General features: G+C 49.0%; 2 protein-coding genes across 7 annotated transcripts in view; one reads left to right on the forward strand and one right to left on the reverse strand.

Annotated features, from left to right (window-relative positions):
- The first annotated feature begins 26,742 nt into the window (after positions 1-26,742).
- LOC137327804 (SITS-binding protein-like) lies at positions 26,743-226,414 on the forward strand. 5 transcript variants are annotated; one of them, XM_067993617.1, is made up of 10 exons: positions 26,743-27,399; positions 82,936-83,107; positions 117,537-117,744; positions 122,869-123,019; positions 128,811-129,002; positions 134,293-134,561; positions 182,449-182,585; positions 205,658-205,779; positions 213,391-213,570; positions 225,569-226,414. In XM_067993617.1, exons 1-10 carry the CDS (start codon positions 26,935-26,937, stop codon positions 225,605-225,607), a joined length of 1,935 nt encoding a protein of 644 aa, XP_067849718.1. In that variant the 5' UTR covers positions 26,743-26,934; the 3' UTR covers positions 225,608-226,414. The 5 variants fall into 5 exon arrangements, with proteins under 5 accessions (XP_067849718.1, XP_067849719.1, XP_067849716.1 ...); XM_067993618.1 differs by having other exon boundaries at positions 182,449-182,556; XM_067993615.1 differs by lacking the exon at positions 225,569-226,414 and adding an exon at positions 219,833-220,503.
- A 50,901-nt stretch (positions 226,415-277,315) lies between these two features.
- Positions 277,316-288,358, reverse strand: part of LOC137327806 (carnitine O-palmitoyltransferase 1, liver isoform-like) — a 273,112-nt gene continuing 262,069 nt past the window's right edge. For both annotated transcript variants that reach the window (XM_067993625.1, XM_067993626.1), the window contains 3 exons: positions 287,278-287,391; positions 281,911-282,003; positions 277,316-277,559 (listed from right to left, as the gene is read on the reverse strand). In XM_067993625.1, coding sequence (XP_067849726.1) covers positions 277,473-277,559; positions 281,911-282,003; positions 287,278-287,391 — 294 coding nt within the window. In that variant the 3' untranslated portion in view covers positions 277,316-277,472. The remainder of the gene's footprint in view (positions 277,560-281,910; positions 282,004-287,277; positions 287,392-288,358) is intronic.

A 288,358-nucleotide genomic window follows, 5' to 3' on the forward strand; every position in this document is an offset into this window, starting at 1 on the left:
ATTACTAATTAACCCTGTGTCATTACATAATACAAGATCTAAAATAGCCTGATCCATGATTGGTTCCATGGTGTATTGCTCTAGGAAACTATCTCGAATACATTCCATGAACTCATCTTCCAGACTACCTTTGCCAATTTGATTTGCCATTCTATATGCAGATTAAAGTCCCCCACGATTACTGCATTACCTTTGTTAAAAGCTCCTATTATTTCAGGATTAATACTCTGTCCAACAGTATTGCTACTATTAGGGGCCCACCAGTATTTTCTGCCCCTTGTTATTTCTTATTTCCACCCATACTGACTACTTCCTGATCTTCCGAGCGAAGATCCTTTGTCACCACTGTCCTTATGTCATCCTTTATTATTAGGGCTACACCCCCTCCTTTTCCATTCTGCCTGTCTTTTCCAAATGTCATGTACCCTGGAATATTTAGTAGCCAACCTTGGTCATTTTGCAACTAGAGCCCCGATATTAGCGGGGAGGCGGGATGGTAGCGGGGAGGCGATTGGATGCGTGGATAACCCACCCAATAAAATCTGTCCGTTCCCCAAGCAATTGGAACCACTTAACGTGGCTTCTGGGTTTGTCGCCCGAAAGCTGTGCAGCGGGCGGACTGCGCACCCGCATCACAGGCTATCAGCTGGAGGAGCTCTGTTTAAAGGGGCAGTCCTCCAATCGCTTTTCCTGGAACAAGCACCCAAATAGCACAATGGAGCAGCCGAGGGGAAAGGCTGCTCCAAGATTTAGCAATGCCTCACTCCAGGTGCTACTGGATGGGATGAGGAGGAGGAGGGATGTGTTTTACCCGGCAGATGGGAGGAAGTGGCCTGCCTCTGACACCAAGAAGGCCTGGCTCGAACTGGCAGAGGAGGTCACCAGCAGCAGTAACATCTCCCATACCTGGATCCAGTGCAGGAAGCGTTTCAATGACCTAACTAGGTCAGTCAAAGTGAATACACTTACTGATTCTCCTACATTCCGTCTTCCACATCACCGCCCCCACCCCACAACTCATTCTGCACTGCTAACACTACTCTATCACATCACTCCTCACACCCACTTAAGGCTCATCCTCAACTTACTTGCACTTCCTCAGCATTTCCTCACCACTACCACTCAACCCAATCCTCATACAATGTCATGGCTCTGTCTCATACCCTCTGATGCATTTTTTTCACGGTCAGCCGAACCCAAACTAATGCATTCATCGGTTGGCCACGTCACCATCACTCACTCACATGTATGTTCTTTCTCCCCTTTATAGGAGAAGAGAGCCCAGAATGCACGGGAGAGGGCAAGGACCGGAGGGGGGCCGCATCAAATCGTCGTCCTCACAGACGTGGAGCAGGAGGTGCTGGAGCTCAGCCAAACCCTCGAGTGCCTGTCCGTCGGGGGCGCCGAGACTGGCACCCGACAAACGTCTGGTGACAGAACTTTAACATTCAGCACACACAGTATGAATTGATGTTAACATACCTCACCATCTTCAGCACCTCAGTATGCTCATCGCAACATGACACATCTGTGATCATGCTTAATATTGCCTTCTGTTCTCTTACAGGGCCTTCAGCGATCGCTGTGAAGGCGAAGGGCGATTCCTCAGAGGACCTACTGACCTCTGAGGGCACACCGTCACATCTGAGCGAGCCATCCACCAACACAGATTCTCACACCTCGGTGGATCCTAGTCCTCAGTTAGTTGGGTTGGCATCTGATAAGTCACCACACACATGTGAGCACAAGCAGACACTGGTGGCAGGGGCAGCTGTGGAGAGTCCGCGTCAGTGGGAGCACTCCTCTCCAGGCTCTGCTCAGCTGGACGCAGATGCTGAACCCTGGGGTCCATCCTTTAAAAGGAGAATGATCGAGGGACAGCAGCACATTTGTGAGGTGCTGGAACAGGTGCCGCACGCACTCTCCACAATCGCGCAGAGGATGGAGGAGTCCAACTCCTGCAGGAGTGGAATGGTGGCACAGGTACGGGAGGGAATCTCTGAGATAGTGTCACAGGGTCGTGAGGGAATCTCTGAGATACTGTTGCGGGTAAGTGCGGGAATGTCTGCGATGGAGGGAAGGCTAGTCTCCATTGAGCTTCAAGCATGGCTCACAAATAAGTTCATTCAGGCCCTGACAACGGCCGTTCGGACTCACAGTGAACAACATTCTGCCGCCTTAAACGGGCAGGCAGATATACTAGCACTGGTCTTACAAGTCTTTACACGTGACCTCCAAACTGTTGTCCAGCAGAGTGGTGGAGTGATGTGGGCCTGGCCCAGGGGCGGAATGATTGCGAAAGGGGACATGGAAGTGGGGATGCCACTCAAAGCACTCCCACGTCTCATCCGTTGCCCCCCTCTCAACCAGTACCTGCAATGCTGCCTCCTCTCCAGGTGGCTGAGTCTGCCCCTGCACAGGTGCAGGTGGAGCAGCCTCTGGAGGGACCCTCACGGGCACCAAAACCCAGAGGGCGTAGGCCCAAAGCATCTAATCAGTCAGAGCATGAACAAGAGCAACCTGCCACTACCTCTGCTGCAGCCACAGGGGATGCACCACGTAGGAGTAGTTGGAGGAGAAAGGTGAAGGTTTTGTAAGCACGAAGGGGATGGACAAGGGTGTTTTATGGTTGGTCATGTTTTTTATTTATATTTTGTTTTTGTTAAAGTGACATTAAATGTTATGATTGTCAGCATTACTGCCACGTCTTGCCTATTCTTTACTTGCTTTTGTGATAGGGCCCTTTCATGAGGTTCACTATGAACGGCGACACTTGATGCCACTCATTGGGTCACTTTACAGTGGGTGTATGTGTAGTTGTAGGACTGTTTTGTGCAGGGAGGGGGCGTGCTGGTGTGGGCGCTGCTCTATCCAGGTGGTGAGAGGACTGGACACTTCACACTGATTGATGTTAGGAGAACTGTTCACATATCATTGACTCCCTGGTCTCACGAGCAGCCAGGTGAGCCGCTGTTCTACCCATGGGTTGCTCTTCCTCCTCCTCCTCCTCCTCCATGTGAGTGGCAGATGTGGATGGGGCCTCCTCAAGTGGTGCCCCTCTCTGTTGTTGCCCTCTGTGCTCTTGTACAGGTGCCTGTGGCGCAGCACTGTGTTGTAGAGCTCCACGTGGCGGAGGTGGACGCCGTGCCTGGCGAGGTTGGTGATGTTGCTCGTCCTCGGATGTAGTGGTGAATGCAGCCATGGCGCCCCCCGCCACCCCCCCAACCTGACGGTGTGAGTTTCAGAAGTAGTTAAATATGTGTGATCAGAAGAATTTTGAGTGGAAAGTAAGAATTTTCAGTGAAAATACAAAGATCTTGCAGTCAAAGCTTTGTCTGAAATAACAGAGTGCCCTGCTGCAATAAGTGACCTTTTCTCCCCATCTGTCAAATAAGCATTTGAATCTCCCACTGACTGCTGGCTGAAACACGTCTGTTGCAACAGGGAGTGTTTCCCACAGCACGGGAAACACGCTGAGGATCCTTCACAATCGCACCCCTGCCTCAATGTGGAGAAAATCAAGTACTTTAACTACTTAAACTATCTAAACAACTGTGTCAAGTATCATCCCGCCGGCTTTAATTACCGGTGGGACTTCTGCATTCGGGAGGCGTGTGCACACCCAGATGCGTCAGTGGGGAACCTGGAAGTCTGCGGGTTGGAACTGGGTTCCGAACCCGAACGGGATTTCCCCGATTTTCAGAGCCCCCCGCTCCCAACGCATCCGCAATTTCCCGGGAAAATTGAGCCCCATGTCTCTGTAATGGCTATTAGGTCACACCCATTTATCTCTATTTGTGCAATTAATTCATCTATCTTGTTACAAATGCTCCGTGCATTCAGATAAAGAGCCTATAATTTTGACTTTTTACCATTTTTTCCTGCTTTGACCTTACTTGTTGTACTATTATTGGTAAACTCTCTGTCCCTTCCTGCCACACTCTGCTTATCTTTACCCATGATGTGGAGATGCCGGTGATGGACTGGGGTTGACAATTGTAAACAATTTTACAACACCAAGTTATAGTCCAGCAATTTTATTTTAAATTCACAAGCTTTCGGAGGCTACCTCCTTCGTCACATCGTTCACCTGACGAAGGAGGTAGCCTCCGAAAGCTTGTGAATTTAAAATAAAATTGCTGGACTATATCTTTACCCAAGTCACTACACTGTTCTATTGTCTTAACTTTTCTCATTAGATTTCCAAATTTCCCTTCACTTGACCCCTCCCCTCCCTCTTTTAGTTTAAAGCCCTATCTATAGCCCTAGTTTTCGATTCGCCAGGATGCTTTTGAGGGTTGTGTCTCCCCATTTTTAAGGGCCGTGTCCTGCCATTTTGGGGGCTATGTCCCCCACTTTTGGCGGCTGTGCCTCTTTCTTTTGGGGGCTGTGTTTCCCTCTTTTGAAAGTTGTGTCTCTCACTCTTTTGTGGGCTGTGTCACTCTCTTTAAGGGCCTGTGTCCTCTCTTTTGGGTGCTGTGTGTTCTCTTTTGGGAGCTGTGTCTCCCTCTTTTTGGAGCTATGTCTCCCTTTCTTTTGAGGACTGTCTCTCCCTCTTTTTTGGGGGCTGTGTGTCCCTCTTTTGGGAATTGCGTCTCCTTCTTTTGGGACTTATGTTCCCCTCTTTTGGGAGCTGCGTCCCCCTCTTTTGTGAGCTGTTTTCCCCTTTAATTGGGGGCTGTGTCCCCCACTCTTTTAGGAGCCGTATTGCCCTCTTTTGTTCCTGTGTCCCTCCCTCTTTTGGGAGCTGTGTCCCTCCCTCTTTTGGGGGCTGTGTCCCCCTGTCTTTTGGGAGCTGTGTCTTCTCCTCTTTTGGGTCTTGTGAGAGCTGTTTTCCCCTCTAATTGGGAGCTATGTTCCCCCCTCCCTCTTTTGGGAGGCTATGCTACCGTCTTTTTCGAGCTGTGTCACCTTCTTTTGGGGGCAGTGCCCAAACTCTTTTGGGGGCTGTGTCCCCTTTCTTTTGGGAACTGTGTCTCCCTCTCTTTTGGGATCTGTGTCCCCCTCTTTAGGGAATTATGTCTCCCTTTTTGAGGGCTGTGTCTCCCCCTCTTTTGGGGGCAGTGCCTCCTTTTGGGAGCTGTGTCCCCCTCTTTTGGGAGCTGTGTCCCCCTTTTTTGGGAGCTTGACCCTCTCTTTTGGGATTTGTGTCCCCCTCTTTTGTGGGCTATGATCCATCTCCTTTTCAGAGCTTTATTTCCTCCACTTTTGGGTGCTGTATGTCCCCTCTTTTTTGAGGGATGTCACCCCCTCTTTTGGGAGCGGTATTGCCCTATTTTGGGACCTGTGTTCCCTCCTATTGTAGGGGCTGTGTCTCCCGTTTTTTAGGAGTTGTTTCCCCCGTCTTTTCGGAGCTGTGTCATCCCTTCATTTGGGAGCTGTGTTCCCCCTCCTTTAAGAGCCGTGCCTTCCATCTTTTCAGAGCTGCGATGCCCCCACTTTTGGGAGCTGTGCCTCACCTTTAATGGAACTTGTCTCCCCTCTCTAGGGAGCTGTCTCCCCCTCTTTTAGGAGCTGCATCTTCCTTTTTTAGGAGCTATCTCCCACACATTTGGGAGCTGTGTTCCTCATCTTTTCGGAGTTTTGTCTCTCCTTTTTTAGGAGTTGTCCCCCACTCTTTTGGGAGCTTTGTTGCCCTCGCTTTTGGAAGCTGTGTTACCCCCACTTTTGGGAGCTGCTCCCCCCCCCCCTTTGGGAGCTGTATCCCAATCTTTTGGGAGCTGTATTTCCCTCGCTTTTGTGTGTTGTGTTCCCCATCTTTTTGGGGACTTGGTTGCTGTGTTCCCCCTCTTTTGAAAGCTGCATCCCCCTCTTTTGGGGCCCTCCCCTTTTGGGAGCTGTGTGCCCCCCTTTTGGGAGTGTTGGTTCCTTTTTCTTAGGAGTTATCTCCCCCACATTTGGGAGCTGTGTCCCCCATCTTTTGGGAGTTGTGTGTCCCACTCTTCTTTGGGAGTTGACTCCCCCTCTTTTGGGAGCTGTGGCCTCCTCTTTTGGGAACTGTATGTGCCGCTCTTTTTTGAAGGGTGTCACCCCTCTTTTGGGAGTTGTCCCCCCGTCATTTACGAGCTGTGTTCCCCTCATTTGGGGGTTGTGTCTTCCCCTCTTTTGGGAGCTCTATCCTCATCTCTTTTGGGAGCTGTGCCTCCCTCTTTCAGGAGCTGTGTGCCCCCCCTCTTTTGGGAGCTGTTCCCCCTCTAGAGAAAAGATGACAGGACCACTCCAGGCCCTATCCATTGGGCGATAGGGAACGGTTTCAGGTTGGTGAGGTCACATTGATGGGAGCACGAGACTCAGCAGGGATAGGATAGGGGAGTAATTGGGCCCAGTGATCACCCCAGGGGTGGGGGTGAAGGAAATTGATGCAGTGGAGGTAGAAAAAGGCAGGTTGCTTGGATCTGGAATTCGAAGCCCAGCTCAGGGTCAAACAGGACTCTGAGGTTGCACACTATCAGACTCAGTGTGAGTGAGCTACCAGGAAGAACGATGGGAGTTGAGAGTTGAGGTGTGGAGTTTTTGGTGAGAACGGAATAGGATAAAACAACAAACTTTGAATTCACTTGTACTAAACGTGGTCACATCTGCCTCTCAAGCATCATTCCAGTGAGCCACACCAGAGCTCATGAGAAGAAACACAAGCATGTTATTGGTTACTTTAATTGTGTCATGGTGCATAACTAGTGCTGTGGGGGAGGGTTTAAACTAATTTGGCAGGGGGAGGGGCACCAGGATGAAGCATTAGAGAGGAGACATGGGACTGGGAGAGACAAACAGCATTAGAATAAAGAATAGTTCAGAAATAGGAGGGATCAGACAGGGGGGAAATGTGAGGCAAACTGAGATGGGTTTAGAATACGTATATGTAAATACATGGAACGTGGTAAATAAGGTCGGTGAGCTGCAGGCTCAAGTAGCCACATGGGATTATGATATAGTGGCAATAACGGAGACCTGGCTCAAACAAGGGGAGAAATGGGCACTTAATATTCCTGGCTACAATGTATTCAGGAAAGATAGGGAAGGAAAAAAAGGGTGGGGGTGACAGTATTGATCAAAAATACCATTGCAGTACTAGAAAGGAATGTACTTGAGGGGTCAAAGATAGAAACTATTTGGTTAGAATTGAGGAACAATAGAGGAACTATTACACTACTGGGTAAATACTATAGGCCACCAAATAGTGGGAAGGAGAAAGAGGAGCAAATTTGCAGGCAAATTACAGAAAGGTGCAAGAACTTTAGAGTAGTGATAATGAGGGACTTCAATTATCCCATTATAGACTTGGATAATAACAGTACAAAGGGCAAAGAGGGGGAGGAATTCCTGAAATGTGGACAAGAGAACTTTGTAGAACAGTGTGTTTCCAGCCCAATGAGGAAGGAAGCAATGCTGGATCTAGTTCTGGGGAATGAAGTGGGGCAAGTGGAGCATGTTTCAGTGGGGGAGTATTTGGGAAACATTGATCGTAATATCATTAGGTTTAGAGTAGTTATAGAAAAGGACAAGGAAAAATCAAATGTGAAAATACTGGAGGAGGACTAAATTTCAGTGAGTTGAACAGGGATCTTGCCCAGGTGGATTGGAATCAAAGATTGGCAAGTAAAACAGTAATTGAACAATGGGAGACCTTCAAGGAGGAGATGGTTTGGGTACAGAATAGACACATTCTCATGAGGGGGAAAGGAAGGGCATCCAAAGCTAAAGCTCCCTGGATGACTAAAGATATAGAGATTAAAATTAAACAGTAAAAGGAGGCTGATGATAAATGTCGGGTTCATAATTCAGCAGAGAACCAAACTGAATGCAGAAAGTCCAGGGGAGATCTAAAAAAGGGAATAAGAGGGGCGAAGAGAGTATATGAGAATAGATTATTGGGTAACATAAATGGGAACCCAAAAGTCTTTTATAAACATATAAATAGTAAAAGGGTAGTCAAAGGAAGCGTGGGACCGATTAGGGACCAAAAAGGAGATCTTCTTGTGGAGGCAGAGGGTATGGCTGAGGTACTAAATGAATACTTTGCATCGGTCTTCACTAGAGAAGAGGATGCTGCCAATGTAGCAGTAAAGGAAGAGGTAATAGCGATATTGGATAGGATAAAAATAAAGAGGAGGTACTTAAAAGGTTGGCAGTACTCAAAGTAGAAAAGTCACCCGGTCTAGATGGGATGCATCCTAGGTTACTGAGGGAAGCAAGGGTGGAAATTATGGAGGCTCTGGCCACAATCTTCCAATCCTCCTTAGATATGGGGACGGTGCCAGAGGACTGGAGGATTACAAATGTTACACCTCTGTTCAAAAAAGGGGAAAGGAATAAACCCAGCAATTACAGGTCAGTCAGCCTAAGGTCGGTGGTGGGAAAAAATTTAGAGACATTAATCTGGGACAAAATTAATTAGCACTTGGAAAAATATGGCTGATAAATGAAAGCCAGCACGGATTTGTTAAAGGAAAATCATGTTTGACTAACTTGATTGAGTTCTTTGATGAAGTAACGGAGAGGGTTGATGAGGGTAGTGAGGTTGAAGTTGTGTAAATGGACTTTCAAAAGGCATTTGATAAAGAACCAAATAATAGACTTGTTAGCAAAATTAAAGCCCATGGGATTAAAGGGAATGGCAGTGTGAATACAAAATTGGTGAAGGGACAAAAAGCAGAGAGTCATGGTAAACGGTTGTTTTTCAGACTGGAGGGAAGTATTCAGTGGTGTTCCCCAGGGTTCAGTATTAGGACCACTGCTCTTGTTGATATATATATTAATGACCTATATACAGGGCATAATTTCAAAGTTTGCAGATGACAAGAAACTCAGAAATGTAGTAAACAATGTGGAGGATAGTAATAGACTTCAGGAGGACATAGACAGACTGGTGAAATGGGCAGACACATGGCAGATGAAATTTAATGCAGAGAAGTGCGATGCGATTCATTTTTGTGGGAAGAATGAGGAGGGGAAATATAAACTAAATTGTATAATTTTAAATGGGGCGCAGGAGCAGAGAGACCTGGGGGTGCATACACACAAGTCTTTGAAGGTGGCAGGACAAGTTGAGAAGGCTGTGGGATCCTGGGCTTTATAAATCGAGGCATAGAGTTCAAAGCAAGGAAGTTATGCTAAACCTGTATAAAACACTGGTTAGGCCTCAGCTGGAGTGTTGTGTTCAATTCTGGGCACCACACTTTAGGAAGGATGTGAAGGTGCAAAAGAGATTTACTAGAATAATACCAGGGATGAGGGAATTCAGTTATGTGGATAGACTGGAGAAGCTGGGGTTGTTTTCCTTAGAGCAGAGAAGGTTAAGGGGGGATTTGATAGAGGTGTTCAAAATCATGAACTGTTTTGATAGAGTAAATAAGGAGAAACTGTTTCCAGTGGCAGAAGGGTCGGTAACCAGAGGACACCGATTTAAGGTGATCGGCAAAAGAGCCAGAGACGACATAAGAATTTTTTTTTATGCAGTGAGTTATTATGATCTGGAATGAACTGCCTGAAAGGTTGGTAGAAGCAGATTCAATAGGAACTTTCAAAATGGAATTGGATAAATACTTGAAGGGAAAAAATTTACAGGGCTGTGGGGAAAGAGCAGAGGAATGGGACTAATTGGATAGTCCTTTCAAAGAGCAGGCACAGTCAAATGGCCTCCTTCTGTGCTATACCATTCTATGATTCTATGATAACAGTTTCACTCACTGAAAACGTATCCCAGCTTAACTCGATACAGTTATTACAGATTTTGGTCATGGTCTGTGCCTGGTGACTGATGAAGGGGCTGAGATATTCAATTCAGATATAAACATTCTGTGGCATTTGTTAAAATATGCGTTTGGCAGCTTTTAAAAAAACTTAACACAGTTATTTAAATCTTTTCTTTTCATTCATTCTCGGGATGTGGGCGTTGCTGGTAAGGCCGGGATTTATTGCCGATCCCTACTTGCCCCTTGAGAAGATGGTGGTGAGCTGCCTTCTTGTTGAACTGCTGCAGTTCATGTAGTGAAGGTTCTCCCAAATTGCTGTCAGGTAGGGAGTTCCAGAATTTTGACCCAGTGACGATGAAGGAACGGCGATATATGATACTTGGCCCCAGTCACTTTTTTAGAAGATGTTTATCAACCAGTCTTGTTCAAATTAGACATTTTGTCTGAAGCCTTCAACTAGAGTGTTAGAAATTTGGGATCTGCCTTAGAAATTCTCTCGGTACAGCCAGCGTTTGGTCATTCCCATCTGCATGTTACATTCAGACCTGTGTCCGTATTGCCCAATATTTAATTCGGCAATAGCATAACCCGGGGGGGAGGGGGTGGAGGGAGGGGTTAACCATACCTTGTGATCTCAACTGGGTGTTCACTTCACCAATCTTTTAATTGGCAGATTCAAATCACTTTAGTAAGACGAGGCCAGATGTGAATCATTCAGCTGCTTTACTTTACAGAGAGAAAGTGAACATAGAGTAACAGATATAAACAAACTTCACTTTCTTTACTCCCCCCTCATACCCTCTCTGAGCTCCATCTTGTCCATGAGACCCATCTCCTGCTCTCCGGACCCCATTCCCACTAAGCTGCTGACCACCCAACTTCCCTTCCTGGCCCCCACGCTAGCTGTCATTGTAAATGATTCCCTCTCCTCATCCGATCCCTCCCCTATCCCCTGCCTTTCAAAACCACCATCTACATCCCCTCCTCAAAAAACCTACCATTGATCCCTCTGTCCTTGTAAACTACCACCCCGTCTCCAACCTCCCTTTCCTCTCCAACGTCCTTGAACATGTTGTCGCCTCCCAAATCCGTGCCCATCTTTCCAGCAACTCCATGTTTGAATCCCTCCAATCAAGTTTCCACCCTTGCTGCAGTACTGAAACGGCTCTTATCAAAATCACAAATGACATCCCATGTGACTGTGACCGTGGTAAACTTTCCCTCCTCATCCTTCTCCACCTGTCTGCAGCCTTTGACACGGTTGACCACACCATCCTCCTCCAATGCCTCTCCGCCGTCGTCCAGCTGGGTGGGACTCGCCTGGTTCCAATCTTATCTATCCAGTCATAGCTAGAGAATCACCTGCAATGGCTTCTCTTCCCACTCCCACACCGTTACCTCTGGAGTCCCCTGACGATCTATCCTTGGCCCTCTCCTATTTTTCTTCTACATGCTGCCCCTCGGCGACATCATCCGAAAACACGTCAGGTTCCAAATATATGCTGATGACCTCATCATCACCTCCCTAAGGTAGCCAAACTTAGTGGGAGGATAGAAGATTGGGAATTCTTCAAAAGACAGCAAAAAGTAACTAAAGGATTGATTAAGAAAGGGAAGTTAGATTATGAAAAGAAATTAGCAAAAAATATAAAAACAGATAGCAAGAGTTTCTATAGTTATATAAAAAGAAAAAGGGTGGCTAAGGCAAACGTAGGTCCCTTAGAGGATGAGACCGGGAAATTAATGGTGGGAAACATGGAGATGGCAAAAATGCTGAACAAATATTTTGTTTCAATCTTTACAGTAGAGGACACTAAGAATATCCCAACACTGGACAAACAGGGGACTCTCGGGGGGGAGGAGCTAAATACGATTAAAATCACTCAGGAGATGGTACTCAGTAAAATAATGGGACTCAAGGCGGATAAATCCCCTGGACCTGATGGCTTCCATCCTAGGGTCTTGAGGGAAGTGGCAGTAGGGATTGTGGATGCTTTGGTGATAGTTTTCCAAAATTCCCTGGACTCAGGAGAGGTCCCGGCAGATTGGAAAACTGCTAATGTAACACCGTTAATTAAAAAGGGTAGTAGGCAGAAGGCTGGAAATTATAGGCCAGTTAGCTTAACATCTGTGGTGGGTAAAATTTTGGAGTCTATTATTAAGGAGACAGTAACGGAACATTTAGATAAGCATAATTTAATAGGACAAAGTCAGCATGGCTTTATGAAGGGGAAGTCATGTCTGACAAATTTGCTTGAGTTCTTCGAGGATATAACATATAGGGTGGATAAAGGGGAACCAGTGGACATAGTGTATTTAGACTTCCAGAAGGCATTCGACAAGGTGCCACATAAAAGATTATTACTTAAGATAAAAAATCACGGGATTGGGGGTAATATTCTGGCATGGGTGGAGGATTGGTTATCGAACAGGAAGCAGAGAGTTGGGATAAATGGTTCATTTTCGGACTGGCAACCAGTAACCAGTGGTGTTCCACAGGGGTCGGTGCTGGGTCCCCAACTCTTTACAATCTATATTAACGATTTGGAGGAGGGGACCGAGTGCAACATATCAAAATTTGCAGATGATACAAAGATGGGAGGGAAAGTAGAGAGTGAGGAGGACATAAAAAACCTGCAAGGGGATATAGACAGGCTGGGTGAGTGGGCGGAGATTTGGCAGATGCAATATAATATTGGAAACTGTGAGATTATGCACTTTGGCAGGAAAAATCAGAGAGCAAGTTATTTTCTTAATGGCGAGAGACTGGAAAGTACTGCAGTACAAAGGGATCTGGGGGTCCTAGTGCAAGAAAATCAAAAAGTTGGTATGCAGGTGCAGCAGGTGATCAAGAAAGCCAACGGAATGTTGGCTTTTATTGCTAGGGGGATAGAATATAAAAACAAGGAGGTATTGCTGCAGTTATATAAGGTATTGGTGAGACCGCACCTGGAATACTGCATACAGTTTTGGTCTCCATACTTAAGAAAAGACATACTTGCTCTCGAGGCAGTACAAAGAAGGTTCACTCGGTTAATCCCGGGGATGAGGGGGCGGACATATGAGGAGAGGTTGAGTAGATTGGGACTCTACTCATTGGAGTTCAGAAGAATGAGAGGCGATCTTATTGAAACATATAAGATTGTGAAGGGTCTTGATCGGGTGGATGCAGTAAGGATGTTCCCAAAGATGGGTGAAACTAGAACTAGGGGGCATAATCTTAGAATAAGGGGCTGCTCTTTCAAAACTGAGATGAGGAGAAACTTCTTCACTCAGAGGGTGGTAGGTCTGTGGAATTTGCTGCCCCAGGAAGCTGTGGAAGCTACATCATTAGATAAATTTAAAACAGAAATAGACAGTTTCCTAGAAGTAAAGGGAATTAGGGGTTATGGGGAGCGGGCAGGAAATTGGACATGAAGCTGAGTTCGGATCGGTCAATGCCCTGTGGGTGGCGGAGAGGGCCCAGGGGCTGTGTGGCCGGGTCCTGCTCCTACTTCTTGTGTTCTTTAGATTTGTGGTTGGGATCAGATCAGCCATGATCTTATTGAATGGCGGAGCAGGCTCGAGGGGCCGATTGGCCTACTCCTGCTCCAATTTCTTATGTTCTTATGTTCTTATGTTCCCTCGACCCCTCCACTATATCTGATTTGTCACGTTGCTTGTCTGACATCCAGTAGTGGATGAGCCCCAATTTCCATCAGTTAAATATTGGGTAGACCGAAGGCATCATTTTTGGCCCCTGTCACAAATTCCGTTCCCTCACCACTGATTCCATCCCCTTCCCTGACCACTGTCTGAGGCTGAACCAGACTGTTTGCAACCTCAAGCTCCTACAGCCCTAAAACCCACCCAGAACTCTGCATTCCTCCAAGTCATGCCTCTTGTGCATCCCCCACTCCCTTTTCCCCACCATTGGCGGCTGTGTCTTGAGTTATCTAGCCCCTAAGCTCCGGAATTCCCTTCCTAAACCCCTCCATTTGTTCATCGCTGTCTTCCTTTAAAACCCACCTCTTTGATCAAGCTTTTTGTCACCCCCTCCTAATATCTCCTTAGCTTTGGCATTTATTTTTACCTAATTACACTTCTGTGAAGCGCCTTGGGATGTTTTTCAATGCTAAGGGAGGCTGTATAAATACAAGTTGTTGTTGAGTTAAGAAATTGGTTAATGTCCACGGTTGTCATGGACCCCCCATCAATACCGGCCTCAAACCCCTCTCTGTCTCAGTGCTTGTAGTCTGTGGCTTTTTAAACCTGTACAAATTCACTTTCTTTCAAAACAACACTTAAATGTAACTCACTCCCAAATCTTTTCTGTAAAAATAAAAGAGCAAAAAGTCCCTAAACCTGAGAGTTGTGTTAGTGCTCTTGTTTAATAAATTTGTTCAGTTCAAGCCCGTGAAAGCCCAGGGCAGTGTTACTCTGCCCCCTACTGGGGATAAGGAGGATCAGTGAAGGCACAGAATAAAACCAGGAAGAAGAAATTCACTGAAGAGGGTTCTCTGTTCATTTCCTGAGCACGCTAGGAATTTACCCTAGGTATCTGGACAAGTGAAAACATTGATTAGGACATAGGCGGCTAGGGTCCACCTATGAGAGTCGTCCGAGAGAACCCACGGTAAACTCAAATAAACGTAACACTGAGCTCTTGAGAAGAAACCCACCTGTGGGCTCCAACCGATCCTAATATCATCCTTGTTCTGATGTTCATGGAGCTCCCCCACTCCACCATCTGTTAGTTGTCTGGTTGCCCACCATCGTTCTCGACTGGAGGTGGCAGGGCTACAGATCTTAGCTCTGTCTATAGCTGCTGCCTTTGGTGGTTAGCAAGCAGGCAGCCCTGTCCAGTCTCTTCAGTAGCTTCACACCTCATTCAAAGGAATAACTGGTGCTGATCCTGGCACCTCCTTCGACACTCCTCATTGAACCAGGATTGGTCTCCTCACTTGATGGTGATGGAGGAAAAGAAAGAAAAGAAGGAAAAAAGAAAGAAAGAAGAACAACAACAACAACTCCCATTTATATAGCGTCTTTAAAGTAGTAAAACATCCCACGGCGTTTCATAGGAGCGTTGTCAAACCACATTTGACATCAACCACATAAGGAGATATTAGGATGGGTGACCAAAAGCTTGATCAAAGAGGTAGGTTTTAAGGAACGTCTTAAAGGAGGAGAGAGAGGTAGAGAGGTTTAGGGAGGGAATTCCAGAGCTTAGGGCCTAGGCAGCTGAAGGCACGGCCGCCAATGGTGGAGCGATTAAAATTGGGAATGGGCAAGAGGCAAGAATTGGAGGAGTGCAGAGATCTCGGAAGGTTGTAGTGGTGGAGGAGGTTACAGAGAAAGGGAGGGGGCGAGGCCATGGAGGGATTTGAAAACAGGATGAGATTTTTAAAATCGAGGTGTTGCCGGACTGGGAACCAATGTAGGTCAGTGAGCACAGGATTGAACAGGACATGATGCGAGTTAGGATACGGGCAGCAGAGTTTTGGATGAGCTGGACCTTATGGAGGGTGGAAGATGGGAGGCCGGATAGGAGAGCATTGAAAAGTCCAGTCTGGAGGTAACAAAGGCATGGATGAGGGTTTCAGCAGCAGATGAATTGAAATAGGGGCGGAGACGGGTGATGTTACGGAGATGGAAGTAGGCGGTCTTGGTCATGGAGCGGATATGGGGTCGGAAGCTCATCTCAGGGTCAAAAAAGACGCCAAGATTGTGAACGGTCTGGTTCAGCCAGAAAGAAAGGAAGGAATGAAGGAAGAAAGGAAAGAAGGACTTGCATTTATATGGCACCTTTCACAACGTCCCAAAGCGCTTCACAGCCAGTGAAGTACTTTTCGAAGTATAGTCACCGTTGTAATGTAGGAAATGCGGCATTGAATTTCCATACAGTAAGATCCCACAAACAGCAATGAGATAATGACCAGATAATTTATTTTTGGTGATGTTGGTTGGGGGATAAATATTGGCCAGGACACCAGGAAGAACTCCCCTGCTCTTCTTCGAATAGTGCCGCGGGATCTTTTACGTCCACCAGAGGGGGCAGATGGGGCCTCAGTTTAACGTCTCATCCAAAAGACGGCACCTCCAACAGTGTAGCACTCCCTCAGTATTGCACTGAGTGTGTCATCCTGGATCATGTACTCAAGTCTCCGGAGTGAACCCACAACCTTCTGACTCAGAGGCGAGATTGGTTTGGATTGTTTATAGCAAACAGCCGGCACAGACTCAACAAGCCTAGCAGCCTCCTTCCGTGGTTGTAGATTTATGGTTCTATAGCTGCGATACCCCCATTGAACAGCCACTTGTTGTCATTGTCTAGGCTCAGAGGTGAAAAAGGGCCTCTTGGGCGAGGCATCGGAGGGCAGGCCTGTACCTGATGCAAAGCTACGCCTGCAGGAGAGATGGGGAGCAAACCTTGGGAGGGGAGGGGCAATCCCAGGAGTCTCTCCTCCTTTATCACTCCAGCTCCTAATCACAGGCACTGGGAAGATTCCAGGATCTAACATTAGTTCCTTGCCCTGCGGTGGACCAGCCAGACCAGCTCGGGTTACACTGGGAAACACATCAGCCAGCGTGAGAGGTTGTGCACTAATTATGAGTCCCACATTCACTATCGGGCTTTGATCAGGATCTGCGACCCTGACAAGTTAAGACGGTTTTCGTATTTGCCTGGATTACGTACTAAAAATACCGCAGGTGCTGGACGTCTGAAATAAAGACAGAAAGTGCTGGAAACACTCAGCAGGACAGGCCACATCTGTGGAGAGAGGAAAAAAGGTTATGTCAAAGTTTCAGAACATTAAACATTAACGTGAAACGTTAATGGAATTCCGGGTCTTGTCAGTTAGTTGATTCTCTGGACTGGTCAGTTAGTGGATTCCCTGAGCTGGTCAGTTAGAGGATTCCTGAGCTGGTCTGTTTGTGGATTCCCTGAGCCGGTCAGTTAGAGGATTCCCATAGCTGGTCAGTTAGTGGATCGCCTGGTCTGGTCAGCGGATTCCCTGAGCTGCTCAGATAGTGGATACCAGGGGCTCGTCTGTTAGTGGCTTCCCTGGATTGGTCAGTTACTGAGTTCCCTGGGCTGGTCAGTTAGTGGATTCCCTGGATTGGTCAGTTAGTGGGTTCCCTGGGCTTATCAGTGTGTGGATACCCTGGGTTGGTCAGTTGGTGGATTCCCTGAGCCAGTCAGTTAGTGAATTCCAGGGTCTGGTCAGTTAGTGGATTCATTAGGCTGGTCACTTAGTGGATTCCCTGGGCTTATCAGTTGGTGGATTCCTTGAGTCGGTCAGTTGTGGGTTCCCTGGGCAGGTCAGTGAGTGGATTGCTAGCACCAGGCAGCCATTGGATTCCCTGGGCTGCTCTTTCGATGGATTCTCTGGGAAGGTCAGTTAGTGGATTCCATAAGCCAGTCAGTTAGTGAGTTCCCTGGGACAGTTAGATAATGGATTCACTAGGATGGTCAATTAGTTGATTCCCTGAGCTGGTCTGTCGGTGGAATCCCTGGGCTGGTCAATCACTGAATTCCCTGAGCCGGTCAGTTAGAGGATTCCCATAGCTGATCAGTTAGTGGATCGCCTGGTCTGGTCAGTTAGCGGATTCCCCGAGCTGCTCAGATAGTGGATTCCAGGGGTTTGTCCGTTAGTGGCGTCCCCGGATTGGTCAGTTACTGAGTTCCCTGGGCTGGTCAGTTAGTGGATTCCCTGGGCCGGTCAGTTAGTAGATTCCCTGGGCTGGTCAATTATTGGATTCTCTGGACTGGTCAGTTAGTGGATTCCCTGAGCTGGTCTGTTTGTGGATTCCCTGAGCTGGTCAGTTAGAGGATTCCCATAGCTGGTCAGTTAGTGGATCGCCTGGTCTGGTCAGCGGATTCCCTGAGCTGCTCAGATAGTGGATACCAGGGGCTTGTCTGTTAGTGGCTTCCCTGGATTGGTCAGTTACTGAGTTCCCTGGGCTGGTCAGTTAGTGGATTCCCTGGATTGGTCAGTTAATGGGTTCCCTGGGCTTATCAGTGTGTGGATACCCTGGGTTGGTCAGTTGGTGGATTCCCTTAGCCGGTCAGTTAGTGAATTCCAGGGTCTGGTCAGTTAGTGGATTCATTAGGCTGGTCACTTAGTGGATTCCCTGGGCTTATCAGTTAGTGGTTTCCTTGAGTCGGTCAGTTGTGGGTTCCCTGGGCAGGTCAGTGAGTGGATTGCCAGGACCAGGCAGCCATTGGATTCCCTGGGCTGCTCTTTTGATGGATTCTCTGGGAAGGTCAGTTAGTGGATTCCATAAGCCAGTCAGTTAGTGGGTTCCGTGGGACAGTTAGATAATGGATTCACTAGGATGGTCAATTAGTTGATTCCCTGAGCTGGTCTGTTGGTGGAATCCCTGGGCTGGTCAATCACTGAATTCCCTGAGCCGGTCAGTTAGAGGATTCCCATAGCTGATCAGTTAGTGGATCGCCTGGTCTGGTCAGTTAGCGGATTCCCCGAGCTGCTCAGATAGTGGATTCCAGGGGTTTGTCCGTTAGTGGCGTCCCCGGATTGGTCAGTTACTGAGTTCCCTGGGCTGGTCAGTTAGTGGATTCCCTGGGCCGGTCAGTTAGTAGATTCCCTGGGCTGGTCAATTATTGGATTCCCTGGTATGGTCAGTTAGTGGATTCCCTGAGCCAGTCAGTTAGAGGATTCCCTGAGCTGATCAGTTAGTGGATTCCCTGAGCCGGTCAGTTAGCGAATTCCCTGAGCTGCTCAGATAGTGGATTCCAGGGGCTCGTCCATTAGTGGCTTCCCCGGATTGGTCAGTTACTGAGTTCCCTGGGCTGGTCAGTTAGTGGATTCCCTGGATTGGTCAGTTAGTAGGTTCACTGGGCTTATCAGTGTGTGGATACCCTGGGTTGGTCAGTTAGTGAATTCCAGGGTCTGGTCAGTTAGTGGATTTCCTGGGCTTATCAGTTAGTGGATTACTTTGGCTGGTCACTTAGTGGATTCCCTGGGCTAGTCAGTTTGTGGATTCCTTGAGTCAGTCAGTTGTGGGTTCCCTGGGCAGGTCAGTGAGTGGATTGCCAGGACCAGGCAGCCATTGGATTCCCTGGGCTGCTCTTTTGATGGATTCTCTGGGAAGGTCAGTTAGTGGATTCCATAAGCCAGTCAGTTAGTGGGTTCCGTGGGACAGTTAGATAATGGATTCACTAGGATGGTCAATTAGTTGATTCCCTGAGCTGGTCTGTTGGTGGAATCCCTGGGCTGGTCAGCCACTGAATTCCAGGAGCTGGTTACTTAGTGGATTCCCTGGGCTGGTCAGTTAGTGGGTTCACTGGGCTGGTCACTTAGAGGATTCTCTGGACTGTTCAATTAGTTGATTTGCTGGGCTGGTCATTTAGTGGAAATTACAGGGGCTGATCAATTAGTGGATTCCCTGGACTGGTCAGTTAGTGGATTCCCTGGGCTGTTCAGTTAGTGGGTTCACTGGGCTGGTCACTTAGAAGATTTCCTGGATTGGTCAATTAGTTAATTTGCTGGGATGGTCAGTTAGTGGATTCTGTGAGCCGGTCAGTTCGTGGATTCTGGGGTTTAGTCAGTTAGCAGATTCCCTGAGCTGGTCAGTTAGTGGATTCCAGGGGCTGGTCAATTAGTTGATTCCCTGGGCTGGTCAATTAGTTACTTCCCTGAACCGGTCACTTAGTGGATTCCTTGGGCTGGTCAGTTCGTGGATTCCCCGGGCCAGTCAGTGAGCGGATTCCCTGAGCCGGTCAATTAGTGGATTTCCTTTGTTGGTCAGTTAGTGGATTCCCTGGGCCAGGCAGTTAGTCGATTGCTGGGCTTGTCAGTCAGTGGGATCCCTGCGTTATCAGTTTGTGAATTCCCTGGGCCGGTCAGTTGGTGGATTTGCTGAGCTGGTCAGTTAGTGTATTCCCAGGACCAGTCAGTTAGTGGATTGCCTGGGCCGGTCAGTTAATTGTTTCGCTGGATTGGTCAGTTAGTTGAATCCCTGGGCTGGTCAGTTAGTGGATTCCCCAGGCTGATCAGTTAGTGGAATCCAGGGACTGGTCAATCAGTTGATTCCCTGGGCCAGTCACAGTGGATTCCTTGGGTTGGTCAATTAGTTGATTTCTGGGCTGGTCGGTCAGTGGGATCCCTGGTCTTGAGTTTGTGGATTCCCTGGGCTGGCCAGTTAGTGGATTCACTGAGCTGGTCAGTTAGTAGATTCCCAGGACCAGTCAGTTAGTGGATTGACTGGGCTAGTCAGTTAGTAGATTCCTTGGGCAGACCAGTCAGTGGATTCACAGGGCTGGATAATTAGTTGATTCCCTGATCCGTTCAGTTAGTGGGTTCCCTGGGACTGTTAGTTACTGGATTTGCTGGGATGGTCAGTTAGTTGATTCCCTGGGCCAGTCAGTTAGTGGATTCCGTGAGCCGGTCAGTTAGTGGATTCTGGGGTTTAGTCAGTTAGTGGATTCCCTGAACTGGTCAGTTAGTGGATTCCAGGGGCTGGTCAATTAGTTGATTGCCTGGGTTGGTCAATTAGTTATTCCCCTGGACTGGTCACTTAGTGGATTCCTTGGGCTGGTCAGTTATTGGACTGCCTGGGTCAGTCAGTGAGCAGATTCCCTGAGCCAGTCAATTAGTGGATTCCAGGGTCTGGTCAGTTAGTGGATTCCCTGAGCTGGTCAGTTAGTGGATTCTAGGAGCTGGTCGATTAGTTATTTCCCTGGGCCAGTCACTTAGTTGATTCCTTGGGCCGGTCAGTTAGTGGATTCCCTGGGCCAGTCAATGAGCGGATTCCCTGAGCTGGTCAATTAGTGGATTCCAGGGTCGGGTCAGTTAATAGATTCCTTGAGTCAGTCACTGAGTGGATTTCCTTCACTGGTCAGTTAGTGGATTCCCTGGGCCAGACAGTTAGTCGATTGCTGGGCTGGTCAGTCAGTGGATCCCTGCGATATGGGTTTGTGGATTCCCTGGGCCGGTCAGTTAGTGGATTTGCTGAGCTGGTCAGTTAGTGGATTCCCAAGACCAGTCAGTTAGTGGATTGCCTGGATTGGTCAGTTAGTTGAATCCCTGGGCTGGTCAGTTAGTGGATTCCCCAGGCTGGTCAGTTAGTGGATTCTAGGGACTGGTCAATTAGTTGATTCCCTGGGATGGTCAATTAGTTATTTCCCTGGGCTAGTTACAGTGGATTCCTTGGGCTGGTCAATTAGTTGATTCTTGAGCTGGTCAGTCAGTGGGATCCCTGGTCTTGTGAGTTTGTGGATTCCCTGGGCTGGCCAGTTAGTGGATTCACTGAGCTGGTCAGTTAGTAGATTCCCAGGATCAGTCAGTTAGTGGATTGACTGGGCCGGTCAGTTAGTGGATTCCTTGGGCAGACCAGTCAGTGGATTCACAGGGCCAATCAGTTAATGGATTGCCTCAGCCAGTCAGTTAGTTGAATCCAAGGGCTTGTCAGTTAGTGGATTCCCTGGGCTGGTCAGTTAGTGGATTCCATGGGCTGGTCAATTAGTGGATTCCCTGGGCTGGTCAGTTAGTGGATTCCATGGGCTGGTCAATTAGTGAATTCCCAGGGCTGGTCAGTTAGGGAGTTCCCTGGGCTGGACAGTTAGTGGGTTCCCTGGGCTGGTCAGTAGGTGGATTCACTGGTTGGTCACTTAGAGGATTCCCTGGGCCAATTAGTTAGTTGATTCCCTGGGCTAGTCAGTTTGTGGATTCCCTGAGCCAGTCAGTTTGTGGATTCCCTGGGCTGGTCACTTAGTGGATTCCCTGGGCTGATCAGTTGGTGGATTCCCTTGGCTAGTCACTTAGTGGATTCCCTCGGCTGGTCACTTAGTGGATTCCCTGGGCCAATCAATCAATGGATTCCCTGGGCCGATCAGTTAGTGGAGTCCTTGGGCAGATCAGTCAGATGATTTGCTGGGCTGGATAATTAGTTGATTCCCTGAGCCAGTTACTTAGTGCGTTCCCTGGACTTGTCAGTTAGCCAATTCCCTGGACTCTTCAATTAGTGGATTGCTCAGACCGGTCACTTAGTGGATTCCTTGGGCCAGTCAGTTAGTGGATTTCCTGGGCTGGTCAGGTAGTGGATTCCTGGGCCAGTCAGTTATTGGATTCCTTTGGCCAGTTAGTGGATTCCCTGGGCCAGTCAGTTATTGGATTCCCTTGGCCTGTCAATTAGTTTATTCATTGGGCTGATCAATTAGTGGATTGCTCAGGCCGGTCACTTAGTGGATTCCTTGGGCCAGCCAGTTAGTAGATTTCCTGGGCTGGTCAGATGGTGGATTCCTGGGCCAGTTAGTTAGTGGATTCTAAGGGCCGGTCAGTTATTGGATTCCCTTGGCCTGTCAGTTAGTTGATTCCCTGGGCCAGTCATTTAGTGGGTTCCCTGGGACTGTTAGCAAGTAGATTCACTGGAATGGTCAGTTAGTTGATTCCCTGGGCCAGTCAGTTAGTGGATTCCCTGAACTGGTCAGTTAGTGGATTCCAGGGGCTGGTCAATTAGTTGATTCCCTGGGCTGGTCAATTAGTTATTTCCCTGGACCGGTCACTTAGTGGATTAATTGGACTGATCAGTTAGTGGATTCCCTGAGTTGGTCAGTTAGTGGACTGCCTGGGCCAGCCAGTTAGTGGATTCCCTGGGCCAGTCAGTGAGTGGATTCCCTGAGCCAGTCAATTAGTGGATTCCAGGGTCCGGTCAGTTGGTGGATTCCCTGAGCTGGTCAGTTAGTGGATTCCAGGGGCGAGTCAATTAGTTATTTCCCTGGGCCAGTCACTTAGTCGATTATTTGGGCTGGTCAGTTAGTGAATTCCCCAGGCCAGTCAGTGAGCGGATTCCCTGAGCCAGTCAGTTAGTGGATTCCCTGGGCCAGACAGTTAGTCGATTGCTCGGCTGGTCAGTCAGTGGGATCCCTGCGTTGTGAGTTTGAGGATTCCCTGGGCCGGTCAGTTAGTGGATTCCAGGGACTGGTCAATTAGTTGATTCCCTGGGCTGGTCAATTAGTTATTTCCCTGGGCCAGTCAGTCAGTGGGATCCCTGGTCTTGTGAGTTTGTGGATTCCCTGGGCTGGCCAGTTAGTGGACTCACTGAGCTGGTCAGTTAGTAGATTCCCAGGACCAGTCAGTTAGTGGATTGACTGGGCCAGTCGGTTAGTAGACTCTTTGGGCAGACCAGTCAGTGGATTCACAGGGCTGGATAATTAGTTGATTCCCTGAGCCGGTCAGTTAGTGGGTTCCAGGGGCTGACCAGTCAGTGGATTCTCTGGGCCAGTCAGTTAATGGATTGCCATAGCCGGTCAGTTAGTTGAATCCCCGAGCTCGTCAGTTAGTGGATTCCCTGGGCTGGTCACTTAGTGGATTCCCTGGGCTGATCAGTTAGTGGATTCCCTCAGCTTGTCACTTAGTGGATTCACTCGACTGGTCACTTAGTGGATACCCTGGGCCGATCAGTCAATGGGATCCTTGGGCCGGTCAGTTAGTGGAGTTGTTGAGCAGATCAGTCAGATGATTTGCTGGGCTGGGTAATTAGTTGATTCTCTGAGCCAGTCAGTTAGTGGATTCTCTGGTCCGGTCAGTTTGTGGATTCTCTGGGTCGGTCAGTTAGTGGATTCCCCTGGTTCTTCAATTAGTTTATTTATTGGGCTGATCAATTAGTGGATTGCTCAGGCCGGTCACTTAGTGGATTCCCTGGGCCACTCAGTTATTGGATTCCTTTGGCCAGTTAGTTAGTGGATTCCCTGGGCCGGTCAGTTATTGGATTCCCTTGGCTGATCAGTCAGTGGAATCCCTGGGCTGGTCATCTAATGGATTCCCTTGGCCTGTCAGTTAGTTGATTCCCTGGGCCCGTCAATTAGAGGGTTCCCTGGGCTAGTCAGGTAGTGGATTCCCTTAGCCTGTCAGTTAGTTGATTCGCTGGGCCAGTCAGTTAGAGGGTTCCCTGAGGCCAGTCAATTAGTTGATTCCCTGGGCTGGTTAGTGGGTGCCCTGGGATGGTCACTAAGAGGATTCCCTGGGCTGGTCAATTAGTTGATTCCCTGGGCAGGTCAGTTAGTGGATTCCCTGGGCCGGTCACTTAGAAGATTCTCTGGGCCAGTCAGAGTGGGTTTTCTGGGCCGCTCAATTAGTGGATTCACTGGGCTGTTCAATTAGTTGATTCCATGGGCCAGTCAGTTAGTGGATTCCAAGCTCTGGTCAGTTAGTGGATTCCTTTGGCCAATCAGTCAGTGGATTCCTTGGACCAGTCAGTTAATGGGTTCCCTGTGCTGGTCACTTAGTGAGTTATCTGGACTTGTCATTTAGTTGATTCCATGGGCCGATTAATTAATGGAGTCCCTGGGCTGGTCACTTAGTGGATTCCCTGGTCCAGTCAGTTAGTGGATTTCCTGGGCTGGTCAGGTGATGGATTCATAAGCTAGTCAGTTCATGGATTCACTGGACTGGTCAGTTAATTGATTCCCTGGGATGATCAGTTAGTTGATTCCCTGGGATGGTCAGTTAGTTGATTCCCTTGACCAGTCAGTAAGTCGAATCCCTAGGCTGGTCAATTAGTTGATTTCAGGGTCAGGTCAGTTAGTGGATTCCCTGAGCTGGTCAGCTAGTGGATTCCCTGGGCGGGTCAGTTAGTGGATTCCCTGGGATGGTCAGTAAGTGGATTCCCTGTGCCTGATAGTTAGTGGATTCCCTGTGCCATTCAGTAAGTGGATTCCCTGTGCCTGACAGTAAGCGGACTCCCTGTGTCTGACAGTTAGTTGATTCCCTGTGCCATTCAATTAGTGGTTACCCTAGGCTGGTCAGTAAGTGGATTCGCTGGGGAGGTCATTTCATGGGTGTCCTGAGCCAGTCAGTTAGTAGATTCCCTTTGCTGGTCAGTTAGTGAATTCCCTGGGCCAGTCAGTTAGTGGATTCCCTGGGCAGATCAGTCAGTGGATGCATTGGGCTGATTAATTAGTTAATTCACTGAGCTGGTCAGTTAGTGGATTCTGAGGGCCAGTCAATTAGTGGAATCCATGGGCTGGTCAGTAAGTGGATCCCCTGGGCCAGTCTTTTAGTGGATTCCCTGGCCTGAGCAGTTATTGGATTCCCTGGGCTAGTCTTTTAATGGATTTCCTGGGCTAGTCAGTTAGTGGAATCCCTGGGATGGTCAGTAAGTGGAATCCCGGGGATGGTCAGTAAGTGGATTCCCTGTGCCATTCAGTTAGTGGATTCCCTGTGCCATTCAGTCAGTGGATTCCCTGTGCCATTCAGTTAGTGGATTCCCTATGCCATTCAGTTAGTGGATTCTATCTGCCATTCAGTTAGTGGATTCCCTGTGCCATTCAGTTAGTGGATTCCCTGTGCTATTTGGTAAGTGGATTCCCTGTGCCTGACAGTAAGTGGACTCCCTGTGCCATAGAGTTAGTTGATTCCTTGTGCCATTCAGTATGTAGATTCCCTGTGCCATTCAGTAAGTAGATTCCCTGTGTCATTCAGTAAGTGGATTCCCTGTGCCATCCAGTTAGTGGATTCCCTGGGCTGGTGACTTCATGGGTGCCCTGAGCCAGTCAGTTAGTTGGTACCCTGGGCTGTTCAGTTAGTGGATTTCAGGGCTGATCAATTAGTAGATTCCCTGGACTGGTCAGTTAGTGGCTCCCCTGTGTTGGTCAGTTGGTGGATTCCAAGGTCTGGTCAGTTGGTGGATTCCAAGGTCTGGTCAGTTAGTGGATTCCCTGGGCTGGTCAGTTAGTGGGTTCCCTTGGCCGGTCAGTTAGTGGGTTCCCTGGGCCGGTCAGTTAGTGGGTTCCCTGGGCCGGTCAGTTAGTGGGTTCCCTGGGCTGGTCAGTTAGTGGAATCCCTGGGCTGGCCAGTTTGTGGGTTCCCTGGGTTGGTCAGAAAGTGGATTCCCTGGGCTGGGCAGCTAAAGGATTCCCTAGACTGCTCTTTTAATGATTCCCTGGGCCAGTCAGTTAGTGGACTCCCTGGGTTGGTCAGTTAGTGGAATCCCTGGGCTGGTCAGTTGGTTGATTACCTGTTCCAGTCAGTTAGTGGATTCGCTGGGCTGGTCAATTAGTTGATTCCCTCGATCGGTGAATTAATTGAATCCCAGGGCTAGTCAGTTAGTGGATTCCCAGGGCTGGGTTGTTAATGGTTCCCTGGACCAGTTGTAGTGGATTTGCTGGGCTGGTCAATTAGTTGATTCAATGGGCTGGTCAATTGGTTGATTAGATGGGCTGATCACTTAATGGGCTGGTCAGTTAGTGGGTTCCCTGGGCTGGTCGGTAAGTGGATTCCCTGGGCTGGGCAGCTAATGGATTCATTGAGTTGCTCTTTTAATGATTCCCTGAGCTGGTCAGTTAGTGGGTTCCCTGGCACTGTTAGTGGATTCCTTGGGACAGTTAATTAGTGGATTCCCTGAGCCGGTCAGTTAGTTGATTCCCTGGCACTGTCAGTTAGTGGATTCCCTGAGCTGGTCAGTTAGTGGATTCCCTGGCACTGTCAGTTAGTGGATTCCCTGGGCCAGTCAGTTAGTGGATTCCCTGACACTGTCAGTTAGTGGATTCCCTGAGCCGGTCAGTTAGTGGATTCCCTGAGCCGGTCAGTTAGTGGATTCTCTGGCACTGTCAGTTAGTGGATTCCCTGAGCCGGTCAGTTAGTTGATTCCTTGGCACTGTCAGTTAGTGGATTCCCTGAGCCGGTCAGTTAGTTGATTCCCTGGCACTGTCAGTTAGTGGATTCCCTGAGCCGGTCAGTTAGTTGATTCCCTGGCACTGTCAGTTAGTGGATTCCCTGAGCTGGTCAGTTAGTGGATTCGCTGGCACTGTCAGTTAGTGGGTTCCCTGGGCTGGTCAGTTAATGGATTCGCTGGCTTGGTCAGAGTTGATTCCTTGTGCTGGTCGGTTAGTGGATTCCTTTGAATGATCAATTAGTGGATTTCCTGGGCTGATCCCGGTGTGAATTCCGTGTCCTTGGTTGGTTTACAGCCTGGGGCTGCTCCATGTGCCGATCCCCTGGGCTGATCCTTGCGCTTGGTTCGGTTCCAGCCCGGGGTCATATGCGGGTGAATAGTGCCGGAGCAGCAGTTTAGCGGCTGTTTGGCAGCGACCACACTGACCGAGTGCAACAGGCGGAGCCGTGGGTGTAAAGTGAGAGTTCGGGGGTGGGTGGGTGGGGGGGCTCCGGAGCGGCCCCGGTACCGGGACAGTGCAACCTCCCGCATCGCCCACCGCCACCCCCCCTCCCAAGAAGTCCCGGCGATTAACGGGGAGAGAGGGACAAGCGGGGAAAGCGAGCGGGGCGGCGAAGTGGAGATGGTGAGACGGGCCAGGGAGATGCCCAGCCCCGTGGGCGATGCCAGCCTGGAGCCCGGCATCAAGGAGATGAACGAGACGTGGAAGGGGGCGGTCGCCTGCCTGGGGGTGGCCCTGCTCTTCCTCATGACCATCGGCGTCCTTTACTGGCAGGTGGTGGACAAGCCGGACACCAACTGGATCCTGAAGGGGCAGATCAGCGGGCTGGTGTGGGACAGGAGGAGCCTGTCCCTCTCACTGAGGACCCTGAGCCAGGACAAGACCCTCGCCCAGATCGACTCGGGCCACTTGCCTGACACGGGACTGGCCCTGCTCAGGAACCTCTGCTGGCTCAACCGAACCCAGTTCTGCCACACATGGGACGGCGTGGCTGAGCTCAGGGTGTCCGTGGGACCGGCAAACCAGAGTGTTGCAGAGTGTTACCAGGTGGAGTGGACACCCAGGGACTGCCAAGTGGCTCTCAAGGTAACTGCTCACAGGCAAATGGGAGTTTGTTAATTTTAAACAACTTGTCACGGTGTCAGCGTAATAATATGCCGTGTGTTACTGGGACTGGGGTATAATACATAGAAATTAAGGCACAGAATCAGGCCATTCGGCCCAACACGTCCAAGCAGGTGGGTTCACTCCACACGAGCCTCCTCTCACTCCTCTTTATCTAACCCTATCAGCATATCTTTCTTTTTTTTATTCCTTCATGTGATGTGGGCGTCGCTGGCGAGCCCAGCATTTATTGCCCATCCCTAATTGCCCTTGAGAAGGTGGTGGTGAGCCGCCTTCTTGAACCGCTGCAGTCCGTGTGGTGAAGGTTCTCCCACAGTGCTGTTAGGAAGGGAGTTCCAGGATTTTGACCCAGCGACAATGAAGGAACGGAGATATATTAGGGTATCAGCAGTGGCTCAGTAATATCTCTCTCCCCTGAGTCAGGAGTTTGTGGGTTCAAGCTCCACTTCAGTGATACACGGTGTGTTATTATATAATATATACTGGAGTGTTATATCCAGTGATACACGGTGTGTTATATAATATATACTGCAGTGTTATATCCAATGATACACCGTGTGTTATTATATAATATATACTGGAGTGTTATATCCAGTGATACACGGTGTGTTATATAATATATACTGCAGTGTTATATCCAGTGATACATGGTGTGTTATTATATAATATATACTGGAGTGTTATATCCAGTGATACATGGTGTGTTATTATATAATATATACTGCAGTGTTATATCCAGTGATACACGGTGTGTTATTATATAATATATACTGGAGTGTTATATCCAGTGATACATGGTGTGTTATTATATAATATATACTGCAGTGTTATATCCAGTGATACACGGTGTGTTATTATATAATATATACTGGAGTGTTATATCCTGTGATACATGGTGTGTTATTATATAATATATACTGGAGTGTTATATCCAGTGATACTCGATGTGTTATTATATAATATATACTGGAGTGTTATATCCAGTGATACACGATGTGTTATTATATAATATATACTGGAGTGTTATATCCAGTGATACACGATGTGTTATTATATAATATATACTGGAGTGTTATATCCAGTGATACACGATGTGTTATTATATAATATATACTGGAGTGTTATATCCTGTGATACACGGTGTCACTGGATATAACACTGCAGTATATATAATAGCACATCATGTATCACAGGATATAACACAGCTGTAATTGCACCCTCCCACGAGTGGAGACACTCTCACATCTTTATATGTCTTTAGATAGACAGGGTAAATCCTTTGTATTCCTTTGTCTTGGTGTCAGGGGATTGACCAATGCATGAAACTGCCCCATATTTTCAACCAGAGTTAGTGAGCCTTCTTTGTTGGTGTCACTGCTTATGCTCAAAAACTAATAAAGCCAAAGGTTACTTAGTGACTGGGCAGCCTCTGAATTGTTACTGTATGTCAGTGTATACTTGGGGAAACACCATTTCATTATCTCTGAAGGCTGACCCATCAGAGATATACCTGAGAGGAAAAGTATAAATGTTTCAGTGTTAACACATGTGACATGAAAGGCATTATTGCACAGACAACACTGTCTAATCTACTCAGCTTGTGAAGGTGAACTGTGTGAGATCAATGTAGGAATTGCATTTCTCACATTTGAAATCCCATCGTGGGGGTAGAGTTTCTGCTGGATTGCACTGGTTTTATCAGCGCAATCTGCCTGAACCAGCACAAAAGGTTGCGGATAATCGAGTTTGCATGATCTTTAAAACTTAACACACTTAAATACATCAAGGAATACATTTTAATGGAAAGAGGAGAAATAAAGAATTACGTTCTATTACACTGCCCAATTGCGCTGATTATGGAAATGCATTTCAGCGGAAACTTAACTGTAACCGAACCAGTGCAATTTCATCGCAATTTGTGCCCAATTTGCGGATTGTCCCCAAAGCAGAAACTCTACCCCCCGTACCCCCCGCCCCCGCCCGGGTCTACAAAAAACTGCTCCATCCAAAAATCTTGGTGATTATCAGATTACGGAAGAAATGTGTTCCAACCCACGATGGACTGAATTTATCTTTATGATTTTAAGTATTGAACTATTCATTTCTTGCTGTGTCTTAATTGCTTTTATTTCAAGTAAATCTATTAGTTTTAGTGCCTTTACTGCCTTTCAAAGATAAGATACGATAACATTCTGAGCATGCCTCTTACATCTATTATACCATACTTCAGGTATCATTTATTAGTCCCGTATCTCACTCACTACGTATACAGACAACGGTGAAGCTTATTCTCGGTGGGACTTCAGACTTCAGACTTAGAGCAGTGAGATGCTGCTATTTCCCTCTGATTAATAATTGTGTGAATTTGAGTTTGACATGTGGGAGATCAGGTTAACACTGTCCACATTTTGAAGTTAGACACGAATGAAGGCAGTGCAGGAACCCTCGTGGTGTGTACCAATGTGGATCCACAATGTAGCCAGTGACAGCACATTGGCACTAAGTGCCAGACAGTTGAATCTGTGGAGCAAAGGAGCTCTGTGTTCGAGCAGCAAATGACAAAACTCTGCAGCATCACAGAGGAAGAGGGGTGTTGGGATTATAATCAACAGAACATGGTCAACCAAGAAGTAGAAGTGGACATTACAGGACACATGGATAGAGTAGAAAGAGAGTTAGTTTATGAGAGGGATGGGATTCAATGGGAGAATTAATGTACCAGAAGGATGGGCTTCAATGGAAGAGTTAATGTACCAGAGGGATGGGTTTTAATGGAAGAGATAATGAACCAGAGTGATGGGATTCAGTGGGAGAGTTAATGTACCAAATGAATGGGCTTCAATGGGAGAGTTAGTGTACCAAAGGAATGGGTTTTAATGGGAGAGTTAATGTACCAGAGAGATGGGTTTTAATGGGAGAGATAATGTACCAGAGTGATGGGATTCAGTGGGAGAGTTGATGTTCTCAAGGGATGGGATTCAATGGGAGAGTTAATGTACCAGAGGGATGGGCTTCAATGGGAGAGTTGATGTTCTCGAGGGATGGGATTCAATGGGTGAGATAATGTACTGGAGGGATGGGGTTCACTGGGAGAGTTAATGTACCAGAGGGATGGCGTTCAATGGAAGAGTTCATGTTTCAGAGGGATGGGATTCAATGGGAGAGTTAATTTACCGGAGGAATGGGACTCAATGGGTGAGTTAATTTACCGGAGGGATGGGATTCAATGGGAGAGTTAATTTATTGGAGGGATGGGCTTCAATGTCTGAGGTAATGTTCCAAAGGGAGGGGATTCTTTGGGAGAGTTAATGTACGAAAGGGATGGGATTCAATGGGAGGTGAATGTACCAGAGGGATGGGATTCAGTGGGAGTGCTAATGTACCAGAGGGATGGGATTCAATGGGAGAGTTAATGTACGAGAGGGATGGGATTCATTGGAAAAGTTAATGTACCAGACGGATGGGATTCAATGGGAGGGTGAATGTACCAGAGGGGTGGGAGTTAATGGGAGAGTTAATGTACCAGAGGGATGGGATTCAATGGGAGGGTGAATGTACCAGAGGGGTGGGAGTTAATGGGAGAGATAATGTGCCAGAGGGATGGGATTCACTGGGAGAGTTCATGTACCAGATGGATGGGATTCAGTGGGAGAGTTAATGTACCAGACGGATGGGATTCAATGGGAGAGTTAATGTACCAGATGGATGGGATTCAATGGGAGGGTGAATGTACCAGGGGGATGGAATTCAATGTGAGAGTTAATGTACCAGAGTGATGGGTTTCAATCGGAAAGTTAAAGTACCAGAGAGATGTGATTCATCGGGAGAGATAATGTACCAGAGGGATGGGCTTCAATGGGAGAGTTAATGTACCAGAGGGATGTGATTCATTGGGAGAGATAATATACCAGAGTGATGTAATTCATTGGGAGAGATAATGTACCAGAGGGATGGGATTCAATGGGAGAGTTAATGTACCAGAGGGATGGGTTTCAATGGGAGAGTTAATGTAGCATAGGGTTGGGATTCATTGGGAGAGTTAATGTAGCATAGGAATGGGCTTCAATGGGAGAGTTAATGTACCAGAGTGATGGGGTTCAATGGGAGAGTTAATGTACCAGAGGCATTGGTTTTAATGGGAGAATTAATGTACCAGACGGATGGGATTGAATGGGACAGTTAATGTGCCAGAGGGGTGGGAGTCAATGCGAGAGTTAATGTACCAGAGGGATGGGCTTCAATGGGAGAGTTAATCTACCAAAGGAATGGGATTCATTCGGAGAGTTAATGTACCAGAGGGATGAGATTCAATGGGAGGGTGAATGTACCAGGGGGTGGGAGTCAATGGGAGAGTTAATGTACCAGAGGGATGGGATTCAATGGGAGAGTTAACGTACTAGAGGGGTGGAGTCAACGCGAGAGTTAATGTACCAGAGGGATGGGCTTCAATGGGAGAGTTAATGTACCAGAGGGATGGGCTTCAATGGGAGAGTTAATGTACCAGAGGGATGGGCTTCAATGGGAGAGTTAATGTACCAAAGGAATGGGATTCAATGGGAGAATTAATGTACGAGGTGGATGGGATTCAATGGGACAGTTAATGTACCAGAGGGATGGGATTGAATGGGAGTGTTAATCTACCAAAGGAATGGGATTCATTGGGAGAGTTAATGTACCAGAGGGATGGGATTCAATGGGAGGGTGAATGTACCAGAAGGGTGGGCTTCAATGGGAGAGTTAATGTACCAAAGGAATGGGATTCAATGGGAGCATTAATGTACGAGGTGGATGGGATTCAATGGGACAGTTAATGTACCAGACGTGTCGGATTCAATGGGAGAGTTAATGTACCAGGGAGATGGGATTCAATGGGAGAGTTAATGTACCAGATGGATGGGATTCAATAAGAGAGTTAAGGACCAGATGGATGGGATTCAATGGGAGAGTTAATGTACCAGACGGATGGGTTTCAGTGGGAGGGTGAATGTACCAGAGGGATGGGATTCGATAGGAGTGTTAATGTACGACAGTGATTGGTTTCAATGGGAGAGTAAATGTTCCAGATTGATGGGGTTCAATGGGACTGTTAATGTACCAGAATGATGGGTTCAATAGGAGAGTTGATGTACCAGAGTAATGGGATTCAATGGCAGAGTTAATGTACCAGAGGGTTGGGTTTTAATGGGAGAGTTAATGCACCAGAGTGATGGGCTTCAATAGAAGAGTGAATGCACCAGAAGGATGAGATTCAATGCGAGAGTTAATGTACCAGAGGGATGGAATTTAATGGGAGAGTTAATGTACCAGAGGGATTGGGCTTCAATGGGAGAGTTAATGTACCAGAGGGATGGGTTTTAATGGGAGAGTTAATGCACCGGAGGGATGGGATTCAATGGGGGAGTTAATGTACCAAAGGGTTGAGATTCAATGGGAGAGTTAATGTTTCGGATGGATGGGATTCAATGGGAGAGTTAATGTTTCGGATGGATGGGATTCAATGGGAGAGTTATTGTATCGGATGGATTTGGTTCAATGGGAGAGTTAATGTACCGGAGAGATGGGATTCAATGGAGAGTTAATTTACCGGAGGGATGGGATTCAGTGGGAGAGTTAATTTACCAGAGAGACGGGATTCAATGGGAGAGTTAATTTATCGGCGGGACAGGCTTTATTGGCTGAGGTAATGTTCCAAAGGGATGGGATTCAATGGGAGAGTTAATTTACCAGAGGGATGGGCTTGAATGGGTGGGTGAATGTACCAGAGGGATGGGTTTCAATGGGAGACTTGATGGACCAGACGGATGGGATTGAATGGGAGTGTTAATGTGCCAGAGGGGTGGGAGTCAATTCGAGAGTTAATGTACCCGAGGGATGGGCTTCAATGGGAGAGTTAATCTACCAAAGGAATGGGATTCATTGGGAGAGTTAATGTACCAGAGGGGTGGGAGTCAATGGGAGAGTTAATGTACCAGGGAGATAGGATTCAATGGGATGGTGAATGTGCCAGATGGGTGGAAGTCAATGGGAGAGATAATGTACCAGAGGGATGGGATTCAATGAGAGAGTTAATGTACCAGAGGATGGGATTCAATGGGAGAGTTAATTTACCGGAGGGACGGGATTCAATGGGAGAGTTAATTTACCGGAGGGACGGGATTCAATGGGAGAGTTAATTTACCGGAGGGACGGGATTCAATGGGAGAGTTCATTTACCGGAGGGACGGGATTCAATGGGAGAGTTCATTTACCGGAGGGATGGGATTCAATGGGAGAGTTAATTTACCGGAGGGATGGGATTCAATGGGAGGGTTAATTTACCGGAGGGACGGGATTCAATGGGAGAGTTAATTTATCGGCGGGACGGGCTTCATTGGCTGAGGTAATGTTCCAAAGGGATAGGATTCAATGGGAGAGTTAATTTACCAGAGGGATGGGCTTGAATGGGTGGGTGAATGTACCAGAGGGATGGGTTTCAATGGGAGAGTTAATGTACCAGACGGATGGGATTGAATGGGAGTGTTAATGTGCCAGAGGGGTGGGAGTCAATGGGAGAGATAATGTACCAGAGGGATGGGATTCAATGGGAGAGTTAATGTACCAGACGGATGGGATTCAATGGGAGGGTGAATGCATCAGAGGGGTGGGAGTTAATGGGAGAGATAATGTACCAGAGTAATGGGGTTCAATTTAAGAGTTAATGTACCGGAGGGATTGGGCTTCAATGGGGGAGTTAATGTACCAGAGGGATGGGTTTTAATGGGTGAGTTAATGTACCAGAGGGATGGGATTCAATGGGAGAGTAAATGTACCAGACGGATGGGATTCAATGGGAGAGTAAATGCACCAGAAGGATGGGCTTAAATAGGAGAGTTAATGTACCAAAGTGATGGGCTTCAATGGGAGAGTTAATTTACCGGAGGGGTGGGAGTTAATGGGAGAGTTAATGTACCAGAGTAATGGGGTTCAATTTAAGAGTTAATGTACCAGAGGGATTGGGCTTCAATGGGAGAGTTAATGTACCAGAGGATGGGATTCAATGGGAGAGTTAATTTACCGGAGGGATGGGATTCAGTGGGAGATTTAATTTACCGGAGGGACGGGATTCAATGGGAGAGTTAATTCACCGGAGGGACGGGATTCAATGGGAGAGTTAATTTACCGGAGGGATGGGATTCAATGGGAGAGTTAATTTACCGGAGGGACGGGATTCAATGGGAGAGTTAATTTATCGGCGGGACGGGATTCAGTGGGAGAGTTAATTTATCGGCGGGACGGGCTTCATTGGCTGAGGTAATGTTCCAAAGGGATGGGATTCAATGGGAGAGTTAATTTACCAGAGGGATGGGCTTGAATGGGTGGGTGAATGTACCAGAGGGATGGGTTTCAATGGGAGAGTTAATGCACCAGACGGATGGGATTGAATGGGAGTGTTAATGTGCCAGAGGGGTGGGAGTCAATGCGAGAGTTAATCCACCAGAGGGATGGGCTTCAATGGGAGATTTAATCTGCCAAAGGAATGGGATTCATTGGGAGAGTTAATGTACCAGAGGGATGGGATTCAATGGGAGGGTGAATGTACCAGAGGGGTGGAGTTAACGGGAGAGTTAATGTACCAGAGGGATGGGCTTCAATGGGAGAGTTAATGTACCAAAGGAATGGGATTCAATGGGAGAATTAATGTACCAGAGGGATGGGCTACAATGGGAGGGTGAATGTACCAGAGGGGTGGAGTTAACGGGAGAGTTAATGTACCAGAGGGATGGGCTTCAATGGGAGAGTTAATGTACCAAAGGAATGGGATTCAATGGGAGAATTAATGTACGAGGCGGATGGGATTCAATGGGAGAGTTAATGCACCAGATGGGTGGAAGTCAATGGGAGAGATAATGTACCAGGGAGTTGGGATTCAATGGGAGGGTGAATGTACCAGAGGGATGGGAATTAATTGGAGAGATAATGTACCAGAGTAATGGGGTTCAATTTAAGAATGAATGTACCGGAGGGATTGGGCTTCAATGGGGGAGTTAATGTACCAAAGGGTTGAGATTCAATGGGAGAGTTAATGTAGCAGAGGGATGTGATTCAATGGGAGAGTTAATGTACCAGAGGGATGGAATTTAATGGGAAATTTAATGTACCAGAGGGGTGGGATTGAATGGGAGAGTGAATGTACCAGCGGGATGGGATTCAACAGGAGAGTTAATGTACGAGAGGGATGGGATTCAATGGGAGAGTTAATGTACCAGAGGGATGGGATTCAACAGGAGAGTTAATGTACAAGAGGCATTGGATTGAATGGGAGGGTGAATGTACCAGAGGGATGGGGTATAATGGGGGAGTTTTTGTTCCAGAGGGATGGGGAACAATGGGGTAGTTAATGTACCAGAGAGTTGGGTTTCCATGGGGTATTAATGTACCAGAGAGATGGGATTCAATGGGTGAATTAATGGACCAGAGAGTTGGGATTCAATGTGAGAGCTAATGTACCAGAGTGATAGGCTTCATTGTGAGAGTTATTGTACCAGAGGGATGGGATTCAATGGGAGGGTTAATGTACCTGAAGGTTGGGATTCAATGGGATCGTTAATGTACCAGAGTGATGGGCTTCAATGGGAGAGTTAATCTACCAGAGTGATGGGCTTCATTGGGAGAGTTAATTTCACAGAATGATGGGCTTCAATGGGAGAGTTAATGTACCAGAGGGATGGGATTTAATGGGAGAGTTAATGTACCAGAGGGATGGGATTTAATGGGAGAGTTAATGTACCAGAGGGATTGGATTCAATGGGAGGGTGAATGTACCGGAGGGATGGGACTCAATGGGAGAGTTAATGTACCAGAAGGATGGGCTTAAATAGGAGAGTTAATGTCCCAGAGTAATGGGATTCAATGGAAGAGTTAATGTACCAGAGGTTTGGGTTTTAATGGGACAGTTAATGTACCAGAGTGATGGGATTCAATGGGAGGGTGAATGTACCAGAGGGGTGGGATTCAATGGGAGGGTGAATGTACCAGAGGGGTGGGAGTCAATTGGAGACTTAATGTCCCAGAGGGATGGGCTACAATGGGAGAGTTAATGTACCAGAGGGGTGGAGTCAACGGGAGAGTTAATGTACAAGAGGGATGGGCTTCAATGGGAAAATTAATGTACGAGGTGGATGGGATTCAATGGGACAGTTAATGTACCAGACGTGTCGGATTCAATAGGAGAGTTAATGTACCAGGGAGATGGGATTCATTGGGATGGTGAATGTGCCAGATGGGTGGAAGTCAATGGGAGAGATAATGTACCAGAGCGATGGGATTCAATGGGAGGGTGAATGTACCAGAGGGGTGGGAATTAATGGGAGAGATAATGTACCAGAGTAATGGGGTTCAATTTAAGAGTTAATGTACCAGAGGGATTGGGCTTCAATGGAAGAGTTAATATACCAGAGGGATGGTTTTTAATGGGAGAGATAATGTACAGAGGGATGGGTTTTAATGGAAGAGTTAATGTACCAAAGGGTTGAGATTCAATGGAAGAGTTAATGTAGCAGAGGGATGTGATTCAATGGGAGAGTTAATGTATCGGATGGATTGGGTTCAATGGGAGAGTTAATGTACCGGAGGGGTGGGATTCAATGGGAGAGTTAATGTATCGGATGGATTGGGTTCAATGGGAGAGTTAATGTAGCAGAGGGATGGAATTTAATGGGAGAGTTAATGTACCAGAGGAATGGGATTCAACGGGAGAGTTAATGTACGAGAGGGATGGGATTCAATGGGAGAGTGAATGTACAAGAGGGATGGAATTTAATGGGAGAGTTAATGTACGAGAGGGATGGGATTCACTGGGAGAGTTACTGTACCAGAGTGATACGCTTCACTCGGGGAGTTAATGTACCAGAGGAATGGGCTTCAATGGGAGACTTAATGTACCAGAGGGATGGGGTTCAATTTAAGAGTTAATGTACCAGAGGGATAGGCTTCAATGGGAGAGTTAATGTATCGGATGGACTGGGTTCAATGGGAGAGTTAATGTACCAGAGGGATGGAATTTAATGGGAGAGTTAATGTACCAGAGGGATGGAATTTAATGGGAGAGTTAATGTACCAGAGGGATGGGATTCAATGGGAGAGTTAATGTATCGGATCTATTGGGTTCAGTGGGAGAGTTCATGTATCGGATGGATTGGGTTCAATGGGAGAGTTAATGTACCGGAGGAATGGGACTCAATGGGAGAGTTATTGTACGAGAGGGATTGGATTCAATGGGAGGGCGAATGTACCAGAGGGATGGGGTACAATGGGGGAGTTTTTGTTCCAGAGGGATGGGGTACAATGGGGTAGTTAATGTACCAGAGAGTTGGGATTCGATGGGGGAATTAATGTACCAGAGAGATGAGATTCAATGGGTGAATTAATGGACCAGAGAGTTGGGATTGAATGCGAGAGTTAATGTACCAGAGTTATGGGCTTCAATGTGAGAGTTAATCTACCAGAGTGATGGGCTTCAATGGGAGAGTTAATTTCACAGAATGATGGGCTTCAATGGGAGAGTTAATGTACCAGAGGCATGGGATTTAATGGGAGAGTTTATGTACCAGAGGCATGGGATTTAATGGGAGAGTTTATGTACCAGAGGGATGGGCTTCAATCGGGGAGTTAATGTACCAGCGAAATGGGGTTCAATGGATGAGATAATGTACCAGAGGGATGGGTTTTAATGGGAGAGTTAATTTGCGAGAGGAATGGGCTACAATGGGTGAGTTAATGTACCAGAGTAATGGGGTTCAATGGAAGAGTTAATGTACCAGAGGGATGGGCTTCAATGGGAGAGTTAATCTACCAGAGGGATTGTTTTAATGGGAGAGTTAATATACCAGAGGGATGGGCTTCAATGGGAGAGTTAATGCCCCAGAGGAATGGGATTCAATGGGTGAGTTAATGTACCGGAGGGAAGGGGTTCCATGGGAGAGTTAACGTACCAGAGAGATGGGATTGAATGGGAGAGTTAATTTATCGGAGTGATGGGATTCAATGAGAGAGTTAATGTACCAGAGGGATGGGATTCATTGGGAGAGTTAATGTACCAGAGGGTTGGGGTTCAGTGAGAAAGTTAATGTACCAGAGGGATAGGATTCATTGGGGGAGTTAGTGTATCGAATGGATTGGGTTCAATGGGAGAGTTAATGTACCAGAGGAATTGCATACAATGGTAGATTTAATGTACCAATGGGGTGGGATTCAAAGGGAGAGTTAATGTATTGGATGGATTGGGTTCAATGGGAGAGTTATTGTATCGGATGGATTGGGTTCAATGGGAGAGTTATTGTATCGGATGGATTTGGTTCACTGGGAGAGTTAATGTACCAGAGGAATGGGATTCAAAGGGAGAGTTAATGTATCGGATGGATTGGGTTCAATGGGAGAGTTAATGTACCAGAGGGATGGGATTCAATGGGGAGATAATGTACCAGAGGGACGGGATTCACTGGGGAGTGTTAATGTAGCTAAGGGATGGGCTTCACTCGGGGAGTTAATGTACCAGAGTAATGGGGTTCAATTTAAGAGTTAATGTACCAGAGGAATGGGTTTTAATGGGAGAGATAATGTAGCAGATGGATGGGATTCAATGGGAGGGTGAATGTACCAGAGGGATGAGGTTAAATGGGAGAGTTAATTTATCAGAGGGATGGGCTTCAATGTGAGAGTTAATGGACCAGAGGGGTGGGAGTCAATGCGAGAGTTAATGTACCAGAGGGATGGGCTTCAATGGGAGAGTTAATCTACCAAAGGAATGGGATTCATTCGGAGAGTTAATGTACCAGAGGGATGAGATTCAATGGGAGGGTGAATGTACCAGGGGGTGGGAGTCAATGGGAGAGTTAATGTACCAGAGAGATGAGATTCAATGGGTGAATTAATGGACCAGAGAGTTGGGATTGATTGCGAGAGTTAATGTACCAGAGTTATGGGCTTCAATGTGAGAGTTAATCTACCAGAGTGATGGGCTTCAATGGGAGAGTTAATTTCACAGAATGATGGGCTTCAATGGGAGAGTTAATGTACCAGAGGGATGGGATTTAATGGGAGAGTTAATGTACCAGAGGCATGGGATTTAATGGGAGAGTTTATGTACCAGAGGCATGGGATTTAATGGGAGAGTTTATGTACCAGAGGGATGGGCTTCAATCGGGGAGTTAATGTACCAGCGAAATGGGGTTCAATGGATGAGATAATGTACCAGAGGGATGGGTTTTAATGGGAGAGTTAATTTGCGAGAGGAATGGGCTACAATGGGTGAGTTAATCTACCAGAGGGATTGTTTTAATGGGAGAGTTAATATACCAGAGGGATGGGCTTCAATGGGAGAGTTAATGCCCCAGAGGAATGGGATTCAATGGGTGAGTTAATGTACCGGAGGGAAGGGGTTCCATGGGAGAGTTAACGTACCAGAGAGATGGGATTGAATGGGAGAGTTAATTTATCGGAGTGATGGGATTCAATGAGAGAGTTAATGTACCAGAGGGATGGGATTCATTGGGAGAGTTAATGTACCAGAGGGTTGGGGTTCAGTGAGAAAGTTAATGTACCAGAGGGATAGGATTCATTGGGGGAGTTAGTGTATCGAATGGATTGGGTTCAATGGGAGAGTTAATGTACCAGAGGAATTGCATACAATGGTAGATTTAATGTACCAATGGGGTGGGATTCAAAGGGAGAGTTAATGTATTGGATGGATTGGGTTCAATGGGAGAGTTATTGTATCGGATGGATTGGGTTCAATGGGAGAGTTATTGTATCGGATGGATTTGGTTCACTGGGAGAGTTAATGTACCAGAGGAATGGGATTCAAAGGGAGAGTTAATGTATCGGATGGATTGGGTTCAAAGAACATTTTGGAGGGGGAGGGCGAACAGCCAGCTGTCGTGGTGCACATAGGCACCAACGATATAGGTAAAAAAGGGGATGAGGTCCTAAAAGCAGAATATAGGGAGTTAGGAGGTAAATTAAAAAATAGGACCTCAAAGGTAGTAATCTCAGGATTGCTGCCAGTGCCACGTGCTAGTCAGAGTAGAAATAGGAGGATATTTCAAATGAATACGTGGCTAGAGGAATGGTGCAAGGGGGAGGGATTCAAATTCCTGGGACACTGGAAACGGTTCTGGGGGAGGTGGGACCAGTACAAACCGGACGGTCTGCACCTGGGCAGGGCCGGGACCGCTGTCCTAGGAGGAGTGTTTGCTAGTGCTGTTGGGGAGGGTTTAAACTAAAGTGGCAGGGGGTTGGGAACCTGAGCAGGGAGAGAGAGGAAAGCGTAACAGGAAGGGACAGAAGGTATGGAGTAATAGGTAAAGTGTTAAAAAAGGAAAAAGCAGGAACTAAGCGTCACAAAACAGATTTGAAAGTTCTTTATCTGAATGCACGTAGCATTCGTAATAAAATGGACGAGTTAACGGCACAAATAACTACGTATGGGTATGATCTTGTGGCCATTACAGAAACATGGCTGCAGGGTGACAACGACTGGGAATTAAATATGCCAGGGTATTTAACAATCAGGAAGGACAGGCAGGAAGGAAGGGGAGGTGGGGTGGCTATGTTAATAAAGGAAGGAATCACTGTAATACAGAGAAATGATATTGGGACAAAGCATCAAGATAATGAAACAGTTTGGGTGGAGATAAGGAATAATAAGGGAAAAAAAACATTAGTGGGCGTAGTATATAGGCCTCCTAATAGTTGCAACTCTGCTGGAAGAAGTATTAATCAGGAGATAGTCGGGGCATGTAATAAGGGAACAGCCATAATTATGGGGGATTTTAATTATCATATTAACTGGACAAATCAAATTGGGCAGAGCAGCCTTGAGGACGAGTTCATTGAGTGCATCAGGGATGGATTTCTTGAGCAGTATGTAACTGATCCTACAAGGGGGCAGGCAACCTTGGACCTGGTCCTGTGTAATGAGTCAGGATTAATTAATAATGTCCTAGTTAAGGATCCCCTTGGAACGAGCGACCACAACATGGTTGAATTCCATATCCAATTAGAGGGTGAGAAGGTTGATTCTCAAACAAGCGTACTGAGCTTGAATAAAGGAGACTATGATGGTATGAGAGCGGAATTGATTAAAGTGGACTGGGAAAATAGATTAAAGGGTAAGACGGTACATGAGCAGTGGTGTTCATTTAGGGAGTTATTTTACAACTTTCAAAATAAATATATTCCACTGAGGAAAAAAGGGTGTAAAAGAAATGACAGCCACCCGTGGCTAAGTAAAGAAATCAAGGATAGTATCCGACTAAAAACAAGGACATATAAGGTAGCCAAACTTAGTGGGAGGATAGAAGATTGGGAATTCTTCAAAAGACAGCAAAAAGTAACTAAAGGATTGATTAAGAAAGGGAAGTTAGATTATGAAAAGAAATTAGCAAAAAATATAAAAACAGATAGCAAGAGTTTCTATAGTTATATAAAAAGAAAAAGGGTGGCTAAGGCAAACATAGGTCCCTTAGAGGATGAGACCGGGAAATTAATGGTGGGAAACATGGAGATGGCAAAAATGCTGAACAAATATTTTGTTTCAGTCTTTACAGTAGAGGACACTAAGAATATCCCAACACTGGACAAACAGGGGACTCTCGGGGGGGAGGAGCTAAATACGATTAAAATCACTCAGGAGATGGTACTCAGTAAAATAATGGGACTCAAGGCGGATAAATCCCCTGGACCTGATGGCTTCCATCCTAGGGTCTTGAGGGAAGTGGCAGTAGGGATTGTGGATGCTTTGGTGATAGTTTTCCAAAATTCCCTGGACTCAGGAGAGGTCCCGGCAGATTGGAAAACTGCTAATGTAACACCGTTATTTAAAAAGGGTAGTAGGCAGAAGGCTGGAAATTATAGGCCAGTTAGCTTAACATCTGTGGTGGGTAAAATTTTGGAGTCTATTATTAAGGAGACAGTAACGGAACATTTAGATAAGCATAATTTAATAGGACAAAGTCAGCATGGCTTCATGAAGGGGAAGTCATGTCTGACAAATTTGCTTGAGTTCTTCGAGGATATAACGTATAGGGTGGATAAAGGGGAACCAGTGGACGTAGTGTATTTAGACTTCCAGAAGGCATTCGACAAGGTGCCACATGAAAGATTATTACTTAAGATAAAAAATCACGGGATTGGGGGTAATATTCTGGCATGGGTGGAGGATTGGTTATCAAACAGGAAGCAGAGAGTTGGGATAAATGGTTCATTTTCGGACTGGCAACCAGTAACCAGTGGTGTTCCACAGGGGTCGGTGCTGGGTCCCCAACTCTTTACAATCTATATTAACGATTTGGAGGAGGGGACCGAGTGCAACATATCAAAATTTGCAGATGATACAAAGATGGGAGGGAAAGTAGAGAGTGAGGAGGACATAAAAAACCTGCAAGGGGATATAGACAGGCTGGGTGAGTGGGCGGAGATTTGGCAGATGCAATATAATATTGGAAAATGTGAGGTTATGCACTTTGGCAGGAAAAATCAGAGAGCAAGTTATTTTCTTAATGGCGAGAGACTGGAAAGTACTGCAGTACAAAGGGATCTGGGGGTCCTAGTGCAAGAAAATCAAAAAGTTGGTATGCAGGTGCAGCAGGTGATCAAGAAAGCCAACGGAATGTTGGCTTTTATTGCTAGGGGGATAGAATATAAAAACAGGGAGGTATTGCTGCAGTTATATAAGGTATTGGTGAGACCGCACCTGGAATACTGCATACAGTTTTGGTCTCCATACTTAAGAAAAGACATACTTGCTCTCGAGGCAGTACAAAGAAGGTTCACTCGGTTAATCCCGGGGATGAGGGGGCGCACATATGAGGAGAGGTTGAGTAGATTGGGACTCTACTCATTGGAGTTCAGAAGAATGAGAGGCGATCTTATTGAAACATATAAGATTGTGAGGGGTCTTGATCGGGTGGATGCAGTAAGGATGTTCCCAAAGATGGGTGAAACTAGAACTAGGGGGCATAATCTTAGAATAAGGGGCTGCTCTTTCAAAACTGAGATGAGGAGAAACTTCTTCACTCAGAGGGTGGTAGGTCTGTGGAATATGCTGCCCCAGGAAGCTGTGGAAGCTACATCATTAGATAAATTTAAAACAGAAATAGACAGTTTCCTCGAAGTAAAGGGAATTAGGGGTTATGGGGAGCGGGCAGGAAATTGGACATGAAGCTGAGTTCGGATCGGTCAATGCCCTGTGGGTGGCGGAGAGGGCCCAGGGGCTATGTGGCCGGGTCCTGCTCCGACTTCTTGTGTTCTTTAGATTTGTGGTTGGGATCAGATCAGCCATGATCTTATTAAATGGCGGAGCAGGCTCGAGGGGCCGATTGGCCTACTCCTGCTCCAATTTCTTATGTTCTTATGTTCTAATGGGAGAGTTAATGTACCAGAGGGATGGGATTCAATGGGGAGATAATGTACCAGAGGGACGGGATTCACTGGGGAGTGTTAATGTAGCTAAGGGATGGGCTTCACTCGGGGAGTTAATGTACCAGAGTAATGGGGTTCAATTTAAGAGTTAATGTACCAGAGGAATGGGTTTTAATGGGAGAGATAATGTAGCAGATGGATGGGATTCAATGGGAGGGTGAATGTACCAGAGGGATGAGGTTAAATGGGAGAGTTAATTTATCAGAGGGATGGGCTTCAATGTGAGAGTTAATGGACCAGAGAGTTGGGATTCAATGGGAGAGTTAATGTACCAGAGGGATGGGATTCATTGGGAGAGTTAATGTACCAGAGGGATGGGATTCAATGGGGGGTGTTGATGTAGCAAAGCGATTGGCTTCAATTGGGGAGTTAATGTACCAGAGTAATGGGGTTCAATGGGAGAGTTAATGTATCAGAGGGATGGCCTTCAATGGGAGAGTTAATGTACTGGATTGATGGGATTCACTGGAAGAGTTAATGTACCAAAGGAATGGGCTTTAATGGGAGAGTAAATGTACCAGAGGGATGGGGTCTAATGGGAAAGTTAATGTACCAGGGGGATGGGGCCTAATGGGAGAGTAAATGTACCGGAGGGCTGGTATTCAATGGGAGAGTAAATGTACCAGAGGGATGAGGTTGAATGGGAGAGTTAATGCACCAAAGGAATGGGATTCAATGGGGGAGTTAATGTACCAAAGGGATGAGGTTAAATGGGAGAGTTAATGTACAAGAGGGATGGGTTTTAATGGGAGAGTTAATGTACCAGAGCGCTGGGATTCAATGGGAGAGTTAGTGTACCAAAGGAATGGGGTTCAATGGGAGAGTTAATGTACCAGAGGGATGAGGTTGAATGGGAGAGTTCATGTCCCAGAGAGATGAGGTTCAATGGGGAATTTAATGTACCAAAGGAATGGGATTCATTGGGAGAGTTAATGTACCAGAGGGATGGGATTCAATTTTATATACACCAACTGTGTTATATACACTGAGTATTTTACATACACTCACTGTACAATGGTTGTATGATATACACTGGCTATGTTATATATACTGACTGTGTTATTTACACTGGCTGTGTTTGGTACACTGTGTTTTATACCAACTGTGTTATGTACATCAAGTATTTTATATATACTGACTGTGTTACATACACTGGCTGTGTTAGCTACACTGTCTGTGTTATATACAATAACTGTGTAATATACACTGACTGCATTATATATACTGACTGTGTTAGATACACTGGTATATTGTATATACTGACTGTGCTATAGACACTGATTGTGTTATGTACACCGACTGTTGTTTGCACTGACTGCTATATAAACCGACTGTGTTATATACACCGACTGTTATATATTGTGATTGTGTTACATGCACTGATTGTGTTATATACACTGAATGTGTTATATACACTGACAGTGTTATACGTACTATGTTATATACACTTATTGTTTTATATACACTGTTATATACACTGACTGATTTATATACACCAACTGTGTGATATATGCAGCTTGTGTTAAATGCATTGACTGTTATATACAGTGATTGTGTTTATATACACTGTCTATACAATACTTGTGTTATAAACACTGACTGTGTTACATACACTGACTGTGTTGTAGACAATAATTGTGTTCTATAAACGGATAGTATTGTATATACCGACTGTGTTATATAGATCGATTGTGTTAAATACACAAACTGTGTTATCAACACTGACTGTGTTGTATACACCGATTGTGTTATTTACACCGACTGTGTTGCATACGCTGATTTTTTAATATATACCATCTGTGTCACATACATCGACTGTCTCTACACCTAGTATTTTATATACACTGCCTGTGTTATATACACTGGTTGTATGATAGACACTCGTGTTATGTATACTGACTGTGTTATATACACTGACTGTGCTATATACACTGACTGTGTCATATACACTGACTGTGCTATATACACTGACTGTGTCATATACACTGACTGTGCTATATATACTGACTGTGCTATATACACCGACTGTGCTATATATACTGACTGTTATATACATTGATTATGTTACATACAGTGTGTGTGTTATATACATTGCTTATATTACATACACTGATTGTATTATTTACACTGACTGTTATATATACTGACTGATTTATACACACCAACTGTGTTTTATGCACAGCTTGCATCATATACATTGACTATTATAAACACTGACTGTGTGACATACACTGACTGTGTTATATACAACAATTGAGTTATATACACCAACTGTGTTATATACACCAACTGTGTTATTCACACTGACTCTGTTATTCACACTGACTGTTATATACAGCTACTGTGATATTTACACAGCTTGTATTATATATACTGACTGTGTTATACACACTGACTGTGTTACTTACACCGACTGTGTTATATACACCAACCGTGTTATATACACCGAGTATTTTATATACACTGACTATGTTATACACACTGACTGTGTTACATACATCGACTGTGTTATATACACCAATCGTGTTATATACGCCGAGTATTTTATATGCACTGACTGTTATATATACTGGTTGTACGATATACACTGGCTGTGTTATATATAAACTGACTGTGATATATAATCTGGCTGTTTTATATACACTGATTGTGTTATATACACTGACTGTTATATACATTCGGACCATTGAGCCCATGCCTGCTCTTTGTAAGTGCAATCCAGTTAGTCCCGTTCCCTTGCTTTTTCCCCATATCCATGCAAATTTTGACCCTTCAATTATTTTTTGAATCTGCCTCCACCACCCTTTCAGGCAGCACATTCCACATAACCACTCGCTGTGTAAGAAAGTTTTTCCTCATGTTGCTTTTGGTTCTTTTGCCAATCACCCTAAATCTGTGTCCTCTGGTTCTCAACTCTTCCACCAATGAGAACAGTTTCTCATTATTTACTTTATCTAAACCCGTCATAATTTTGAACACTTCTATCAAATCTCCTCTTAACATTCTCTGCTCTAAGGAGAGCAACCTCAGTTTCTCCAGTCTATCCATGTAACTGAAGTCCCTCATCCCTGGAATCATTCTAGTAAATCTTTTCTGTATCCTCTGTAAGGCCTTGACATCCTTCCTAAAGAGTGGTGCCCAGAATTGGACACAATAATCCAATTGTGATCGAGCCAGTGTTTTATAAAGGTTCATCATGACTTCCTTGCTTTTGTACTCTATTTATAAAGCCCAGGATCCCGTATGCATTTTTTAACTGCTTTCTCAACCTGCCCTGCCACCTTCAAGGATTTGTGCATATATACCCCCAGTTCCCTCTGTTCCTCCACCCCTTTTAGAGTTGTGCTGTCTAATTTATATTGCCTCTCCTCATTCTTCCTGCCAAAATGTATCACTTCGCATTTTCCTGCCTTAAATTTCATCAGCCATGCGTCCGCCCATTCCACCAGCCTGTCTATATCCTCTTGAAGTCTATCACTATCCTCCTCACTGTTTACTACATTTCCAAATTTGTGTTATCTGCAAATTTTGAAACTGTGCCCTGTATACCTAAGTCCAGGTCATTAATATATATCAAGAAAAGCAGTGGTCCCAGCACTGACCCTGGGGAAAACCACTGTACACCTCCCTCCAGTCCAAAAAACAACCGTTCACCACTACTCTCTGTTTCCTGTCACTTAGCCGATTTCATATCATGTTACCGCTGCCCCTTTTATTCCATGGGCTTCAATTTTGCTGACAAGCCTATTATGTGGCACTTTATCAAACGCCTTTTGAAAGTCCATATACACCACATCAACCGCATTGCCCTCATCAACCCTCTCTGTTACCTCATCAAAATACTCAATCAGGTTAGTTAAACACGATTTGCCTTAACAAATCTGTGCTGTCTTTCCCTAATAAATCCACACTTGTCCAAGTGACTGTTAATTTTATCCCGGATTATCGTTTCTAAAAGCTTCCCCACCACTGAGGTTAAACTGGCTAGCCTGTCGTTGCTGGGTTTATCCTTGCACCCTTTCTTTGAACGAGGGTGTAACATTTGCAATTCTCCAGTCCTCTGGCACCATATCTAAGGATGTTTGGAAGATTATGGCCAGCACCTCTGCCATTTCACCCTTACTTCTCTCAGCAACCTAGGATGCATCCCATCCGGACCGGGTGACTTATCTACTTTAAGTACAGCCAGCCTTTCTAGTACCTCCTGTTCATCAATTTTTAGCTCATCCAGTATCTTAAGTACCTCTGTCTCCATGCGTGCCAAATTTTTGGTGCCAAATGGGCCCCACCCCTTCTCACTACCTGTTTACTATTTATATGCCTGTAGTAGACTTTTGGATTCCTTTTGATCTTGGCTGCCAGTCTGTTCTCATATTCTCTCTTTGCTCCTCTTATTTCCTTTTTCACTTCTCTTAACTTTCTATGCTCAGCCCAGTTCTCACTTGTATTATCAATCTGACATCTGTCATACGCCCCCTTTTTCTGCTTCATCTTACTCTCTAACTCTTTCATCATCCAGGGAGCTTTGGCTTTGGTTGCCCCACTTTTCCCCCTCGTGGGAATATACCTAGACTGAACCCGACCCATCTCCTCCACAGAGGCCGCCCATTGTTCGGTTACAGTTTTGCCTGCCAATCTTTGATTCCAATTTACCCGGGCCAGATCCATTCTCAACCCATTGAATTTGACCCTCCTCCAATTAAGTATTTTTACTCTAGAATGCACCTTGTCCTTCTCCATAACTAATCTAAACCTTATGATACTATGATCACTGTTCCCTAAATGTTCCCCCACTGACTCTCGCTCCACTTGACCCACCTCATTCCCCAGAACTAGATCCAGCAATGCCTCCTTCCTCATTGGGCCAGAAACATACTGATCAAGAAAGTTCTCCTGAATACACTTCAGAAATTCCTCCCCCTCTCTGCCCTTTACACTATTACTATCCCAGTCTATATTAGGATAATTGAAGTCCCCCATTATCGCTACTCTATGGCTCTTGCACCTCTCTGTAATTTCCCTGAAAATTTGCTCCTTTATCTCCTTCCCACTAGTTGGTGGCCTATAGAATACACCCAGTAGTGTAATGGCACCTCTGTTGTTTCTTAACTTTAAGCAAATAGATTCTGTCCTTGACCCCTCCAGGACATCCTCTCTCTCCAGCACTGCAATATTCTCCTTAATCAATACTGCCACCCCCCTCCTTTCTTTCCTTCCCTATCTTTCCTGAACACCTTGTATCTAGGAATATTTAGTACGCAATCCTGCCCTTTTTTGAGCCTGGTCTCCGTTATCGCCACAACATCTCGTGGCTATTTGCACCTGCAGCTCACCAACCTTATTTTCACACTTCGTGCATTTACATATATGCACTGTAAAGCTATCTTAGACCTTCTTGTATTCTCTCTTAGTCTAACCCTACCTAATACTGTACTATTTCTTGCTCTAGTGCTATCTGTCTCTCCCAATCCTTTGTGCAGCCTGTTTCTCCTTTCCAGTGCTACATCCTGGTGCCCATCCCCCTGCCAAATTAGTTTAAACCCTCCCCCCACGGCACTAGTCAGCCTCCCCGCGAGGACATTGGTCCCTGCTCTGTCTGGCCTGTGTAGGTCCCTCCTGCCCCAGAACAGGTCCCAATGCCCCAGGAATCTGGAGCCCTCCCTCTTGCACCGTGTCTCTAGGCTCGCATTAACCTGCCTTATCTTCTTATTTCTGTACTTACTAGCGCATGACACTGGGAGTAATCCAGAGAGCATGACCTTTGAGACCCTGCTTTTTAACTTCCTCCCTAGCCCCTGAAACTCTGACCGCGGGACCTCATCCTTTTTCTTTCCTATGTGGTTGCTTTCCACATGGACCGTGACTTCTGGCTGTTCCCCTTCCCCCTGCAGAATGTTCTGCACCCTCTCCATGATGTCCTTTACCCTGGCACCAGGGAGGCAACACATCATGTGGGACTCACGTCGATGGTCACAGAAACGCCTGTCTGTCCCCCTGACTATCGAATCCCCTATGGTTACTGCATTTCTACACTTCACTGTGCCCCCCCTGTGCAGTCCTTTGCCCCACGGTGCCATGCTCAGGACTGCACTCCTTCGAGGTGTCGTCACCCTCACTGATATTCAGTGCTGAATACCGGTTTGAGAGCGGCACACACCCAGAAGATTCCTGCACTGCCTGCCTCTTCCTACCCTTTCGGATGGCCACCCACTTGCTATCCTGAGCTCTCTGTGGCTGTGGGGTGACGACCTCCTGGAATGTTCGATCCAGGAAACCTTCAGCCTCTCTTATGCCCTGCAGTGACTCCAGCCGCCCCTCAAGCTCAGAAACCCTCAGCTTGAGCTCGAGCAACTGGAGGCATTTCCTGCACATGTGGCCCTCCAGGATACAAGAAGTGTCCTGAAGTTCTCACATGGTGCAGGAATTGCAGGCAATGGGTCTCAGCTGTCCGTCCATTATATTTAGAAACTTTTTTTTTCCAAACTCCCTTTAAATACTCGATTATTATTAATTATTATTATTATTAACTTACCTTTTTATTCTCGGTCTTTCACAGCTCCTCCTCTCTGTTCACTGTGACGTCCCGGTGATGTCACTCCCTCTGTTCTCAGTGAATGGGGAATGGGCTCCTCCCCCGCTGCTCAGCACCCCTCCCCTCCACTCCCCTCCCCTCCCCTCCACTCCCCTCCCCTCCCCTCCACTCCCGACCACTCCCCTCCCCTCCACTCCAATACCCCCCCCTCCGCTCCACTCCCCTTCACTCCAATCCTCTCCCCTCCCCTCACCTCCACTCCCCTCCACTCCACTCCCCTCCACTCCACTCTCTCCCCTCCATTCCCCTCCCCTCCACTCCCCTTCACTCCCCTCCACTCCCACTCCTGTACTGATACCTGGGGCTCCACCCCCGGTGCTCAGCACCCCTCCCCTCCACTCCCTTCCACTCCCCTCCCCTCCCCTCCACTCCAATACCCCCCCTCCGCTCCACTCCCCTTCACTCCAATCCCCTCCCCTCCCCTCACCTCCACTCCCCTCCCCTCCCCTCCACTCCACTCCCCTCCACTCCACTCCCTCCCCTCCACTCCCCTCCCCTCCACTCCCCTTCACTCCCCTCCACTCCCACTCCTGTACTGATACCTGAGGCTCCTCCCCCGGTGCTCAGCACCCCTCCCCTCCACTCCAATACCCCCCCTCCGCTCCACTCCCCTTCACTCCAATCCCCTCCCCTCCCCTCACCTCCACTCCCCTCCCCTCCCCTCCACTCCACTCCCTCCCCTCCACTCCCCTTCACTCCCCTCCACTCCCCTTCACTCCCCTCCACTCCCCTTCACTCCCCTCCACTCCCACTCCTGTACTGATACCTGAGGCTCCTCCCCCGGTGCTCAGCACCCCTCCCCTCCACTCCCCTCCCCTCCCCTCCCCTCCACTCCACTCCCCTCCCCTCCACTCCCCTCCCCTTCACTTCACTCCACTTCCCTCCACTCCCACTCCTGTACTGATATCTGGGGCTCCTCCCCCGGTGCTCAGCACCCCTCCCCTCCACTCCCCTCCCCTCCCTTCCACTCCACTTCACTCCCCTCCCCTCCACTTCTTTCCACTCCCCTCCCCTCCACTTCCCTCCCCTCCACTCCCCTTCCCTCCACTCCCCTCCAATCCCACTCCTGTACTGATACCTGGGGCTCCTCCCCCGTTGCTCAGCACCCCTCCCCTCCCTTCCACTCCACTTCACTCCCCTCCCCTCCACTTCTTTCCACTCCCCTCCCCTCCACTTCCCTCCCCTCCACTCCCCTTCCCTCCACTCCCCTCCACTCCCACTCCTGTACTGATACCTGGGGCTCCTCCCCTGGTGCTCAGCACCCCTCCTCTCCCCTCCCCTCCCCTCTCCTCCCCTTCACTTCACTCCACTTCCCTCCACTCCCACTCCTGTACTGATACCTGGGGCTCCTCCCCCGGTGCTCAGCACCTCTCCCCTCCACTCCCCTCCCCTCCCTTCCACTCCACTTCACTCCCCTCCCCTCCACTTCTTTCCACTCCCCTCCCCTCCACTTCCCTCCCCTCCACTCCCCTTCCCTCCACTCCCCTCCACTCCCACTTCTGTGCTGATACCTGGGGCTCCTCCCCTGGTGCTCAGCACCCCTCCTCTCCCCTCCCCTCTCCACCCCTCCACTTCCCTCCCCTCTGCTCCACTCCACTCCACTTCCCTCCACTCCCCTTCACTCCCCTCCACTCCCCTTCACTCCCCTCCACTCCCCTTCACTCCCCTCCACTCCCACTCCTGTACTGATACCTGAGGCTCCTCCCCCGGTGCTCAGCACCCCTCCCCTCCACTCCCCTCCCCTCCCCTCCCCTCCACTCCACTCCCCTCCCCTCCACTCCCCTCCCCTTCACTTCACTCCACTTCCCTCCACTCCCACTCCTGTACTGATACCTGAGGCTCCTCCCCCGGTGCTCAGCACCCCTCCCCTCCACTCCCCTCCCCTCCCCTCCCCTCCACTCCACTCCCCTCCCCTCCACTCCCCTCCCCTTCACTTCACTCCACTTCCCTCCACTCCCACTCCTGTACTGATATCTGGGGCTCCTCCCCCGGTGCTCAGCACCCCTCCCCTCCACTCCCCTCCCCTCCCTTCCACTCCACTTCACTCCCCTCCCCTCCACTTCTTTCCACTCCCCTCCCCTCCACTTCCCTCCCCTCCACTCCCCTTCCCTCCACTCCCCTCCAATCCCACTCCTGTACTGATACCTGGGGCTCCTCCCCCGTTGCTCAGCACCCCTCCCCTCCCTTCCACTCCACTTCACTCCCCTCCCCTCCACTTCTTTCCACTCCCCTCCCCTCCACTTCCCTCCCCTCCACTCCCCTTCCCTCCACTCCCCTCCACTCCCACTCCTGTACTGATACCTGGGGCTCCTCCCCTGGTGCTCAGCACCCCTCCTCTCCCCTCCCCTCCCCTCTCCTCCCCTTCACTTCACTCCACTTCCCTCCACTCCCACTCCTGTACTGATACCTGGGGCTCCTCCCCCGGTGCTCAGCACCTCTCCCCTCCACTCCCCTCCCCTCCCTTCCACTCCACTTCACTCCCCTCCCCTCCACTTCTTTCCACTCCCCTCCCCTCCACTTCCCTCCCCTCCACTCCCCTTCCCTCCACTCCCCTCCACTCCCACTTCTGTACTGATACCTGGGGCTCCTCCCCTGGTGCTCAGCACCCCTCCTCTCCCCTCCCCTCTCCACCCCTCCACTTCCCTCCCCTCTGCTCCACTCCACTCCACTTCCCTCCACTCCCCTTCACTCCCCTCCACTCCCCTTCACTCCCCTCCACTCCCCTTCACTCCCCTCCACTCCCACTCCTGTACTGATACCTGAGGCTCCTCCCCCGGTGCTCAGCACCCCTCCCCTCCACTCCCCTCCCCTCCCCTCCCCTCCACTCCACTCCCCTCCCCTCCACTCCCCTCCCCTTCACTTCACTCCACTTCCCTCCACTCCCACTCCTGTACTGATATCTGGGGCTCCTCCCCCGGTGCTCAGCACCCCTCCCCTCCACTCCCCTCCCCTCCCCTCCCCTCCACTCCACTCCCCTCCCCTCCACTCCCCTCCCCTTCACTTCACTCCACTTCCCTCCACTCCCACTCCTGTACTGATACCTGGGGCTCCTCCCCCGGTGCTCAGCACCTCTCCCCTCCACTCCCCTCCCCTCCCTTCCACTCCACTTCACTCCCCTCCCCTCCACTTCTTTCCACTCCCCTCCCCTCCACTTCCCTCCCCTCCACTCCCCTTCCCTCCACTCCCCTCCAATCCCACTCCTGTACTGATACCTGGGGCTCCTCCCCCGTTGCTCAGCACCCCTCCCCTCCCTTCCACTCCACTTCACTCCACTCCCCTCCACTTCTTTCCACTCCCCTCCCCTCCACTTCCCTCCCCTCCACTCCCCTTCCCTCCACTCCCCTCCAATCCCACTCCTGTACTGATACCTGGGGCTCCTCCCCCGTTGCTCAGCACCCCTCCCCTCCCTTCCACTCCACTTCACTCCACTCCCCTCCACTTCTTTCCATTCCCCTCCCCTCCACTCCCCTTCACTCCACTTCCCTCCACTCCCACTCCTGTACTGATACCTGGGGCTCCTCCCCCGGTGCTCAGCACCCCTCCCCTCCACTCCCCTCCCCTCCCTTCCACTCCACTTCACTCCCCTCCCCTCCACTTCTTTCCACTCCCCTCCCCTCCACTTCCCTCCCCTCCACTCCCCTTCCCTCCACTCCCCTCCACTCCCACTCCTGTACTGATATCTGGGGCTCCTCCCCCGGTGCTCAGCACCTCTCCCCTCCACTCCCCTCCCCTCCCTTCCACTCCACTTCACTCCCCTCCCCTCCACTTCTTTCCACTCCCCTCCCCTCCACTTCCCTCCCCTCCACTCCCCTTCCCTCCACTCCCCTCCACTCCCACTTCTGTACTGATACCTGGGGCTCCTCCCCTGGTGCTCAGCACCCCTCCTCTCCCCTCCCCTCTCCACCCCTCCACTTCCCTCCCCTCTGCTCCACTCCACTCCACTTCCCTCCACTCCCACTCCTGTACTGATACCTGGGGCTCCTCCCCCGTTGCTCAGCAACCCTCCCCTCCCTTCCACTTCACTTCACTCCACTCCCCTCCACTTCTTTCCACTCCCCTCCCCTCCACTTCCCTCCCCTCTGCTCCACTCCCCTCCACTTCTTTCCACTCCCCTCCCCTCCCCTCCCCTCCACACCATTCCCCTCCCCTCCACTCCCCTTCCCTCCACTCCCCTCCACTCCCACTCCTGTACTGATACCTGGGGCTCCTCCCCTGGCGCTCAGCACCCCTCCTCTCCTCTCCCCTCCCCTCCCCTCTCCTCCCCTTCCCTTCCACTCCACTCCACTCCACTCCCCTCCACTTCTCTCCACTCCCCTCCCCTGCCCTCCCCTCCACTCCACTCCATTCCCCTCCCCTCCACTCCCCTCCCCTCCCCTTCCCTCCACTCCCCTCCACTCCCACTCCTGTACTGATAGCTGGGGCTCCTCCCACGGTGCTCAGCACTCCTCCTCTCCACTCCCCTCTCCTCCCCTTCCCTCCACTTCCCTCCCCTCCGCTCCACTCCCCTCCACTCCTGTACTGATACCTGGGGCTCCTCCCCCCGGTGCTCAGTGCCCCTTCCCTCCACTCCACTCCCGCTCCTGTACTGATACCTGGGGCTCCTCCCCCGGTGCTCAGCACCCTCTCCCTCCACTCCACTCCCCTTCCCTCCACTCCACTCCACTCCCCTCCACTCCACTCCTGTACTGATACCTGGGTCCCGTCCCCCTGGTGCTCAGCGCCCCTTCCCTCCACTTCCCTCCCCTCCCCTCCCCTCCACTCCACTCCACTCCACTCCACTCCCCTCCACTCCACTCCCGTTCCTGTACTGATACCTGGGGCTCCTCCCCCGGTGCTCAGCACCCCCTCCCTCCACTCCACTCCTGTACTGATACCTGGGTCTCTTCCCTCTATGCTCAGTGCCCCTTCCCTCCCCTCCATTCCCCTCCCGCTGTACGTTGACTGATTTATATGCACCAACTGTGTTATATACACAGCTTGTGTAAAATAAACATTGACTGTGTAATATGCACTGACTGTTACATGCACCTATTGCGTTATATACAATGACCATATTATATACACTGACTGCGTATTATATACATTGACTGTTATACACACGGACTGTGTTATATGTGTCGACAGTGTTACATGTACAGCTTGTGTTATATACACTGATTGTATTATATACACTGACTGTGTTATATACACCATCTGTGTTATATACACAGATTGTGTTATATAAACTTTACTGTGTTTTATACACTGACTATGTTATGTACATGCAGTGTTATATGAACTGACTGTGTTATATCTACTGAGTGTGTTACATACAATGATTGTGTTCAATACATTGACTGTGTTACACATGCCAACTGTTTTATATATGCAGGTTGTGTTATATACACTGACTGTGTTACATACACTGATTGTGGTATATACACTGATTGTGGTATATACACTGACTCAGTTATATATTCTGGCTGTGTTATTTATACTGACTGTGTTGTATACACTGACTGCGTCATATACACTGAGTGTGTTATATACAATGATTGTGTTCAATACATTGTGTTATATGCACTAACATGGGTTATATACACCAACTGTGTTACATACACCGAGTGTGTTATATACACCGATTGCGTTATATACACCGATTGTGTTATATACACAGACTATGTTATATACACCAACTGTGCTTATACGCTGACTGTGTTATATACATTGATTATGTTATGTACTCCATCTGTATTATCTATACCGGTTTTGTTATCTACACCCACTGCATTATATGCACTGACCGTGTTATATAGACTGACTCTAATATATACATCGACTGAGTTATTTACACCGGCTGTGTTACATACACTGATTGGGTTATATGCACTGACTGTGTTGTATATACCAATTGCACTGACTGTGTGATATATATTCACATCATTATATACACTGACTGTGTTGTATACACTGTGTTATATACACTGGTTGTGTTGTATGCACTGGCTGTTATATACACCGACTGTGTTATATATACCGACTGTGTTATGTACACCGACTGTGTTCTATACACCGATTGCGTTATATAAACTGACTGTGTTATATAAACTGACTGTGTTATATAGACCGACTGTGTTACACACGCCAACTGTTTTATATACACAGCTTGTGTTATCTACATTGACTGTGTTATATGCACTGACTGTGTTATATACACGGATTGTATATACAGCGACAGTGTTATAGACACCCTCTGTGTTATATGCACCGACTGTGTTATATACACTGATTGTGTTATACACACTGACCATGTTATATAAACTGACTGATATATACACCATCTATGTTATATACACAGATTGTGTTATATACACCACCATGTTATTTGCACTGACTGTTTTTTCTACACCGACTGTTTTGTAAACTGATTGTGTTACATGCACTAACTGTGTCCTATACACTGAATGTGTTATGTACACTGTTTGGGTTATATACGCTGACGGTGTTATATAGATCCGACAGTGTTGTATAAACTGATTGCTTTAAATACACTGACTGTGTGATATACACTCACATCATTATATACACTGACTGTTGTATACACTGACTGTGTTATATACACTGGTTGTGTTGTATGCACTGACTGTTATGTACACTGAGTGCATTATATACACTGACTGTGTTATCTACACTAACTGTGTTATCTACACTGACTATGTTATTTACACTCTCTGTGTTATATACATCAATTGTGTTATAAACATCGAGTGTGTTATTTACACTGTTATATTCACCAACTATTATATACACTGATTGTGTTATATACACCAACTGTGCTATATACACCGACTGTGTTATTAACACTGACTATGTTATACACACTGATTTTGTTACATACAGCAACTGTGTTGTATACACCAACTTTGCTTTGTCTGTGTTATATACACCGTCTGTGTTATATACACTGACTGTTTTATATACACCGACTATGTTATACACACTGTTTGTGTTATGGACACCAACTATGTTAAATATACCGACTGTGTTCTATACTCCGATTGCGTTATATACACTGACTGTCTTATATATACCGACTGTGTTATATAGACCGACTGTGTTATATAAACCGACTGTGTTATATACGCCTGTTTTATTTACACTGACTGCATTATATACTCTGGGGCTGTGTTATTTACACTGACAATGTTGCATAAGCTGATTTTTGTTATATACACTTACTGTGTTTTATACACTGGCTATGTTATGTACCATGCCTGTGTTATATGAACTGACTGTTGTATCTATTGAGTGTGTTATATACAATGACTGTGTCACACACGCTGACTGTTTTATATACACAGCTTGTGTTATCTACATTGACTGTGTTATATGCACTGACTGTGTTATATGCACTGACTGTGTTACATACACGGATTGTGTTATATACACTGACAATCTTATATATACCCTCTGTGTTATGTACACTGACTGTGTTATGTACACTGACTGTGTTATATTCACTGACTGTGTTATATAAACTGACTGATATATACAGTGTCTATGTTATATACGCCGTCTATGTTATATATACCAATTGTATTTTATACATTGACTGTGTTTTCTACACCGGCTGTTATGTACACTTATTGTGTCCTATACACTGATTGTGTTATATACATTGACTATTTCATATACACTGATTCTGTTATATACACCGAATGTGTTATATACACCAACTGTGCTTGTACACTGACTGTGTTATGGACACTGATTATGTTACATACACTGACTGCATTATCTACACCGACAGTGTTATTTTCACTGACTGTGTTATATACGCTGACTGTTATATACACCCAGTGCGTTATATACACTGACTGTGTGATATACACTGACAGCATTACAAACACTGACTGTGTTATATATACTGACTATGTTATATTAACTGGCTGTGCCATATGTACTGACTATGTTTTATGCACTGAGTGAGTTATATACAATCACTGTGTTCTATACATTGACTGTGTTATATGCACTGATTTTTATATTCATTGACTGTGTTATTTACAAGGACTGTGTTATATAAACCGATTGTGTTATATACATGGACTATTATATACACGGACTGTGTTATATACACTGACTGTGTTATATGCACTGACTGTTATATATGTTGATTGATTTATATACATGGACTGTGTTATATACACTGACTGTTATGTATACTTGCTGTGTTGTATACATTGTCTTATGTAAATTTGCTGTGTTATATATATGCCGACATATGTATACTTGCTGTGTTGTATACACTGACCGTTACGTATATTTGACATGCTATTCATACTGACTGTTGTGTATAGTTGCATTTTTGTATGCACTGACTGTTATGTATACTTGCAGTGTTATATACACTGATGTATGTATATTTGCTGTCTTATATACACTGACTTATGTATACTTACTGTGTTGTATACACTGACTTATGTAAAATTGAGGCATTGTATACACTGACTGTTATGTATATTTGATATGTTGTATACACTGACTGTTACATATACTTGCTGTGTTATATACACTGACTTATGTATACTTGATGTGTTATGTACATTGACATATGTATAATTGATGCATTGTGTACACTGACTGTTATGTCTATTTTATGAGTTGTATAGATTGACTGTCACGTATACTTGCTGTGTTATATACAGTAACTTATGTATATTTGCTGTGTGATATACACTGACTGTTATGCATATTTGGTGTATTATATACACTGATGTATGTCTATTTGATGTGCTGTATATGCTGACTGTTATATATACTTGCTGTGTTATATACACTGACTGTTACATATACTTGCTGTGTTATATACACTGACTTATGTATACTTGCTGTGTTATGTACATTGACATATGTATAATTGATGTGTTCTATTCACTGACTGTTATGTATACTTGCTGTGTTATATACAGTAACTTATGTATATTTGCTGTGTGATATACACTGACTGTTGTGCATATTTGGTGTGTTATATGCACTGACTTATGTATATTTGATGTGCTGTATATGCTGATTGTTAGGTATATTTGCTGTTATATATACACTGACTTATGTATACTTGCTATGTTATATACACTGATATTGCTTTGTTGGTTACATTGACTGTTATGTATACTTGATATGTTATATACATTGACTTATGTATAATAGCAGTGTTATATACACTGATGTATGTATATTTGCTGTCATATATATACTGATTTATGTATGATTGCTGTGTTGTATAAGTTGACTAATGTGTGTACTTGCTGTGTTGTGTACACTGACTGATGTATACTTGCCGTGTGATATACACTGATTTATATATGTTTGCTGAGTTATATACACTGACTTATGTATATTTACTGTGTTATATATACTGACTTTTGTGGATTTGCTCTGTTATAAACACCAACTTAGGTATATTTGCTGTGTTGTATACACTGACTGTTACGTATACTTGCTGTGTTATATACACTGACTGTTATGTATAACTTGCTGCATTGTATACACTGACTTGTGTATATTTGCTATGTTATATAGACTGCCTTATGTATTTTTAGTGTGTTTTACACACTAACACTAACACACACATATAGAGTTATATACACAGGCTTATGTATACCTGCTGTGTTTCATACACTGATTTATGTATACTTGATGTGTTCTATGCACTAACTGTAAATTTGCTGTGTTGTATACACTGACTGTTATGTATACTTGCTGTGGTATATACAGTGACTGCTATGTATACTTGCTGTGTTATTTATGGCTGTAATGTATATTTGCTGTGTTATGTACACTGACTGTTATGTATACTTGCTGCATTGTATGCATTGACGCATGTATATTTGCTGCACTATATACACTGACTTATGTATATTTGCTGTATTGTACATACTGCCTCATGTATTTTTGCTGTGTTATATACACTGACATGTATATTTGCTGTGTTATATATGTGGCTTATATATAGTTGATGTTGTATACACTGACTGTTATCTATACTTGTTGTGTTATGTACACTGACTTCTGTATACTTGCTGAATGATATATACTGACTGTTATGTATATTTGTTGTGTTGTGCACACTGACTTATGTATATTTACTGTGTTACAAACACTGACGTATGTATAGTTTCTGTGTTATAATCACGGAGTTATGCGTATTTTCTGTGTTCTATGCACTGACTTATGTATACTTGATGTGTTGTATACACAGACTGTTATGTATACTTGCAGTGTTGTATGCACTGAGTTATGTATACTGGCTGTGTTGTATACGCTGACTGTTATGTATATTTGCTGTGTTGTAGACACTAACTTATGTAAATTTGCTGCTTGATATACACTGACTTATGAATACTTGCTGTGTTATATATACACTTGCTGTTATGGAAACTCCCTATGTTATATACACTGACTTATGTATAACTGTTGTGTTACATGTACTAACTTATTTATAGTTGATATGTTGTATACACTGGCTGCTATGTATACTTGCAGTGTTATATACACTGACTTATGTATATTTGATGTGTTATATGCACTGACTTATGTATACTTGATGTGTTGTATAAACTGACGTATGTATAATTGCAGTGTTATATACACTGACTTATGTATATTTGCTATTTAATATGCACAGACGTATGTATACTTGATGTGTTTGCATACACTGACTGTTATATGTACTTGATGTGTTGTATAAACTGACTTATGTATACTTGCTGTGTGATATACACTGACTTACATATATTTGCTGTGTTATATACGCTGACTTATGTATGCTTGCTGTGTTTTATACACTGACATGTATATTTACTGTGTTATATACACTTATGCATATTTGCTGTGTTATATATACTAACTGTTATGTTTTCTTGCTGTGTTGGATATGCTGACTTATGTATATTTGCTGTGTTATGTATACTGACTGATGTATACCTGCTGTGTGGTATATACTGACTGATATGTATACTTGCTGTGTTTAGTTATTGTGTTATATACCTGACGTATGCATATTTGCTGTGTTATATATACTGACTTCTGTATATTTGCTGTGTTATAAACACTGACTTATGTATATTTGCAGTGTTATTTACACTGATGTGTATATTTGCTGTGTTATATACACTGATGTGTTGTATATTTGCTGTGTTATATACACTGTTATGTATATTTGCTGTGTTGTATACACTGACTTATGTATATTTACTATGTTGTATAAACTGCTGTATGTATACTTGATGTGTTGTATAAACTGACTTTTGTATACTTGATGTGTTGTATACACTGACTTATGTACTTGCTGTGTGATATACACTGACTGTTACGTATGTTTGCTGTGTTATATGCACTGACTTATGTATATGTGCCACTTTATATACACTGACTTATGTATATTTGCTGTGTGGTATACACTGACTTATGTTACTTGCTGTGTTGTATACACTGACTTAAGTATATTTGCTGTGTTATTTGCACTGATTTATGTATATTTGCTATGTTATATACACTGACATGTATATTTGCTGTGTTATATACACTAACTTATGTATATTTGCTGTGTTGTATATACTGTTACGTGTACTAGCTCTGTTACATATATGCGGACTGTATTAAATGCACTGACTGAACTACATGTGTCGACTGTTATAAGTACGGTTTCTGGGTTCAGATGGATGTGAGGGTTCAGTTGCAATCATTGGAGTGGGGGAGAATTTTTGCTCTCCCTGCTCACTTTCAAGTTCTGGAATTGTCCCTGGTATCTCCTAACTGATGATTCTTGGTTACAGATTCTGTAGTTAGGATTTTGTGGCAGGGTCTTGGTGAGAATGAATCAATTCCAGGATGATGCCGAGTCACTTCTACAACATTCCTCCCTCAACCAACAGCATCACTTGCTGATTTATCTCATTGCTGTTTGTGGGATCTTGCTCTGTGCAAATCGGCGGCCTTGTTGCCTACATAACAACAGTGACTGCACTTCAAAGTAGTTCATTGTATGTGATATGCTTTGGGCTGTTTCTGATGGACGTGATAAGGTGCTATATAAGTACAGGTTTTATTATTGTATATTGTTCTCTCCTTTGGATATTTTAGTCACATTTTTCAGCATCGGGTAAGTATCCTGTAAATTCTGAGATCCCCTGTCTATACCTACGTAATTGTTCATACATCAGAGTCAGCATTTAGTGTGAGTGGACCACAATCAGAAGTGGATTAGCGAGCCATTGAAAGGTCAGGATTTAATCCGTATGAGAGTTTAACAGATTGTAACTGGCTTCAACACTTCCAGCAAACAGAGAGAACATTGAATGATGGGTTCAGATAGAGGATCAGAGCTCAGTGACTGAGTTTCACACCGCACACAATTCATCAGCTTCCATTCTCACTGTGACTACAGAAGCAGTGCCATCGTTGCAAGTTATGGGGTGCTGGAAATGTCTTGTTACTGTCGCCCACTCCGAGCCCTGAGAGTCTGGAGCAAGGGTCATCTCCCTGGTGATTAATACCTTTGAGTTTGTGTAACAAGTGAAGCAGAAAAGCCCAAAATGACTTAGCAGTGAGTCACATTCTTCGGTACTCAGACTCCCTTTACAAATGTACTGTGATCCTGCGAGGCATTGTTATTGTAGGGAGGTCAGGGAAGCTGAGCAAGAGGATGTCACGCAGAATTACTTTTGATCTGGCTAATCCACAGGCCAGGAACACGGTAAACTGAGGCAGTAACGAGGCAAGGAATCTTGCAGGGTTGTTGGGCACCCAATGAACGACTGCATTAGAGGCTGCCCGCATCACAGCCAGATGCTGCGATGACAGAGCCCACCTCTCTGTCCGTGTGACTGTGGGCTGCACCCAGGTGCCCACTCTGTCCTCAGACAGCGGAGATTTACAGGGAGTGGTGGGAAGTGGCTCTGTGCCCACGATCTTCAGCACCGCTGAGTGCCCTATCTCAGGTGCAGCACGACAGGGGAAATATTGAGCAGAAAGCAGCTCTTCCTCCCTGTCCCCTGCCCCTCTCCTCCAAACCACACTGATGGAAGGAAAGGCAGAAGGAGCTTGATCACTGGTATGGGACAGGATGCCCTCCGTACCTCCTTAGAGCTGGCTCCAAGCTGTGGAATGATGTGCAATGTGGAGGGTTAAAAATGCACACCCCAAACATCAAGGAGATAAAAGGAAGAAAGAATGAATTTTTAAAATTTGTTCTCAGGATATGGCTGTTGCCGGCAAGGCCAGCATTTATTGCCCATCCATGGTTGCCCTTGGAAGGTGGTGTTGGCCTTCTTCGTTGGCTTCCAATCCGCTTCAGAGGGCAGTTAAGGGTCAGCTGCATTGGTGTGGGACTGGAGTTACACATAGACCAGACCGGGTAAGGACGGCAGGTTTCCTTCACTAAAGGACATCACTGAACCAGTTGGGTTTTTAACGACAATCCGACAGCTTCATGGTCACTTTTAGTGATCCCAGCTTTTAATTTCCAGATTTTTTTATTTAACTGAATTCAAATTCTCCAACTACCATGATGGGATTGTGAACTCATGTTCTGCTGGATTATTACTACAGGCCTCTGGATTACCAGACCAGTGACATAACCATGACACTACCGTACCCGTGTTGCTGACAGATCATACGTGTTCAGCTTGTAACCCATTGAAGTAACCTATGGCTGACTTAACTGACCGTGAGTGGTGAGGTGGACCACAGAACGATTACACGATGTGACACCTCCTTCCCCTCCTCTCCACTCTGCCACTTTTCACTCCACAGTTTATACTGAGGTTGAGGAGTTCACAAGGAACAATGGGAAGGGACAATGGGTTAGAGGCAGGAAGGATGAAACCTCCAAACAATCGCGCCAAGGACCACAGAACAAAGGCTTGGTCAGCACACACATTGTGCCAGCAAATCTGAACGGTACAGAGCATCTCAGACAAGGTTACAGAGCAGACATCAATCCAGCTCTCTGTTTTCAAACCATTACTTTTCGGTTTGGGCAATTTCACACATAAAAACCAGGAGTGGAGTCTCCCCATCCAAGAACCTCACATGGTCATTTTACAAATTGTGCGGCCTACCGTAGAGTCCTGCAGCTCTCCTGATAGTTCAGTGATGTGAAGTTGAGACACACACCAAAGGAATGTCCTAAGTTCAGCCATTGGACCACACAAAGTTATCTGATCCCCGGTGATCTAAATTATCTGATCCCGGGTGATGTAAATTATCTGATCCCGGGTGATGTAAATTATCCGATCCCGGGTGATGTAAATTATCCGATCCCCGGTGATGTAAATTATCTGATCCCAGGGTGATGTAAATTATCTGATCCCGGGTGATGTAAATTATCTGATCCCAGGGTGATGTAAATTATCCGATCCCCGGTGATGTAAATTATCTGATCCCGGGTGATGTAAATTATCTGATCCCCGGTGATGTAAATTATCTGATCCCCGGTGATGTAAATTATCTGATCCACGGTGATGTAAATTATCTGATCCCGGGTGATGTAAATTATCTGATCCCCGGTGATGTAAATTATCTGATCCCGGGTGATGTAAATTATCTGATCCCGGGTGATGTAAATTATCTGATCCCCGGTGATGTAAATTATCTGATCCACGGTGATGTAAATTATCTGATCCCCGGTGATGTAAATTATCTGATCCCAGGGTGATGTAAATTATCCGATCCCGGGTGATGTAAATTATCTGATCCCGGGTGATGTAAATTATCTGATCCCGGGTGATGTAAATTATCTGATCCCCAGTGATGTAAATTATCTGATCCCCGGTGATGTAAATTATCTGATCCCCGGTGATGTAAATTATCTGATCCCGGGTGATGTAAATTATCTGATCCCCGGTGATGTAAATTATCTGATCCCCGGTGATGTAAATTATCTGATCCCCGGTGATGTAAATTATCTGATCCCGGGTGATGTAAATTATCTGATCCCCGGTGATGTAAATTATCTGATCCCCGGTGATGTAAATTATCTGATCCCGGGTGATGTAAATTATCCGATCCCCGGTGATGTAAATTATCCGATCCGGGTGATGTAAATTATCTGATCCCGGGTGATGTAAATTATCCGATCCCCGGTGATGTAAATTATCCGATCCGGGTGATGTAAATTATCCGATCCCCGGTGATGTAAATTATCTGATCCCCGGTGATGTAAATTATCCGATCCCCAGTGATGTAAATTATCCGATCCCCAGTGATGTAAATTATCTGATCCCGGGTGATGTAAATTATCTGATCCCGGGTGATGTAAATTATCTGATCCCCGGTGATGTAAATTATCTGATCCCGGGTGATGTAAATTATCTGATCCCGGGTGATGTAAATTATCTGATCCCGGGTGATGTAAATTATCTGATCCCCGGGTGATGTAAATTATCCGATCCCCGGTGATGTAAATTATCTGATCCCGGGTGATGTAAATTATCTGATCCCGGGTGATGTAAATTATCTGATCCCCGGGTGATGTAAATTATCCGATCCCCGGTGATGTAAATTATCTGATCCCGGGTGATGTAAATTATCTGATCCCGGGTGATGTAAATTATCTGATCCCGGGTGATGTAAATTATCTGATCCCCGGTGATGTAAATTATCTGATCCACGGTGATGTAAATTATCTGATCCCGGGTGATGTAAATTATCCGATCCCGGGTGATGTAAATTATCTGATCCCCGGTGATGTAAATTATCCGATCCCCGGTGATGTAAATTATCTGATCCACGGTGATGTAAATTATCTGATCCCGGGTGATGTAAATTATCCGATCCCGGGTGATGTAAATTATCCGATCCCGGGTGATGTAAATTATCCGATCCACGGTGATGTAAATTATCCGATCCTGGGTGATGTAAATTATCTGATCCCCGGTGATGTAAATTATCCGATCCCCGGTGATGTAAATTATCCGATCCCCAGTGATGTAAATTATCTGATCCCGGGTGATGTAAATTATCCGATCCCCGGTGATGTAAATTATCCGATCCCCGGTGATGTAAATTATCTGATCCCGGGTGATGTAAATTATCCGATCCCCGGTGATGTAAATTATCTGATCCCGGGTGATGTAAATTATCTGATCCCGGGTGATGTAAATTATCCGATCCCCGGTGATGTAAATTATCTGATCCCGGGTGATGTAAATTATCCGATCCCCGGTGATGTAAATTATCTGATCCCCGGTGATGTAAATTATCTGATCCCGGGTGATGTAAATTATCCGATCCACGGTGATGTAAATTATCTGATCCCCGGTGATGTAAATTATCTGATCCCCGGTGATGTAAATTATCTGATCCCGGGTGATGTAAATTATCTGATCCCGGGTGATGTAAATTATCCGATCCCCGGTGATGTAAATTATCCGATCCCGGGTGATGTAAATTATCCGATCCCCGGTGATGTAAATTATCCGATCCCGGGTGATGTAAATTATCTGATCCCGGGTGATGTAAATTATCCGATCCCCGGTGATGTAAATTATCCGATCCCGGGTGATGTAAATTATCCGATCCCCGGTGATGTAAATTATCCGATCCCCGGGTGATGTAAATTATCCGATCCCCGGTGATGTAAATTATCTGATCCCCGGTGATGTAAATTATCCGATCCCGGGTGATGTAAATTATCCGATCCCCGATGATGTAAATTATCTGATCCCCGGTGATGTAAATTATCTGATCCCCGGTGATGTAAATTATCTGATCCCCGGTGATGTAAATTATCTGATCCCCGGTGATGTAAATTATCCGATCCCGGGTGATGTAAATTATCTGATCCCCGGTGATGTAAATTATCTGATCCCCGGTGATGTAAATTATCCGATCCCGGGTGATGTAAATTATCTGATCCCGGGTGATGTAAATTATCTGATCCCGGGTGATGTAAATTATCTGATCCCCGGTGATGTAAATTATCCAATCCCGGGTGATGTAAATTATCTGATCCCCGGTGATGTAAATTATCCAATCCCGGGTGATGTAAATTATCTGATCCCCGGTGATGTAAATTATCCGATTCCCGGTGATGTAAATTATCCGATCCCCGGTGATGTAAATTATCCGATCCCGGGTGATGTAAATTATCCGATCCCCGGTGATGTAAATTATCTGATCCCCGGTGATGTAAATTATCCGATCCCCGGTGATGTAAATTATCTGATCCCGGGTGATGTAAATTATCCGATCCCCGGTGATGTAAATTATCCGATCCCGGGTGATGTAAATTATCCGATCCCCGGTGATGTAAATTATCCGATCCCAGGTGATGTAAATTATCTGATCCCGGGTGATGTAAATTATCCGATCCCCGGTGATGTAAATTATCCGATCCCGGGTGATGTAAATTATCCGATCCCCGGTGATGTAAATTATCTGATCCCCGGTGATGTAAATTATCCGATCCCGGGTGATGTAAATTATCTGATCCCCGGTGATGTTAATTATCTGATCCCGGTGATGTAAATTATCCGATCCCCGGTGATGTAATTTATCTGATCCCGGGTGATGTAAATTATCTGATCCCCAGTGATGTAAATTATCTGATCCCGGGTGATGTAAATTATCCGATCCCGGGTGATGTAAATTATCCGATCCCGGGTGATGTAAATTATCCGATCCCGGGTGATGTAAATTATCCGATCCCCGGCGATGTAAATTATCTGATCCCGGTGATGTGAATTATCCGATCCCGGGTGATGTAAATTATCCGATCCCGGGTGATGTAAATTATCCGATCCCGGGTGATGTAAATTATCTGATCCCCGGTGATGTAAATTATCCGATCCCGGGTGATGTAAATTATCCGATCCCGGGTGATGTAAATTATCCGATCCCGGGTGATGTAAATTATCCGATCCCGGGTGATGTAAATTATCTGATCCCCGCTGATGTAAATTATCTGATCCCGGGTGATAAGAACATAAGAACATAAGAAATTGGAGCAGGAGTAGGCCAATCGGCCCCTCGAGCCTGCTCCGCCATTCAATAAGATCATGGCTGATCTGATCCCAACCACAAAGCTAAAGAACACAAGAAGTAGGAGCAGGACCCGGCCACACAGCCCCTGGGCCCTCTGCGCCACCCACAGGGCATTGACCGATCCGAACTCAGCTTCATGTCCAATTTCCTGCCCGCTCCCCATAACCCCTAATTCCCTTTACTTCTAGAAAACTGTCTATTTCTGTTTTAAATTTATCTAATGATGTAGCTTCCACAGCTTCCTGGGGCAGCAAATTCCACAGACCTACCACCCTCTGAGTGAAGAAGTTTCTCCTCATCTCAGTTTTGAAAGAGCAGCCCCTTATTCTAAGATTATGCCCCCTAGTTCTAGTTTCACCCATCTTTGGGAACATCCTTACTGCATCCACCCGATCAAGCCCCTTCACAATCTTAAATGTTTCAATAAGATCGCCTCTCATTCTTCTGAACTCCAATGAGTAGAGTCCCAATCTACTCAACCTCTCCTCATATGTCCGCCCCCTCATCCCCGGGATTAACCGAGTGAACCTTCTTTGTACTGCCTCGAGAGCAAGTATGTCTTTTCTTAAGTATGGAGACCAAAACTGTATGCAGTATTCCAGGTGCGGTCTCACCAATACCTTATATAACTGCAGCAATACCTCCCTGTTTTTATATTCTATCCCCCTAGCAAAAAAAGACAACATTCCGTTGGCTTTCTTGATCACCTGCTGCACCTGATGTAAATTATCTGATCCCGGGTGATGTAAATTATCTGATCCCCGATGATGTAAATTATCTGATCCACGGTGATGTAAATTATCTGATCCCCGGTGATGTAAATTATCTGATCCCCGGTGATGTAAATTATCTGATCCACGGTGATGTAAATTATCTGATCCCCGGTGATGTAAATTATCTGATCCCGGGTGATGTAAATTATCTGATCCCCGGTGATGTAAATTATCTGATCCCCGGTGATGTAAATTATCTGATCCCCGGTGATGTAAATTATCTGATCCCCGATGATGTAAATTATCTGATCCCCGGTGATGTAAATTATCCGATCCCGGGTGATGTAAATTATCTGATCCCCGGTGATGTAAATTATCTGATCCCGGGTGATGTAAATTATCCGATCCCCGGTGATGTAAATTGTCTGATCCCGGGTGATGTAAATTATCTGATCCCCGGTGATGTAAATTATCTGATCCCGGGTGATGTAAATTATCCGATCCACGGTGATGTAAATTATCTGATCCCGGGTGATGTAAATTATCTGATCCCGGGTGATGTAAATTATCCGATCCACGGTGATGTAAATTATCTGATCCCGGGTGATGTAAATTATCTGATCCACGGTGATGTAAATTATCTGATCCCCGGTGATGTAAATTATCTGATCCCCGGTGATGTAAATTATCTGATCCCGGGTGATGTAAATTATCTGATCCCGGGTGATGTAAATTATCTGATCCCCGATGATGTAAATTATCTGATCCCGGGTGATGTAAATTATCCGATCCACGGTGATGTAAATTATCTGATCCCGGGTGATGTAAATTATCTGATCCCGGATGATGTAAATTATCTGATCCCGGGTGATGTAAATTATCTGATCCACGGTGATGTAAATTATCTGATCCCCGGTGATGTAAATTATCTGATCCCCGGTGATGTAAATTATCTGATCCCCGATGATGTAAATTATCTGATCCCCGGTGATGTAAATTATCTGATCCCCGATGATGTAAATTATCTGATCCCCGGTGATGTAAATTATCTGATCCCCGGTGATGTAAATTATCTGATCCCCGATGATGTAAATTATCTGATCCCCGGTGATGTAAATTATCTGATCCCCGGTGATGTAAATTATCTGATCCCCGGTGATGTAAATTATCTGATCCCCGATGATGTAAATTATCTGATCCCCGGTGATGTAAATTATCCGATCCCGGGTGATGTAAATTATCTGATCCCGGGTGATGTAAATTATCCGATCCCCGGTGATGTAAATTATCTGATCCCGGGTGATGTAAATTATCCGATCCCCGGTGATGTAAATTATCTGATCCCCAGTGATGTAAATTATCTGATCCCGGGTGATGTAAATTATCCGATCCCCGGTGATGTAAATTATCTGATCCCGGGTGATGTAAATTATCTGATCCCCGGTGATGTAAATTATCTGATCCCCAGTGATGTAAATTATCTGATCCCCGGTGATGTAAATTATCCGATCCCCGGTGATGTAAATTATCTGATCCCCGGTGATGTAAATTATCTGATCCCGGGTGATGTAAATTATCTGATCCCGGGTGATGTAAATTATCTGATCCACGGTGATGTAAATTATCTGATCCCCGGTGATGTAAATTATCTGATCCCCGGTGATGTAAATTATCTGATCCCCGGTGATGTAAATTATCTGATCCCCGGTGATGTAAATTATCTGATCACCGATGATGTAAATTATCCGATCCCCGGTGATGTAAATTATCTGATCCCGGGTGATGTAAATTATCTGATCCACGGTGATGTAAATTATCTGATCCCCGGTGATGTAAATTATCTGATCCCCGGTGATGTAAATTATCTGATCCCCGGTGATGTAAATTATCTGATCCCCGGTGATGTAAATTATCTGATCCCCGGTGATGTAAATTATCTGATCCCCGGTGATGTAAATTATCTGATCCCCGGTGATGTAAATTATCTGATCCCCAGTGATGTAAATTATCTGATCCCCGATGATGTAAATTATCCGATCCCGGGTGATGTAAATTATCTGATCCCGGGTGATGTAAATTATCCGATCCCGGGTGATGTAAATTATCTGATCCCGGGTGATGTAAATTATCTGATCCCGGGTGATGTAAATTATCTGATCCCGGGTGATGTAAATTATCTGATCCCGGGTGATGTAAATTATCTGATCCCCGGTGATGTAAATTATCCGATCCCCGGTGATGTAAATTATCCGATCCCCGGTGATGTAAATTATCTGATCCCGGGTGATGTAAATTATCTGATCCCGGGTGATGTAAATTATCTGATCCCGGGTGATGTAAATTATCTGATCCCGGGTGATGTAAATTATCTGATCCCGGGTGATGTAAATTATCCGATCCCGGGTGATGTAAATTATCTGATCCCGGGTGATGTAAATTATCTGATCCCCGGTGATGTAAATTATCCGATCCCGGGTGATGTAAATTATCTGATCCCGGGTGATGTAAATTATCTGATCCCCGGTGATGTAAATTATCTGATCCACGGTGATGTAAATTATCTGATCCCCGGTGATGTAAATTATCTGATCCACGGTGATGTAAATTATCTGATCCCCGGTGATGTAAATTATCTGATCCCCGGTGATGTAAATTATCTGATCCCCGGTGATGTAAATTATCTGATCCCGGGTGATGTAAATTATCCGATCCCGGGTGATGTAAATTATCCGATCCCCGGTGATGTAAATTATCTGATCCGGGTGATGTAAATTATCTGATCCCGGGTGATGTAAATTATCTGATCCCCGGTGATGTAAATTATCCGATCCGGGTGATGTAAATTATCTGATCCCCGGTGATGTAAATTATCCGATCCCGGGTGATGTAAATTATCTGATCCCGGGTGATGTAAATTATCCGATCCCCGGTGATGTAAATTATCTGATCCCCGGTGATGTAAATTATCCGATCCCCGGTGATGTAAATTATCTGATCCCGGGTGATGTAAATTATCCGATCCCCGGTGATGTAAATTATCCGATCCCCGGTGATGTAAATTATCTGATCCCGGGTGATGTAAATTATCTGATCCCGGGTGATGTAAATGATCTGATCCCCGGTGATGTAAATTATCTGATCCCAGGTGATGTAAATTATCTGATCCCCGGTGATGTAAATTATCTGATCCCGGGTGATGTAAATTATCTGATCCCGGGTGATGTAAATTATCTGATCCCCGGTGATGTAAATTATCCGATCCCCGGTGATGTAAATTATCTGATCCCAGGTGATGTAAATTATCTGATCCCCGGTGATGTAAATGATCTGATCCCCGATGATGTAAATTATCTGATCCCCGGGTGATGTAAATTATCTGATCCCGGGTGATGTAAATTATCCGATCCCGGGTGATGTAAATTATCTGATCCCGGCTGATGTAAATTATCTGATCCCGGGTGATGTAAATTATCTGATCCCGGGTGATGTAAATTATCTGATCCCGGTGATGTAAATTATCTGATCCCCGGTGATGTAAATTATCCGATCCCCGGTGATGTAAATTATCCGATCCCCGGTGATGTAAATTATCTGATCCCCGGTGATGTAAATTATCCGATCCCCGGTGATGTAAATTATCTGATCCGGGTGATGTAAATTATCTGATCCCGGGTGATGTAAATTATCCGATCCCCGGTGATGTAAATTATCTGATCCCGGGTGATGTAAATTATCTGATCCCGGTGATGTAAATTATCTGATCCCTGGTGATGTAAATTATCTGATCCCGGTGATGTAAATTATCTGATCCCGGGTGATGTAAATTATCCGATCCACGGTGATGTAAATTATCTGATCCCCGGTGATGTAAATTATCTGATCCCGGTGATGTAAATTATCTGATCCCTGGTGATGTAAATTATCTGATCCCGGTGATGTAAATTATCTGATCCCGGGTGATGTAAATTATCTGATCCCCGGTGATGTAAATTATCTGATCCCGGTGATGTAAATTATCCGATCCCCGGTGATGTAAATTATCTGATCCCGGTGATGTAAATTATCTGATCCCGGGTGATGTAAATTATCTGATCCCGGGTGATGTAAATTATCCGATCCCCGGTGATGTAAATTATCCGATCCCGGGTGATGTAAATTATCTGATCCCGGGTGATGTAAATTATCCGATCCCGGGTGATGTAAATTATCTGATCCCCGGTGATGTAAATTATCTGATCCCGGGTGATGTAAATTATCTGATCCCGGGTGATGTAAATTATCTGATCCCGGGTGATGTAAATTATCTGATCCCCGGGTGATGTAAATTATCTGATCCCCGGTGATGTAAATTATCTGATCCCCGGTGATGTAAATTATCTGATCCCAGGTGATGTAAATTATCTGATCCCGGGTGATGTAAATTATCTGATCCCGGGTGATGTAAATTATCTGATCCCGGGTGATGTAAATTATCTGATCCCGGGTGATGTAAATTATCTGATCCCGGGTGATGTAAATTATCTGATCCCGGGTGATGTAAATTATCTGATCCCCGGTGATGTAAATTATCCGATCCCCGGTGATGTAAATTATCTGATCCCAGGTGATGTAAATTATCTGATCCCCGGTGATGTAAATGATCTGATCCCCGATGATGTAAATTATCTGATCCCCGGGTGATGTAAATTATCTGATCCCGGGTGATGTAAATTATCCGATCCCGGGTGATGTAAATTATCTGATCCCGGCTGATGTAAATTATCTGATCCCGGGTGATGTAAATTATCTGATCCCCGGTGATGTAAATTATCCGATCCCCGGTGATGTAAATTATCCGATCCCCGGTGATGTAAATTATCTGATCCCCGGTGATGTAAATTATCCGATCCCCGGTGATGTAAATTATCTGATCCGGGTGATGTAAATTATCTGATCCCGGGTGATGTAAATTATCCGATCCCTGGTGATGTAAATTATCCGATCCCGGGTGATGTAAATTATCTGATCCCGGGTGATGTAAATTATCTGATCCCGGGTGATGTAAATTATCTGATCCCGGGTGATGTAAATTATCTGATCCCGGTGATGTAAATTATCCGATCCCCGGTGATGTAAATTATCTGATCCCGGTGATGTAAATTATCTGATCCCGGGTGATGTAAATTATCTGATCCCGGGTGATGTAAATTATCCGATCCCCGGTGATGTAAATTATCTGATCCCGGGTGATGTAAATTATCTGATCCCGGGTGATGTAAATTATCCGATCCCCGGTGATGTAAATTATCCGATCCCGGGTGATGTAAATTATCTGATCCCGGGTGATGTAAATTATCCGATCCCCGGTGATGTAAATTATCTGATCCCCGGTGATGTAAATTATCCGATCCCCGGTGATGTAAATTATCTGATCCCGGGTGATGTAAATTATCTGATCCCCGGGTGATGTAAATTATCCGATCCCGGGTGATGTAAATTATCTGATCCCCGGGTGATGTAAATTATCTGATCCCCGGTGATGTAAATTATCCGATCCCCGGTGATGTAAATTATCTGATCCCGGGTGATGTAAATTATCCGATCCCCGGTGATGTAAATTATCTGATCCCCGGTGATGTAAATTATCTGATCCCGGGTGATGTAAATTATCTGATCCCGGTGATGTAAATTATCTGATCCCGGTGATGTAAATTATCTGATCCCCGGGTGATGTAAATTATCCGATCCCCGGTGATGTAAATTATCTGATCCCCGGTGATGTAAATTATCCGATCCCCGGTGATGTAAATTATCTGATCCCTGGTGATGTAAATTATCTGATCCCGGGTGATGTAAATTATCTGATCCCCGGTGATGTAAATTATCCGATCCCCGGTGATGTAAATTATCTGATCCCTGGTGATGTAAATTATCTGATCCCCGGGTGATGTAAATTATCCGATCCCCGGTGATGTAAATTATCCGATCCCCGGTGATGTAAATTATCTGATCCCTGGTGATGTAAATTATCTGATCCCGGGTGATGTAAATTATCTGATCCCGGTGATGTAAATTATCTGATCCCCGGGTGATGTAAATTATCCGATCCCCGGTGATGTAAATTATCTGATCCCTGGTGATGTAAATTATCTGATCCCGGTGATGTAAATTATCTGATCCCCGGGTGATGTAAATTATCCGATCCCGGGTGATGTAAATTATCTGATCCCCGGTGATGTAAATTATCTGATCCCGGGTGATGTAAATTATCTGATCCCGGGTGATGTAAATTATCTGATCCCGGGTGATGTAAATTATCCGATCCCCGGTGATGTAAATTATCCGATCCCCGGTGATGTAAATTATCTGATCCCGGGTGATGTAAATTATCTGATCCCCGGTGATGTAAATTATCTGATCCCGGGTGATGTAAATTATCTGATCCCGGTGATGTAAATTATCTGATCCCGGGTGATGTAAATTATCTGATCCCCGGTGATGTAAATTATCTGATCCCCGGTGATGTAAATTATCTGATCCCGGGTGATGTAAATTATCTGATCCCGGGTGATGTAAATTATCTGATCCCGGGTGATGTAAATTATCTGATCCCCGGTGATGTAAATTATCTGATCCCGGGTGATGTAAATTATCTGATCCCGGGTGATGTAAATTATCTGATCCCGGGTGATGTAAATTATCCGATCCCGGGTGATGTAAATTATCTGATCCCCGGTGATGTAAATGATCTGATCCCGGGTGATGTAAATTATCTGATCCCCGGGTGATGTAAATTATCTGATCCCGGGTGATGTAAATTATCCGATCCCGGGTGATGTAAATTATCTGATCCCGGGTGATGTAAATTATCCGATCCCCGGTGATGTAAATTATCCGATCCCCGGTGATGTAAATTATCTGATCCCCGGTGATGTAAATTATCTGATCCCGGGTGATGTAAATGATCTGATCCCCGGTGATGTAAATGATCTGATCCCCGATGATGTAAATTATCTGATCCCGGGTGATGTAAATTATCTGATCCCGGGTGATGTAAATTATCTGATCCCCGGTGATGTAAATTATCTGATCCCGGGTGATGTAAATTATCTGATCCCGGGTGATGTAAATTATCTGATCCCGGGTGATGTAAATTATCCGATCCCCGGTGATGTAAATTATCCGATCCCCGGTGATGTAAATTATCTGATCCCGGGTGATGTAAATTATCTGATCCCCGGTGATGTAAATTATCTGATCCCGGGTGATGTAAATTATCTGATCCCCGGTGATGTAAATTATCTGATCCCGGGTGATGTAAATTATCTGATCCCCGGGTGATGTAAATTATCTGATCCCGGGTGATGTAAATTATCCGATCCCGGGTGATGTAAATTATCCGATCCCGGGTGATGTAAATTATCTGATCCCGGGTGATGTAAATGATCTGATCCCCGGTGATGTAAATGATCTGATCCCCGATGATGTAAATTATCTGATCCCGGGTGATGTAAATTATCTGATCCCGGGTGATGTAAATTATCTGATCCCCGGTGATGTAAATTATCCGATCCCCGGTGATGTAAATTATCTGATCCCGGTGATGTAAATTATCTGATCCCGGGTGATGTAAATTATCTGATCCCGGGTGATGTAAATTATCTGATCCCCGGTGATGTAAATTATCTGATCCCGGGTGATGTAAATTATCTGATCCCCGGTGATGTAAATTATCCGATCCCCGGTGATGTAAATTATCTGATCCCGGGTGATGTAAATTATCTGATCCCCGGGTGATGTAAATTATCTGATCCCGGGTGATGTAAATTATCCGATCCCCGGTGATGTAAATTATCTGATCCCGGGTGATGTAAATTATCTGATCCCCGGTGATGTAAGTTATCTGATCCCCGGTGATGTAAATTATCTGATCCCTGGTGATGTAAATTATCTGATCCCGGGTGATGTAAATTATCTGATCCCCGGTGATGTAAGTTATCTGATCCCCGGTGATGTAAATTATCTGATCCCTGGTGATGTAAATTATCTGATCCCGGGTGATGTAAATTATCCGATCCCGGCTGATGTAAATTATCCGATCCCGGGTGATGTAAATTATCCGATCCTCGGTGATGTAAATTATCCGATCCCGGCTGATGTAAATTATCTGATCCTCGGTGATGTAAATTATCCGATCCCGGCTGATGTAAATTATCTGATCCCGGGTGATGTAAATTATCCGATCCTCGGTGATGTAAATTATCCGATCCCGGCTGATGTAAATTATCCGATCCCCGGTGATGTAAATTATCCGATCCCCTGTGATGTAAATTATCCGATCCCGGGTGATGTAAATTATCCGATCCCGGGTGATGTAAATTATCTGATCCCGGGTGATGTAAATTATCCGATCCCCGGTGATGTAAATTATCCGATCCCCGGTGATGTAAATTATCTGATCCCGGGTGATGTAAATTATCTGATCCCGGGTGATGTAAATTATCCGATCCCCGGTGATGTAAATTATCCGATCCCCGGTGATGTAAATTATCTGATCCCGGGTGATGTAAATTATCTGATCCCCGGTGATGTAAATTATCTGATCCCGGGTGATGTAAATTATCTGATCCCGGGTGATGTAAATTATCTGATCCCCGATGATGTAAATTATCTGATCCCCGGTGATGTAAATTATCCGATCCCGGGTGATGTAAATTATCTGATCCTTGGTGATGTAAATTATCTGATCCCGGTGATGTAAATTATCTGATCCCGGTGATGTAAATTATCCGATCCCCGGTGATGTAAATTATCCGATCCCCGGTGATGTAAATTATCTGATCCCCGGTGATGTAAATTATCTGATCCCCGGTGATGTAAATTATCTGATCCCGGGTGATGTAAATTATCTGATCCCCGGTGATGTAAATTATCTGATCCCCGGATGATGTAAATTATCTGATCCCGGGTGATGTAAATTATCTGATCCCGGGTGATGTAAATTATCCGATCCCCGGTGATGTAAATTATCTGATCCCCGGATGATGTAAATTATCTGATCCCGGGTGATGTAAATTATCTGATCCCCGGGTGATGTAAATTATCTGATCCCCGGTGATGTAAATTATCTGATCCCGGGTGATGTAAATTATCTGATCCCCGATGATGTAAATTATCTGATCCCCGGTGATGTAAATTATCTGATCCCGGGTGATGTAAATTATCTGATCCCGGTGATGTAAATTATCTGATCCCGGTGATGTAAATTATCTGATCCCCGATGATGTAAATTATCTGATCCCCGGTGATGTAAATTATCTGATCCCGGGTGATGTAAATTATCTGATCCCGGTGATGTAAATTATCTGATCCCGGTGATGTAAATTATCTGATCCCGGGTGATGTAAATTATCCGATCCCCGGTGATGTAAATTATCCGATCCCCGGTGATGTAAATTATCCGATCCCCGGTGATGTAAATTATCTGATCCCGGTGATGTAAATTATCTGATCCCGGGTGATGTAAATTATCTGATCCCCAGTGATGTAAATTATCCGATCCCGGTGATGTAAATTATCTGATCCCGGGTGATGTAAATTATCTGATCCCGGGTGATGTAAATTATCTGATCCCCGGTGATGTAAATTATCTGATCCCGGGTGATGTAAATTATCTGATCCCCGGTGATGTAAATTATCTGATCCCGGGTGATGTAAATTATCTGATCCCGGTGATGTAAATTATCTGATCCCGGTGATGTAAATTATCCGATCCCCGGTGATGTAAATTATCTGATCCCGGGTGATGTAAATTATCTGATCCCCGGTGATGTAAATTATCTGATCCGGGTGATGTAAATTATCTGATCCCCGGTGATGTAAATTATCTGATCCCGGGTGATGTAAATTATCTGATCCCCGGGTGATGTAAATTATCTGATCCCCGGTGATGTAAATTATCTGATCCCGGGTGATGTAAATTATCTGATCCCCGGTGATGTAAATTATCTGATCCGGGTGATGTAAATTATCTGATCCCCGGTGATGTAAATTATCTGATCCCGGGTGATGTAAATTATCTGATCCCCGGGTGATGTAAATTATCTGATCCCCGGTGATGTAAATTATCTGATCCCGGGTGATGTAAATTATCTGATCCCCGGTGATGTAAATTATCTGATCCCGGGTGATGTAAATTATCTGATCCCGGGTGATGTAAATTATCTGATCCCCGATGATGTAAATTATCTGATCCCCAGTGATGTAAATTATCTGATCCCGGGTGATGTAAATGATCTGATCCACGGTGATGTAAATTATCTGATCCCCGGTGATGTAAATTATCCGATCCCCGGGTGATGTAAATTATCCGATCCCCGGTGATGTAAATTATCTGATCCCGGGTGATGTAAATTATCTGATCCCGGTGATGTAAATTATCTGATCCCGGTGATGTAAATTATCCGATCCCCGGTGATGTAAATTATCTGATCCACGGTGATGTAAATTATCTGATCCCGGGTGATGTAAATTATCTGATCCCCGGTGATGTAAATTATCTGATCCCGGTGATGTAAATTATCTGATCCCGGGTGATGTAAATTATCTGATCCCGGGTGATGTAAATTATCTGATCCCCGGTGATGTAAATTATCTGATCCCGGGTGATGTAAATTATCTGATCCCCGGTGATGTAAATTATCTGATCCCGGGTGATGTAAATTATCTGATCCCGGTGATGTAAATTATCTGATCCCGGTGATGTAAATTATCCGATCCCCGGTGATGTAAATTATCTGATCCCGGGTGATGTAAATTATCTGATCCCCGGTGATGTAAATTATCTGATCCGGGTGATGTAAATTATCTGATCCCGGGTGATGTAAATTATCTGATCCCGGGTGATGTAAATTATCCGATCCACGGTGATGTAAATTATCCGATCCCGGGTGATGTAAATTATCTGATCCCGGTGATGTAAATTATCTGATCCCGGGTGATGTAAATTATCCGATCCCCGGTGATGTAAATTATCCGATCCCCGGTGATGTAAATTATCTGATCCCGGTGATGTAAATTATCTGATCCCGGGTGATGTAAATTATCTGATCCCGGGTGATGTAAATTATCTGATCCACGGTGATGTAAATTATCCGATCCCCGATGATGTAAATTATCTGATCCCCGATGATGTAAATTATCTGATCCCCGATGATGTAAATTATCTGATCCCGGGTGATGTAAATTATCCGATCCCGGGTGATGTAAATTATCTGATCCCCGATGATGTAAATTATCTGATCCCGGGTGATGTAAATTATCTGATCCCGGGTGATGTAAATTATCTGATCCCGGGTGATGTAAATTATCTGATCCCGGGTGATGTAAATTATCTGATCCCGGGTGATGTAAATTATCTGATCCCCGGGTGATGTAAATTATCTGATCCCGGGTGATGTAAATTATCTGATCCCGGGTGATGTAAATTATCCGATCCCCGGTGATGTAAATTATCTGATCCCGGGTGATGTAAATTATCTGATCCCCAGTGATGTAAATTATCTGATCCCGGGTGATGTAAATTATCCGATCCCCGGTGATGTAAATTATCTGATCCCCGGTGATGTAAATTATCTGATCCCGGGTGATGTAAATTATCCGATCCACGGTGATGTAAATTATCTGATCCCGGGTGATGTAAATTATCTGATCCACGGTGATGTAAATTATCTGATCCCCGGTGATGTAAATTATCCGATCCCCGGTGATGTAAATTATCTGATCCCCGATGATGTAAATTATCTGATCCCGGGTGATGTAAATTATCCGATTCCCGGTGATGTAAATTATCCGATCCCGGGTGATGTAAATTATCTGATCCCCGGTGATGTAAATTATCTGATCCCGGGTGATGTAAATTATCTGATCCCCGATGATGTAAATTATCTGATCCCGGGTGATGTAAATTATCCGATCCCGGGTGATGTAAATTATCTGATCCCCGGTGATGTAAATTATCTGATCCCCGGTGATGTAAATTATCTGATCCCGGGTGATGTAAATTATCTGATCCCGGGTGATGTAAATTATCCGATCCCGGGTGATGTAAATTATCCGATCCCGGGTGATGTAAATTATCTGATCCCGGGTGATGTAAATTATCCGATCCCCGGTGATGTAAATTATCTGATCCCCGGTGATGTAAATTATCTGATCCCCGGTGATGTAAATTATCTGATCCCGGGTGATGTAAATTATCTGATCCCGGGTGATGTAAATTATCCGATCCCGGGTGATGTAAATTATCCGATCCCGGGTGATGTAAATTATCCGATCCCGGGTGATGTAAATTATCCGATCCCCGGTGATGTAAATTATCTGATCCCCGGTGATGTAAATTATCTGATCCCCAGTGATGTAAATTATCTGATCCCCGGTGATGTAAATTATCTGATCCCCGGTGATGTAAATTATCTGATCCCCAGTGATGTAAATTATCTGATCCCCGGTGATGTAAATTATCTGATCCCGGGTGATGTAAATTATCTGATCCCGGGTGATGTAAATTATCCGATCCCCGGTGATGTAAATTATCCGATCCCCGGTGATGTAAATTATCTGATCCCCGGTGATGTAAATTATCCGATCCCGGGTGATGTGAATGATCTGATCCCGGAGGAGTTTTATTATATGATCCCAGGTAGGATAGTGACAAAAGCACTTAAGTTGGCCTCATTTTTCCTGGGGTTGGGAGGAAAATCAGCCTGGGTTCATGCTCCTCATGACGGTGCAGCGGCTCCTGCTGCGAATCCATGTGTGGATGTGAACTACAACTCGGGGCCACAGTTTTAAAATAAGGGGTCTCCCATTTAAGACGGAGGTGAGGAGGAATTATTTCTCTCAGAGGGACGTGAGTCTGTGGAACTCCCTTCCCCCGAGCGCGGTGGAGACAGGGTCATTGTATATTTTTAAGGCTGAGTTGGATAGTTTCCTGATTAACAAGGGAGTCAAAGGTTATAGTAGGTTGACGGGAAAGTAGGGTTGAGGTCATGATCTTGTCAAATGGCAGAGCAGGCTCCAGGGGCCGAATGGCCTACTCCTGCTCTTAATTCGTATGTGAGGGCTGGGTCAAGCTGTGATTCCCTCTACAGTCAAGTAGCCTGCTGACATGAGATTAAATGGGTGGGTCGAGTCCATGGTAAGGTCGAGTGTACGTGGGCTGTGGAAGGAGATTAAATGGGTAGGTCGAGTCCATGATAGGGGAGAGTGTACACGGGCTGTGGAAGGAGATTAAATGGGTGGGTCGAGTCCATGATAGGGGAGAGTGTACACAGGCTGTGGAAGGAGATTAAATGGGTGGGTCGAGTCCATGGTAGGGTAGGGTGTACACGGGCTGTGGAAGGAGATTAAATGGGTGGGTAGAGTCCATGGTAGGGTAGGGTGTACGTGGGCTGTGGAAGGAGATTAAATGGGTGGGTAGAGTCTATGATAGGGGAGAGTGTACACAGGCTGTGGAAGGAGATTAAATGGGTGGGTAGAGTCCATGATAGGGGAGAGTGTACGTGGGCTGTGGAAGGAGATTAAAACACCAAATGATCTTTTCTCAATGTGTTTTTTCTTCTATTCTTATGACCATCCAGTAGATTTTGGAAAAACTGAGCTGAGTGGAGAAAGTTGTGTGCATGCCAGTGGTGCTCTTTAATTGGATGCTTTGTGACTTCTTTACAGGATTGCTTCTCCATGGTGAATGTTTCCTGGTATGGTGGAGCAAGCATGCGCTCACAGTACTGGCCCATAAACAGTGCCGACATTGACTCGCAGCCGTTCATTATCAGTGACCTGCAGGATACACCCACTGGATACGGATCTGTGTTAGAGAGATACTTCCTCGGATCAACAGGTGAGTGTGTTGACGGTCGCTGTACACTGTTACTTTACACAAATCAAACTCTTCGACACATTTGAGCTTGAGTCTCAATCTTAGGTCTGAACGCTGGCCTGTTGATACAGTGGGTCGCTGTGACTGTCCACAGCCACACACTATGTCAGAATGGGCATTGGTTACCTTTGTGCGCCCATATGCAACATTCTGAACGACAGCTGAGCCTGTCGGGGGATGGCGTAGATAAGGCATTGAGAAAGAGTCTTTTATGCAGCATTTGCGCTCGCTGTAATTCAGTTACTCAGGAGAGCCCGCCACCTAATTGAGAATCAGACTGAATCACATCTTTTAACATCTGCCAAGTCTCTATTTGTAGAGTACACCCTCTACCCACCCTTTTAATCTCCTTCCACAGCCCATGTGCACTTTACTCGATCATGGACTCTACCCAACCATTTAATCTCCTTCCCAGCCCAGGTAGATTATTCTGGGACAGGAACAGTGTAAAGAGGGGGAGGAATTCTTGAAATGTGTACAAGGGAACTTTCTTGAGCAGTGTGTTTCCAGCCTTATGAGGAAGCAGTGCTGGATCTAGTTCTGGGGAATGACGTGGGGCAAATGGAGCATGTTTCAGTAGGGGAGCATTTGGTTGAACAGTGATCATAATATCATCAGGTTTAGAATAGTTATGGAAAAGGACAAGGAACAATCAATAAAGTATTTTCAAAGACAAGTTCATGGAATGTATTTGAGATGGTTTCCTAGAGCAATACATCATGGAACCAACCAGGGAACAGGTTATTTTAGATCTTGTATTGTGTCGTGAGACAGGGTTAATTAATAATCTCACAGTAAAAGAACCTCTGGGTTCACATTGAGTTTGAAAGTAACGTATTTAAGTCAGAAACTAGAGTCTTAAACTTAAATAAAGCCAATTACATAGGTACGAGGGGCGAGTTGTCAAAGGTAGATTTGGGAAATTAAATTAAAGGGTTTGACAGTTGAAAAGCAATGGCAAACATTTAAAGAAATAGTTCAATATTCTCAACAAATATACATTCCATTCAGAAATAAAAACTCCACGGGAAAAGTGATCTACCCGTGACTAACTAAAGAAGTTAAGGATAGTATTAGATGGAAAGAAGAGGCCTATAATGTTGTCAAGGAGAGTAGTAAGCCTGGGGATTGGGAGAGTTTTAGAAAGCAACAAAGGACGGCCAAAAAATTGATTAAGAAGGGAGAAAATAGAATATGATAATAAACTAGCAAAAAATATAAAAACGGATTGTTAGAGTTTCGACAAGTATGAAAAAAGGAAGAAAGTAGCAAAAGTAAACATTGGTCCCTTAGAGGCTGAGACAGGTGAAATTATAATGGGGAATCAGGAAATGGCAGATGAGTTAAATGAATATTTTGTATCTGTCTTCACAGTAGAAGACACAAAAAGCATACCAAAAATAGTGGGGAACCAAGGGGTAAATGGGAGTGAGGAACTTAAAACAATTAATATCACTAGAGAAAAAGTACTGGACAAACTAATGGGACTAAAAGCCGACAAATCCCCTGGACCTGATGGCCGACACCCGAGGGTTCTAAAGGAGGTGGCTGCAGAGATATTGGATGTATCGGTTATGATTTTCCAAAATTCTCTAGATTCTGGAACGGTCCCAGTGGACTGGAAGATAGCAAATGTGACCCCGCTATTTAAGAAGGGAGGGAGCAAGAAAACAGGGAACTACAGGTCAGTTAGCCTGATATCGGTCGTCGGGAAAATGCTGGAATCCATTATTAAGGAAGTGGTAACAGGGCACTTAGAAAATCATAATATGATTAGACAAAGTCAACATGGTTTTAGAAAAGGGAAATTGTTTTTGACAAATTTATTAGAGTTTTTTGAGGATGTAACCAGCAGAGTAGATAAAGGGCAACCAGGGGATTTAGTATATTTGGATTTTGAAAAGGCATTCGTTAAGGTGCCACATAAAAGGTTGTTACGCAAGGTTAGGGCTCATGAGGTTGGGGGTAATATATTAGCATGGATAGAGGATTGGTTAAAGGACAGTAAACAGAGAGTTGGGATAAACGGGTCATTTTCAGGTTGGCAGGCTGTAACTAGTGGGGTATCACAAGGATCAGTGCTTGGGCCTCAGCTATTTACAATCTATATTAATGACTTAGTGAAGGGATCGAGTGTAATGTATCCAAATTTGCTGACGATACAAAGCTAGGTGGGAAAGTAAGCTGTGAGGAGGACACAAAGAGTCTGCAAAGGGATATAGACAGATCAAGTGAGTGGGCAAGAAGGTGGCAGATGGAGTATAATGTGGGGAAATGTGAGGTTATTCACTTTGGTAGGAAGAATAGAAAAACAGAATATTTTTTAAATGGTGAGAAACTATTAAATGTTGGTGTTCAGAGAGACTTGGGTGTCCTCGCACAAGAAACACAAAATGTTAACATGCAGGTACAGCAGGCAATTAGGAAGGCAAATGGTATGTTGGCCTTTATTGCAAGGGGGTTGGAGTACAAGAGTAAGGAAGTCTTACTACAGTTGTACAGGGCTTTGATGAGACCTCATCTGGTGTACCGAGTAGTTTTAGTCTCCTTATCTAAGGAAGGATATATTTGCCTCAGAGGGGGTGCAACGAAGGTTCACTAGATTGATTCCTGGGATGAGAGGGTTGTCCTGTGAGGAGAGATTGAGTAGAATGGGCCTATACTCTCTGGAGTTTAGAAAAATGAGAGGTGATATCATTGAAACATATAAGATTATGAAGGGGCTTGACAGGGTAGATGCTGAGAGATTGGGGGTGATTTTAGGGGGCAATTGCGGGTGCGTTGGGGGCGGCGGTGGGGGGGGGGGCTCCGAAAATCGCGGAAATCCCGTTCAGGTTTGGAAGCCGGCTCCAACACACCGACTTCCGAGTTTCCCAGGGACCCACCTGGGTGCGCGCGGTCGACCCAAAAATGGAAGTCCCGCCGGCAATTAAAGCTGGCGGGATGACAGTTAAAGAGCCAAATGTACCTCATTGAGGAACTTAAGGCATTTTACCTGTCACAGATGAAGGGATTAGAAAGATTTTTAACTTACCTGGGCGGCTTGCCCACCAGGCATGAAACCAGACGTGAAGGGCCGGATCAGGCAAAAAGAAACTAAATTAATTAAATAAAAACCATGGAAGGAAGTGAATACACGAAAGGAACCTACCTTTGAAAACTGCTCCGATATCCGATGTCTCCTGCTCCGATGTCCCCCTCTTCACCCCCCTGATGTCCCCCTGTTCACCCCCCGATGTCCTCGCGATCTTCCCCTCTCCACCCCCAATCTTCCCCTCTCCCCCCCGATCTTCCTCTCTCCCCCCCGATCTTCCTCTCTCCTCCCCGATCTTCCCCTCTCCACCCCCAATCTTCCCCCCGATCTTCCCCTCTCCACTCCCAATCTTCCCCTCTCCCCCCGATCTTCCCCTCTCCACCCCCAATCTTCCCTTCTCCACCCCCGATCTTCCCCCTCCCCCCGATCTTCCCCTCTCCCCCCTGATCTTCTCCTCTCCACCCCCAATCTTCCCCTCTCCCCCCCGATCGTCCCCTCTCACCCCCAATCTTCCCCTCTCCCCCCTGATCTTCCCCCCTCCCCCCGATCTTCCCCTCTCCCCCCTGATCTTCTCCTCTCCACCCCAAATCTTCCCCTCTCCCCCCGATCTTCCCCCCTCCCCCCGATCTTCCCCTCTCCCCCCTGATCTTCCCCTCTCCACCCCCAATCTTCCCCTCTCCACCCCCGATCTTCCCTTCTCCACCCCCAATCCTCCCCCCTCCCCCGATCTTCCCCTCTCCCCCGATCTTCCCTTCTCCACCCCCAATCTTCCCCTCTCCCCCCGATCTTCCCCTCTCCACCCCCAATCTTCCCTTCTCCACCCCCAATCTTCCCCCCTCCCCCCGATCTTCCCCTCTCCCCCCTGATCTTCCTCTCTCCCCCCCAATCTTCCCCTCTCCCCCCTGATCTTCCCCTCTCCACCCTGATCTTCCCCTCTCCACCCCCGATCTTCCCCGCTTCCCCCGATCTTCCCCTCTCCCCCCTGATCTTCCCCTCTCCACCCCCAATCTTCCCCCCTCCCCCCGATCTTCCCCTCTCCACCCCCAATCTTCCCCTCTCCCCCCTGATCTTCCCCTCTCCACCCCCAATCTTCCCCCCTCCCCCCGATCTTCCCTTCTCCACCCCTGATCTTCCCCTCTCCCCCCCGATCTTCCCTTCTCCACCCCCGATCTTCCCCTCTCCACCCCCAATCTTCCCCCCTCTCCCCGATCTTCCCCTCTCCACCCCCAATCTTCCCCTCTCCCCCCCGATCTTCCCTTCTCCACCCCTGATCTTCCCCTCTCCCCCCCGATCTTCCCCTCTCCCCCCTGATCTTCCCCTCTCCCCCCCGATCTTCCCTTCTCCACCCCTGATCTTCCCTTCTCCACCCCCGATCTTCCCTTCTCCACCTGCGATCTTCCCCCCTCCCCCCGATCTTCCCCCCCTCCCCCCTGATCTTCCCCTCTCCACCCCCGATCTTCCCCTCTCCACCCCCGATCTTCCCCTCTCCCCCCTGATCTTCCCCTCTCCCCCCCGATCTTCCCTTCTCCACCCCTGATCTTCCCTTCTCCACCCCCAATCTTCCCCTCTCCCCCCCGATCTTCCCTTCTCCACCCCTGATCTTCCCTTCTCCACCCCCAATCTTCCCCTCTCCCCCCCGATCTTCCCTTCTCCCCCCTGATCTTCCCCCCTCCCCCCGATCTTCCCCCCCTCCCCCCTGATCTTCCCCTCTCCACCCCCGATCTTCCCCTCTCCACCCCCGATCTTCCCCCCTCCCCCCGATCTTCCCCCCTCCCCCTGATCTTCCCCTCTCCACCCCCGATCTTCCCCTCTCCACCCCCGATCTTCCCCTCTCCCCCCCGATCTTCCGTTCCAGTGCCGGATGACGTCTCGCTCTCTCTTTCTCGCCCCTCCCTGCTCACATTGCAGCTCCTGATGGCAGACAGCCTGTCAATCAGGCTGGCTGCCGGGCGCGAAACCTGGAGAGGACGTTAATCACCATCAATCACCATGTGATTGCATCGGAAACGGTAAGTTTTGTTCATGCAGGTTTGCCATGTGCACCTTCACCGCGCACCCCCCCGCCCCCCCAACCCGCTGACAACCAAGGGATTTGTGGATCGGGCGGGAAAGTGGAGTTGAGGTTGAAGATCAGCCATGATCTTGTTGAATGGCAGGGCAGGCTCGAGGGGCCGTATGGCCCACTCCTGCTCCTACTCCATGTTCTTATACGAAAATATTTAACTGGAGGAGAGCTAATTTCAATGAGTTAAAAAGGGATCTTGCCCAGTTAGATTCATAGTGTCTATGGCAGCTCCATCACAGAAGGAGGCCATGCAGCCCATGGTGCCTGTGCCTGCTCTTGAAAGAGCTATCCAATTAATTCCACTCCCCTGCTCTTTCCCCGTAGCCCTGTAAATTTTTCCCTTCAAGTATTTATCCAATTCTCTTTTGAAAATTACCATCCTTTCAGGCAGTGCATTCCAGATCATAACAACTCTGCGTAAAAAAATGTTTCCTCATGTTGCCTCTGGCTCTTTTGCCGATCACCTTAAATCTGTGTCCACTGGTTACTGACCCTTCTGCCACTGGAAACAGTTTCTCCTTATTTACTCTATCAAAACCGTTCATGATTTTGAACACCTCTATCAAATCTCCCCTTAACCTTCTCTGTTCTAATGAGAACAACCCCAGCTTTTACAGTCTATCAACGTAACTGAAGTCCCTCATCCCTGGAACCATTCTGGTAAATCTCTTCTGCACCCTCTCTAAGGTCTTCACATCCTTCCTAAAGTGTGGTGCCCAGAATTGAACACAACACTCCAGCTGAGGCCTAACCAATGTTTTATAAAGGTTTAGTATAACTTCCTTGTTTTTGTACTCTGTGCCTCTATTAATAAAGCCCAGGATCCCATATGCTTTTTTAACAGTCTTCTCAACTTGTCCTGCCACCTTCAAAGATTTGTGTACATAAACCCCCAGGCCTCTCTGTCCCTGCGCCCCCTTTAAAATTGTACCATTTAGTTTATATTGCCTCTCCTCATTCTTCCTACCAAAATGTATCACTTCACACTTCTCTGCGTTAAATTTCATCTGCCATGTGTCTGCTCATTTCACCAGTCTGTCTTTGTCCTCCTGAAGTCTGTTACTATCCTCCACATTGTTTACTACATTTCCGAGTTTCATGTCATCTGCAGACTTTGAAATTATGCTCTGTGTACTCAAGTTCAGGTCATTAATATATATCAAAAAGAGCAGTGGTCCTAATACTGACCCCTGGGGAACACCACTGAATACTTCCCTCCAGCCTGAAAAACAACTGTTCACCACGACTCTCTGTTTTCTGTCCCCTAGCTAATTTTGCATCCACACTGCCACTTTCCCTTTAATCCCATTGGCTTTAATTTTGCTAACAAGTCTATTATGTGGCACTTTAGCAAATGCCTTTTGAAAGTCCACACACACAACATCAACCGCACTATCCTCATCAACCCCCTCCGTTATTTCATCAAAGAACTCAATCAAATTAATCAAACACGATTTACCTTTAACAAATCCATGCTGACTTTTATTTATTAACCCATCTTTTACAAGTTCCAATTAATTTTGTCCTGGATTATTGTGTCTAAAAGTTTCCCACCACTGACGTTAGGCTGACTGGCCTGTAATTGCTGAGGAGGATTGGAAGATTGTGACCAGAGCAGTCACAATTTCCACCCTTACTTCCCTCAGTAACTGAGGTTGCCTCCCATCCAGACCGGGTGACTTTTCTACTTTGAGTACTGCCAATCTTTTTAGTACTACCTCTTTATCTATTTTTATCCTATCCAATATCACTACTACCTCCTCCTTTACTCCTATACATTGACAGCATCCTCTTCACTAGTGAAGACTGATGCAAAGTGTTCATTTATTACCTCAGCCATTTCCTCTGCCTCCACAAGAAGTTTGCCTTTTGGTCTCTAATTAGTCCCATGCTTCTTTTGACTACCCTTTTACCATGTTTATGAAAGACTTTTGGGTTTCCTTTTATGTTAGCCTCTAATCTATTCTCATACACTCTCTTTGTCCCTCTTATTCCCTTTTTTAGATCTCCTCTTACTTTCTGTATTCAGTCCGATTCTCTACTGTATTATGAGCATTACATTTGTCATAAGCCTCCTTTTTCTGTCTCACTTTAATCTCTATATCTTTAGTCATCCAGGGAGCTCTAGCTTTGGATTCCCTTCCTTTCCCCCTCATGGGAATGTGTCTATTCTCTACCTGAACAACCTCCTCCTTGAAGGCCTCCCATTGTTCAATTACTGTTTTGTCTAACAATTTTTGATTCCAATCCAAGGAGCAAGATCCTTTAATAACTCACTGAAATTTTCCCTCCTCCAGTTTAGTATTTTCACATTTGATTGTTCCTTGTCCTTTTCAATAACTATTCTAAACCTAACGATATTATGATCACTGTTCCCCAAATGCTCCTCACTGAAACATGCTCCACCTGCCCCACTTCATTCCCCTGAACTAAATCCAGCACTGCTTCCTTCCTCGTTGGACTGGAAACACACTGTTCAAACCCCCCCTTTGCCCTTTACACTGTTACTATCCCAGTCTATATTGGGATAATTGAAGTCCCCCATTATTACTACTCTAACGTTCTTGCATCTTTCTGTAATTTGCCTGCAAATTTGCTCCTCTATCTCCTTCCCACTATTTGGTGGCCTATAGTATTTACCCAGTAGTGTAATAGCTCCTCTATTGTTCCTCAATTCTAACCAAATAGTTTCTGTCCTTGACCCCCTCAACTACATCATCCCTTTCTAGTGCCATAATAGTTTCTTTGATCAAAGCTGTCACCCCCCCACCCCCATCCTTTCTTTCCTGCCCTATCTTTCCTGAATACCTTGTAGCCAGGAATATTAAGTTCCCAATCCTCTCCTTTGAGCCAGGTCCCTGTTATTGCCACTATACCATAGTCCCATGATGCGATTTGTCTCTGCAGCTCACCAACCTTATTTACCATGCTACGTGCATTTACACACATGCACTCCAATCTTATCTTAGACTGCCTCCCATTCGCCCCCCTGTCGAATAAAAATTGTTAGGCAAAACAGTAATTGAACAATGGGAGGCCCTCAAGGAGGAGGTTGTTCAGGTACAGAGTAGAAACGTTCCCCTGTGGGAGAAAGGAAGGGTCTTCCAAAGCTAGACCTCCCTGGATGACTAAAGATAAAGAGATTAGAATGAAACAGAAAAAGGCTTCTGACAAATGTAAGGTTCATAATAAAGTAGAGAACCGGACTGAATACAGAAAGTACAGAGGAGATCTAAAAAAGGGAATAAGAGGGACAAAGAGAGAGTGTGAGAATAGATTAGTGGGTAACATAAAAGGGAACCCAAAAGTCTTTTAGAAACATATAAATAGTAAAAGGGGAGTCATAGGAGAGGGTGGGGCCGATTAGGGACAAAAAGGAGGTCTTCTTGTGGAGGTAGGGGGAATGGCTGAGGTAATAAATGAATAATTCACATCGGTCTTCAATGGAGGAGAGGATTCTGCCAATGTCACAGTAAAGGAGGAGGTAGTAGTGATATTGGATAGGATAAAAATAGATAGAGGAGGGACATAAAAGATTGGCAGTTCTCAAAGTAGAAAAGTCACCCGGTCCGGATGGGATGCATCCTCGGTTACTGAGGGAAGTAAGGGTGGGAATTGCAGAGGCTCTGGCCACAATCTTCAACCCTCCTTAGATATGGGGACGGTGCCAGATGACTGGAGGATTGCAAACGTTACACCCCTGTTCAAAAAATGGGAGAGGGATAAACCTGGCAATTACAGGCCAGTCAGTCTAATGTCGGTGATGGGGAAACTTTTAGAGACAATAATCCGGGACAAAATTGATCGGCACTTGGAAAAGTGTGGGCTAATAAATAAAAGCCAGCACGGATTTGTTAAAGGAAAATCGTGTTTGACTAACTTGATTGAGTTCTTTGATGAAGTAACGGAGAGGGTTGGTGAGTGTAATGATGTCAAGGCCATAGAGAGGGTGCTTAAAAGGTTTACTAGAATGGCACCAGGGATGAGGAACTTCAGTTACGTGGATAGACTGGAGAAGCTGGGATTGTTCTCCTTAGAACAGAGGAGGTTAAGAGGAGATTTGATAGAGGTGTTCAAAATCATGAACGGTTTTGATAGGGGAAATAAGGAGAAACTGATTCCAGAGGACACAGATTAGTGATCGGCAAAAGAGCCAGAAGCGACATAAGGAGGCATTGTAATGATCTGGAATGCACTGCCTGAAAGGGTGCTGGAAGCAGATTCAATAGTAACTTTCAAAAGGGATAAATACTTGAAGGGAAACAATTTACAGGGCTATGGAGAAAGAGCAGGAGAATGGAACTAATTGGATAGCTCTTTCAAAGAGCTGGCACAGGCATGATGGGCTGAATGGCCTCTTCCTGTGCTGTAACTATTATAACACTATGTACACTCCACCATATCATGGACTCTACCCACACATTTAATCTCCCCCCACAGCAACCAGCAAAATGCAATAATATAGCTGTTGAAATGAACAGAGAGTGTACACTTAGCTTGACCGTCTGTGGGGGTGGGAGAGATCTTTTGCAGAATTTTCCCTGAGATTAAATAGTTGGTGTAGAGTCTATTATATGGTAGAGTGCATAAGGGTGGGGTAAACAATGGCCATACCCCATTGTCAATAATGACCCATCAATGGACTCCCACTTACCCCAGTGGAAATAATGCCCCATCAATGAACTCCCCCTTAACCCAGTGTAAATGATGTCCCATCAATGGACTCCCCCTTACCCCAGTGTAATTAATGACCCATCAATGGACTCCCCCGTACCCCAGTGTAATTAATGACCCATCAATGGACTCCCCCTTACCCCAGTGGAAATAAAGCCCCATCAACGGACTCCCCCTCACCCCAGTGTAAATAATATCGCATCAATGGACTCCCCCTTACCCCAGAGTAATTAGTGACCCATCAAAGGACTCCCACTTAACCCAGTGTAATTAATGTTCCATCAATGGATCCTCCCATCCTTACGCCAGTGTAAATAATATCTGATAAATGGATTCCCGCTTACCCCCGTGCAAATATTGTCCCATCAATGGACCCCCCCCACCTTACACCTGCGTAAATAATTGCCCATCAATGGACTCCCCCTTACCCCAGTGTAAATAATGACCTACCAATGGACTCCGCCTTACCCAAGTATAAATAATGACCCATCAATGGACTCCCCCTTACCCAAGTGTAAATAATGACCCACCAATGGACTCCGCCTTACCCAAGTGTAAAGAACGCCCCATCAATGGACTCTCCCTTACCCCAGTGTAAATAATGCCCCATCAATGGACTCCCCCTTACCCCAGTGTAAATAATGCCCCATCAATGGACTCCCCCTTACCCCAGTGTAAATAATGCCCCATCAATGGACTCCCCCTTACCCCAGTGTAAATAATGCCCCATCAATGGACTCCCTCTTACCCCAGTGTAAACAATGCCCCATTAATGGATTCCCTCTTACCCCAGTGTAAACAATGCCCCATTAATGGATTCCCTGTTACCCCAGTGTAAACAATGCCCCATCAATGGACTCCCTCTTACCCCAGTGTAAACAATGCCCCATTAATGTATTCCCCTTACCCCAGAGTAATTAATGACCCATCAATGGACTCCCCCTTACCCCAGTGTAAATAATGACTCATCAATGGACTCCACCTTACCCCAGTGTAAACAATGCCCCATTAATGGATTCCCCTTACCCCAGTGTAAATAATGTCCCATCAATGGACTCCCCCTTACCCCAGTGTAAATAATGACCCATCAATAGACTCCCCCTTACCCCAGTGTAAACAATGCCTCATCAATGGACTCCCCCGTACCCCAGTGTAAACAATGCCCCATCAATGGACTCCCCCTTACCACAGTATAAATAATGACCCATCAATGGACTCCCCCTTACCCCAGTCTAAATGATGTCCCATCAATGGACTCCCCCTTATCCCAGTGTAAATGATGTCCCATCAATGGACTCCCCCTTACCCCAGTGTAAATGATGTCCCATCAATGGACTCCCCCTTACCCCAGTGTAAACAATGCCCCATCAATGGACTCCCCCTTACTCCAGTGTAAATGATGTCCCATCAATGGACTCACCCTTACCCCAGAGTAATTAATGACCCATCAATGGACTCCCCCTTACCCCAGTGTAAATAATGCCCCATCAATGGCCTCACCCTTACCCCAGAGTAATTGATGACCTATCAATGGACTCACACTTACCCAATTGTAAATAATATCCCATCAATGGACTCCCACTTAACCCAGTGTAAATAATATCCCATCAATGGACTCCCCCTTACCCCGGTGTAAATGATGCCCAATCAGTGGTCACCCCCTTACTCCAGTGTAAATAATGACCCATCAATGACTGCTCTGGACATCAAGGCAGCATTTGCCCGAGTGTGGCACCAAGAAGCCCTAGGAAAATTGAAGTCAATGGGAATCAGGGGGAAATCTCTCCAATTTCTGGAGTCATACCTAGCACAAAGGAAGATGGCAGTGGTTGTTGGATGCCAATCAACTCAGCCCCAGGACATTGCTGCAGGAGTTCCTCAGGGCAGTGTCCCAGGCCCAACCATCTTCAGCTGCTTCATCAATGAACTTCCCTCCATCATAAGGTCAGAAATGGGGATGTTTGCTGATGATTGCACAGTTCCATTCGCAACCCCTCAGATAATGAAGCAATCCTTGCCCGCATGCAGCAAGATCTGGACAACATCCAGGCTTGGGCTGATAAGTGGCAAGTAACATTCATGCCAGACAAGTGCCAGGCAATGACCATCTCCAACAAGAGAGAGTCTAACCACCTCCGCTTGACATTCAACCACATTACCGTCGCCGAATCCCCCACCATCAACATCCTGGGGGTCACTATTCACCAGAAACTTAACTGGACCAGCCATATAAATACTGTGACTACAAGAGCAGGTCAGAGGCTGGGTATTCTGCGGCGAGTGACTCACCTCCTGACTCCCCAAAGCCTTTCCACCATCTACAAGGCACAAGTCAGGAGTGTGATGGAATACTCTCCACTTGCCTGGATGAATGCAGCTCCAACATTCAAGAAGTTTGACACCATCCAGCACAAAGCAGCCCGTTTGATTGGCACCTCATCCACCACCCCAAACATTCACCCCCTTCACCACCGGTGCACCGTGGCTGCAGTGTGTACCATCCACAGGATGCACTGCAGCAACTCCCCAAGGCTTCTTCAACAGCACCTCCCAAACCCGCGACCTCTACCACCTAGAAGTACAAGGGCAGCAGGCACATGGGAACAACACCACCTGCACGTTCCCCTCCAAGTCACACACCATCCTGACTTGCAAACATATCGCCGTTCCTTCATTGTCGCTGGGTCAAAATCCTAGAACTCGTTACCTAACAGCACTGTGGGAGAACCTTCATCGCACGGACTGCAGCGGTTCAAGAAGGCGGCTCACCACCACCTTCTCAAGGGCAATTAGGGATGGGGAATAAATGCTGGCCTTGCCAGCGACGCCCACACCCCATGAATGAATTTTTAAAAATGGACTCCCACTTATCCCGGTATAAATAATGTCCCATCAATGGACTCCCCCTTACCCCAGTGTAAGTAATATCCCATCAATGGACTCCCCCTTACCCCAGAATAATTTATATCCCATCACTGGACTCCCGCAGACCCCGGAGTAATTATTCTCCCAACAAAGTACTCCCCCTTACCCCAGTGTAAATAATATCCCATCAATGGTCTCCCCCTTACCCCAGAGTAAATAATATCCAATCAATGGACTCCCCCTTACCCCAGTGTAAATAATATCCCATCAATGGTCTCCCCCTTACCCCAGTGAAAATAATATCCAATCAATGGACTCCCCCTTACCCCAGTGTAAATAATGACGCAATAATAGTCTCCGCCTCACCACAGTGTAAATAACATCCCATCAATGGACTCCTCCTTACCCCATAATAATTAATATCCCATCAATGGACACCCCCTTATCCTGGTGTAAATAAACTGTAATCAATGGACTCTCTCTTATTCCAGTGTAAATAATATCTGATCAATGGACTCTCTCTTACCCCAGAGCAATTAATGACCCATCAATGGACTCTCCCTTACCCCAGTGTAAATAATATCCAATCAATGGACTCCCCCTTACCCCAGTGTAAATAATGTCCCATCAATGGACTCCCTCTTACCCCAGTGTAAATAATGTCACATCAATGGACTCTCCCTTACCCCAGTGTAAATAATGCCCCATCAATGGACTCTCCCTTACCCCAGTGTAAATAATATCCAATCAATGGACCCCCCTTACCCCAGTGTAAATAATGCCCCATCAATGGACTCCCCCTTACCCCAGTGTAAGTAATATCCCATCGATGGCCTCACCCTTACCCCAGTGTAAATAATGACCAACAATGGACTCCCACTTAACCCAGTGTAAATAATGTCCCATCAATGGACTCCCCCTTACCCCGGTGTAAATGATGCCCAATCAATGGTCACCCCCTTACTCCAGTGTAAATAATGACCCATCAATGACTGCTCTGGACATCAAGGCAGCATTTGACCGAGTGTGGCACCAAGAAGCCCTAGTAAATTTGAAGTCAATGGGAATCAGGGGGAAATCTCTCCAGTTTCTGGAGTCATACCTAGCACAAAGGAAGATGGCAGTGGTTGTTGGAGGCCAATCAACTCAGCCCCAGGACATTGCTGCAAGAGTTCCTCAGGGCTGTGTCCTTGGCCCAACCATCTTCAGCTGCTTCATCAATACCTTCCTTCCATCATAAGGTCAGAAATGGGGATGTTCGCTGATGATCGCACAGTGTTCAGTTCCATTTGCAACCCCTCAGATAATGAAGCAATCTTTGCCTGCATGCAGCAAGACCCGGACAACATCCAGGCTTGGGCTGATAAGTGGCAAGTAACATTCACGCCAGACAAGTGCCAGGCAATGACCATGTCCAACAAGAGAGAGTCTAACCACCTCCCCTTGACATTCAACAACATTACAATCACCGAATCCCCCACCATCAACATCCTGGGGGTCACCATTCACCAGAAGCTTAACTGGACCAGCCATATAAATACTGTGACGACAAGAGCAGGTCAGAGGCTGCGTATTCTGCGGCGAGTGACTCACCTTCTGACTCCCCAAAGCCTTTCCACCATCTACAAGGCACAAGTCAGGAGAGTGATGGAATACTCTCTACCTGCCTGGATGAGTGCAGCTCCAACAACACTCAAGAAGCTCGACACCATCCAAGATAAAGCAGCCCGCTTGATTGGCACCCCATCCGCCACCCTAAACATTCACTCCCTTCACCACCGGTGCACAGTGGCTGCAGTGTGTACCATCCACAGGATGCACTGCAGCAACTCGCCAAGGCTTCTTCAACAGCACCTCCCAAACCCGCGACCTCTAACACCTAGAAGGACAAGAGCAGCAGGCACATGGGAACAACACTACCTGCACGTTCCCCTCCAAGTCACACACCATCCCGACTTGGAAATATATCGCTGTTCCTTCATCGTCACTTGATCAAAATCAGAGAGCTCCCTACCTAACAGCACTGTGGGAGAACCGTCACCACACGGTGAGAGAGTCCATTGATCAGAGTTTATTTACACCGGGATAACGGGGTGTCCGTTGATGGGATATTAATTATTATGGGGTAAGGAGGAGTCCATTGATGGGATACTGTTTCCATGGGCGTAAGGGGGAGTCCATTGATGGGATGTTATTTACACTTGGTGAGGCGGAGACTATTGTTGCGTCATTATTTACACTGGGGTAAGAAAGCGGTTCACCACCATCTTCTCAAGGGCAATTAGGGATGGGGAATAAATGCCAGCCTCGCCAGCGACGCCCACACCCCATGGACGAATACAAAAAATGGACTCCCTCTGACCCCAGTGTAAATAATGTCCAAGCAACCTATTCCCCCTTACCCCAGTGTAAATAAAGTCCGATCAATGGACTCCCCCTTACCCCAGTGTAAATAATGACCCCACCAATGGACTCCCTTTTACCCCAGTATAAATAATGTCCAATCAATGGACTCCCTCTTACCCCAAAGTAATCAATGTCCCATCAATGAACTCCCCCTTACCCCAGTGTAAATAATATCCCATCAATGAACTCCCCCTTACCCCAGTGCAAATAATATCCCATCAATGGATTCCCCCTTACCCCAGTGTAAATAATATCCCATCAATGGATTCCCCCTTACCCCAGTGTAAATAATATCCCATCAATGGACTCCCCCTTACTCCAGTACATATAACGTCCAATAAATGGACTCCCCCTTATCCAAGTGTAAATAATATCCCATCAACGGACTCCCCCTTACCGCACTGTACATAATGTCCAATCATTGGATTCCCCCTTATCCAAGTGTAAATAATATCCCATCAACGGACTCCCCCTTACCCCAGTGAAAATAATATCCCATCAATGGACTCCCCCTTACGGCAGTGTAAATAATGTCCAATCATTGGATTCCCCCTTACCCCAGTATATATAATGTCCAATCATTGGATTCCCCCTTACCCCAGTGTAAATAATATCCCATCAACGGACTCCCCCTTACCCCAGTGAAAATTATATCCCATCAATGGACTCCCCCTTACCCCAGTATATATAATGTCCAATCATTGGATTCCCCCTTACCCCAGTGTAAATAATGTCCAAGCAACCTATTCCCCCTTACCCCAGTGTAAATAAAGTCCAATCAATGGACTCCCCCTTACCCCAGTGTAAATAAAGTCCAATCAATGGACTCCCCCTTACCCCAGTGTAAATAATGACCCCACCAATGGACTCCCCCTTACCCCAGTATAAATAATGTCCAATCAATGGACTCCCTCTTACCCCATAGTAATTAATGTCCCATCAATGGACTCCCCCTTACCCCAGTGTAAATAATATCCCATCAACGGACTCCCCCTTACCCCAGTGAAAATTATATCCCATCAATGGACTCCCCCTTACCCCAGTGTATATAATGTCCAATCATTGGATTCCCCCTTACTCCAGTATATATAATGTCCAATCATTGGATTCCCCCTTACCCCAGTGTAAATAATATCCCATCAACGGACTCCCCCTTACCCCAGTGTAAATAATATCCCATCAACGGACTCCCCCTTATCCCAGAGTAAATAATGTCCCATCAATGGACTCCCCCTTACCCCAGTGTATATAATGTCCAATCAATGGATTCTCCCTTACCCCAGTATATATAATGTCCAATCATTGGATTCCCCCTTACCCCAGTGTAAATTATATCCCATCAATGGTCTCCCCCTTACCCCAGTGTATATAATGTCCAATCATTGGATTCCCCCTTACCCCAGTGTAAATAATGTCCCATCGATGGACTCCCCCTTACCCCAGTGTAAATAATGTCCCATCAGTGGACTCCCCCTTACCCCAGTGTAAATAATATCCCATCAGTGGACTCCCCCTTGCCCGAGTGTAAATAATGTCCAAGCAACCTATTCCCCCTTACCCCAGTGTAAATAAAGTCCAATCAATGGACTCCCCCTTATCCCAGTGTAAATAATGACCCCACCAATGGACTCCCCCTTACCCCAGTATAATTAATGTCCCATCAACGGACTCCCCCTTACCCCAGTGTAAATAATATCCCATCAATGGACACCCCCTTACCCCGTTGAAAATTATATCCCATCAATGGACTCCCCCTTACCCCAGTGTATATAATGTCCAATCAATGGAATCTCCCTTCCCCAGTATATATAATGTCCAATCATTGGATTCCCCCTTACCCCTGTATATATAATGTCCAATCATTGGATTCCCCCTTACCCCTGTATATATAATGTCCAATCATTGGATTCCCCCTTACCCCAGTGTAAATAATATCCCATCAACGGACTCCCCCTTACCCCAGTGAAAATTATATCCCATCAATGGACTCCCCTTACCCCAGTATAAATAATATCCCATCAATGGACTCTCCCTTACCCCGTTGAAAATTATTTCCCATCAACGGACTCCCCTTACCCCAGTGTAAATAATGTCCAATCAACGGACTCCCCCTTACCCCAGTGAAAATTATATCCCATCAATGGACTCCCCCTTACCCCAGTGTATATAATGTCCAATCATTGGATTCCCCCTTACCCCAGTATATATAATGTCCAATCATTGGATTCCCCCTTACCCCAGTGTAAATAATATCCCATCAATGGACTCCCCTTACCCCAGTGTAAATAATATCCCATCAATGGACTCTCCCTTACCCCAGTGTAAATAATGTCCAATCAATGGACTCCCCCTTACCCCAGTGTAAATAATGTCCAATCAATGGACTCCCCCTTACCCCAGTGTATATAATGTCCAATCATTGGATTCCCCCTTACCCCAGTGTAAATAATATCCCATCAATGGACTCTCCCTTACCCCAGTGTAAATAATGTCCAATCAATGGACTCCCCCTTACCCCAGTGTATATAATGTCCAATCATTGGATTCCCCCTTACCCCAGTGTAAATAATATCCCATCAATGGACTCTCCCTTACCCCAGTGTAAATAATGTCCAATCAATGGACTCCCCCTTACCCCAGTGTATATAATGTCCAATCATTGGATTCCCCCTTACCCCAGTGTAAATAATACCCCATCAATGGACTCCCCTTACCCCAGTGTAAATAATATCCCATCAATGGACTCTCCCTTACCCCAGTGTAAATAATATCCCATCAGTGGACTCCCCCTTACCCCAGTGTAAATAATATCCCATCAATGGACTCCCCTTACCCCAGTGTAAATAATATCCCATCAATGGACTCCCCTTACCCCAGTGTATATAATGTCCCATCAACGGACTCCCCCTTACCCCAGTGAAAATTATATCCCATCAATGGACTCCCCCTTACCCCAGTGTATATAATGTCCAATCAATGGATTCTCCCTTACCCCAGTATAAATAATGTCCAATCATTGGATTCCCCCTTACCCCAGTGTAAATAATATCCCATCAATGGACGCCCCTTACCCCAGTATAAATAATATCTCATCAATGGACGCCCCTTACCCCAGTATAAATAATGTCCAATCAATGGACTCCCTTTACCCCAGTGTAAATAATGTCCAATCAATGGACTCCCCTTACCCCAGTGTAAATAATGACCCATCAATGGACTCCCCCTTACCCCAGTGTAAATAATGTCCAATCAATGGACTCCCCCTTACCCCAGTGTATAAAATGTCCCATCAACGGACTCCCCCTGACCCCAGTGAAAATTATATCCCATCAATGGACTCCCCCTTACCCCAGTATAAATAATATCCCATCGATGGACTCCCCCTTACCCCAGTGTAAATAATGTCCAATCAATGGGCTCCCCCTTACCCCAGTGTAAATAATGTCCAATCAATGGACTCCCCCTTACCCCAGTATAAATAATGTCCAATCAATGGACTCCCCCTTACCCCAGTGTAAATAATGTCCAATCAATGGACTCCCCCTTTCCCCAGTATAAATAAAGTCCCTTCAATAGACTCCCCCTTACCTCAGTGTAAATAATGTCCCATCAGTGGGTTCTCCCTCACCCCAGAGTGATTACTGACCCATCAATGGACTCTCCCTTATCCTAGAGTAAATAATGACACATCAATTGTCTCCCCCTTACCCCGGTGTAAATAATATCCCATCAATAGACTCCCCTTACCCCAGTGTAAATAATATCCCATCAAATGACTCCCCTTACCACAGTGTAAATAATATCCCATCAATAGACGCCCCTTACCCCAGTGTAAATAATACCCCATCAATGGACGCCCCTTACCCCAGTGTAAATAATGTCCAATCAATGGACTCTCCCTTACCCCAGTGTAAATAATATCCCATCAGTGGACTCCCCTTACCCCAGTGTAAATAATGTCCAATCAATGGACTCTCCCATACCCCAGTGTAAATAATACCCCATCAATGGACTCCCCTTACCCCAGTGTAAATAATGTCCAATCAATGGACTCTCCCTTACCCCAGTGTAAATAATATCCCATCAGTGGACTCCCCCTTACCCCAGTGTAAATAATATCCCATCAGTGGACTCCCCCTTACCCCAGTGTAAATAATATCCCATCAATGGACTCCCCTTACCCCAGTGTAAATAATGTCCAATCAATGGACTCCCCCTTACCCCAGTGTAAATAATATCCCATCAGTGGATTCCCCCTTACCCCAGTGTAAATAATATCCCATCAATGGACTCTCCCTTACCCCAGAGTAACTGATGACACATCAATGGACTCTCCCTTACCCCAGAGTAATTGATGACCCATCAATGGACTCTCACTTACCCCAGAGTAATTAATGACCCATCAATGGACTCTCCCTTACCCCAGTGTAATTAATGACCCATCAATGGACTCTACCTTACCCCAGAGTAAATGATGACACATCAATGGACTCTCCCTTACCCCAGAGTAATTAATGACCCATCAATGGACTCTCCCTTACCGCAGAGTAATTAATGACCCATCATTGCAATCTCACTTACCCCAGAGTAATTAATGACCCATCAATGGACTCTCCCTTACCCCAGAGTAATTACTGACACATCAATGGACTCTCCCTTACCCCAGAGTAATTACTGACACATCAATGGACTCTCACTTACCCCAGAGTAATTACTGACACATCAATGGACTCTCCCTTACCCCAGAGTAATTACTGACACATCAATGGACTCTCACTTACCCCAGAGTAATTAATGACCCATCAATGGACTCTCACTTACCCCAGAGTAATTAATGACCCATCAATGGACTCTCCCTTACCCCAGAGTAATTGATGACCCATCAATGGACTCTCCCTTACCCCAGAGTAATTGATGACACATCAATGGACTCTCCCTTACCCGAGAGTAATTAATGACCCATCAATGGACTCTCCCTTACCCCAGAGTAATTAATGACCCATCAATGCACTCTCACTTACCCCAGTGTAAATAATGTCCCATCAATAGACTCCCCCTTACCCCAGTGTAAATAATGTCCCATCAGTGGGCTCGCCCTTAACCCAGTGTAAATAATGTCCAATCAATGGACTCCCCCTTTCCCCAGGATAAATAAAGTCCCTTCAATAGACTCCCCCTTATCCTAGTGTAAATAATGTCCCATCAGTGGATTCTCCCTTACCCCAGAGTAATTACTGACCCATCAATGGACTCTCCATTACCCTAGAGTAAATAATGACACATCAATTGTCTCCCCCTTACCCCGGTGTAAATAATATCCCATCAATAGACTCCCCTTACCCCAGTGTAAATAATACCCCATCAATGGACTCCCCTTACCCCAGTGTAAATAATGACCCATCAATAGACTCCCCTTACCCCAGTGTAAATAATATCCCATCAATGGGCTCCCCCTTACCCCAGTATAAATAATGTCCAATCAATGGACTCCCCCTTACCCCATTGTAAATAATGTCCAATCAATGGACTCCCCCTTTCCCCAGTATAAATAATGTCCAATCAATGGACTCCCCCTTACCCCAGTGTAAATAATGTCCAATCAATGGACTCCCCCTTTCCCCAGTATAAATAAAGTCCCTTCAATAGACTCCCCCTTACCTCAGTGTAAATAATGTCCCATCAGTGGGTTCTCCCTCACCCCAGAGTGATTACTGACTCATCAATGGACTCTCCCTTATCCTCGAGTAAATAATGACACATCAATTGTCTCCCCCTTACCCCGGTGTAAATAATATCCCATCAATAGACTCCCCTTACCCCAGTGTAAATAATATCCCATCAAATGACTCCCCTTACCACAGTGTAAATAATATCCCATCAATAGACGCCCCTTACCCCAGTGTAAATAATACCCCATCAATGGACGCCCCTTACCCCAGTGTAAATAATGTCCAATCAATGGACTCTCCCATACCCCAGTGTAAATAATACCCCATCAATGGACTCCCCTTACCCCAGTGTAAATAATGTCCAATCAATGGACTCTCCCTTACCCCAGTGTAAATAATATCCCATCAGTGGACTCCCCCTTACCCCAGTGTAAATAATATCCCATCAGTGGACTCCCCCTTACCCCAGTGTAAATAATATCCCATCAATGGACTCCCCTTACCCCAGTGTAAATAATGTCCAATCAATGGACTCCCCCTTACCCCAGTGTAAATAATATCCCATCAGTGGATTCCCCCTTACCCCAGTGTAAATAATATCCCATCAATGGACTCTCCCTTACCCCAGAGTAACTGATGACACATCAATGGACTCTCCCTTACCCCAGAGTAATTGATGACCCATCAATGGACTCTCACTTACCCCAGAGTAATTAATGACCCATCAATGGACTCTCCCTTACCCCAGAGTAATTAATGACCCATCAATGGACTCTCCCTTACCCCAGAGTAATTAATGACCCATCAATGGACTCTCCCTTACCGCAGAGTAATTAATGACCCATCATTGCAATCTCACTTACCCCAGAGTAATTAATGACCCATCAATGGACTCTCCCTTACCGCAGAGTAATTAATGACCCATCATTGCAATCTCACTTACCCCAGAGTAATTAATGACCCATCAATGGACTCTCCCTTACCCCAGAGTAATTACTGACACATCAATGGACTCTCCCTTACCCCAGAGTAATTACTGACACATCAATGGACTCTCACTTACCCCAGAGTAATTACTGACACATCAATGGACTCTCCCTTACCCCAGAGTAATTACTGACACATCAATGGACTCTCACTTACCCCAGAGTAATTAATGACCCATCAATGGACTCTCACTTACCCCAGAGTAATTAATGACCCATCAATGGACTCTCCCTTACCCCAGAGTAATTGATGACCCATCAATGGACTCTCCCTTACCCCAGAGTAATTGATGACACATCAATGGACTCTCCCTTACCCGAGAGTAATTACTGACACATCAATGGACTCTCCCTTACCCCAGAGTAATTAATGACCCATCAATGCACTCTCACTTACCCCAGTGTAAATAATGTCCCATCAATAGACTCCCCCTTACCCCAGTGTAAATAATGTCCCATCAGTGGGCTCGCCCTTAACCCAGTGTAAATAATGTCCAATCAATGGACTCCCCCTTTCCCCAGGATAAATAAAGTCCCTTCAATAGACTCCCCCTTATCCTAGTGTAAATAATGTCCCATCAGTGGATTCTCCCTTACCCCAGTGTAATTACTGACCCATCAATGGACTCTCCATTACCCTAGAGTAAATAATGACACATCAATTGTCTCCCCCTTACCCCGGTGTAAATAATATCCCATCAATAGACTCCCCTTACCCCAGTGTAAATAATACCCCATCAATGGACTCCCCTTACCCCAGTGTAAATAATGACCCATCAATAGACTCCCCTTACCCCAGTGTAAATAATACCCCATCAATGGACTCCCCTTACCCCAGTGTAAATAATGTCCAATCAATGGACTCTCCCTTACCCCAGTGTAAATAATATCCCATCAGTGGACTCCCCCTTACCCCAGTGTAAATAATATCCCATCAGTGGACTCCCCCTTACCCCAGTGTAAATAATATCCCATCAATGGACTCCCCTTACCCCAGTGTAAATAATGTCCAATCAATGGACTCCCCCTTACCCCAGTGTAAATAATATCCCATCAGTGGATTCCCCCTTACCCCAGTGTAAATAATATCCCATCAATGGACTCTCCCTTACCCCAGAGTAACTGATGACACATCAATGGACTCTCCCTTACCCCAGAGTAATTGATGACCCATCAATGGACTCTCACTTACCCCAGAGTAATTAATGACCCATCAATGGACTCTCCCTTACCCCAGAGTAATTAATGACCCATCAATGGACTCTCCCTTACCCCAGAGTAATTAATGACCCATCAATGGACTCTCCCTTACCGCAGAGTAATTAATGACCCATCATTGCAATCTCACTTACCCCAGAGTAATTAATGACCCATCAATGGACTCTCCCTTACCGCAGAGTAATTAATGACCCATCATTGCAATCTCACTTACCCCAGAGTAATTAATGACCCATCAATGGACTCTCCCTTACCCCAGAGTAATTACTGACACATCAATGGACTCTCCCTTACCCCAGAGTAATTACTGACACATCAATGGACTCTCACTTACCCCAGAGTAATTACTGACACATCAATGGACTCTCCCTTACCCCAGAGTAATTACTGACACATCAATGGACTCTCACTTACCCCAGAGTAATTAATGACCCATCAATGGACTCTCACTTACCCCAGAGTAATTAATGACCCATCAATGGACTCTCCCTTACCCCAGAGTAATTGATGACCCATCAATGGACTCTCCCTTACCCCAGAGTAATTGATGACACATCAATGGACTCTCCCTTACCCGAGAGTAATTACTGACACATCAATGGACTCTCCCTTACCCCAGAGTAATTAATGACCCATCAATGCACTCTCACTTACCCCAGTGTAAATAATGTCCCATCAATAGACTCCCCCTTACCCCAGTGTAAATAATGTCCCATCAGTGGGCTCGCCCTTAACCCAGTGTAAATAATGTCCAATCAATGGACTCCCCCTTTCCCCAGGATAAATAAAGTCCCTTCAATAGACTCCCCCTTATCCTAGTGTAAATAATGTCCCATCAGTGGATTCTCCCTTACCCCAGTGTAATTACTGACCCATCAATGGACTCTCCATTACCCTAGAGTAAATAATGACACATCAATTGTCTCCCCCTTACCCCGGTGTAAATAATATCCCATCAATAGACTCCCCTTACCCCAGTGTAAATAATACCCCATCAATGGACTCCCCTTACCCCAGTGTAGATAATGACCCATCAATAGACTCCCCTTACCCCAGTGTAAATAATATCCCATCAATGGACTCCCCTTACCCCAGTGTAAATAATATCCCATCAATGGACTCCCCTTACCCCAGTATAAATAATATCCCATCAATGGACTCTCCCTTAACCCAGAGTAATTGATGACACATCAATGGACTCTCCCTTACCCCAGAGTAATTACTGACACATCAATGGACTCTCACTTACCCCAGAGTAATTACTGACACATCAATGGACTCTCCCTTACCCCAGAGTAATTAATGACCCATCAATGGACTCTCCCTTACCCCAGAGTAATTAATGACCCATCAATGGACTCTCCCTTACCCCAGAGTAATTGATGACCCATCAATGGACTCTCCCTTACCCCAGAGTAATTGATGACCCATCAATGGACTCTCACTTACCCCAGAGTAATTAATGACCCATCAATGGACTCTCCCTTACCCCAGAGTAATTGATGACCCATCAATGGACTCTCCCTTACCCCAGAGTAATTGATGACACATCAATGGAATCTCCCTTACCCCAGAGTAATTAATGACCCATCAATGCACTCTCCCTTACCCCAGTGTAAATAATGTCCCATCAATAGACTCCCCCTTAACCCAGTGTAAATCATGTCCAATCAATGGACTTCCCCTTACCCCAGTATAAATAAAGTCCCTTCAATGGACTCCCCCTTACCCCAGTGTAAATAATGTCCCATCAGTGGATTCTCCCTTACCCCAGAGTAATTAATGACCCATCAATGCACTCTCACTTACCCCAGTGTAAATAATGTCCCATCAATAGACTCCCCCTTACCCCAGTGTAAATAATGTCCCATCAGTGGGCTCGCCCTTAACCCAGTGTAAATAATGTCCAATCAATGGACTCCCCCTTTCCCCAGGATAAATAAAGTCCCTTCAATAGACTCCCCCTTATCCTAGTGTAAATAATGTCCCATCAGTGGATTCTCCCTTACCCCAGTGTAATTACTGACCCATCAATGGACTCTCCATTACCCTAGAGTAAATAATGACACATCAATTGTCTCCCCCTTACCCCGGTGTAAATAATATCCCATCAATAGACTCCCCTTACCCCAGTGTAAATAATACCCCATCAATGGACTCCCCTTACCCCAGTGTAGATAATGACCCATCAATAGACTCCCCTTACCCCAGTGTAAATAATATCCCATCAATGGACTCCCCTTACCCCAGTGTAAATAATATCCCATCAATGGACTCCCCTTACCCCAGTATAAATAATATCCCATCAATGGACTCTCCCTTAACCCAGAGTAATTGATGACACATCAATGGACTCTCCCTTACCCCAGAGTAATTACTGACACATCAATGGACTCTCACTTACCCCAGAGTAATTACTGACACATCAATGGACTCTCCCTTACCCCAGAGTAATTAATGACCCATCAATGGACTCTCCCTTACCCCAGAGTAATTAATGACCCATCAATGGACTCTCCCTTACCCCAGAGTAATTGATGACCCATCAATGGACTCTCCCTTACCCCAGAGTAATTGATGACCCATCAATGGACTCTCACTTACCCCAGAGTAATTAATGACCCATCAATGGACTCTCCCTTACCCCAGAGTAATTGATGACCCATCAATGGACTCTCCCTTACCCCAGAGTAATTGATGACACATCAATGGAATCTCCCTTACCCCAGAGTAATTAATGACCCATCAATGGACTCTCCCTTACCCCAGAGTAATTAATGACCCATCAATGCACTCTCCCTTACCCCAGTGTAAATAATGTCCCATCAATAGACTCCCCCTTAACCCAGTGTAAATCATGTCCAATCAATGGACTTCCCCTTACCCCAGTATAAATAAAGTCCCTTCAATGGACTCCCCCTTACCCCAGTGTAAATAATGTCCCATCAGTGGATTCTCCCTTACCCCAGAGTAATTACTGACCCATCAATGGACTCTCCCTTACCCTAGAGTCAATAATGACACATCAATTGTCTCCCCATTACCCCGGTGTAAATAATATCCCATCAATAGACTCCCCTTACCCCAGTGTAAATAATACCCCATCAATGGACTCCCCTTACCCCAGTGTAAATAATGACCCATCAATAGACTCCCCTTACCCCAGTGTAAATAATATCCCATCAATGGACTCCCCTTACCCCAGTGTAAATAATGACCCATCAATGGACTCCCCTTACCCCAGTGTAAATAATGACCCATCAATGGACTCTCCCTTACCCCTGAGTAATTGATGACACATCAATGGACTCTCCCTTACCCCAGTGTAAATAATGACACATCAATGGACTCTCCCTTACCCCAGAGTAATTACTGACACATCAATGGACTCTCCCTTACCCCAGAGTAATTACTGACACATCAATGGACTCTCACTTACCCCAGAGTAATTACTGACACATCAATGGACTCTCCCTTACCCCAGAGTAATTAATGACCCATCAATAGACTCTCCCTTACCCCAGTGTAAATAATGACCCATCAATGGACTCTCCCTTACCCCAGAGTAATTAATGACCCATCAATGGACTCTCCCTTACCCCAGAGTAATTAATGACCCATCAATGGACTCTCCCTTACCCCAGTGTAAATAATGACCCATCAATGGACTCTCCCTTACCCCAGAGTAATTAATGACCCATCAATGGACTCTCACTTACCCCAGAGTAATTGATGACACATCAATGGACTCTCCCTTACCCCAGAGTAATTGATGACACATCAATGGACTCTCACTTACCCCAGAGTAATTGATGACACATCAATGGACTCTCACTTACCCCAGAGTAATTGATGACACATCAATGGACTCCCCCTTACCCCAGTGTAAATAATGACCCATCAATGGACTCTCCCTTACCCCAGAGTAATTAATGACCCATCAATGGACTCTCACTTACCCCAGAGTAATTGATGACACATCAATGGACTCTCCCTTACCCCAGAGTAATTGATGACACATCAATGGACTCTCCCTTACCCCAGAGTAATTGATGACACATCAATGGACTCCCCCTTACCCCAGTGTAAATAATATCCCATCAATGGACTCCCCCTTACCCCAGTGTAAATAATGACCCATCAATGGACTCCCCCTTACCCCAGTGTAAATAATATCCCCTCAATGGACTCCCCCTTACCCCAGTGTAAATAATATCCCATCAATGGACTCCCCCTTACCCCAGTGTAAATAATGACCCATCAATGGACTCCCCCTTACCCCAGTGTAAATAATCACCCATCAATGGACTCCCCCTTACCCCAGTGTAAACAATGACCCATCAATGGACTCTCCCTTACCCCAGTGTAAATAATGACCCATCAATGGACTCCCCCTTACCCCAGTGTAAATAATGTCCCATCAATGGACTCCCCCTTACCCCAGTGTAAATAATGACCCATCAATGGACTCCCCCTTACCCCAGTGTAAATAATGACCCATCAATGGACTCCCCCTTACCCCAGTGTAAATAATGACCCTATCAATATGCTCTTGGTGTCCAGTTTAGAATAATCATTAGAGGATTGGGACATAAACCTCATTGATGCTGTTCCGCTACTCAATTGGATCATCGATGATCTGTGTCTAAACTCCATTTACCTGCCATAACCCTTAATACGTTTGTCTAACACATATCTATCCATCTCAGTTTTTAAATTTTCAATTGACCCTCAGCCTCAACATCTTTTTGGGGAGAGAGTTCCAGATTTCCACTACCCTTTGTGTGAAGATGCGCTTTCTGATGCCTGATTAGCCTCACTCTAATTTGCTGGTCATGGCTCCTTATTCTGGACGTTCCCACCAAAGAAAATAGTTTCTCTGTATCTATCAAGTTCTTAAACACCTTAATTGGATCAACTCTTAATCTTCTATACTCAAGGGAATACAAGCCACGTTCAGGCAACCTGGCCTCGTAATTTAACCCTTTTAGCCCCGATATCGTTCTGGTAAATCTGCGTTACACCTCCTCCAAGGCCAATATATCCTTCCTGAGGTGCGGTGCCCAGAACTGAACACAATACTCCAGGTGGGGTCTGACCAGAGCTTTATATGACTAAAGCATAACTTCCACCTCTTTGTATTCCGGCTCCCTTGTGATAAAGGCCAACATTCCAGAGTAAAGATAATTATGATATTCTTGCCAACTAATCAAAACAGACTCACTTTTATTTACTTCCTGTAATGACACGCTAGAGACAAAAGGAGTGCACATGTAAAGAACTTCACTGAGCACTTGGCCTCACCAAGGGGCCAATTTTCGGGTGAAGGAGTGGGAGCGTTGGGGGCGGGGGGCTCTGAAAATCGCTAAAATGCCGAGCGGGTTTGGAGCCCGGCTCCAACCCGCTGATTTCCGGGTTCCCCAGTGATGCGTCCGGGTGAGCGTACACCTCCCACATGCGGGAGTCCCACCGGCAATTAAAGCCGGCGGGATGATCATTTGCATAGTTTGTCAGATAGTTGAGGTACTTGAACTACTTGATTGATTCGACATTTTGGCAGGGGTGCAATTTTGAAGGATCCTCAGCGTGTTTCCCGTGCTGTGGGAAACACTCCCTGTTGGGGCAGACGTGTTTCAGCCAGCAGCCAGTGGGAGATTCAGATGCTTATTTGACAGGTGGGAAGAAAACGTAATTTATTGTAGCAGGGCACTCTGTTATTTCAGACAAAGTTTTGACTCCAAGATCTTTGTGTTTCCACTCAAAATTCTTACTTTCCACCCAAAACTCTGCTGTGCAAACATATTTACCTACTTTTCGGACCCCCTCAAACTCACACCATCAGGATGGGGGGGTGGCGGGGGGCGCCATGGCTGCATTCACCACTTCATCCAAGGATGAGCAACATCACCAGCCTCGCCAGGCGTCCACCTCCGCCACGTGGAGCTCCACAACACAGTGCTGCGCCACAGGGACCTGCACAAGAGCACAGAGGGCAACAACAGAGAGAGCGACGTCGCAGGAGGCACTACCCTCGCCACAGGGTCTACAGACCGAGGATCAGCTTCCTGGACCTCTCTGAGGAGCAGTGCATACGGAGGCTCAGACTCAGTCGCCAGGTAGTTGCAGACATCTGCAGCCTCCTTCATGCCAAGCTGCTCCCGGCTGGGCCGAGCAGCATCTCCTTACCCATCGCTGTCAAAGTCACCACTGCCCTCAACTTCTTCACCCCCGGATCATTCCAGGGTGCCACTGGGCACATCGCCGGGGTCTCTCAGTCGCCTGCGCACAAGTGCCTAAGGCAGGTCACCGACGGCTTGTTTCGCAGGGCCTCGCACTACATCAACTTCCCATGGATGACCTCAGCCAGACGGAGAGGGCAGTGGGATTCCACGCTGTGGCTGGCTTCCCACGGGTGCAGGGTGTAATCGATTGCACCCATATAGCAATACGAGCACCTCCACACGAGCCAGAACTGTTCATCAACAGGAAGGGGTATCACTCCAACACTCAGCTCATCTGTGACCACCGCAAGAGATTCCTTCACGTGTGCGCCAGATACCCTGGCAGCTGCCACGATTCCTTCGTCAACCGGGAATCCAACATCCCGCCCCTCTTCCACGCACCGAACACCTTTAAGGGCTGGCTCCTCGGGGACAAGGGATACCCCCTGCACACATGGCTCATGGCACCTCTGAGGAACCCCATCACTGAGCAACAGTGTCGATATAACGACAGCCACATCGCTACCAGGTCTACAATTGAGCACGCTATAGGGCTGCTCAAGATGCGCCTCAGGCGCCTTGATCATTCTGAGGGAGCGTTTCAATACTCACCAGACAGAGTGGGACGCATTATAGTCGTGTGTTGTGCCCTGCACAACATGGCACAACAGAGAGGGGTGCTGCTGGAGGAGGCCCCATTCACATCTGCCACCCACATTGAGGAGAGGAGGAGGAACAGGAGCAGCCCATGGGCAGAGCACCTGGCTGCTCGTGAGGCCAGTGAGTCACTGATATGTGAACGGTTCTCCTAACATGAGACAGTGTGAAGAGTCCAGTCCTCTCACCACCTGGACAGAGCAGCGCCCACACCAGCGACCTCCCCCACCCCTCCCTGCACAAAATAGACCCGCAACTACACATACACCCACTGTAGAGTGACCCAATGGGTGGTGTTAAATGTGGGCGCTCATGGTGAATCTCATGAAAGGGCCCTATTATAGAAGCCAGTCAAGCATGACCAAGACATGGCAGTAGTGGTGACAATAATAATATTTAATGTGCATTTAACAAAAAGCAAATATAAATAAAAAACATGACTAACCGTCAAACACCCTTGTGCATCCCCTTTGTGCTTACAAAACCTTCGCCTTTCTCCTCCGACTACTCCTACGTGGTGCTTCCCCAGTGGCTGCAGCAGAGGTAGTGGCAGGCTGCTCTTGTTCATGCCCTGACTGATTAGATGTTTTGGGCCGACGCTCTCTGGGTTTTGATGCCCGTGAGGGCCCCTCCAGAAACTGCTCCACCTGCACCTGTGCAGGGGCAGACTCAGCCACGTGGAGAGGAGGCAGCATTGCGGGTATTGGTTGAGAGGGGGGCAACGGGTGAGACATGGAGGACGCTTTGAGTGGCGTCCCCACTTCCATGTCCCCTTTCACCATCATCCCTCCCCTGGGCTAGGCCCACACCACTCCTACCACTCTGCTGGACAACAGTTTGGAGGACATGTGTGATGCCTTGTAAGGCCAGTGCTAGTGTATCTGCCTGCCTGTTTAAGGCAGAATGTTGTTCACCCTGAGTCCGAACGGCCGTTGTCAGGTCCTGAATGGACTCATTTGTGAGCCGTGCTTGAAGCTCCATGGAGGATAGCCTTCCCTCCATCACAGACATTCCAGCACTTACCCGCAACAGTATGTCAGAGATGCCCTCACGTCCCTGTGACACTATCTCAGAGATTCCTTCCTGTACCTGTGCCACCATTCTACTGATGCCTCCTTCCTCTGCGCGATTGTGGAGAGTGCGAGTGGCACCTGTTCCAGCACCTCGCAAATGTGCTGCTGTCCCTCCATCATTCTCCTTTTAAAGGATGGCCCCCAGGGTTCAGCATCTATGTCCAGCTGAGCAGAGCCTGGAGAAGAGTGCTCCCACCATGCAGACTCTCCACAGCTGCCCCTGCCATCAGAGGCCGATAGGTCCTCTGAGGAATCGCCCTCTGCCGTCACAGCGGTCACTGAAGGTCCTGTAAGAGAACAGAAGGCAATATTAAGCATGATCACAGATGTGTCATGTTGCGATGAGCATACTGAGGTGCTGAAGATGGTGAGGCATGTTAACATCAATTCATACTGTGTGTGCTGAATGTTAAAGTTGTGTCACCAGACGTTTGTCGGGTGTCAGTCTCGGCGTCCCCGACGGACAGGCACTCGAGGTGCGGCTCAGCTCCAGCGCCTCCTGCTCCGCGTCTGTGAGGACGACTATCCGTTGCGGACCCCTCTGGTCCTCGCCCTCTCCCGTCCATTCTGGGCTCTCTTTTCCTATAAGGGGAGAAAGTAGACGTGTGAGTGAGTGAGGGTGATGGTGACGTGGCCAACCGATGAATGCATTGGTTTGGGTTCGGCTGACCGTGAAAGAAATGCATCAGAGGGTGAGTATGAGACAGAGCCATGACATTGTATGAGGATTGGGTTGAGTGGTAGTGGTGGGATGAGTACTGGGGAGGTGAGGAAGTGATGAGGAAGTGCAGGTAAGTTGAGGATGAGCCTTGAGTGGGTGTGAGGAGTGATGTGATAGAGTAGTGTTGGCAGTGTAGAATGAGTTGTGGGGTGGGGGCGGTGATGTGGAAGACGGAGTGTAGGAGAATGAGTAAGTGTACTCACTTTGACTGACCTAGTTCGGTCATTGAAATGCTTCCTGCACTGGATCCAGATGCGGGAGACGTTGCTGCTGCTGGTGACCTCCTCTGCCACCTCGAGCCAGGCCTTCTTGGTGGCTGAGGCAGGCCACTTCCTCCCATCTGCCGGGTAAAACACATCCCTCCTCCTCCTCACCCCATCCAGTAGTACCTGGAGTGAGGCATCACTAAATCTAGGAGCAGCCTTTCCCCCGTGCTGCTCCATTGTAGTCTGTGGGTGTTTGTTTCAGGAGCAGCCATTGGAGGACTGCCCCTTTAAACAGAGCTCCTCCAGCTGACAGCCTGTGATGCGGGTGCGCAGTCCGCCCACTGCGCAGCTTTCCGACGGCAAACCCGGAAGCCATGTCAAGTGGCTCCAATTTACCCGCGATCGCGCAGGGGACGGACGGATTTTATTGGGCGGGTTACCCACGCGCCCAATCGTCCTCCCGCTGCCATCCCGCCTTCCTGTTAATATCGGGGCCCAAATGTCTCTTGACTTCATTAGGTTGTGTATTTTCCTCTTAGAATTCAGAAATCAATCTCTTATTAAAAGTACAGTTAAATTTGTTATTAATATATTCTGTTCCCAGACAGTGATTTCTCTGGTGCTTTCCTGCCATTATGCAGATTTACATCAAATCTACAGCACAGAAACAGGCCATGGGGCCCAACTGGTCTGTGCCGGTGTTAATACTCCAAACAAGCCTCCTCCCACTCTTCCCACCCTGTCCCATATCCCTCATGTATGCATCAATCCTCCCCATTAATGCATCGATGCTATCTGCTTCAACCACTCCATGTGGCAGTGAGTTCCACATTCTCACCACTCTCTGTGTAAAGGAATAGCTCCTGAATTCTTAGTTCAATCTGTCCCTGACTAGCTCACAAGCTAAGACAAAGGAAGTGTTGAACAATCAATGGGGGAATGGCTCCCACTTTCCCACACTCCTGGTGGGAAGCCACCCTTACTGTGATGTACCTGCTGGGGAGTTGGGGCCCCATCTCTGAGCCCTGTGAATGCAGCTCACTGCAATATCATGGGACGACCCACACAGTATTCAAACTGGACAGGCTTTAGGACCCAACACACTGACCAACAGCTGTGGGTTCATGAGTCCACTAGCTTCCCGCTAATTTGGGACATTTGATATTGAGCTGGGGTCTGGCAGGGTGGAAGAAGGAAGACTCCGAGCTTTTAATTGAGAAGGCTGGGTCTCAAGGGGATATCCCATTTCCCTGAAACCATGACGGCCAGGGTCAGTTGGCTCCTATTGACAGACCCCTTGACCACGTTGCCTAGATTATGTCGAGTGATGTTATTTTAGCAAGTTACACAGCTGGGGGACTTGAGGCTCGGAGCTCCCTGTGGGGCCTCAGTTGGGAAATGCTTTGCCAGGTGTGCAACTGGGCCCCTCCGTCCATAGAAATCCCAGCTCACATCCCCAGTCTGTGTGGAGTCAGTCGATCTTATCTGGAGCAGCAGCGGCGGGGGCAGGTGGGAATAAATATCAGGCAGGAGGTCCTGCTGATCAGCACTGCTGGGCAACGTACGTGTGTGTGAGGGGGTGTGTGTGTGTACGTGTGTGTGTGCGTGTGTGCGTGTGTGTGTGTACGCGTGTGCGTGTGTGTGTGTGTGTGTGTGGCGGGGGGCAGGATCAGGCTCAGCTGTGAATCACCCCCCCTCCATTTGACACACTAAGAACGAGCACTTGGCTGAGTTATTGGGAGAGTGAGAAACCTGCAGAGTGCCCGACAAGACAGGAGAGTAACACCTGGCTCGCACATGGGGAGTCCCTGTCCTTGTCTGTTACATAAATGTTCAAGACATACCATCATGGCTGTGTGTGTTTGGTTTCTATTTGAATGAGCTGTGTCGACATTTTCAGGCTGCATCTGCCTCCCTGGGCTCCTCAAATCAGGACAACTGCTGCCCACACTTGGCTTCAGTGAGATTCGAGTCAGGTCAGGTGATATGAGACAGAGAAATGTGAGAGTTTTCAGCAGTTCCTGACAGAGTGGGGTGGGGTGGGGGAGAGAGATGTACGGTACACAGAGCTGACATAACCTCCAACAAGCACAGGTCACAGTCTGCAAACCAGGTATGAGAGAGTGCCAAATGGGAAGGGGACTGGCCTGATGGGCCCTCCAGCTTGTGTGGCTTTCTTGGAACTACAGACATGATACACTGAATCCAAACCATTCATCTGGCAGGTCACAGAGGGTGTGGAGGTTCCCCTCTGGTTAAGGCAGTCAATAACCGAGTCATGCAGGCAAGCAAGGTCCCAGATTTGAGCCCAGGCCCTGTGCTGTTGGGCTGTGACCTGTGACCCTGGGCTGACTAAGGTCAGCTAGAATTCCTGCTGCTCATCACTGACTCCCATCGGGTGAGGACAGTCTGTAATGCCCCCTACAGTCGAAGATCTGGCCGGCCACTCACCCGTGAGGAGTGCCACTGGAGTGAGGCTGGTGGCAGTGGGATTATACCCCGGCAGTGAGTCAGCAGTAATGGCAGAGGGTGGGGGATGGGGAGGAGGAGATCTGTTTCTACCCCCGTTACTTTATGTGTGCCTCTCCCCGTTAGGCGTGGCCGTCCGGGTTCAGCAGGAGGTCCCGTTGCAAGTTGGCATCGATAGCAGGAAGCGGCTGTGCCTGGGGATCGCACCCAGTGCTGAGATGGTACCTCTGAGCTACACTATGTGTGTCAGCGACAGCCTCACATCAGTCCACCAGCAAGTAGGAATTCTGATTCCTGAAGCCCAGCCTGCTCTCCCAGACACCAGCATCCTGCGGTAAGAAGCAACACTTCCATCCACTGTCAACCTAGTACGACCCTGACCTCTCCCTCTCTTTAATACCCAGTTCCCCTCTTTCCCCGACATCTCTTTGTCTTTAATCCCCAGTTCCCCTCTTTCCCCGACCTCTCTCTCTTTAATACCCAGTTCCCCTCTTTCCACGACCTCTCTCTCTCTTTAATACCCAGTTCCCCTCTTTCCCTGACCTCTCTCTCTTTAATCCCCAGTTCCCCTCTTTCCCTGACCTCACTCTCTCTTTAATACCCAGTTCCCCTCTTTCCCCGACCTCTCTCTCTCTTTAATCCCCAGTTCCCCTCTTTCCCCGACCTCTCTCTCTCTTTAATCCCCAGTTCCCCTCTTTCCACGACCTCTCTCTCTCTTTAATACCCAGTTCCCCTCTTTCGCTGACCTCGCTATCTCTTTAATACTCAGTTCCCCTCTTTCCCCGACCTCTCTCTTTAATATTAGTTATATTAGGAAAAAGAGGGTGGTCAGGAGCAGTGTTGGCCCCTTAAAAACTGAAAGTGAGGATATTGTCATTGACAATGGGGAAATGGCGGACATGTTGAAAAATTACTTTGCGTCAGTATTTACAGTCGAAAAACAGGATAGCATGCCGGAAATCCCAAGAAAACTAATACTGAATCGGGGACAGGGACTAGATAAAATTAACATAAGTAAAGCAGCAGCAATGAAGAAAATAATAGCACAAAAGAGTGACAAATCCCCAGGACCAGATGATTTCCATCCCAGGGTTTTAAAGGAAGTAGGTGAGCACATTGCAGATGCCCGAACTATAATCTTTCAAAGTTCTCTAGATTCAGGAACTGTCCGTCTAGATTGGAAAATTGCACATGTCACTCCGCTTTTTAAGAAAGGAGAGAGAGGGAAACCAGGGAATTATAGACCAGTTAGCCTAACAACTGTTGTGGGGAAAATACTGGAGTCTATAATTAAGGATAGGGCGACTGAACACCTCGAGAATTTTCAGTTAATCAGAGAGAGCCAGCATGGATTTGTGAAAGGTCGGTCGTGCCTGACAAACCTGATTGAATTTTTTGAAGAGGTGACTAAAGTAGTGGACAGGGGAATGTCAATGGATGTTATTTATATGGACTTCCAGAAGGCATTTGATAAGGTCCCACATAAGAGACTGTTAGCTAAGATAGAAGCCCATGAAATCGAGGGAAAAGTACGGACTTGGTTAGAAAATAGGCTGAGCGAAAGGCGACAGAGAGTAGGGATAATGGGTAGGTACTCACATTGGCAGGATATGACTAGTGGAGTCCTGCAGGGATCTGTCTTGGGGCCTCAATTATTCACAATATTTATTAACGACTTAGATGAAGGCATAGAAAGTCTCATATCTAAGTTTGCCGATGACATAAAGATTGGTGTAAACAATCTTACAACACCAGGTTATAGTCCAACAATTTTATTTGAAAATCACAAGCTTTCGGAGGCTTCCTCCTTCCTCAGGTGAATGTCAGGAAATCCTTGAACCTTTCGCATTTATAGTCAGAGAACAATACCTGGTGATTACAGATAATCTTTCCAACTGCCCGTTGTCAAGGCAATCAAAGTGTTCAGACAGAGAGGTGTTACCTACAGGACCACCGAATATACAAACGGCCAGAACACAAAACAGAGAGAGAGGGAGAAACATCCAAAAGGAAGAGAAAGACATAAAATGACCCGTTGAATTAAAGACAGATAACTTTTATTCGCTGGTGGGGTTACGTGTAGCGTGACATGAACCCAAGATCCCGGTTGAGGCTGTCCTCATGGCTGCAGAACTTGGCTATCAATTTCTGCTCGACGATTTTGCGTTGTCGTGTGTCTCGAAGGCCGCCTTGGAGTACGCTTACCCGAAGATCGGTGGCTGAATGTCCTTGACTGCTGAAGTGTTCCCCGACTGGGAGGGAACCCTCCTGTCTGGCGATTGTTGCGCAGTGTCCGTTCATCCGTTGTCGCAGTGTCTGCATGGTCTCCATGCTCCGGGGCATCCTTTCCTGCAACGTATGAGGTAGACAACGTTGGCCGAGTCACAGGAGTATGAACCATGTACCTGGTGGGTGGTGTCCTCTCGTGTGATGGCGGTATCTGTGTCGATGATCTGGCATGTCTTGCAGAGGTTGCCGTGGCAGGGTTGTGTGGTGTCGTGGATGCTGTTCTCCTGAAAGCTGGGTAATTTGCTGCGAGCGATGGTCTGTTTGAGGTTGGGTGGCTGTTTAAAGGCGAGTAGTGGAGGTGTGGGGATGGCCTTAGCGAGGTGTTTGTCGTCATTGATGACATGTTGAAGGCTGCGGAGAACATGGCGGAGTTTCTTCGCTCCGGGGAAGTACTGGACGACGAAGGGTACTCTGTTGGTTGCATCCCGTGTTAGTCTTCTGAGGAGGTCTACGCGATTTTTCGCTGTGGCCCGTCAGAACTGTCGATCGACGAGTTGAGCATCATATCCCGTTCTTACGAGGGCGTCTTTCAGCGTCTGTAGGTGTCCATCGCGTTCCTCCTCGTCTGAGCAGATCCTGTGTATTCGCAGGGCCTGTCCATAGGGGATGGCCTCTTTGACATGGTTAGGGTGGAAGCAGGAAAAGTGGAGCATCGTGAGGTTGTCTGTGGGCTTGTGGTAGAGTGAGGTGTTGAGGTGCCCGTCTTTGATGGAGATTCGTGTGTCCAAGAAAGAAACCGATTCTGAGGAGTAGTCCATGGTGAGCTTGATGGTGGGATGGAACTTGTTGATGTTATCGTGTAGTCTCTTTAGTGATTCTTCGCCGTGGGTCCATAGAAAGAAAATGTCGTCGATGTATCTGGTGTATAGCGTTGGTTGGAGGTCCTGTGCAGTGAAGAAGTCCTGCTCGAACTTGTGCATGAAAATGTTGGCGTATTGGGGTGCGAATTTGGTCCCCATGGCTGTTCCGTGTGTTTGGGTAAAGAACTGGTTATCGAAGGTGAAGACATTGTGATCCAGGATGAAGCGGATGAGTTGTAGGATGGCGTCTGGAGATTGGCTGTTGTTGGTGTTGAGTATTGATGCTGTTGCAGCGATGCCGTCATCGTGGGGGATACTGGTGTAGAGTGCCGAGACGTCTATCGTGGTGAGAAGTGTTCCTGGTTCCTGGTCCGTGGGTACTGAGTTTTTGTAGGAAGTCTGTAGTGTCGCGACAGAAGCTGGGGGTTCCCTGTACGATGGGTTTCAGGATGCCCTCGACGTATCCAGAGAGGTTCTCACACAGGGTTCCGTTGCCTGATACGATAGGACGTCCGGGTGTGTTGGCTTTGTGTATCTTTGGGAGGCAATAGAAGTCTCCCACGTGGGATGAGAGCGCGTAGGATGCTTTGAAGGTCTGGATCGAAGGTCATCACCTGCATCTCCACATCATAAAGATTGGTGACATTGTAAGCAGTGTAGATGAAAACATAAAATTACAAAGGGATATTGATAGATTAGGTGAATGGGCAAAACTGTGGCAAATGGAATTCAATGTTGACAAATGTGAGGTCATCCACTTTGGATCAAAAAAGGATAGAACAGGGTACTTTCTAAATGGTAAAAAGTTAAGAACAGTGGATGTCCAAAGGGACTTAGGGGTTCAGGTACATAGATCATTGAAGTGTCATGAACAGGTGCAGAAAATAATCAAAAAGGCAAATGGAATGCTGGCCTTTATATCTAGAGGACTGGAGTACGAGGGGGCAGAGGTTATGCTGCAGCTATACAAAACCCTGGTTAGACCGCACCTGGAGTACTGTGAGCAGTTCTGGGCACCGCACCTTCGGAAGGACATATTGGCCTTGGAGGGAGTGCAGCGTAGGTTTACTAGAATGATACCCGGACTTCAAGGGTTAAGTTACGAGGAGAGATTACACAAATTGGGGTTGTATTCTCTAGAGTTTCGAAGATTAAGGGGTGATCTGATCGAAGTTTATAAGATATTCAGGGGAACGGATAGGGTGGATAGAGAGAAACTATTTCCGCTGGTTGGGGATTCTAGGAGTAGGGGGCACAGTCTAAAAATTAGAGCCAGACCTTTCAGGAGTGAGATTAGAAAACATTTCTACACACAAACGGTGGTAGAAGTTTGGAACTCTCTTCCGCAAACGGCAATTGATACTAACTCAATTGCTAAATTTAAATCTGTGATAGATAGCTTTTTGGCAACCAAAGGTATTAAGGGATATGGGCCAAAGGCAGGTATATGGAGCTAGATCACAGATCGGCCTGATCTTATCAAATGGCGGAGCAGGCATGAGGGGCTGAATGGCCTACTCCTGTTCCTATGTTCCTATACCCAGTTCCCCTCTTTCCTCGACACTCTCTCTGTCTCTTTAATACCCAATTCCGCTCTTTCCCCGACCTCTCTCTCTCTTTAATACCCAGTTCCCCTCTTTCCCCGACCTCTCTCTCTGTTTAATACCCAGTTCCCCTCTTTCCCCGACCTCTCTCTCTCTCTTTAATACCCAGTTCCCCTCTTTCCCCGACTTCTCTCTCTCTGTTTAATACCCAGTTAGCCCTCTTTTCCAGACCGCTCTCTGTTTCATAACCAGTTCCCCTCTTTCCCCGACCTCTCCACAGCTCCACATCATGGCTACTATCGACACCACAAACTGCCGGCTCACAGTGGAGAGGATCTCCAAGAAGATCGCGCATATCGACACAGACATCAAGTTTCAACGGCATCTCCACATCATCTTTAATACCCAGTTCCCCTCTTTCCCCGACCTCTCTCTCTCTTTAATACCCAGTTCCCCTCTTTCCCCGACCTCTCTCTCTCTTTAATACCCAGTTCCCCTCTTTCCCCGACCTCTCTCTCTCTTTAATACCCAGTTCCCCTCTTTCCCCGACCTCTCTCTCTCTTTAATACCCAGTTCCCCTCTTTCCCCGACCTCTATCTCTCTTTAATACCCAGTTCCCCTCTTTCCCCGACCTCTATCTCTCTTTAATACCCAGTTCCCCTCTTTCCCCGACCTCTCTCTCTCTTTAATACCCAGTTCCCCTCTTTCCCCGACCTCTTCCTCTCTTTAATACCTAGATCCCCTCTTTCCCCGAACTCTCTCTCTGTTTAAAATGGGGAGGTTGTTTTTCATGCAGCCTCTGATTTTTTGCTCCTTCTGTATCAGGCTGCCATTCTGGAAGTTGCAGAGAACTGCTGATATCGTCCAGAAGCTCGAGCACAACATGAAAGCATTGTCCAGCAAACTGAGCCAGCACGAGCTGGGTGAGGGAGTGATGGATCTCAGTGAACAATCCACGCAGCTGCTGTCTGGCCAGGTATGAGTGCTGTCAGTCAAAACCTGCTCTCAGTACAGCTCCTCCCCTCCTTGCCCAAACACACTGGGCTTGGAATCTGATTTGGCCACTCCGCCCCATTTTCTTGGGAATTTCCAGTGGAATTTTACTGCCAATGCCTCCAGCTGGAGGGTGTTTCTAAGGTCAACATCTACCCACTGGTCCCTCGCCCCTGTCCATTGCTCACTCAGCGGCAGCAGCATATTTGAACATGGGGAGCATCACAGCCGAGCGAGTTGCTGTTCTCGCCTGATATCGGCATTCCAGCAGGGATCTCTGGATAGTGATCAGGAGAAGGAGCCCTGGCTGTTGTTCCCCTAACCCAGGGGTAATGGGGAGAATTCTAACAGCCCTTCTACCAGCCCAGCTGAAATGGGCTAACGTGGCACGGACTAGGAAGTGTTTCGGGAATCCCCATTAATCGCTTTCTACCTCAAGCTGAGGAAGTGATTGTGTTGCTTCACCCCAAAGCTGTGCCCGCAGCTCACCCTTTAGTCATGGGTGACATTCAGGCAACATTTTCACAGCAAGCTCTTGTAAAATGCACACACACGACTGTCCTCAATCTTTCCCTTGGTGCAGTGTCTGCTGATGGATGGCTTTATTGGCTCATGGGGTTTTTCCATGAGTAGCTGATCCGCACGGGCCGGGATACTCCCGGGTCCCACCCCGGTCCGTGCTGATCCGCACAGGCCGGGATACTCCCGGGTCCCACCCCGGTCCGTACTGATCCGCACAGGCCGGGATACTCCCGGGTCCCATCCCGGTCCGTACTGATCCGCACAGGCCGGGATACTCCCGGGTCCCATCCCGGTCCGTACTGATCCGCACGGGCCGGGATACTCCCGGGTCCCACCCCGGTCCGTACTGATCCGCACAGGCCGGGATACTCCCGGGTCCCACCCCGGTCCGTGCTGATCCGCACAGGCCGGGATACTCCCGGGTCCCATCCCGGTCCGTGCTGATCCGCACAGGCCGGGATACTCCCGGGTCCCATCCCGGTCCGTACTGATCCGCACAGGCCGGGATACTCCCGGGTCCCATCCCGGTCCGTGCTGATCCGCACAGGCCGGGATACTCCCGGGTCCCATCCCGGTCCGTGCTGATCCGCACAGGCCGGGATACTCCCGGGTCCCATCCCGGTCCGTACTGATCCGCACAGGCCGGGATACTCCCGGGTCCCATCCCGGTCCGTGCTGATCCGCACAGGCCGGGATATTTCCGGGTCCCATCCTGGTCCGTACTGATCGTTACAGGCCGGGATATTCCCGGGTCCCATCCCGGTCCGTACTGATCCGCACAGGCCGGGATATTCCCGGGTCCCATCCCGGTCCGTACTGATCCGCACAGGCCGGGATATTCCCGGGTCCCATCCCGGTCCGTACTGATCCGTACAGGCCGGGATATTCCCGGGTCCCATCCAGGAATGTGCATACACTGGAGAGTAAAGACCCAGCTTATAGTTCACAAGGGACTGGATCTGTCAATGGGAGGTGCAGTGCAGCCAAAAACTCTGAGAAAAGCACTGGGACAGATGAACAGTGAGAGGCTGTGATTCTGCCCCAGGCCCCAGGCTGCTGTCCTTGAACCACTCGGCCCCCAGTCTGTAAGGAGGAATAACTGGATCGGCTCAGTCGTTCTGTAGTAAGAACTGGTGGGGGAGGGAGAGAAACCTGAGTCTAGGGTGGTCAAACATTGCTGACAAGAGCTGGGTGTCAGTGACAGGCCTGTTGTCTCATGTAACATCAGTGCCTGTCAGAAAGCAGCTCGGTGTAACAGTGATCCTGGGGCAGCCCAGTATCAACAGAAGGTCAAATAGAAGGTCTTTACTTTAACTGCAGGCTCTCCCGACACACTAAAGCCAGTGATTTTCACACATGGGGTTTCTCTGTCCAGAGGGAGTAAGTGTGATCTTTGGACCCTCACCGACATGTCTGATGGTCCGTGACCCTCACCGACATGTCTGATGGTCCATGACCCTCACCGACATGTCTGATGGTCTGTGCAGCCTTCCAGCCCCAGCCAGCTCGGCGCTGACATACACTGGCCTGGGGCTGACGCACACTGGCCTGGGGCTGACACACATTGGCCTGTGGCTGACACACTTTGGTCTGGGGCTGACACACTTTGGTCTGGGGCTGACACACTTTGGCCTGGGGCTGACGCACGCTGGCCTGGGGCTGACACACTTTGGCCTGGAGCTGACACACTTTGGCCTGTGGCTGACACACTTTGGCCTGTGGCTGACACACTTTGGTCTGGGGCTGACACACTTTGGTCTTAGGGCTGACACACTTTGGCCTGGGGCTGACGCACGCTGGCCTGGGGCTGACACACTTTGGCCTGGGGCTGACGCACGCTGGCCTGGAGCTGACACACTTTGGCCTGTGGCTGACACACTTTGGCCTGTGGCTGACACACTTTGGTCTGGGGCTGACACACTTTGGCCTGGAGCTGACACACTTTGGCCTGTGGCTGACACACTTTGGCCTGTGGCTGACACATTTTGGTCTGGGGCTGACACACTTTGGCCTGGGGCTGACGCACACTGGCCTCAGGCTGACACACATTGGCCTGTGGCTGACACACTTTGGCCTGGGGCTGACACACACTGGCCTGGGGTTGACACACTTTGGCCTGGGGCTGACGCACACTGGCCTGGGGCTGACGCACACTGGCCTGGGGCTGACACACACTGGCCTGGGGCTGACACACTTTGGCCTGGGGCTGACACACACTGGCCTGGGGCTGACGCACACTGGCCTGGGGCTGACACACTTTGGCCTGGGGCTGACGCACACTGGCCTGGGGCTGACACACTTTGGCCTGGGGCTGACGCACACTGGCCTGGGGCTGACGCACACTGGCCTGGGGCTGACGCACACTGGCCTGGGGCTGACGCACACTGGCCTGGGGCTGACGCACACTGGCCTGGGGCTGACGCACACTGGCCTGGGGCTGACGCACACTGGCCTGGGGCTGACGCACACTGGCCTGGGGCTGACACACTTTGGCCTGGGGCTGACGCACACTGGCCTGGGGCTGACGCACTTTGGCCTGGGGCTGACGCATACTGGCCTGGGGCTGACGCACACTGGCCTGGGGCTGATGCACACTGGCTCAGGCCCTTCACAGGACTGGCTTCCTGCCCAAGTTCCTTCCTGGTAACATTTCAAGTGGCTTAAGTATGCTTGGCATGCTGACTGCTGACTGTGGTGGATTCCCTGAATGTTTCTTGGCGCTGCTCGGATCTCCCCCCCTCCCCTCCCACCCAACCTTCCAGGTTCCTCCCACCCTTGCCTCCCCCACCCCAGCAGACCAGGCCACTGCAGCAGCTGCTCTCAAAACCTGTGGCTGAAGGGCAGGACTATGACTGTTTAGGCAGGCCTGGGCCTGTCAGGAGACTCTCAGGCCTGGGCCCGTCAGGAGACTCTCAGGCCTGGGCCCGTCAGGAGACTCTCAGGCCTGGGCCCGTCAGGAGACTCTCAGGCCTGGGCCCGTCAGGAGACTCTCAGGCCTGGGCCCGTCAGGAGACTCTCAGGCCTGGGCCCGTCAGGAGACTCTCAGGCCTGGGCCCGTCAGGAGACTCTCAGGCCTGGGCCCGTCAGGAGACTCTCAGGCCTGGGCCCGTCAGGAGACTCTCAGGCCTGGGCCCGTCAGGAGACTCTCAGGCCTGGGCCCGTCAGGAGACTCTCAGGCCTGGGCCCGTCAGGAGACTCTCAGGCCTGGGCCCGTCAGGAGACTCTCAGGCCTGGGCCCGTCAGGAGACTCTCAGGCCTGGGCCCGTCAGGAGACTCTCAGGCCTGGGCCCGTCAGGAGACTCTCAGGCCTGGGCCCGTCAGGAGACTCTCAGGCCTGGGCCCGTCAGGAGACTATTCCCTCAGCTTCAGAGAAGGCAAGCGGCCCTCAGGTTCCTGGGTTGAGGGAAACCCACTATTTTGGACATCCCTTTCTTCTGCAGAGCCCCTCTGGCTCGTTTCAAGCCCTTCGCAGCAGGGGGGGCCCGGGGTGGGGGTGGGTGGGGTGTGTGTGCGCGTGTATATGTGTGTGTGTGTGCACACGTGTATGTGTTTGTGTGCGCGCGTGTGTGCATGTGCGTGTATAGGTGTGTGTGCGCCCGCGTGTGTGTGCGGGTGTATGTGTGTGCAGGCGCATATGTGTGCGCGTGCGTGTGGACTCATGTGTGTGGGTGTGTGTGGGCGCATGTGTGTGCACGCATCTATGTGTATGCATGTGTGTGTGGGTGCGTGTGTGTGGGCGCATGTGTGTGGGCGCGTGTGTGTACACGTGTGTGTGTGCACATGTGTTTGCGCATGCATGTGAGGGCATGCATGTGTGTGTGTGTGGGTGCATATCGGAGGAGGGTCCCAATCCCCAAGTTATCTTTGCGACCAATGCCCTTTGAAATAAACCGAGCCTGTTCAAGATTCGCATGGAACGGAGCGGGGGATGGGTGGTGGTGGTTGGGGAACAGAGAAACAAAATGATGGCTCTATCTCTCCTTCTGTCAGCAAGACATGTGCTGATATTTTTGATGCACCATGAATATTGATGTTAACACCAAACAGACAAACCAACCTCCCCTCCCCCACCCCCACCCCCACCACCCTTCCTCTTTGATACATTGGCTGTTTACAGGTGGCTGAGTCCAACTATGTGTAGAGCTCTGGGGGAGACTGTAAAACTGAGCCAGCTACACTTTTCCTGCTGCCGTTGGCTGAGTTCACATGAGACAGTAGGAGACGGTATTTCCTCCTCTGAAGGCACTGACTCTGGCTGGTGTCGGGCTCCACAAGTGTCGGGGCACTTGGCCGGCCTCACACGGGAGAGATTGCTTAGCACTGTGCCGCACTATCGGAGGGTCAGTACTGAGGGAGCGCTGCACTGTCGGAGGGTCAGTACTGAGGGAGCGCTGCACTGTCGGAGGGTCAGTACTGAGGGAGCGCTGCACTGTCGGAGGGTCAGTACTGGGGGAGCGCTGCACTGTCGGAGGGTCAGTACTGAGGGAGCGCTGCACTGTCGGAGGGGCAGTACTGAGGGAGCGCTGCACTGTCGGAGGGTCAGTACTGAGGGAGCGCTGCACTGTCGGAGGGTCAGTACTGAGGGAGCGCTGCACTGTCGGAGGGGCAGTACTGAGGGAGCGCTGCACTGTCGGAGGGGCAGTACTGAGGGAGCGCTGCACTGTCGGAGGGGCAGTACTGAGGGAGAGCTGCACTGTCGGAGAGATAGTACCGAGTGAGAGCCGTACTGTCAGAGGGGCAGTACTGGGGGAGTGCTGCATTGTCGGATGGGCATTACTGTGGTAGTTCTGCACTGTCGGAGGGGCAGTACTGAGGGAGTGCTGCACTGTCGGAGGGGCAGTACTGAGGGAGCACTGCACTGTCGGAGGGGCAGTACTGAGGATGAGACGTTACACCGTGGCCCGCCTGCCTGTTCTGGTGGATGCTGTGGCCCAGTGTGAGGAGGGGAATTGTGTTGTTCAGGCCACGATTCATCCCTTAGAGAAGACAGATTAACCGGCAGTTCCATTTATTGCTGTTTGTGGGATCTTACTGTGCACATAACGTCAACAGTTGTGAATCACTTGGCCATGTTTCTGAGCTGTGATGAAGGTGCAGTATAAACCGAGATTAGCTGAGGGCGTGACAGGTTGACCTGTCACCGTGTATCTCGGTGGCTCGGACTCTGCAGTTGGTTGCACCATGTTGATCTGCCTCCTTGACTTGTCGAGCACTACCTCCGGTCTTGAATTACGATGTTCTCCCATTTGCAGGAACACAGTCTATTTGACACCCAGGGGAAGACTCCCGTTCCACAGAGCAGGCACCTCGACCGACATCAGCTGAGGTTGTCCATCACACTCTCTCCTTACACCACCATCGACTCCAATCACTTCCAGGCGACCCTGAAGGAAGGGAGAGAAAGTTTCTGGCTCAGCCACCCATCGTCATCAACCGGACCTCCAGTACTTCCTAGTTTTATTTCTCCTCTGCCGTTGCTCTGTTAAGAATGTTGTGCTTGATTGGTAGTGTCACCCCTTCACACACTTAGCTTTGTGTGAGCTGGCTCCAGTCTACTCCAGTCTCCTCTGTCTGACGTACAATGGTTTGTGGCTCTGGTGAGGAGAGGCCAAGAGCGCAACACTGCCCCAAGTCTGGTGCCCGTTGACAGGTTAGACTCACAGGCCACAGGAAGGCTGGTGAAAATATCATACAGGTGCGAGCAGTGCTGAGGGAGCTTTACTCTATATCTACCTGTACTGTTCCTGCCCCGGGAGTGTTTGATGGGACAGTGTAGAGGGAGCTTTACTCTGTATCTACCTGTACTGTTCCTGCCCCGGGAGTGTTTGATGGGACAGTGTAGAGGGAGCTTTACTCTGTATCTAACCCGTGCTGTACCTGCCCTGGGAGTGTTTGATGGGACAGTGTAAAGGGAGCTTTACTCTGTATCTAACCCGAACAGTACCTGTCCTGGGAGTGTTTGATGGGACATTGTACAGGGAGCTTTACTCTGTGTCTAACCCGTGCTGTACCTGTCCTGGGAGTGTTTGATGGGACAGTATCGAGGGAGCTTTATTCTGTATCTAACCTATGCTGTAGTTGCTTTGGGAGTGTTTGATGGGACAGTGTAGAGGGAGCTTTATTCTGTATCTAACCCGTGCTGTACCTGCCCTGGGAGTGTTCGATGGGACAGTGTAGAGGGAGCTTTACTCTGTATCTAACCCGTGCTGTACCTGCCCTGGGAGTGTTTGATGGGACAGTGTAGAGGGAGCTTTACTCTGTATCTAACCCGTGCTGTACCTGCCCCGGGAGTGTTTGATGGGCCAGTGTCGAGCGAGTTTAATCTGTATCCAACCCCTGCTGTCCCTGCCTCCGGATTGGTGGATCGGGCCGTATGGAGGGAGCTTTACTCTGTATCACCGGGTACGGAAGCATAGTGGTTATGTTACTGGGCTAGTAATCCAGAGGCCTGGACTAAAATCCAGAGTCATGAGTTCAAATCCTGCCACGGCAGCTGGCGAATTTAAATTCAATTAATTAATTAAAATTCAATTAATTAAATAAAAATCTGGAATTAAAATACTAGTATCAGTAATGATGACCATGAAATTACCGGATTGTCGTAAAAACCCATCTGGTTCACTAATGTCCTTTAGGGAAGGAAACCTGCTGTCCTTACCCGGTCTGGCCGACATGTGACTCCAGACCCACAGCAATGTGGTTGATTCTTAATTGCCCTCTGAAATGGCCTAGCAGGCCACTCAGTTGTAAAATCTCGCAACGAAAAGTCATAATAAGAATAAAACCGGACAGACCACCCGGCATCGGACCACTAGGCACCGGACACGACAACGGCAAAACACCAAGCCCAGTCGACCCTGCAAGGTCCTCCTTACTAACATCGGGGGACTTGTGCCAAAATTGGGAGAGCTGTCCCACAGACTAGTCAAGCAACAGCCTGACACAGCCATACTCACAGAATCATATCTTTCAGCCAACGTCCCAGACCCTTCCATCACCATCCCTGGGTATGTCCTGTCCCACCGGCAGGACAGACCCACCAGAGGTGGCGGTACAGTGATATACAGTCAGGAGGGAGTAGCCCTGGGAGTCCTCAACATTGACTCTGGACCCCATGAAATCTCATGGCATCAGGTCAAACATGGACAAGGAAACCTCCTGCTGATTACCACCTACCGTCCTCCCTCAGCTGATGAATCAGTCCTCCTCCATGTTGAACACCACTTGGAGGAAGCACTGAGGGCAGCAAGGGCACAAAATGTACTCTGGGTGGGGGACTTCAATGTCCATCACCAAGAGTGGCTCGGTAGCACCACTACTGACCGAGCTGGCCGAGTCCTGAAGGACATAGCTGCTAGACTGGGCCTGCGGCAGGTGGTGAGCAAACCAACACGAGGGAAAAACTTACTTGACCTCGTCCTCACCAATCCACCTGTCGCAAATGCATCTGTCCATGACAGTATTGGTAGGAGTGACCACCGCACAGTCCTCGTCGAGGTGAAGTCCCGTCTTCGCACTGAGGACACCATCCAACGTGTTGTGTGGCACTACCACCGTGCTAAATGGGATAGATTCAGAACAGATCTAGCAGCTCAAAACTGGGCATCCATGAGGTGCTGTGGGCCATCAGCAGCAGCAGAATTGTATTCCAGCACAATCTGTAACCTCATGTCCCGGCATATTCCTCACTCTACCATTACCAACAAGCCAGGGGATCAACCCTGGTTCAATGAGGAGTGTAGAAGAGCATGCCAGGAGCAGCACCAGGCGTACCTAAAAATGAGGTGCCAACCTGGTGAAGCTACAACTCAGGACTACATGCATGCTAAACAGCAGAGGCAACATGCTATGGACAGAGCTAAGCGATTCCACAACCAACGGATCAGATCAAAGCTCTGCAGTCCTGCCACATCCAGTCGTGAATGGTGGTGGACAATTAAACAACTAACGGGAGGAGGAGGCTCTGCAAACATCCCCATTCTCAATGATGGCGGAGTCCAGCACGTGAGTGCAAAAGACAAGGCTGAAGCGTTTGCAACCATCTTCAGCCAGAAGTGCCGAGTGGATGATCCATCTCGGCCTCCTCCCAATATCCCCACCATCACGGAAGCCAGTCTTCGGCCAATTCGATTCACTCCACGTGATATCAAGAAACGGCTGAGTGCACTGGATACAGCAAAGGCTATGGGCCCCGACAACATCCCAGCTGTAGTGCTGAAGTCTTGTGCTCCAGAACTAGCTGCGCCTCTAGCCAAGCTGTTCCAGTACAGCTACAACACTGGCATCCACCCGACAATGTGGAAAATTGCCCAGGTATGTCCTGTCCACAAAAAGCAGAACAAATCCAATCCGGCCAATTACCGCCCCATCAGTCTACTCTCAATCATCAGCAAAGTGATGGAAGGTGTCGTCGACAGTGCTATCAAGCGGCACTTACTCACCAATAACCTGCTCACCGATGCTCAGTTTGGGTTCCGCCAGGACCACTCGGCTCCAGACCTCATTACAGCATTGGTCCAAACATGGACAAAAGAGCTGAATTCCAGAGGTGAGGTGAGAGTGACTGCCCTTGACATCAAGGCAGCATTTGACCGAGTGTGGCACCAAGGAGCCCTAGTAAAATTGAAGTCAATGGGAATCTGGGGGAAAATTCTCCAGTGGCTGGAGTCATACCGAGCACAAAGGAAGATGGTAGTGGTTGTTGGAGGCCAATCATCTCAGCCCCAGGGCATTGCGGCAGGAGTTCCTCAGGGCAGTGTCCTTGGCCCAACCATCTTCAGCTGCTTCATCAATGACCTTCCCTCCATCATAAGGTCAGAAATGGGGATGTTCGCTGATGACTGCACAGTGTTCAGTTCCATTCGCAACCCCTCAGATAATGAAGCAGTCCGAGCCTGCATGCAGCAAGACCTGGACAACATCCAGGCTTGGGCTCATAAGTGTCACGTAACATTCGCGCCAGATAAGTGCCAGGCAATGACCATCTCCAACAAGAGAGAGTCTAACCACCTCCCCTTGACATTCAACGGCATTACCATCGCCGAATCCCCCACCATCAACATCCTGGGGGTCACCATTGACCAGAAACTTAACTGGACCAGCCATATAAATACTGTGGCTACGAGAGCAGGTCAGAGGCTGGGTATTCTGCGGCGAGTGACTCACCTCCTGACTCCCCAAAGCCTTTCCACCATCTACAAGGCACAAGTCAGGAGTGTGATGGAATACTCTCCACTTGCCTGGATGAGTGCAGCTCCAACAACACTCAAGAAGCTTGACACCATCCAAGATAAAGCAGCCCACTTGATTGGCACCCCATCCACCACCCTAAACATTCACTCCCTTCACCACCGGCGCACTGTGGCTGCAGTGTGCACCATCCACAGGATGTACTGCAGCAACTCGCCAAGGCTTCTTCGACAGCACCTCCCAAACCCGCGACCTCTACCACCTAGAAGGACAAGAGCAGCAGGCGCATGGGAACAACACCACCTGCATGTTCCCCTCCAAGTCACACACCATCCCGACTTGGAAATATATCGCCGTTCCTTCATTGTCGCTGGGTCAAAATCCTGGAACTCCCTTCCTAACAGCACTGTGGGAGAACCGTCACCACACGGACTGCAGCGGTTCAAGAAGGCGGCTCACCACCACCTTCTCAAGGGCAATTAGGGATGGGCAATAAATGCCGGCCTTGCCAGCGACGCCCACATCCCGTGAACGAATAAAAAAAAAGTATCTAACCCAAACTGTACCTGCCCTAGGAGTGCTTGATGGGACAGTGTAGAGGGAGCTTTACTCTGTATCTAACACGTGCTGTACCTGCCCTGGGAGTGTTTGATGGGACAGTGTAGAGGGAGCTTTACTCTGTATCTAACCCATGCTGTACCTGCCCTGGGAGTGCTTGATGGGACAGTGTAGAGGGAGCTTTACTCTGTATCTAACACGTGCTGTACCTGCCCCGGGAGTGTTTGATGGGACAGTGTAGAGGGAGCTTTACTCTGTATCTAACCCGTGCTGTGTCTGCCCTGGGAGTGTTTGATGGGATAGTGTAGAGGGAGCTTTACTCTGTATCTAACCCATGCTGTGTCTGCCCTGGGAGTGTTTGATGGGACAGTGTAGAGGGAGCTTTACTCTGTATCTAACCCATGCTGTACCTGCCCTGAGAGTGTTTGATGGGACAGTGTAGAGGGAGCTTTACTCTGTATCTAACCCGTGCTGTACCTGCCCTAGGAGTGTTTGATGGGACAGTGTAGAGGGAGCTTTACTCTGTATCTAGCCCGTGCTGTACCTGCCCTGGGAGTGTTTGATGGGACAATGTAGAGGGAGCTTTACTCTGTATCTAACCCGTGCTGTGTCTGCCCTGGGTATGCTCGGTTCTGACACTGGGATGTATGAGGTTAGGCAGAGAGGAATCCTACACTACTTTGCTTCAATCTTTAGCTGCTAGTGTCGAAGAGTGGCTAACGGAGGCCTGCTCTCGGCTGACTGCCCCCACTCTTCGGCTGAGATAGATTATGATGCAGGGTGAGCTCAGAGAGCTGGGGATGTGTGTATCTTTCAATGAGCCCCTGAAGTCCCACACCAGTCTCTTCGTGTTACACAGAAATGTCAGTGTCAAACGATGTCTGCCCTCCCTATGAAAGTCACTGTCAATTTGCTGTCCCATCCTCTGCAATGTTGGCCAACCCTGTGTCACAGGCCCTAACACCTGTGTGTTCATGTTTTGCCCAGACCCCTCTCTTGATGAAGTGGAGGGGAAGGTTTGCCGTGAAGCTGAATGTCAGCAGTGAGGAGGCACTAAACTGGTTCGTTGAGCAGGCCCGCAACCTGCAGCAGAGGTTGGAGGTCAACTATATCACCCTGGAAGTTGGAGTGGGAAGCCCCTTTATCGAGCAGGCGCTGCAGCTTTCCAGCAGTCTCCACGGCGACGGCTACATCACCCAGTTCGCACTGCTGGCTGAGAAGCTGGGAAATTCAACAATTATATCAGGTGCTACTCGGTAAGTTGTGTCTGACGCAGCTCTTCGGAACGGGCTGCGATTGAGAGTAACCTGGGCTGGGACTGAGAGTAATCCGGGCTGGGACTGAGAGTAATCCGGGCTGGGACCGAGAGTAATCGGGGCTGGGACTGAGAGTAACCTGAGCTGGGACTGAGAGTAATCCATACTGGGACTAAGAGTATAACCTGGGCTGGGACTGAGAGTAACCTGGGCTGGGACTGAGAGTAATCCGGGCTGGGACTGAGAGTAATCTGGGCTGGGACCGAGAGTAACCCGGGCTGGGACTGAGAGTAATCCGGGCTGGGACTGAGAGTAATCCGGGCTGGGACCGAGAGTAATCCGGGCTGGGACTGAGAGTAATCCGGGCTGGGACTGAGAGTAATCCATACTGGGACTAAGAGTATAACCTGGGCTGGGACTGAGAGTAACCTGGGCTGGGACTGAGAGTAATCCGGGCTGGGACTGAGAGTAATCTGGGCTGGGACCGAGAGTAATCCGGGCTGGGACTGAGAGTAATCCGGGCTGGGACTGAGAGTATAACCTGGGCTGGGACTGAGAGTAACCTGGGCTGGGACTGAGAGTAATCCGGGCTGGGACTGAGAGTAATCGGGGCTGGGACTGAGAGTAACCTGAGCTGGGACTGAGAGTAATCCATACTGGGACTAAGAGTATAACCTGGGCTGGGACTGAGAGTAACCTGGGCTGGGATTGAAAGTAACCTGGGCTGGGACTGAGAGTAACCTGGGCTGGCACTGAGAGTAACCTGGGCTGGGACTGAGAGTAATACGGGCTGGGACTGAGAGTAACCTGGATGGGAACTGAGAGTATAACCTGGGCTGGGACTGAGAGTAATCCAGGCTGGGACTGAGAGTAATCCGGGATGGGACTGAGAGTAATACGGGCTGGGACTGAGAGTTATCCGGGCTGGGACTGAGAGTAAGCTGGGCTGGGACTGAGAGTAACTCGGGCTGGGACTGAGAGTAATATGAGCTGGGACTGAGAGTAATCCGGGCTGGGACTGAGAGTAATCCAGGCTGGGACTGAGAGTAACCTGGATGGGAACTGAGAGTATAACCTGGGCTGGGACTGAGAGTAATCCAGGCTGGGACTGAGAGTAATCCGGGATGGGACTGAGAGTAACCCGGGCTGGGACTGAGAGTATAACCTGGGCTCGGACTGAGAGTAATCCATACTGGGACTAAGAGTATAAACTGGGCTGGGACTGAGTGTATAACCTGGGCTGGGACTGAGAATAATCTGGGCTGGCACTGAGACTGACCTGGGCTGGGACTGAGAGTAATACGGGCTGGGACTGAGAGTTATCCGGGCTGGGACTGAGAGTAAGCTGGTCTGGGACTGAGAGTAACCTGGGCTGGGACTGAGAGTAATACGGGCTGGGACTGAGAGTAATACGGGCTGGGTCTGAGAGTAATCCAGGCTAGGACTGAGAGTAAGCTGGGTTGGGACTGAGAGTAACCTGGGCTGGGACTGCGAGTAGCCTGGCCTGGGACATAGAGTAACCCGGGCTGGGACTGAGAAACCTGGGCTGGGACTGAGATTAACCTGGGCTGGGACTGAGAGTAACCTGGACTGGGACTGAGAGAAACCTGGGCTGGGACTGAGAGTAAGCTGGGCTGGGACTGAGAGTAACCTGGGCTGGGACTGAGAGTGACCCGGGCTGGGACTGAGAGTAACCCGGGCTGGGACTGAGAGAAACCCGGGATGGGACTGAGAGTAACCCGCGCTGGGAATGAGAGAAACCTGGGCTGGGACTGAGAGTAATATGGGCTGGGACTGAGAGTTATCCGGGCTGGGTCTGAGAGTAATCCAGGCTAGGACTGAGAGTAAGCTGGTCTGGGACTGAGAGTAACTGAGAGTAATACGAGCTGGGACTGAGAGTAATACGGGCTGGGTCTGAGAGTAATCCAGGCTAGGACTGAGAGTAAGCTGGGCTGGGACTGAGAGTAACCTGGGCTGGGACTGCGAGTAGCCTGGGCTGGGACTGCGAGTAGCCTGGGCTGGGACATAGAGTAACCCGGGCTGGGACTGAGAGAAACCTGGGCTGGGACTGAGATTAACCTCGGCTGGGACTGAGAGTAATCTGGGCTGGGACTGAGAGAAACCTGGGCTGGGACTGAGATTAACCTGGGCTGGGACTGAGAGTAACCTGGGCTGGGACTGAGAGAAACCTGGGCTGGGACTGAGAGTAAGCTGGGCTGGGACTGAGAGTAACCCGGGCTGGGACTGAGAGTAACCCGGGCTGGGACTGAGAGTGACCCGGGCTGGGACTGAGAAAAACCCGGGCTGGGACTGAGAGTAACCCGGGCTGGGAATGAGAGAAACCTGGGCTGGGACTGAGAGTAATACGGGCTGGGACTGAGATTTATCCGGGCTGGGACTGAGAGTAATCCAGGCTGGGTCTGAGAGTAACCTGGGCTGGGACTGAGAGTAATCCGGGCTGGGACTGGGAGTAATCCAGGACGGGACTGAGAGTAATCCAGGGTGGGTCTGAGAGTAACCTGGGCTGGGACTGAGAGTAATCCGGGCTGGGACTGAGAGTAATCCGGGATGGGACTGCGAGTAACCCGGGATGGGACTGAGAGTATAACCTGGGCTCGGACTGAGAGTAACCTGGGTTGGGACTGAGAGTAACCTGGGCTGGGACTGAGAGAAACCTGGGCTGGGACTGAGAGTAACCCGGGCTGGGACTGAGAGTAACCTGGGCTGGGACTGAGAGAAACCTGGGCTGGGACTGAGAGTAACCTGGGCTGGGACTGAGAGTAACCTGGGCTGGGACTGAGAGTAAGCCGGGCTGGGACTGAGAGTAACCCGGGCTGGGATTGAGAGTAACCCAGGCTGGGACTGAGAGTGACCCGGGCTGGGACTGAGAGTGACCCGGGCTGGGACTGAGAGTAACCTGGGCTGGGAATGAGAGAAACCTGGGCTGGGACTGAGAGTGACCCAGGCTGGGACTGAAAGTAACCCAGGCTGGGACTGAAAGTAACCCGGGCTGGGACTGAGGGTGACCTGGGCTGGGACTGAGAGTGACCCAGGCTGGGACTGAGAGTAACCCGGGCTGGGACTGAGAGTGACCCAGGCAGGGACAGAGAGAAACCCGGGCTGGGACTGAGAGTAAGCTGGACTGGGACTGAGAGTAACCCGTGCTGGGACTGAGAGTAACCTGGGCTGGGACTGAGTGTATAACCTGGGCTGGGACTGAGTGTATAACCTGGGCTGGGACTGAGAGAAACCCGGGCTGGGACTCAGAGTAACCCGTGCTGGGATTGAGAGTAACCTGGGCTGGGACTGAGAGTAACCTGGGCTGTGACTGAGAGTAACCTGGGCAGGACTAAGCTGTGCTGGGACTGAGAGTAAGCTGGGCTGGGACTGAGAGTATAACCTGGGCTGGAACTGAGAGTAACCTGGGCTGGGACTGAGAGTATAACCTGGGCTGGAACTGAGAGTAACCTGGGCTGAAACTGAGAGTAACCTGGGCTGGAACTGAGAGTAACCTGGGTTGGAACTGAGAGTAAGCTGGGCTGGGACTGAGAGTAACCTGGGCTGGGACTGAGAGTAAGCTGGACTGGGACTGAGAGTAAGCTGGGCTGGGACTGAGACTAACCTGGGCTGGGACTGAGACTAACCTGGGCTGGGACTGAGTGTATAACCCATGCTGGGACTGAGAATATAACCAGGGCTGGGACTGAGAGTATAACCAGGGCTGGAACTGAGAGTAACCTGGGCTGGGACTGAGAGTATAACCTGGGCTGGAACTGAGAGTAACCTGGGCTGGGACTGAGAGTAACCTGGGATGGGACTGAGAGTAACCTGGGCTACGACTGAGAATATAACCTGGGCTAGGACTGAGAATATAACCTGGGCTGGAAATGACAGTAACCTGGGTTGGAACTGAGAGTAAGCTGGGCTGGGACTGAGAGTAACCTGGGCTGGGACTGAGAGTCACCTGGGCTGGGACTGAGTGTATAACCTGGGCTGGGACTGAGAGTAACCTGGGCTGGGGCTGAGTGTATAACCCATGCTGGGACTGAGAGTAACCCGGGCTGGGACTGAGAGTTGCCTGGGCTGGGACTGAGAGTAATCCGGGCTAGGACTGAGAGTAAGCTGGGCTGGGACTGAGAGTAATCCGGGCTAGGACTGAGAGTTGCCTGGGCTGGGACTGAGAGTAAGCTGGGCTGGGACTGAGAGTAAGCTGGGCTGGGACTGAGCGTAACCCGGGCTGGGACTGAGAGTAACCCGGGCTGGGAATGAGAGAAACCTGGGCTGGGACTGAGAGTAATACGGGCTGGGACCGAGAGTTATCCGGGCTGGGACTGAGAGTAAACTGGGCTGGGACTGAGAGTAATATGGGCTGGGACTGAGAGTAATACGAGCTGGGACTGAGAGTATAACCTGGGCTGGGACTGAGAGTAATCCAGGCTGGGACTGAGAGTAATCCAGGCTGGGTCTGAGAGTAACCTGGGCTGGGACTGAGAGTAATCCAGGCTGGGACTGAGAGTAAGCTGGGCTGGGACTGAGCGTAACCCGGGCTGGGACTGAGAGTAACCTGGGCTGGGACTGAGAGTAACCTGGGCTGGGACTGAGAGTAACCTGGGCTGGGACTGAGAGTAAGCTGGGCTGGGACTGAGAGTAGCCTGTGCTGGGACTGAGAGTTGCCTGGGCTGGGACTGAGAGTTGCCTGGGCTGGGACTGAGAGTAACCCGGGCTGGGACTGAGAGTTGCCTGGGCTGGGACTGAGAGTAACTCGGGCTGGGACTGCGAGTAAGCTGGGCTGGGGCTGAGAGTAACCCGGGCTGGGACTGCAAGTAAGCTGGGCTGGGACTGAAAGAAACCCGGGCTGGGACTGAGAGTAACCTGGGCTGGGACTGAGAGTAACCTGGGCTGGGACTGAGAGTAAGCAGGGCTGGGACTGAGAGTAACCTGGGCTGGGACTGAGAGTAAGCCGGGCTGGGACTGAGAGTAACCCAGGCTGGGACTGAGAGTGACCCGGGCTGGGACTGAGAGTGACCCGGGCTGGGACTGAGAGTGACCCGGGCTCGGAATGAGAGAAACCCGGGCTGGGACTGAGAGTGACCCGGGCTGGGACTGAGAGTGACCCAGGCTGGGACTGAGAGTAACCCGGGCTGGGACTGAGAGTGACCCAGGCTGGGACTGAGAGAAACCCGGGCTGGGACTGAGAGTAAGCTGGACTGGGACTGAGAGTAACCCGTGCTGGGACTGAGAGTAACCTGGGCTGGGACTGAGTGTATAACCTGGGCTGGGACTGAGAGTAACCTGGACTGAAACTGAGAGTAACCTGGGCTGGGACTGAGAGTAACCTGGGCTGGGAGTGAGAGTAAGCTGGACTGGGACTGAGAGTAAGCTGGGCTGGGACTGAGACTAACCTGGGCTGGGACTGAGACTAACCTGGGCTGGGACTGAGTGTATAACCCATGCTGGGACTGAGAATATCACCAGGGCTGGGACTGAGAGTATAACCAGGGCTGGAACTGAGAGTAACCTGGGCTGGGACTGAGAGTATAACCTGGGCTGGAACTGAGAGTAACCTGGGCTGGGACTGAGAGTAACCTGGGCTGGAACTGAGAGTAACCTGGGCTACGACTGAGAATATAACCTGGGCTAGGACTGAGAATATAACCTGGGCTGGAAATGACAGTAACCTGGGTTGGAACTGAGAGTAAGCTGGGCTGGGACTGAGAGTAACCTGGGCTGGGACTGAGAGTCACCTGGGCTGGGACTGAGTGTATAACCTGGGCTGGGACTGAGAGTAACCTGGGCTGGGGCTGAGTGTATAACCCATGCTGGGACTGAGAGTAACCCGGGCTGGGACTGAGAGTTGCCTGGGCTGGGACTGAGAGTAATCCGGGCTAGGACTGAGAGTAACCTGGGCTGGGACTGAGAGTAACCTGGGCTGGGACTGAGAGTAACCTGGGTTGGGACTGAGAGTAACCCGGGCTGGGACTGAGAGTTGCCTGGGCTGGGACTGAGAGTAAGCTGGGCTGGGACTGAGAGTAATCCAGGCTGGGACTGAGTGTAAGCTGGGCTGGGACTGAGCGTAACCCGGGCTGGGACTGAGAGTAACCTGGGCTGGGACTGAGAGTAACCTGGGCTGGGACTGAGAGTAAGCAGGGCTGGGACTGAGAGTAAGCTGGGCTGGGACTGAGAGTAGCCTGTGCTGGGACTGAGAGTTGCCTGGGCTGGGACTGAGAGTTGCCTGGGCTGGGACTGAGAGTAACCCGGGCTGGGACTGAGAGTTGTCTGGGCTGGGACTGAGAGTAACTCGGGCTGGGACTGAGAGTAAGCTGGGCTGGGGCTGAGAGTAACCCGGGCTGGGACTGCAAGTAAGCTGGGCTGGGACTGAAAGAAACCCGGGCTGGGACTGCGAGTAAGCTGGGCTGGGACTGAGAGTAACCTGGGCTGGGAATGAGAGTAACCTGGGCTGGGACTGAGAGTAAGCTCGGCTGGGACTGAGAGTTGCCTGGGCTGGGACTGAGAGTTGCCTCGGCTGGGACTGAGAGTAACCCGGGCTGGGACTGCGAGGAAGCTGGGCTGGGGCTGAGAGTAACCCGGGCTGGGACTGCGAGTAAGCTGGGCTGGGACTGAGAGTAATCCGGGCTGGGACTGCGAGTAACCCGGGCTGGGACTGAGAGTAATCCGGGCTGGGACTGAGAGTAATCCGGGCTGAGACTGCGAGTAACCCGGGCTGAGACTGAGAGTAACCCGGGCTGGGACTGCGAGTAAGCTGGGCTGGGACTGCGAGTAACCTGGGCTGGTCGAGGGCGTCGGTCGAGGGCCCGTCACTATCCCATGGGCAGCGTCACAGATTATGGTTATTTCATTAGATTTTTCTCACCATCTGGGCCATGAGCGTGGGGCAGAGCAGGAGAATCACTAATTCCTCAACATCACCCGCACACTGTAACCCCAAAAATTAGACGCGGTCTGAGCCATCTGAAGACAAAGAAGGTGCACTTCTATCATGCCGATCACCACCTCAGCATGTCCAAAAGCCCATCACAGCCACACTTGTGAAGTATGGTCACAGTTGCAATGTCAGAAATGCAGCAGCCAATTTGAGCACTGTAAGATCCCACAAACAGCAATAAGAAAATCTGTTGTTTTTTTCATGGCGGAATTGATTAAGTGATAAATGTTAGCCAGAACAACAAGAGATATTTTACATCCACCCAAGACTGCAGACTCCATTTCCCTGTGTATAATAATATCCCTCCTTCTCTATTTCCGTGTATATAACAGTCTCTCTGTCCCTCTCTCTCCCTCCCCTGCTCTATTTCTCTGCATATAACAATCTCTCTCTCTCTCCTGCTCTATTCCCCTGTATATAACAGTCTCTCTCTCTCACACTCTCCTGCTCCATTTCCCAGTCCATATCAGTCTCTCTCTCTCTCTCTCTTGTACTCTCTATCTCTTCCCCTTGTATATAACAGTCACTCTCTCTATCTCCTGCTCTATTTCCCTGTATATAACAGTCTCGATGTCTCTCTCTCTCTCTCCCCTGCTCTATTCCCCTGGAGAAAACAGTCTCGCTCTCTCTCTCTCCTCTGCTCTATTTCCCTGCATAAAACAGTCTCTCTCTCTCTCCCTCCCCTGCTCTATTCCCCTGTATACAACAGTCTCTCTCTCTCTCTCTCTCCTGCTCTATTCCCCTGTATATAACAGTCTCTCCCTCTTTCTCCCCTGCTCTATTCCCCTGTAAACAACAGTCTCTCTCACTCTCCCTCTCCTGTTCTATTCCCCTGTGTATAACAGTCTCTCTCTCTCTTTCCTCTGCTCGATTTCCCGATATATAACAGGCTCTCTCTCTCCCTCTCCTGCTCTATTCCCCTGTATATAACAGTCTCTCTCTCTATCCCCTGCTCTATTCCCCTGTAGAAAACAGTCTCCCTCTCTCTCTCTCTATCCCCTGCTCTATTCCCTGCACATAACAGTCTCTCTCTCCCCCTCTCTCCTGCTCCATTCCCCTGTACATAACAGTCTCTCCCTCTCTCTCCCCTGCTCTATTCCCCTGCAAACAACAGTCTCTCTCACTCTCCCTCTCCTGTTCGATTCCGCTGCAGAAAACACTCCCTCCCTCTCACTCCCCTGCTCTATTCCCCTGTAAACAACAGTCTCTCTCACTCTCCCTCTCCTGTTCTATTTCCCTGCATAAAACAGTCTCTCTCTCTCCCTCCTGCTCTATTCCCCTGTATATATAACAGTCTCTCTCTCCCTCCCCTGCTCTATTCCCCTGTATATAACAGTCTCTCTCTCTCTCTCTCCCTCCCCTGCTCTACTCCCCTGTATATAACAGTCTCTCCCTCTCCCTCCCCTGCTCTATTCCCCTGTAAACAACAGTCTCTCTCACTCTCCCTCTCCTGTTCCATTCCCCTGTGGAAACAGTCTCTCTCTCTCTTTCCTCTGCTCGATTTCCCTATATATAAAAGGCTCTCTCTCTCCCTCTCCTGCTCTACTCCCCTGTATATAACAGTCTCTCTCTCTCTCTATCCCCTGCCCTATTCCCTGTACATAACAGTCTCTCTCTCTCTCCCTCTCTCCTGCTCCATTCCCCTGTAGAAAACAGTCTCTCCCTCTCTCTCCCCTGCTCTATTCCCCTGTAAACAACAGTGTCTCTCACTCTCCCTCTCCTGTTCTATTCCCCTGTGGAAACAGTCTCTCTCTCTCTCTCTTTCCTCTGCTCGATTTCCCGAGATATAACAGGCTCTCTCCCTCCCCCTCCTGCTCTATTCCCCTGTATATAACAGTCTCTCTCTCTCTCTCCCTCTCCCCTGCTCTATTCCCCTGTAAAAACAGTCTCTCTCTCTCTCCCTCCCCTGCTCTATTCCCCTGTATATAACAGTCTCTCTCTCTCTCCCCTGCTCTATTCCCCTGTATATAACAGTCTCTCTCTCTCTCCTGCTCTATTCCCCTGCATAAAACAGTCTCTCTCTCTCTCCTGCTCTATTCCCCTGCATAAAACAGTCTCCCTCTCTCCCCTGCTCCATTCCCCTGTATATAACAGTCTCTCTCTCTCTCCCCTCTGCTCTATTCCACCAGATATAACAGTCTCTCTCTCTCTCTCTCTCTCTCCCCTGCTCTATTCCCCTGTATATAACGGTCTCTCTGTTTAATTCTCTCCCCAGCTGTATTTCCCTTTATTTAACAGTCACTCCCGCTCTCCTGCTCTATTTTCCTGCATATAACAGTCTCTCTCTCTCTCCTCTGCTCTATTTCCATGTGTATAACAGTCTCTCTCTCTCTCCCTCCCCTGCTCTATTCCCCTGCATATAACAGTCTCTCTCTCTCTCTCTCCCCTGCTCTATTCCCCTGTAAAAACAGTCTCTCTCTCTCTCTCCCCTGCTCTATTCCCCTGTATATAACAGTCTCTCTCTCTCTCCTGCTCTATTCCCCTGCATAAAACAGTCTCTCTCTCTCTCCTGCTCTATTCCCCTGCATAAAACAGTCTCTCTCTCTCCCCTGCTCTATTCCCCTGTAAAAACAGTCTCTCTCTCTCTCTCCCCTGCTCTATTCCCCTGTATATAACAGTCTCTCTCTCTCCCCTGCTCCATTCCCCTGTATATAACAGTCTCTCTCTCTCTCTCTCTCCCCTGCTCTATTCCCCTGTATATAACAGTCTCTCTCTCTCCCTCCCCTGCTCCATTCCCCTGTATATAACAGTCTCTCTCTCTCTCTCCCTCCCCTGCTCTATTCCCCTGTATATAACAGTCTCTCTCTCTCTCCCTCCCCTGCTCTATTCCCCTGTATATAACAGTATCTCTCTCTCCTCTGCTTTATTTCCCTGTAAAAACAGTCTCTCTCTCTCTCTCTCTCCTGCTCTATTCCCCTGTATATAACAGTCTCTCTCTCTCTCTCTCTCTCTCCTGCTCTATTCCCCTGTATATAACAGTCTCTCTCTCTCTCTCTCCCCTGTTCTATTCCCCTGCATATAACAGTCTATCTCTCTCTCTCCCTCCCCTGCTCTATTCCCCTGTAGAAAACAGTCTCTCTCTATCTCTCCCTCCCCTGCTCTATTCCCCTGTATATAACAGTCTCTCTCTCTCTCTCCTCTGCTTTATTTCCCTGTAAAAACAGTCTCTCTCTCTCTCTCTCCTGCTCTATTCCCCTGTATATAACAGTCTCTCTCTCTCTCTCTCCTCTGCTCTATTCCACCGGATATAACAGTCTCTCTCTCTCTCTCCCCTGTTCTATTCCCCTGCATATAACAGTCTCTCTCTCTCTCTCTCCCTCCCCTGCTCTATTCCCCTGTATATAACAGTCTCTCTCTCTCCCCTGCTCTATTCCCCTGTATATAACAGTCTCTCTCTCTCTCTCCTCTGCTCCATTTCCTTGCATATAACAGTCTCTCTCTCTCTCTCTCCCCTGTTCTATTCCCCTGTAAAAACAGTCTATCTTTCTCTCTCCCTCCCCTGCTCTATTCCCCTGTATATAACAGTCTCTCTCTCTCTCTCCCTCCCCTGCTCTATTCCCCTGTATATAACAGTCTCTCTCTCTCCTCTGCTTTATTTCCCTGTAAAAACAGTCTCTCCCTCTCTCTCTCTCCTGCTCTATTCCCCTGTATATAACAGTCTCTCTCTCTCTCTCTCTCTCTCTCCCTCCCCTGCTCTATTCCCCTGTATATAACAGTCTCTCTCTCTCTCTCCCTCCCCTGCTCTATTCCCCTGGATATAACAGTCTCTCTCTCTCTCTCTCTCCTCTGCTCTATTCCACCGGATATAACAGTCTCTCTCTCTCTCTCTCTCCCCTGTTCTATTCCCCTGCATATAACAGTCTCTCTCTCTCTCTCCCTCCCCTGCTCTATTCCCCTGTATATAACAGTCTCTCTCTCTCTCTCCCCTGCTCTATTCCCCTGTATATAACAGTCTCTCTCTCTCTCTCTCCCCTGCTCTATTCCCCTGTATATAACAGTCTCTCTCTCTCTCTCCTCTGCTCTATTTCCTTGCATATAACAGTCTCTCTCTCTCTCTCTCCCCTGTTCTATTCCCCTGTAAAAACAGTCTATCTTTCTCTCTCCCTCCCCTGCTCTATTCCCCTGTATATAACAGTCTCTCTCTCTCTCTCCCTCCCCTGCTCTATTCCCCTGTATATAACAGTCTCTCTCTCTCTCTCTCCCTCCCCTGCTCTATTCCCCTGTATATAACAGTCTCTCTCTCTCTCTCTCTCTCCTCTGCTCTATTCCACCGGATATAACAGTCTCTCTCTCTCTCTCTCCTCTGCTCTATTCCACCGGATATAACAGTCTCTCTCTCTCTCTCTCGCTCCTCTGCTCTATTCCCCTGTATATAACAGTTGTCTCTCTCTCCCCTGCTCTATTTCCCTGTATATAACAGTCTCTCTGTCTCTCTCCCTCTCCTGCTCTATTCCCCTGCATATAACAGTCTCTCTCTCTCTCTCCTCTGCTTTATTTCCCTGTAAAAACAGTCTCTCTCTCTCTCTCTCTCCTGCTCTATGTCGGTGAGCGGCAGGAGAGAGCGAGACCAGAGCGGAGATATAAACAGCGCGGAGAGAGCGAGAGTTCAGTCGGTGAGCGGCGGGAGAGAGCGAGACCAGAGCGGAGATATAAACAGCGCGGAGAGAGCGAGAGTTCAGTCGGTGAGCGGCGGGAGAGAGTGAGACCAGAGCGGGGAGAGAGTGAGACCAGAGCGGGGATATAAACAGCGCGGAGAGAGCGAGAGTTCAGTCGGTGAGCGGCGGGAGAGAGCGAGACCAGAGCGGGGATATAAACAGCGCGGAGAGAGCGAGAGTTCAGTCAGTGAGCGGCGGGAGAGAGCGAGACCAGAGCGGGGATAAAAACAGCGCGGAGAGAGCGAGAGTTCAGTCAGTGAGCGGCGGGAGAGAGCGAGACCAGAGCGGGGATATAAACAGCGCGGAGAGAGCGAGAGTTCAGTCAGTGAGCGGCGGGAGAGAGCGAGACCAGAGCGGGGATATAAACAGCGCGGAGAGAGTGAGAGTTCAGTCAGTGAGCGGCGGGAGAGAGCGAGACCAGAGCGGAGATATAAACAGCGCGGAGAGAGCGAGACCAGAGCTTACTCTGAGAGCGAGACTCTGAGACCAGCGGCAGAGTTCAGGGTGACGTCACCAGTCAGAAAGTGACGCCGCACAGGGGAGGCAGCTGATTGGTGAGTAGGTTCAGGTGAGTATTTCTACCATTTTACTGTAAGTAAAGTAATAAGAAAGGGAAGATCTGCAGGTTTTATAGCAGATAGTGTTTTTTTTTTATAGTGAACCTAGGTCCCTAGTATAGTTAACATTTTCTAATTTCAACGTAATTTAAAAGGGGTAACTAAGCTAAGGCAAGTCATGGCAGCAGACCTCGCACCCGTGATATGCTCCTCCTGCAAGATGTGGGAAGTCATGGACACTACCAGTGTCCCTGCCGACCATGTGTGCGGGAAGTGTGTCCACCTGCAGCTACTGACCGATCGTATCTCGGAGCTGGAGCTGCGGGTGGACTCACTGTGGAGCATCCGCGATGCAGAGAAACTCGTGGATAGCACGTTTAGCGAGTTGGTCACACCGCAGGTAAAGGGTATACAGGCAGGAAGTGAATGGGTGACCACCAGGAAGAGTAAGAGATGCAGGCAGGTAGTGCAGGGGTCCCCTGTGTCCATCCCCCTCTCAAACAGATATGCCACTTTGGATGCTGTTGGGGGGGATGACTTATCAGGGGAAGGCAGCAGCAGCCAACTTCCTGGCACCACGGGTAGCTCTGCTGCACAGGCTGGGAGGAAAAAGAGTGGCAGAGCTATAGTGATAGGGGACTCAATTGTAAGGGGAATAGACAGGCGTTTCTGCGGCCGCAACCGAGACTCCAGGATGGTGTGTTGCCTCCCTGGTGCAAGGATCAAGGATGTCTCGGAGCGGCTACAGAACATTTTGGAGGGGGAGGGCGAACAGCCAGCTGTCGTGGTGCACATAGGCACCAACGATATAGGTAAAAAAGGGGATGAGGTCCTAAAAGCAGAATATAGGGAGTTAGGAGGTAAATTAAAAAATAGGACCTCAAAGGTAGTAATCTCAGGATTGCTGCCAGTGCCACGTGCTAGTCAGAGTAGAAATAGGAGGATATTTCAAATGAATACGTGGCTAGAGGAATGGTGCAAGGGGGAGGGATTCAAATTCCTGGGACACTGGAAACGGTTCTGGGGGAGGTGGGACCAGTACAAACCGGACGGTCTGCACCTGGGCAGGGCCGGGACCGCTGTCCTAGGAGGAGTGTTTGCTAGTGCTGTTGGGGAGGGTTTAAACTAAAGTGGCAGGGGGTTGGGAACCTGAGCAGGGAGAGAGAGGAAAGCGTAACAGGAAGGGACAGAAGGTATGGAGTAATAGGTAAAGTGTTAAAAAAGGAAAAAGCAGGAACTAAGCGTCACAAAACAGATTTGAAAGTTCTTTATCTGAATGCACGTAGCATTCGTAATAAAATGGACGAGTTAACGGCACAAATAACTACGTATGGGTATGATCTTGTGGCCATTACAGAAACATGGCTGCAGGGTGACAACGACTGGGAATTAAATATGCCAGGGTATTTAACAATCAGGAAGGACAGGCAGGAAGGAAGGGGAGGTGGGGTGGCTATGTTAATAAAGGAAGGAATCACTGTAATACAGAGAAATGATATTGGGACAAAGCATCAAGATAATGAAACAGTTTGGGTGGAGATAAGGAATAATAAGGGAAAAAAAAACATTAGTGGGCGTAGTATATAGGCCTCCTAATAGTTGCAACTCTGCTGGAAGAAGTATTAATCAGGAAATAGTCGGGGCATGTAATAAGGGAACAGCCATAATTATGGGGGATTTTAATTATCATATTAACTGGACAAATCAAATTGGGCAGAGCAGCCTTGAGGACGAGTTCATTGAGTGCATCAGGGATGGATTTCTTGAGCAGTATGTAACTGATCCTACAAGGGGGCAGGCAACCTTGGACCTGGTCCTGTGTAATGAGTCAGGATTAATTAATAATGTCCTAGTTAAGGATCCCCTTGGAACGAGCGACCACAACATGGTTGAATTCCATATCCAATTAGAGGGTGAGAAGGTTGATTCTCAAACAAGCGTACTGAGCTTGAATAAAGGAGACTATGATGGTATGAGAGCGGAATTGATTAAAGTGGACTGGGAAAATAGATTAAAGGGTAAGACGGTACATGAGCAGTGGTGTTCATTTAGGGAGTTATTTTACAACTTTCAAAATAAATATATTCCACTGAGGAAAAAAGGGTGTAAAAGAAATGACAGCCATCCGTGGCTAAGTAAAGAAATCAAGGATAGTATCCGACTAAAAACAAGGACATATAAGGTAGCCAAACTTAGTGGGAGGATAGAAGATTGGGAATTCTTCAAAAGACAGCAAAAAGTAACTAAAGGATTGATTAAGAAAGGGAAGTTAGATTATGAAAAGAAATTAGCAAAAAATATAAAAACAGATAGCAAGAGTTTCTATAGTTATATAAAAAGAAAAAGGGTGGCTAAGGCAAACATAGGTCCCTTAGAGGATGAGACCGGGAAATTAATGGTGGGAAACATGGAGATGGCAAAAATGCTGAACAAATATTTTGTTTCAGTCTTTACAGTAGAGGACACTAAGAATATCCCAACACTGGACAAACAGGGGACTCTCGGGGGGGAGGAGCTAAATACGATTAAAATCACTCAGGAGATGGTACTCAGTAAAATAATGGGACTCAAGGCGGATAAATCCCCTGGACCTGATGGCTTCCATCCTAGGGTCTTGAGGGAAGTGGCAGTAGGGATTGTGGATGCTTTGGTGATAGTTTTCCAAAATTCCCTGGACTCGGGAGAGGTCCCGGCAGATTGGAAAACTGCTAATGTAACACCGTTATTTAAAAAGGGTAGTAGGCAGAAGGCTGGAAATTATAGGCCAGTTAGCTTAACATCTGTGGTGGGTAAAATTTTGGAGTCTATTATTAAGGAGACAGTAACGGAACATTTAGATAAGCATAATTTAATAGGACAAAGTCAGCATGGCTTTATGAAGGGGAAGTCATGTCTGACAAATTTGCTTGAGTTCTTCGAGGATATAACGTATAGGGTGGATAAAGGGGAACCAGTGGACATAGTGTATTTAGACTTCCAGAAGGCATTCGACAAGGTGCCACATAAAAGATTATTACTTAAGATAAAAAATCACGGGATTGGGGGTAATATTCTGGCATGGGTGGAGGATTGGTTATCGAACAGGAAGCAGAGAGTTGGGATAAATGGTTCATTTTCGGACTGGCAACCAGTAACCAGTGGTGTTCCACAGGGGTCGGTGCTGGGTCCCCAACTCTTTACAATCTATATTAACGATTTGGAGGAGGGGACCGAGTGCAACATATCAAAATTTACAGATGATACAAAGATGGGAGGGAAAGTAGAGAGTGAGGAGGACATAAAAAACCTGCAAGGGGATATAGACAGGCTGGGTGAGTGGGCGGAGATTTGGCAGATGCAATATAATATTGGAAAATGTAAGGTTATGCACTTTGGCAGGAAAAATCAGAGAGCAAGTTATTTTCTTAATGGCGAGAGACTGGAAAGTACTGCAGTACAAAGGGATCTGGGGGTCCTAGTGCAAGAAAATCAAAAAGTTGGTATGCAGGTGCAGCAGGTGATCAAGAAAGCCAACGGAATGTTGGCTTTTATTGCTAGGGGGATAGAATATAAAAACAAGGAGGTATTGCTGCAGTTATATAAGGTATTGGTGAGACCGCACCTGGAATACTGCATACAGTTTTGGTGTCCATACTTAAGAAAAGACATACTTGCTCTCGAGGCAGTACAAAGAAGGTTCACTCGGTTAATCCCGGGGATGAGGGGGCGGACATATGAGGAGAGGTTGAGTAGATTGGGACTCTCCTCATTGGAGTTCAGAAGAATGAGAGGCGATCTTACTGAAACATATAAGATTGTGAAGGGTCTTGATCGGGTGGATGCAGTAAGGATGTTCCCAAAGATGGGTGAAACTAGAACTAGGGGGCATAATCTTAGAATAAGGGGCTGCTCTTTCAAAACTGAGATGAGGAGAAACTTCTTCACTCAGAGGGTGGTAGGTCTGTGGAATTTGCTGCCCCAGGAAGCTGTGGAAGCTACATCATTAGATAAATTTAAAACAGAAATAGACAGTTTTCTAGAAGTAAAGGGAATTAGGGGTTATGGGGAGCGGGCAGGAAATTGGACATGAAGCTGAGTTCGGATCGGTCAATGCCCTGTGGGTGGCGGAGAGGGCCCAGGGGCTGTGTGGCCGGGTCCTGCTCCGACTTCTTGTGTTCTTTAGATTTGTGGTTGGGATCAGATCAGCCATGATCTTATTGAATGGCGGAGCAGGCTCGAGGGGCCGATTGGCCTACTCCTGCTCCAATTTCTTATGTTCTTATGTTCTTATGTTCTCTCTCCCTCCCCTGCTCTATTCCCCTGTATAAAACAGTCTCTCTCTCTCTCCCTCCCCTGCTCTATTCCCCTGTATATAACAGTCTCTCTCTCTCTCTCTCTCTCTCCTCTGCTCTATTCCACCGGATATAACAGTCTCTCTCTCTCTCTCCCTCCCCTGCTCTATTCCCCTGTATATAACAGTCTCTCTCTCTCTCTCCTGCTCTGTTCCCCTGTATAGAACAGTCTCTCTCTCTCTCTCTGTCTCCTGCTTTATTCCCCTGAACATAACAGTCTCTCTCTCTCTCTCTCCCGCCCCTGCTCTATTTCCCTGTATATAACAGTCTCTCTCTCTCTCCCTCTCCTGCTCTATTCCCCTGTATATAACAGTCTCTCTCTCTCTCCCTCCCCTGCTCCATTCCCCTGAAGAGAACAGTCTCTCTCTCTCTCCCTCCCCTGCTCTATTCCCCTGTATATAACAGTCTCTCTCTCTCTCTCCTCTGCTCTATTTCTCTGGAAATAACAGTCTCTCTCTCTCTCCCCTGCTCTATTCCCTTGTAAAAAACATGCTCTCTCTCTCTCTCCTCTGCTCTATTTCCTTGTATATAACAGCCTCTCTCTCTCTCTCTCCCTCTCCCCTGCTCTATTCCCCTGTACATAACAGTCTCTCTCTCTCCCCTGCTCTATTCCCCTGTATATAACAGTCTCTCTCTCTCTCTCCCCTGCTCTATTTTCCTCGATATAACAGTCTCTCTCTCTCCCCCTCTGCTTATTCCCCTGCATACAACTGTCTCTCTCTCTCTCCCTCTCCCCCTCTTCTCTATTCCCCTGTATATAACAGTCTCTCTCTCTCTCCCGCCCCTGCTCTATTCCCCTGTATATAACAGTCTCTCTCTCTCACCCCCTCTGCTCTATTCCCCTGTATATAACAGTCTCTCTCTCTCTCCCTCTCCTGCTCTATTCCCCTGTAAATAACAGTCTCTCTCTCACTCTCCCTCCCCTGCTCTATTTCCCTGTATATAACAGTCTCTCACTCTCTCTCCCTCCCTCCCCTGCTCTATTCCCCTGCATATAACAGTCTCTCTCTCTCTCCCTCCCCTGCTCTATTCCCCTGTACAAAACAGTCTCTCTCTCTCTCTCTCACTCTCCACTGCTCTATTCCCCTGTATATAACAGTCTCTCTCTCTCTCTCTCTCTCCTGCTCTATTCCCCTGTATATAACAGTCTCTCTCTCTCTCTCCCTCTCCTGCTCCATTCCCCTGTCGAAAACAGTCTCTCTCTCTCTCTCCCTCCCCTGCTCCATTCCCCTGAAGAGAACAGTCTCTCTCTCTCCCTCCCCTGCTCTATTCCCCTGCATATAACAGTGTCTCTCTCTCTCCTCTGCTCTATTTCTCTGTATATAACAGTCTCTCTCTATCTCCCCTGCTCTATTCCCCTGTATATAACAGTCTCTCTCTCTCTCCCCTGCTCTATTCCCCTGTTTATAACAGTCTCTCTCTCTCTCTCCCCTGCTCTATTCCCCTGTATATAACAGTCTCTCTCTCTCTCTCCCCTGCTCTATGTTCCTGGATATAACAGTCTCACTCTCTCCCACTCTGCTCTATTCCCCTGCATACAACTGTCTCTCTCTGTCTCTCCCCCTCTGCTCTGTTCCCCTGAAAAAACAGTCTCTCTCTCTCTCTCTCTCTCCTGCTCTATTCCCCTGTATATAACAGTCTCTCTCTCTCTCTCCCTCTCCTGCTCCATTCCCCTGTCGAAAACAGTCTCTCTCTCTCTCTCCCTCCCCTGCTCCATTCCCCTGAAGAGAACAGTCTCTCTCTCTCCCTCCCCTGCTCTATTCCCCTGCATATAACAGTGTCTCTCTCTCTCCTCTGCTCTATTTCTCTGTATATAACAGTCTCTCTCTATCTCCCCTGCTCTATTCCCCTGTATATAACAGTCTCTCTCTCTCTCCCCTGCTCTATTCCCCTGTTTATAACAGTCTCTCTCTCTCTCTCCCCTGCTCTATTCCCCTGTATATAACAGTCTCTCTCTCTCTCCCCCTTTGCTCCATTTCCCAGCATATAACAGTCCCTCTGTCTCTCTGCCTCTCCTGCTCTATTCCCCTGTACATAACAGTCTCTCTCTCTCTCCCTCCCCTGCTCTATTCCCCTGTATATAACAGTCTCTCTCTCTCTCCCCTGCTCTATTTTCCTCGATATAACAGTCTCTCTCTCTCCCCCTCTGCTTATTCCCCTGCATACAACTGTCTCTCTCTCTCTCCCTCTCCCCCTCTTCTCTATTCCCCTGTATATAACAGTCTCTCTCTCTCTCCCGCCCCTGCTCTATTCCCCTGTATATAACAGTCTCTCTCTCTCACCCCCTGTGCTCTATTCCCCTGCATACAACTGTCTCTCTCTGTCTCTCCCCCTCTGCTCTGTTCCCCTGAAAAAACAGTCTCTCTCTCTCCCCCTCTGCTCCATTCCCCTGTATATAACAGTCTCTCTCTCTCTCCCCCTCTGCTCCATTTCCCAGCATATAACAGTCCCTCTGTCTCTCTCCCTCTCCTGCTCTATTCCCCTGTACATAACAGTCTCTCTCTCTCTCCCTCCCCTGCTCTATTCCCCTGTACATAACAGTCTCTCTCTCTCCCCTGCTATATTCCCCTGTATATAACAGTCTCTCTCTCTCTCCCCTGCTCTATTTTCCTCGATATAACAGTCTCTCTCTCTCCCCCTCTGCTTATTCCCCTGCATACAACTGTCTCTCTCTCTCTCCCTCTCCCCCTCTTCTCTATTCCCCTGTATATAACAGTCTCTCTCTCTCTCCCGCCCCTGCTCTATTCCCCTGTATATAACAGTCTCTCTCTCTCACCCCCTGTGCTCTATTCCCCTGTATATAACAGTCTCTCTCTCTCTCTCTCCCTCCCCTGCTCTATTTCCCTGTATATAACAGTCTCTCACTCTCTCCCTCCCCTGCTCTATTTCCCTGTATATAACAGTCTCTCTCTCTCTCCCTCTCCTGCTCTATTCCCCTGTAAATAACAGTCTCTCTCTCACTCTCCCTCCCCTGCTCTATTTCCCTGTATATAACAGTCTCTCTCTCTCTCTCCCTCCCTCCCCTGCTCTATTCCCCTGCAGATAACAGTCTCTCTCTCTCTCCCTCCCCTGCTCTATTCCCCTGTACAAAACAGTCTCTCTCTCTCTCTCTCACTCTCCACTGCTCTATTCCCCTGTATATAACAGTCTCTCTCTCTCTCTCTCTCTCCTGCTCTATTCCCCTGTATATAACAGTCTCTCTCTCTCTCTCCCTCTCCTGCTCCATTCCCCTGTCGAAAACAGTCTCTCTCTCTCTCTCCCTCCCCTGCTCCATTCCCCTGAAGAGAACAGTCTCTCTCTCTCCCTCCCCTGCTCTATTCCCCTGCATATAACAGTGTCTCTCTCTCTCTCCTCTGCTCTATTTCTCTGTATATAACAGTCTCTCTCTATCTCCCCTGCTCTATTCCCCTGTATATAACAGTCTCACTCTCTCTCCCCTGCTCTATTCCCCTGTTTATAACAGTCTCTCTCTCTCTCTCCCCTGCTCTATTCCCCTGTATATAACAGTCTCTCTCTCTCTCTCCCCTGCTCTATGTTCCTGGATATAACAGTCTCACTCTCTCCCACTCTGCTCTATTCCCCTGCATACAACTGTCTCTCTCTGTCTCTCCCCCTCTGCTCTATTCCCCTGAAAAAACAGTCTCTCTCTCTCCCCCTCTGCTCCATTCCCCTGTATATAACAGTCTCTCTCTCTCTCCCCCTCTGCTCCATTTCCCAGTATATAACAGTCCCTCTGTCTCTCTCCCTCTCCTGCTCTATTCCCCTGTACATAACAGTCTCTCTCTCTCTCCCTCCCCTGCTCTATTCCCCTGTAAATAACAGTCTCTCTCTCTCTCCCTCCCCTGCTCTATTCCCCTGTATATAACAGTCTCTCTCTCTCACCCCCTCGACTCTGTTCCCCTGTATAGAACAGTCTCTCTCTCTCTCTCTGTCTCCTGCTTTATTCCCCTGAACATAACAGTCTCTCTCTCTCTCTCTCCCGCCCCTGCTCTATTTCCCTGTATATAACAGTCTCTCTCTCTCTCCCTCTCCTGCTCTATTCCCCTGTATATAACAGTCTCTCTCTCTCTCCCTCCCCTGCTCCATTCCCCTGAAGAGAACAGTCTCTCTCTCTCTCCCTCCCCTGCTCTATTCCCCTGTATATAACAGTCTCTCTCTCTCTCTCCTCTGCTCTATTTCTCTGGAAATAACAGTCTCTCTCTCTCTCCCCTGCTCTATTCCCTTGTAAAAAACATGCTCTCTCTCTCTCTCCTCTGCTCTATTTCCTTGTATATAACAGCCTCTCTCTCTCTCTCTCCCTCTCCCCTGCTCTATTCCCCTGTACATAACAGTCTCTCTCTCTCCCCTGCTCTATTCCCCTGTATATAACAGTCTCTCTCTCTCTCTCCCCTGCTCTATTTTCCTCGATATAACAGTCTCTCTCTCTCCCCCTCTGCTTATTCCCCTGCATACAACTGTCTCTCTCTCTCTCCCTCTCCCCCTCTTCTCTATTCCCCTGTATATAACAGTCTCTCTCTCTCTCCCGCCCCTGCTCTATTCCCCTGTATATAACAGTCTCTCTCTCTCACCCCCTCTGCTCTATTCCCCTGTATATAACAGTCTCTCTCTCTCTCCCTCTCCTGCTCTATTCCCCTGTAAATAACAGTCTCTCTCTCACTCTCCCTCCCCTGCTCTATTTCCCTGTATATAACAGTCTCTCACTCTCTCTCCCTCCCTCCCCTGCTCTATTCCCCTGCATATAACAGTCTCTCTCTCTCTCCCTCCCCTGCTCTATTCCCCTGTACAAAACAGTCTCTCTCTCTCTCTCTCACTCTCCACTGCTCTATTCCCCTGTATATAACAGTCTCTCTCTCTCTCTCTCTCTCCTGCTCTATTCCCCTGTATATAACAGTCTCTCTCTCTCTCTCCCTCTCCTGCTCCATTCCCCTGTCGAAAACAGTCTCTCTCTCTCTCTCCCTCCCCTGCTCCATTCCCCTGAAGAGAACAGTCTCTCTCTCTCCCTCCCCTGCTCTATTCCCCTGCATATAACAGTGTCTCTCTCTCTCCTCTGCTCTATTTCTCTGTATATAACAGTCTCTCTCTATCTCCCCTGCTCTATTCCCCTGTATATAACAGTCTCTCTCTCTCTCCCCTGCTCTATTCCCCTGTTTATAACAGTCTCTCTCTCTCTCTCCCCTGCTCTATTCCCCTGTATATAACAGTCTCTCTCTCTCTCTCCCCTGCTCTATGTTCCTGGATATAACAGTCTCACTCTCTCCCACTCTGCTCTATTCCCCTGCATACAACTGTCTCTCTCTGTCTCTCCCCCTCTGCTCTGTTCCCCTGAAAAAACAGTCTCTCTCTCTCTCTCTCTCTCCTGCTCTATTCCCCTGTATATAACAGTCTCTCTCTCTCTCTCCCTCTCCTGCTCCATTCCCCTGTCGAAAACAGTCTCTCTCTCTCTCTCCCTCCCCTGCTCCATTCCCCTGAAGAGAACAGTCTCTCTCTCTCCCTCCCCTGCTCTATTCCCCTGCATATAACAGTGTCTCTCTCTCTCCTCTGCTCTATTTCTCTGTATATAACAGTCTCTCTCTATCTCCCCTGCTCTATTCCCCTGTATATAACAGTCTCTCTCTCTCTCCCCTGCTCTATTCCCCTGTTTATAACAGTCTCTCTCTCTCTCTCCCCTGCTCTATTCCCCTGTATATAACAGTCTCTCTCTCTCTCCCCCTTTGCTCCATTTCCCAGCATATAACAGTCCCTCTGTCTCTCTGCCTCTCCTGCTCTATTCCCCTGTACATAACAGTCTCTCTCTCTCTCCCTCCCCTGCTCTATTCCCCTGTATATAACAGTCTCTCTCTCTCTCCCCTGCTCTATTTTCCTCGATATAACAGTCTCTCTCTCTCCCCCTCTGCTTATTCCCCTGCATACAACTGTCTCTCTCTCTCTCCCTCTCCCCCTCTTCTCTATTCCCCTGTATATAACAGTCTCTCTCTCTCTCCCGCCCCTGCTCTATTCCCCTGTATATAACAGTCTCTCTCTCTCACCCCCTGTGCTCTATTCCCCTGCATACAACTGTCTCTCTCTGTCTCTCCCCCTCTGCTCTGTTCCCCTGAAAAAACAGTCTCTCTCTCTCCCCCTCTGCTCCATTCCCCTGTATATAACAGTCTCTCTCTCTCTCCCCCTCTGCTCCATTTCCCAGCATATAACAGTCCCTCTGTCTCTCTCCCTCTCCTGCTCTATTCCCCTGTACATAACAGTCTCTCTCTCTCTCCCTCCCCTGCTCTATTCCCCTGTACATAACAGTCTCTCTCTCTCCCCTGCTATATTCCCCTGTATATAACAGTCTCTCTCTCTCTCCCCTGCTCTATTTTCCTCGATATAACAGTCTCTCTCTCTCCCCCTCTGCTTATTCCCCTGCATACAACTGTCTCTCTCTCTCTCCCTCTCCCCCTCTTCTCTATTCCCCTGTATATAACAGTCTCTCTCTCTCTCCCGCCCCTGCTCTATTCCCCTGTATATAACAGTCTCTCTCTCTCACCCCCTGTGCTCTATTCCCCTGTATATAACAGTCTCTCTCTCTCTCTCTCCCTCCCCTGCTCTATTTCCCTGTATATAACAGTCTCTCACTCTCTCCCTCCCCTGCTCTATTTCCCTGTATATAACAGTCTCTCTCTCTCTCCCTCTCCTGCTCTATTCCCCTGTAAATAACAGTCTCTCTCTCACTCTCCCTCCCCTGCTCTATTTCCCTGTATATAACAGTCTCTCTCTCTCTCTCCCTCCCTCCCCTGCTCTATTCCCCTGCAGATAACAGTCTCTCTCTCTCTCCCTCCCCTGCTCTATTCCCCTGTACAAAACAGTCTCTCTCTCTCTCTCTCACTCTCCACTGCTCTATTCCCCTGTATATAACAGTCTCTCTCTCTCTCTCTCTCTCCTGCTCTATTCCCCTGTATATAACAGTCTCTCTCTCTCTCTCCCTCTCCTGCTCCATTCCCCTGTCGAAAACAGTCTCTCTCTCTCTCTCCCTCCCCTGCTCCATTCCCCTGAAGAGAACAGTCTCTCTCTCTCCCTCCCCTGCTCTATTCCCCTGCATATAACAGTGTCTCTCTCTCTCTCCTCTGCTCTATTTCTCTGTATATAACAGTCTCTCTCTATCTCCCCTGCTCTATTCCCCTGTATATAACAGTCTCACTCTCTCTCCCCTGCTCTATTCCCCTGTTTATAACAGTCTCTCTCTCTCTCTCCCCTGCTCTATTCCCCTGTATATAACAGTCTCTCTCTCTCTCTCCCCTGCTCTATGTTCCTGGATATAACAGTCTCACTCTCTCCCACTCTGCTCTATTCCCCTGCATACAACTGTCTCTCTCTGTCTCTCCCCCTCTGCTCTATTCCCCTGAAAAAACAGTCTCTCTCTCTCCCCCTCTGCTCCATTCCCCTGTATATAACAGTCTCTCTCTCTCTCCCCCTCTGCTCCATTTCCCAGTATATAACAGTCCCTCTGTCTCTCTCCCTCTCCTGCTCTATTCCCCTGTACATAACAGTCTCTCTCTCTCTCCCTCCCCTGCTCTATTCCCCTGTAAATAACAGTCTCTCTCTCTCTCCCTCCCCTGCTCTATTCCCCTGTATATAACAGTCTCTCTCTCTCACCCCCTCGACTCTATTCCCCTGTATATAACAGTCTCTCTCTCTCTCTCTCTCCTGCTTTATTCCCCTGAACATAACAGTCTCTCTCTCTCTCTCCCTCCCCTGCTCTATTTCCCTGTATATAACAGTCTCTCTCTCTCTCTCCCTCTCCTGCTCTATTCCCCTGTATATAACAGTCTCTCTCTCTCTCCCTCCCCTGCTCCATTCCCCTGAAGAGAACAGTCTCTCTCTCTCTCCCTCCCCTGCTCTATTCCCCTGTATATAACAGTCTCTCTCTCTCTCTCCTCTGCTCAATTTCTCTGGAAATAACAGTCTCTCTCTCTCTCCCCTGCTCTGTTCCCTTGTAAAAAACATGCTCTCTCTCTCTCTCCTCTGCTATATTTCCTTGTATATAACAGCCTCTCTCTCTCTCTCTCCCTCTACCCTGCTCTATTCCCCTGTACATAACAGTCTCTCTCTCTCTCTCTCTCCCCTGCTCTATTTTCCTCGATATAACAGTCTCTCTCTCTCCCCCTCTGCTTATTCCCCTGCATACAACTGTCTCTCTCTCTCTCCCTCTCCCCCTCTTCTCTATTCCCCTGTATATAACAGTCTCTCTCTCTCTCCCGCCCCTGCTCTATTCCCCTGTATATAACAGTCTCTCTCTCTCACCCCCTCTGCTCTATTCCCCTGTATATAAAAGTCTCTCTCTCCTGCTCTATTTCCCTGTATATAACAGTCTCTCCCTCTCTCCTGCTCTATTCCCCTGGAAATAACAGTCTCTCTCTCACTCTCCCTCTCCCCTGCTTTATTCCCCTGTATCTTACAGTCTCTCTCTCTCTCCCCCTCTGCTTATTCCCCTGCATACAACTGTCTCTCTCTCTCTCCCTCTCCCCCTCTTCTCTATTCCCCTGTATATAACAGTCTCTCTCTCTCTCCCGCCCCTGCTCTATTCCCCTGTATATAACAGTCTCTCTCTCTCACCCCCTCTGCTCTATTCCCCTGTATATAACAGTCTCTCTCTCTCTCCCTCTCCTGCTCTATTCCCCTGTAAATAACAGTCTCTCTCTCACTCTCCCTCCCCTGCTCTATTTCCCTGTATATAACAGTCTCTCTCTCTCTCTCCCTCCCTCCCCTGCTCTATTCCCCTGCATATAACAGTCTCTCTCTCTCTCCCTCCCCTGCTCTATTCCCCTGTACAAAACAGTCTCTCTCTCTCTCTCTCACTCTCCACTGCTCTATTCCCCTGTATATAACAGTCTCTCTCTCTCTCTCTCTCTCTCCTGCTCTATTCCCCTGTATATAACAGTCTCTCTCTCTCTCTCCCTCTCCTGCTCCATTCCCCTGTCGAAAACAGTCTCTCTCTCTCTCTCCCTCCCCTGCTCCATTCCCCTGAAGAGAACAGTCTCTCTCTCTCCCTCCCCTGCTCTATTCCCCTGCATATAACAGTGTCTCTCTCTCTCCTCTGCTCTATTTCTCTGTATATAACAGTCTCTCTCTATCTCCCCTGCTCTATTCCCCTGTATATAACAGTCTCTCTCTCTCTCCCCTGCTCTATTCCCCTGTTTATAACAGTCTCTCTCTCTCTCTCCCCTGCTCTATTCCCCTGTATATAACAGTCTCTCTCTCTCTCTCCCCTGCTCTATGTTCCTGGATATAACAGTCTCACTCTCTCCCACTCTGCTCTATTCCCCTGCATACAACTGTCTCTCTCTGTCTCTCCCCCTCTGCTCTGTTCCCCTGAAAAAACAGTCTCTCTCTCTCCCCCTCTGCTCCATTCCCCTGTATATAACAGTCTCTCTCTCTCTCCCCCTCTGCTCCATTTCCCAGCATATAACAGTCCCTCTGTCTCTCTCCCTCTCCTGCTCTATTCCCCTGTACATAACAGTCTCTCTCTCTCTCCCTCCCCTGCTCTATTCCCCTGTACATAACAGTCTCTCTCTCTCCCCTGCTATATTCCCCTGTATATAACAGTCTCTCTCTCTCTCCCCTGCTCTATTTTCCTCGATATAACAGTCTCTCTCTCTCCCCCTCTGCTTATTCCCCTGCATACAACTGTCTCTCTCTCTCTCCCTCTCCCCCTCTTCTCTATTCCCCTGTATATAACAGTCTCTCTCTCTCTCCCGCCCCTGCTCTATTCCCCTGTATATAACAGTCTCTCTCTCTCACCCCCTGTGCTCTATTCCCCTGTATATAACAGTCTCTCTCTCTCTCTCTCCCTCCCCTGCTCTATTTCCCTGTATATAACAGTCTCTCACTCTCTCCCTCCCCTGCTCTATTTCCCTGTATATAACAGTCTCTCTCTCTCTCCCTCTCCTGCTCTATTCCCCTGTAAATAACAGTCTCTCTCTCACTCTCCCTCCCCTGCTCTATTTCCCTGTATATAACAGTCTCTCTCTCTCTCTCCCTCCCTCCCCTGCTCTATTCCCCTGCAGATAACAGTCTCTCTCTCTCTCCCTCCCCTGCTCTATTCCCCTGTACAAAACAGTCTCTCTCTCTCTCTCTCACTCTCCACTGCTCTATTCCCCTGTATATAACAGTCTCTCTCTCTCTCTCTCTCTCCTGCTCTATTCCCCTGTATATAACAGTCTCTCTCTCTCTCTCCCTCTCCTGCTCCATTCCCCTGTCGAAAACAGTCTCTCTCTCTCTCTCCCTCCCCTGCTCCATTCCCCTGAAGAGAACAGTCTCTCTCTCTCCCTCCCCTGCTCTATTCCCCTGCATATAACAGTGTCTCTCTCTCTCTCCTCTGCTCTATTTCTCTGTATATAACAGTCTCTCTCTATCTCCCCTGCTCTATTCCCCTGTATATAACAGTCTCTCTCTCTCTCTCCCCTGCTCTATGTTCCTGGATATAACAGTCTCACTCTCTCCCACTCTGCTCTATTCCCCTGCATACAACTGTCTCTCTCTGTCTCTCCCCCTCTGCTCTATTCCCCTGAAAAAACAGTCTCTCTCTCTCCCCCTCTGCTCCATTCCCCTGTATATAACAGTCTCTCTCTCTCTCCCCCTCTGCTCCATTTCCCAGTATATAACAGTCCCTCTGTCTCTCTCCCTCTCCTGCTCTATTCCCCTGTACATAACAGTCTCTCTCTCTCTCCCTCCCCTGCTCTATTCCCCTGTAAATAACAGTCTCTCTCTCTCTCCCTCCCCTGCTCTATTCCCCTGTATATAACAGTCTCTCTCTCTCACCCCCTCGACTCTATTCCCCTGCATATAATAGTCTCTCTCTCTCTCTCTCTCTCCTGCTTTATTCCCCTGAACATAACAGTCTCTCTCTCTCTCTCCCTCCCCTGCTCTATTTCCCTGTATATAACAGTCTCTCTCTCTCTCTCCCTCTCCTGCTCTATTCCCCTGTATATAACAGTCTCTCTCTCTCTCCCTCCCCTGCTCCATTCCCCTGAAGAGAACAGTCTCTCTCTCTCTCCCTCCCCTGCTCTATTCCCCTGTATATAACAGTCTCTCTCTCTCTCTCCTCTGCTCAATTTCTCTGGAAATAACAGTCTCTCTCTCTCTCCCCTGCTCTGTTCCCTTGTAAAAAACATGCTCTCTCTCTCTCTCCTCTGCTCTATTTCCTTGCATATAACAGCCTCTCTCTCTCTCTCTCCCTCTCCCCTGCTCTATTCCCCTGTACATAACAGTCTCTCTCTCTCTCTCTCCCCTGCTCTATTTTCCTCGATATAACAGTCTCTCTCTCTCCCCCTCTGCTTATTCCCCTGCATACAACTGTCTCTCTCTCTCTCCCTCTCCCCCTCTTCTCTATTCCCCTGTATATAACAGTCTCTCTCTCTCTCCCACCCCTGCTCTATTCCCCTGTATATAACAGTCTCTCTCTCTCACCCCCTCTGCTCTATTCCCCTGTATATAAAAGTCTCTCTCTCCTGCTCTATTTCCCTGTATATAACAGTCTCTCCCTCTCTCCTGCTCTATTCCCCTGTATATAACAGTCTCTCTCTCTCTCTCCCTCTCCTGATCCATTCCCCTGTATGTAACAGTCTCTCACTCTCTCTCTCTCCTGCTCTATTCCCCTGTATTTAACAGATTATCTCTCTCTCTCTCCTTCCCTATTCCCCTGTACATAACAGTCTGTCTCTCTCTCCCGCCCCTGCTCTATTCCCCTGTATATAACAGACTCTCTCTCTCTCTCCTCTGCTCCATTTCCTTGTAAAAAGCAGTCTCTCTCTCTCTCCCTCCCCTGCTCTATTCCCCTGTATATAACAGACTCTCTCTCTCTCTCTCTCCTCTGCTCTATTTCCTTGGAAATAACAGTCTCTCTCTCTCACCTCTGCTCTATTCCCCTGTATAAAACAATCTCTCTCTCTCTCCTGCTCTATTCCCCTGAAAAAACAGACTCTCTCTCTCTCTCCTCTGCTCTATTTCCTTGTATATAACAGTCTCTCTCTCTCTGCCCACCCTGCTCTATTCCCCTGTATGGAACAGCCTCTCTCTCTCTCCTGCTCTATTCCCCTGGAAATAACAGTCTCTCTCTCCCTCTCTCCTGCTCTATTCCCCTGTATATTACAGTTTCTCTCTCTCTCCTGCTCTATTCCCCTGTATAAAACAGTCTCTCTCTCTCGCCCCCTCTGCTCTATTTCCCAGTATATAACAGTCCCTCTGTCTCTCTCCCTCTCCTGCTCTATTCCCCTGCACACAACAGTTTCTCTCTCTCTCCCGCCCCTGCTCTATTCCCCTGTATATAACAGTCTCTCTCTCTCTCCCTCCCCTGCTCCATTCCCCTGAAGAGAACAGTCTCTCTCTCTCTCCCTCCCCTGCTCTATTCCCCTGTATATAACAGTCTCTCTCTCTCTCTCCTCTGCTCTATTTCTCTGGAAATAACAGTCTCTCTCTCTCTCCCCTGCTCTATTCCCTTGAAAAAAACATGCTCTCTCTCTCTCTCCTCTGCTCGATTTCCTTGTATATAACAGCCTCTCTCTCTCTCTCTCCCTCTCCCCTGCTCTATTCCCCTGTACATAACAGTCTCTCTCTCTCCCTCTCTGCTTATTCCCCTGCATACAACTGTCTCTCTCTCTCTCCCTCTCCCCCTCTTCTCTATTCCCCTGTATATAAAAGTCTCTCTCTCTCTCCCGCCCCTGCTCTATTCCCCTGTATATAACAGTCTCTCTCTCCCTCCCCTGCTCTATTCCCCTGTATATAACAGTCTCTCTCTCTCTCCCGCCCCTGCTCTATTCCCCTGTATATAACAGTCTCTCTCTCTCTCTCTCCCTCCCCTGCTCTATTCCCCTGTATATAACAGTCTCTCACTCTCTCCCTCCCCTGCTCTATTTCCCTGTACATAACAGTCTCTCTCTCTCTCCCTCTCCTGCTCTATTCCCCTGTAAATAACAGTCTCTCTCTCACTCTCCCTCCCCTGCTCTATTTCCCTGTAGAGAACAGTCTCTCTCTCTCTCTCCCTCCCTCCCCTGCTCTATTCCCCTGCATATAACAGTGTCTCTCTCTCTCCTCTGCTCTATTTCTCTGTATATAACAGTCTCTCTCTATCTCCCCTGCTCTATTCCCCTGTATATAACAGTCTCTCTCTCTCTCCCCTGCTCTATTCCCCTGTTTATAACAGTCTCTCTCTCTCTCTCCCCTGCTCTATTCCCCTGTATATAACAGTCTCTCTCTCTCTCTCCCCTGCTCTATGTTCCTGGATATAACAGTCTCACTCTCTCCCACTCTGCTCTATTCCCCTGCATACAACTGTCTCTCTCTGTCTCTCCCCCTCTGCTCTGTTCCCCTGAAAAAACAGTCTCTCTCTCTCCCCCTCTGCTCCATTCCCCTGTATATAACAGTCTCTCTCTCTCTCCCCCTCTGCTCCATTTCCCAGCATATAACAGTCCCTCTGTCTCTCTCCCTCTCCTGCTCTATTCCCCTGCACATAACAGTCTCTCTCTCTCTCCCTCCCCTGCTCTATTCCCCTGTACATAACAGTCTCTCTCTCTCCCCTGCTATATTCCCCTGTATATAACAGTCTCTCTCTCTCTCCCCTGCTCTATTTTCCTCGATATAACAGTCTCTCTCTCTCCCCCTCTGCTTATTCCCCTGCATACAACTGTCTCTCTCTCTCTCCCTCTCCCCCTCTTCTCTATTCCCCTGTATATAACAGTCTCTCTCTCTCTCCCGCCCCTGCTCTATTCCCCTGTATATAACAGTCTCTCTCTCTCACCCCCTGTGCTCTATTCCCCTGTATATAACAGTCTCTCTCTCTCTCTCTCCCTCCCCTGCTCTATTTCCCTGTATATAACAGTCTCTCACTCTCTCCCTCCCCTGCTCTATTTCCCTGTATATAACAGTCTCTCTCTCTCTCCCTCTCCTGCTCTATTCCCCTGTAAATAACAGTCTCTCTCTCACTCTCCCTCCCCTGCTCTATTTCCCTGTATATAACAGTCTCTCTCTCTCTCTCCCTCCCTCCCCTGCTCTATTCCCCTGCAGATAACAGTCTCTCTCTCTCTCCCTCCCCTGCTCTATTCCCCTGTACAAAACAGTCTCTCTCTCTCTCTCTCACTCTCCACTGCTCTATTCCCCTGTATATAACAGTCTCTCTCTCTCTCTCTCTCTCCTGCTCTATTCCCCTGTATATAACAGTCTCTCTCTCTCTCTCCCTCTCCTGCTCCATTCCCCTGTCGAAAACAGTCTCTCTCTCTCTCTCCCTCCCCTGCTCCATTCCCCTGAAGAGAACAGTCTCTCTCTCTCCCTCCCCTGCTCTATTCCCCTGCATATAACAGTGTCTCTCTCTCTCTCCTCTGCTCTATTTCTCTGTATATAACAGTCTCTCTCTATCTCCCCTGCTCTATTCCCCTGTATATAACAGTCTCTCTCTCTCTCTCCCCTGCTCTATGTTCCTGGATATAACAGTCTCACTCTCTCCCACTCTGCTCTATTCCCCTGCATACAACTGTCTCTCTCTGTCTCTCCCCCTCTGCTCTATTCCCCTGAAAAAACAGTCTCTCTCTCTCCCCCTCTGCTCCATTCCCCTGTATATAACAGTCTCTCTCTCTCTCCCCCTCTGCTCCATTTCCCAGTATATAACAGTCCCTCTGTCTCTCTCCCTCTCCTGCTCTATTCCCCTGTACATAACAGTCTCTCTCTCTCTCCCTCCCCTGCTCTATTCCCCTGTAAATAACAGTCTCTCTCTCTCTCCCTCCCCTGCTCTATTCCCCTGTATATAACAGTCTCTCTCTCTCACCCCCTCGACTCTATTCCCCTGCATATAATAGTCTCTCTCTCTCTCTCTCTCTCCTGCTTTATTCCCCTGAACATAACAGTCTCTCTCTCTCTCTCCCTCCCCTGCTCTATTTCCCTGTATATAACAGTCTCTCTCTCTCTCTCCCTCTCCTGCTCTATTCCCCTGTATATAACAGTCTCTCTCTCTCTCCCTCCCCTGCTCCATTCCCCTGAAGAGAACAGTCTCTCTCTCTCTCCCTCCCCTGCTCTATTCCCCTGTATATAACAGTCTCTCTCTCTCTCTCCTCTGCTCAATTTCTCTGGAAATAACAGTCTCTCTCTCTCTCCCCTGCTCTGTTCCCTTGTAAAAAACATGCTCTCTCTCTCTCTCCTCTGCTCTATTTCCTTGCATATAACAGCCTCTCTCTCTCTCTCTCCCTCTCCCCTGCTCTATTCCCCTGTACATAACAGTCTCTCTCTCTCTCTCTCCCCTGCTCTATTTTCCTCGATATAACAGTCTCTCTCTCTCCCCCTCTGCTTATTCCCCTGCATACAACTGTCTCTCTCTCTCTCCCTCTCCCCCTCTTCTCTATTCCCCTGTATATAACAGTCTCTCTCTCTCTCCCACCCCTGCTCTATTCCCCTGTATATAACAGTCTCTCTCTCTCACCCCCTCTGCTCTATTCCCCTGTATATAAAAGTCTCTCTCTCCTGCTCTATTTCCCTGTATATAACAGTCTCTCCCTCTCTCCTGCTCTATTCCCCTGTATATAACAGTCTCTCTCTCTCTCTCCCTCTCCTGATCCATTCCCCTGTATGTAACAGTCTCTCACTCTCTCTCTCTCCTGCTCTATTCCCCTGTATTTAACAGATTATCTCTCTCTCTCTCCTTCCCTATTCCCCTGTACATAACAGTCTGTCTCTCTCTCCCGCCCCTGCTCTATTCCCCTGTATATAACAGACTCTCTCTCTCTCTCCTCTGCTCCATTTCCTTGTAAAAAGCAGTCTCTCTCTCTCTCCCTCCCCTGCTCTATTCCCCTGTATATAACAGACTCTCTCTCTCTCTCTCTCCTCTGCTCTATTTCCTTGGAAATAACAGTCTCTCTCTCTCACCTCTGCTCTATTCCCCTGTATAAAACAATCTCTCTCTCTCTCCTGCTCTATTCCCCTGAAAAAACAGACTCTCTCTCTCTCTCCTCTGCTCTATTTCCTTGTATATAACAGTCTCTCTCTCTCTGCCCACCCTGCTCTATTCCCCTGTATGGAACAGCCTCTCTCTCTCTCCTGCTCTATTCCCCTGGAAATAACAGTCTCTCTCTCCCTCTCTCCTGCTCTATTCCCCTGTATATTACAGTTTCTCTCTCTCTCCTGCTCTATTCCCCTGTATAAAACAGTCTCTCTCTCTCGCCCCCTCTGCTCTATTTCCCAGTATATAACAGTCCCTCTGTCTCTCTCCCTCTCCTGCTCTATTCCCCTGCACACAACAGTTTCTCTCTCTCTCCCGCCCCTGCTCTATTCCCCTGTATATAACAGTCTCTCTCTCTCTCCCTCCCCTGCTCCATTCCCCTGAAGAGAACAGTCTCTCTCTCTCTCCCTCCCCTGCTCTATTCCCCTGTATATAACAGTCTCTCTCTCTCTCTCCTCTGCTCTATTTCTCTGGAAATAACAGTCTCTCTCTCTCTCCCCTGCTCTATTCCCTTGAAAAAAACATGCTCTCTCTCTCTCTCCTCTGCTCGATTTCCTTGTATATAACAGCCTCTCTCTCTCTCTCTCCCTCTCCCCTGCTCTATTCCCCTGTACATAACAGTCTCTCTCTCTCCCCCTCTGCTTATTCCCCTGCATACAACTGTCTCTCTCTCTCTCCCTCTCCCCCTCTTCTCTATTCCCCTGTATATAAAAGTCTCTCTCTCTCTCCCGCCCCTGCTCTATTCCCCTGTATATAACAGTCTCTCTCTCCCTCCCCTGCTCTATTCCCCTGTATATAACAGTCTCTCTCTCTCTCCCGCCCCTGCTCTATTCCCCTGTATATAACAGTCTCTCTCTCTCTCTCTCCCTCCCCTGCTCTATTCCCCTGTATATAACAGTCTCTCACTCTCTCCCTCCCCTGCTCTATTTCCCTGTACATAACAGTCTCTCTCTCTCTCCCTCTCCTGCTCTATTCCCCTGTAAATAACAGTCTCTCTCTCACTCTCCCTCCCCTGCTCTATTTCCCTGTAGAGAACAGTCTCTCTCTCTCTCTCCCTCCCTCCCCTGCTCTATTCCCCTGCATATAACAGTCTCTCTCTCTCTCCCTCCCCTGCTCTATTCCCCTGTACAAAACAGTCTCTCTCTCTCTCTCTCACTCTCCACTGCTCTATTCCCCTGTATATAACAGTCTCTCTCTCTCTCTCTCTCCTGCTCTATTCCCCTGTATATAACAGTCTCACTCTCTCTCTCCCTCTCCTGCTCTATTCCCCTGTTGAAAACAGTCTCTCTCTCTCTCTCCCTCCCCTGCTCCATTCCCCTGAAGAGAACAATCTCTCTCCCTCCCCTGCTCTATTCCCCTGCATATAACAGTGTCTCTCTCTCTCTCCTCTGCTCTATTTCTCTGTATATAACAGTCTCTCTCTATCTCCCCTGCTCTATTCCCCTGTATATAACAGTCTCTCTCTCTCTCCCCTGCTCTATTCCCCTGTTTATAACAGTCTCTCTCTCTCTCCCCCCTGCTCTATTCCCCTGTATATAACAGTCTCTCTCTCTCTCTCTCTCTCCTGCTCTATTCCCCTGTATATAACAGTCTCTCCCTCTCTCCTGCTCTATTCCCCTGTATATAACAGTCTCTCTCTCTCTCTCCCCTGCTCTATTTTCCTCGATATAACAGTCTCTCTCTCTCCCCCTCTGCTTATTCCCCTGCATACAACTGTCTCTCTCTCTCTCCCTCTCCCCCTCTTCTCTATTCCCCTGTATATAACAGTCTCTCTCTCTCTCCCGCCCCTGCTCTATTCCCCTGTATATAACAGTCTCTCTCTCTCACCCCCTCTGCTCTATTCCCCTGTATATAACAGTCTCTCTCTCTCTCCCTCCCCTGCTCTATTTCCCTGTATATAACAGTCTCTCTCTCTCTCTCCCTCCCTCCCCTGCTCTATTCCCCTGCATATAACAGTCTCTCTCTCTCTCCCTCCCCTGCTCTATTCCCCTGTACAAAACAGTCTCTCTCTCTCTCTCTCTCTCCTGCTCTATTCCCCTGTATATAACAGTCTCTCTCTCTCTCTCCCTCTCCTGCTCTATTCCCCTGTCGAAAACAGTCTCTCTCTCTCTCTCCCTCCCCTGCTCCATTCCCCTGAAGAGAACAGTCTCTCTCTCTCCCTCCCCTGCTCTATTCCCCTGTATATAACAGTCTCTCTCTCTCTCCCCTGCTCTATTCCCCTGTTTATAACAGTCTCTCTCTCTCTCCCCCCTGCTCTATTCCCCTGTATATAACAGTCTCTCTCTCTCTCTCTCTCTCCTGCTCTATTCCCCTGTATATAACAGTCTCTCCCTCTCTCCTGCTCTATTCCCCTGTATATAACAGTCTCTCTCTCCCCTCCCCTGCTCCATTCCCCTGCACTTAACAGTCTCTCTCTCTCTCTCTCTCCCTCTCCTGATCCATTCCCCTGTATGTAACAGTCTCTCTCTCTCTCTCTCTCTCCTGCTCCATTCCCCTGTGTATAACAGTCTCTCTCTCTCTCTCCCTCTCCTGCTCTATTCCCCTGAAGAGAACAGTCTCTCTCTCTCTCTCCCTCCCCTGCTCTATTCCCCTGTTTATTAAAGTCTCTCTCTCTCTCTCCTCTGCTCTATTTCCTTGAAAATAACAGCCTCTCTCTCTCTCTCTCCCTCTCCCCTGCTCTATTCCCCTGTACATAACAGTCTCTCTCTCTCCCCTGCTCTATTCCCCTGTATATAACAGTCTCTCTCTCTCTCTCCCCTGCTCTATTTTCCTCGATATAACAGTCTCTCTCTCTCCCCCACTGCTTATTCCCCTGCATACAACTGTCTCTCTCTCTCTCCCTCTCCCCCTCTTCTCTATTCCCCTGTAAAAACAGTCTCTCTCTCTCTCCCGCCCCTGCTCTATTCCCCTGTATATAACAGTCTCTCTCTCTCACCCCCTCTGCTCTATTCCCCTGTATGTAACAGTCTCTCTCTCTCTCTCTCCCTCCCCTGCTCTATTTCCCTGTATATAACAGTCTCTCTCTCCCTCTCCCCCTCTTCTCTATTCCCCTGTATATAACAGTCTCTCTCTCTCTCCCGCCCCTGCTCTATTCCCCTGTTTATAACAGTCTCTCTCTCTCACCCCCTCTGCTCTATTCCCCTGTATGTAACAGTCTCTCTCTCACTCTCCCTCCCCTGCTCTATTTCCCTGTATATAACAGTCTCTCTCTCTCTCTCCCTCCCTCCCCTGCTCTATTCCCCTGCATATAACAGTCTCTCTCTCTCTCCCTCCCCTGCTCTATTCCCCTGTACAAAACAGTCTCTCTCTCTCTCTCCCTCTCCCCCTCTTCTCTATTCCCCTGTATATAACAGTCTCTCTCTCTCTCCCGCCCCTGCTCTATTCCCCTGTATATAACAGTCTCTCTCTCTCACCCCCTCTGCTCTATTCCCCTGTATATAACAGTCTCTCTCTCTCTCCCTCCCCTGCTCTATTTCCCTGTATATAACAGTCTCTCTCTCTCTCTCCCTCCCTCCCCTGCTCTATTCCCCTGCATATAACAGTCTCTCTCTCTCTCCCTCCCCTGCTCTATTCCCCTGTACAAAACAGTCTCTCTCTCACTCTCTCCCTCCCCTGCTCTATTTCCCTGTATATAACAGTCTCTCTCTCTCTCCCTCTCCTGCTCTATTCCCCTGTAAATAACAGTCTCTCTCTCACTCTCCCTCCCCTGCTCTATTTCCCTGTATATAACAGTCTCTCTCTCTCTCTCCCTCCCTCCCCTGCTCTATTCCCCTGCATATAACAGTCTCTCTCTCTCTCCCTCCCCTGCTCTATTCCCCTGTACAAAACAGTCTCTCTCTCTCTCTCCCTCTCCCCCTCTTCTCTATTCCCCTGTATATAACAGTCTCTCTCTCTCTCCCGCCCCTGCTCTATTCCCCTGTATATAACAGTCTCTCTCTCTCACCCCCTCTGCTCTATTCCCCTGTATATAACAGTCTCTCTCTCTCTCCCTCCCCTGCTCTATTTCCCTGTATATAACAGTCTCTCTCTCTCTCTCTCTCCCTCCCCTGCTCTATTCCCCTGTACAAAACAGTCTCTCTCTCTCTCTCACTCTCCACTGCTCTATTCCCCTGTATATAACAGTCTCTCTCTCTCTCTCTCTCTTGCTCTATTCCCCTGTATATAACAGTCTCTCTCTCTCTCTCCCTCTCCTGCTCTATTCCCCTGTCGAAAACAGTCTCTCTCTCTCTCTCCCTCCCCTGCTCCATTCCCCTGAAGAGAACAGTCTCTCTCTCTCCCTCCCCTGCTCTATTCCCCTGCATATATTAGTGTCTCTCTCTCTCTCCTCTGCTCTATTTCAGTCTCTCTCTATCTCCCCTGCTCTATTCCCCTGTATATAACAGTCTCTCTCTCTATCCCCTGCTCTATTCCCCTGTTTATAACAGTCTCTCTCTCTCTCCCCCCTGCTCTATTCCCCTGTATATAACAGTCTCTCTCTCTCTCTCCCCTGCTCCATGTTCCTGGATATAACAGTCTCACTCTCTCCCACTCTGCTCTATTCCCCTGCATACAACTGTCTCTCTCTGTCTCTCCCCCACTGCTCTATTCCCCTGAAAAAACAGTCTCTCTCTCTCCCCCTCTGCTCTATTCCCCTGTATATAACAGTCTCTCTCTCTCTCCCTCCCCTGCTCTATTCCCCTGTATCTTACAGTCTCTCTCTCTCTCCCTCCCCTGCTCCATTCCCCTGCACATAACAGTCTCTCTCTCTCTCTCTCTCCTGCTCTATTCCCCTGTATATAACAGTCTCTCTCTCTCTCTCCCTCCCCTGCTCTATTCCCCTGTTTATTACAGTCTCTCTCTCTCTCTCCTCTGCTCTATTTCCTTGTATATAACAGTCTCTCTCTCTCTCTCTCCCTCTCCCCTGCTCTATTCCCCTGCACATAACAGTCTCTCTCTCTCCCCTGCTCTATTCCCCTGTATATAACAGTCTCTCTCTCTCTCCTGCTCCATTCCCCTGTATATAACAGTCCCTCTGTCTCTCACCCCCTCTGCTCTATTCCCCTGCATATAACAGTCTCTCTCTCTCTCTCTCTCTCCTGCTCTGTTCCCCTGAAAATAACAGTCTCTCCCTCTCTCCTGCTCTATTCCCCTGTACATAACAGTCTCTCTCTCTCTCTCCCTCCCCTGCTCTATTCCCTTCAAAATAACAGTCTCTCTCTCTCTCTCCCTCCCCTGCTCTATTTCCCTGTATATAACAGTCTCTCTCTCTCTCCCTCCCCTGCTCTATTCCCCTGCATATAACAGTCTCTCTCTCTCTCTCCCTCCCTCCCCTGCTCTATTCCCCTGTATATAACAGTCTCTCTCTCTCTCCCTCCCCTGCTCTATTCCCCTGTACAAAACAGTCTCTCTCTCTCTCTCTCACTCTCCACTGCTCTATTCCCCTGTATATAACAGTCTCTCTCTCTCTCTCTCTCCCCTGCTCTATTCCTCTGCATATAACAGTCTCTCTCTCTCTCTCCCTCTCCTGCTCTATTCCCCTGTATATAACAGTCTCTCTCTCTCTCCCTGCCCTGCTCTATTCCCCTGGAAATAACAGTCTCTCTCTCTCTCCCTCCCCAGCTGTATTTCCCCGTATGGAACAGTCTCTCTCTCTCTCTCTCTCCTGCTCTATTCCCCTGTATATAACAGTCTCTCTCTCTCTCTCTCCCCCCTGCTCTATTCCCCTGTATAGAACAGTCTCTCTCTCTCTCTCCCTCCCCTGCTCTATTCCCCTGTATATAACAGTCTCTCTCTCTCTTCCTCCCCTGCTCTATTTCCCTATATATAACAATCTCTCTCTGTCTCCCCCTCTGCTCTATTCCCCTGCAAAAACAGTCTCTCTCTCTCTCTCCTGCTCGATTCCCCTGCATATAACAGTCTCTCTCTCTCTCTCTCTCCCTCCCTCGCCTGCTCTATTCCCCTGTCTATAACAGTCTCTCTCTCTCCCTCCCCTGCTCTATTCCCCTGGATATAACAGTCTCTCTCACTCTCCCCCTCTGCTCTAGTCCCCTGTACATAACAGCCTCTCCCTCTCTCCCTCTCCTGCTCTATTTCCCTGTATTTCACAGTCTCTCTCTCTCTCCCTCTCCTGCTCTATTCCCCTGCATATAATAGTTTCTCTCTCTCTCTCTCCCCTGCTCTATTCCCCTGCACATAACAGTGTCTCTCTCTCTCCCACTCCTGCTCTATTCCCCTGTGTATAACAGTCTCTCTCTCTCTCTCCCTGCCCTGTTCTATTCCCCTGTATATAACAGTCTCTCTCTCTCTCTATCCCCTGCTCTATTCCCCTGAAGATAACAGTCTCTCTCTCTCTCCCTCTCCTGCTCTATTCCCCTGTATATAACAGTCTCTCTGTCTCTCCCTCTCCCCTGCTCTGTTCCCCTGCATATAACAGTCTCTCTCTCTCTCCCCTGCTCTATTCCCCTGTAGATAACAGTCTATCTCTCTCTCTCTCTCTCTCTCTCCCCTGTTCTATTCCCCTGTAAAAAACAGTCTCTCTCTCTCTCTCTCTCCCCTGCTCTATTCCCCTGTATATAACAGTCTCTCTGTCTCTCCCTCTCCCCTGCTCTATTCCCCTGCATATAACAGTCTCTCTCTCTCTCCCCTGCTCTATTCCCCTGTATATAACAGTCTATCTCTCTCTCTCTCTCCCCTGCTCTATTCCCCTGTAAAAAACAGTCTCTCTCTCTCTCTCTCTCCCCTGCTCTATTCCCCTGTTTTTAACAGTCTCTCTCTCTTCCTCCCCTGCTCTATTTCCCTGTATATAAAAGTCTCTCCCTCTCTCCCCCTCTGCTCTATTCCCCTGTATATAACAGTCTCTCTCTCTCTCCCTCCCCTGCTCTATTCCCCTGTATATAAAAGTCTCTCCCTCTCTCCCCCTCTGCTCTATTCCCCTGTATATAACAGTCTCTCTCTGTCTCTCTCTCTCCTGCTCTATTCCCCTGTATATCACAGTCTCTCTCTCTCTCTCCCTCCCCTGCTCTATTTCCCTGTAAAAAACAGTCTCTCTCTCTCTCCCTCTCCTGCTCCATACCCCTGTCTATAACAGTCTCTCTCTCTCTGTCTCTCTCCTGCTCTATTCCCCTGTATATAACAGTCTCTCTCTCCCTCTCCTGCTCCATTCCCCTGTATGTAACAGTCTCTCTCCCTCTCTCTCTCCTGCTCTATTCCCCTGTATAAAACAGTCTCTCTCTCTCTCTCCCTCTCCTGCTCTATTCCCCTGTTTCGAACAGTCTCTCTCTCTCTCCCTCCCCTGCTCCATTCCCCTGAAGAGAACAGTCTCTCTCTCTCTCCCTCCCCTGCTCTATTCCCCTGAATATAACAGTCTCTCTCTCTCTCTCCTCTGCTCTATTTCTCTGGAAACAACTGTCTCTCTCTCTCTCCCCTGCTCTATTCCCCTGTATATAACAGTCTCTCTCTCTCTCTCTCTCTCTCCCCTGCTCTATTCCCCTGTATAGAACAGTCTCTCTCTCTCTCTCCTCTGCTCTATTTCCTTGTATATAACAGTCTCTCTCTCTCTCTTTCCCTCTCCCCTGCTCTATTCCCCTGTATATAACAGTCTCTCTCTCTCTCTCCCTCTCCTGCTCTATTCCCCTGTATATAACAGTCTCTCTCTCTCTCCCTGCCCTGCTCTATTCCCCTGGAAATAACAGTCTCTCTCTCTCTCCCTCCCCAGCTCTATTTCCCCGTATGGAACAGTCTCTCTCTCTCTCTCCTGCTCTATTCCCCTGTATATAACAGTCTCTCTCTCTCTCTCTCCCCCCTGCTCTATTCCCCTGTATAGAACAGTCTCTCTCTCTCTCTCCCTCCCCTGCTCTATTCCCCTGTATATAACAGTCTCTCTCTCTCTTCCTCCCCTGCTCTATTTCCCTATATATAACAATCTCTCTCTGTCTCCCCCTCTGCTCTATTCCCCTGCAAAAACAGTCTCTCTCTCTCTCTCCTGCTCGATTCCCCTGCATATAACACTCTCTCTCTCTCTCTCCCTCCCTCGCCTGCTCTATTCCCCTGTCTATAACAGTCTCTCTCTCTCTCTCCCTCCCCTGCTCTATTCCCCTGGATATAACAGTCTCTCTCACTCTCCCCCTCTGCTCTATTCCCCTGTACATAACAGCCTCTTCCTCTCTCCCTCTCCTGCTCTATTTCCCTGTATTTCACAGTCTCTCTCTCTCTCCCTCTCCTGCTCTATTCCCCTGCATATAATAGTTTCTCTCTCTCTCTCTCCCCTGCTCTATTCCCCTGCACATAACAGTCTCTCTCTCTCTCCCACTCCTGTTCTATTCCCCTGTATATAACAGTCTCTCTCTCTCTCTATCCCCTGCTCTATTCCCCTGAAGATAACAGTCTCTCTCTCTCTCCCTCTCCTGCTCTATTCCCCTGTATATAACAGTCTCTCTGTCTCTCCCTCTCCCCTGCTCTATTCCCCTGCATATAACAGTCTCTCTCTCTCTCTCCCCTGCTCTATTCCCCTGTAGATAACAGTCTATCTCTCTCTCTCTCTCTCTCTCTCCCCTGTTCTATTCCCCTGTAAAAAACAGTCTCTCTCTCTCTCCCCTGCTCTATTCCCCTGTATATAACAGTCTCTCTGTCTCTCCCTCTCCCCTGCTCTATTCCCCTGCATATAACCATCTCTCTCTCTCTCCCCTGCTCTATTCCCCTGTATATAACAGTCTATCTCTCTCTCTCTCTCCCCTGCTCTATTCCCCTGTAAAAAACAGTCTCTCTCTCTCTCTCTCTCCCCTGCTCTATTCCCCTGTTTTTAACAGTCTCTCTCTCTTCCTCCCCTGCTCTATTCCCCTGTATATAACAGTCTCTCTCTCTCTCCCTCCCCTGCTCTATTCCCCCGTATATAAAAGTCTCTCCCTCTCTCCCCCTCTGCTCTATTCCCCTGTATATAACAGTCTCTCTCTGTCTCTCTCTCTCCTGCTCTATTCCCCTGTATATCACAGTCTCTCTCTCTCTCTCCCTCCCCTGCTCTATTTCCCTGTAAAAAACAGTCTCTCTCTCTCTCCCTCTCCTGCTCCATACCCCTGTCTATAACAGTCTCTCTCTCTCTCTGTCTCTCTCCTGCTCTATTCCCCTGTATATAACAGTCTCTCTCTCCCTCTCCTGCTCCATTCCCCTGTATGTAACAGTCTCTCTCCCTCTCTCTCTCCTGCTCTATTCCCCTGTATAAAACAGTCTCTCTCTCTCTCTCCCTCTCCTGCTCTATTCCCCTGTTTCGAACAGTCTCTCTCTCTCTCCCTCCCCTGCTCCATTCCCCTGAAGAGAACAGTCTCTCTCTCTCTCCCTCCCCTGCTCCATTCCCCTGAATATAACAGTCTCTCTCTCTCTCTCCTCTGCTCTATTTCTCTGGAAACAACTGTCTCTCTCTCTCTCCCCTGCTCTATTCCCCTGTATGTAACAGTCTCTCTCTCTCTCTCTCTCTCTCCCCTGCTCTATTCCCCTGTATAGAACAGTCTCTCTCTCTCTCTCCTCTGCTCTATTTCCTTGTATATAACAGTCTCTCTCTCTCTCTCTTTCCCTCTCCCCTGCTCTATTCCCCTGTATATAACAGTCTCTCTCTCTCTCTCCCTCTCCTGCTCTATTCCCCTGTATAGAACAGTCTCTCTCTCTCTCCCTGCCCTGCTCTATTCCCCTGGAAATAACAGTCTCTCTCTCTCTCCCTCCCCAGCTCCATTTCCCCGTATGGAACAGTCTCTCTCTCTCTCTCTCTCCTGCTCTATTCCCCTGTATATAACAGTCTCTCTCTCTCTCTCTCCCCCCTGCTCTATTCCCCTGTATAGAACAGTCTCTCTCTCTCTCTCCCTCCCCTGCTCTATTCCCCTGTATATAACAGTCTCTCTCTCTCTTCCTCCCCTGCTCTATTTCCCTATATATAACAATCTCTCTCTGTCTCCCCCTCTGCTCTATTCCCCTGCAAAAACAGTCTCTCTCTCTCTCTCCTGCTCGATTCCCCTGCATATAACACTCTCTCTCTCTCTCTCCCTCCCTCGCCTGCTCTATTCCCCTGTCTATAACAGTCTCTCTCTCTCTCTCCCTCCCCTGCTCTATTCCCCTGGATATAACAGTCTCTCTCACTCTCCCCCTCTGCTCTATTCCCCTGTACATAACAGCCTCTTCCTCTCTCCCTCTCCTGCTCTATTTCCCTGTATTTCACAGTCTCTCTCTCTCTCCCTCTCCTGCTCTATTCCCCTGCATATAATAGTTTCTCTCTCTCTCTCTTCCCTGCTCTATTCCCCTGCACAGAACAGTCTCTCCCTCTCCCCCACTCCTGCTCTATTCCCCTGTGTACAACAGTCTCTCTCTCTCTCTCCCTGCCCTGTTCTATTCCCCTGTATATAACAGTCTCTCTCTCTCTCTATCCCCTGCTCTATTCCCCTGAAGATAACAGTCTCTCTCTCTCTCCCTCTCCTGCTCTATTCCCCTGTATATAACAGTCTCTCTGTCTCTCCCTCTCCCCTGCTCTATTCCCCTGCATATAACAGTCTCTCTCTCTCTCCCCTGCTCTATTCCCCTGCATATAACAGTCTCTCTCTCTCTCCCCTGCTCTATTTCCCTGTATAGAAAAGTCTCTCCCTCTCTCCCCCTCTGCTCTATTCCCCTGTATATAACAGTCTCTCTCTCTCTCCCTCCCCTGCTCTATTCCCCTGCATATAAAAGTCTCTCCCTCTCTCCCCCTCTGCTCTATTCCCCTGTATATAACAGTCTCTCTCTGTCTCTCTCTCTCCTGCTCTATTCCCCTGTATATCACAGTCTCTCTCTCTCTCTCTGTCTCTCTCCTGCTCTATTCCCCTGCATATAACAGTCTCTCTCTCCCTCTCCTGCTCTATTCCCCTGTATGTAACAGTCTCTCTCCCTCTCTCTCTCCTGCTCTATTCCCCTGTATAAAACAGTCTCTCTCTCTCTCCCTCCCCTGCTCCATTCCCCTGAAGAGAACAGTCTCTCTCTCTCTCCCTCCCCTGCTCTATTCCCCTGTATATAACAGTCTCTCTCTCTCTCTCCTCTGCTCTATTTCTCTGGAAACAACTGTCTCTCTCTCTCTCCCCTGCTCTATTCCCCTGTATATAACAGTCTCTCTCTCTCTCTCTCTCTCCCCTGCTCTATTCCCCTGTATATAACAGTCTCTCTCTCTCTCTCCTCTGCTCTATTTCCTTGTATATAACAGTCTCTCTCTCTCTCTCTCTCTCCCCTGCTCTATTCCCCTGTATATAACAGTCTCTCTCTCTCCCTCCCCTGCTCTATTCCCCTGTATATAACAGTCTCTCTCTCTCTCTCTCCCCTGCTCTATTCCCCTGTATATAACAGTCTCTCTCTCTCTCTCCTCTGCTCTATTTCTCTGGAAACAACTGTCTCTCTCTCTCTCCCCTGCTCTATTCCCCTGTATATAACAGTCTCTCTCTCTCTCTCTCCCCTGCTCCATTCCCCTGTATATAACAGTCTCTCTCTCTCTCTCCCCTGCTCTATTCCCCTATATATAACAGTCTCTCACTCTCTCCCCCTCTGCTCTATTTCCATGTATATAACAGTCTCTCTGTCTCTCTCTCTCTCTCCTGCTCTATTCCCCTGTATAAAACAGTCTCTCTCTCTCGCCCCCTCTGCTCTATTTCCTTGTATATAACAGTCTCTCTCTCTCTCCCTCTCCCCTGCTCTATTCCCCTGTACATAACAGTCTCTCTCTCCCCCTCTGCTTATTCCCCTGCATACAACTGTCTCTATCTCTCTCTCCCCCCCTCTGCTCTATTTCCAAGTATATAACAGTCTCTCTCTCTCTCCCGCCCCTGCTCTATTGCCCTGTATATAACAGTCTCTCTCTCTCTCCCTCCCCTGCTCTATTCCCCTGCATATAACAGTGTCTCTCTCTCTCTCCCCTGCTCTATTCCCCTGTATATAACAGTCTCTCTCTCTCTCCCCTGCTCTATTCCCCTATTTATAACAGTCTCTCTCTCTCTCCCCTGCTCTATTTTCCTGGATATAACAGTCTCACTCTCTCCCCCTCTGCTCGATTCCCCTGCATACAACTGTCTCTCTCTCTCTCTCCCCCCCTCTGCTCTATTCCCCTGAAAAAACAGTCTCTCTCTCTCCCCCTCTGCTCCATTCCCCTGTATATAACAATCTCTCTCTCTCTCCCTCCCCTGCTCTATTCCCCTTTATATAACAGTCTCTCTCTCTCTCTCCCCTGCTCTATTTTCCTGGATATAAAAGTCTCAATCTCTCCCCCTCTGCTCGATTCCCCTGCATACAACTGTCTCTCTCTCTCTCTCCCCCCCTCTGCTCTATTCCCCTGAAAAAACAGTCTCTCTCTCTCCCCCTCTGCTCCATTCCCCTGCATATAACAGTCTCTCTCTCTCTCCCTCCCCTGCTCTATTCCCCCGTATATAAAAGTCTCTCTCTCTCTCCCTCCCCTGCTCTATTCCCCTGTATATAACAGTCTCTCTCTCTCACCCCCTCTACTCTATTCCCCTATATATAACAGTCTCTCCCTCTCTCCTGCTCTATTCCCCTGGAAATAACAGTCTCTCTCTCACTCTCCCTCCCCTGCTCTATTTCCCTGTACATAACAGTCTCTCTCTCTCTCTCTCCCTCCCCTGCTCGATTCCCCTGTATGTAACAGTCTCTCTCTCCCTCTCCTGATCCATTCCCCTGCATGTAACAGTCTCTCTCTCTCTCCTGCTCTATTCCCCTGTATATAACAGTCTCTCTCTCTCTCACTCCCCTGCTCCATTCCCCTGAAGAGAACAGTCTCTCTCTCTCTCCCTCCCTGCTCTATTCCCCTGTGTACAACAGTCTCTCTCTCTCTCTCTCCCCTGCTCTATTCCCCTGTTTATTACAGTCTCTCTCTCTCTCTCCTCTGCTCTATTTCCTTGTATATAACAGTCTCTCTCTCTCTCTCTCCCCCTCCCCTGCTCTATTCCCCTGTACATAACAGTCTCTCTCTCTCCCCTGCTCTATTCCCCTGTAGAAACAGTCTCTCTCTCTCCTGCTCCATTCCCCTGTATATGACAGTCTCTCTCTCTCCCCCTCTGCTCTATTTCCCAGCATATAACAGTCCCTCTGTCTCTCTCCCTCTCCTGCTCTATTCCCCTGTATATAACAGTCTCTCTCTCCCTCCCCTGCTCTATTCCCCTGTATAAAACAGTCTCTCCCTCTCTCCCTCCCCCCCTCCCCTGCTCTGTTCCCCTGTATATAACAGTCTCTCTCTCTCACCTCCTCTGCTCTATTTCCCTGTATAAAACAGTCTCTCCCTCCCCCCTCCCCTGCTTTATTCCCCTGCACATAACAGTCTCTCTCTCTCTCTCTCTCTCTCTCCCCCCTGCTCTATTTCCCTGTGTATAACAGTCTCTCTGTCTCTCCCTCTCCCCTGCTCTATTCCCCTGTATATAACAGTCTCTCTCTCTCTCCCCTGCTCTATTCCCCTGAAAATAACAGTCTCTCTCTCTCTCTCCCCTGTTCTATTCCCCTGTGTATAACAGTCTCTCTCTCTCTCTCCCTCCCCTGCTCTATTCCCCTGTATATAACAGTCTCTCTCTCTCTCTCCCTCCCCTGCTCTATTTAACTGTATATAACAGTCTCTCTCTCTCTCTCCCTCCCCTGCTCTATTTCCCTGCATTTAACAGTCTCTCTCTCTCTCTCCCCTGCTATATTCCCCTGTATATAACAGTCTCTCTCTCTCTCTCCCTCCCCTGCTCTATTCCCCTGTATATAACAGTCTCTCTCTCTCTCTCCCTCCTCTGCTCTATTCCCCTGTATATAACAGTCTCTCTCTCTCTCTCCCTCCCCTGCTCTATTCCCCTGTATATAAAAGTCTCTCCCTCTCTCCCCCTCTGCTCTATTCCCCTGCATATAACAGTCTCTCTCTGTCTCTCTCTCTCCTGCTCTATTCCCCTGTATATCACAGTCTCTCTCTCTCTCTCCCTCCCCTGCTCTATTTCCCTGTAAAAAACAGTCTCTCTCTCTCTCCCTCTCCTGCTCTATACCCCTGTCTATAACAGTCTCTCTCTGTCTCTCTCCTGCTCTATTCCCCTGTATATAACTGTCTCTCTCTCCCTCTCCTGCTCTATTCCCCTGTATGTAACAGTCTCTCTCTCTCTCTCTCTCCTGCTCTATTCCCCTGTATAAAACAGTCTCTCTCTCTCTCTCCCTCTCCTGCTCTATTCCCCTGATTCGAACAGTCTCTCTCTCTCTCTCCCTCCCCTGCTCCATTCCCCTGAAGAGAACAGTCTCTCTCTCTCTCCCTCCCCTGCTCTATTCCCCTGTATATAACAGTCTCTCTCTCCCTCTCCTGCTCTATTCCCCTGTATGTAACAGTCTCTCTCTCTCTCTCTCCCCTGCTCTATTCCCCTGTATATAACAGTCTCTCTCTCTCGCCCCCTCTGCTCTATTTCCTTGTATATAACAGTCTCTCTCTCTCTCTCTCCCCTGCTCTATTTTCCTAGATATAACAGTCTCTCTCTCTCCCCCTCTGCTCTATTGCCCTGTATATAACAGTCTCTCTCTCTCTCCCTCCCCTGCTCTATTCCCCTGTATATAACAGTCTCTCTCTCTCACCCCCTCTGCTCTATTTCCCAGCATATAACAGTCCCTCTGTCTCTCTCCCTCTCCTGCTCTATTCCCCTGTATATAACAGTCTCTCTCTCTCTCTCTCCGCTGCTCTATTCCCCTGTATATTACAGTCTCTCTCCCTCTCTCCCTCCCCTGCTCTATTTCCCTGCATATAACAGTCTCTCTCTCTCTCCCTCCCCTGCTCTATTCCCCTGTATATAACAGTCTCTCTCTCTCACCCCCTCTGCTCTATTTCCCAGCATATAACAGTCCCTCTGTCTCTCTCCCTCTCCTGCTCTATTCCCCTGTATATAACAGTCTCTCTCTCTCTCTCCCCTGCTCTGTTCCCCTGTATATAACAGTCTCTCTCTCTCTCCCTCTCCTGCTCTATTCCCCTGTATATACCAGTCTCTCTCTCTCTCTCTCCCCCCCCTGCTCTATTCCCCTGTATAGAACAGTCTCTCTCTCTCTCTCCCTCCCCTGCTCTATTCCCCTGTATATAACAGTCTCTCTCTCTCTCTCCCTCTGCTGCTCTATTCTCCTGTATATAACAGTCTCTCTCTCTCTCCCTCCCCTGCTCCATTCCCCTGTTTTTACAGTCTCTCTCTCTCTCTCCCCTGCTCTATTCCCCTGTATATAACAGTCTCTCTGTCTCTCTCTCTCTCCTGCTCTATTCCCCTGTATATAACAGTCTCTCTCTCTCTCCCTCTCCTGCTCTATTTCCCTGTATATAACAGTCTCTCTATCTCTCACCCGTTTTGAACTGATAATTTGGTTGTGTTTTGTTTTGAGAGCAGGATTGAGGAATTTGAGCAGATCGATATTCCAAGAAGTGATCGCTGTGATAGGATATGGTGATCTGTGGACTGATGCTGTTCTCTCCTTTATCGCAGGAGTGCTCAGTTGCCTGTGTTTGTGCGGATGGGTCCTCGACAGTCGGACTGGAGTTACGCGGGATTGAGGGGACTGATTCCGTCTGTTCTTCACTACAGCTTGCTGGGGTACAGCCTCTTTATTCCGGATATAGTAGGTAATATAACAGCTGGAGTCAGCCAATCACTTGGTCAGTCAGTATCACTCACTCTCTGTCATCCAATCATCAATTCAGTACTCACTTCAATTTATATTTTAAATTCCATCCTTTCTGCAGAATCTGAACAACTTCCAGACATATGGAGGGTGATTTTAGGGGGCAATTGTGGGTGCGTTGGAGGCGGGGGAGCTCCGAAAATCGCAGAAATCCCCTTTGGATTCGGAAGCCGGCTCCACCCTGCCAACTTCCGAGTATCCCAGGGAGCCACCTGTGTGCACGCGGGTGTCCCAAAAACGGAAGTCCTGCCGGCAATTAATGCCAGCGGGATAACAGTTAAAGAGCCAAATGTACCTCATTGAGGAACCAAAGGCATTTTACCTGTCACAGATGAAGGGATTAGAAAGATTTTTAACTTTCCCGGGTGGCTTGCTCACTGCTGCTGATTCACGCCCGATGAAACCAGGCATGAAGGGCCGGATCAGGGAGAAAGAAACTAAATAAATTAAAAAACCATGGAAGGAAGTGAAAACACTAAGTTAAACTACCTTTGAAAACTGCTCCGATGTCCCATGTCTCCCGTTCAGATGTCCCCCTGTTCACCCCCCCCACAATGTCCACCCGATGTCCCCCTCTTTACACCCTCGATGTCCCCCCAATCTTTCACTCTCCACCCCCGATCTGACCCTCTCCCCCCCGATCTCCCCCTCTCCCCCCCGATCTCCCCCTCTCCTCCCCCGATCTCCCCCTCTCCCCCCGATCTCCCCCTCTCCTCCCCCGATCTCCTCCTCTCCCCCCGATCTCCTCCTCTCCCCCCGATCTCCCCCTCTCCCCCCGCGATCTCCCCCTCTCCCCCCCCGATCTCCCCCTCTCCTCCCCCGATCTCCCCCTCTCCCCCGATCTCCCCCTCTCCTCCCCCGATCTCCCCCTCTCCCCGCGATCTCCCCCTCTCCCCCCCCGATCTCCCCCTCTTCCCGCGATCTCCCCCTCTCCCCGCGATCTCCCCCTCTCCCCCCCCCCCCGATCTCCCCCTCTCCCCCCCATCTCCCCCTCTCCCTGCAATCTTCGCCTCTCCCTCCCCGATCTCCCCCTCTCCCCCCCCGATCTCCCCCTCTCCTCCCCCGATCTCCCCCTCTCCCCCGATCTCCCCCTCTCCTCCCCCGATCTCCCCCTCTCCCCGCGATCTCCCCCTCTCCCCCCCCGATCTCCCCCTCTTCCCGCGATCTCCCCCTCTCCCCGCGATCTCCCCCTCTCCCCCCCCCCCCGATCTCCCCCTCTCCCCCCCATCTCCCCCTCTCCCTGCAATCTTCGCCTCTCCCTCCCCGATCTCCCCCTCTCCCCCCCCGATCTTCCCCTCTCTCCGCCGATCTTCCCTTCTCCTCCCCCCGATCTCCCCCTCTCACCCCCCGATCTTCCCGCCTCCCTCCGATCTCCCCCTCTCCTTCCCCCCCGATCTTCCCCTCACCCCCCGATCTTCCCCCCTCCCTCCTCCCTCCGATCTTCCCCCCTCCCCCCGATCTCTCCCTCTTCTCCCCCCCCACCGATCTTCTCCTCTTATTTTTCGCCCTGATTGCTGAAGCCATCTTTCTGGAAATACTGGCTGGCCAATTTAAAATCCTCTGGTCTGTTGACTATTTACAGATTGCCAATTAACACCACCTGGCCTGCAGACTGAAGCACTGCCTGGTTAATTTGAAACTGTGGACCTGCAGACTGAGCCATTAATCCATCTGAAGCCACAAAAACCGTGCGGCCGTTGTCAGGGTCTGGGTGTAGAGTTGCACACTGAGTCGGCAGTGTGTTTTGAGGCCCGAGTCCCCCAGTGTGTGTCGGGCCCGGGTCCCCCAGTGTGTGTCGGGCCCGAGTCCCCCAGTGTGTGTCGGGCCCGAGTCCCCCAGGGTGTGTCGGGCCCGGGTCCCCCAGTGTGTGTCGGGCCCGGGTCCCCCAGTGTGTGTCGGGCCCGAGTCCCCCAGTGTGTGTCGGGCCCGGGTCCCCCAGTGTGTGTCGGGCCCGAGTCCCCCAGTGTGTGTCGGGCCCGAGTCCCCCAGGGTGTGTCGGGCCCGGGTCCCCCAGTGTGTGTCGGGCCCGGGTCCCCCAGTGTGTGTCGGGCCCGGGTCCCCCAGTGTGTGTCGGGCCCGGGTCCCCCAGTGTGTGTCGGGCCCGGGTCCCCCAGTGTGTTTTGAGGCCCGAGTCCCCCAGTGTGTGTCGGGCCCGAGTCCCCCAGTGTGTGTCGGGCCCGGGTCCCCCAGTGTGTGTCGGGCCCGGGTCCCCCAGTGTGTGTCGGGCCCGGGTCCCCCAGTGTGTGTCGGGCCCGGGTCCCCCAGTGTGTGTCGGGCCCGGGTCCCCCAGTGTGTGTCGGGCCCGGGTCCCCCAGTGTGTGTCGGGCCCGGGTCCCCAGTGTGTGTCGGGCCCGAGTCCCCCAGTGTGTGTTGGGCCCGAGTCCCCCAGTGTGTGTCGGGCCCGGGTCCCCCAGTGTGTGTCGGGCCCGAGTCCCCAGTGTGTGTCGGGCCCGAGTCCCCCAGTGTGTGTCGGGCCCGAGTCCCCCAGTGTGTGTCGGGCCCGGGTCCCCCAGTGTGTGTCGGGCCCGGGTCCCCCAGTGTGTGTCGGGCCCGAGTCCCCAGTGTGTGTCGGGCCCGAGTCCCCAGTGTGTGTCGGGCCCGAGTCCCCAGTCCCCAGTGTGTGTCGGGCCCGAGTCCCCAGTGTGTGTCGGGCCCGAGTCCCCAGTCCCCAGTGTGTGTCGGGCCCGAGTCCCCAGTGTGTGTCGGGCCCGAGTCCCCAGTCCCCAGTGTGTGTCGGGCCCGAGTCCCCAGTGACCCCAATCAAAGGGAGTCCTTCCCTGCACCATTGTGGATGTGGGGTGGAAAATGTTCCATCGAGCAGTCGTGTGCAGCAGTTGTTTGAGCACCTTCTCGGACTCCCAGGCCGCATATGATTTTTGCGGCCTGGAGGATCCATGGGCCATTTATATACTGTGTACAGTGTGAGAGGCTGCAATCTCTCTGTAGTTACCTGAAGGGGCCGCACCTCAACATTTGGTTACACTTTAGCCCCGCACTCCTAATCTTTGTCCGCCCGGTGTGGAGGGGGGTGGGTAAGTCAGAGGATCGTCTCCCGGACCTGGCTAAAATAGCAATTTTTGGTCCAGCTGTCTGCCTCTCCTCTGCGGCCTTGTCCGTGCCTGGGTGGCCCTGGTGAGGGAGCATGTGGTGCCCACCGGTTCACTTGATGCCTTCTCCGACCGGTGGGCACTGCAGGGTCCAGAGTGACACTGATAACAACATTGTGATTTAGTTGGGAAAGGTTCCCTTTGCTTTAGTTGGGTCTTTGTTGCTTATTTTGGCTTCTTTTAGTTTGATTGGACCATATGTTTCTTTCCTATACTAGTGGTGTCCTAAAAGGGCACTTGTTGAGCTGACTCTTGTTTGGTGACCCTGGGGCAACCTAGTGTAACCTTTATTGGTCCATCAAAAGCCTTAGCAATTATCATGATACCATAGGAGATACAGCACAGAAGGAAGCCATTCGGCCCATCGTGCCTATGCTGGCTCTTTGAAAGTCCTTTCCAATTATTCCCACACCCCTGCTCTTTTCCCACAGCCCTGCAATTTTTTCCCTTCAAGTATTTATCCAATTCTCTTTTGAAAGTTATTATTGAATCTGCTTCCACCACCCTTTCAGGCAGTGCATTCCAGATCATAACAAAATGTGTACAAAAAATGTTTCCTCATGTCGCCTCTGGTTCTTTTGCCAATCACCTTAAATCTGTATCCTCTGGTTACTGACCCTTCTGCCAACGGGAACAGTTTCTCCTTATTTACTCTATCAAAACCATTCATGATTTTGAAAACCAATCAAATCTCCCCTTAACCTTCTCTGCTGTAAGGAGAACAACCCCAGCTTCTCCAGTCTATCCATGTAACTGAAGTCCCTCATCCCTGGAACCATTCTAGTAAATCTCTTCTGCACCCTCTCTAAGGTCTTCACATCCTTCCTAAAGTGTGGTGCCCAGAATTGAACACAATACTCCAGCTGGGGCCCACCCAGTGTTTTATAAAGGTTTAGCATAACTTCCTTGCTTTTGCACTCTGTGCCTCTATTAATAAAGCCCAGGATCCCAGGATTTGTGAACAAAGTTCCTCATCAGCTGGGGATGCCTGTCCTGGAGGTCTGTAACAGGTGCCAATCATAAACTTGGGGCCATTGGCTTGGACTAATTGAATCCAAACTTTTTTTTATATTTCAAAATATACTTTATTTCATAAAATTTAAAGATACACACAGTTCAATGTAGAAAGACACAATTTCAAACAATGCAGATCAAACCAATACAATGCAGATTGTACACACTACGATCCCATTATTACAGTTCAGAACACAGTACATATCTGGACTAAAACAAAAGCAAAATACTGCAGATACCGGAAATCTGAAATAAAAACAGAAGATGCTGGAAATACTCAGCAAGTCAGGCAGCATCTGTGGAGAAAGTTAACGTTTCAGAGTTAATGTTTCAGGTCGAAGAACCTTCCTCAGAACTGGAACTCCAATTCTGACGAAAGGTCATCGACCTGAAACATTAACTGTTTCTTTCTCCACAGATGCTGCCTGACTTGCTGAGTATTTCCAGCATTTTCTGCTTTTATTACATATCTGGACTAATTGAATCTAAACAGCTTCAGCTCCTGCTGCTGTGCTAATATCTCATGCCACAGCAGGCAGATTGTTTCTGACAAATAAGGCTACACCACCTCCATCCTGACCTCTATTCCACCTTTCCTAAAACAGTTATACCCTGCGATCTGGTATTCAGCATCATCATTTCAATCTAGCCCTTTCTCAGTATCACCTGGGTTTTCTAAAGCTGTGTAAGATTGTAGTTCCCGCAGTTTATTTCTAAGACTTCTTGCATTAGCAGAGAAGCATTTCAGTGGTTTGTCAGTTAGCTGACTCTGGGCACCATTCCTTCCCTGTGCCTTGCCTTCAGAAAATCTGGGTAGTCCATTAGTGCTACCTACCCCAGTAAAACTACTGGCTGGTTTATCTATCCTAACCCTTGGCTCAACTCGTTTAAATGCTCCCCAAAGGCTACCTCAAAATTCTCAGCCAACATCTATGCACCCAGAAAGCTAAGATGGAGCCACCCCTCCTAAAAAGCTTACCTGGCTGCTGAACAACTCCCCCAGTTGTCTATAAAAGCAAGTCTCTCCCACTTACTTAGCTCCTCGAGCCACAGGTTGAGTCCAATGATTCTGCTGTTGCTTTCTGCAGAACCCCGTGACACTGGAAGGAGGCCGGAGAGGACCACCTTTGCTCCCTTCTCCTTTAGTGCATGAACCAACTTCCTGTAGTTGTCCTGGAAGAGAAAGGACTTTTCATCCATGACACCATTTGTTCCCACGTGCCACGTCATGATGGCTCCAACTTCCTCACCTTTCATGAGGTCATCCACTCTGTTGTGAAGATCATTAACTTTGGCTCCTGGAAAACACATAAGCATGTGGTTCAAAGCCTTACCTTTGCACAGCGCGGTGTTGGTGAGTCTGACAGTGGAGTCCCCAATGACTAGAGCCCTCTGTCCTACCTGTCTCTCTGACTTTGACTGTGCCTTTCCATTCTGCTTTGCCTTGATTCATTTTCTTTTGGTGGTAACGTGGGCTGTGCTGTCGGGCATGGCTACGATGCTGCTGTCTTCTGCAGGGGAATCGGTCTCTTCCTGTGCGAGAGCTGCAAATCTGTTCTCCAAGGCAAAAGTACAATCCTGAGTACAGAAAGAAATGGAGTCAAGTAAACACTCCCAGGACAGGTACAGTAAGGGTTAGATACAGAGTAAATGACACTCTACACTGTCCCATCAAACACTCCCAGGGCAGGTACAGCACGGGTTAGATACAGAGTAAAGGACACTCTACACTGTCCCATCAAACACTCCCAGGACAGGTACAGCACGGGTTAGATAGAGTAAAGGACACTCTACACTGTCTCATCAAACACTCCCAGGACAGGTACAGCACGGGTTAGATAGAGTAAAGGACACTCTACACTGTCCCATCAAACACTCCCAGGACAGGTGCAGTAAGGGTTAGATAGAGTAAAGGACACTCTACACTGTCCCATCAAACACTCCCAGGGCAGGTACAGTAAGGGTTAGATAGAGTAAAGGACACTCTACACTGTCCCATCAAACACTCCCAGGGCAGGTGCAGTAAGGGTTAGATAGAGTAAAGGACACTCTACACTGTCCCATCAAACACTCCCAGGACAGGTACAGCACGGGTTAGATACAGAGTAAAGGACACTCTACACTGTCCCATCAAACACTCCCAGGGCAGGTACAGCACGGGTTAGATTCAGAGTAAAGCTCCCTCTACACTGTCCCATCAAACACTCCCTGGGCAGGTACAGCACAGGTTAAATACAGAGTAAAGCTCCCTCTACACTGTCCCATCAAACACTCCCAGGACAGGTACAGCACGGGTTAGATAGAGTAAAGGACACTCTACACTGTCCCATCAAACACTCCCAGGACAGGTACAGCACGGGTTAAATACAGAGTAAAGCTCCCTCTACACTGTCCCATCAAACACTCCCAGGGCAGGTACAGCACAGGTTAGATACAGAGTAAAGCTCCCTCTACACTGTCCCATCAAACACTCCCAGGGCAGGTACAGCACGGGTTAGATAGAGTAAAGCTCCCTCTACACTGTCCCATCAAACACTCCCAGGGCAGGTACAGCACAGGTTAGATACAGAGTAAAGCTCCCTCTACACTGTCCCATCAAACACTCCCAGGGCAGGTACAGCACGGGTTAAATACAGAGTAAAGCTCCCTCTACACTGTCCCATCCAACTTTCCTCACCTGGAAGTGTTTGATGAGAAAGTGTAGAGGGACCTTTACTTTGTATCGAATCCACGCTGTACTTGCCCTGGGACTGTTTGATAAGGCAAAAAAGGGAAGCTTATGTCAGACACCAAGAGTTCAGTACTGCAGAAAGCCTAGAGGAGTATAGGAAGTGCAGGTAGGAAATTAAAAAGGAAATAAGGAAAGCAAAGAGAGAGCATGAAAAAATACTGGCAAGTAAAATAAAGGAAAACCCAAGAATGTTTTATAAATACATAAAGAGCAAGAGGATAACTAAGGAAAGAGTAGGGCTTACTAGAGACCAAAAAGGTAACCTATGTGTGGAGATGCAAAATGCGGGTATGGTTCACAAAAGAAGGGGATGATGCAGAGATTGTAGTTAAGGAGGAGGAGTGTGAAATATTGAATGGGATAAACACAGATAGAGAGGAAGTATCAAGGGGATTAGCATCTTTGAAAGTAGACAAATCGCCAGGCCCAGATGAATTGTATCCCAGCTGTTAAGAGAAGCAAGGGAGGAAATAGCGGAGGCTCTGACCATCATTTTCCAATCCTCCCTGGCTACAGGCGTGGTGCCGGAGGATTGGAGGACTGCTAAAGTACCGTTGTTTAAAAAGGGAGAAAGGGATAGACCGAGTAATTATAGGCCTGTCAGTCTAACCTCGGTGGTGGGCAAATTATTGGAAACAATTCTGAGGGACAGCATAAATCGTCATTTAGAAAGGCACAGGTTAATCAAGGGCAGTCAGCATGGATTTGTTAAGGGAAGGTCGTGTCTGACTAATTTGATCGCATTTTTTGAGCTGGTAACAAGGAGGGTCGATGAGGGTAACGCGTTTGATGTAGTATACATGGATTTTAGCAAGGCTTTTGACAAGGTCCCACGTGGCAGACTGGTCAAGAAAGTAAAATCCCATGGGATCCCAGGGAAAGTGGCAAGTTGGATCCAAAATTGGCCCAGTGGCAGGAAGCAAAGGGTAATGGTCGACGGGTGTTTTTGCAACTGGAAGGCTGTTTACAGTGGGGTCCCGCAAGGCTCAGTACTAGGTCCCTTGCTTTATGTGGTATATTAATGATTTGGACTTGAATGTGGGGGTTTGATTACGAAATTTGCGGATGACACAAAGATAGACCGTGTGGCTTATAGTGAGGAGGAAAGCTGTAGACTGCAGGAAGATATCAATGGACTGGTCAGATGGGCAGAAAAGTGGCAAATGGAATTCAATCTGGAGAAATGTGAGGCGATGCATTTGGGGAGGGCAAACAAGGCAAGGTAAGATACAGAGTAAAGTCCCCTCTACACTGTCCCATCAAACACTCCCAGGGCAGGTACAGAACGGGTTAGATACAGAGTAAAGCTCCCTCTACACTGTCCCATCAAACACTCCCAGGGCAGGTACAGCACGGGTTAGATACAGAGTAAAGCTCCCTCTACACTGTCCCATCAAACACTCCCAGGGTAGGTACAGCACGGGTTAGATACAGAGTAAAGCTCCCTCTACACTGTCCCATCAAACACTCCCAGGGCAGGTACAGCACGGGTTAGATACAGAGTAAAGCTCCCTCTACACTGTCCCATCAAACACTCCCAGGGCAGGTACAGCACAGGTTAAATACAGAGTAAAGCTCCCTCTACACTGTCCCATCAAACACTCCCAGGGCAGGTACAGCACGGGTTAGATACAGAGTAAAGCTCCCTCGACACTGTCCCATCAAACACTCCCGGGGCAGGTACAGCATGGGTTAAATACAGAGTAAAGCTCCCTCTACACTGTCCCATCAAACACTCCCAGGGCAGGTACAGCACGGGTTAGATACAGAGTAAAGCTCCCTCGACACTGTCCCATCAAACACTCCCGGGGCAGGTACAGCATGGGTTAAATACAGAGTAAAGCTCCCTCTACACTGTCCCATCAAACACTCCCAGGGCAGGTACAGCATGGGTTAAATACAGAGTAAAGCTCCCTCTACACTGTCCCATCAAACACTCCCAGGGCAGGTACAGCACGGGTTAGATACAGAGTAAAGCTCCCTCGACACTGTCCCATCAAACACTCCCGGGGCAGGTACAGCATGGGTTAAATACAGAGTAAAGCTCCCTCTACACTGTCCCATCAAACACTCCCAGGGCAGGTACAGCACGGGTTAGATACAGAGTAAAGCTCCCTCTACACTGTCCCATCAAACACTCCCAGGGCAGGTACAGCACGGGTTAGATACAGAGTAAAGCTCCCTCTACACTGTCCCATCAAACACTCCCAGGGCAGGTACAGCACGGGTTAGATACAGAGTAAAGATCCCTCTACACTGTCCCATCAAACACTCCCAGGGCAGGTACAGCATGGGTTAGATACAGAGTAAAGCTCCCTCTACACTGTCCCATCAAACACTCCCAGGGCAGGTACAGCACGGGTTAGATACAGAGTAAAGCTCCCTCTACACTGTCCCATCAAACACTCCCAGGGCAGGTACAGCACGGGTTAGATACAGAGTAAAGATCCCTCTACACTGTCCCATCAAACACTCCCAGGGCAGGTACAGCACGGGTTAGATACAGAGTAAAGCTCCCTCTACACTGTCCCATCAAACACTCCCAGGGCAGGTACAGCACGGGTTAGATACAGAGTAAAGATCCCTCTACACTGTCCCATCAAACACTCCCAGGGCAGGGACAGCATGGGTTAGATACAGAGTAAAGCTCCCTCTACACTGTCCCATCAAACACTCCCAGGGCAGGTACAGCACGGGTTAGATACAGAGTAAAGCTCCCTCTACACTGTCCCATCAAACACTCCCAGGGCAGGTACAGCACGGGTTAGATACAGAGTAAAGCTCCCTGTCTGAAACTATGGAAAGAACACAGAAAACCGTTTCTTAACAGCACAGCAGATGACATTTTTTTCTAATCGCTCCAAATAAAGCGAATATTTCTGACAATGTTTACCCCAATGTCCAGTCCCTATACCAGAACTCCACCTCTTTTGCACCACAGAAGTTTGGAATTTCAGGCCCCGTCTGTACAATAAGAACGTGGTAATCTGCAGTCAGCATGGATTGAGAAGGGGGAAATCCTTCTCCCACCAGGCTCCTGAATTTCATTCAGGCAGTGACATTCCAAGTGTAGGGTGGAATACCCTGAGATGTGCCTAAACTTCCAAAAGGCTTTTGACAAATTTCCATATGAAAGGCTGTTAGTTAAACTCAAAGATGTGGGGATTCTGAGTAAACTTCGTGAATGGGCAAGATACTGGCTGAGGGGTAGAAAATAACAGGTACTCACTAAAAGAGTTATATCAGGATGGGGGGAATAGGTGGCACAAGAATCATACAGCACTTATCTATATATAGAAAGATAGAGAGTGTGAGGGAGTGAGAGAGAGAGAGTCAGGGAGAAAGACAGGGAGAACGCGAGAGAGAGAGGGAGAGAGAATGCGAGAGAGAGAAAGTATAAGAAAGAGAGACACAGAGAGGGATGAAGAGGGAATGCGAGAGAGAGAGCGACGGAGAAAGACAGATGGAGAGAGACAGAGAGAGAACGCGAGACAGGGAGAGGGAGAGGAAGAGGGAGAGAGAACCCGAGAGAGTGAAAGCATAAGAGAGACAGAGAGGAAGAGAGAATGAGAGAGAGAGCACTGGAGAGAGACAGAGGGAGTGACATAGAGAGAGACAGAGAGAGAGAACGCAAGACAGAGAGAGGGAGAGGGGGAGAGAACACAAGAGAAATTGCGGAATGGGACAGGAATCACATTTGCCCAGAATAACACTGGAACACCCCTCGACGCACTGACCATGCCACCCGTCTCGTAACACTTTAGAACTGTTAGTAACACAAGGGCCGAGTGTGTGTGAGGGCCAATGTTTGATTTAGTAGCAATCGAAACACATGGTCCGAATAAATCAGAAAACCCAATCTCAGTGACAGAGGGGCTAAGAACCCTGAGACAGCTGAGAGGTGGAATATTTCAGGCAGGTCTGACAGTTTGATGCAGTGCGGTGCATTCTTCTTATGTGACTGACGACTCCATGTAGTTTGAAATTAATTTGGAGTGAACTGCGTTGATATTTCTGGATGGGAGCACAGGGACTTTGGTATTTGAACTGATGAAAATATGCAGCACTGTTTCTGCTTATTTTTAGCTGTAGAATCGACTGAGTAGACCACGATTTGTATCAACCTTTGTATTTCAACATGTGTGTGTTTGGCCTGGGGCTGAGGCCAGGCCTGGGCTGATGCTGAGCCTGGGGCTAAGGCCGGGCCTGGGGCCGAGGTCGAGCCTGGGACTGAGGCTGAGCCTGGGAGTAAAACCTCAGTGGGTTAACGCACTAATGATGTCGTTGGTCCCTAGTAGACTCAACATCTCAACATGTCCAACCAATGAAGAGCAGTAATCAGCCCAGCCAATAGGATGTTGAAGCACAATAATGAAAACAGTAAGATACAGTCAGGTCTAGTTCTGATCAAACTGTACGAGGCTCTGGGAGGAATGGATCCTGAGCACTGGGTCTGGTCCTGATCAAACTGTACGAGGCTCTGGGAGGAATGGATCCTGAGCACTGGGTCTGGTCCTGATCAAACTGTACGGGGGCTCTGGGAGGAATGGACCCTGAGCACTGGGTCTGGTCCTGATCAAACTGTACGGGGACTCTGGGAGGAATGGACCCTGAGCACTGGGTCTGGTCCTGATCAAACTATACGGGGACTCTGGGAGGAATGGACCCTGAGCACTGGGTCTGGTCATAGAATCATAGAATCATAGAAGTTACAACATGGAAACAGGCCCTTCGGCCCAACATGTCCATGTCGCCCAGTTTATACCACTAAGCTAGTCCCAATTTCCTGCACTTGGCCCATATCCCTCTATACCCATCTTACCCATGTAACTGTCCAAATGCTTTTTAAAAGACAAAATTGTACCCGCCTCTACTACTGCCTCTGGCAGCTCGTTCCAGACACTCACCACCCTTTCAGTGAAAAAATTGCCCCTCTGGACCCTTTTGTATCTCTCCCCTCTCACCTTAAATCTATGCCCCCTCGTTATAGACTCCCCTACCTTTGGGAAAAGATTTTGACTATCTACCTTATCTATGCCCCTCATTATTTTATAGACTTCTATAAGATCACCCCTTAACCTCCTACTCTCCAGGGAAAAAAGTCCCAGTCTGTCTAACCTCTCCCTATAAGTCAAACCATCAAGTCCCGGTAGCATCCTAGTAAATCTTTTCTGCACTCTTTCTAGTTTAATAATATCCTTTCTATAATAGGGTGACCAGAACTGTACACAGCACTCCAAGTGTGGCCTCACCAATGCCCTGTACAACTTCAACAAGACATCCCAACTCCTGCATTCAATGTTCTGACCAATGAAACCAAGCATGCTGAATGCCTTCTTCACCACCCTATCCACCTGTGACTCCACTTTCAAGGAGCTATGAACCTGTACTCCTAGATCTCTTTGTTCTATAACTCTCCCCAACGCCCTACCATTAACGGAGTAGGTCCTGGCCCGATTCGATCTACCAAAATGCATCACCTCACATTTATCTAAATTAAACTCCATCTGCCATTCATCGGCCCACTGGCCCAATTTATCAAGATCCCGTTGCAATCCTAGATAACCTTCTTCACTGTCCACAATGCCACCAATCTTGGTGTCATCTGCAAACTTACTAACCATGCCTCCTAAATTCTCATCCAAATCATTAATATAAATAACAAATAACAGCGGACCCAGCACCGATCCCTGAGGCACACCGCTGGACACAGGCATCCAGTTTGAAAAACAGCCCTCTACAACCACCCTCTGTCTTCTGTCGTCAAGCCAATTTTGTATCCAATTGGCTACCTCACCTTGGATCCCATGAGATTTAACCTTATGCAACAACCTACCATGCGGTATCATGTAGACCACATCCACTGCACAGCCCTCATCTATCTTCTTGGTTACCCCTTCAAAAAACTCAATCAAATTTGTGAGACATGATTTTCCTCTCACAAAACCATGCTGACTGTTCCTAATCAGTCCCTGCCTCTCCAAATGCCTGTAGATCCTGTCCCTCAGAATACCCTCTAACAACTTACCCACTACAGATGTCAGGCTCACCGGTCTGTAGTTCCCAGGCTTTTCCCTGCCGCCCTTCTTAAACAAAGGCACAACATTTGCTACCCTCCAATCTTCAGGCACCTCACCTGTAGCGGTGGATGATTCAAATATCTCTGCTAGGGGACCCACAATTTCCTCCCTAACCTCCCATAACGTCCTGAGATACATTTCATCAGGTCCCGGAGATTTATCTACCTTGATGCGCGTTAAGACTTCCAGCACCTCCCTCTCTGTAATATGCACACTCCTCAAGACATCACTATTTATTTCCCCAAGTTCCCTAACATCCATGCCTTTCTCAACCGTAAATACCGATGTGAAATATTCATTCAGGATCTCACCCATCTCTTGTGGTTCCGCACATAGATGACCTTGTTGATCCTTAAGAGGCCCTACTCTCTCCCTAGTTACTCTTTTGCCCTTTATGTATTTGTAGAAGCTCTTTGGATTCTCCTTTGCCTTATCTGCCAAAGTAATCTCATGTCCCCTTTTTGTCCTCCTGATTTCTCTCTTAACTCTACTCTTCAAGGGATCCACTTGATCCCAGCTGCCTATGCATGTCATATGCCTCCTTCTTCTTTTTGACTAGGGCCTCAGTCTCCCGAGTCATCCAAGGTTCCCTACTTCTACTAGCCTTGCCCTTCACTTTATAAGGAATGTGCTTACCCTGAACCCTGGTTAACACACTTTTGAAAGCCTCCCACTTACCAGACGTCCCTTTGCCTGCCAACAGACTCTCCCAATCAACTTCTGAAAGTTCCAGTCTTTCCCCAATTTAGAATTGGCCTTTCCCCAATTTAGAATTTTAACTTTTGGGCCAGACCTATCCTTCTCCATAGCTATCTTGAAACTAATGGAATTATGATCACTGGTCCCAAAGTGATCCCTCACTAACACTTCTGTCACCTGCCCTTCCTTATTTCCCAAGAGGAGGTCAAGTTTTGTCCCCTCTCTAGTCGGGCCATCCACATACTGAATGAGAAATTCCTCCTGAATACACTCAACAAATTTCTCTCCATCCAAGCCCCTAATGCTATGGCTGTCCCAGTCAATGTTGGGAAAGTTAAAGTCCCCTACTATTACCACCCTATTTTTCTTGCAGCTGTCTGTAATCTGCTTACATATTTGCTCCTCAATTTCCCGTTGACTATTTGGGGGTCTGTAGTACAATCCTATCAAAGTGATCTCTCCCTTCTTATTTTTCAGTTCTACCCATATAGACTCAGTGGGCGAACCCTCGGATATATCCCCTCTCACTACTGCCGTGATGTTCACCCTAATCAAGAACGCAACTCCCCCTCCTCTTTTACCTCCTGCTCTATCTTTCCTATAGCATCTGTACCCTGGAACATTGAGCTGCCAGTCCTGCCCCTCCCTTAGCCATGTTTCAGTAATAGCTATAACATCCCAGTCCCATGTACCCATCCATGCCCTGAGTTCATCTGCCTTGCCCATCAGACTTCTTGCATTGAAATAAATGCAGTTTAATCTAGACTTCCCTTGGTCTTTGCCCTGCTTTCTCAGACCATCTGTCCGGTCATGTTCTGTACACTCTCCCTTACTGCCTTTTGTTTCTGTCACCACTTTATTTCCCACTGACCTCCTGCATCGGTTCCCATCCCCCTGCCATATTAGTTTAAACCCTCCCCAACAGCACTAGCAAACATTCCCCCTAGGACATTGGTTCCAGTCCTGCCCAGATGCAGACCGTCCAATTTGTACTGGTCCCACCTCCCCCAGAACTGGTTCCAATGGCCCAGGAATTTGAATCCCTCCCTCTTGCACCATCTCTCAAGCCACGTATTCAGCCTAGTTATCCTGTCATTCCTACTCTGACTAGCCCGTGGCACTGGTAGCAATCCTGAGATTACTACCCTTGAGGTCCTACTCTTTAGTTTAACTCCTAACTCCCTAAATTCAGCTTGTAGGACCTCATCCTGTTTTTTACCTATATCGTTGGTGCCTATATGCACCACGACAACTGGCTGTTCACCCTCCCCCTCCAGAATGTCCTGCAGCCGCTCCGAGACATCCTTGACCCTTGCACCAGGGAGGCAACATACCATCCTGGAGTCTCGGTTGCGTCCGCAGAAATGCCTGTCTATTCCCCTTACAATCGAGTCCCCTATCACTATAGCTCTGCCACTCTTTCTCCTGCCCTCCTGTGCAGCAGAGCCAGCCACGGTGCCATGAACCTGGCCACTGCCACCTTCCCCTGGTGAGCCATCTCCCCCAACAGTATCCAAAACGGTATACCTGTTTTGGAGGGAGATGTCTGCAGGGGACCCCTGCACTGCCTTCCTACTCTTCCTCTGTCTGTTGGTCACCCATTCACTATCTCCCTCAGTAATTTTTATCTGCGGTGTGACCAACTCACTGAACGTGCTATCCACGACTTTCTCAGCATCGCGGATGCTCCAAAGTGAGTCCATCCGCAGCTCCAGAGCCGTCAAGCGGTCAAACAATAGCTGCAGCTGGACACACTTCCCGCAGGTGAAGGAATCAGGGATACAGGAAGGATCCCTGAATTCCCACATCCCACAAGAGGAACATGACACGGCTGTGGGATCTCCTGCCATGACTTAACCCTTAGTTAGCTTAACAACAACTACAATGTCAAGAGAAAAAAAAGGAAAGAAAAACTACTTACCACTCCCTTTAAGGAGTTTACTCCTTTAAATTGTTCTTAATTTAGAGAATGTTAACTACACTAGGTCCTGATCAAACTGTACGGGGCTCTGGGAGGAACGGACCCTAAGCACTGGGTCTGGTCCTGATCAAACTGTACGGGGCTCTGGGAGGAACGGACCCTGAGCACTGGGTCTGGTTCTGGTCACCGAGACACAAGAGAGATATTCAACCACTGGAGGCAGTGCAGAGAAGACACGGGTCCCTCGTAGCACTGGACACCTCGTAGTCTCATGGGTGAATTATGAGCACGGCAGCAGACTTTAATGGGGCACTTCAATTCCTTTTGCTCGTTGTGGTGGAGAATCAGAAGGCCTTTGATAAAGTCCCACATAAGAGGTTAGTGTGCAAAATTAAAGCACATGGGATTGGGGGTAATATACTGGCATGGATTGAAAATTGGTTAACAGACAGGAAACAGAGAGTAGGAATAAATGGGTCTTTTTCAGGGTGGCAGGCAGTGACTAGTGGGGTATCACAGGGATCAGTGCTTGGGCCCCAGCTATTCCCAATATATATCAATGATTTGGATGAGGGAACCAAATGTAATATTTCCAAGTTTGCTGATGACACAAAACTAGGTGGGATCGTGAGTTGTGAGGAGGATGCAAAGAGGCTTCAGGGCGATTTAAACAAGTTGAGTGAGTGGGCAAATACGTGGCAGATGCAATATAATGTGGATAAATGTGAAGTTATCCACTTCGGAAGGAAAAACAGAAAGGCAGAGTATTATTTAAACGGTGATAGATTGGGAATTGTTGATGTACAAAGGGACCTGGATGTCTTTGTACACCAGTTACTGAAAGCAAACATGAAGGTGCAACAAGCAGTTAGGAAGGCAAATGGTATGTGGGCCTTCATTGTAAGAGGATTTGAGTACAGAAGCAAGGGTGTCTTACCGCAGTTGTACAGGGCCTTGGTGAGACCACACCTGGAGTATTGTGTGCAGTTTTGGTCTCCTTACCTAAGAAAGGATATACTTTCCATAGAGGGAGTTCAGCGAAGGTTCACCAGACTGATTCCTGGGATGGCAGGACTGTCGTATGAGGAGAGATTGGGTCGACTCGGCCTGTATTCACTCGAGTTTAGAAGAATGAGAGGGGATCTCATTGAAACATATAAAATTCTGACAGGGAGGATGTTTCCCTTGGCTGGAGGGTCCAGAGCGAGGGGTCACAGTCTCGGGATACGGGGTAGGACATTTAGGACTGAGATGAGGAGAAATCTCTTCACTCAGAGGATGGTGAACCTGTGGAATTCTCTACCACGGAAGGCTGTGGCGGCCAAGTCACAATATATTTAAGAAGGAGCTCGATAGATTTCTGGACACAAAAGGCATCAAGGGGTATGGGGAGAGAGCGTGAATGTGGTATTGAGATAGAGGATCAGCCATGATCATATTGAATGGCAGAGCAGGCTCGAAGGGCCGAATGGCCTACTCCTGCTCCTGTTTTCTATGTTTCTAATTACATTAAAATGGTCGATTCCGTTCGTGGTTGAATGGTCTGCTGTCCTCTGTGTGGGCACCTGATTCACAGGCTCCTGCTGGGCCTAGTAGAGATGGTTCTGCTAATTCCAAACATATGTTCCAACTGCTGCAGTACATCTCGTGCAGGCGAGATGGTAACAGAGCAAAAGCTTCTTTTAAACCAGAGATCCATCACCCCGCTCCCCCGTGATATACCACTGTGCGGGCTCTCAGTCTTAAAAGGTTTATGGGACTGCAGGTGCTGACACACACTGTACACTCGGAGCAGTGATACATTCTTTCTGGCTGCTCTTTTGATCACTCGCAGCCTGAGATAAGTCATGTTAAGCGTCTAAATCTCCAAGTGTGCGGCGAGTGGAGTTCACCACAGGACAGACCCATTATTGAGAGATGGACTCTCCACATCACTGCACTATCACATATCGCCCTGTTCTCAACTTCAGTTCATTCTTCTCACTCTTTGTGTCACCTTCAGTTCTACGATGGGAGCCACTGATCACACCTGACAAGAGGAAAGAGCACAATCATTCACAGTTATAACAAGAGGAACAGACACAGTACAAACAGACGGGATAATAGTCTCTCGCCATTTGCTTTACTTTGTATCTAACCTGTGCTGTTCCTGCCATTTAATACATGAACTCTCCCATTGAATCCCACCCCTCTGGTACATTAACTCTCCCATTGAATCCCACCCCTCTGGTACATTAACTCTCCCATTGAATCCCACCCCTCTGGTACATTAACTCTCCCATTGAATCCCACCCCTCTGGTACATTAACTCTCCCATTGAATCCCACCCCTCTGGTACATTCCTTCCTCCTCACCAAACCTTCTCCACTTTTTTGGCTCCTTCTTGTTCTTCGATCTCCTCACCTTGTTCCACGTTTCCTACTCATTGAAAACCCTTGCTGTATGATCCTCTCTCAACTCCCGTTAACTTCCTTACCAAACTTTTCTCCCTTCTCTCCTTTACATTGAATCAAGCAACTCATGATCCTTGGTGACTTCACCCTACACCTAAACTGCCCAATCTCCTCTTCTCTGAACTCTCTGAACTCTCTTCCTCACTCAATCTCAAATAAACTCCCCCACCCATGGCCACTCCCTCAACCTCACATGGCCTCTCTGCATCCGAGGTCTCAATCACTGATAAAGTTTTCGCTGACCAATGCTTCATCTATCTTAACACCCATGATTCCCTACCCTCCCCCAAATCCACTACACTCATCATCTGTCTGTGGAAAAAAACTCCTGGTAGTTCCCTTATGATCTCTTACTCTCGCTCTCTCTCACTCTCGCTCTCTCGCTCTCTCTCACTCTCGCTCTATCGCTCTCTCTCACTCTCACTCTTGATCTACCGCTCTCTCTCACTCTCGCTCTCTCTCACTCTCGCTCTCGCTCTCGCTCCCTCTCACTCTCACTCACTCTCACTCTCACTCTTGATCTCTCGCTCTCTCTCACTCTTGCTCTCTTGCTCGTTCTCGCTCTCTCTTTCGCTCTCACTTTCATGCTATCTCCAAGCTCTTTTCCTCTTCTGTCGACTTATTAAACCATTCCCTCACCTCTTTTTTGAAGAGGTGACTAAAGTAGTGGACTGGGGACTGTCAATGGATGTTATTTATATGGACTTCCAGAAGGCGTTTGATAAAGTCCCACATAAGAGACTGTTAGCTAAGATAGAAACCCATGGAATCGAGGGAAAAGTACAGACTTGGTTAGGAAGTTGGCTGAACAAAAGGCGACAGAGAGTAGGGATAATGGGTAGGTACTCACATTGGCAGGATGTGACTAGTGGAGTCCCGCAGGGATTTGTCTTGGGGCCTCAATTATTCACAATATTTATTAACGACTTAGATGAAGGCATAGAAAGTCTCATATCTAAGTTTGCCAATGACACAAAGATTGGTGGCATTGTAAGCAGTGTAGATGAAAACATAAAATTACAAAGCGATATTGATAGATTAGGTGAATGGGCAAATCTGTGGCAAATGGAATTCAATGTAGACAAATGTGAGGTCATCCACTTTGGATCAAAAAAGGATAGAACAGGATACTTTTTCTAAATGGTAAAAAGTTAAAAACAGTGGATGTCCAAAGGGACTTAGGGGTTCAGGTACATAGATCATTGAAGTGTCATGAACAGGTGCAGAAAATAATCAAAAAGGCTAATGAAATGCTGGCCTTTATATCCAGAGGACTAGAGTACAAGGGAACAGAATTATGCTGCAGCTATACAAAACCCTGGTTAGACCGCACCTGGAGTACTGTGAGCAGTTCTGGGCACCACACCTTCAGAAGGACATAATGGCCTTGGAGGGAGTGCAGCGTAGGTTTACTAGAATGATACCCGGACTTCAAGGGTTAAGTTACGAGGAGAGATTACACAAATTGGGGTTGTATTCTCTCGAGTTTCGAAGGTTAAGGGGTGATCTGATCAAAGTTTATAAGATATTAAGGGGAACAGATAGGGTGGATAGAGAGAAACTATTTACGCTGGTTGGGGATTTTAGGAGTAGGGGGCACAGTCCAAAAATTAGAGCCAGACCTTTCAGGAGCGAGATTAGAAAACATTTCTACACACAAAGGGTGGTAGAAGTTTGGAACTCTCTTCTGCAAATGGCAATTGATACTAGCTCAATTGCTAAATTTAAATCTGAGATAGATAGCTTTTTGGCAACCAAAGGTGTTAAGGGATATGGGCCAAAGGCAGGTATATGGAGTTAGATCACAGATCAGCCATGATCTTATCAAATGGCGGAGCAGGTACGAGGGGCTGAATGGCCTACTCCTGTTCCTATGTTATATGTTTCCTATCTTCAATGCCCTTTCTCCCAGCAAATCAATGATTGCCTCCCATTCCTGTTGCTCCTCTGGTGCACCACTGGCTCTCTTAAATCCACAAGATTGAATGCTCGATATACCAGGCACACCGCCAACCTAGTCATCGATTGCCAGATCCCAATCGTATCAAGCCTTACCAAGTGCCACTTTATTGTGCAAATACTGCTTACAATTCCAGGATCATCCTGGGGAGCAAAGGCAATCATCAGCCCCTCTTCTCCATAATTAATGCTCCCTCAAACTCCCTTTCTCCTGCTCCTTCCACCCTCACTTCCAATCCTCAGTGCGAGAAATTCATGGAATTGCTTCTCTCTGAGATTGAAATCATCTGCACAACAGTTTCTGCTGCTCCCTCACCTTCCACTCCCCTCCACCCCAGACCTCCCAACCATTCTAGCCCTAACACTTCTCCAGTTCTCCTCCCCACCTCTTTCCCCTATCCCCCGATTTTCTTGGACCAAATTTGTGTTCATTCAGTGATCACTCCTGGTAATCCATTATCGCAACCCTCTCTCTCACTGACCACACCTGGTAATCCCTTACCACCACCCTCTTCCTCACTAACCACTCCTGGTAATCCCTTACCACCACCCTCTCTCTCACTGACCATTCCTGGTAATCCCTTACCACCACCCTCTTCCTCACTAACCACTCCTGGTAATCCCTTACCACCACCCTCTCTCTCACTGACCATTCCTGGTAATCCCTTACCACCACCCTCTTCCTCACTAACCACTCCTGGTAATCCCTTACCACCACCCTCTCTCTCACTGACCATTCCTGGTAATCCCTTACCACCACCCTCTTCCTCACTAACAACTCCTGGTAATCCCTTACTGCCACCCTCTCCCTCACTGACCACTCCTGGTAATCCCTTACCACCACCCTCTTCTTCACTGACCACTCCTGGTAATCCCTTAACACCACCCTCTGCCTCACTGACCACTCCTGGTAATCCCTTACCACCACCCTCTGTCTCACTGACCACTCCTGGTAATCCCTTACCACCACCTTCTCCCTCACTGACCACTCCTGGTAATCCCTTAACACCACCCTCTGCCTCACTGACCACTCCTGGTAATCCCTTACCACCACCCTCTGTCTCACTGACCACTCCTGGTAATCCCTTACCACCACCCGCTCCCTCACTGATCACTCCTGGTAATCCCTTACCACCACCCTCTGCCTCACTGACCGCTCCTGGTAATCCCTTACCACCACCCTGTTCCTCATTGACCACTGCTGGTAATCCCTTACCACCACCCTCTGTCTCACTGCTCACTCCTGGTAATCCCTTACCACCACCCTCTGTCTCACTGCTCACTCCTGGTAATCCCTTACCACCACCCTCTGTCTCACTGCTCACTCCTGGTAATCCCTTACCACCACCCTCTTCCTCACTGACCACTGCTGGTAATCCCTTACCACCACCCTCTCCCTCACTGACCACTCCTGGTAATCCCTTACCACCACCCTCTCCCTCACTGACCGCTCCTGGTAATCCCTTACCACCACCCTCTCTCTCACTGACCGCTCCTGGTAATCCCTTACCACCACCCTCTGTCTCACTGACCACTCCTGGTAATCACTTACCACCACCCTCTCCCTCACTGACCACTCCTGGTAATCCCTTACCACCTCCCTCTCCCTCACTGACCACTCCTGGTAATCCCTTATCACCACCCTCTGTCTCACTGACCACTCCTGGTAATCCCTTACCACCACCCTCTGTCTCACTGACCACTCCTGGTAATCCCTTACCACCACCCTCTGTCTCACTGCTCACTCCTGGTAATCCCTTACCACCACCCTCTTCCTCACTGACCACTGCTGGTAATCCCTTACCACCACCCTCTCCCTCACTGACCACTCCTGGTAATCCCTGACCACCACCCTCTCCCTCACTGACCGCTCCTGGTAATCCCTTACCACCACCCTCTCCCTCACTGACCGCTCCTGGTAATCCCTTACCACCACCCTCTGTCTCACTGACCACTCCTGGTAATCCCTTACCACCACCCTCTCCCTCACTGACCGCTCCTGGTAATCCCTTACCACCTCCCTCTCCCTCATTGACCACTCCTGGTAATCCCTTACCACCACCCTCTGTCTCACTGCTCACTCCTGGTAATCCCTTACCACCACCCTCTTCCTCACTGACCACTGCTGGTAATCCCTTACCACCACCCTCTCCCTCACTGACCACTCCTGGTAATCCCTTACCACCACCCTCTCGCTCACTGACCGCTCCTGGTAATCCCTTACCACCACCCTCTCCCTCACTGACCACTCCTGGTAATCCCTTACCACCACCCTCTCCCTCACTGACCACTCCTGGTAATCCATTACCACCACCCTCTCCCTCACTGACCGCTCCTGGTAATCCCTTACCACCACCCTCTGTCTCACTGACTACTCCTGGTAATCCCTTACCACCACCCTCTCCCTCACTGACCGCTCCTGGTAATCCCTTACCACCACCCTCTCCCTCACTGACCGCTCCTGGTAATCCCTTACCACCACCCTCTCCCTCATTGACCACTCCTGGTAATCCCTTACCACCTCCCTCTCTCTCCACTGCTCCCCAGTTTTGTTATCTTCAAATTGACGAAGCTCGAGATTAGTTTAACATACAAGAGGCCCAATCACGGACGCGAGCTCACTTCAAGTAGCTCCCCCTCTCCTCAGATCTGACACTGCACCTCTCACCAGTTCTCTGGAGGTCGGCTGGATCTTGTGTGAACCGTATTCCAGGACCCGTTGGAGAGAAGGGATGAATACGTCAGTTTCAGTAGTTTTCGGTGGGAAAGATTGGGTGATACCTGAACCCAAGTGCAATTGAGATTGTGAGGCACAGATCCACACTTGCTGTCGTGTGTGCCAGCAGAGAGGTGAGCCTTCATTGGGCACCTGTCAGGCAGCTCAGGGCCCAGTCCTGAAATGCTGATCGACTATGGGAGGGACCAGCATCAGAGCAAATCCGAATCCCTCACTTACTCCCAAAGTGCTTTAGTAATGAGCACCAGCTGTTCCTTGGTTCCAAGGGAAAACTGTTGACTGACCTTTGCTCTGTGGCCTTTGATCTTTCAGGAGGCTCACTAACGAACGGGTACCTGGCAGACGAGGAGCTGTTTATCCGCTGGCTGCAGGTTGTGACCTTCTTACCCGTGATGTCGTTCAGCACTCCACCGTGGGCCTTCGGGGAGAGTTGGGTATGTGGGGAGGCCCACTGAGGGCACACTGAGAGATGCGCCCCCACATTACCTGCTGCTCTGTGTTAATCCTTACACGAAAGGGCCGAGCTCCTGACAAGGACGCTCAAGGGGCTAAAATGACCCGCTCCTTTTCCCATGTTTCGCACCTGAGCCCCCTACACATTACGGTTCATGGGGACATAATAGTACTGACTCATACTGACACGGAGGTTCCAAACAGCCCCGATCTGGAGGGCCTGGATAGTACCGCCAGCTGTTTTAGGGCCTTGGTGGTATAGCCAGCAGTTTTAGGGCCTGGATGGTAGACACAGATATTTTAGGGCATGAACGGTTGCTCGAAAGCTGGCTGTACATGCCTGAGAATCTCTTATTCTATATATAAACCACCCACACCTCTCGATTAGATTCCAGCCCGTAACTCACTCCCGGGTATCTGTTATTCCAGATATAAAGAACCCGAACCCCTCGATTAGATTCCAGCCCGTAACTCACTCCCGGGTATCTGTTATTCTATATATAAACCCCCGAACCCCTCGATTAGATTCCAGTCTGTAACTCACTCCCGGGTATCTGTAATTCTATATATAAACCCCCCGAACCCCTCGATTAGATTCCAGCCTGTAACTCACTCCCGGGTATCTGTAATTCTATATATAAACCCCCCGAACCCATCGATTAGATTCCAGCCTGTAACTCACTCCCGGGTATCTGTTATTCTATATATAAACCACCCGAACCCCTCGATTAGATTCCAGCCCGTAACTCACTCCCGGGTATCTGTTATTCTATATATAAACCCCCCGAACCCCTCGATTAGATTCCAGCCCGTAACTCACTCCCGGGTATCTGTTATTCTATATATAAACCCCCCGAACCCCTCGATTAGATTCCAGCCTGTAACTCACTCCCGGGTATCTGTTATTCTATATATAAACCCCCCGAACCCCTCGATTAGATTCCAGTCTGTGACTCCCTCCCGGGTATCTGTTATTCTATATATAAACCCCCCGAACCCCTCGATTAGATTCCAGTCTGTAACTCACTCCCGGGTATCTGTTATTCTATATATAAACCCCCCGAACCCCTCGATTAGATTCCAGTCTGTAACTCACTCCCGGGTATCTGTAATTCTATATATAAACCCCCCGAACCCATCGATTAGATTCCAGCCTGTAACTCACTCCCGGGTATCTGTTATTCTATATATAAACCCCCCGAACCCCTCGATTAGATTCCAGCCCGTAACTCACTCCCGGGTATCTGTTATTCTATATATAAACCCCCCGAACCCCTCGATTAGATTCCAGCCTGTAACTCACTCCCGGGTATCTGTTATTCTATATATAAACCCCCCGAACCCCTCGATTAGATACCAGCCTGTAACTCACTCCCGGGTATCTGTTATTCTATATATAAACCCCCCGAACCCCTCGATTAGATTCCAGCCTGTAATTCACTCCCGGGTATCTGTTATTCTATATATAAACCCCCCGAACCCATCGATTAGATTCCAGCCTGTAACTCACTCCCGGGTATCTGTTATTCTATATATAAACCAGCCGAACCCCTCGATTAGATTCCAGCCTGTAACTCACTCCCGGGTATCTGTTATTCTATATATAAACCAGCCGAACCCCTCGATTAGATTCCAGCGTGTAACTCACTCCCGGGTATCTGTTATTCTATATATAAACCACCCGAACCCCTCGATTAGATTCCAGCCTGTAACTCACTCCCGGGTATCTGTTATTCTATATATAAACCCCCCGAACCCCTCGATTAGATTCCAGCCTGTAACTCACTCCCGGGTATCTGTTATTCCAGATATAAAGAACCCGAACCCCTCGATTAGATTCCAGCCTGTAACTCACTCCCGGGTATCTGTTATTCTATATATAAACCCCCCGAACACCTCGATTAGATTCCAGCCTGTAACTCACTCCCGGGTATCTGTTATTCTATATATAAACCCCCCGAACCCCTCGATTAGATTCCAGCCTGTAACTCACTCCCGGGTATCTGTTATTCTATATATAAACCCCCCGAACCCCTCGATTAGATTCCAGCCTGTAACTCACTCCCGGGTATCTGTTATTCTATATATAAACCCCCCGAACCCCTCGATTAGATTCCAGCCTGTAACTCACTCCCGGGTATCTGTTATTCTATATATAAACCCCCCCGAACCCCTCGATTAGATTCCAGTCTGTAACTCAATCCTGGGTATCTGTTATTCTATATATAAACCCCCCCGAACCCCTCGATTAGATTCCAGTCTGTAACTCAATCCTGGGTATCTGTTATTCTATATATAAACCCCCCCGAACCCCTCGATTAGATTCCAGCCTGTAACTCACTCCCGGGTATCTGTTATTCTATATATAAAGCCCCCGAACCCCTCGATTAGATTCCAGCCTGTAACTCACTCCCGGGTATCTGTTATTCTATATATAAACCCCCCCAAACCCCTCGATTAGATTCCAGCCTGTAACTCACTCCTGGGTATCTGTTATTCTATATATAAACCCCCCGAACCCCTCGATTAGATTCCAGCCTGTAACTCACTCCCGGGTATCTGTTAATCTATATATAAACCACCCGAACCCATCGATTAGATTCCAGCCTGTAACTCACTCCCGGGTATCTGTTAATCTATATATAAACCACCCGAACCCATCGATTAGATTCCAGCCTGTAACTCACTCCCGGGTATCTGTTATTCTATATATAAACCCCCCGAACCCCTCGATTAGATTCCAGCCTGTAACTCACTCCCGGGTACCTGTTATTCTATATATAAACCCCCCCGAACCCCTCGATTAGATTCCAGCCTGTAACTCACTCCTGGGTATCTGTTATTCTATATATAAACCCCCCCGAACCCCTCGATTAGATTCCAGCCTGTAACTCACTCCCGGGTATCTGTTAATCTATATATAAACCACCCGAACCCCTCGATTAGATTCCAGCCTGTAACTCACTCCCGGGTATCTGTTATTCTATATATAAACCCCCCGAACCCCTCGATTAGATTCCAGCCTGTAACTCACTCCCGGGTATCTGTTATTCTATATATAAACCCCCCGAACCCCTCGATTAGATTCCAGCCTGTAACTCACTCCCGGGTATCTGTTATTCTATATATAAACCCCCCGAACCCCTCGATTAGATTCCAGCCTGTAACTCACTCCCGGGTATCTGTTATTCTATATATAAACCCCCCGAACCCCTTGATTAGATTCCAGCCTGTAACTCACTCCCGGGTATCTGTTATTCTATATATAAACCCCCCCGAACCCCTCGATTAGATTCCAGCCTGTAACTCACTCCCGGGTATCTGTTATTCGATATATAAACCACCTGAACCCCTCGATTAGATTCCAGCCTGTAACTCACTCCCGGGTATCTGTTATTCTATATATAAACCCCCCGAACCCCTCGATTAGATTCCAGTCTGTAACTCACTCCCGGGTATCTGTTATTCGATATATAAACCACCTGAACCCCTCGATTAGATTCCAGCCTGTAACTCACTCCCGGGTATCTGTTATTCTATATATAAACCCCCCGAACCCCTCGATTAGATTCCAGCCTGTAACTCACTCCCGGGTATCTGTTATTCTATATATAAACCACCTGAACCCCTCGATTAGATTCCAGCCTGTAACTCACTCCCGGGTATCTGTTATTCTATATATAAACCCCCCGAACCCCTCGATTAGATTCCAGCCTGTAACTCACTCCCGGGTATCTGTTATTCTATATATAAACCACCTGAACCCCTCGATTAGATTCCAGCCTGTAACTCACTCCCGGGTATCTGTTATTCTATATATAAACCCCCCGAACCCCTCGATTAGATTCCAGCCTGTAACTCACTCCCGGGTATCTGTTATTCTATATATAAACCCCCCCGAACCCCTCGATTAGATTCCAGTCTGTAACTCACTCCCGGGTATCTGTTATTCTATATATAAACCCCCCGAACCCCTCGATTAGATTCCAGTCTGTAACTCACTCCTGGGTATCTGTTATTCTATATATAAACCCCCCCGAACCCCTCGATTAGATTCCAGTCTGTAACTCACTCCTGGGTATCTGTTATTCTATATATAAACCCCCTGAACCCCTCGATTAGATTCCAGCCTGTAACTCACTCCTGGGTATCTGTTATTCTATATATAAACCCCCAGAACCCCTCGATTAGATTCCAGCCTGTAACTCACTCCCGGGTATCTGTTATTCTATATATAAACCCCCCGAACCCCTCGATTAGATTCCAGCCTGTAACTCACTCCTGGGTATCTGTTATTCTATATATAAACCCCCCGAACCCCTCGATTAGATTCCAGCCTGTAACTCACTCCTGGGTATCTGTTATTCTATATATAAACCCCCCCGAACCCCTCGATTAGATTCCAGCCTGTAACTCACTCCCGGGTATCTGTTATTCTATATATAAACCCCCCGAACCCCTCGATTAGATTCCAGTCTGTAACTCACTCCCGGGTATCTGTTATTCTATATATAAACCCCCCGAACCCCTCGATTAGATTCCAGCCTGTAACTCACTCCCGGGTATCTGTTATTCTATATATAAACCCCCCGAACCCCTCGATTAGATTCCAGCCTGTAACTCACTCCCGGGTATCTGTTATTCTATATATAAACCCCCCCGAACCCCTCGATTAGATTCCAGCCTGTAACTCACTCCCGGGTATCTGTTATTCGATATATAAACCACCTGAACCCCTCGATTAGATTCCAGCCTGTAACTCACTCCCGGGTATCTGTTATTCTATATATAAACCCCCCGAACCCTTCGATTAGATTCCAGTCTGTAACTCACTCCCGGGTATCTGTTATTCGATATATAAACCACCTGAACCCCTCGATTAGATTCCAGCCTGTAACTCACTCCCGGGTATCTGTTATTCTATATATAAACCCCCCGAACCCCTCGATTAGATTCCAGCCTGTAACTCACTCCCGGGTATCTGTTATTCTATATATAAACCACCTGAACCCCTCGATTAGATTCCAGCCTGTAACTCACTCCCGGGTATCTGTTATTCTATATATAAACCCCCCGAACCCCTCGATTAGATTCCAGCCTGTAACTCACTCCCGGGTATCTGTTATTCTATATATAAACCCCCCCGAACCCCTCGATTAGATTCCAGCCTGTAACTCACTCCCGGGTATCTGTTACTCTATATATAAACCCCCCGAACCCCTCGATTAGATTCCAGCCTGTAACTCACTCCCGGGTATCTGTTATTCTATATATAAACCCCCCCGAACCCCTCGATTAGATTCCAGTCTGTAACTCACTCCCGGGTATCTGTTATTCTATATATAAACCCCCCGAACCCCTCGATTAGATTCCAGCCTGTAACTCACTCCCGGGTATCTGTTATTCTATATATAAACCACCCGAACCCATCGATTAGATTCCAGTCTGTAACTCACTCCTGGGTATCTGTTATTCTATATATAAACCCCCCCGAACCCCTCGATTAGATTCCAGTCTGTAACTCACTCCTGGGTATCTGTTATTCTATATATAAACCACCCGAACCCCTCGATTAGATTCCAGTCTGTAACTCACTCCCGGGTATCTGTTATTCTATATATAAACCACCCGAACCCCTCGATTAGATTCCAGTCTATGACTCACTCCCGGGTATCTGTTATTATATATATAAACCCCCCGAACCCCTCGATTAGATTCCAGCCTGTAACTCACTCCCGGGTATCTGTTATTCTATATATAAACCACCTGAACCCCTCGATTAGATTCCAGCCTGTAACTCACTCCCGGGTATCTGTTATTCTATATATAAACCCCCCGAACCCCTCGATTAGATTCCAGCCTGTAACTCACTCCCGGGTATCTGTTATTCTATATATAAACCCCCCCGAACCCCTCGATTAGATTCCAGTCTGTAACTCACTCCCGGGTATCTGTTATTCTATATATAAACCCCCCCGAATCCCTCGATTAGATTCCAGCCTGTAACTCACTCCCGGGTATCTGTTATTCTATATATAAACCCCCCGAACCCCTCGATTAGATTCCAGCCTGTAACTCACTCCCGGGTATCTGTTATTCTATATATAAACCCCCCCGAACCCCTCGATTAGATTCCAGTCTGTAACTCACTCCCGGGTATCTGTTATTCTATATATAAACCCCCCCGAACCCCTCGATTAGATTCCAGCCTGTAACTCACTCCCGGGTATCTGTTATTCTATATATAAACCCCCCGAACCCCTCGATTAGATTCCAGCCTGTAACTCACTCCCGGGTATCTGTTATTCTATATATAAACCCCCCCGAACCCCTCGATTAGATTCCAGTCTGTAACTCACTCCCGGGTATCTGTTATTCTATATATAAACCCCCCGAACCCCTCGATTAGATTCCAGCCTGTAACTCACTCCCGGGTATCTGTTATTCTATATATAAACCACCCGAACCCATCGATTAGATTCCAGTCTGTAACTCACTCCTGGGTATCTGTTATTCTATATATAAACCCCCCCGAACCCCTCGATTAGATTCCAGTCTGTAACTCACTCCTGGGTATCTGTTATTCTATATATAAACCACCCGAACCCCTCGATTAGATTCCAGTCTGTAACTCACTCCCGGGTATCTGTTATTCTATATATAAACCACCCGAACCCCTCGATTAGATTCCAGTCTGTGACTCACTCCCGGGTATCTGTTATTATATATATAAACCCCCCGAACCCCTCGATTAGATTCCAGCCTGTAACTCACTCCCGGGTATCTGTTATTCTATATATAAACCACCTGAACCCCTCGATTAGATTCCAGCCTGTAACTCACTCCCGGGTATCTGTTATTCTATATATAAACCCCCCGAACCCCTCGATTAGATTCCAGCCTGTAACTCACTCCCGGGTATCTGTTATTCTATATATAAACCCCCCCGAACCCCTCGATTAGATTCCAGTCTGTAACTCACTCCCGGGTATCTGTTATTCTATATATAAACCCCCCGAACCCCTCGATTAGATTCCAGCCTGTAACTCACTCCCGGGTATCTGTTATTCTATATATAAACCACCCGAACCCATCGATTAGATTCCAGTCTGTAACTCACTCCTGGGTATCTGTTATTCCATATATAAACCCCCCCGAACCCCTCGATTAGATTCCAGTCTGTAACTCACTCCTGGGTATCTGTTATTCTATATATAAACCACCCGAACCCCTCGATTAGATTCCAGTCTGTGACTCACTCCCGGGTATCTGTTATTATATATATAAACCCCCCGAACCCCTCGATTAGATTCCAGCCTGTAACTCACTCCTGGGTATCTGTTATTCTATATATAAACCCCCCGAACCCCTCGATTAGATTCCAGCCTGTAACTCACTCCCGGGTATCTGTTATTCTATATATAAACCCCCCCGAACCCCTCGATTAGATTCCAGCCTGTAACTCACTCCCGGGTATCTGTTATTCTATATATAAACCACCATTGAGGTTGAAGGCAGCACTGCCCTTGTCCTGTTGGGATGTTGTGTGGTGGGTTCTGATGATCTGTCACCAATGGCGGTCTCTGTTTCAGATTGTGAATGTGACCCGTTCATACATACACAGACACCAGACCTTTGTCGTGCCCCTGCTGGTGAAGCTTGCTGCGGAGTGGGCCTCCCTCCGCCATCCCGTGTTTCGTCCGCTGTGGTGGGACAGTCCAAGTGACCCAAGAACATTTACCATTGATGACGAGTTTCTGATTGGTGAGGAGGTATGAGCAGTTTTTTCTGCGAGAACGTTGGTTTTCCAGAGACCAGCTGGTGGGTTCTGGGGTACAGTTTGTGTCTTTTCTCTGCCGATTGGTCTTTGCTTGTCCTGCCTTCTCAAGAGAGACACAGGAATATAAAATCGTTACACACTGTGGGATATAAATTGGTCTTGGACCATCGCGAATCGTCAGCTTGTTTTACATTGACTTCAGGCGAGTGTAAGCTGGTCTGCGGGTTCACTATCGGCCTGGACCCTTTTATAGCCCACAGTCTGTAAAAACACTTAAATCAGCTGACTTTAGTTTTTCAATTTTTAAAAATTCTTTATTGTATAATGAAATGTGTACACCACATATATATCATGGAAGGGCAGGTTCCAAGCCACTTTACAGGAACGTAATCAGGCAAAACTTGACACCAAGCCAGAGGGGTGACGAAAAGCCTGGTCAAAGATGTAGGTTATAAGGAATGTCTTAAAGGAGGAGAGAGAGGTCGAGAGGCGGAGAGTTATAGGGAGGGAATTCCAGAGCTGAGGGCCTCGGCAGCTGAAGGCACAGCCGCCAATGGTGGAGCGATTAAAATTGGGAATGTGCAAGAGGTCAGAATTGGAGGAGCGCAGAGATCTCGGAGGGTTGTAGGGCTGGAGGAGGTTACAGAGATCTCGGAGGGTTGTAGGGCTGGAGGAGGTTACAGAGATCTCGGAGGGTTGTAGGGCTGGAGGAGGTTACAGAGATCTCGGAGGGTTGTACGGCTGGAGAAGGTTACAGAGATCTCGGAGGGTTGTAGGGCTGGAGGAGGTTACAGAGATCTCGGAGGGTTGTAGGGCTGGAGGAGGTTACAGAGATCTCGGAGGGTTGTCGGGCTGGAGGAGGTTACAGAGATCTCGGAGGGTCGTAGGGCCGGAGGAGGTTACAGAGATCTCGGAGGGTTGTAGGGCTGGAGGAGGTTACAGAGATCTCGGAGGGTTGTAGGGCTGGAGGAGGTTACAGAGATCTCGGAGGGTTGTAGGGCTGGAGGAGGTTACAGAGATCTTGGAGGGTTGTAGGGCTGGAGGAGGTTACAGAGATCTCGGAGGATTGTAGGGCTGGAGGAGGTTACAGAGATCTCGGAGGGTTGTAGGGCTGGAGGAGGTTACAGAGATCAGGAGGGGTGAGGCCATGGAGGGATTTGAAAACAAAGATGAGAATTTTAAAATTGAGACGTTCCCGGACTGGGAGCCAATATAGGTCAGCGAGCACAGGGGGTGATGGGTGAACGGGACTTGATGCGAGTTAAGATACGGGCAGCAGAGTTTTGGACGAGCTGAAGGTTATGGAGGGTGGAAGATGGGAGGCCGTCCAGGAGAGCATTGGAATTGTCCAGTCTGGAGCTAACAAAGGCATGGATGAGGGTTTCATCAAAAATGAGCTGAGGCAGGGGTGGAGAGGGTTGATGTTCTGGAGGTCAAAGTAGGCGGTCTTAGTGATGGAGCAGATATGTGGTCGGAAATTCATCTCAGGGTCAAATAGGATGGCAAGGTTGCGAACAGAGTTTGCGGTGGGGACTGAAGACAGTGGCTTCAGTCTTCCCAATGTTTAACTGGAGGAAATTTTTGCTCATCCAATCGGACAAGCCATGTGACAAATCAGAGACAGTGGCGGGGTCGAGGGAGGTGGTGGTGAGGTAGAGCTGGGTGTCGTCAGTGTACATGTGGAACCTGACGTGTTTTCGGATGATGTCGCCGAGGGGCAGCATGTAGATGAGAAATAGGAGGGGGCCAAGGATAGATCCTCGGGGGACTCCAGAGGTAACGGTGCAGGAGTGGGAAGAGAAGCCATTGCAGGTGATTCTCTGACTATGACGGGATTGATAAGACTGGAACCAGGCGAGGGCAGTCCCACCCAGCTGGACGATGGAGGAGAGGTGTTGGAGGAGGATGGTGTGGTCAACCGTGTCAAAGGCTGCAGACAGGTGGAGAAGGATGAGGAGGGAGAGTTCACCACGGTCACTGTCACATGGGATGTCATTTGTGACTTTGATAAGGGCCGTTTCAGGACTGTGGCAGGGACGGAAACCTGATTGGAGAGATTCAAACATGGAGTTGGGGGAAAGATGGGCACGGATTTGGGGGGCAACAAAACGTTCAAGGAGTTTGGAGAGGAAAGGGAGATCAGAGATGGGGTGGTAGTTTGTAAGAAGTCAAGGTTGATTTTTTGAGGAGGGAGGTGATGATGGCAGATTTTGAAGGAGAGGGGGACAGGACCTGAGGTAACAACGTCAGCTATCATGGGGGCCGCGAAGGGAAGTTGGGTGGTCAGCAGTTTGGTACGAATAAGGTTGAGGGAGCTGGAGATGGGGCTCATGGTAAAGATGAGCTCGGAGAGGGCCACTCTGTGGTGAAGTGAGTGATTCTGTCCCACTGTGTGAGGAAGTGAGTGATTCTGTCCACTGTGTGGGGAAGTGAGTGATTCTGTCCCACTGTGTGAGGAAGTGAGTGATTCTGTCCACTGTGTGAGGAAGTGAGTGATTCTGTCCACTGTGTGGGGAAGTGAGTGATTCTGTCCACTGTGTGAGGAAGTGAGTGATTCTGTCCACTGTGTGAGGAAGTGAGTGATTCTGTCCCACTCTGTGGGGAAGTGAGTGATTCTGTCCCACTGTGTGGGGAAGTGAGTGATTCTGTCCACTGTGTGGGGAAGTGAGTGATTCTGTCCACTGTGTGGGGAAGTGAGTGATTCTGTCCCACTGTGTGAGGAAGTGAGTGATTCTGTCCACTGTGTGAGGAAGTGAGTGATTCTGTCCCACTGTGTGGGGAAGTGAGTGATTCTGTCCACTGTGTGGGGAAGTGAGTGATTCTGTCCACTGTGTGAGGAAGTGAGTGATTCTGTTTACTGTGTGAGGAAGTGAGTGATTCTGTCCCACTGTGTGGGGAAGTGAGTGATTCTGTCCCACTGTGTGGGGAAGTGAGTGATTCTGTCCCACTGTGTGGGGAAGTGAGTGATTCTGTCCCACTGTGTGGGGAAGTGAGTGATTCTGTCCCACTGTGTGAGGAAGTGAGTGATTCTGTCCACTGTGTGGGGAAGTGAGTGATTCTGTCCACTGTGTGGGGAAGTGAGTGATTCTGTCCCACTGTGTGGGGAAGTGAGTGATTCTGTCCCACTGTGTGGGGAAGTGAGTGATTCTGTCCCACTGTGTGGGGAAGTGAGTGATTCTGTCCACTGTGTGGGGAAGTGAGTGATTCTGTCCCACTGTGTGAGGAAGTGAGTGATTCTGTCCCACTGTGTGAGGAAGTGAGTGATTCTGTCCCACTCTGTGGGGAAGTGAGTGATTCTGTCCCACTCTGTGGGGAAGTGAGTGATTCTGTCCACTGTGTGGGGAAGTGAGTGATTCTGTCCCACTGTGTGGGGAAGTGAGTGATTCTGTCCCACTCTGTGGGGAAGTGAGTGATTCTGTCCCACTGTGTGGGGAAGTGAGTGATTCTGTCCCACTCTGTGGGGAAGTGAGTGATTCTGTCCCACTGTGTGGGGAAGTGAGTGATTCTGTCCCACTCTGTGGGGAAGTGAGTGATTCTGTCCCACTGTGTGGGGAAGTGAGTGATTCTGTCCCACTCTGTGGGGAAGTGAGTGATTCTGTCCCACTCTGTGGGGAAGTGAGTGATTCTGTCCCACTCTGTGGGGAAGTGAGTGATTCTGTCCACTGTGTGAGGAAGTGAGTGATTCTGTCCCACTGTGTGGGGAAGTGAGTGATTCTGTCCCACTGTGTGGGGAAGTGAGTGATTCTGTCCCACTCTGTGGGGAAGTGAGTGATTCTGTCCCACTGTGTGGGGAAGTGAGTGATTCTGTCCACTGTGTGGGGAAGTGAGTGATTCTGTCCACTGTGTGGGGAAGTGAGTGATTCTGTCCCACTCTGTGGGGAAGTGAGTGATTCTGTCCACTGTGTGGGGAAGTGAGTGATTCTGTCCCACTGTGTGAGGAAGTGAGTGATTCTGTCCACTGTGTGGGGAAGTGAGTGATTCTGTCCCACTGTGTGAGGAAGTGAGTGATTCTGTCCCACTGTGTGGGGAAGTGAGTGATTCTGTCCCACTGTGTGGGGAAGTGAGTGATTCTGTCCCACTGTGTGAGGAAGTGAGTGATTCTGTCCACTGTGTGGGGAAGTGAGTGATTCTGTCCCACTGTGTGGGGAAGTGAATGATTCTGTCCCACTGTGTGAGGAAGTGAGTGATTCTGTCCCACTGTGTGGGGAAGTGAGTGATTCTGTCCACTGTGTGGGGAAGTGAGTGATTCTGTCCACTGTGTGAGGAAGTGAGTGATTCTGTTCACTGTGTGAGGAAGTGAGTGATTCTGTCCCACTGTGTGGGGAAGTGAGTGATTCTGTCCCACTGTGTGAGGAAGTGAGTGATTCTGTCCCACTGTGTGGGGAAGTGAGTGATTCTGTCCACTGTGTGGGGAAGTGAGTGATTCTGTCCACTGTGTGGGGAAGTGAGTGATTCTGTCCACTGTGTGGGGAAGTGAGTGATTCTGTCCACTGTGTGGGGAAGTGAGTGATTCTGTCCACTCTGTGGGGAAGTGAGTGATTCTGTCCACTGTGTGGGGAAGTGAGTGATTCTGTCCACTGTGTGGGGAAGTGAGTGATTCTGTCCCACTGTGTGGGGAAGTGAGTGATTCTGTCCACTCTGTGGGGAAGTGAGTGATTCTGTCCCACTGTGTGAGGAAGTGAGTGATTCTGTCCCACTGTGTGAGGAAGTGAGTGATTCTGTCCCACTGTGTGGGGAAGTGAGTGATTCTGTCCACTGTGTGGGGAAGTGAGTGATTCTGTCCCACTGTGTGGGGAAGTGAGTGATTCTGTCCCACTGTGTGGGGAAGTGAGTGATTCTGTCCCACTGTGTGGGGAAGTGAGTGATTCTGTCCCACTGTGTGGGGAAGTGAGTGATTCTGTCCCACTGTGTGGGGAAGTGAGTGATTCTGTCCACTGTGTGGGGAAGTGAGTGATTCTGTCCACTGTGTGGGGAAGTGAGTGATTCTGTCCCACTGTGTGGGGAAGTGAGTGATTCTGTCCCACTGTGTGGGGAAGTGAGTGATTCTGTCCCACTGTGTGGGGAAGTGAGTGATTCTGTCCCACTGTGTGAGGAAGTGAGTGATTCTGTCCCACTGTGTGAGGAAGTGAGTGATTCTGTCCCACTGTGTGGGGAAGTGAGTGATTCTGTCCCACTGTGTGAGGAAGTGAGTGATTCTGTCCCACTGTGTGGGGAAGTGAGTGATTCTGTCCCACTGTGTGGGGAAGTGAGTGATTCTGTCCCACTGTGTGAGGAAGTGAGTGATTCTGTCCCACTGTGTGGGGAAGTGAGTGATTCTGTCCCACTGTGTGGGGAAGTGAGTGATTCTGTCCACTGTGTGGGGAAGTGAGTGATTCTGTCCACTGTGTGAGGAAGTGAGTGATTCTGTCCCACTGTGTGGGGAAGTGAGTGATTCTGTCCACTGTGTGGGGAAGTGAGTGATTCTGTCCACTGTGTGAGGAAGTGAGTGATTCTGTCCCACTGTGTGGGGAAGTGAGTGATTCTGTCCCACTGTGTGAGGAAGTGAGTGATTCTGTCCCACTGTGTGAGGAAGTGAGTGATTCTGTCCCACTGTGTGGGGAAGTGAGTGATTCTGTCCCACTGTGTGGGGAAGTGAGTGATTCTGTCCCACTGTGTGGGGAAGTGAGTGATTCTGTCCACTGTGTGGGGAAGTGAGTGATTCTGTCCCACTGTGTGGGGAAGTGAGTGATTCTGTCCCACTGTGTGAGGAAGTGAGTGATTCTGTCCACTGTGTGAGGAAGTGAGTGATTCTGTCCCACTGTGTGAGGAAGTGAGTGATTCTGTCCCACTGTGTGGGGAAGTGAGTGATTCTGTCCCACTGTGTGAGGAAGTGAGTGATTCTGTCCCACTGTGTGGGGAAGTGAGTGATTCTGTCCCACTGTGTGGGGAAGTGAGTGATTCTGTCCCACTGTGTGAGGAAGTGAGTGATTCTGTCCCACTGAGTGAGGAAGTGAGTGATTCTGTCCCACTGTGTGGGGAAGTGAGTGATTCTGTCCCACTGTGTGGGGAAGTGAGTGATTCTGTTCACTGTGTGGGGAAGTGAGTGATTCTGTCCCACTGTGTGGGGAAGTGAGTGATTCTGTCCACTGTGTGGGGAAGTGAGTGATTCTGTCCCACTGTGTGAGGAAGTGAGTGATTTTTCCCTCTGAGGGTAAATGAGTGATTCCCGCCCCTTTCAGTGCCCACACTGTAACCCTTTGGTTTCACGCTTGCAGGTATTGGTCGCTCCAGTGACGGAGCCAGGCAGAGTCCACAGGGACATCTACCTGCCAGGAAACACCTACCAGTGGAAGGATGTGAACACAGCCCAGTTGTTTGATGGTGGGACCCAGCTCCAGGATTACCCAGTGGCCTTGAGCGAGGTGGCAGTTTTCGTCAGACAGAACTCCGGAGATCGGCTCTCATTGGTGGAGAAGAAGTGTGCGGCGTCCCCGGCCTGTGATGACCTAAACTCTCAATAATTCGTGGACAGTGATGAGGACTTTCGTTGCTGGACACAGTTCGGCCGTCTGCCCTGTCCTGAATGTCAACAGGTGCCATTGACTGGCAGTGATGAGGAATGTGCCACCAGATCATCGGCAACTCTCCGGAGTAATCCCGCCAACACTGCAATCTGTATCATCACCCTGGACAAACCACTGCAATCTGTCCAGCTCACCCTGGACAAACCACTGCAATCTGTCCAGCTCACCCTGGACAAACCACTGCAATCTGTACAATCACCCTGGACAAACCACTGCAATCTGTCCAGCTCACCCTGGACAAACCACTGCAATCTGTCCAGCTCACCCTGGACAAACCACTGCAATCTGTACAATCACCCTGGACAAACCACTGCAATCTGTCCAGCTCACCCTGGACAAACCACTGCAATCTGTACAATCACCCTGGACAAACCACTGCAATCTGTCCAGCTCACCCTGGACAAACCACTGCAATCTGTCCAGCTCACCCTGGACAAACCACTGCAATCTGTCCAGCTCACCCTGGACAAACCACTGCAATCTGTCCAGCTCACCCTGGACAAACCACTGCAATCTGTCCAGCTCACCCTGGACAAACCACTGCAATCTGTCCAGCTCACCCTGGACAAACCACTGCAATCTGTCCAGCTCACCCTGGACAAACCACTGCAATCTGTCCAGCTCACCCTGGACAAACCACTGCAATCTGTCCAGCTCACCCTGGACAAACCACTGCAATCTGCCCAGCTCACCCTGGACAAACCACTGCAATCTGCCCAGCTCACCCTGGACAAACCACTGCAATCTGTCCAGCTCACCCTGGACAAACCACTGCAATCTGTCCAGCTCACCCTGGACAAACCACTGCAATCTGTCCAGCTCACCCTGGACAAACCACTGCAATCTGTACAATCACCCTGGACAAACCACTGCAATCTGTCCAGCTCACCCTGGACAAACCACTGCAATCTGTCCAGCTCACCCTGGACAAACCACTGCAATCTGTACAATCACCCTGGACAAACCACTGCAATCTGTACAATCACCCTGGACAAACCACTGCAATCTGTCCAGCTCACCCTGGACAAACCACTGCAATCTGTCCAGCTCACCCTGGACAAACCACTGCAATCTGTCCAGCTCACCCTGGACAAACCACTGCAATCTGTCCAGCTCACCCTGGACAAACCACTGCAATCTGTCCAGCTCACCCTGGACAAACCACTGCAATCTGTCCAGCTCACCCTGGACAAACCACTGCAATCTGTCCAGCTCACCCTGGACAAACCTTTGCAAACTGTACAATCACTCTGGACAAACCACTGCAATTTGTGCAATCACCCTGGACAAACCACTGCAATCTGTACAATCACCCTGGACAAACCACTGCAATCTGTACAATCACCCTGGACAAACCACTGCAATCTGTACAATCACCCTGGACAAATCACTGCAATCTGTGCAATCACCCTGGACAAACCACTGCAATCTGTACAATCACCCTGGACAAATCACTGCAATCTGTGCAATCACCCTGGACAAACCACTGCAATCTGTCCAGCTCACCCTGGACAAACCTTTGCAAACTGTACAATCACTCTGGACAAACCACTGCAATCTGTGCAATCACCCTGGACAAACCACTGCAATCTGTACAATCACTCTGGACAAACCACTGCAATCTGTGCAATCACCCTGGACAAGCCACTGCAATCTGTACAATCACCCTGGACAAACCACTGCAATCAGTGCATTCACCCTGGACAAACCACTGCAATCTGTACAATCACCCTGGACAAACCACTGCAATCTGTACAATCACCCTGGACAAACCACTGCAATCAGTGCATTCACCCTGGACAAACCACTGCAATCTGTACAATCACCCTGGACAAACCACTGCAATCTGTGCAGTCACCCTGGACAACCTCTGCAATCTGTGCAGTCACCCTGGACAAACCACTGCAATCTGTACAATCACCCTGGACAAACCGCTGCAATCTGTGCACCTCACCCTGGACAAACCACTTCAATCTGTGCAGCTCATCCTGGACAAACCTCTGCAATCTGTCCAGCTCACCCTGGTCAAACCTCTGCAATCTGTCCAGCTCACCCTGGACAAACCACTGCAATCTGTCCAGCTCACCCTGGACAAACCACTGCAATCTGTACAATCACCCTGGACAAACCTTTGCAAACTGTACAATCACCCTGGACAAACCACTGCAATCTGTGCAATCACCCTGGACAAACCACTGCAATCTGTACAATCACCCTGGACAAATCACTGCAATCTGTGCAGTCACCCTGGACAAACCACTGCAATCAGTGCATTCACCCTGGACAAATCACTGCAATCTGTGCATTCACCCTGGACAAACCACTTCAATCTGTGCAGCTCATCCTGGACAAACCACTGCAATCTGTGCATTCACCCTGGACAAACCACTGCAATCTGTACAATCACCCTGGACAAACCTCTGCAATCTGTGCACCTCACCCTGGACAAACCACTGTAATCAGTGCATTCACCCTGGACAAACCACTGCAATCTGTACAATCACCCTGGACAAACCACTTCAATCTGTGCAGCTCATCCTGGACAAACCACAGCAATCTGTGCATTCACCCTGGACAAACCACTGCAATCTGTACAATCACCCTGGACAAACCTCTGCAATCTGTGCACCTCACCCTGGACAAACCACTGTAATCAGTGCATTCACCCTGGACAAACCACTGCAATCTGTACAATCACCCTGGACAAACCACTTCAATCTGTGCAGCTCATCCTGGACAAACCACTGCAATCTGTGCATTCACCCTGGACAAACCACTGCAATCTGTACAATCACCCTGGACAAACCGCTGCAATCTGTGCACCTCACCCTGGACAAACCACTTCAATCTGTGCAGCTCATCCTGGACAAACCTCTGCAATCTGTCCAGCTCACCCTGGTCAAACCTCTGCAATCTGTCCAGCTCACCCTGGACAAACCACTGCAATCTGTCCAGCTCACCCTGGACAAACCACTGCAATCTGTACAATCACCCTGGACAAACCTTTGCAAACTGTACAATCACCCTGGACAAACCACTGCAATCTGTGCAATCACCCTGGACAAACCACTGCAATCTGTACAATCACCCTGGACAAATCACTGCAATCTGTGCAGTCACCCTGGACAAACCACTGCAATCAGTGCATTCACCCTGGACAAATCACTGCAATCTGTGCATTCACCCTGGACAAACCACTGCAATCTGTACAATCACCCTGGACAAACCTCTGCAATCTGTGCACCTCACCCTGGACAAACCACTGCAATCTGTGCATTCACCCTGGACAAACCACTGCAATCTGTACAATCACCCTGGACAAACCACTGCAATCTGTGCAATCACCCTGGACAAACCACTGCAATCTGTACAATCACCCTGGACAAACCACTCCAATCTGTGCACCTCACCCTGGACAAACCACTGCAATCTGTGCAGTCACCCTGGACAACCTCTGCAATCTGTGCAGTCACCCTGGACAAACCACTGCAATCTGTACAATCACCCTGGACAAACCTCTGCAATCTGTGCACCTCACCCTGGTCAAACCTCTGCAATCTGTACAATCACCCTGGACAAACCTTTGCAAACTGTACAACCACTCTGGACAAACCACTGCAATCTGTGCAATCACCCTGGACAAACCACTGCAATCTGTGCAATCACCCTGGACAAACCACTGCAATCTGTGCAATCACCCTGGACAAACCACTGCAATCTGTACAATCACCCTGGACAAATCACTGCAATCTGTGCAGTCACCCTGGACAAACCACTGCAATCAGTGCATTCACCCTGGACAAATCACTGCAATCTGTACAATCACCCTGGACAAATCACTGCAATCTGTGCATTCACCCTGGACAAACCACTGCAATCTGTACAATCACCCTGGACAAACCACTTCAATCTGTGCAGCTCATCCTGGACAAACCACTGCAATCTGTGCATTCACCCTGGACAAACCACTGCAATCTGTACAATCACCCTGGACAAACCTCTGCAATCTGTGCACCTCACCCTGGACAAACCACTGCAATCAGTGCATTCACCCTGGACAAATCACTGCAATCTGTGCATTCACCCTGGACAAACCACTGCAATCTGTACAATCACCCTGGACAAACCTCTGCAATCTGTACAATCACCCTGGACAAACCACTGCAATCTGTGCAGTCACCCTGGACAAACCACTGCAATCTGTACAATCACCCTGGACAAATCACTGCAATCTGTACAATCACCCTGGACAAACCGCTGCAATCTGTGCACCTCACCCTGGTCAAACCTCTGCAATCTGTACAATCACCCTGGACAAACCACTTCAATCTGTGCAGCTCATCCTGGACAAACCTCTGCAATCTGTGCAATCACCCTGGACAAACCACTGCAATCTGTACAATCACCCAGGACAAACCACTGCAATCTGTACAATCACCCTGGACAAACCACTGCAATCTGTACAATCACCCTGGACAAACCACTGCAATCTGTACAATCACCCTGGACAAACCACTTCAATCTGTGCAGCTCATCCTGGACAAACCTCTGCAATCTGTGCAATCACCCTGGACAAACCACTGCAATCTGTTCAATCACCCTGGACAAACCTCTGCAATCTGTGCAATCACCCTGGACAAACCTCTGCAATCTGTGCAATCACCCTGGACAAACCACTGCAATCTGTACAATCACCCTGGACAAACCACTGCAATCTGTGCAGCTCACCCTGGACAAAGCTTATGGCCCCGAGACTTACCAAAATGATTTCTGAATGTTGGCAATAAAGATCAATTGTCTCCTGATTACAGACATATGAAGGATTCTTCAGGCACTGAAGAGAGGAGCCAGCCCAAACCCAGGCCCAGACAAAGACCCAGGCCCAGACAAAGACAAAGACCCAGGCCCATGCCCCAATCCTAGACCCAGGCTAAGACCCAGACCCAGGCTCCCTCTACACTGTCCCATCAAACACTCCCTGGGCAGGTACAGCACGGGTTAGATACAGAGTAAAGCTCCCTCTACACTGTCACATCAAACACTCCCAGGGCATGGGTTAGATACAGTGTAAAGCTCCCTCTACACTGTATCACACGGTGTGCTATTATATAATATATAAGGGTGTGTTATACACAGTAACACAAGGTGTATTTTGTGTGCGAAGATATATTTATAATGAAGATTCGACCATCCTTGAGGTGATAAACGCTGCTTGTCCTTGTCACATGCCATCGAGCCCCGGGGAACCAGTCTGCCGATAGAGTTGGCGAAGGGTGAATGGTACGGACACTGTGCTCGAGAAAGATTGAGGTGTGGGAGTGTGTGAATGGTTGTAACACTGCTTCCATTGTCTGCTATCCTGGTTTGTGATCTGATGCGAACTCTGGGCTTTCTGTCACCCTGATACCCATTATCTGTTCTACCTAGGACTGTGCACAGCACTCCAGCCCTGTGCCATTTGGCTGAGTATTCTGGGGAGCAGTGGAGCAGTCTTCACTCCCATAGTGTCTGAGAGTTTACACCCCTGTTCTCCCCGTGATGTAAGGATAAGGGCAGCAGGTGCAATGGGAACACCATCCCCTCCAAGTCACACACCGTCCCGACCTGGAAATATATCGGCCGTTCCTTCATCGTCGCTGGGTCAAAATCCTGGAACTCCCTTCCTAACAGCACTGTGGGAGAACCTTCACCACACGGACTGCAGCGGTTCAAGAAAAAGGCCCTTCTCAAAGGGCAACTAGGGATGGGCAATAAATGCCGGCCTTACCAGAGATGCCCACATCCCGAGAATCAATAAGCACTGAGGATATTGTAGAGAGTGCAGAGGTGTTTTATTAAACCCGCTGGAAATGATGCTGCTCATTGGGTCACACCAGTGAGGTCAGATTTTCTGCCGGGACCCCCACGTCCCACTGTTTCTCCAGGGCTTCGGTGGGAGATGGGGAGAATCCCCCCACCGGAATTCTACCCCAGTGCCTTTGCTCACGTTGTGCCTGTTTCCAGGGTGACGCCAAACAGACCATTTAACAAAACGTTCTGATGTTACTAATACCCAATTTGAAAAAGTCTCTCATTCATCTTTGATCTGAGTAATGTCAAAATGCAAATTGCCAGGAACTGCGTGCAGTGGAATGATTCCAGGAACTAGTGAAAGGTTCAAAGTCTGAGAACCCTGAACGGGACTGGTGTCATTGTACAACCTCCACTGCTTTTACCAGATTGCATATAAATGTCTGTACTTTTGCAAATATTAAATTTGATTAGACAGCGAGATTTATTAACAGCTGTGCAAATATTTTGAATAAGTATTATTTCCCTGATGTAGTGTCACTGTGCCTGCCCTGTGCAGGGCACTGCTTGTACACAACACGTATCCTCTATCTATTACAGCAACCAGAAACAAAGCACTACAGTAACAGTCTCTTGCTTTCAGATTTGATGTTCCTTGTGTTCTTCACCTACAACCTCTTCTCTTGACTCTCAATAACTGCTCACTTCCTCCGGTTTCTCCAGCTTTCCCCTGGAACTCTTTTCTAAATCCACTTTGTCTTTCTGCTTCTCGTCCGTTGGCTCAGTTGGTCATGGCTTCACTCCCACTCGAGACTTGAGCACATCATCCAGGCTGACACTCCCGTACAGTACTGAACTGAAGCTGCTGTCTTTTGGTTAACCGTTAAACCATCTTCCAATGGCTCAGGTGGGTGTTAAAGATCCCACAGAACCTTGCTACTTATTGGGCTATTGCTTCTGAATAAAAATCATCCAAAATAACCCGAGCCACTTCCCATTCTCATTCACTCTCGAGGATCCTAATGGACCCGAGCCCATTCCCTTAAACCCCCAGTGTATAGAATCCCAGCAGACCCGAGCCCATTCCCTTAAACCTCCACAGTATAGAATCCCAACAGACCTGAGCCCATTCCCTTAAACCCCCGGTGCATAAAAGCCCAACAGACCCGAGCCCATTCCCTTAAACCCCCAGTGCATAGAATCCCAACAGACCCGAGCCCATTCCCTTAAACCCCCAGTGTATAGAATCCCAACAGACCCGAGCCCATTCCCTTAAACCCCCACAGTATAGAATCCCAACAGATCTGAGCCCATTCCCTTAAACCCCCGGTGTATAAAAGCCCAACAGACCCGAGCCCATTCCCTTAAACCCCCAGTGTATAGAATCGCAACAGACCCGAGCCCCTTCCCATTCACTGTATAAAAGCCCAACAGACCCGAGCCCATTCCCTTAAAACCCCAGTGTACAGAATCGCAACAGACCCGAGCCCATTCCCTTAAACCCCCACAGTATAGAATCCCAGCAGACCCGAGCCCATTCCCTTAAACCCCCAGTGTATAGAATCCCAACAGACCCTAGCCCATTCCCTTAAACCCCCACAGTATAGAATCCCAACAGACCCGAGCCCATTCCCTTAAACCCCCAGTGTATAGAATCCCAACAGACCTGAGCCCATTCCCTTAAACCCCCACAGTATAGAATCCCAGCAGACCCGAGCCCATTCCCTTAAACCCCCAGTGTATAGAATCCCAACAGATCTGAGCCCATTCCCTTAAACCCCCGGTGTATAAAAGCCCAACAGACCTGAGCCCATTCCCTTAAACCCCCACAGTATAGAATCCCAACAGACCCGAGCCCATTCCCTTAAACCCCCAGTGTATAGAATCCCAACAGACCCGAGCCCATTCCCTTAAACCCCCAGTGTATAGAATCGCAACAGATCCGAGCCCATTCCCTTAAACCCCCAGTGTATAGAATCCCAACAGATCTGAGCCCATTCCCTTAAACCCCCGGTGTATAAAAGCCCAACAGACCTGAGCCCATTCCCTTAAACCCCCACAGTATAGAATCCCAACAGACCCGAGCCCATTCCCTTAAACCCCCAGTGTATAGAATCCCAACACACCTGAGCCCATTCCCTTAAACCCCCAGTGTATAGAATCCCAACAGACCCGAGCCCATTCCCTTAAACCCCCACAGTATAGAATCCCAACAGATCTGAGCCCATTCCCTTAAACCCCCGGTGTATAAAAGCCCAACAGACCCGAGCCCATTCCCTTAAACCCCCAGTGTATAGAATCGCAACAGACCCGAGCCCCTTCCCATTCACTGTATAAAAGCCCAACAGACCCGAGCCCATTCCCTTAAAACCCCAGTGTACAGAATCGCAACAGACCCGAGCCCATTCCCTTAAACCCCCACAGTATAGAATCCCAGCGGACCCGAGCCCATTCCCTTAAACCCCCAGTGTATAGAATCCCAACAGACCCGAGCCCATTCCCTTAAACCCCCAGTGTAAAGAATCCTAACAGACCCGAGCCCATTCCCTTAAACCCCCAATGTATAGAATCCCAACAGACCCGAGCCCATTCCCTTAAACCCCCACAGTATAGAATCCCAACAGACCCGAGCCCATTCCCTTAAACCCCCACAGTATAAAAGCCCAACAGACCCGAGCCCATTCCCTTAAACCCCCAGTGTATAGAATCCCAACAGACCCGAGCCCATTCCCTTAAACCCCCAGTGTATAGAATCCCAACAGACCCGAGCCCATTCCCTTAAACCCCCACAGTATAGAATCCCAACAGACCCGAGCCCATTCCCTTAAACCCCCACAGTATAGAATCCCAACAGATCTGAGCCCATTCCCTTAAACCCCCGGTGTATAAAAGCCCAACAGACCCGAGCCCATTCCCTTAAACCCCCAGTGTATAGAATCCCAACAGACCCGAGCCCATTCCCTTAAACTCCCAGTGTATAGAATCCCAACAGACCCGAGCCCATTCCCTTAAACCCTCAATGTATAGAATCCCAACAGACCCGAGCCCATTCCCTTAAACCCCCACTGTATAGAATCCAAACAGATCTGAGCCCATTCCCTTAAACCCCCGGTGTATAAAAGCCCAACAGACCCGAGCCCATTCCCTTAAACCCCCAGTGTATAGAATCGCAACAGACCCGAGCCCCTTCCCATTCACTGTATAAAAGCCCAACAGACCCGAGCCCATTCCCTTAAAACCCCAGTGTACAGAATCGCAACAGACCCGAGCCCATTCCCTTAAACCCCCACAGTATAGAATCCCAGCAGACCCGAGCCCATTCCCTTAAACCCCCAGTGTATAGAATCCCAACAGACCCGAGCCCATTCCCTTAAACCCCCACAGTATAGAATCCCAACAGACCTGAGCCCATTCCCTTAAACCCCCAGTGTATAGAATCCCAACAGACCTGAGCCCATTCCCTTAAACCCCCGGTGTATAAAAGCTCAACAGACCCGAGCCCATTCCCTTAAACCCCCAGTGTATAGAATCGCAACAGACCCGAGCCCCTTCCCATTCACTGTATAAAAGCCCAACAGACCCGAGCCCATTCCCTTAAAACCCCAGTGTACAGAATCGCAACAGACCCGAGCCCATTCCCTTAAACCCCCACAGTATAGAATCCCAGCAGACCCGAGCCCATTCCCTTAAACCTCCACAGTATAGAATCCCAACAGACCTGAGCCCATTCCCTTAAACCCCCGGTGCATAAAAGCCCAACAGACCCGAGCCCATTCCCTTAAACCCCCAGTGCATAGAATCCCAACAGACCCGAGCCCATTCCCTTAAACCCCCAGTGTATAGAATCCCAACAGACCCGAGCCCATTCCCTTAAACCCCCACAGTATAGAATCCCAACAGATCTGAGCCCATTCCCTTAAACCCCCGGTGTATAAAAGCCCAACAGACCCGAGCCCATTCCCTTAAACCCCCAGTGTATAGAATCGCAACAGACCCGAGCCCCTTCCCATTCACTGTATAAAAGCCCAACAGACCCGAGCCCATTCCCTTAAAACCCCAGTGTACAGAATCGCAACAGACCCGAGCCCATTCCCTTAAACCCCCACAGTATAGAATCCCAGCAGACCCGAGCCCATTCCCTTAAACCCCCAGTGTATAGAATCCCAACAGACCCTAGCCCATTTCCTTAAACCCCCACAGTATAGAATCCCAACAGACCCGAGCCCATTCCCTTAAACCCCCAGTGTATAGAATCCCAACAGACCTGAGCCCATTCCCTTAAACCCCCGGTGTATAAAAGCCCAACAGACCCGAGCCCATTCCCTTAAACCCCCAGTGTATAGAATCCCAGCAGACCCGAGCCCATTCCCTTAAACCCCCAGTGTATAGAATCCCAACAGACCCTAGCCCATTCCCTTAAACCCCCACAGTATAGAATCCCAACAGACCCGAGCCCATTCCCTTAAACCCCCAGTGTATAGAATCCCAACAGACCCTAGCCCATTCCCTTAAACCCCCACAGTATAGAATCCCAACAGACCCGAGCCCATTCCCTTAAACCCCCAGTGTATAGAATCCCAACAGACCTGAGCCCATTCCCTTAAACCCCCGGTGTATAAAAGCCCAACAGACCCGAGCCCATTCCCTTAAACCCCCAGTGCATAGAATCCCAACAGACCTGAGCCCATTCCCTTAAACCCCCAGTGTATAGAATCCCAACAGACCTGAGCCCATTCCCTTAAACCCCCGGTGTATAAAAGCCCAACAGACCCGAGCCCATTCCCTTAAACCCCCAGTGTATAGAATCCCAGCAGACCCGAGCCCATTCCCTTAAACCCCCAGTGTATAGAATCCCAACAGACCCGAGCCCATTCCCTTAAACCCCCAGTGTATAGAATCGCAACAGACCCGAGCCCCTTCCCATTCACTGTATAAAAGCCCAACAGACCCGAGCCCATTCCCTTAAACCCCCAGTGCATAGAATCCCAACAGACCTGAGCCCATTCCCTTAAACCCCCAGTGTATAGAATCCCAACAGACCTGAGCCCATTCCCTTAAACCCCCGGTGTATAAAAGCCCAACAGACCCGAGCCCATTCCCTTAAACCCCCAGTGTATAGAATCCCAACAGACCTGAGCCCATTCCCTTAAACCCCCAGTGTATAGAATCCCAGCAGACCCGAGCCCATTCCCTTAAACCCCCAGTGTATAAAAGCCCAACAGACCCGAGCCCATTCCCTTAAACCCCCAGTGTATAGAATCGCAACAGATCCGAGCCCCTTCCCATTCACTGTATAAAAGCCCAACAGACCCGAGCCCATTCCCTTAAACCCCCAGTGTACAGAATCGCAACAGACCCGAGCCCATTCCCTTAAACCCCCACAGTATAGAATCCCAGCAGACCCGAGCCCATTCCCTTAAACCTCCACAGTATAGAATCCCAACACACCTGAGCCCATTCCCTTAAACCCCCGGTGTATAAAAGCCCAACAGACCCGAGCCCATTCCCTTAAACCCCCAGTGTATAGAATCCCAACAGACCCGAGCCCATTCCCTTAAACCCCCACAGTATAGAATCCCAACAGATCTGAGCCCATTCCCTTAAACCCCCGGTGTATAAAAGCCCAACAGACCCGAGCCCATTCCCTTAAACCCCCAGTGTATAGAATCGCAACAGACCCGAGCCCCTTCCCATTCACTGTATAAAAGCCCAACAGACCCGAGCCCATTCCCTTAAAACCCCAGTGTACAGAATCGCAACAGACCCGAGCCCATTCCCTTAAACCCCCACAGTATAGAATCCCAGCGGACCCGAGCCCATTCCCTTAAACCCCCAGTGTATAGAATCCCAACAGACCCGAGCCCATTCCCTTAAACCCCCAGTGTAAAGAATCCTAACAGACCCGAGCCCATTCCCTTAAACCCCCAATGTATAGAATCCCAACAGACCCGAGCCCATTCCCTTAAACCCCCACAGTATAGAATCCCAACAGACCCGAGCCCATTCCCTTAAACCCCCACAGTATAAAAGCCCAACAGACCCGAGCCCATTCCCTTAAACCCCCAGTGTATAGAATCCCAACAGACCCGAGCCCATTCCCTTAAACCCCCAGTGTATAGAATCCCAACAGACCCGAGCCCATTCCCTTAAACCCCCACAGTATAGAATCCCAACAGACCCGAGCCCATTCCCTTAAACCCCCACAGTATAGAATCCCAACAGATCTGAGCCCATTCCCTTAAACCCCCGGTGTATAAAAGCCCAACAGACCCGAGCCCATTCCCTTAAACCCCCAGTGTATAGAATCCCAACAGACCCGAGCCCATTCCCTTAAACTCCCAGTGTATAGAATCCCAACAGACCCGAGCCCATTCCCTTAAACCCTCAATGTATAGAATCCCAACAGACCCGAGCCCATTCCCTTAAACCCCCACAGTATAGAATCCCAACAGATCTGAGCCCATTCCCTTAAACCCCCGGTGTATAAAAGCCCAACAGACCCGAGCCCATTCCCTTAAACCCCCAGTGTATAGAATCGCAACAGACCCGAGCCCCTTCCCATTCACTGTATAAAAGCCCAACAGACCCGAGCCCATTCCCTTAAAACCCCAGTGTACAGAATCGCAACAGACCCGAGCCCATTCCCTTAAACCCCCACAGTATAGAATCCCAGCAGACCCGAGCCCATTCCCTTAAACCCCCAGTGTATAGAATCCCAACAGACCCGAGCCCATTCCCTTAAACCCCCACAGTATAGAATCCCAACAGACCTGAGCCCATTCCCTTAAACCCCCGGTGTATAAAAGCCCAACAGACCCGAGCCCATTCCCTTAAACCCCCAGTGTATAGAATCCTAACAGACCCGAGCCCATTCCCTTAAACCCCCAGTGTATAGAATCCCAACAGACCCGAGCCCATTCCCTTAAACCCCCACAGTATAGAATCCCAACAGACCCGAGCCCATTCCCTTAAACCCCCACAGTATAAAAGCCCAACAGACCCGAGCCCATTCCCTTAAACCCCCAGTGTATAGAATCCCAACAGACCCGAGCCCATTCCCTTAAACCCCCAGTGTATAGAATCCCAACAGACCCGAGCCCATTCCCTTAAACCCCCACAGTATAGAATCCCAACAGACCCGAGCCCATTCCCTTAAACCCCCACAGTATAGAATCCCAACAGATCTGAGCCCATTCCCTTAAACCCCCGGTGTATAAAAGCCCAACAGACCCGAGCCCATTCCCTTAAACCCCCAGTGTATAGAATCCCAACAGACCCGAGCCCATTCCCTTAAACTCCCAGTGTATAGAATCCCAACAGACCCGAGCCCATTCCCTTAAACCCTCAATGTATAGAATCCCAACAGACCCGAGCCCATTCCCTTAAACCCCCACAGTATAGAATCCCAACAGACCCGAGCCCATTCCCTTAAACCCCCACAGTATAGAATCCCAACAGACCTGAGCCCATTCCCTTAAACCCCCGGTGTATAAAAGCCCAACAGACCCGAGCCCATTCCCTTAAACCCCCAGTGTATAGAATCCCAACAGACCCGAGCCCATTCCCTTAAACCCCCAGTGTATAGAATCCCAACAGACCCGAGCCCATTCCCTTAAACCCCCACATTATAGAATCCCAACAGACCCGAGCCCATTCACTTAAACCCCCAGTGTATAGAATCCCAACAGACCCGAGCCCATTCCCTTAAACCCCCACAGTATAGAATCCCAACAGACCCGAGCCCATTCCCTTAAACCCCCACAGTATAGAATCCCAACAGACCCGAGCCCATTCCCTTAAACCCCCAGTGTATAGAATCCCAATAGACTCGAGCCCATTCCAATTCACTCCCAGTGTATAGAATCCCAACAGACCCGAGCCCCTTCCCATTCACTGTATAAAATCCTAACAGAACCGAGCCCCTTCCCATTCACTGTATAAAATCCCAACAGACCCGAGCCCCTTCCCATTCACTGTATAAAATCCCAACAGACCCGAGCCCATTCCCTTAAACCCCCACAGTATAGAATCCCAACAGACCCGAGCCCATTCCCTTAAACCCCCACAGTATAGAATCCCAACAGACCCGAGCCCATTCCCTTAAACCCCCACTGTAGAGAATCCCAATTGACCCGAGCCCATTCCCATTCACTCCCAGTGTATAGAATCCCAACAGACCCGAGCCCCTTCCCATTCACTGTATACAATCCCAACAGACCCGAGCCCCTTCCCATTCACTGTATACAATCCCAACAGACCTGAGCCCCTTCCCATTCACTGTATAAAATCCCAACAGACCCGAGCCCCTTCCCCTTTCCACTGTCCAGAATCCTAATGGACTCAAATACTTCTTGATTGAATCAGGAATTCTGTACAAGAATAAATGAAGGCAAAATCATTATCTAGAGCTAAAGTGTTCCCATTTATGTTATGAATGCTTGTACTGACTCTGGATCTACACTGTGAAATCTTTTACCAGTTCACTGCCTGCCTCAGCTGTCTGATAATATAGTCTATATTTGTCTCTGGGCTCAAACACCAATGGTTGCTTAGTTGAGCTGGCGGACAGTGATCTGCACATTGGGACGTATCAGTTTATTAAACTTGTGGTCCAAGTAAAACAGGTTGAAGTGGTGAGTGAGGGATGAATCGACAGCGCTCATTATAAAGTTACTCACTGGGTCCCTTTTGGGTTGGTATTTACACCAAGAAAAACATACTCACTTTTTCCAGTCAGCAGTAGGGACACCTCTCATCCCTCACTAGGCAGGCACAATATCACTTATTTAGATTCCGACCTAAACTCGCTCCAGACCAGGGATCCAAGTGGGCGACGGATACATTTCATGTAATAGAGGGTTTATCACAGTGACTCATCTCCACTGGGCATTGTACTGAGAGATTGAGAACCCAGCTCACCTCTGATCAAAGAGACTTGGTCTGTGTCCGACACAGGCCCCAGGAGATGCGAGCCAGCCTTGGAACTCAGCTGCACAAGTGTCATTCCTGATGAGCTGAGGTAATGGAGAATGTGTCTTGCAAGGCACAAAAAACAAATTGGAGGGGGACGTGGCCACTGGGGGAAGTAGCTTTGAAGTGAAGCATTTAGTCCCCTGTGTCCTGCAGCCCAAGCCTCTCACAGGATTAAATCTCCTTTAAAAGTCTCCTCTCCAAAGCCCAGCTGACTGGTATTCATTGAAGGCTGGTGCTAGGACACTGGCAAGGTCAGAGGGGCAGGGTCCACTATGGCCAGCTTTACATTTATTGACTGCTTCTCCTTCCTGAGCTACCTTTCCATTGGTGACAGCTGCCCCTGCTACTGGAACCCAAGCAGCCATTTCAAGCTTGAGCCTGGACGGGAAGTGTTGGTCGGTGAGTGGAGGAGGGGAGTCACTGAGAGGGGAAGGAGAGGAAGGTGAGGGAAGAAAGAGAGAGGCAGGGAAAGATATTTCCACAGACACACTTTCCATCAGGGGACTAAAGGCAGATTCCTTCTGCCCAGGCTCCCTCCTCAGACCCCCACCACCAGGGAACATGAAAGCCAATGTTATCACCCCCACCGTTGCCCCGACCGAAATCATCAAACTCAATGCAGACCAGGGATAATACCCCAGATCTTCAAGGTCTGTGTGGCTCTGTGTACCACACCAGGCAGGCCATTTACTCACCAGGCTTTTTATTAATCTTTACGACCATTCATGTCCCTCAGATTAGAATCATAGAAAGTTACGGCACAGAAGGAGGCCATTCGGCCCATCATGTCCATGCTGGTCGAAAATGAGCTATCCAGCTTAATCCCATTTTCCAGCACTCGGTCCGTAGCCCTGTAGGTTTCGGCACTTCAGGTGCACATCCAGGTACTTTTTAAATGAGTTGAGGGTTTCTGCCTCTCCCACCCTTCCAGGCAGTGAGTTCCAGACCCCCACCACCCTCTGAGCGAAAAAATCTCTCCTCAGCTCCCCTCTAATCCTTCTACCAATTACTTTAAATCTATGCCCCCTGGTCACTGAACCCTCTGCTAAGGAAAATAGGTCCTCCCTATCCACTCTACCTAATCCCCTCATAATTTGATATACCTCAATTAAATCGCCCCTCAGCCTCCTTTGTTCCAAAGAAAACAACCCCAGCCTATCCGATCTTTCCTCATAGCTAAAATTCTCCAGTCCTGGCAACATCCTCGTAAATCTCCTCTGTACCCTCTCTAGTGCAATCACATCTTTCCTGTAATGTGGTGACCAGAAACGTAAGCAGTACTCAAGCTGCGGCCTAATCAATGTTTTATACTGTTCTAGCATAACCTCCCTGCTCTTATATTCTATGCCTCAGCTAATAAAGGAAAGTATCCTGTATGCCTTTTTAACGACCTTATCTACCTGTCCTGCTGCCTTCAGGGATATGTGGACATACACTCCAAGGTCCCTTTTTCCTCTACACCCCTCAGTATCCTCCCATTTATTGTGTACTCCATTGCCTTGTTTGCCCTCCTCAAATGCTTCCGCTCACACTTCTCCGGATTGAATTCCATTTGCCATTTGTCCGCCCACCTGACCAGTCCATTGATATCTTCCTGCAGTCTACAGCTTTCCTCCTCACTATAAGCCACACAGCCAATTTTTGTATCATCTGCAAACTTCTTGGTCATGCCCCCCACATTCAAGTCCAAATCATTAATATATATATATCACAAAAAGCAAGGGACCAAGTACTGAGCCTTGCAGGACCCCACTGGAAACAGCCTTCCAGTCACAAAAACACCCATCGACCATTACCGTTTGCTTCCTGTCACTGGGCCAATTTTGGATCCAACTTGCCACTTTCCCTGGGATCCCATGGGATTTTACTTTTTTGACCAGTCTGCCAGGTGGGACCTTGTCAAAAGCCTTGCTAAAATCCATGTATACCACATCAAACGCGTTACCCTCATCGACCCTCCTTGTTACCTCCTCAAAAAATTCAATCAAGTCAGTCAGGCGTGACCTTCTCTTAACCATGCTGACTGCCCTTGATTAACCTGTGCCTTTCTAAATGACGATTTATGCTGTCCCTCAGAATATTTCACACTCCTCCTCCTTAACTACAATCTCTGCATCATCCCCCTCTTTTGTGAAGCAAAGTATTCATTAAGAACCATACCCGCATTTTGCATCTCCACACATAGGTTACCTTTTTGGTCTCTAGTAAGCCCTACTCTTTCCTTAGTTATCCTCTTGCTCTTTATGTATTTATAAAACATTCTTGGGTTTTCCTTGATTTTACTTGCCAGTATTTTTTCACGCTCTCTCTTTGCTTTCCTAATTTCCCTTTTAATTTCCTACCTGCACTTCCTATACTCCTGTAGGCTTTCTGCAGTATTGAGCTCTTGGTGTCTGATATGAGCTTCCCTTTTTTGCCTTATCTTACCTTGTATGCTCCTTGTCATCCGGGGGCTCTAGATTTGGCAGTCCCACCCTTTTTCTTCGTGGGAACATGTTTACTGTGAACCCCTTGAATGCCTTCCACTGCTCTGACACTGATTTACCTTCAAGTAGCTGTTTCCAGTTTTGCTAAATCACTTCTCAGCTTAGTAAAATTGGCCTTTCCCCAATTGAAAACTTTTACTCCTGTTCTATCTCTGTCCTTTTCCAATGGCTAAAATCTAACTGAATTATAATCATTACCACCAAAATGCTCTCCCACTGATACTCCTTCCACCTGCCCAGCTTCATTCCCTAAAACTAAATCCAGAACTGCCCCCTCCCTTGTTGGGTTTGCTATGTAATGGCTAAAAAAGTTCTCCTGAATGCAATTAAGAATTCTGCACCCTCTATACCCTTCACTCTGTTTGTATCCCAGTTAATATTAGGGTAGTTGAAATCCCCTATTACCGTCCTATTGTTTTTTGCACTTGTCAGAAATTTGCCAACATATTTGCTCTTCCATCTCCCTCTGACTGTTTGGGGGTCTATAGTACACTCCCAGCAGTGTGACTGCCCCTTTTTTGCTCTTTACCTCAACATATATGGCCTCATGTGATGATCCTTTTAACATTTCATCCCTCCTCACAGCCGTAATTGTTTCTTTAACCAATTTTGACAGCCCCTCTCCTTTTTTATCCCCTTCTCTGTCTCGTCTGTAAACCCTGTAACCAGGAACGTTGAGCTACCATTCCTGCCCCTGTTTAAACCATGTTTCTGTAATAGCTAAGATATCGTACTTCCACGTGTCTATCTGTGCCCCAAGCTCATCTGCCTTATTCACTATACTCCTTGCATTGAGGTATATTCTATGAAGCACTGCCAAACTCCTTTGTTGTCTAGTTTCTAACCTTTGTTAGGATTAGAGCGTGTTGGGATTGGGGCCGGGAGAGGGGGGGGGGGGGGGAAAAGAGGTCAAATGATTATTTTGTGTAAAAAGTTTCTCTGAAAAGTATAAAGAGATGAATGGTTTCAGCAGAGGCGGTAACATTTGGTGCGACTTCCGTTCATGTCCTGGGGCCAGGTGAAGGAATGTCTCTCAGGTGTTTCCAGCTCCTTTGTCCCTCCATTGTGGTCAATTTACTAAACACCCGAACCCTCCAAATAAATCTTTGTCTCCACAGCCGCCTTTCACCGCCCCCCCACCCACCGTAACTCCCGCTTGGACGGTCCCCCCTCCCGTCACACCCCTGGTACGGCCTCTCCTTCCCGCCCCCACCCCACCGTAGGCGTCTCCTCTCCCCTTCTGCTTCCCTTATACCCCCTCCGCCATCACTCCCCCGAGTGCGGCTCCCCGACAATCCCCCCAGTTAGGCCCCCCCCTCCCCCATCACTCCCGCCCCCCCTTCCCCCGGCACTCCCCATTGTAAGGCCCCCCCTCCCCCGGCACTCCCCCAAAAACAGCCCCCTCCTTCCCCATCACTCCCCCTTGTAGAGCCCCCATACCACGTTACAGTCTCCCCGCCATCAATCCCCCTTGTACAGCACCCCCCCCCCCGCCCCCGCTCTGCCGTCATTCCCCCTTGTACGGCTCTCCTCCCCCCGTCACTCCCCCTTGTACGGCCCCCCCTCCCCCGTCACTCAAGTCCAATTGCCGGATCTGATGCTCCCCCGGTCGGTCATCCATCACCAGATTCAGTCTGACCACAGTGACCTTCTGACCCTCCTCCCTCAACCCCAACAACAAACGTCAGGAGCTCATGGACTTCTTTGTCTCGACGATCAAGGCTCTGCCCACAGCTGCTTCCTCTCCCCACTCTGCCTCAGATCCCACCCACCCCAACCCCGGTCTGTCGACCACTCGTGTCCAGACCTCATCCCTTTGCTGTTTCTCCCACCTCTCCCCTCACCCTCTTCAAACTCAGTTCTTCCACGAGACCCGCCTCCTGCTTCCCTGATCCTCACTCCACTCAACTCCTCCTCGACGCCACTCACTCATCTCTCAGTCACTCCCCCTCATCGCCACTCAACTCCCAGTCGCACCCCCTCAACTCCCAGTCGCACCCCCTCAACTCCCAGTCGCACCCCCTCAACTCCATTCAACTCCCCCTCAACTCCTTCAGTCCTCCTCAACTTCACTCAACTTCCAGTCACCCCCCACAAATCCCGATCCCTTCACTCCCACTCCCTCCACTCCCACTCCGTCAGCTTCAAACGAGGCTGTTTGAGTGAGTTACTAGAGGGCGCCTGTCAGGTGACGACACATTTACCGTCTGATGTTTCCCCTTCCGCCTCCCCGGGGTGGGATGGAAGATTCCGGAATTAGTTAACATTGTCAACAGGTGTCGTGCGAACCTCCAACCAGCACGGAAACAGTTCCAGGTACCCCTGGGGCCACACGCGACCAGCCAATCACAGAGTGCTCTGCTGTGTGTGGAACCACAGCGTATTTAGCCGACAGCATCTCTCCCGAGAGGATACCGATTCCCCATTCACGGACCCCCATGGACAAGGTTCACAGAACGCACTGTGCCTCGGGTGGTGTGGGGGGGTGTAGAGTGGGTGGGGGGGGTGGGGTAGGATTGGGGGGGGGGGGTAGAGTGGGGGTGGGGTAGTATGGGGGGGGGTGGGTGTTGCCAACTCGGGTTGACTGCACCCCTGGAGGTTTCATCACCTGACTACCAGCTTCGAAGCGCCCCCTCCCGCCGTTGGTTGCCTGACATGTCCTGCCTTCCCCTGGGAAGTGAACAGACATTTCTTTACCGAATTGGATGATTCTTGACTCTCGGAGAAACAGTCTGATTTCCCATCTCTGATATTTTTATAACTAAAACAGAAGTGTTCAAAGGAAATGAAAAAACAGGTTTTTTTTATTTGTGCCCCGACGATGTTTCTTCTGGTTTGCTCATCGCAGCCTCTCGAAGATTCATCTTTAATTTCTGGAGACAGCAGGACAATCCTGGGTGGTTGGTGACCCCCTGGCCGGGGGGTAAGGGGGGTGTCACACAGAGACCCGAGCACAACCAGAAATATGGCAGGGAGACGGAAACAGACTGAAGAGACGGGGCAGAGAGAGAGAGAGAAACAGACTGAAGAGACGGAGCAGAGAGAGAGAGACAGAAACAGACTGAAGAGACGGGGCAGAGAGAGAGACAGAAACAGACTGAAGGGACGGGGCAGAGAGAGAGAGAGAAACAGATTGAAGGGACGGAGCAGAGAGAGAGAGACAGAAACAGACTGAAGAGACGGGGCAGTGAGAGAGAGACAGAAACAGACTGAAGAGACGGGGCAGAGAGAGAGAAACAGACTGAAGAGACGGGGCAGTGAGAGAGAGAGAAACAGACTGAAGAGACGGGGCAGTGAGAGAGAGAGAAACAGACTGAAGAGACAGAGCAGAGAGGGAGAGAGAGAAACAGAATGAAGAGACGGGGCAGTGAGAGAGAGACAGAAACAGACTGAAGAGACGGGGCAGAGAGAGAGAAACAGACTGAAGAGACGGGGCAGTGAGAGAGACAGAAACAGACTGAAGAGACGGGGCAGTGAGAGAGAGAGAAACAGACTGAAGAGACGGGGCAGAGAGAGAGACAGAAACAGACTGAAGAGACGGGGCAGAGAGAGAGAAACAGACTGAAGAGACGGGGCAGTGAGAGAGAGAGAAACAGACTGAAGAGACGGGGCAGTGAGAGAGACAGAAACAGACTGAAGAGGCAGAGCAGAGAGAGAGAGAGAGAAACAGACTGAAGAGACGGGGCAGTGAGAGAGAGAGAAACAGACTGAAGAGACGGGGCAGTGAGAGAGAGACAGAAAGAGACTGAAGAGACGGGGCAGAGAGAGAGAAACAGACTGAAGAGACGGGGCAGTGAGAGAGAGAGAAACAGACTGAAGAGACGGGGCAGTGAGAGAGAGAGAAACAGACTGAAGAGACGGGGCAGTGAGAGAGAGAGAAACAGACTGAAGAGACGGGGCAGTGAGAGAGACAGAAACAGACTGAAGAGACGGGGCAGAGAGAGAGAAACAGTCTGAAGAGACGGGGCAGAGAGAGAGAGACAGAAACAGACTGAAGAGACGGGGCAGTGAGAGAGAGAGAAACAGTCTGAAGAGACGGGGCAGTGAGAGAGAGAGAAACAGTCTGAAGAGACAGAGCAGTGAGAGAGAGACAGAAACAGACTGAAGAGACGGGGCAGAGAGAGAGAAACAGACTGAAGAGACGGGGCAGTGAGAGAGAGACAGAAACAGACTGAAGAGACGGGGCAGTGAGAGAGAGAGAAACAGACTGAAGAGACGGGGCAGAGAGAGAGAGAGAGAAACAGACTGAAGAGACGGGGCAGTGAGAGAGAGAGAAACAGACTGAAGAGACGGAGCAGAGAGAGAGAGACAGAAACAGACTGAAGAGACGGGGCAGAGAGAGAGAGAGAAACAGACTGAAGAGACGGAGCAGAGAGAGAGAGACAGAAACAGACTGAAGAGACGGTGCAGAGAGAGAGACAGAAACAGACTGAAGAGACGGGGCAGACAGAGAGACAGAAACAGACTGAAGAGACGGAGCAGAGAGAGAGAGACAGAAACAGACTGAAGAGACGGGGCAGTGAGAGAGAGACAGAAACAGACTGAAGAGACGGGGCAGAGAGAGAGAGACAGAAACAGACTGAAGGGACGGGGCAGAGAGAGAGAGAGAAACAGACTGAAGGGACGGAGCAGAGAGAGAGAGAGAGACAGAAACAGACTGAAGAGACGGGGCAGTGAGAGAGAGCCAGAAACAGACTGAAGGGACGGGGCTGAGAGAGAGAGACAGAAACAGACTGAAGGGACGGGGCAGAGAGAGAGAGAGAAACAGACTGAAGGGACGGAGCAGAGAGAGAGAGACAGAAACAGACTGAAGAGACGGGGCAGTGAGAGAGAGACAGAAACAGACTGAAGAGACGGGGCAGAGAGAGAGAAACAGACTGAAGAGACGGAGCAGTGAGAGAGAGAGAAACAGACTGAAGAGACGGGGCAGTGAGAGAGAGAGAAACAGACTGAAGAGACGGGGCAGTGAGAGAGAGAGAAACAGCCTGAAGAGACGGGGCAGTGAGAGAGAGAGAAACAGACTGAAGAGACAGAGCAGAGAGAGGGAGAAACAGACTGAAGAGACAGAGCAGTGAGAGAGACAGAAACAGACTGAAGACACGGGGCAGAGAGAGAGAAACAGACTGAAGAGACGGAGCAGTGAGAGAGACAGAAACAGACTGAAGAGACGGGGCAGAGAGAGAGAGAGAAACAGACTGAAGAGACGGAGCAGTGAGAGAGACAGAAACAGACTGAAGAGACGGGGCAGTGAGAGAGACAGAAACAGACTGAAGAGACGGGGCAGTGAGAGAGACAGAAACAGACTGAAGAGACGGGGCAGAGAGAGAGAGAGAAACAGACTGAAGAGACGAGGCAGAGAGAGAGAGGAACAGAGTGAAGAGACGGAGCAGTGAGAGAGACAGAAACGGACTGAAGAGACGGGGCAGTGAGAGAGAGAGAAACAGTCTGAAGAGACGGAGCAGAGAGAGAGAGACAGAAACAGACTGAAGAGACGGGGCAGAGAGAGAGACAGAAACAGACTGAAGGGACGGGGCAGAGAGAGAGAGAGAAACAGATTGAAGGGACGGAGCAGAGAGAGAGAGACAGAAACAGACTGAAGAGACGGGGCAGTGAGAGAGAGACAGAAACAGACTGAAGAGACGGGGCAGAGAGAGAGAAACAGACTGAAGAGACGGGGCAGTGAGAGAGAGAGAAACAGACTGAAGAGACGGGGCAGTGAGAGAGAGAGAAACAGACTGAAGAGACAGAGCAGAGAGGGAGAGAGAGAAACAGAATGAAGAGACGGGGCAGTGAGAGAGAGACAGAAACAGACTGAAGAGACGGGGCAGAGAGAGAGAAACAGACTGAAGAGACGGGGCAGTGAGAGAGACAGAAACAGACTGAAGAGACGGGGCAGTGAGAGAGAGAGAAACAGACTGAAGAGACGGGGCAGAGAGAGAGACAGAAACAGACTGAAGAGACGGGGCAGAGAGAGAGAAACAGACTGAAGAGACGGGGCAGTGAGAGAGAGAGAAACAGACTGAAGAGACGGGGCAGTGAGAGAGACAGAAACAGACTGAAGAGGCAGAGCAGAGAGAGAGAGAGAGAAACAGACTGAAGAGACGGGGCAGTGAGAGAGAGAGAAACAGACTGAAGAGACGGGGCAGTGAGAGAGAGACAGAAAGAGACTGAAGAGACGGGGCAGAGAGAGAGAAACAGACTGAAGAGACGGGGCAGTGAGAGAGAGAGAAACAGACTGAAGAGACGGGGCAGTGAGAGAGAGAGAAACAGACTGAAGAGACGGGGCAGTGAGAGAGAGAGAAACAGACTGAAGAGACGGGGCAGTGAGAGAGACAGAAACAGACTGAAGAGACGGGGCAGAGAGAGAGAAACAGTCTGAAGAGACGGGGCAGAGAGAGAGAGACAGAAACAGACTGAAGAGACGGGGCAGTGAGAGAGAGAGAAACAGTCTGAAGAGACGGGGCAGTGAGAGAGAGAGAAACAGTCTGAAGAGACAGAGCAGTGAGAGAGAGACAGAAACAGACTGAAGAGACGGGGCAGAGAGAGAGAAACAGACTGAAGAGACGGGGCAGTGAGAGAGAGACAGAAACAGACTGAAGAGACGGGGCAGTGAGAGAGAGAGAAACAGACTGAAGAGACGGGGCAGAGAGAGAGAGAGAGAAACAGACTGAAGAGACGGGGCAGTGAGAGAGAGAGAAACAGACTGAAGAGACGGAGCAGAGAGAGAGAGACAGAAACAGACTGAAGAGACGGGGCAGAGAGAGAGAGAGAAACAGACTGAAGAGACGGAGCAGAGAGAGAGAGACAGAAACAGACTGAAGAGACGGTGCAGAGAGAGAGACAGAAACAGACTGAAGAGACGGGGCAGACAGAGAGACAGAAACAGACTGAAGAGACGGAGCAGAGAGAGAGAGACAGAAACAGACTGAAGAGACGGGGCAGTGAGAGAGAGACAGAAACAGACTGAAGAGACGGGGCAGAGAGAGAGAGACAGAAACAGACTGAAGGGACGGGGCAGAGAGAGAGAGAGAAACAGACTGAAGGGACGGAGCAGAGAGAGAGAGAGAGACAGAAACAGACTGAAGAGACGGGGCAGTGAGAGAGAGCCAGAAACAGACTGAAGGGACGGGGCTGAGAGAGAGAGACAGAAACAGACTGAAGGGACGGGGCAGAGAGAGAGAGAGAAACAGACTGAAGGGACGGAGCAGAGAGAGAGAGACAGAAACAGACTGAAGAGACGGGGCAGTGAGAGAGAGACAGAAACAGACTGAAGAGACGGGGCAGAGAGAGAGAAACAGACTGAAGAGACGGAGCAGTGAGAGAGAGAGAAACAGACTGAAGAGACGGGGCAGTGAGAGAGAGAGAAACAGACTGAAGAGACGGGGCAGTGAGAGAGAGAGAAACAGCCTGAAGAGACGGGGCAGTGAGAGAGAGAGAAACAGACTGAAGAGACAGAGCAGAGAGAGGGAGAAACAGACTGAAGAGACAGAGCAGTGAGAGAGACAGAAACAGACTGAAGACACGGGGCAGAGAGAGAGAAACAGACTGAAGAGACGGAGCAGTGAGAGAGACAGAAACAGACTGAAGAGACGGGGCAGAGAGAGAGAGAGAAACAGACTGAAGAGACGGAGCAGTGAGAGAGACAGAAACAGACTGAAGAGACGGGGCAGTGAGAGAGACAGAAACAGACTGAAGAGACGGGGCAGTGAGAGAGACAGAAACAGACTGAAGAGACGGGGCAGAGAGAGAGAGAGAAACAGACTGAAGAGACGAGGCAGAGAGAGAGAGGAACAGAGTGAAGAGACGGAGCAGTGAGAGAGACAGAAACGGACTGAAGAGACGGGGCAGTGAGAGAGAGAGAAACAGTCTGAAGAGACGGGGCAGAGGGAGTGAGACAGACTGAAGAGACGGAGCAGAGAGAGAGACAGAAACAGACTGAAGAGACGGGGCAGTGAGAGAGACAGAAACAGACTGAAGAGACGGGGCAGTGAGAGAGAGAGAAACAGACTGAAGGGACGGGGCAGTGAGAGAGAGAGAAACAGACTGAAGGGACGGGGCAGAGAGAGAGAGACAGACTGAAGAGACGGAGCAGTGAGAGAGACAGAAACAGACTGAAGACACGGGGCAGAGAGAAAGAGAGAAACAGACTGAAGAGACGGGGCAGTGAGAGAGACAGAAACAGACTGAAGAGACGGGGCAGTGAGAGAGACAGAAACAGACTGAAGAGACGGGGCAGTGAGAGAGACAGAAACAGACTGAAGAGACGGGGCAGTGAGAGAGACAGAAACAGACTGAAGAGACGGGGCAGAGAGAGAGAGAGAAACAGACTGAAGAGACGGGGCAGTGAGAGAGACAGAAACAGACTGAAGAGACGGGGCAGTGAGAGAGACAGAAACAGACTGAAGAGACGGGGCAGTGAGAGAGAGAGAAACAGACTGAAGAGACGGGGCAGTGAGAGAGAGAGAAACAGACTGAAGAGACGGGGCAGTGAGAGAGAGAGAAACAGACCGAAGAGACGGGGCAGTGAGAGAGACAGAAACAGACTGAAGAGACAGAGCAGAGAGAGAGAGAAACAGACTGAAGAGACGGGGCAGAGAGAGAGAAACAGACTGAAGAGACGGGACAGAGAGAGAGAAACAGACTGAAGAGACTGGGCAGTGAGAGAGAGAGAAACAGACTGAAGAGACGGGGCAGAGAGAGAGAAACAGACTGAAGAGACGGGGCAGAGAGAGACAGACAGAAACAGACTGAAGAGACGGGGCAGTGAGAGAGACAGAAACAGACTGAAGACAGGGGGCAGAGAGAAAGAGAGAAACAGACTGAAGAGACGGGGCAGTGAGAGAGAGAGAAACAGACTGAAGGGACGGGGCAGTGAGAGAGACAGAAACAGACTGAAGAGACGGGGCAGTGAGAGAGAGAGAAACAGACTGAAGAGACGGGGCAGTGAGAGAGAGAGAAACAGACTGAAGAGACGGGGCAGAGAGAGAGAGAGAAACAGACTGAAGAGACGGGGCAGAGAGAGAGAGACAGACTGAAGAGACAGAGCAGTGAGAGAGACAGAAACAGTCTGAAGAGACGGGGCAGTGAGAGAGAGAGAAACAGACTGAAGAGACGGGGCAGTGAGAGAGAGAGAAACAGACTGAAGAGACGGGGCAGTGAGAGAGAGAGAAACAGACTGAAGAGACGGGGCAGTGAGAGAGAGAAACAGACTGAAGAGACGGGGCAGTGAGAGAGAGAAAAACAGACTGAACAGACGGGGCAGTGAGAGAGACAGAAACAGACTGAACAGACGGGGCAGTGAGAGAGAGAGAAACAGACTGAAGAGACGGGGCAGTGAGAGAGAGAGAAACAGACTGAAGAGACGGGGCAGTGAGAGAGAGAAACAGACTGAAGAGACGGGGCAGTGAGAGAGAGAGAAACAGACTGAAGAGACGGGGCAGTGAGAGAGAGAGAAACAGACTGAAGAGACGGGGCAGTGAGAGAGAGAGAAACAGACTGAAGAGACGGGGCAGTGAGAGAGAGAGAGAAACAGACTGAAGAGACGGGGCAGTGAGAGAGAGAGAAACAGACTGAAGAGATGGAGCAGTGAGAGAGAGAAACAGACTGAAGAGACGGGGCAGTGAGAGAGAGAGAGAAACAGACTGAAGAGACGGGGCAGTGAGAGAGAGAGAAACAGACTGAAGAGACGGGGCAGTGAGAGAGAGAGAAACAGACTGAAGGGACAGAGCAGTGAGAGAGAGAGAAACAGACTGAAGAGACGGGGCAGAGAGAGAGAGAGAAACAGACTGAAGAGACTGGGCAGTGAGAGAGAGAGAAACAGACTGAAGAGACGGGGCAGAGAGAGAGAAACAGACTGAAGAGACGGGGCAGAGAGAGACAGACAGAAACAGACTGAAGAGACGGGGCAGTGAGAGAGACAGAAACAGACTGAAGACAGGGGGCAGAGAGAAAGAGAGAAACAGACTGAAGAGACGGGGCAGTGAGAGAGAGAGAAACAGACTGAAGGGACGGGGCAGTGAGAGAGACAGAAACAGACTGAAGAGACGGGGCAGTGAGAGAGAGAGAAACAGACTGAAGAGACGGGGCAGTGAGAGAGAGAGAAACAGACTGAAGAGACGGGGCAGAGAGAGAGAGAGAAACAGACTGAAGAGACGGGGCAGAGAGAGAGAGACAGACTGAAGAGACAGAGCAGTGAGAGAGACAGAAACAGTCTGAAGAGACGGGGCAGTGAGAGAGAGAGAAACAGACTGAAGAGACGGGGCAGTGAGAGAGAGAGAAACAGACTGAAGAGACGGGGCAGTGAGAGAGAGAGAAACAGACTGAAGAGACGGGGCAGTGAGAGAGAGAAACAGACTGAAGAGACGGGGCAGTGAGAGAGAGAAAAACAGACTGAACAGACGGGGCAGTGAGAGAGACAGAAACAGACTGAACAGACGGGGCAGTGAGAGAGAGAGAAACAGACTGAAGAGACGGGGCAGTGAGAGAGAGAGAAACAGACTGAAGAGACGGGGCAGTGAGAGAGAGAAACAGACTGAAGAGACGGGGCAGTGAGAGAGAGAGAAACAGACTGAAGAGACGGGGCAGTGAGAGAGAGAGAAACAGACTGAAGAGACGGGGCAGTGAGAGAGAGAGAGAAACAGACTGAAGAGACGGGGCAGTGAGAGAGAGAGAGAAACAGACTGAAGAGATGGAGCAGTGAGAGAGAGAAACAGACTGAAGAGACGGGGCAGTGAGAGAGAGAGAGAAACAGACTGAAGAGACGGGGCAGTGAGAGAGAGAGAAACAGACTGAAGAGACGGGGCAGTGAGAGAGAGAGAAACAGACTGAAGGGACAGAGCAGTGAGAGAGAGAGAAACAGACTGAAGAGACGGGGCAGAGAGAGAGAGAGAAACAGACTGAAGAGACGGGGCAGTGAGAGAGAGACAGAAACAGACTGAAGAGACGGGGCAGTGAGAGAGAGAGAAACAGACTGAAGAGACAGAGCAGTGAGAGAGAGAGAAACAGACTGAAGAGACGGGGCAGAGAGAGAGAGAGACGGACTGAAGAGACGGAGCAGTGAGAGAGACAGAAACAGACTGAAGAGACAGAGCAGAGAGAGAGAGAGAGAAACAGACTGAAGAGACGGGGCAGTGAGAGAGGGAGAAACAGACTGAAGAGACAGAGCAGTGAGAGAGAGAGAAACAGACTGAAGAGACGGAGCAGTGAGAGAGAGAGAAACAGACTGAAGAGACGGGGCAGTGAGAGAGACAGAAACAGACTGAAGAGACAGAGCAGAGAGAGAGAGAAACAGACTGAAGAGACGGGGCAGAGAGAGAGAAACAGACTGAAGAGACTGGGCAGTGAGAGAGAGAGAAACAGACTGAAGAGACGGGGCAGAGAGAGACAGACAGAAACAGACTGAAGAGACGGGGCAGTGAGAGAGACAGAAACAGACTGAAGACAGGGGGCAGAGAGAAAGAGAGAAACAGACTGAAGAGACAAAGCAGTGAGAGAGAGAGAAACAGACTGAACAGACGGGGCAGTGAGAGAGACAGAAACAGACTGAAGAGACGGGGCAGTGAGAGAGAGAGAAACAGACTGAAGAGACGGGGCAGAGAGAGAGAGACAGACTGAAGAGACGGAGCAGTGAGAGAGACAGAAACAGACTGAAGAGACGGGGCAGTGAGAGAGAGAGAAACAGACTGAAGAGACGGGGCAGAGAGAGAGAGAGAAACAGACTGAAGAGACAGGGCAGAGAGAGAGAGACAGACTGAAGAGACGGAGCAGTGAGAGAGACAGAAACAGTCTGAAGAGACGGGGCAGTGAGAGAGAGAGAAACAGACTGAAGAGACGGGGCAGTGAGAGAGAGAGAAACAGACTGAAGAGACGGGGCAGTGAGAGAGAGAGAAACAGACTGAAGAGACGGGGCAGTGAGAGAGAGAAACAGACTGAACAGACGGGGCAGTGAGAGAGACAGAAACAGACTGAAGAGACGGGGCAGTGAGAGAGAGAGAAACAGACTGAAGAGACGGGGCAGTGAGAGAGAGAGAAACAGACTGAAGAGACGGGGCAGTGAGAGAGAGAGAAACAGACTGAAGAGACGGGGCAGTGAGAGAGAGAGAAACAGACTGAAGAGACGGGGCAGTGAGAGAGAGAGAAACAGACTGAAGAGACGGGGCTGTGAGAGAGAGAGAAACAGACTGAAGAGACGGGGCAGTGAGAGAGAGAGAAACAGACTGAAGAGACGGGGCAGTGAGAGAGAGAGAGAAACAGACTGAAGAGACGGGGCAGTGAGAGAGAGAGAAACAGACTGAAGAGATGGAGCAGTGAGAGAGAGAAACAGACTGAAGAGACGGGGCAGTGAGAGAGAGAGAGAAACAGACTGAAGAGACGGGGCAGTGAGAGAGAGAGAAACAGACTGAAGAGACGGGGCAGTGAGAGAGAGAGAAACAGACTGAAGGGACAGAGCAGTGAGAGAGAGAGAAACAGACTGAAGAGACGGGGCAGAGAGAGAGAGAGAAACAGACTGAAGAGACGGGGCAGTGAGAGAGAGACAGAAACAGACTGAAGAGACGGGGCAGTGAGAGAGAGAGAAACAGACTGAAGAGACAGAGCAGTGAGAGAGAGAGAAACAGACTGAAGAGACGGGGCAGAGAGAGAGAGAGACGGACTGAAGAGACGGAGCAGTGAGAGAGACAGAAACAGACTGAAGAGACAGAGCAGTGAGAGAGAGAAACAGACTGAAGAGACGGGGCAGAGAGAAAGAGAGAAACAGACTGAAGAGACGGGGCAGTGAGAGAGACAGAAACAGACTGAAGAGACGGGGCAGTGAGAGAGAGAGAAACAGACTGAAGAGACGGGGCAGTGAGACAGAGAGAAACAGACTGAAGAGACGGGGCAGAGAGAGAGAGAGACAGACTGAAGAGACGGAGCAGTGAGAGAGACAGAGACAGACTGAAGAGACGGGGCAGAGAGAGAGAGAGAGAAACAGACTGAAGAGACGGTGCAGAGAGAGAGAGACAGACTGAAGAGAAGGAGCAGTGAGAGAGACAGAAACAGACTGAACAGACAGAGCAGTGAGAGAGACAGAAACAGACTGAAGAGACAGAGCAGTGAGAGAGAGAGAAACAGACTGAAGAGACGGAGCAGTGAGAGAGAGAGAAACAGACTGAAGAGACAGAGCAGTGAGAGAGAGAGAAACAGACTGAAGAGACAGAGCAGTGAGAGAGAGAGAAACAGACTGAAGAGACGGAGCAGTGAGAGAGAGAGAAACAGACTGAAGAGACGGGGCAGTGAGAGAGACAGAAACAGACTGAAGAGACAGAGCAGAGAGAGAGAGAAACAGACTGAAGAGACGGGGCAGAGAGAGAGAAACAGACTGAAGAGACTGGGCAGTGAGAGAGAGAGAAACAGACTGAAGAGACGGGGCAGAGAGAGAGAAACAGACTGAAGAGACGGGGCAGAGAGAGACAGACAGAAACAGACTGAAGAGACGGGGCAGTGAGAGAGACAGAAACAGACTGAAGACAGGGGGCAGAGAGAAAGAGAGAAACAGACTGAAGAGACAAAGCAGTGAGAGAGAGAGAAACAGACTGAACAGACGGGGCAGTGAGAGAGACAGAAACAGACTGAAGAGACGGGGCAGTGAGAGAGAGAGAAACAGACTGAAGAGACGGGGCAGAGAGAGAGAGACAGACTGAAGAGACGGAGCAGTGAGAGAGACAGAAACAGACTGAAGAGACGGGGCAGTGAGAGAGAGAGAAACAGACTGAAGAGACGGGGCAGAGAGAGAGAGAGAAACAGACTGAAGAGACAGGGCAGAGAGAGAGAGACAGACTGAAGAGACGGAGCAGTGAGAGAGACAGAAACAGTCTGAAGAGACGGGGCAGTGAGAGAGAGAGAAACAGACTGAAGAGACGGGGCAGTGAGAGAGAGAGAAACAGACTGAAGAGACGGGGCAGTGAGAGAGAGAGAAACAGACTGAAGAGACGGGGCAGTGAGAGAGAGAAACAGACTGAACAGACGGGGCAGTGAGAGAGACAGAAACAGACTGAAGAGACGGGGCAGTGAGAGAGACAGAAACAGACTGAAGAGACGGGGCAGTGAGAGAGAGAGAAACAGACTGAAGAGACGGGGCAGTGAGAGAGAGAGAAACAGACTGAAGAGACGGGGCAGTGAGAGAGAGAGAAACAGACTGAAGAGACGGGGCAGTGAGAGAGAGAGAAACAGACTGAAGAGACGGGGCTGTGAGAGAGAGAGAAACAGACTGAAGAGACGGGGCAGTGAGAGAGAGAGAAACAGACTGAAGAGACGGGGCAGTGAGAGAGAGAGAAACAGACTGAAGAGATGGAGCAGTGAGAGAGAGAAACAGACTGAAGAGACGGGGCAGTGAGAGAGAGAGAGAAACAGACTGAAGAGACGGGGCAGTGAGAGAGAGAGAAACAGACTGAAGAGACGGGGCAGTGAGAGAGAGAGAAACAGACTGAAGGGACAGAGCAGTGAGAGAGAGAGAAACAGACTGAAGAGACGGGGCAGAGAGAGAGAGAGAAACAGACTGAAGAGACGGGGCAGTGAGAGAGAGACAGAAACAGACTGAAGAGACGGGGCAGTGAGAGAGAGAGAAACAGACTGAAGAGACAGAGCAGTGAGAGAGAGAGAAACAGACTGAAGAGACGGGGCAGAGAGAGAGAGAGACGGACTGAAGAGACGGAGCAGTGAGAGAGACAGAAACAGACTGAAGAGACAGAGCAGTGAGAGAGAGAAACAGACTGAAGAGACGGGGCAGAGAGAAAGAGAGAAACAGACTGAAGAGACGGGGCAGTGAGAGAGACAGAAACAGACTGAAGAGACGGGGCAGTGAGAGAGAGAGAAACAGACTGAAGAGACGGGGCAGAGAGAGAGAGAGACAGACTGAAGAGACGGAGCAGTGAGAGAGACAGAGACAGACTGAAGAGACGGGGCAGAGAGAGAGAGAGAGAAACAGACTGAAGAGACGGTGCAGAGAGAGAGAGACAGACTGAAGAGAAGGAGCAGTGAGAGAGACAGAAACAGACTGAACAGACAGAGCAGTGAGAGAGACAGAAACAGACTGAAGAGACGGGGCAGTGAGAGAGAGAAACAGACTGAAGAGACGGGGCAGTGAGAGAGAGAGAAACAGACTGAAGAGACGGGGCAGTGAGAGAGAGAGAAACAGACTGAAGAGACGGGGCAGTGAGAGAGAGAGAAACAGACTGAAGAGACGGCGCAGTGAGAGAGAGAGAAACAGACTGAAGAGACGGGGCAGAGAGAGAGAGAGAAACAGACTGAAGGGACAGAGCCGTGAGAGAGAGAGAAACAGACTGAAGAGACGGGGCAGAGAGAGAGAGAGAAACAGACTGAAGAGACAGAGCAGTGAGAGAGAGAAACAGACTGAAGAGACGGGGCAGAGAGAGAGAGAGAGAGAGAAACAGACTGAAGAGACGGGGCAGCGAGAGAGAGAAACAGACTGAAGAGACAGAGCAGTGAGAGAGAGAAACAGACTGAAGAGACGGGGCAGAGAGAGGGAGAGAAACAGACTGAAGAGACGGGGCAGTGAGAGAGACAGAAACAGACTGAAGAGACGGGGCAGTGAGAGAGACAGAAACAGACTGAAGAGACAGAGCAGTGAGAGAGACAGAAACAGACTGAAGAGACGGGGCAGTGAGAGAGAGAGAAACAGACTGAAGAGACTGGGCAGTGAGAGAGAGAGAAACATGACTGAAGAGACGGGGCCAGTGAGAGAGAGAAACAGACTGAAGAGACGGGGCAGTGAGAGAGAGAGAAACAGACTGAAGAGACAGATCAGTGAGAGAGAGAGAAACAGACTGAAGAGACGGGGCAGTGAGAGAGACAGAAACAGACTGAAGAGACAGAGCAGTGAGAGAGAGAGAGAAACAGACTGAAGAGACGGGGCAGTGAGAGAGAGAGAAACAGACTGAAGAGACGGGGCAGTGAGAGAGAGAGAAACAGACTGAAGAGACGGGGCAGTGAGAGAGAGAGAAACAGACTGAAGAGACAGAGCAGTGAGAGAGACAGAAACAGACTGAAGAGGCGGGGCAGTGAGAGAGAGAGAGAAACAGACTGAAGAGACAGAGCAGTGAGAGAGAGAGAGAAACAGACTGAAGAGACGGGGCAGTGAGAGAGAGAGAAACAGACTGAAGAGACGGGGCAGTGAGAGAGAGAGAAACAGACTGAAGAGACGGGGCAGAGAGAGAGAGAGAAACAGACTGAAGAGACAGAGCAGTGAGAGAGAGAAACAGACTGAAGAGACGGGGCAGTGAGAGAGACAGAAACAGACTGAAGAGACGGGGCAGAGAGAGAGAGAGAAACAGACTGAAGAGACAGAGCAGTGAGAGAGAGAGAAACATGACTGAAGAGACGGGGCCAGTGAGAGAGAGAAACAGACTGAAGAGACAGAGCAGTGAGAGAGAGAGAAACAGACTGAAGAGACAGAGCAGTGAGAGAGAGAGAAACAGACTGAAGAGACTGGGCAGTGAGAGAGAGAGAAACAGACTGAAGAGACTGGGCAGTGAGAGAGAGAGAAACAGACTGAAGAGACTGGGCAGTGAGAGAGAGAGAAACATGACTGAAGAGACGGGGCCAGTGAGAGAGAGAAACAGACTGAAGAGACGGGGCAGTGAGAGAGAGAGAAACAGACTGAAGAGACGGGGCAGTGAGAGAGACAAAAACAGACTGAAGAGACAGAGCAGTGAGAGAGAGAGAAACAGACTGAAGAGACGGGGCAGTGAGAGAGACAGAAACAGACTGAAGAGACGGGGCAGAGAGATAGAGAGAAACAGACTGAAGAGACAGAGCAGAGAGAGAGAGAGAAACAGACTGAAGAGACGGGGCAGAGAGAGAGAGAGAAACAGACTGAAGAGACGGGGCAGTGAGAGAGACAGAAACAGACTGAAGAGACGGGGCAGTGAGAGGGAGAGAAACAGACTGAAGAGACGGGGTAGTGAGAGAGACAGAAACAGACTGAAGAGGCGGGGCAGTGAGAGAGAGAGAGAAACAGACTGAAGAGACAGAGCAGTGAGAGAGAGAGAGAAACAGACTGAAGAGACGGGGCAGTGAGAGAGAGAGAAACAGACTGAAGAGACGGGGCAGTGAGAGAGAGAGAAACAGACTGAAGAGACGGGGCAGAGAGAGAGAGAGAAACAGACTGAAGAGACAGAGCAGTGAGAGAGAGAAACAGACTGAAGAGACGGGGCAGTGAGAGAGACAGAAACAGACTGAAGAGACGGGGCAGAGAGAGAGAGAGAAACAGACTGAAGAGACAGAGCAGTGAGAGAGAGAGAAACATGACTGAAGAGACGGGGCCAGTGAGAGAGAGAAACAGACTGAAGAGACAGAGCAGTGAGAGAGAGAGAAACAGACTGAAGAGACAGAGCAGTGAGAGAGAGAGAAACAGACTGAAGAGACTGGGCAGTGAGAGAGAGAGAAACAGACTGAAGAGACTGGGCAGTGAGAGAGAGAGAAACAGACTGAAGAGACTGGGCAGTGAGAGAGAGAGAAACATGACTGAAGAGACGGGGCCAGTGAGAGAGAGAAACAGACTGAAGAGACGGGGCAGTGAGAGAGAGAGAAACAGACTGAAGAGACGGGGCAGTGAGAGAGACAAAAACAGACTGAAGAGACAGAGCAGTGAGAGAGAGAGAAACAGACTGAAGAGACGGGGCAGTGAGAGAGACAGAAACAGACTGAAGAGACGGGGCAGAGAGATAGAGAGAAACAGACTGAAGAGACGGGGCAGTGAGAGAGACAGAAACAGACTGAAGAGACGGGGCAGTGAGAGAGAGAGAAACAGACTGAAGAGACGGGGTAGTGAGAGAGACAGAAACAGACTGAAGAGACGGGGCAGTGAGAGAGACAGAAACAGACTGAAGAGACGGGGCAGTGAGAGAGAGAGAAACAGTCTGAAGAGACGGGGCAGAGAGAGAGACAGAAACAGACTGAAGAGACGGGGCAGTGAGAGAGACAGAAACAGACTGAAGAGACGGGGCAGTGAGAGAGAGAGAAACAGACTGAAGAGACGGGGCAGTGAGAGAGACAGAAACAGACTGAAGAGACGGGGCAGTGAGAGAGAGAGAAACAGACTGAAGAGACGGGGCAGTGAGAGAGAGAGAAACAGACTGAAGAGACAGAGCAGTGAGAGAGAGAGAGAAACAGACTGAAGAGACGGGGCAGTGAGAGAGAGAGAAACAGACTGAAGAGACGGGGCAGTGAGAGAGAGAGAAACAGACTGAAGAGACGGGGCAGTGAGAGAGAGAGAAACAGACTGAAGAGACAGAGCAGTGAGAGAGACAGAAACAGACTGAAGAGGCGGGGCAGTGAGAGAGAGAGAGAAACAGACAGAAGAGACAGAGCAGTGAGAGAGAGAGAGAAACAGACTGAAGAGACGGGGCAGTGAGAGAGAGAGAAACAGACTGAAGAGACGGGGCAGTGAGAGAGACAGAAACAGACTGAAGAGACGGGGCAGTGAGAGAGACAGAAACAGACTGAAGAGACGGGGCAGTGAGAGAGAGAGAAACAGACTGAAGAGACGGGGCAGAGAGAGAGAGAGAGAAACAAACTGAAGAGACAGAGCAGTGAGAGAGAGAGAGAAACAGACTGAAGAGACGGGGCAGAGAGAGAGAGAGAAACAGTCTGAAGAGACGGAGCAGTGAGAGAGAGAAACAGACTGAAGAGACGGAGCAGTGAGAGAGAGAGAAACAGACTGAAGAGACGGGGCAGTGAGAGAAACAGAAACAGACTGAAGAGACGGGGCAGAGAGAGAGAGAGAGAAACAGACTGAAGAGACGGGGCAGTGAGAGAGAGAGAAACAGACTGAAGAGACGGGGCAGTGAGAGAGACAGAAACAGACTGAAGAGACAGAGCAGTGAGAGACAGAGAAACAGACTGAAGAGACTGGGCAGTGAGAGAGAGAGAAAGACGGAAGAGACGGGGCAGTGAGAGAGAGAGAAACAGACCGAAGAGACGGGGCAGTGAGAGAGACAGAAACAGACTGAAGAGACAGAGCAGAGAGAGAGAGAAACAGACTGAAGAGACGGGGCAGAGAGAGAGAAACAGACTGAAGAGACGGGGCAGAGAGAGAGAAACAGACCGAAGAGACTGGGCAGTGAGAGAGAGAGAAACAGACTGAAGAGACGGGGCAGAGAGAGAGAGACAGACTGAAGAGACGGGGCAGAGAGAGAGAGACAGACTGAAGAGACGGAGCAGTGAGAGAGACAGAAACAGACTGAAGAGACGGGGCAGAGAGAGAGAGAGAAACAGACTGAAGAGACGGGGCAGAGAGAGAGAGAAATAGACTGAAGAGACGGGGCCAGTGAGAGAGAGAAACAGACTGAAGAGACGGGGCAGTGAGAGAGACAGAAACAGACTGAAGAGACAGAGCAGTGAGAGAGAGAGAAACAGACTGAAGAGACGGGGCAGTGAGAGAGACAAAAACAGACTGAAGAGACAGAGCAGTGAGAGAGAGAGAAACAGACTGAAGAGACGGGGCAGTGAGAGAGACAGAAACAGACTGAAGAGACGGGGCAGAGAGATAGAGAGAAACAGACTAAAGAGACAGAGCAGAGAGAGAGAGAGAAACAGACTGAAGAGACGGGGCAGTGAGAGAGAGACAGAAACAGACTGAAGAGACGGGGCAGTGAGAGAGAGAGAAACAGACTGAAGAGACAGAGCAGTGAGAGAGAGAGAAACAGACTGAAGAGACGGGGCAGAGAGAGAGAGAGACGGACTGAAGAGACGGAGCAGTGAGAGAGACAGAAACAGACTGAAGAGACAGAGCAGTGAGAGAGAGAAACAGACTGAAGAGACGGGGCAGAGAGAAAGAGAGAAACAGACTGAAGAGACGGGGCAGTGAGAGAGACAGAAACAGACTGAAGAGACGGGGCAGTGAGAGAGAGAGAAACAGACTGAAGAGACGGGGCAGTGAGACAGAGAGAAACAGACTGAAGAGACGGGGCAGAGAGAGAGAGAGACAGACTGAAGAGACGGAGCAGTGAGAGAGACAGAGACAGACTGAAGAGACGGGGCAGAGAGAGAGAGAGAGAAACAGACTGAAGAGACGGTGCAGAGAGAGAGAGACAGACTGAAGAGAAGGAGCAGTGAGAGAGACAGAAACAGACTGAACAGACAGAGCAGTGAGAGAGACAGAAACAGACTGAAGAGACAGAGCAGTGAGAGAGAGAGAAACAGACTGAAGAGACGGAGCAGTGAGAGAGAGAGAAACAGACTGAAGAGACAGAGCAGTGAGAGAGAGAGAAACAGACTGAAGAGACAGAGCAGTGAGAGAGAGAGAAACAGACTGAAGAGACGGAGCAGTGAGAGAGAGAGAAACAGACTGAAGAGACGGGGCAGTGAGAGAGACAGAAACAGACTGAAGAGACAGAGCAGAGAGAGAGAGAAACAGACTGAAGAGACGGGGCAGAGAGAGAGAAACAGACTGAAGAGACTGGGCAGTGAGAGAGAGAGAAACAGACTGAAGAGACGGGGCAGAGAGAGAGAAACAGACTGAAGAGACGGGGCAGAGAGAGACAGACAGAAACAGACTGAAGAGACGGGGCAGTGAGAGAGACAGAAACAGACTGAAGACAGGGGGCAGAGAGAAAGAGAGAAACAGACTGAAGAGACAAAGCAGTGAGAGAGAGAGAAACAGACTGAACAGACGGGGCAGTGAGAGAGACAGAAACAGACTGAAGAGACGGGGCAGTGAGAGAGAGAGAAACAGACTGAAGAGACGGGGCAGAGAGAGAGAGACAGACTGAAGAGACGGAGCAGTGAGAGAGACAGAAACAGACTGAAGAGACGGGGCAGTGAGAGAGAGAGAAACAGACTGAAGAGACGGGGCAGAGAGAGAGAGAGAAACAGACTGAAGAGACAGGGCAGAGAGAGAGAGACAGACTGAAGAGACGGAGCAGTGAGAGAGACAGAAACAGTCTGAAGAGACGGGGCAGTGAGAGAGAGAGAAACAGACTGAAGAGACGGGGCAGTGAGAGAGAGAGAAACAGACTGAAGAGACGGGGCAGTGAGAGAGAGAGAAACAGACTGAAGAGACGGGGCAGTGAGAGAGAGAAACAGACTGAACAGACGGGGCAGTGAGAGAGACAGAAACAGACTGAAGAGACGGGGCAGTGAGAGAGACAGAAACAGACTGAAGAGACGGGGCAGTGAGAGAGAGAGAAACAGACTGAAGAGACGGGGCAGTGAGAGAGAGAGAAACAGACTGAAGAGACGGGGCAGTGAGAGAGAGAGAAACAGACTGAAGAGACGGGGCAGTGAGAGAGAGAGAAACAGACTGAAGAGACGGGGCTGTGAGAGAGAGAGAAACAGACTGAAGAGACGGGGCAGTGAGAGAGAGAGAAACAGACTGAAGAGACGGGGCAGTGAGAGAGAGAGAAACAGACTGAAGAGATGGAGCAGTGAGAGAGAGAAACAGACTGAAGAGACGGGGCAGTGAGAGAGAGAGAGAAACAGACTGAAGAGACGGGGCAGTGAGAGAGAGAGAAACAGACTGAAGAGACGGGGCAGTGAGAGAGAGAGAAACAGACTGAAGGGACAGAGCAGTGAGAGAGAGAGAAACAGACTGAAGAGACGGGGCAGAGAGAGAGAGAGAAACAGACTGAAGAGACGGGGCAGTGAGAGAGAGACAGAAACAGACTGAAGAGACGGGGCAGTGAGAGAGAGAGAAACAGACTGAAGAGACAGAGCAGTGAGAGAGAGAGAAACAGACTGAAGAGACGGGGCAGAGAGAGAGAGAGACGGACTGAAGAGACGGAGCAGTGAGAGAGACAGAAACAGACTGAAGAGACAGAGCAGTGAGAGAGAGAAACAGACTGAAGAGACGGGGCAGAGAGAAAGAGAGAAACAGACTGAAGAGACGGGGCAGTGAGAGAGACAGAAACAGACTGAAGAGACGGGGCAGTGAGAGAGAGAGAAACAGACTGAAGAGACGGGGCAGAGAGAGAGAGAGACAGACTGAAGAGACGGAGCAGTGAGAGAGACAGAGACAGACTGAAGAGACGGGGCAGAGAGAGAGAGAGAGAAACAGACTGAAGAGACGGTGCAGAGAGAGAGAGACAGACTGAAGAGAAGGAGCAGTGAGAGAGACAGAAACAGACTGAACAGACAGAGCAGTGAGAGAGACAGAAACAGACTGAAGAGACGGGGCAGTGAGAGAGAGAAACAGACTGAAGAGACGGGGCAGTGAGAGAGAGAGAAACAGACTGAAGAGACGGGGCAGTGAGAGAGAGAGAAACAGACTGAAGAGACGGGGCAGTGAGAGAGAGAGAAACAGACTGAAGAGACGGCGCAGTGAGAGAGAGAGAAACAGACTGAAGAGACGGGGCAGAGAGAGAGAGAGAAACAGACTGAAGGGACAGAGCCGTGAGAGAGAGAGAAACAGACTGAAGAGACGGGGCAGAGAGAGAGAGAGAAACAGACTGAAGAGACAGAGCAGTGAGAGAGAGAAACAGACTGAAGAGACGGGGCAGAGAGAGAGAGAGAGAGAGAAACAGACTGAAGAGACGGGGCAGCGAGAGAGAGAAACAGACTGAAGAGACAGAGCAGTGAGAGAGAGAAACAGACTGAAGAGACGGGGCAGAGAGAGGGAGAGAAACAGACTGAAGAGACGGGGCAGTGAGAGAGACAGAAACAGACTGAAGAGACGGGGCAGTGAGAGAGACAGAAACAGACTGAAGAGACAGAGCAGTGAGAGAGACAGAAACAGACTGAAGAGACGGGGCAGTGAGAGAGAGAGAAACAGACTGAAGAGACTGGGCAGTGAGAGAGAGAGAAACATGACTGAAGAGACGGGGCCAGTGAGAGAGAGAAACAGACTGAAGAGACGGGGCAGTGAGAGAGAGAGAAACAGACTGAAGAGACAGATCAGTGAGAGAGAGAGAAACAGACTGAAGAGACGGGGCAGTGAGAGAGACAGAAACAGACTGAAGAGACAGAGCAGTGAGAGAGAGAGAGAAACAGACTGAAGAGACGGGGCAGTGAGAGAGAGAGAAACAGACTGAAGAGACGGGGCAGTGAGAGAGAGAGAAACAGACTGAAGAGACGGGGCAGTGAGAGAGAGAGAAACAGACTGAAGAGACAGAGCAGTGAGAGAGACAGAAACAGACTGAAGAGGCGGGGCAGTGAGAGAGAGAGAGAAACAGACTGAAGAGACAGAGCAGTGAGAGAGAGAGAGAAACAGACTGAAGAGACGGGGCAGTGAGAGAGAGAGAAACAGACTGAAGAGACGGGGCAGTGAGAGAGAGAGAAACAGACTGAAGAGACGGGGCAGAGAGAGAGAGAGAAACAGACTGAAGAGACAGAGCAGTGAGAGAGAGAAACAGACTGAAGAGACGGGGCAGTGAGAGAGACAGAAACAGACTGAAGAGACGGGGCAGAGAGAGAGAGAGAAACAGACTGAAGAGACAGAGCAGTGAGAGAGAGAGAAACATGACTGAAGAGACGGGGCCAGTGAGAGAGAGAAACAGACTGAAGAGACAGAGCAGTGAGAGAGAGAGAAACAGACTGAAGAGACAGAGCAGTGAGAGAGAGAGAAACAGACTGAAGAGACTGGGCAGTGAGAGAGAGAGAAACAGACTGAAGAGACTGGGCAGTGAGAGAGAGAGAAACAGACTGAAGAGACTGGGCAGTGAGAGAGAGAGAAACATGACTGAAGAGACGGGGCCAGTGAGAGAGAGAAACAGACTGAAGAGACGGGGCAGTGAGAGAGAGAGAAACAGACTGAAGAGACGGGGCAGTGAGAGAGACAAAAACAGACTGAAGAGACAGAGCAGTGAGAGAGAGAGAAACAGACTGAAGAGACGGGGCAGTGAGAGAGACAGAAACAGACTGAAGAGACGGGGCAGAGAGATAGAGAGAAACAGACTGAAGAGACAGAGCAGAGAGAGAGAGAGAAACAGACTGAAGAGACGGGGCAGAGAGAGAGAGAGAAACAGACTGAAGAGACGGGGCAGTGAGAGAGACAGAAACAGACTGAAGAGACGGGGCAGTGAGAGGGAGAGAAACAGACTGAAGAGACGGGGTAGTGAGAGAGACAGAAACAGACTGAAGAGGCGGGGCAGTGAGAGAGAGAGAGAAACAGACTGAAGAGACAGAGCAGTGAGAGAGAGAGAGAAACAGACTGAAGAGACGGGGCAGTGAGAGAGAGAGAAACAGACTGAAGAGACGGGGCAGTGAGAGAGAGAGAAACAGACTGAAGAGACGGGGCAGAGAGAGAGAGAGAAACAGACTGAAGAGACAGAGCAGTGAGAGAGAGAAACAGACTGAAGAGACGGGGCAGTGAGAGAGACAGAAACAGACTGAAGAGACGGGGCAGAGAGAGAGAGAGAAACAGACTGAAGAGACAGAGCAGTGAGAGAGAGAGAAACATGACTGAAGAGACGGGGCCAGTGAGAGAGAGAAACAGACTGAAGAGACAGAGCAGTGAGAGAGAGAGAAACAGACTGAAGAGACAGAGCAGTGAGAGAGAGAGAAACAGACTGAAGAGACTGGGCAGTGAGAGAGAGAGAAACAGACTGAAGAGACTGGGCAGTGAGAGAGAGAGAAACATGACTGAAGAGACGGGGCCAGTGAGAGAGAGAAACAGACTGAAGAGACGGGGCAGTGAGAGAGAGAGAAACAGACTGAAGAGACGGGGCAGTGAGAGAGACAAAAACAGACTGAAGAGACAGAGCAGTGAGAGAGAGAGAAACAGACTGAAGAGACGGGGCAGTGAGAGAGACAGAAACAGACTGAAGAGACGGGGCAGAGAGATAGAGAGAAACAGACTGAAGAGACGGGGCAGTGAGAGAGACAGAAACAGACTGAAGAGACGGGGCAGTGAGAGAGAGAGAAACAGACTGAAGAGACGGGGTAGTGAGAGAGACAGAAACAGACTGAAGAGACGGGGCAGTGAGAGAGACAGAAACAGACTGAAGAGACGGGGCAGTGAGAGAGAGAGAAACAGTCTGAAGAGACGGGGCAGAGAGAGAGACAGAAACAGACTGAAGAGACGGGGCAGTGAGAGAGACAGAAACAGACTGAAGAGACGGGGCAGTGAGAGAGAGAGAAACAGACTGAAGAGACGGGGCAGTGAGAGAGACAGAAACAGACTGAAGAGACGGGGCAGTGAGAGAGAGAGAAACAGACTGAAGAGACGGGGCAGTGAGAGAGAGAGAAACAGACTGAAGAGACAGAGCAGTGAGAGAGAGAGAGAAACAGACTGAAGAGACGGGGCAGTGAGAGAGAGAGAAACAGACTGAAGAGACGGGGCAGTGAGAGAGAGAGAAACAGACTGAAGAGACGGGGCAGTGAGAGAGAGAGAAACAGACTGAAGAGACAGAGCAGTGAGAGAGACAGAAACAGACTGAAGAGGCGGGGCAGTGAGAGAGAGAGAGAAACAGACAGAAGAGACAGAGCAGTGAGAGAGAGAGAGAAACAGACTGAAGAGACGGGGCAGTGAGAGAGAGAGAAACAGACTGAAGAGACGGGGCAGTGAGAGAGACAGAAACAGACTGAAGAGACGGGGCAGTGAGAGAGACAGAAACAGACTGAAGAGACGGGGCAGTGAGAGAGAGAGAAACAGACTGAAGAGACGGGGCAGAGAGAGAGAGAGAGAAACAAACTGAAGAGACAGAGCAGTGAGAGAGAGAGAGAAACAGACTGAAGAGACGGGGCAGAGAGAGAGAGAGAAACAGTCTGAAGAGACGGAGCAGTGAGAGAGAGAAACAGACTGAAGAGACGGAGCAGTGAGAGAGAGAGAAACAGACTGAAGAGACGGGGCAGTGAGAGAAACAGAAACAGACTGAAGAGACGGGGCAGAGAGAGAGAGAGAGAAACAGACTGAAGAGACGGGGCAGTGAGAGAGAGAGAAACAGACTGAAGAGACGGGGCAGTGAGAGAGACAGAAACAGACTGAAGAGACAGAGCAGTGAGAGACAGAGAAACAGACTGAAGAGACTGGGCAGTGAGAGAGAGAGAAAGACGGAAGAGACGGGGCAGTGAGAGAGAGAGAAACAGACCGAAGAGACGGGGCAGTGAGAGAGACAGAAACAGACTGAAGAGACAGAGCAGAGAGAGAGAGAAACAGACTGAAGAGACGGGGCAGAGAGAGAGAAACAGACTGAAGAGACGGGGCAGAGAGAGAGAAACAGACCGAAGAGACTGGGCAGTGAGAGAGAGAGAAACAGACTGAAGAGACGGGGCAGAGAGAGAGAGACAGACTGAAGAGACGGGGCAGAGAGAGAGAGACAGACTGAAGAGACGGAGCAGTGAGAGAGACAGAAACAGACTGAAGAGACGGGGCAGAGAGAGAGAGAGAAACAGACTGAAGAGACGGGGCAGAGAGAGAGAGAAATAGACTGAAGAGACGGGGCCAGTGAGAGAGAGAAACAGACTGAAGAGACGGGGCAGTGAGAGAGACAGAAACAGACTGAAGAGACAGAGCAGTGAGAGAGAGAGAAACAGACTGAAGAGACGGGGCAGTGAGAGAGACAAAAACAGACTGAAGAGACAGAGCAGTGAGAGAGAGAGAAACAGACTGAAGAGACGGGGCAGTGAGAGAGACAGAAACAGACTGAAGAGACGGGGCAGAGAGATAGAGAGAAACAGACTAAAGAGACAGAGCAGAGAGAGAGAGAGAAACAGACTGAAGAGACGGGGCAGAGAGAGAGAGAGAAACAGACTGAAGAGACGGGGCAGTGAGAGAGACAGAAACAGACTGAAGAGACGGGGCAGTGAGAGAGACAGAAACAGACTGAAGAGACGGGGCAGTGAGAGAGACAGAAACAGACTGAAGAGACGGGGCAGTGAGAGAGAGAGAGAAACAGACTGAAGAGACAGAGCAGTGAGAGAGAGAGAAACAGTCTGAAGAGACGGGGCAGAGAGAGAGACAGAAACAGACTGAAGAGACAGAGCAGTGAGAGAGACAGAAACAGACTGAAGAGACAGAGCAGTGAGAGAGACAGAAACAGACTGAAGAGGCGGGGCAGTGAGAGAGAGAGAAACAGACTGAAGAGACGGGGCAGTGAGAGAGAGAGAAACAGACTGAAGAGACGGGGCAGTGAGAGAGAAACAGACTGAAGAGACAGAGCAGTGAGAGAGAGAAACAGACTGAAGAGACGGGGCAGAGAGAGAGAGAGAAACAGACTGAAGAGACGGGGCAGAGAGAGAGAGAGAGAAACAGACTGAAGAGACAGAGCAGTGAGAGAGAGAAACAGACTGAAGAGACGTGGCAGTGAGAGAGACAGAAACAGACTGAAGAGACGGGGCAGTGAGAGAGACAGAAACAGACTGAAGAGACGGGGCAGTGAGAGAGAGAGAAACAGACTGAAGAGACGGGGCAGTGAGAGAGACAGAAACAGACTGAAGAGACGGGGCAGTGAGAGAGCGAGAAACAGTCTGAAGAGACGGGGCAGAGAGAGAGAGAGAGAAACAAACTGAAGAGACAGAGCAGTGAGAGAGAGAGAGAAACAGACTGAAGAGACGGGGCAGTGAGAGAGAGAGAAACAGACTGAAGAGACGGGGCAGTGAGAGAGAGAGAAACAGACTGAAGAGACGGGGCAGTGAGAGAGAGAGAAACAGACTGAAGAGACGGGGCAGTGAGAGAGAGAGAAACAGACTGAAGAGACGGGGCAGTGAGAGGGAGAGAAACAGACTGAAGGGACAGAGCAGTGAGAGAGAGAGAAACAGAGTGAAGAGACGGGGCAGTGAGAGAGAGAGAAACAGACTGAAGAGACAGAGCAGTGAGAGAGAGAGAAACAGACTGAAGAGACTGGGCAGTGAGAGAGACAGAAACAGACTGAAGAGACTGGGCAGTGAGAGAGACAGAAACAGACTGAAGAGACGGAGCAGTGAGAGAGAGAAACAGACTGAAGAGACGGGGCAGTGAGAGAGACAGAAACAGACTGAAGAGACGGGGCAGTGAGAGAGACAGAAACAGACTGAAGAGACGGGGCAGTGAGAGAGAGAGAAACAGACTGAAGAGACGGGGCAGTGAGAGAGACAGAAACAGACTGAAGAGACGGGGCAGTGAGAGAGCGAGAAACAGTCTGAAGAGACGGGGCAGAGAGAGAGAGAGAGAAACAAACTGAAGAGACAGAGCAGTGAGAGAGAGAGAGAAACAGACTGAAGAGACGGGGCAGTGAGAGAGAGAGAAACAGACTGAAGAGACGGGGCAGTGAGAGAGAGAGAGAAACAGACTGAAGAGACGGGGCAGAGAGAGAGAGAGAAACAGTCTGAAGAGACGGAGCAGTGAGAGAGAGAAACAGACTGAAGAGACGGAGCAGTGAGAGAGAGAGAAACAGACTGAAGAGACGGGGCAGTGAGAGAGACAGAAACAGACTGAAGAGACGGGGCAGAGAGAGAGAGAGAGAAACAGACTGAAGAGACGGGGCAGTGAGAGAGAGAGAAACAGACTGAAGAGACGGGGCAGTGAGAGAGACAGAAACAGACTGAAGAGACAGAGCAGTGAGAGACAGAGAAACAGACTGAAGAGACTGGGCAGTGAGAGAGAGAGAAAGACGGAAGAGACGGGGCAGTGAGAGAGAGAGAAACAGACCGAAGAGACGGGGCAGTGAGAGAGACAGAAACAGACTGAAGAGACAGAGCAGAGAGAGAGAGAAACAGACTGAAGAGACGGGGCAGAGAGAGAGAAACAGACTGAAGAGACGGGGCAGAGAGAGAGAAACAGACCGAAGAGACTGGGCAGTGAGAGAGAGAGAAACAGACTGAAGAGACGGGGCAGAGAGAGAGAGACAGACTGAAGAGACGGAGCAGTGAGAGAGAGAGAAACAGACTGAAGAGACGGGGCAGAGAGAGAGAGAGAAACAGACTGAAGAGACGGGGCAGAGAGAGAGAGAAATAGACTGAAGAGACGGGGCCAGTGAGAGAGAGAAACAGACTGAAGAGACGGGGCAGTGAGAGAGACAGAAACAGACTGAAGAGACAGAGCAGTGAGAGAGAGAGAAACAGACTGAAGAGACGGGGCAGTGAGAGAGACAAAAACAGACTGAAGAGACAGAGCAGTGAGAGAGAGAGAAACAGACTGAAGAGACGGGGCAGTGAGAGAGACAGAAACAGACTGAAGAGACGGGGCAGAGAGATAGAGAGAAACAGACTAAAGAGACAGAGCAGAGAGAGAGAGAGAAACAGACTGAAGAGACGGGGCAGAGAGAGAGAGAGAAACAGACTGAAGAGACGGGGCAGTGAGAGAGACAGAAACAGACTGAAGAGACGGGGCAGTGAGAGAGACAGAAACAGACTGAAGAGACGGGGCAGTGAGAGAGACAGAAACAGACTGAAGAGACGGGGCAGTGAGAGAGAGAGAGAAACAGACTGAAGAGACAGAGCAGTGAGAGAGAGAGAAACAGTCTGAAGAGACGGGGCAGAGAGAGAGACAGAAACAGACTGAAGAGACAGAGCAGTGAGAGAGACAGAAACAGACTGAAGAGACAGAGCAGTGAGAGAGACAGAAACAGACTGAAGAGGCGGGGCAGTGAGAGAGAGAGAAACAGACTGAAGAGACGGGGGGCAGTGAGAGAGACAGAAACAGACTGAAGAGACTGGGCAGTGAGAGAGACAGAAACAGACTGAAGAGACGGGGCAGAGAGAGAGACAGAAACAGACTGAAGAGACGGGGCAGTGAGAGAGAGACAGAAACAGACTGAAGAGACGGGGCAGTGAGAGAGACAGAAACAGACTGAAGAGATGGAGCAGTGAGAGAGAGAGAAACAGACTGAAGAGACGGGGCAGTGAGAGAGACAGAAACAGACTGAAGAGACGGGGCAGTGAGGCAGAGGGAAACAGACTGAAGAGACAGAGCAGTGAGAGAGAGAAACAGACTGAAGAGACGGGGCAGTGAGAGAGAGAAACAGACTGAAGAGACGGGGCAGTGAGAGAGACAGAAACAGACTGAAGAGACGGGGCAGAGAGAGAGAAACAGACTGAAGAGACGGGGCAGTGAGAGAGAGAGAAACAGACTGAAGAGACGGGGCAGTGAGAGAGACAGAAACAGACTGAAGAGACGGGGCAGTGAGAGAGAGAGAAACAGACTGAAGAGACGGGGCAGTGAGAGAGAGAGAAACAGACTGAAGAGACAGAGCAGTGAGAGAGAGAGAGAAACAGACTGAAGAGACGGGGCAGTGAGAGAGAGAGAAACAGACTGAAGAGACGGGGCAGTGAGAGAGAGAGAAACAGACTGAAGAGACAGAGCAGTGAGAGAGAGAGAAACAGTCTGAAGAGACGGGGCAGAGAGAGAGACAGAAACAGACTGAAGAGACAGAGCAGTGAGAGAGACAGAAACAGACTGAAGAGACTGGGCAGTGAGAGAGACAGAAACAGACTGAAGAGACGGAGCAGTGAGAGAGAGAAACAGACTGAAGAGACGGGGCAGTGAGAGAGACAGAAACAGACTGAAGAGACGGGGCAGTGAGAGAGACAGAAACAGACTGAAGAGACGGGGCAGTGAGAGAGAGAGAAACAGACTGAAGAGACGGGGCAGTGAGAGAGACAGAAACAGACTGAAGAGACGGGGCAGTGAGAGAGCGAGAAACAGTCTGAAGAGACGGGGCAGAGAGAGAGAGAGAGAAACAAACTGAAGAGACAGAGCAGTGAGAGAGAGAGAGAAACAGACTGAAGAGACGGGGCAGTGAGAGAGAGAGAAACAGACTGAAGAGACGGGGCAGTGAGAGAGAGAGAAACAGACTGAAGAGACGGGGCAGTGAGAGAGAGAGAAACAGACTGAAGAGACGGGGCAGTGAGAGAGAGAGAAACAGACTGAAGAGACGGGGCAGTGAGAGGGAGAGAAACAGACTGAAGGGACAGAGCAGTGAGAGAGAGAGAAACAGAGTGAAGAGACGGGGCAGTGAGAGAGAGAGAAACAGACTGAAGAGACAGAGCAGTGAGAGAGAGAGAAACAGACTGAAGAGACTGGGCAGTGAGAGAGACAGAAACAGACTGAAGAGACTGGGCAGTGAGAGAGACAGAAACAGACTGAAGAGACGGAGCAGTGAGAGAGAGAAACAGACAGAAGAGACGGAGCAGTGAGAGAGAGAGAAACAGACTGAAGAGACGGGGCAGTGAGAGAGAGAGAAACAGACCGAAGAGACGGGGCAGTGAGAGAGAGAGAAACAGACCGAAGAGACGGGGCAGTGAGAGAGAGAGAAACAGACTGAAGAGACAGAGCAGAGAGAGAGAGAAACAGACTGAAGAGACGGGGCAGAGAGAGAGAAACAGACTGAAGAGACGGGGCAGTGAGAGAGAGAGAAACAGACTGAAGAGACGGGGCAGTGAGAGAGAGAGAAACAGTCTGAAGAGACGGAGCAGTGAGAGAGAGAAACAGACTGAAGAGACGGGGCAGTGAGAGAGAGAGAAACAGACCGAAGAGACGAGGCAGTGAGAGAGAGAGAAACAGACTGAAGAGACAGAGCAGAGAGAGAGAGGAACAGACTGAAGAGACGGGGCAGAGAGAGAGAAACAGACTGAAGAGATGGGGCAGAGAGAGAGAAACAGACTGAAGAGACTGGGCAGTGAGAGAGAGAGAAACAGACTGAAGACACGGGGCAGTGAGAGAGAGAGAAACAGACTGAAGAGACGGGGCAGAGAGAGAGAGACAGACTGAAGAGACGGAGCAGTGAGAGAGACAGAAACAGACTGAAGAGACGGGGCAGAGAGAGAGAGAGAAACAGACTGAAGAGACGGGGCAGAGAGAGAGAGACAGACTGAAGAGACGGAGCAGTGAGAGACACAGAAACAGACTGAAGAGACAGAGCAGTGAGAGAGACAGAAACAGACTGAAGAGACAGAGCAGTGAGAGAGAGAGAAACAGACTGAAGAGACGGGGCAGTGAGAGAGAAACAGACTGAAGAGACGGGGCAGTGAGAGAGAGAAACAGACTGAAGAGACGGGGCAGTGAGAGAGAGAGAAACAGACTGAAGAGACGGGGCAGTGAGAGAGAGAGAAACAGACTGAAGAGACGGGGCAGTGAGAGAGAGAGAAACAGACTGAAGAGACGGGGCAGTGAGAGAGAGAGAAACAGACTGAAGAGACGGGGCAGTGAGAGAGAGAGAAACAGACTGAAGAGACGGGGCAGTGAGAGAGAGAGAAACAGACTGAAGGGACAGAGCAGTGAGAGAGAGAGAAACAGAGTGAAGAGACGGGGCAGTGAGAGAGAGACAGAAACAGACTGAAGAGACGGGGCAGTGAGAGAGAGAGAAACAGACTGAAGAGACAGGGCAGTGAGAGAGAGACAGAAACAGACTGAAGAGACGGGGCAGTGAGAGAGAGAGAAACAGACTGAAGAGACGGGGCAGTGAGAGAGAGAGAAACAGACTGAAGAGACAGAGCAGTGAGAGAGAGAGAGAAACAGACTGAAGAGACTGGGCAGTGAGAGAGACAGAAACAGACTGAAGAGACTGGGCAGTGAGAGAGACAGAAACAGACTGAAGAGACGGGGCAGTGAGAGAGAGACAGAAACAGACTGAAGAGACGGGGCAGTGAGAGAGACAGAAACAGACTGAAGAGATGGAGCAGTGAGAGAGAGAGAAACAGACTGAAGAGACGGGGCAGTGAGAGAGACAGAAACAGACTGAAGAGACGGGGCAGTGAGGCAGAGGGAAACAGACTGAAGAGACAGAGCAGTGAGAGAGAGAAACAGACTGAAGAGACGGGGCAGTGAGAGAGAGAAACAGACTGAAGAGACGGGGCAGTGAGAGAGACAGAAACAGACTGAAGAGACGGGGCAGACAGAGAGAAACAGACTGAAGAGACGGGGCAGTGAGAGAGAGAGAAACAGACTGAAGAGACGGGGCAGTGAGAGAGACAGAAACAGACTGAAGAGACGGGGCAGTGAGAGAGACAGAAACAGACTGAAGAGACGGGGCAGTGAGAGAGAGAGAAACAGACTGAAGAGACGGGGCAGTGAGAGAGAGAGAAACAGACTGAAGAGACAGAGCAGTGAGAGAGAGAGAGAAACAGACTGAAGAGACGGGGCAGTGAGAGAGAGAGAAACAGACTGAAGAGACGGGGCAGTGAGAGAGAGAGAAACAGACTGAAGAGACAGAGCAGTGAGAGAGAGAGAAACAGTCTGAAGAGACGGGGCAGAGAGAGAGACAGAAACAGACTGAAGAGACAGAGCAGTGAGAGAGACAGAAACAGACTGAAGAGACAGAGCAGTGAGAGAGACAGAAACAGACTGAAGAGGCAGGGCAGTGAGAGAGAGAGAGAAACAGACTGAAGAGACAGAGCAGTGAGAGAGAGAGAAACAGACTGAAGAGACAGAGCAGTGAGAGAGAGAGAAACAGACTGAAGAGACGGGGCAGTGAGAGAGAAACAGACTGAAGAGACGGGGCAGTGAGAGAGAGAAACAGACTGAAGAGACGGGGCAGTGAGAGAGAGAGAAACAGACTGAAGAGACGGGGCAGTGAGAGAGAGAGAAACAGACTGAAGAGACGGGGCAGTGAGAGAGAGAGAAACAGACTGAAGAGACGGGGCAGTGAGAGAGAGAGAAACAGACTGAAGAGACGGGGCAGTGAGAGAGAGAGAAACAGACTGAAGAGACGGGGCAGTGAGAGAGAGAGAAACAGACTGAAGAGACGGGGCAGTGAGAGAGAGAGAAACAGACTGAAGGGACAGAGCAGTGAGAGAGAGAGAAACAGAGTGAAGAGACGGGGCAGTGAGAGAGAGATAGAAACAGACTGAAGAGACGGGGCAGTGAGAGAGAGAGAAACAGACTGAAGAGACAGGGTAGTGAGAGAGAGACAGAAACAGACTGAAGAGACGGGGCAGTGAGAGAGAGAGAAACAGACTGAAGAGACAGAGCAGTGAGAGAGAGAGAGAAACAGACTGAAGAGACTGGGCAGTGAGAGAGACAGAAACAGACTGAAGAGACTGGGCAGTGAGAGAGACAGAAATAGACTGAAGAGACGGGGCAGAGAGAGAGACAGAAACAGACTGAAGAGACGGGGCAGTGAGAGAGAGACAGAAACAGACTGAAGAGACGGGGCAGTGAGAGAGACAGAAACAGACTGAAGAGATGGAGCAGTGAGAGAGAGAGAAACAGACTGAAGAGACGGGGCAGTGAGAGAGACAGAAACAGACTGAAGAGACGGGGCAGTGAGGCAGAGAGAAACAGACTGAAGAGACAGAGCAGTGAGAGAGAGAAACAGACTGAAGAGACGGGGCAGTGAGAGAGAGAAACAGACTGAAGAGACGGGGCAGTGAGAGACAGAAACAGACTGAAGAGACGGGGCAGAGAGAGAGAAACAGACTGAAGAGACGGGGCAGTGAGAGAGAGAGAAACAGACTGAAGAGACGGGGCAGTGAGAGAGACAGAAACAGACTGAAGAGACGGGGCAGTGAGAGAGAGAGAAACAGACTGAAGAGACGGGGCAGTGAGAGAGAGAGAAACAGACTGAAGGGACAGAGCAGTGAGAGAGAGAGAAACAGAGTGAAGAGACGGGGCAGTGAGAGAGAGACAGAAACAGACTGAAGAGACGGGGCAGTGAGAGAGAGAGAAACAGACTGAAGAGACAGGGCAGTGAGAGAGAGACAGAAACAGACTGAAGAGACGGGGCAGTGAGAGAGAGAGAAACAGACTGAAGAGACAGAGCAGTGAGAGAGAGAGAGAAACAGACTGAAGAGACTGGGCAGTGAGAGAGACAGAAACAGACTGAAGAGACTGGGCAGTGAGAGAGACAGAAACAGACTGAAGAGACGGGGCAGAGAGAGAGACAGAAACAGACTGAAGAGACGGGGCAGTGAGAGAGAGACAGAAACAGACTGAAGAGACGGGGCAGTGAGAGAGACAGAAACAGACTGAAGAGATGGAGCAGTGAGAGAGAGAGAAACAGACTGAAGAGACGGGGCAGTGAGAGAGACAGAAACAGACTGAAGAGACGGGGCAGTGAGGCAGAGGGAAACAGACTGAAGAGACAGAGCAGTGAGAGAGAGAAACAGACTGAAGAGACGGGGCAGTGAGAGAGAGAAACAGACTGAAGAGACGGGGCAGTGAGAGAGACAGAAACAGACTGAAGAGACGGGGCAGAGAGAGAGAAACAGACTGAAGAGACGGGGCAGTGAGAGAGAGAGAAACAGACTGAAGAGACGGGGCAGTGAGAGAGACAGAAACAGACTGAACAGACAGAGCAGTGAGAGAGACAGAAACAGACTGAAGAGACGGGGCAGTGAGAGAGAGAGAAACAGACTGAAGAGACAGAGCAGTGAGAGAGAGAGAGAAACAGACTGAAGAGACGGGGCAGTGAGAGAGAGAGAAACAGACTGAAGAGACGGGGCAGTGAGAGAGAGAGAAACAGACTGAAGAGACAGAGCAGTGAGAGAGAGAGAAACAGTCTGAAGAGACGGGGCAGAGAGAGAGACAGAAACAGACTGAAGAGACAGAGCAGTGAGAGAGACAGAAACAGACTGAAGAGACAGAGCAGTGAGAGAGACAGAAACAGACTGAAGAGGCGGGGCAGTGAGAGAGAGAGAGAAACAGACTGAAGAGACAGAGCAGTGAGAGAGAGAGAAACAGACTGAAGAGACAGAGCAGTGAGAGAGAGAGAAACAGACTGAAGAGACGGGGCAGTGAGAGAGAAACAGACTGAAGAGACGGGGCAGTGAGAGAGAGAAACAGACTGAAGAGACGGGGCAGTGAGAGAGAGAGAAACAGACTGAAGAGACGGGGCAGTGAGAGAGAGAGAAACAGACTGAAGAGACGGGGCAGTGAGAGAGAGAGAAACAGACTGAAGAGACGGGGCAGTGAGAGAGAGAGAAACAGACTGAAGAGACGGGGCAGTGAGAGAGAGAGAAACAGACTGAAGAGACGGGGCAGTGAGAGAGAGAGAAACAGACTGAAGAGACGGGGCAGTGAGAGAGAGAGAAACAGACTGAAGGGACAGAGCAGTGAGAGAGAGAGAAACAGAGTGAAGAGACGGGGCAGTGAGAGAGAGACAGAAACAGACTGAAGAGACGGGGCAGTGAGAGAGAGAGAAACAGACTGAAGAGACAGGGCAGTGAGAGAGAGACAGAAACAGACTGAAGAGACGGGGCAGTGAGAGAGAGAGAAACAGACTGAAGAGACAGAGCAGTGAGAGAGAGAGAGAAACAGACTGAAGAGACTGGGCAGTGAGAGAGACAGAAACAGACTGAAGAGACTGGGCAGTGAGAGAGACAGAAATAGACTGAAGAGACGGGGCAGAGAGAGAGACAGAAACAGACTGAAGAGACGGGGCAGTGAGAGAGAGACAGAAACAGACTGAAGAGACGGGGCAGTGAGAGAGACAGAAACAGACTGAAGAGATGGAGCAGTGAGAGAGAGAGAAACAGACTGAAGAGACGGGGCAGTGAGAGAGACAGAAACAGACTGAAGAGACGGGGCAGTGAGGCAGAGAGAAACAGACTGAAGAGACAGAGCAGTGAGAGAGAGAAACAGACTGAAGAGACGGGGCAGTGAGAGAGAGAAACAGACTGAAGAGACGGGGCAGTGAGAGACAGAAACAGACTGAAGAGACGGGGCAGAGAGAGAGAAACAGACTGAAGAGACGGGGCAGTGAGAGAGAGACAGAAACAGACTGAAGAGACGGGGCAGTGAGAGAGACAGAAACAGACTGAAGAGATGGAGCAGTGAGAGAGAGAGAAACAGACTGAAGAGACGGGGCAGTGAGAGAGACAGAAACAGACTGAAGAGACGGGGCAGTGAGAGAGACAGAAACACACTGAAGAGACGGGGCAGTGAGAGAGACAGAAACAGACTGAAGAGACGGGGCAGTGAGAGAGAGAGAAACAGACTGAAGAGACGGGGCAGTGAGAGAGAGAGAAACAGACTGAAGAGACAGAGCAGTGAGAGAGAGAAACAGACTGAAGAGACGGGGCAGAGAGAGAGAAACAGACTGAAGAGACGGGGCAGAGAGAGAGAGAGAAACAGACTGAAGAGACAGAGCAGTGAGAGAGAGAAACAGACTGAAGAGACGGGGCAGTGAGAGAGACAGAAACAGACTGAAGAGACGGGGCAGAGAGAGAGAGAAACAGACTGAAGAGACAGAGCAGTGAGAGAGAGAAACAGACTGAAGAGACGGGGCAGTGAGAGAGACAGAAACAGACTGAAGAGACGGGGCAGTGAGAGAGAGAGAAACAGACTGAAGAGACGGGGCAGTGAGAGAGACAGAAACAGACTGAAGAGACGGGGCAGTGAGAGAGAGAGAAACAGACTGAAGAGACGGGGCCGAGAGAGAGAGAGAGAAACAAACTGAAGAGACAGAGCAGTGAGAGAGAGAGAGAAACAGACTGAAGAGACGGGGCAGAGAGAGAGAGAGAAACAGACTGAAGAGACGGGGCAGTGAGAGAGAGAGAAACTGACTGAAGAGACAGAGCAGTGAGAGAGAGAGAGAAACAGACTGAAGAGACGGGGCAGTGAGAGAGACAGAAACAGACTGAAGACACGGGGCAGAGAGAAAGAGAGAAACAGACTGAAGAGACAGAGCAGCGAGAGAGACAGAAGCAGACTGAAGAGACGGGGCAGAGAGAGAGAGAGAGAAACAGTCTGAAGAGACGGAGCAGTGAGAGAGAGAAACAGACTGAAGAGACGGAGCAGTGAGAGAGAGAGAAACAGACTGAAGAGACGGGGCAGTGAGAGAGACAGAAACAGACTGAAGAGACGGGGCAGAGAGAGAGAGAGAAACAGACTGAAGAGACGGGGCAGTGAGAGAGAGAGAAACAGACTGAAGAGACGGGGCAGTGAGAGAGACAGAAACAGACTGAAGAGACAGAGCAGTGAGAGAGAGAGAAACAGACTGAAGAGACGGGGCAGTGAGAGAGAGAGAAACAGACTGAAGAGACGGGGCGGTGAGAGAGAGAGAAACAGACCGAAGAGACGGGGCAGTGAGAGAGACAGAAACAGACTGAAGAGACAGAGCAGAGAGAGAGAGAAACAGACTGAAGAGACGGGGCAGAGAGAGAGAAACAGACTGAAGAGACGGGGCAGTGAGAGAGACAGAAACAGACTGAAGAGACGGGGCAGTGAGAGAGAGAGAAACAGACTGAAGACACGGGGCAGAGAGAAAGAGAGAAACAGACTGAAGAGACAAAGCAGTGAGAGAGAGAGAAACAGACTGAAGAGACGGGGCAGAGAGAGAGAGACAGACTGAAGAGACGGAGCAGTGAGAGAGACAGAAATAGACTGAAGAGACGGGGCAGAGAGAGAGAGAGAAACAGACTGAAGAGACGGGGCAGAGAGAGAGAGACAGACTGAAGAGACGGAGCAGTGAGAGAGACAGAAACAGACTGAAGAGACAGAGCAGTGAGAGAGAGAGAAACAGACTGAAGAGACGGGGCAGTGAGAGAGAGAGAAACAGACTGAAGAGACGGGGCAGTGAGAGAGAGAGAAACAGACTGAAGAGACGGGGCAGTGAGAGAGAGAGAAACAGACTGAAGAGACGGGGCAGTGAGAGAGAGAGAAACAGACTGAAGAGATGGGGCAGTGAGAGAGAGAGAAACAGACTGAAGAGACGGGGCAGTGAGAGAGAGAGAAACAGACTGAAGGGACAGAGCAGTGAGAGAGAGAGAAACAGACTGAAGAGACGGGGCAGAGAGAGAGAGAGAGAAACAGACTGAAGAGACGGGGCAGTGAGAGAGACAGAAACAGACTGAAGAGACGGGGCAGTGAGAGAGACAGAAACAGACTGAAGAGACGGGGCAGTGAGAGAGAGAGAAACAGACTGAAGAGACAGGGCAGTGAGAGAGAGACAGAAACAGACTGAAGAGACGGGGCAGTGAGAGAGAGAGAAACAGACTGAAGAGACAGAGCAGTGAGAGAGAGAGAGAAACAGACTGAAGAGACTGGGCAGTAAGAGAGACAGAAACAGACTGAAGAGACTGGGCAGTGAGAGAGACAGAAACAGACTGAAGAGACGGGGCAGAGAGAGAGACAGAAACAGACTGAAGAGACGGGGCAGTGAGAGAGAGAGAAACAGACTGAAGAGATGGAGCAGTGAGAGAGAGACAGAAACAGACTGAAGAGACTGGGCAGTGAGAGAGACAGAAACAGACTGAAGAGATGGAGCAGTGAGAGAGAGAAACAGACTGAAGAGACGGGGCAGTGAGAGAGACAGAACAGACTGAAGAGACGGGGCAGTGAGAGAGAGAGAAACAGACTGAGAGACGGGGCAGTGAGCGAGAGAGAAACAGACTGAAGAGATGGGCATGTGAGAGAGACAGAAACAGACTGAAGAGATGGAGCAGTGAGAGAGAGACAGAAACAGACTGAAGAGACGGGGCAGAGAGAGAGAAACAGTCTGAAGAGACGGAGCAGTGAGAGAGAGAGGAACAGACTGAAGAGACGGGGCAGTGAGCAAGCAATGGATTCCCAGCTCTTTATTGGCGATTCATTACATACATGTTGCATTAACTTAACAGCCGAGATCACCTGCAATACGTCCTTATTCCATTCAGTCTTTGTACAAAAACTACTTCATATCAACAAACCTTCATGTCGGTGTCTGTGGGGTCAGGGGTCGGAAAGCCCTTGCTCCTAAACCAGACATGCCTCCTGTCCAAACCGCCATTTGTGATTGAGGGGCTGCCCCTGCACCTTGTGAGTCACGTTGATCATCTGTTACATTTTGAATTTACATCCTGAGCGTTACAACTGAACACAGTTCAGAGACAAACAATTTTAAAAAAGTGAAGAAGGGTCTCTTTAATAATCATGATGGAGGAGAGGGGGTAACAGAAGGATTAATTTACAGCAGTTCCCACATCGGTCCCTGAACTCTGGGCAGTCGTCCTGGGCAGAGGCTTGGTGACATAGTTTGCAGCGAGACCGCCAGCCTCTGATTGGAGCTCCAGTCCAGTCCAGCCCGCGGGGTGTGGGGGTCTGAGACTGCGGCCAGTGAACACAGACCACCCCAGCACCGTAACTCAGGCCAGGGCACCGGGAAGCAGTAAATTGGTCAATATCTAAACGATGCCCATCATCCTATACAAAGGGGAGAAATCCCAGCGCCAGCTGGAGGAACAAGACAGTCAATTGCACAGCTCTTCCCAGGCTCCGCTGGGCCCAGGCCAGTGAACAGCACCCACTCCAACTGACACTACTTACTGGGCCGCTTGTCCAGGTTGAAGAGGGTGAGAATGTCGAGCATGGCCTGCCGGAAGTGTTTGCCAAACCGATGAGAATCCTAAACACAAAGAGAGTCGATCACTTCACTTGCACCCAGAGCCCGCCTTTAAACAGGAAGCCCGCCAACATCTCACCCACACCCAGAGCCCGCCGACAACCGCACCCACACCCAGAGACCGCCAACATCTCACCCACACCCCAGAGCCCGCCGACACCGCACCCACACCCAGAGCCCGCCAACATCTCACCCACACCCAGAGCCCGCCACATCTCACCCACACCAGAGCCCGCCAACATCTCACCACACCCAGAGCCCGCCAACACCGCACCCACACCCAGAGCCCGCCAACACCGCACCCACACCAGAGCCCGCCAACACCGCACCCACACCCAGAGCCCGCCGACACCGCACCCACACCAGAGCCCGCCGACACCGCACCCACACCCAGAGCCCGCCAACATCTCACCCACACCAGAGCCCGCCGACACCGCACCCACACCAGAGCCCGCCAACATCTCACCCACACCCAGAGCCCGCCGACACAGCACCCACACCCAGAGCCCGCCGGACACCGCACCCACACCCAGAGCCCGCCGACACCGCACAGACACCCAGAGCCCGCCGACACCGCACCCACACCCAGAGCCCGCCGACACCGCACAGACACCCAGAGCCCGCCGACACCGCACAGACACCCAGAGCCCGCCGACACCGCACAGACACCCAGAGCCCGCCGACAACGCACAGACACCCAGAGCCTCAGCCGACACCGCACCGACACCCAGAGCCCGCCGACACCGCACCCACACCCAGAGCCCGCCGACACCGCACCCACACCCAGAGCCCGCCGACACCGCACAGACACCCAGAGCCCGCCGACACCGCACCCACACCCAGAGCCCGCCGACAACCGCACAGACACCCAGAGCCGCCGACACCGCACCCACACCCAGAGCCCGCCGACACCGCACCCACACCCAGAGCCCGCCGACACCGCACAGACACCCAGAGCCCGCCAACATCTCACCCACACCCAGAGCCCGCCAACACCGCACCCACACCCAGAGCCCGCCCACACCGCACCCACACCCAGAGCCCGCCAACACCGCACCCACACCCAGAGCCCGCCAACACCGCACCCACACCCAGAGCCCGCCGACACCGCACCCACACCCAGAGCCCGCCCACACCGCACCCACACCCAGAGCCCGCCGACATCTCACCCACACCCAGAGCCCGCCAACACCTCACCCCACACCAGAGCCCGCCGACACCGCACCCACACCCAGAGCCCGCCGACACCGCACCCACACCCAGAGCCCGCCGACCACGCACCCACACCCTGAGCCCGCCGACACCGCACCACACCAGAGCCCGCCGACCACCGCACCCACATCAGAGCCCGCCGACATCTCACCCACATCCAGAGCCCGCCGACACCGCACCCACACCCAGAGCCCGCCGACACCGCACCCACATCCAGAGCCCGCCGACATCTCACCCACATCCAGAGCCCGCCAACACAGAGAACCCCACACCCGAGCCCGCCGACATCTCACCCACATCCAGAGCCCGCCCACACCGCACCCACACCCAGAGCCCGCCGACATCTCACCCACACCCAGAGCCGCCGACATCTCACCCACACCCAGAGCCCGCCGACACCGCACCCACACCTAGAGCCCAGCCAACACCGCACCCACACCCAGAGCCCGCCGACATCTCACCCACACCAGAGCCCGCCAACACCGCACCCACACCCAGAGCCCGCCGACATCGCACACACACCCAGAGCCCGCCGACCACCGCACCCACACCCAGAGCCCGCCGACACCGCACCCACACCCAGAGCCCGCCGACACCGCACCCACATCCAGAGCCCGCCAACACAGAACCCACACCCAGAGCCCGCCAACACAGCACCCACCCCAGAGCCCGCCCACACCGCACCCACACCCCGCCAACACCGCACCCACACCCAGAGCCCGCCGACACCGCACCCACACCCAGAGCCCGCCCACACCGCACCCACACCCAGAGCCCGCCAACACAGCACCCACACCCAGAGCCCGCCGACATCTCACCCACACCCAGAGCCCGCAACACCTCACCCACACCCAGAGCCCGCCGACACCGCACCCACACCCAGAGCCCGCCCACACCGCACCCACACCCAGAGCCCGCCAACACAGCACCCACACCCAGAGCCCGCCTTTAAACAGGAGCCCGCCAACACTTCAGCTGTTTTCTTTGCAAATTTCACTTCCACCTTAAAACCTCCCTCCCCAAAAGTATGCGCTGGGAACCTGAGTGACAGGTGAGAGAGAGAGAGACAGACTAGAGAGAGAGAGACAGACTAGAGAGAGAGAGACAGACCAGAGAGAGAGAGACAGAGGGGGGAGAGAGAGAGAGAGACAGAGGGGGAGAGAGAGAGAGAGACAGAGGGGGAGAGAGAGAGACAGAGGGGGAGAGAGAGAGAGACAGAGGGGGAGAGAGAGAGAGACAGAGGGGGAGAGAGAGAGAGACAGAGGGGAGAGAGAGAGAGGGGGAGAGAGAGAGAGGGGAGAGAGAGAGAGGGGGAGAGAGACAGAGGGGGAGAGAGACAGACGGGGGAGAGAGACAGAGGGGGAGAGAGACAGAGGGGGAGAGAGACAGAGGGGGAGAGAGACAGAGGGGGAGAGAGACAGAGGGGGAGAGAGACAGAGGGGGAGAGAGACAGAGGGGGAGAGAGACAGAGGGGGAGAGAGACAGAGGGGGAGAGAGACAGAGGGGGAGAGAGACAGAGGGGAGAGAGACAGAGGGGGAGAGAGACAGAGGGGGAGAGAGAGAGACAAAGAGAGAGAGACAAAGAGAGAGAGACAAAGAGAGAGAGACAAAGAGAAAGAGAGAGAGGCACAGAGAGAAAAAGAGAGAGAGACAGAGAGAGAAAAAGAGAGAGACAGACAGACAGAGAAAGAGAGAGACAGACAGACAGAGAAAGAGACAGACAGACAGACAGTCAGAGAGAGACAGAGATATACAGACAGTGAGAGAGTGACAGACAGAGACCAGAGAAAGAGAGCGACATGAGCCAGAGAGAGAGAGGGAGAGAGAGGGCCAGGACCGGGGGGAGAGCGAGGGCCAGAGAGAGAGAGAGAGAGAGAGAGAGAGAGCGAGGGCCAGAGAGAGAGAGAGAGAGAGAGAGAGAGAGAGAGAGAGAGAGAGCGAGGGCCAGAGAGAGAGCAAGAGAGAGAGAGGTTGAGGGCCATAGAGAGACAGAGAGAGAGCGCGTGAGGGCCAGAGAGAGAGAGCGAGCGAGGGCCAGAGTGAGAGAGAAAAAGAGGGAGAGCGAGGGCCATAGAGAGATAGAGAGAGAGAGCGAGCGCGTGGGGGCCATAGAGAGAGAGAGAGAGAGAGAGCGCGAGAGCCATAGAGAGAGAGAGAGAGAGCGCGAGAGCATAGAGAGAGAGAGAGAGAGAGCCATAGAGAGAGAGAGAGAGCCAGAGAGAGAGAGAGAGAGAGCCAGAGAGAGGGTGAGAGCGAGGGCCAGAGAGAGGGGGAGAGCGAGGGCCAGACCGGGGGGGAGAGCGAGGGCCAGACCGGGGGGGAGAGCGAGGGCCCAGACCGGGGGGTGAGAGCGAGGGCCAGACCGGGGGGGAGAGCGAGGGCCAGACCGGGGGGGAGAGCCGAGGGCCAGACCGGGGGGGGGGGGGGGGGGGGGGGGTGGAGCAAGGGCCAGACCGGGGGGGGGAGAGCGAGGGCCAGACCGGGGGGGGGGGGGGGGGGGGGGGGTGAGAGCGAGGGCCAGACCGGGGGGGGGGGGGGGGTGAGAGCGAGGGCCAGACCGGGGGGGGGGGGGGGGGGGGGTGGGGGGGCGAGGGCCAGACCGGGGGGGGGGGGGGGGGGTGGGGGGAGAGAGTGAGGACTTTGCTCTTCAGCTGTTTTTCTCGATGCTCAAGTCTATGTTCTGGGTGACGGCACAATCCAACATGGAATCTTACAGCACAGGAGGAGGCCATTCGCCCCATCATGCCCGTGCCAGCTCTTTGAAGGGGCTATCCAATTAGTCCCACTCCCCTGCGCTCTCATCGTAGCCCTGTAAATTTTTCCCTTCAAGTATTCAAACCAATTCCCTTTTGAAAGTTATGGAAGTGAAAGATTGGACACAGAAAACCGAGCATCATCACAGCCTCGTCCTCCCTCCCCCACCCGCGGCCCCTCAGTGACACCCCCCCAGTTCGCCCTCCTCCTCGGGAATCCTCACACCCCTCTCCACCCCCAGCCCGCTCCCCTAAGGATCCTTTAACTCTCGCTCCCCCTCCCCCTCAGAGTCATCCCCTCCACTCGCCCTCTCCCTCGCCCGCTCCCGTACAGGATCCTTTAACTCCTCGCTCCCCCACTCCCCCGCGGCCCCTCTGAGGAGACTTACCGTCTCAGGACTGGAGAATTTACTTGAAATGTGGAAGTTGATGAGATTTTCTCCGACCATAATGTACGAGACTCCGTAGCCATCGTCAGCAACCTGTAAAAACACCCGGGGGCAGAGGTCCACAGGGACATCGAGCAACATAAAAAAACCCATCATCGAGCCCCAGGCAACGGCAGCTTTCACCAGCTGACCCGAATTGACTTTTCATTCATCAGCCTCACAGCCAGAGTTGCAAAGGACTGAGGGGCTGGTCCAGAAGCTGACTCGTGGGCTCGGTTCCAACCCACGCTTCCCGGTCACCCCCTCCCCCTCCCCCCCACCCCCCCCCCCCCCCCAGGGTCATCCCCCTCCCGCCTGAGTCATCCCCCTCCCCGCCTGGGTCACCCTCCCTCTCCACCCCGGGTCACCAAAAACCACCCCCCCCCCCCGCCCCCCCAACCCGGGGTCACTCCCCTCCCTGGTCCGAGGGCAAGGAGCTCCCCTATCAGTGTCCTGGCCGAGATCAGCCAACATCAGCACAGACAGACCACGGATCAACTGAGCACCTTCTCCAGTGAGATTCAATACCACACCACGAGGCTCGTTTCCTCACTGCACCATCGGGGGCGCTCGAACCCTGTCTTCGGCTGAGTCCACAGCACAGAAACAGGCCATTCGATGTTTGTGCTCCACACGAGCCTCATAAGAACATAAGAAATAGGAGCAGGAGTAGGCCAATCGGCCCCTCGAGCCTGCTCGCCATTCAATAAGATCATGGCTGATCTGATCCTAACCTCAAATCTAAATTCATGTCCAATTCCTGCCCGCTCCCCCGTAACCCCTAATTCCCTTTACTTCTAGGAAACTGTCTATTTCGGTTTTAAATTCATTTAATGACGTAGCTTCACAGCTTCCTGGGCAGCAAATTCCACAGACCTACCACCCTCTGAGTGAAGAAGTTTCTCCTCATCTCAGTTTTTGAAAGAGCAGCCCCTATTCTAAGATTATGCCCCCTAGTTCTAGTTTCACCCATCCTTGGGAACATCCTTACCGCATCCACCCGATCAAGCCCCCTTCACAATCTTATATGTTTCAATAAGATCGCCTCTCATTCTTCTGAGCTCCAACGAATAGAGTCCCAATCTACTCAACCTCTCCTCATATGTCCGCCCCCTCATCCCCGGGATTAGCCGAGTGAACCTTCTTGTACTGCCTCCTCCCTCCCTACTCCATCTCACCCTATCAGCATATCCTTCTATTCCTTTCTCCCTCATGTGTTTATCTAGCTTCCCCTTAAATGCATCTATGCTATTCACCTCCTTGTGGGATGCGAGTTCCACTCTTCGAACCACCCTTTGATAAAAGGAGTTTCTCCTGAATTCCCTATTGGATTTATTAGTGACTATTTTATATTTATGGCCTTGGTTTTGGATTCTCCACAAGTGGAAACATCTTCTCTACGTCTACCCTATCAAACTCTTTCATAATCTTAAAGACCTCTATCAGGTCACCCCTCAGTCTTCTCTTTTCTAGAGGAAAGAACCCAGCCTGTCAATCTTTCCGGATAGGTATAACCTCTCAGTTCTGTGTCATCCTTGTGAATCTTTTTTGCACCTTCTCCAGTGCCTCCATATCCTTTTTATAATATGGAGATCAGAACTGTGCACAATACTCCAAAAGTGGGGTCTAACCAGGGTTCTATACTAGTTTAACATAATTTTTCTGCTTTTCAATTCTATCCCTCTAGAATGAACCCCAGTACTTGACTTGCCTTTTTTATGGCCTTATTAACCTGTGTCGATACTTTTAGTGATTTGTGTATCTGTACCCCCAGATCACTTTGCTCCTCTACACCATCTAGACTCTTATTATCCGAGCAATATGTGGTCCCCTTATTCTTCCTACCAAAATGTACCACCTCACTCTTATCGATATTGAAATTCATTTGCCAATTACACGCCCATTCTGCAAGTTTATTAATGTCTTCTTGCATTTTGACGAATTCTTCCTCAGTATTAACTACACCCCCAATTTCATGTCGTCTGCAAATTTTGAAATTGTACTTCCGATTCCTGAATACAAATTGCTTATGTAAATTGTGAACAACAGTGGTCTCAGCACCAATCCCTGTGGAACACCACTTCCCACCTTTTGCCAGTCTGAGTCACTACCCTTAACCCCTACTCTTTGTTTTCTGTTTTGTAATCAACTTGATATCCATTCTGCTACCCGTCCCCTGACTCCACATGCGCAGACCATTTAAGACGGAAATGAGGAAAAATTTCTTCTCTCAGAGGGTCGTGAATCTTTGGAATTCTTTACCCCAAAGAGCTGTGAAGGCTGAGTCACTGAATACTTTCAAGGCTGAGTTAGACAAATTTTTGATCAGCAAGGGAGTCAAAGGATATGGGGAAAAGGTGGGAAAGTGGAGTTGAGGTAAAAATCAGATCAGCCATGATCTTATTAAATGGCGGAGCAGGTTCGAGGGGCCAAATGGCCTACTCCTGCACCTATCTCTTATGTTCTTATGTTAGTCTCCCTGGTAAATACTGAGGCAAACTAACTATTCAATATTTCTGCCATTTCACGGTCATTACTTGGGAGTTTATATTGTTTATCCCTTAGTGGCCCTATCTCTATCCCTATCCCTATCCCTATCCCTATCCCTATCCTGATTTTTCTTTTGTTATTTGTGTGTCTGTAGAATACTTTACTATTTCTTTTTATATTTCTTGACTATTTAATTTCGTAGTTCCTCTTTGCCTTCCAAATTGATTTTCTAACTTCTTCCCTAACCTTTTCGTATTCCCTTTTGTCCTCCTCTCTTTTACTGTCCATGTACTTAGTGTATGCCTTTTTCTTTAGTTTCAATTTTTCCCTTATCTCTTTATTCATCCATGGTGTTTCATTATTGGCTAGTTTGTTCTTGTTTTTTAGAGGAATATATTTCTCCTGAATTTTATTATCATCGTTTTAAATATTTCCCACTGCTGTTCGATCTCTTTGTCTTTCAACATTTTTTTCCAGTTTATCTTCCCGAGTTCCAGTCTCATTCCTTCAAAATTTGCTTTTTTCCAATTTATTACTTTGGCCTTTGTCTTATTTATGTCTTTCTCAAACATTATCTTAAACCTTATTATATTATGATCGCTATTGCCTAGATGTTCCCCTATGCTTACTTCCCTTATCTGTTCTAGTTCATTTCCCATTATTAGATCCAGCAGTGATTCCTCTCTTGTTGGGCCTCTCACATACTCGGTATGAAAGGAGTCCTGTACACACTGTAAAAACCCCATTCCCCTTTTCCTACCTCTTCTTGCCAGTTTATTTGAGGGTAGTTGAAATCTCCCATGATTATTATTCGATGTTTTTTTACTCATTTTATAGATTTTTCTTCATATTTCTGTAGAACATCCCTATTAACCTGATCGATCCCTTCTGATCCTTTGTCTCAATCCATATGGATTCTGTTTCTATCTTCATGTTACTTATGTCCCTTATTTCGACTGCCATTATGTTGTATCTAATTAGTGCAGCTACCTCACCCACCCTTCTTCCATCCCCAACCTTTCTAAATACATTATATCCTGCAATATTTAACCTCCAGTCCTGTTCTTTGTGTAGCCATGTTTCAATTATCTATTACATCTGGCTCCTCGCTACGAATCATTGTCTCCAGTTCCCCCATTTTGTTTCGGATGCAGTGCACATTGCTGTACAGGAAATTTAATTTGTTTTTAATAATTGTTCCCCACATTTTATTTGAGCAGTCATTTTGTCCTTATGTTCTATAAATGTATTTGTTCCCTGTCCGTTTATATTACCCTTATTCCTGACCTTTACTCTTCATCTCCTATTTCTTTTATCTTCACCAGATCCCTCCCCCCGCCCCATCTTACTAAAGTCCTAGTGACAGCCCCTTTTTATCCTTTCCACTTGGACCTGGGTCCCATTCTGGTTCGGGTGGAGCCCGTCCCAATGGTACAGCTCCTTCCTGTCCCAGTACTGGTGTCAGTGTCCCATGAAATGAAACCCCTCCTTCCCACACCAGTCTTTCAGCCACCCATTCACCTTCCTGATCTGTTTATCTCTCTGCCAATTAGCACGTGGCTCGTGTAGTAATCCCGAGATTACCACCTGTGAGGTCCTGTTTTTTTAATTGATTTCCTAACTTCTGATAATCTCTTATCATGACTTCCTCCCTTTTCTTCCCTACGTCATTGGTCCCAACATGGACCACGACAACTGGATCTTCCCCCTCCCTTTCCAAGTTCCTCTCCAGTTGCTCCGAGACATCCTTCACCCTTGAACCAGGTCGGCAACACACCCTCCTGGACTCTCGGTCACGACTGCAGAGGACGCTAGCTATCCCCGATTATCGAATCCGCTGTGACTACAACCTTTCTGTTCCGCTCCTCCCGCCCTTGGACTGCCTCCTGCTCCACGGTGCCATGTTTAGCATTCTGGCTGTCCTCCCCGCAACCTACATCCTTATCCTCACAGGTAGAAAGTACATTGTACCTGTTGGACAGGACCAGTGTCTGCGGGACCTCCTTCTCTGCCTCCCCTTGGTTCCCCCTACCCTACTGACTCTTCCCTTCCTGCACCTGTGCTTTCCTCTGAGGTGTGACTGTACTCTGGAGTAAACGATCCAGAAATTCCTCCCCCTCCCCTATGTGTTGGAGTGTCTCCAACTCGCACTTCAGCTCAACGACTCTGAGCCGGAGTGTCTCAAGGCAGAGACATTTCCTGCAGATGTGGAAATCCTGGACAGTCTCACTGTCCACAAACTCCCACACATTACAGTCCCGACACATAGCCTGCACTGCCATTTCTAGATTTTATTTATTTACTTAGCAGTAATAATTTAATTCTAGATGTAGTACAATCTCGATATTTAGTAGATGGATTTAGCTTCATTTCAGATTAATTTGTAACTAATTAGTCTTGTGTTTTATTAACATTATTTTAGCGTCCTCTTAACTCCTATTATTTATGTATACCAGATTTTTATTTAATGCAATTAATGCTTTAATGTTGATATCCTCTGTAGTTAATTTTAACTTTACCTCCTTAGATCTAATTAATTACTGATTATTTATTATCGACTTACTTATTTAATGTTGCCCCTTGGTTTAAATTAATTAGCACCTCCGTCCCCTCTGCACCGAATTCCCACTCTCACCAAATTCCCGTCACCACTCCGTTTAGCAGATGCACCCAACTCTCACCAAGCTCTGTGCTTAAAGCCCTTGCCGTCTATCTTCAACTCCACCTGGAGCAGGGAGGCAGCAGCTGCCAAGTACAAGCCTGACCGAACTCTCCCAGTAAAGAGTGAAACGCGGACAGGAACAGCATCACTGGATGCAATCGCAAGTCAACACTCACCGGCCCAAAGCCACCTCCGCTCGACACATACTCAGGAAACCTGTTCAGGTCAAGGAGGTCCACCTGCTGGTGGGGGGTCTGGCTGGTGGAGAGTTTCCAGGGCTCCGACAATACCTGAAGGGAAGAAGACAACTATTAAAACTAGAGAGAGATCAGAGAGGGGGAACGAGAGGGGGGAACGAGAGGGGGAGGGGGGGGGGAGGGGGGGGGGGGAGGGGGGGGGGAGGGCGGGGGGGGGGAGGGGGGAGGGGGGGGGGACGGGGGGGGGGGGGGGGGGGGGGGGGGGGGGGGGGGGGGGGGGGGGGGGGGGGGGAAAACGAGAGGGGGAAACGAGAGGGGGAAACGAGAGGGGGAAACGAGAGGGGGAAACGAGAGGGGGAAACGAGAGGGGGAAACGAGAGGGGGAAACGAGAGGGGGAAACGAGAGGGGGAAACGAGAGGGGGAAACGAGAGGGGGAAACGAGAGGGGGAAACGAGAGGGGGAAACGAGAGGGGGAAACGAGAGGTGGAAACGAGAGGGGGGAACGAGAGGGGGGAACGAGAGGGGGGAACGAGAGGGGGGAACGAGAGGGGGAAACGAGAGGGGGAAACGAGAGGGGGAAACGAGAGGGGGAAACGAGAGGGGGAAACGAGAGGGGGAAACGAGAGGGGGAAACGAGAGGGGGAAACGAGAGGGGGAAACGAGAGGGGGAAACGAGAGGCGGAAACGAGAGGCGGAAACGAGAGGCGGAAACGAGAGGCGGAAACGAGAGGCGGAAACGAGAGGCGGAAACGAGAGGCGGAAACGAGAGGCGGAAACGAGAGGCGGAAACGAGAGGCGGAAACGAGAGGCGGAAACGAGAGGCGGAAACGAGAGGCGGAAACGAGAGGCGGAAACGAGAGGCGGAAACGAGAGGCGGAAACGAGAGGCGGAAACGAGAGGCGGAAACGAGAGGCGGAAACGAGAGGCGGAAACGAGAGGCGGAAACGAGAGGCGGAAACGAGAGGCGGAAACGAGAGGCGGAAACGAGAGGCGGAAACGAGAGGGGGGGGGGAACGAGAGGGGGAACGAGAGGGGGCTGGCCCGGTGGCAGGTCGCGTG

The sequence above is a fragment of the Heptranchias perlo genome, chromosome 12 (genome assembly GCF_035084215.1).
Source record: "Heptranchias perlo isolate sHepPer1 chromosome 12, sHepPer1.hap1, whole genome shotgun sequence".
Classification (NCBI taxonomy): Eukaryota; Metazoa; Chordata; class Chondrichthyes; order Hexanchiformes; family Hexanchidae; genus Heptranchias; species Heptranchias perlo.

Coding starts and splice junctions, on each gene's coding strand:
- LOC137327804 (XM_067993615.1), top strand. CDS start 26,935: ATGGTGAGACGGGCCAGGGAGATGCCCAGCCCCGTGGGCGATGCCAGC. Junction 134,562..182,448: donor ATTATATCAGGTGCTACTCG/GTAAGTTGTGTC, acceptor CCTTTATCGCAG/GAGTGCTCAGTTGCCTGTGT. Junction 205,780..213,390: donor GGGCCTTCGGGGAGAGTTGG/GTATGTGGGGAG, acceptor TCTCTGTTTCAG/ATTGTGAATGTGACCCGTTC.